The sequence below is a fragment of the Bufo bufo genome, chromosome 5 (genome assembly GCF_905171765.1).
Source record: "Bufo bufo chromosome 5, aBufBuf1.1, whole genome shotgun sequence".
In the NCBI taxonomy this organism is placed as follows: Eukaryota; Metazoa; Chordata; class Amphibia; order Anura; family Bufonidae; genus Bufo; species Bufo bufo.
The window spans coordinates 414,060,283-414,348,640 of record NC_053393.1 but is presented as its reverse complement, the minus strand read 5'-3'; the positions used below and the strand labels follow the sequence as shown (position 1 = coordinate 414,348,640).

The 288,358-nt window shown below is 43.3% G+C and overlaps 1 long non-coding RNA gene across 1 annotated transcript; it reads right to left on the bottom strand.

Annotated features, from left to right (window-relative positions):
- Window positions 1-217,728: 217,728 nt before the first annotated feature.
- On the bottom strand, window positions 217,729-231,981 carry LOC121001922. The gene is made up of 3 exons (XR_005779185.1): window positions 231,972-231,981; window positions 221,237-221,239; window positions 217,729-217,863 (listed from the first exon to the last, which is right to left on the bottom strand). It is a non-coding gene; the product is annotated as an uncharacterized LOC121001922 (long non-coding RNA).
- Between the last annotated feature and the right edge of the window lie 56,377 nt (window positions 231,982-288,358).

Here is a 288,358-nt window from a genome sequence, read left to right as displayed (position 1 = left end):
GTGGCCCAGTCAGAGTCCTGACCTCAACCCGATTGAGATGCTGTGGCATGACCTCAAGAAATATTGCTGAACTGAAACAGTTCTATAAAGAGGAATGGACAAGAATTACTCCTGACCGTTGTGCACGTCTGATCTGCAACTACAGGAAACGTTTGGTTGAAGTTATTGCTGCCAAAGGAGGTTCAACCAGTTATTAAATCCAAGGGTTCACATTTTTCCACCTGCACTGTGAATTTTTACATGGTGTGTTCAATAAAAACATGGTAACATTTAATTCTTTGTGTGTTATTAGTTTAAGCAGACTGTGATTGTCTATTGTTGTGACTTAGATGAAGATCAGATCACATTTTATGACCAATTTGTGCAGAAACCCATATCATTCCAAAGGGTTCACATACTTTTTCTTGCAACTGTATATATATATATATATATATATATATATACTAGCAGAAGAATCCGGCTTCACATGGGTATATTTCATCTATTTCATTTAATGTTTGTGTGTGTAGTTAAAAGATATCAACAGTATCCCCCATAACAGTGACCTCTACAGCACTCCGCCCCTTAACAGTGAACTCCACAGCCCCCCACCCCTTAACACTGACCCCCCCCACAGTGCTCCACCTCCTTAAAATGAGACTTTCACAGCAGTCCATTCCCTTAACTTTGACCTTCACAGCAGCCTGACCCTTTGACAGTGAGTTTCACAGCACCCTGCTCCCTTAACCCCTTAGTGACCAAGCCTGTTTGGGCCTTTATGACCAAGCTTTTTTCTTCCTTTTTTCATGGTCTCTTTCCAAGAGCTATAACTTTTTTATTTTTTCGTCTATATAGCTTTATGAGGGCTTTTTTTTTACGGGACAAGTTGTAGTTTTCAATGGCGTCATTTTGGGGTACACATAACTTTCTGATTAACTTTTATTAACTCTTTCTGGGAGGGAGATGGGGAAAAATAGCAATACTGCCACTGCGTTTTTACATTATAAATTTTATGGCGTTCATTTTTCGGTACAAATAACATAATATCTTTATTCTCTGGGTCAGTACGATTACAGTGATACTAAATACTTATAATTTTTTTATTAACCAAAAAAATGATTTTGCATTGCAACTTCACAAAACCCATAACTTTTTTATTTTCTTTTCTATGGAGTTGTGTGAGTGCTTGATTTTTGAGGGACGACTTGTATTTTTTATTGGTATTATTTTGGAGTAAATGCCACTTTTTGATCGCTTGTTATCACGTTTTTTTCGGTGGAAACTAAGAATAAATTAGAAATCCTGTAGGGCACACCTTCAGTCAGCTACACATGGGGAATTTGTAACACAATTGATTTATTCAAAATAAAATGTTATATACAGTATCATTAAATATAACCACACATTAAATTGTACTCATAAAATTGATATTATGATCATAAAATAAAACCATAAAAGAGTAACAGGGAATGATCCTAGTAAATCCTTATATTTTGGTCAGCACTTGCTATGGAGTCAATCTATATAGATGAATGGTATTGTTCCTCCAGTGAGTTCACTGACCGAACTGATTTCACAGTCAGCAATGTTTTGATATTATATAGAACAGTCAAATGATCTGATAAAATCCTCAATATAGTCGCTTATAATGCTGTAATTATTCGCTTTATATATTCAATGTAGTACCTCAGATATCGCTGCCTGCATGTACAATCATTCGGTATTATTTTACTCACTGTTTTGTTGAGTTTTTTACCGTTTGTGTTGCATCTCTCGTGGCGTCCCACGTGTAGTGTAATTGCTGCAGGCAGTAATCTGGTGTCCAAGAGACTTATCGGAACCTTGTCTATGAATTTGTGGATCTTCGGTACTCGTCTGTAGGTGTGCCGTGCTAGTGGTCTCCTGATGCTGTTTCTGCGCAGATGGTCAATCAAGCGCAAGGTCAGGTCACACTAGACTTGTGCATTTTCGGCTTTTCCTTTACAGATTTTGTTACCGATCCCTCTCCTCTTTGGTTAGCTTGAAGCGCTTCAATATTCCGACCTGTACTTTGTTTCATGGGGCTGTTGATCACCATATGCGTTTCGGAGTGAACTAAGACTCCTTCCTCAGTAGCTAATTTTTCCCATTAAAATGGTCGATTTATATACACCTGACCAGGTGTGCTCTAAATTAATTAAGTTGTGCTTGATTGAAAATGTGGCATGGATTTCCTGGGATTACACAATGTTATAAAAGGACATATCTTATATATATAGAGACCAAAAGGATTTCTTAGCTATAAAATTATATGTAATCTCAAGTTTAAAAACATATTAAATCTTCATGTGGATGTATGTAGAAACATAATATCAACAAACATGATAAAATGTAATAAAATAATATAAAATGAAACAAAAATGGCATAGTTCAACACTATCATTGTAATATATGTTGCTATGTTTCATCTTATAGGCAAGTATAACAAGAAAGCCAACTACCTATAGAACAGATAGAATATTTGCAAACAATAACACAATATATTTGAACCACAACTATTTCTGGTTCAATTCAGACATATACCTACAAATATGCGGTATGGCGATGGGCACCAGGTTTTCCCCCAGCTATGCCAATTTGTTTATGGCAAATTGGGAACAGAAGACCATTGATCCCAAGCTGGGGACAGACCTGGTGCTCTGGAAAAGGTACATTGATGATGTCCTTTTTATATGGAGAAATAGTCAGGAATCTCTGGATAAATTTCTGGAAGAAATTAACCAAAATGACTATAACTTACGGTTTGCAGCAAAGACCAGCCAAACGATGGTAGAATTCCTGGATTTACAAATTAAAACAGAGGATGATAAATTAGTTTGCAATACATATCATAAGCCGACTTCTAAAAATAGTTATATTTTGCATAATAGTTGCCATTTGCCCCAATGGCTTTTAAATATACCAACAGGACAGGTTAGGCAAATTAGGAGAAACTGTTCAAAATTTGAAGATTTCGAGGAGGAAGCAATAAGTTTGAAAAATCAATTTCTTGAAAAACAGTACCCCATGGAGGTTCTAGATGCAGCATTAGATACAGTCCGCCAACTAGATCGAAAGTCTTTTTTTGACACAAAAACCAAAACAGAACAGATAGATAAAAGACAACATGAGGATAATCTTACAGTTTAATACGCAATATAAAAAGGTGAGATATATTATCAATAAGCACTGGCACTATATAGGAAAAGATAAGGTAATAGGTCACTTAATACCACATTTTCCACAAGTCACCTTCACCAAGGCACCAAATTTGGGACTGATGGTGGCACCATCAATCCCTAAAATAACAAAAAATAAATCACAAGTGTCCATACAAAAATGGACAAACACCACGGGTTTCTTTAGATGTGGGAAATGTATGGGTTGTAAAACCACTACATTTCCCCAAAAAATATCCTTAGTAAGTTCTACCACAAATACTCACCAACATACGATAAAGGATTTCCTCACGTGTAACTCCAACAGCGTAATTTATATTATACAGTGCCCCTGCAAAAGACAATACGTAGGGAGAACTAAAAGAATGCTCAAGGTACGCATAGCAGAACATATCTCCAATATAAAGAAGGGTTACGAAAAACATACCCTATCCAATCATTTTAAAACCACACACAATCAGAATCCAAAGGGACTCATCTTTACAGCTTTAGAAAAAGTAGAAATAGACTGGAGGGGTGGTAATCATATCAAGAAAATGTCAAGGACAGAATCCAGACACATTTTCAAATTCAATACCCTCCAACCAGCAGGATTAAATGCTGAGATTGGGGGGGGGGGGCTCCTCCCCACCAAGGAGGGACCCATGAGCTGTAATGTATCTCTGGGTCCTCCCTGGGTCCTCCCTTGGTGGGCTGCCTCCCTTTTCTCTATTCACTCTACTACTTACCGTCTTGCTACCTATTGCCCTGCCACTCACTGTTTTCAGGACTGCCGACTATAACAATTATTGACCTTTTATGAAACCAACCACATAGTTCACTAGTTATTTTGGGTAGACTTGTTAGTTTTAAAATAGAGTATTATTAAAAATGACACTAGCAATCATAGAGGAAGATTTCATTATATAGATACATCTTGGAATATTTGGATGAAGCCAATAATATGAAAAACACATTGTGACCCAAAAATCTTTTTTATATACAAAAAAAATTTCTCAGAGAAATTAGAACTAGGAAATAACTGTATTAAGAAATATACTTGCCTATAAGATGAAACATAGCAACATATATTATAATGATAGTGTTGAACTATGCCATTTTTGTTTCATTTTATATTATTTTATTACATTTTATCATGTTTGTTGATATTATGTTTCTACATACATCCACATGAAGATTTAATATGTTTTTAGACTTGAGATTACATATAATTTTATAGCTAAGAAATCCTTTTCCATTGTGAAATCCTAGGAAATCCATGCCACATTTTCAATCAAGCACAACTTAATTAATTTAGAGCACACCTGGTCAGGTGTATATAAATCGACGATTTTCATGGGAAAAATTAGCCACTGAGGAAGGAGTCTTAGTTCACTCCGAAACGCGTATGGTGATCAACAGCCCCATGAAACAAAGTACAGGATCGGAATATTGAAGCGCTTCAAGCTAACCAAAGAGGAGAGGGATCGGTAACAAAATCTGTAAAGGAAAAGCCGAAAATGCACAAGTCTAGTGTGACCTGACCTTGTGCTTGATTGACCATCTGCGCAGAAACAGCATCAGGAGACCACTAGCACGGCACACCTACAGACGAGTACCGAAGATCCACAAATTCATAGACAAGGTTCCGATAAGTCTCTTGGACACCAGATTACTGCCTGCAGCAATTACACTACACGTGGGACGCCACGAGAGATGCAACACAAACGGTAAAAAACTCAACAAAACAGTGAGTAAAATAATACCGAATGATTGTACATGCAGGCAGCGATATCTGAGGTACTACATCGAATATATAAAGCGAATAATTACAGCATTATAAGCGACTATATTGAGGATTTTATCAGATCATTTGACTGTTCTATATAATATCAAAACATTGCTGACTGTGAAATCAGTTCGGTCAGTGAACTCACTGGAGGAACAATACCATTCATCTATATAGATTGACTCCATAGCAAGTGCTGACCAAAATATAAGGATTTACTAGGATCATTCCCTGTTGCTCTTTTATGGTTTTATTTTATTTTATTTTATGATCATAATATCAATTTTATGAGTACAATTTAATGTGTGGTTATATTTAATGATACTGTATATAACATTTTATTTTGAATAAATCAATTGTGTTGCAAATTCCCCATGTGTGCCCTACTACTTTTCTAATTTTAATTACCTTCTAGAAGATTTGGTGAATCTTTTCTGTAGGTGCACCCATACCATCTCTTGGTGAGTAGGTGAGCCCTCTCTAATATTTATCTGCAAATTAGAAATCCTGTCTTTTTTTTTTTTTTAACGTCGTTCACTATAGGGGATCATTTATGTAATATTTATGTAGTCCCCAAACATATGGGGGATATTTTCTGTTTGCAATTTTTTTCATTGAAAAGCGTATTTTCAATGGGAAAAAAAAGCATATTTTTTATTATTTTATGGAATTTCTTTTATTTAATAAATGTGTATTTTTTTTCTATTTTTTTTACTACTTAGTCCCACAAGGGGACTATAATATACAGTATTTTGATTGCTTTTAAAATGTAATGCATTATCTCTATAATGTATTACATTTCAATAGCAATGCTATTCAAACATTGACCAGCAGGCTGCACCAGAGAGGCACAGCCGTCTGGAGATAACTGAAGACAGGCTCGGGGCCCTGATTGGAAGCAAGGTAAGCTTCCCAACACATCAGCACCCCGCGATCGCATTTTCGGGGTGCTGATGGGAGACAGAGGGAGTCTGCTCCCTCTGTCACCACTTTACATGCAGCGGCGCCATTGCGCCCGGCATGTAAACGGTTAAACAGCCCGGATCAACACTCCTGCTGAGATCCCGCACCTGCGCACTCAGTCCGTCGGCCAGCGCATGCGCACTGCGATGCCCATTCCTTGTACGTAGTAATTAATGCGCATGCGCCGTCTAACGGCACCAAAACACCACAAAGGTGGCGGTCCATCAGCGCATGCGCATTAATTACTGTGATGCCGTACAAGGAATGGGCATCGCAGTGCGAAAGCGCCGGCCGACGGACTGAGTGCACAGGCGCGGGATCTTGGCGAAACAAGAAGTAAGTAGATGGGTGGTCAGAGGGAAAGGATGGGCGGGCAGATGGAAAGAATGGGCGGGGGAAGAGACGATAAGGCTGAGCTAGCTGGGCACCTACGAGGGTAACGCCGCCCCTGTGCACTTGCGAGCCCTCATTTGCATATGCTACTAAGATGTTTTTTGCCGGTTTTATAAGTCCAGGATTGCTCATAAAGGTAACATTTTTATTAACTGTAAGACTGCTAGAAAGCTATGGCAAGGGTTAAAAAGGTGAAACTTTGATGACAGACTCCCTTTAACAGTGACTTCTACAGTGTCCGCCCCTTTAACCATGACCTCCACAGTGCCCGCCCCTTTGTTGCACCAATGTCGCGCAGCAATTTTTGTAATGATAGGCTATGGTGTCACACTGCGACATGCGACATGCTGCGACTACGACACAACAGTCGCAAAAATCCATCCAAGTTGGATTTTTCTACGACTGTCTCTTTGCAGTCGCAGCATGTCGCATATCGCAGTGTAACACCTTAGACTATGATTATAAAAATTTGCGCGACATTGGTGCGACATCAATGTTGCGCGACACATATAGCAGTGTAGTTGTGCCCTATGTGTTGTGAAACTTATTGTTGTGTGACACATGTCGTCGTGTAGCCCTAGCCTAAAGCTGACCTACAGCAGTTTAAAAAAATGGTTGGGTTGTTATGGAAACCTGACCGTGCGCAAAGGCCTGTGGGAGGTAAGCACTGAATTGTGTTTCAGGGAGCTATTTTCCTGAGCTCCTCAGCTGGCTGCTAATTATTACCTCTCATTACCAGCCTGCTTACTACACAGAGCGAAAACCTATTTCCCAAGTCTTTTTTTGTTCCAGCTTCCTCTGCCCTGCCCCTTTAAAGTTGACCTACTGCAGTGACGAAAAATGGCTGGGTTGTTATGGAAACCTGCAGTAAATCTGTGTGTATGTGGAGACTAAGGGCCTGCGAGCTTCTATTGGCTGATAAGGGACAAGTGACCTTCTATACGACAGTTAGGATATGAAGAGAAAGACTTCCAGGCTAATATTGGCTAATGCAAGTCATTTTTTGGGAATATCTCAGGAACGGTACGTCCTAGAGATCTGACACCTGGTCTAAAACCTTCCTGGACACCTGATGTATCTGTGTGCCAACTTTGGTGAAAATCAGTCCAGTCATTTGGTCGCGCATAAAGAACAGACAGACAGAAACTCATTTTTATATATATAAGAGACTAGCAGAAGGACCCGGCTTTGCACGGGTCTATTTCATCTATTTAATTTTATGTTTCCATTTGTCGTAAAAAGATATCAACAGTTTTCCCCATAACAGTGATCTCTACAATACTCGCCCCTTTAACTATGACCTCCACAGTGCCTGCGCCCTTTAACAGTGATCTGCACAGTGCCCATCCCTTTAACAGTGACCTCCACATTGACCACCCTTTTAACATTGACCTCCACAGTGGCCGCCCCTTTAACAGTGACCTCCACAGTGCCCTCCCCTTTAACAATGACCTCCACAGTGCCCACCCCTTTAACAGTGTCTGCCCCTTTAACAGTGACCTCCACAGTACCTGACCCTTTAACATTGACCACCCTTTAAAAGTGACCTTCATAGTGGTTGCCCCTTTAACAATTACCTCCACAGTACCTGCCTCATTAACAGTGACTTCCACAGTGCCCGTCCCTTTAACAGTGACCTCCACACTGTCTGCCCCTTTAACAGTGACCTCCACACTGCCCGCACCTTTAACAGTGACCTCCACATTGCCCGTCCCTTTAATAGTGACCACTCCTTTAACAGTGACCTTCACAGTGCTCGTCCCTTTAACAGTGACCTCCACAGTGTCCGCCCCTTTAACAGTGACCTCCACAGTGCCTACCCCTTTTACAGTGACCTCTACAGTGCCTGCCCCTTTAACAATGACCTGCACAGTGCCAGCCCATTTAACACTGACCACCCCTTTAACATTGACCTTCACAGTGCCCGTCACTTTAACAGTGACTTCCACAGTGCGCGCCCCTTTAACAGATACCTCCACAGTGACTGCCCCTTTAATAGTGACCTCCACAGTGCCTGTCCCTTTAGCAGTTACCTCCACAGTGCCCGCCCCTTTAATAGTGACATCCATAGTTCCCTCACCTTTAACACTGTAACAGTGACCGCCTCTTTAGCAGTGACTTCCACAGTGCCTGCCCCTTTAACAATGACCTCCACAGTACCCGTCCCTTTAATATTGACCACCCCTTTAACAGTGACCTTCATAGTGGCCGCCCCTTTAACAGTGACTTCCACAGTGCCCACCCCTTTAACAGTGACCTCCACAGTGACTGCCCCTTTAACAGTGACCTCCACAGTACCTGCCCCTTTAGCAGTGACCTCTACAGTGCCCGCCTCTTTAACATTGACTACTACTTTACCAGTGACCTTCACAGTGTCCGCACACCCCTTTAACAGTGACTTCCACAGTGCCTGCCCATTTAACAGTGGCTTCGATAGTGCCTGCCCCTTTAACAGTGACCTCCACAGTGCCTGCCCCTTTAAAATTGACCACCCCTTTAACAGTGACCTTCATAGTGGCCACCCCTTTAACAGTACCCTTCCTTTAAGAGTGACTTCCACAGTACCCGCCCCTTTAACAGTGACCTCCGCACTACCTGCCCCTTTAACAGTGACCTCCACAGTGTCCACCCCTTTAACAGTGAACTCCACCGCGCCCATCCGTTTAATAGTGGCCCCTGCCACATGCATGTAGCAGTGTAGTTGTGCCGTCATACGTCATATGACTGAATATTTAACTGCCTCCGGACCGCCTAACGCAGGATCGCGTTCCGGAGGCGGCAGCGCTGCGCAGAGTCACGCATATACGCGTCATCTCGCGAGACGCAAGATTTCGCTCAAAGCCGGCCCGCGCATGCGCATCGCGGGCCGGCAAAAGTTAAAGGACAATTTCGTCACCAGCCTGCCAGCAACGATAATTGCCTGGCAGGCTGCCGATTTTCAAAAAAACGAATCACAAGCCGTTTAACAGATCATATTAGTAAATATGATCTGTTATATGGCTTGTCTGCTCCTCTGCTGGTCCTTTTCGTCGGTTGGATCCAGCAGAGGAGCAGACTTCACAGTGAGTAGCACCAACACCACACTTTAGCCCCAGATCACCCCCTGCACCCCAATTAACCCTTTGATCACCCCTTTGATCGCCCCTGTCTATCACTTAGTGAAAGACAAAAAGTGATCAGTGTAAACTGTCACTTTTTTTTTCCACTAGTATTGGCTGTTAGGTTTTAGGATAGTTTAGGCCCCTTGGTTAGGTAGTTAGCGATCGGTTAGCGCCCAGCCCACCGCACCGCAGTCACTGATTCGCTGATTAGCGTATCGCTAATCAGCATTTGTACTTTTATAGTATCTGTAAGTGATCAAAACTGATCACGGTCAGATCTATAATAGTATTAGTGTCACTTTAGTTCGCCCTCCACCCAAAACGCAGTGTTTTCCCGATCAGGCCTGATCGGTCGCCCACACGTGCGTTCACCCACGCCCGCCCCACCGCAGTGACAAAAAATATATATTTTTTGATCACTGCACATTCACTTTACAAGCACTGCGGCGATAAAAAAATCAGTTTTGATATTTTTTATCAACCGCAGCGGCCTCCGGTACTTCGCTAGCCTCCCCTTTGTAAGACAGGCTTGCTTTTTTTCTTGGGTAGTGTCAGGGAATACCCCTAAATTTAGTAGTCCAAAATGTCAAACAGGGGGTATTCTTCTGAAGAGGCCTACAGGATTCTGACCCAGTCGGATGAGGAATGGGAACCCTCATCTGACGAATCTAGCGGGTCAGAATATGAACCTGTGGAAAGCAGTGGCTCTCTGACCCAAAGTTCGGACGAGGAGGTGGAGGTCCCTGATAGAACCAGGGGTACCCGGCCCCGTGTCACTAGACCACAGGTTGCGCAGGATCCGCTTCAAGAGCAGCAGAGTGGGGCTGGCGCTGCCGGATCACGTGGTGAGGCATACACCAGCAGTGCGGCCCTCCCTGGACCTAGTGCCAGCACTGCCGTACAACATGGTGAAGTGGCGAGCACCAGAAGGGCAGTTGAAGCTGGTACGGTGGCACGTGCAGTAGTTACCCCGTCGCAGCCACCGCACAGACAGGCCCGTAGAGTCCCTGAGGTGCTGGCAAACCCTGATTGGCAGTCACCAACTTCAGCCGCACCATTAGTTCCCCCTTTCACCGCCCAGTCTGGAGTTCGGGTTGAGACGGCTCAGATCGGTTCGGCCCTGGGATTTTTTGAGCTGTGCTTGACTGCGGAGCTCTTGGACTTAGTCGTGGCAGAGACAAACCGGTATGCCACACAATTTATATCCGCTAACCCGGGAAGCTATTATGCCCAGCCTTTCCGGTGGAAACCAGTCCAAGTTTCCGAAATTAAAATTTTTCTGGGCCTTCTCCTCAACATGGGTCTAACTAAAAAGCATGAATTGCGGTCATATTGGTCCACGAACCCGATTCATCACATGCCCATGTTCTCTGCTGCTATGTCCAGGGCACGATTTGAGGCCATCCTCCGTTTCCTGCATTTTAGCGACAACACCACCTCCCGTCCCAGAGGCCACCCAGCTTTTGACCGGCTCCACAAAATTCGGCCCCTCATAGACCACTTCAACCAGAAATTTGCAGATTTGTATACCCCCGAGCAAAACATCTGCGTAGACGAGTCCTTAATACATTTTACCGGGCGCCTTGGCTTCAAACAATACATCCCAAGCAAGCGTGCCCGGTATGGGGTCAAATTGTATAAGCTCTGTGAAAGGGCCACAGGCTATACCCACAAATTTCGGATCTATGAGGGAAAAGATCAGACCCTGGAGCCGGTCGGTTGCCCTGACTACCTGGGGAGCAGTGGGAAGACAGTCTGGGACTTGGTGTCACCCTTATTTGGCAAGGGGTACCATCTTTATGTGGACAATTTCTACACAAGTGTGGCCATCTTTAGGCATTTGTTTCTAGAACAGATTTGCGCCTGTGGCACCGCGCGAACTAGTCGCGTGGGCTTCCCCCAACGGCTCGTTACCACCCGTCTTGCAAGGGGGGAGAGGGCTGCCTTGTGTAACGAAGAACTGCTCGCGGTGAAATGGAGAGACAAGCGTGACGTTTACATGCTCTCCTCCATTCACGCAGACACGACAATACAAATTGAGCAAGCAATCCGTGTCATTGAAAAGCCCCTCTCAGTCCACGACTATAATTTGCTCATGGGAGGGGTGGACTTCAATGACCAGATGTTGTCTCCGTATTTAGTTTCCCGACGCACCAGACGCTGGTATAAGAAGGTGTCTGTATATTTAATTCAATTGGCTCTGTACAATAGTTTTGTTCTCTACAGTAAGGCTGGGAGAACAGGATCCTTCCTCAAATTCCAGAAAGAGATCATCGAGAACCTCCTGTATCCAGAAGGTTCCGTGGCCCCATCCACCAGTGTAGTTAGCCGTCTACACGAGCGACATTTCCCCAGTGTCGTTCCTGGTACCTCAACCCAACCGTCACCCCGAAAAAGATGTCGTGTCTGTAGCAGGAGTGGAATAAGGCGTGACACCCGCTATTTCTGTCCTGACTGTCCTGACCACCCTGCCCTATGCTTTGGAGAGTGTTTCCGGAAGTACCACACCCAAGTACACTTAGCATAGGGATTGCATCTCACAGGACAGGTACATAGGGCTATTAGGGCCCTTTTACTCACAGCTGCTGCAAACCTCTCCTTTCACCTGGGATAAAGTGCATAACGTACTTCGCCACATATTTGGGCGATTTGCGCTTTGCACATTGTCCCATGGGGAAGGAGAGGTTTGTTCTATAAAGGTAAAAAAAACGAAACAAAAAAAAAATTACCGGTAAGTTAAAAAGTTAACGTTCAGTTAAAAAAGTTAAAAAAAGTTTATATGTTCTGTTCAAAAGTTAATAAATTTATTGTGTTGCGGCCTGGTTTTTTCTTTTTTGTTTTGTTTTTTTTACCTTCCAGGTGGACCAACCGATCGACTAGCTGCAGCACTGATGTGCATTCTGACAGAAGCATTGCGCTGCTGTCCGATTACACGCAAGTCGGTGTATGCGGCGCTGCAAGACGAGATTTCTCCTTTGCAGTAAAAGATACGTTTGCCGAGGCATATGAGCTGAGGAGGTGGCGGTGTTCATATACTTTGGCAAACACTTTGTATATATAAAAAAAAAATCCCGGCAAGGATTTATTCATGCACATCGATTGATGTGAATGGAGAAATCTGGTTTGCCAGGGCATACGAGCTAAGTGGGTATGGATGTTGGGCGGAGATCCTATGTCCTGGCAGACGCCTTTCCCCTCCTTTTTCTTTTTTTGGCAGAGATTTTTTTATCCACATTGATCGATGTGAATGAAGAAATCTGTGCCGTTCATTTTTTTCTTTCAGCCCAGAGGCTGAACGGAAAAAAAAAATCTCATTACCCGTATGCTCAATATAAGGAGAATAGCAGAAACTCCTAATGCTGGGCATACATGTAATGATTGCGGAGACCCTCAAATGCCAGGGCAGTACAAACACCCCACAAATAACACCATTTTGGAAAGAAGACACCCCAAGGTATTCGCTGAGGGGTATATTGAGTCCATGAAAGATTGAAATTTTTGTCCCAAGTTAGTGGAAAGGGAGACTTTGTGAGAAAAAAACCAAAAAAATCAATTTTCGCTAACTTGTGCCAAAATTTATTTTTTTCTATGAACTCGCCATGCCCCTCATTGAATACCTTGGGGTGTCTTCTTTCCAAAATGGGGTCACATGTGGGGTATTTATACTGCCCTGGCATTTTAGGGGCCCCAAAGCGTGAGAAGAAGTCTGGTATCCAAATGCCTAAAAATGCCCTCCTAAAAGGAATTTGGGCACCTTTACGCATCTAGGCTGCAAAAAAGTGTCACACATGTGGTATCGCCGTACTCAGGAGAAGTTGGGGAATGTGTTTTGGGGTGTAATTTTACATATACCCATGCTGGGTGAGAGAAATATCTTGGTCAAATGCCAACTTTGTATAAAAAAAATGGGAAAAGTTGTCTTTTGCCGAGATATTTCTCTCACCCAGCATGGGTATATGTAAAATGACACCCCAAAACACATTCCCCAACTTCTCCTGAGTACGGAGATACCACATGTGTGACACTTCACTAACTTGTGACAAAAAATAAAAACTTCCATGAACTCACTATAACCATCAGCGAATACCTTGGGGTGTCTTCTTTCCAAAATGGGGTCACTTGTGGGGTAGTTATACTGCCCTGGAATTCTAGGGGCCCAAATGTGTGGTAAGGAGTTTGAAATCAAATTCTGTAAAAAATGGCCGGTGAAATCCGAAAGGTGCTCTTTGGAATGTGGGCCCCTTTGCCACCTAGGCTGCAAAAAAGTCTCACACATGTGGTATCTCCGTACTCGGGAGAAGTTGGGGAATGTGTTTTGGGGTGTCATTTTACATATACCCATGCTGGGTGAGAGAAATATCTTCGCAAAAGACAACTTTTCCCATTTTTTTTATACAAAGTTGGCATTTGACCAAGATATTTATCTCACCCATATGTAAAATGACACCCCAAAACACATTCCCCAACTTCTCCTGAGTACGGAGATACCACATGTGTGACACTTTTTTACAGCCTAGGTGGGCAAAGGGGCCCACATTCCAAAGAGCACCTTTCGGATTTCACCGGCCATTTTTTACAGAATTTTATTTCAAACTCCTTACCACACATTTGGGCCCCTAGAATGCCAGGGCAGTATAACTACCCCACAAGTGACCCCATTTTGGAAAGAAGACACCCAAAGGTATTTGCTGATGGGCATAGTGGGTTCATAGAACTTTTTATTTTTTGTCACAAGTTAGTGGAATATGAGACTTTGTAAGAAAAAAAAAATCATAATTTTCCGCTAACTTGTGACAAAAAATAAAAAGTTCTATGAACTCACTATGCCCATCAGCGAATACCTTAGGGTGTCTACTTTCCGAAATGGGGTCATTTGTGGGGTGTTTGTACTGTCTGGCCATTGTAGAACCTCAGGAAACATGAGAGGTGCTCAGAAAGTCAGAGCTGCTTCAAAAAGCGGAAATTCACATTTTTGTACCATACCATTTTTTTTACCCAAACATTTTTTTTTTATCAAAGACATGTAGAACAATAAATTTAGAGCAAAATTTATATATGGATGTCGTTTTTTTTGCAAAATTTTACAACTGAAAGTGAAAAATGTAATTTTAATTGTTAAATTTCGATTAATACCAAAAAAAGTAAAAATGTCAGCAGCAATGAAATACCACCAAATGAAAGCTCTATTAGTGAGAGGAAAAAGGAGGTAAAATTCATTTGGGTGGTAAGTTGCATGACCGAGCAATAAACGGTGAAAGTAGGGTAGGTCAGAAGTGTAAAAAGTGGCCTGGTCTTTAAGGGTGTTTAAGCTATAGGGGCTGAGGTGGTTAAGGACCTGCGAACTGCTAAAACCTGTCATCAGTTGTTATGGCAACCTAGAGTAGGACCTGCAAGCTTCTATTGGATAATAAGGGACATGTGACAGGTGACAGTGTAAATGGCAGTTCGGATTTAAGTGAAAGGCTGGCAGGCTTGTATTGGCTAATGCAGGTAATTTTTTGGGGATATCTCAGGAACGGTACGTCCTAGAGAGCTGAGACCTGGTCTAAAACCTTCCCGGACACCTGATGTACCTGTGTGCCAAATTTGGTGAAGTTCGGTCCAGTCGTTTGGTCGCGCATAAAGAACGTCTAGACAGACAGAAACTCATTTTTATATATATGATAACATATATATATATATATATATACAGTACAGACCAAAAGTTTGGACACACCTTCTCATTCAAAGAGTTTTCTTTATTTTCATGACTATGAAGGCATCAAAACTATGAATTAACACATGTGGAATTATATACATAACAAACAAGTGTGAAACAACTGAAAATATGTCATATTCTAGGTTCTTCAAAGTAGCCACCTTTTGCTTTGATTACTGCTTTGCACACTCTTGGCATTCTCTTGATGAGCTTCAAGAGGTAGTCCCCTGAAATGGTTTTCCAACAGTCTTGAAGGAGTTCCCAGAGATGCTTAGCACTTGTTGGCCCTTTTGCCTTCACTCTGCGGTCCAACCTACCCCAAACCATCTCGATTGGGTTCAGGTCCGGTGACTGTGGAGGCCAGGTCATCTGGCGCAGCAACCCATCACTCTCCTTCATGGTCAAATAGCCCTTACTTTTAAAGTTTTCCCAATTTTTCGGGTGACTGACTGAGCTTCATTTCTTAAAGTAATGATGGCCACTCGTTTTTCTTTACTTAGCTGCTTTTTTCTTGCCATAATACAAATTCTAACAGTCTATTCAGTAGGACTATCAGCTGTGTATCCACCTGACTTCTCCTCAACGCAACTGATGGTCCCGACCCCATTTATAAGGCAAGAAATCCCACTTATTAAACCTGACAGGGCACACCTGTGAAGTGAAAACCATTTCAGGGGACTACCTCTCATCAAGAGAATGCCAAGAGTGTGCAAAGCAGTAATCAAAGCAAAAGGTGGCTACTTTGAAGAACCTAGAATATGACATATTTTCAGTTGTTTCACACTTATTTGATATGTATATAATTCCACATGTGTTAATTCATAGTTTTGATGCCTTCAGTGTGAATATACAATTTTCATAGTCATGAAAATAAAGAAAACTCTTTGAATGAGAAGGTGTGTCCAAACTTTTGGTCTGTACTGTATATATATATATATATATATATATATATATATAATCACACAACAAATATAAAAAAAATTTAAACCAGCACGTGGATCTGAATACATGTAATAATTTTTTTTATATAGCCAGTTATTCAACAAAATATATTGGCATAGCACCACCTGTTGATTGTTTTTTTACTTGCCTGTCCACCTTGCTGAGGTGGACACACATGCTCAGTTCCAACGTTCAACTGCCACTAGTCGTATCTGTAATTCCCCAGAGTGGTATTACCATTTCTGTACTCCGCTACTGTCTCTAATGGTCGAATATTAATGCTATCTGTGTATTTATTTCCAGGTCATTAACACTGTGCAATCATAATCCTGCTATGAAACAGTTTTGTTCATGTAATATGCCTGGTTTACCAGAAGGTGGCAGAAAGAGAAATTTCTAGATAGAATGAAACTCACCATTCTATTCTCCCCCTTTTGGGCAGAAGTGGGCCAGTCCTGCTTCGTACCAGAGAGGGGGATTGCAGTTCTAGTCTGGGCACTGTCAGAGCCAGGCGTGCCTTACATCTAGCAGCCAGTGCAGTCTAAGCTAAGCTTGTGAGGGAGGCAGATGTGTGGAAGATGTAGCAGCAAGGGGAAAAGATTCTCCAGCTGCAGCAGGAGTCTTTCAAAGTTCAATAACCAGACCCAAGCTGAGAGAGAAAGCAGAGTTATCAAGTTTGCCTGCCAGTTTATGCCAAAGCCTGCTGGAATCAAGAAAAAGCCTGAATATTGTCTGGATGCAAGTTTACCCAAGTAAAGCTTTAAAACATTATCAAGGTCTGGACTCGATTTATTCTCCATCTCCTTACTCAACTATCCCCCTTTATTGCTTCGGAGCCTGGGGATCGGCTATATCCAGATAGGAGCACCGTGACATACACAAGAGACTATTAAGGGCCGCACCACACCAATCAGCATTCCTATAGACCTGGGACATGATCGGCCCTGGGGGCCGGCATGTCGCATATCTACTGTTAAAAGTTGTGACAATTACAGGGAGAAAGATGCAACAGAAAGACTCGCCCCCTGCCACCTGTAAATAAATCTAGCAGAGCAATTGGAGCAAAGAATAAGACGATTTTTAGATCCATGTGAAGTACAGGGCTTTATTGAAAAAAGACTATCATATCTATATGAAGTCTGATTTTTGTTTTTTACGTTAATAATGGGATAACTCTTTAAATGGGAACCTGTCATCTGCATTATGCTGCCTTCACTGAGGGCAGCATAATATAGTGACAAACTTGCTGATTTCATTGGTCTGTCACTTCTTAGCTGGCAGTCAGTACTTTTATAATACAGACATGCAGAACCTTGCAGCACGATGAGACTGTGTCCCCACCCTACCCCACCTCGGGACCATGACTGGGCTGTTATGCATAGGAAAGAGCCTCTGACACTCATGGTCAGGAGGCGGGGGAGGACGGGGCCAATGAGTGTTATTGGACTCATCTTTCTTACAGCTCTGATTGCCAGCTCAAAAGCTGCAGCTGAAATCAGCAGGTCTATCACTACAGTATACTGTGCTGTCCACAGTGACAGCAGCGTAGTAGAGGTGACAGGTTCCCACTAAGGATGCAGTCTATTTTGGTACAATAGGCTCCAGCTATTTTTTTTTCATTTCCACATTTCAAAAGCTGTAATTTTTTTTTTCTTTTTCAATCAACATAGCGATATGAGAGCTTGTTTTGTGCATGGCAAGTTTTAGTGGCATCAGTTTGGGGAACAGCAAGAGCAACAGCGTGAAAAGCAACACACTTTTTTTAGGTCTGGTTTTTACAGTGTTCACTGAGCGGTAATAATAACATTTTAATTTTATTTTGAAATATACCACATTTTAGCTTTTGTTATGTTTTACTACTTTAAATAAGTAAAATGCAATTATTTATTTTTTTTAATTGCTGTGTTGCAATATTCTGACACTCATTACTTTTATTTTGAGCTGTGTTAGGGCTCATTTTTTGCAGGCAAGTGTAGTAACCTAGAGGGGAGAATCGTGGATGGTCAGTACATCTCACTGAGAATGTATGCCTCAGTGATATAATTCCCGGAAATAAGTATACCAGTAACATTAGGTTGCTGGGAGGTTTTTCGTTAAAGTGGATTTTGGGTCCGGGTTTTAGGAGTGACCAGAGAGCTTGGGTGGGACCGGTCACTCCCGTACTCCATCCAGGGTTTTCCTACTGTGTGGTTAAAAAGGGTGTGGGAATCTCAGCTGAGGAGATCAAGTGTGCACAGGCTAAGTAAAGCTAAGAGGGAGGACTTGGTTTCTGAAAGACCCCAGAGAGTGGTGAGACCATATTGTTGTTACCTGATTTGGACTGAACACAGAATGTGGGACTTTATGTTATGCAATATTTGTGGGCTGAAGAAAGCTTAAAGCTAAAGCTTGGACATGTTTACCTTTGTTTGCTGAAATAAACACTGCCTGTGGTGAAGACTGAACTGACACGTGTGTATGTGTGCACAGTGACGGAGTTAAAACCCTCACAATTGGTGGAGGATGCGGGCACAACGCTCCTAGAAATCTCAGCCACTGGCAGTTGTAGGAGGTAAATGCCCTGGGTAAAAACTGCAGCGAAATTACAGTCTGAACATCTAACCATGGAGGATTTAGTAAAGCAATTGGTGCAGGCTAACTTTCTGCAGCAACAGGCTACTGCTCAACAGCAGAAAGCCCACATGGAGGCTATGCAAGCCCAGCAAGAGACAAATCAGCTACTGATACGACAGATGTCTGTATTGACTGAGGCCGTCAAATCTCAGGAGGAGGTGAGCCTTCCCCGTCAAAATGGCAGTGTTAAAGCCCGAAAAAATGTGAGGGAAACTTTGCAAAAAATGACACCTGAGGACGACGTTGAGGCGTACCTGTCCGTATTTGAAAGGGTGGCAGAAAGGGAGAGTCTCCCACCCGAGCAGTGGGCAGAAGTTTTGGCGACCTATTTAACAGTAGAACCTCAGAAAGCCTATTATGATTTAACCTTGCAAGACGCTAAAGAATACGGCAAGCTAAAAGCGGAAATTCTTGCTCGGCAGGGGGTGACTGATGCAGTCCGAGCGCAGCGTGTTCACAGCTGGGAGTTTTGCCAAGATAAGCCTCCCAGGTCCCAAATGTTCGATCTGTTCCACCTGGTACAAAAATGGTTACAGCCAGAATCATCCTCCCCAGCTCAAATGGTGGAAAAAGTGGTGATGAACCGGTTCCTCCATACGCTGCCAAAACCCATACAATGGGGGGTTGCCCAGGGAAACCCCCAGACTGCGGACGAATTGGTGGGCCTCGTAGAAAGGTATATCAGCGTGGAGGACTCCCTGGAAAATAAAGGGGGGTTGAGACGGCCATATCGCGGCTCTAAGAACGGGACTGGGTTCCCCAAGAAAGGACCACAACCCGGACCCAACTGGAAAACCCCGGTTAAGGAAAAGTTGGAGACTGGAACCCGAGTCCAGACCGGCCCCATCATCTGTTGGAGATGTCAGGCTCCTGGACATATAGCAGCGCACTGCCCTTTGTCTACCGAGCCCATGGAGTGCGGTGTCGGCCAACCATATTCTCTTTTTGCACATCCTGTGTGCAGTGCAGTGACCCAAGCCCAGGAAGGACCCCAGATGTGCCAAGTGACCGTGAACAGTGTTATAGTGACTGCCCTCTTGGACTCCGGCAGTTTGGTCACTTTGATGACGTCCATGGTGCCTCACGTATTAAATCCTGAAAAGCATGTGGGAGTGTTGTGCATCCATGGAGACACACGGGATTATCCTGTCGCTCAGGTGTCCATAAACACTATGTGTGGTACTGTACTGCATGAGGTGGGAGTGGTGAAGGACTTACTGCACCCGATGATACTGGGAAGAGACTTCCCACTGTTTTGGGACCTGTGGGCTAACGCTAAGGTCCTGATGAAACTGTCAAGTACTGAGCATTCTAGTTGTAATGTGGTGGGAGAGGTATTGGAGTGTCTTGGGGCTATATCAGGGTCTCCATTAGCGGTGATGTTAGGTGAGGATGATGAGGAATTAACCCCTGAGACCGATGTCCTGGATCTTGAGGTGTCTCGGGACAATTTTGGAGAGGCCCAGCTCAGGGATCTTACCTTGAAAGGTGCCCGGGAGAATGTATCAGTTCTGAATGGGGTTGCCCAAAGTCCAGGGGCTGATAATCAGTTTCCCCACTTTGCCATAAACAATAATATGTTGTATAGAGTGACCAAAAGGGGGGGTGAAGTAGTGGAACAACTGCTGGTACCCAGTCCTTATCGACAAATGGTATTAAGAATGGCCCACTCGCATGTTTTAGGGGGGCACTTGGGGGCAGCTAAAACCCAAGAACGCATTCTGCAGCGATTTTATTGGCCGGGGTGTTATAAGGAAATAGCTGACTATTGCCAGTCGTGTCCCACCTGCCAGGTATCAGCCCCTGTCCCTCATTTCAAAAGTCCTTTGGTCCCTCTGCCAATCCTTGAAGTTCCATTTGAACGGATTGCAATGGACCTCGTAGGACCCCTAGTAAAGTCAGCTAGAGGTCATCAGTATATTTTGGTGGAAGTAGACTATGCCACCAGATACCCGGAAGCAGTCCCTTTAAGAAATACGTTATCAAAAAACATAGCGAGAGAGTTGTTCCAGATGTTTGCCAGAACTGGTATACCAAAAGAGATATTAACTGATCAGGGAACACCGTTCATGTCTAAAGTCATGAAAGAGTTATGTCGGATGTTAAAAATTAAACAACTGCGAACCTCAGTATATCATCCGCAGACAGACGGTCTGGTAGAACGTTTCAATAAAACACTTAAGAATATGTTAAAAAAGGTGGTAGAGAAGGATGGTCGGGATTGGGACTGTCTGCTACCGTACCTACTGTTCTCTATTAGAGAGGTTCCTCAAACCTCCACTGGGTTTTCACCTTTTGAATTATTATATGCTCGGCACCCTCGGGGGTTACTAGATGTGGCAAAGGAAACCTGGGAAAATGAGACTACCCCATATAAGAGTGTAGTGGAACACATTGCACAAATGCAAGAGAGGATATCTAAGGTCATGCCCATAGTAAAAGAACATATTCTGAGGGCTCAAGATAACCAAGCTCGAGTGTATAACAGGGCAGCCAAGGTTAGGCAGTTCTGTCCAGGGGACCGAGTGCTAGTTTTGGTACCCACAGTTAAAAAGCAAATTCCTAGCTAAGTGGCAGGGGCCTTATGAGGTGGTTGAGAAAGTTGGGGAAGTTAACTACAAAGTTCACCAGCCTGGGAAAAGAAAACCTATCCAGTTGTATCATGTCAACTTGTTAAAACCGTGGAAAGATCGAAACTCCCTGGAAATGACTTGTTTGGTGGTAGAGGCTAAAACTAACAGTCAGGATGTCACAATTGCGGAGACCCTCTCCAAATCCCAAAAACAGCAATGCAAGGAACTGATACAACAGAATAGGGATTTGTTCTCAGATTTGCCAGGTCTCACTAATTGTATTGAGCATGAGATTCGAACAAAACCACATGTTCGGGTAAACATAAAACCCTATAGAATCCCTGAGGCTCGTAAGGAAGTAATATCACAAGAGATCAAAAGGATGTTAGAGCTAGGAGTGATTGAGGAGTCCCGAAGTGGGTGGTCCAGTCCAATAGTTTTGGTACCAAAACCATCTGGGGAATGGCGGTTCTGTAATGATTACAGAAAACTCAATGAGGCTTCAGAGTTCGATGCCTACCCTATGCCAAGAGTAGACAAACTTATTGAGAGGTTAGGTCCAGCGCGGTATATTACTACGTTAGACCTAACAAAAGGGTATTGGCAGATCCCTCTATCAAAGGATGCTAAAGAAAAGACTGCTTTTTCCACACCTGAATGGTGTTACCAGTATGTAAGGATGCCATTCGGTTTACAAGGTGCCCCAGCTACGTTTCAAAGGGCTATGGACAGGATCTTAGGCCCTCACAAAAAGTATGCAGCTGCATACCTGGACGATATCGTCATCTTTAGCCCAGATTGGGAGAGTCACCTGGGTAAAGTTCAAGCCATACTAGATTCCCTAAGAACAACCGGATTCACCATAAACCCCAAAAAATGTGCCATGGGTATGGAAGAGGCCAGATATCTCGGGTATGTAGTAGGGAGAGGTCTAATTAAACCCCAGATTAACAAAGTGGAAGCAATTCAAACCTGGCCACGTCCACTTACAAAAAAACAGATAAAAGCTTTCTTGGGAATAGTGGGCTATTACAGACGATTTGTACCAAATTTTGCTACAATAGCTGCCCCGCTAACGGAGCTTACAAAAGGTATAAAGTCAGTCATGGCTAGATGGACCCCGGAAGCTGAACAGGCATTTAACGAGCTTAAGCTACGGTTGTGCCAGCAGCCAGTATTAGTGGCCCCAGATTTTAGTAAGGAATTCATAGTGCAGACAGATGCCTCAGAGGTAGGTCTAGGCGCTGTGATGTCCCAAGAGGTTAGGGGGGAAGAACACCCGGTGTTATACCTGAGCCGAAAACTTACCCCCTGCGAAAAAAATTATTCTATTGTGGAAAAAGAATGTTTGGCGATAAAGTGGGCATTGGACTCCCTTAGATATTATCTACTGGGTAGGAGGTTCAGGTTAGTTTCAGATCATGCACCACTAAAGTGGATGTCTGAGAAAAAGGGGAGTAATGCCAGAGTAACGAGATGGTTTCTGACGTTACAGGATTTCAGTTTTTATATAGAACACAGGCCCGGGAAGTTGCATGGGAATGCAGACGCCTTATCAAGGGTACATTGTTTGATGGTAACAGGTGCCCAGCCCCTCGGCTTTAGGCAGAGGGGGAGGGTATGTAGTAACCTAGAGGGGAGAATCGTGGATGGTCAGTACGTCTCACTGAGAATGTATGCCTCAGTGATATAATTCCCGGAAATAAGTATACCAGTAACATTAGGTTGCTGGGAGGTTTTCGTTAAAGTGGATTTTGGGTCCGGGTTTTAGGAGTGACCAGAGAGCTTGGGTGGGACAGGTCACTCCCGTACTCCATCCAGGGTTTTCCTACTGTGTGGTTAAAAAGGGTGTGGGAATCTCAGCTGAGGAGATCAAGTGTGCACAGGCTAAGTAAAGCTGAACAAGCTAAGAGGGAGGACTTGGTTTCTGAAAGACCCCAGAGAGTGGTGAGACCATATTGTTGTTACCTGATTTGGACTGAACACAGAATGTGGGACTTTATGTTATGCAATATTTGTGGGCTGAAAAAAGCTTAAAGCTAAAGCTTGGACATGTTTACCTTTGTTTGCTGAAATAAACACTGCCTGTGGTGAAGACTGAACTGACACGTCTGTATGTGTGCACAGTGACGGAGTTAAAACCCCCACACAAGCTAAACTTTTTAGTGATAGCATTTCAGGATACATGATACCTTTAGCTCATTTCTTGTATAATTTTTTTCTCTTTTTACCTTGTATATATTTTTATTTTTTATGTATTTATTTCATGCACTTATACAGCGATACTATATTCCACAGTGCTTTACAGACATTAACATCAAGCTGGATTGTGGGAGGAAAACTGAGTACCCGTAGGAAACCCACGCAAACACGGGGAGAACATACAAACTCCATGCAGATATCTTTATACAATATATATATATATATATATATATATATATATATATATATACAGTATATAAAAAATGTCTTAGATAATTTCATGGGACAACACTGAAGATATGACACTTTGATACAATGTACAGTAGTCAGTGTACAGCTTGTATAACCGTGTAAATTTGGTGTGCCCTCAAAATAACTTCACATGTCTAAACCGCTGCCAACAAAAGTGTTATCGCTCTTACACTCATACTGGTCACTGGAATTTGATCATGGCACCTCATGGCAAAGAATTCTCTGAGGATCTGAAAAAAAAGAATTGTTGCTCTACATAAAGATGGCCTAGGCCAGTGATTTAGAACCTTTTAAAGACCGAGTGCTCAAACTGCAGCCCAAAACTCACTTATTTATCGCAGAGTGCCAACACGGCAACTTACCCTGAATACTACAGTCCAGTATACTATATCTTCCATGTACTTTATCATTTAGCTATAATAGCCTGCCTACATTCAGTGCACTGCCTGCGCTGTTCATAGTGCGCCCTGCGCTGATGAATGGCAGGAAACGTCTAAGGCATATTGGTACACCATAGACTGTTTACATGGTGCAGGTTCCCACAGAGAGGGCTTTGAGTGCTGCCTCTGGCACCCGTGCCATAGGTTCGCCACCACTGGCCTAGGCTATAAGAAGCCACCCTGAAACTGAGCTGCAGCATGGTGGCCAAGACCATGCAGCAGTTTAACAAGACAGGTTCCACTCAGAACAGGCCTCGTCATGGTTGACCAAAGAAGTTGAGTGCACATGCTCAGCGTCATATCCAGAGGTTGCCTTTTCAAAATAAATATGAGTGCTGCAGAAGTTAAAGGGGTGGGGGGTCAGCCTGTCAGTGCTCAGACCACACGCCGAACACTGCATCAAATGGTCTGCTTGGCTGTATCAAGATGATACACAAGAAAGCCTGCAAACAGTTTGCTGAAGACAAGCAGACTAAGGACATGGATTACTGGAACAATGTCCTGTGGTCTGATGAGAACAAGATAAACTTATTTGGTTCAGATGGTGTCAAGCCTGTCTGGCAGCAACCAGGTGAGGAGTACAAAGACAAGTGTGTCTTGCCTACAGTCAAGCATGGTGGTGGTAGTGTCATGGTTTGGGGATGCATGAGTGCTGCCGGCTGTGGGGAGCTAAAGTTAATTGAGAGAACCATGAATGCCAACATGTACTGAAGCAGAGCATGATCCCCTCCCTTCAGAAACTGGGCAGAAAGGCAGTATTTCAACATGGTAATGACTCTAAACACACCTCCTAGACGACCACTGTCTTGCTAAAGAAACTGAGGGTATAGGTGCTGGACTGGCCAAGCATGCCTCCAGACATCTGTGGGGCATCCTCAAATGGAAGGTGGAGGATTGCAAGGTCTCTAACATCCAGCAGCTCTGTGATGTCATCATGGAGGAGTGGAAGAGGGTTCCAGTGACAACTTGTGAAGCTCTAGTGAACTCTATGCCCAAGAGAGTTAAGGCAGTGCTGGAAAATAATGGTGGCCACACAAAATAGTGACACTTTGGGCACAATTTGGCCATTTTCACTTAGGGGTGTACTCACTTTTGTTGGCAGCAGTTTTTAAACCTGTTGTTCTTGGCCTAGCATACACTAATATGTGTGTGGGGTCCTTTAAACAAGGTTTTTTTTAAGATGGGACACTCTCTTTAAAGGGACTCTTCAATTTATATAGAAATTAATATAAACAGGTTCAACATTGCAGCCATGTGGACACATAAATCTCTCTATATACTACAAAATATGAGAAGGCAACAGATTATTTAAAATGAGCCTGTAAACCTTGCTCTTGCCATGATTCATGTTTGTTCACATCATTTAAAATGTCACAAATGCAAATCTGCTTATTACAGTGGAATTTTTGGGCGGAAAACCAGCCAATGACTTCATATCATTTCCTGGTATTCTTAAAATAGAATTAATCCTTAAAATAGAACAGTCCCTTCTGCTCTTATCGTTAATTAATGTGAATACACCGCTCACAAGGCCTCCTGGGGGTTGTCACAACTGATCAATGTATCAAGCCATTCATATAATTAAAACCACTCCTTTATGCTGTATATCTATTGTCAGCACAAAAGTCGGAGTAATATAGGCATTAGAATTATTTGCTGATTAAAGCACGGTTCCTCTTATAAAAATATTTTTATAAATAAATTGCAATTATATTAAATGCACTTGCAAGAAATCTCCATATGTTACTTTGGTGAGCATTACGTAAATGATAATTCCCAATGTAGATGTCCGTACATGAGAATTTAGAATATCTAAATATTTTCTGAAAATTGTCACAGATATATAATTTAAGGTGCAAAATAAAAACACTACAAGGTAGATTTATCAAATTGGTGTAAAGTAGAACTGGCGTAGTTGCCCATAGCAACCAATCAGATTCCACCTTTCATTTATCACAGCTCCTTTTGAAAATGAAAGTTGGAATCTGATTGGTTGCTATGGACAACTAAGTCAGTTCTACTTTACACCGGTTTGATAAATCTCCCCCTGCATTTAGAATATTAGCATTACAGAATTATTATTATTACTAGTATTATGATTAGAATTAATAATAATAACATCTTCTACATTATTCACCGAGCTAATTGAATGTCAAAATCAGCAGCAGATTTCTTAGCTTCAATCTTAGATTAGACCCATTGAATGGAGCTAAAGAGTGAGTAGACAACCACCATGGTTTCCAGCGTCTGTCTGTCTGGACACCACCCCAAGAGAGTACATGTCCATTCTTGTCGTGGTTGCGACTATAAACTGCAGCCATATAAAATGCAGTGCAGCCTCCCATTGAAAATCCAAGCAAAAATTCCACCGGCAAAAAATAAAAGTTCATACATAAATGACCCCTGTGTACTGTTTTAAGCAAGTTGCTGAACATGGGAGCTAAATTGCTTCATAGCACTGAAAATAACCTTAGTTAGTAATATAAGGGAAGGATAAACACCAGTTCCCGGTAGGATGCAAATGGTCACAACATTATATGAGGGAGGTCACACTGGTGCAGAACGCTGATCAACATCTACTCCCAAATCTCCATTCAGAAGGAGAGGATGGCTGCTTAGCATTCTAATTGTATGCAAATAAGGCACAAGTCATAGGGTTTCAAGGAGAACACCATGCTGGCTACCAGCCTATTGGTCTTTTCTATTTGGGGAGGACAGGCCATAGACACTACTAGGAACAGCGGGAACTAAGGCTGGGAGTGCCAGGTACTTATGTGCCCAGCCTGCAGCCACAGGTTCCCCACCTGAATTCAACTGTATCACCATCCTCAGAATGTCTATGCAGTTGAATATTGAGAAAGGGCAAGAAAGCCTATGAGGCAATAAATGTGCTCAGGCAGTCGAGAAGCACTGATGTTATCGAAACTGCCTGTGCTAGATTACAGGCTTCGTTATAATTTCGTCATGGCTGCCTGCACCTTTATGATGTCATCGTGACTAAATGCTTGCGGCCCACATTGCAGATGACAGTGAGAAAGAGGACTTAGGTGAGTATTAGTTTTATTCCCTGGCCTCTTGAAGGTATTACTGAGGGGACATTACTGGGGCACTTTGGGAGACATTACTGGGGACATTATTGTTACTGGATGCACAATAGGGGGGCATTATTATTACTGGGCCACTATAGGGGGCATTATTACAGGGGGAACAATAAGGGGCATTATTGTTGGAGACTTTAAATGGCGATTACTATTACTGGGGGCACTATGGGGGGTATTATTATTGCTAGAGACACTATAGGGGCCTTAGTATTACTGGGGAACAATAGGGGGCATTATTAATAATGGGGCACTATAGGGGACGTTATGATTACTAGCAGCACTACAGGAGACATTATTACTACTAGGACACTACCGGGGGTATTAATATTAGTGGGGCACTTTTTCTGTATTATGGTATTTAAGGGCAGGCATAGTATTGGGGATGTCCTGCTGACACTATAGGGGCAGCAGGATAGGGAGGAGGATAATGATGGAAAAGTGAGGAATGTAAGATGCCTGTCAGAGATATTCTGCAGAAAGGTGGCTAAAAGAAGTTGTCCTGATGGTCTGATCCCAATGGATTAGATGAGGAAGGATAACGTCTACATCAGAGGAGGCATCAGTGGATGTAATTGGTAAGTAGTGCTGTATTCGTCTCCAAGTTTGGTAGGAAAAGAACGGGCAGGATGCTGAAGATAGGGCTGGCTCTGTGCGTTTCCTGTGCCTATCCTTCACAGCAGTGGCATGCCTAGGGTGTTTGGCACCCGGGGCGGATCCTTTCTCTGGCACCCCCCACCAATACTTAAAAAAAATTGTACACAGTAGTTTTGTCCAGATATGTGCCCTCTCATGGTAGTTATGCCCATATTGTGCCCCTTCAAGGTAGTTATGCCTTCACTGTACAACTTTCACAGTAGTTATGCCCACATTGTGCCTCTTTAAAGTACTTATCCCTTCATTGTGCCCTCTTTGTGCTTGCCTCACAGTAGTTATGCCCTCTCTGTGCCCATTTCAAAGTAGTAATGGCCTATCTGTGCCCCCTTCACAGTTGTAATGCCCTCTCTGTGCCCCTTCAGAGTAGTTATGCCCTCACTGTGCCCCATCACAGTAATAATGCCCTTTGTGCCCCTTCATAGTAATAATGCCCACTCAGTGCCCCATAACAGTTATGCCCACCCACTTTACAAGAGTAATGCTCTCTGTGCCTCCTTCACAGTAGTAATGCCATCTGTGCTCCCTTCATAGTAGTAATGCCCATTGTGCCCCTTTAATAGTAGTAATGCCCATTGTGCCCCCTTCATAGTAATAATGCCCACTGTGCCTCCTTCACAGTAGTAATGCCCATTGTGCCCCCCTAATACTAGTAATGCCCTTTGTAGTAGAATTGCCCTCTGTGCCCCCTTTTTAGTAGTAATGCCCTCTGTGCCCCCTTTGTAGTAATAATGCCCTCTGTGCCCCCTTTGTAGTAATAATGCCCTCTGTGCCCCCTTTGTAGTAGTAAGAATGCCCTCTGTGCCCCCTTTGTAGTAATTTTGCCCTCTGTGCCCCATCCATGGTAGAAATACCCTCTGTGCCCCCACCATGGTAGAAATGCCTTCTGTTAAATAAAAAAACAACAAAGTACCTACTCACCTTATCCCGTTCCTGAAGCTCACAGTCCTCTCTCCCCTACAGACACAGATCGCTCTGCAGCACTGTGCGGGTGGAGTTTATGCAGATTTTCGGGCTGCAGGCTCCGCCCACACAGGCCAGTAGTGCGATCCGTGTCTGCAGGCTGAATGGTGGAGCGGGGAGAAGTCTTCCTGCTTCACCATTCAGTACTGGAGAGACAGAGCGCCGGGAGCTGAGTGACAGGACCACAGCTCCCTGTACTCCTGCAATGAACGCTTCCATCTATATTGATGGAAGCGCTCATTGCTTCTAGGCTCTGGCACCCTCTGAGAGCCGGCACCTGGGGCAGAGCCAGGACTGTGACTGTGACGTGGGGACATCCTCTGCGTCTGGAGAAAAGAAGGTTTGTACACAAACATAGAAGAGGATTCTTTACGGTAAGAGCAGTGAGACTATGGAACTCTCTGTCTGAGGAAGTGGTGATCGTGAGTTCACTAAAAGAGTTCAAGAGGGGCCTGGATGTATTTCTGGAGTGTAATAATATTACAGGCTATAGCTACTAGAGAGGGGTCGTTGATCCAGGGAGTTATTCTGATTGCCTGATTGGAGTCAGGAAGGAATTTTTTTCCCTTAAAGTGGGGGAAAATTGACTTCTACCTCACAATATATATTTTTTCCTTCCTCTGGATCAACTTGCAGGATTACAGCCTGAACTGGATGGACGGATGTCTTTTTTCAGCCTTTTAAACTATGTTACTATGTTACTATTTTGTGCTTCTCGGACAATATATTGTGCTAGGGCAAAATTTTATGCTGTTGAAGCAGTATATTGTTCTGTGCTATGTACTGTGGTATTTTGTTCTGCTCAGGCACTATTTTTTGCTGCACTGTGGTATTTGTGTCATGAGCAGTGGGTGTGGGACCACTGCACCAACCAACTGGTGTGACCTTGGGATAGACCTGTGGGAAGGCAGCAAAGGGTCAAAACGGTAAATCATCAGTAGTCAGGCCTGGTAGTGGAGGGTCATAATGAGTAAACAGGCAGAGGTCAGTACATGGGCAGGCAAATAGAACAGCACACCTTACGCAGGGAATAGCAAGCTAGATACACCTATTGCTCAGGCACCCTGCCCTTAGGGGACGGTGCCTTAAATACCTGTCACGGTCCCTCAGGTGACTGATGTCAGGAAATCAAGGAGACTGGCTGAGCATGGAGGAATCTAACAGCCTCCTTGATTTCTCTTGATTCAGTGTTGATAGAGTTAATGATCACTTCCCTTGTCTCAGCTGTTGCTCAGTGGTCATCATTTCTGCCCTTTATAGTCTGACCCCACCCTTCTGACTATGCGGTAGATTGCTTCATTTGGTTTTGGAAAGAACTGGAGTGTGGTTCTCCCTGAGTTTCTCCTCATCCTTCTACAACAGAAGCTAAGTCTCGCTTGTTTGTATTTTGTCTTTTCCCCTTGGTTGTTGTTACTAGGCCTCAGGGAGATAATGTTCCTTCATCTGGGAAGGAACGGGTTGTCTCAGCCCTGCCAATATCTTAAGGGCTCCTCAGGGTCTCCAGGGCTTTAAGGTTCCTGTGTATGGGCATTTCTACCTTCAAGAGGTGCACATGCGGTTAGGAGTCAGGGCCAGGAGTAGGGTTCTTTAGGTGGTGACCCTTTCCTTTCCCTAGCATTGAGGCCTAGTGGCTTTTCCCTTCCCCCCTGGTTGTCGGTGTGGTGTTTACTCCTTTACCTCATCCGTGACAATGCCCTTAGGTGACCAGCCATAGGCTAGGAAAGATTAAGGTGTGCACTCAATGGCCCTAAAGGAGCCAGGGAGTGTGCATACACCCTATGGGCAAACCATGAACTACTTGCTGAGGAATGCAGGCTTCAGTCTGCAGCAGAAGGACAAGACAGAGGCAGCACACAGGCAGTGAGTTCAGAATGCCAGAGAAGACCAGGGAGGTGATTGGAGTGGGTCCTGTATCCACCTGGAGGAGCTGGACAGCAGTAGGTATGGACTGCAATAGTAACAATTTGGCTCTGCTGAAGGAATATATTGTGCTGTACTGTAGTATTTGGTTCTGCTGGGTCAGTATTTTGTGCTGTACTGTGGTTTTGCTGGCCCTGCTTACTTGTGTTGGCCTCACTTTCTGCCAATTTGGACCCACATACAACATGGGGCCACTTGTTACAGATCTACCGATTATGGATCAAGATGGATCAGTGATAATGTGTCTAAATGGTTTAACGTTAGGTCAAACCCTAAGGGCATTATTCTGGCACATCCCCTGTGTTCACCTTTTAATCCCTATACAGGGATGTGGACTTCCCAGTTAGGGTTAGTGGGTTAGGGTTAGCAAATAGAACGCTACCTTCTGAGATGGTCCCAGTGTTCTGGGCAGCTGACCCTCGGACTCAGAAACACAGGCAGGACCAGTAAATGTAAAAATAAAAAACGACCGGCACTCTAACAATGGGAGTAATGTGGGACAACTAAAGTATGGTTAACACTATTTAATAACATTTATATCATACAGTTCAATAAAATTGCAATACATAGATAAAAAGATACATATAAAATAAATATAGCAATAAGAATCTACTGGGTGGAATTGTGAGTCCAAGTATATACTATTGGTGTCCTCCTGAGGTAGCTTTCAGTATAATGTGGCTTTTATTCAATCATGGAGTGAATGAAAAAAAGCGCATGATTTATATCTCATGGATGGTAATAAAAACGCATGAGAATATATTGACGCGTATATGGTAGTATTAGAGCGTATAGATAGTCTCTCTGTAGTGTTCCGACATATGATGCAATTTATAGTTACTCACTGTTTCGAGCTGGCTCTTATTTCTGTGGCGTCCCACATGTAAGTGCTCTGTGCTCCAAATGGTTTGTCGGATACTACATATTTTTTTCGGATACAAAAATTTCTTTAGATTTTTCGATAGTTTAAATTTCCCAGTGGAGTTAATTCAGGCGTTGTCTCAGTCCGCAGCTGTTGTGCTGTATACTCCAAGTATCGTGAGGATAATCTCTACGGAGGGCATTGAATGTGAAAGTCCTTATTCAAATTTTCATATAGATCGCATGGCCATGCTGCAAGGACTTTTGTGAGCGAATGTTTCTCAGCTTTACCAGACGCGTTTCGAAGTAATCACTACTTCTTCCTCAGTGGGTTCACTCACAATAAGAAATTTCATGCTTTTATACCCAATGACCTCAGGTGAAAATGTCAAATCGAAACTCAGGAGTGGATTTTTCGATCCTAGGTCTCCATATTGCGTTTTTCGTGCGATTAAATGTCTCCTCAAAGGAGGAATGCGGTTTTTATGCGTTTTTTCATCTGCAGTTTTCCCTTACTGCATGATACACTGCTCAAAAAAATAAAGGGAACACTTAAACACCACAATGTAACTCCAAGTCAATCACACTTCTGTGAAATCAAACTGTTCACTTAGGAAGCAACACTGAGTGACAATCAATTTCACATGTTGTTGTTCAAATGGGATAGACCACAGGTGGAAATTATAGGCAATTAGCAAGACACCTCCAATAAAGGAGTGGTTCTACAGGTGGTGACCACAGACACTTCTCAGTTCCTATGCTTCCTGGCTGATGTTTTGGTCACTTTTGAATGCTGGCGGTGCTTTTACTCTAGTGGTAGCATGAGACGGAGTCTACAACCCACACAAGTGGCTCAGGTAGTGCAGCTTATCCAGGATGGCACATCAATGCGAGCTGTGGCAAGAAGGTTTGCTGTGTCTGTCAGCGTAGTGTCCAGAGCATGGAGGCGCTACCAGGAGACAGGCCAGTACATCAGGAGATGGGGAGGAGGCCGTAGGAGGGCAACAACCCAGCAGCAGGACCGCTACCTCCGCCTTTGTGCAAGGAGGAACAGGAGAAGCACTGCCAGAGCCCTGCAAAATGACCTCCAGCAGGCCACAAATGTGCATGTGTCTGCTCAAACGGTCAGAAACAGACTCCATGAGGGTGATATGAGGGCCCAACGTCCACAGGTGGGGGTTGTGCTTACAGCCCAACACCGTGCAGGACGTTTGGCATTTGCCAGAGAACACCAAGATTGTCAAATTCGCCACTGGCGCCCTGTGCTCTTCACAGATGAAAGCAGGTTCACACTGAGCACATATGACAGACGTGACAGAGTCTGGAGACGCCGTGGAGAATGTTCTGCTGCCTGCAACATCCTCCAGCATGACCGGTTTGGCATTGGGTCAGTAATGGTGTGGGGTGGCATTTCTTTGCAGGGCCGCACAGCCCTCCATGTGCTCGCCAGAGGTAGCCTGACTGCCATTAGGTACCGAGATGAGATCCTCAGACCCCTTGTGAGACCATATGCTGGTGCAGTTGGCCCTGGGTTCCTCCTAATGCAAGACAATGCTAGACCTCATGTGGCTGGAGTGTGTCAGCAGTTCCTGCAAGACAAAGGCATTGATGCTATGGACTGGCCCACCCGTTCCCCAGACCTGAATCCAATTGAGCACATCTGGGACATCATGTCTCGCTCTATCCACCAACGTCACGTTGCACCACAGACTGTTCAGGAGTTGGCAGATGCTTTAGTCCAGGTCTGGGAGGAGATCCCTCAGGAGACCGTCCGCCACCTCATCAGGAGCATGCACAGGCGTTGTAGGGAGGTCATACAGGCACGTGGAGGCCACACACACTACTGAGCCTCATTTTGACTTGTTTTAAGGACATTACATCAAAGTTGGATCAGCCTGTAGTGTGTTTTTCCACTTTAATTTTGAGTGTGACTCCAAATCCAGAGCAGATGGGTTGAAAAATTTGATTTCCATTTTTTTATTTTTGTGTGATTTTGTTGTCAGCACATTCAACTATGTAAAGAACAAAGTATTTCAGAAGAATATTTAATTAACTCAGATCTAGGATGTTATTTTTGTGTTCCCTTTATTTTTTTGAGCAGTGTATATGTCTTATTGATTATTTTGTATTGACAAATTTGGAACATGAAATACATCGAATATATCTAAAAACTTTTAACATATAGGGTAAAATAGAGTAAAAATCACAGTTAAAATCGCAAAACAACACATAACTTTGTCTTTAAAGGTATACGTGTATCTTGATGGAGATGTGGGGTTGGGAGTGGGGGCCCTACACGAAGGGGACATCACAGTGCTGATAGACAGCCGGACATGTGATCTCCCATTGGCGAAGGGCACCCACCCCGATTATTTATAAAAAGCCGAATATTTCTAGGTCGGCATTTAGCCCTGCAGGACGCAGACTTCCAAAGTCATAAATGCGTCGAGATTCAGCTCTTGACATCTTTGAAATATAATTGCCTCCCCTCCAGTGTCTTTCTATCTTCTCCAGTGCTGCAAACGTTAATCCAATGTAGTTTTTGTCATGGACGTCTTTAAAGGGTTTTCTACCACCAGAAATACTGTTATGTAGCTGACTGACATTAGCGATGCGCTATTGTCAGCACTACATAACAGTATGTTTCTAACATTAGTCCCTGCAGCCGTTTTTGTAAAAAAAGCACTTTTGTTATATGCTAATGAGCCTCTAGGTGCTATGTGGGCATAAAATCAGCACCTAGAGGCTCCGTCCACTCACCCATTATCCCGCCCAGGTCTGCTGTTCTGCCCGCCCCGCTCCTCTTGATTGATGCCACGGTCCACCACATCGTTGACGAAATCCCGCGCCTGCGCCGTTAACTTCTGTCTTCGGTGCAGGCGCAGTGAGTGAAGGCCGCTCTCCTGATGCCGGCTTCCTCACTGTGACGTAGTCGGCGCAGGCGCAGTGAGGAATCCGGCACCAGGAGCGCATCATTCACTCACTGCGCCTGCTCCGAAGACAGAAGTGAATTGCGCAGGCGCGGGATTTCGTCAACGATGCGGTGGACCGTGGCATCAATCAAGAGGAGCAGGGCGGGCAGAACAGGGGACCTGGGCGGGATAATGGGTGAGTGGACGGAGCCTCTAGGTGCTGATTTTACGCCCACATAGCACCTAGAGGCTCATTAGCATATAACAAAAGTGCTTTTTTTTACAAAAACGGCTGCAGGGACAAATGTTAAAAACATACTGTTATGTAGTGCTGACATTAGCGCATCGCTAATGTCAGTCAGCTACATAACAGTATTTCTGGTGGTAGAAACCCTTTAAAATGTTTCGACAGTGGGTGGTTTTCATAACCTTTTTTGATGTTGGTTATGTGCTCTGCAATTCTTACTTTCAAGAGCCTTTTAGTTCTGCCAATATATTGTTTATGGCAGGGGCACTGGATAATATATATGACACCGGAGGAGTTGCATGTCGGGCAATCTCTTATCTCAAAAGAGAATTGATTTTGTGTGGACTGGATTTTATTAGTCTTTCTCGGGAATGTAGTTCCTCTGCAACCTATACATTTACCACACCTGAAGAAACCACTCATATTTATCCATTTGTGTAAAGTTAAAGTGTTTCTTTTTGGATTTTTTATAGAAGGTGCTATTTTTAAACCAAGGTTTGGTGCTTTGGTGAATGTGATGGAAGGTGATGTGTGGATCAAAGGTCCAATAATCTTATCTTTTAAAATATAGTGCCAGTGTTGGTGAATACTGTGTTGTATCTGTTTCGATTGTGTGCTGTAGGGTAAGATGATCCTAAATTCTGTTTCAGTCACTTATTTGTTTTTTAGGTTTGAATTCTTCGTAAAAAAAAGTTTGCCTCTCCTTTTTACTCACTTTTTCAAGTGCCGTTTATACGGCGAAACTGGCCCAACTGAACATTCAGGAGCCATTTTGGCAGATGACAACTAGTGAATAAAATGAAGCAGTTTTTTGCAGTTGGTTTGTTGTAGGTAGTGCACACAAATCTATTTGCATTAGTTGTGATCTGTAAATCTAAAAATTCCACGTGTGTTTTGTTGGTGTTCGATGTGAATATTAAATTAACGATATTCCTATTAATTTCTTCCAAAAATAATTTTAATTGTGTTTCCCCATTTTTCCAAACAAACAAAATATCATCAATGTAGCAACGCCACAGGACCAGGTCCGCCCCCAGTCTTGGGGTGATGTGTTGGTATTCCCACTGCGCCAAAAATAAATTTGCGTAGCTTGGGGCGAACCTGGTTCCAATGGCAGTCCCACATTTTTGTCATCTCCCTCAAAATAAAAATAATTGTGCTCCAAAATGTATTTGACTCCTTCTGTCAGAAAATCAATTTGTTGTCCACATAGAGTGCTATTCATTTCTAATTGTGACTTCATGGCAGAAATACCTTGGTTGTGATCTATAATGGTGTAGAGAGACTAGACGTCCAATGTGCCTACAATCCAATCTGGTTGGACGTCTAGATTTTCTAGTGTTTCAATAATATGAGTGGTGTCTCTAATATAAGACTTGGTGTCTTTTACCACTGGTTGAAGCAAAGTGTCAATATATTGGGATAGGTTCGATGTCCATGAACCTATCCCCGAGATGATAGGTCGTCCCGGAGGGTCTTTCATATTTTTATGAATCTTGGGTAAGCAGTAGAATACGGGTAATCTCTGCTGCGTACCCAAGATAAATTTGTGTTCATGTTCCGATAGTATTTTTTGTTCTAGGCCCACATCGCAAAAGTGTGTTAGTTCTTTACAGAATTTTTCTATTGGGTCTCCCTTTAGTTTAATATAGGTCGTGCTGTCTGACAATTGTCTGAGACATTCATTATTATAATGTTCTATATTCAGAACCACAATCGCCCCCCCTTTATTTGCGGGGCGTATTGTTAATTGTTGTAGTTCTTGTAGTTCTTTTATAGCTCTGATTTCGTTGTATGTTAGATTGCTTTTCTTCAACTTCTTATCTTTCATTGTCCGTAAGTCATTTTCCACACATTTTTGAAATGTGGCGATTTCATGGCTTATTTTTTGGAAATTTTTTGGATTTGTTTTTCAAAGATGTATGTTGGATAGTGGATGTTGTTATTAGGGATGAGTTTGATATTATTGGATTTTTGCCGAAATATTTTTTCAAACATAGTTTTCTTATAAATTTCTGTATCCCTATGTATGTATCAAATTTATTTATTTTTGTTGTTGGAGCAAATTTCAAGCCTTTATTTCCATATTCAGTGTCTAGTAATTCTTTTTTCTCTTTCCTCTCCTTGTCTTCTTGTTTCTTGATTGTGATTTTGATGATATTTCCCCGTGTCGGATCGGGTGCGATTGGGTGTTGAATATGGATGCGGTATGTATGGTGTCTGGTGTGGATGTGGGTTGGTTCCCTGATTTTGGTATAGGTTTTTCTGTCTCAGATTGTATGGATATATTGGTGGGGTCTGTGTCTGCTGTTCTGTTTGCGGTGAATGTGCGGAACGGTGTCGTATTTTTGGTTTGTGGTGAGGGGGGGTCCGATCTAAAACATTGTGTTCAGATAGAGTTTCATATCTATTATTCACTGATATGTTGTATTTGTTAGGGACATTAGTTGTATCTCTTTCTTGTGTTCTTGTGTCTCTTCTCTATTCACGTGTGTATTTGTTTGCATGTAAGGGTTATTTCTCATTTTGTCTATGTGTTTGTTCGGATCTAGAGTTGTATTTATATTTTTTACTTTTTTTATTGATGATGTCACTTTCTGTTTTGTCTAAACCTTTACATAGCCTTTCTTGCCAGGCTATGAATTCGCTATTTTTCGGTAATTGTTCAACTATAATTTTTATTTGGTCTATTTCTCCATTTAACTCATCCAATAGTTGGGAACGTCTTTTGATTATTAGATTTATTAAATCAATTGATTGCGTATATAATAATGTCTCCCATTCCTTATTGAAATTATCTCCACACAAATCTTGTGCGGGTATTTTGGACAGCAACAGACCTTTTGGGATTTTACCTTGTTCTATATATTGTTTTAATGAACAAATTTCCCAATGATGTTTCAGTAAATGTTTCAGGACCAGTAAATGCACAAAACCACAGGCACAGTCTGAACAGGAGCCAAGACTACAACACAGGACTCTGGAACACCATAAAAGGTAGACTGAAACAAGACCACACAGACCGACCACAGCAGGAACACAGACAGGAACAGATCAAACATGACAACGGACACAGATCAGACAGGCAAGGACTGCACAGAGAACAGAACTAAAGACTCAGATACTAGAACCATTGCTGGAACTATTGCTGCTGCTCAGCCAAGGATGGGACACACAGAAAGCACATATACTGTAGCTGAGCTCATTAGCCCAAAACACCTACACGTTCACACAAACAGAAAGAGGGATTAACCTCTACATGGAACAGAACACAGAGCAAGCAAGGGCAATTAACCCCTGCCTTGCTGAACAGAACCAAGAGGAGAGACATGCACAATAGTGATATTTACACCACAAAGTATCTGCAGCCAGTACGCATTAGACAGAGGCAGCAGTGCACTGCCACACCGACACATCACCCTAGTACACACCACCAACCAGGTATACACTGGAACACATGAACCGAAATTGAACAGAAAATGGCTAATCTAATGATGGCCACAACAGAAGGACAGCTTTAGGGGCAGTATGTTGTGCCTCTCTGTGGTATATGTTTCTGCTGGGACAGTATTTTGCGTTATGGTATTGTTGGCCCTGCCTATTTTTGTTGCCACGCCTTCTGTCAATTTGGACACCCCTACAACATAGGGCCACTTTTAGTTTTTTTTTTCCAGGGCCACTTTAACCCCTTAAGGACACAGCCTTATTTCACCTTAAGGACCAGGCCATTTTTTGCAAATCTGACCAGTGTCACTTTAAGTGGTGATAACTTTAAAACGCTTTGACTTATCCAGGCCATTCTGAGATTGTTTTTTCGTCACATATTGTACTTCATGACACTGGTAAAATGAAGTAAAAAAAATAATTTTTTTTTGCATAAAAAAATACCTAATTTACCCAAAATTTGGAAAAATTAGCAAATATCAAAGTTTCAGTTTCTCTACTTCTGTAATACATAGTAATACCCCCAAAAATTGTGATGACTTACCATTCCCCATATGTCTACTCCATGTTTGAATTATTTTGGGAATGATATTTTATTTTTTGGGGATGTTACAAGGCTTAGAAGTTTAGAAGCAAATCTTGAAATTTTTCAGAAATGTACAAAAACCCAATTTTTAGGGACCACTACAGCTCTGAAGTCACTTTGCGAGGCTTACATAATAGAAACCACCCAAAAATGACCCCATTCTATAAACTACACCCCTCAAGGTATTCAAAACTGATTTGACAAACTTCGTTAACCCTTTAGGTGTTGCACAAGAGTTATTGGCAAATGGGGATAAAATTTTTGCCTAATTTTCCATTTTAACCCATTTTTTCCACTAACAAAGCAAGGGTTAACGGCCAAACAAGACTGTATCTTTATTGCCCTGACTCTGCCGTTTACAGAAACACCCAATATGTGGCCGTAAACTACTGTACGGCCACACAGCGGGGCGCAGAGTGAAAGGTGTGCCGTTTGGTTTTTGGAAGGCAGATTTTGCTGGACTGTTTTTTTGACACCATGTCCCATTTGAAGCCCCCTGATGCACCCCTAGAAAAGAAACTCCATAAAAGTGACCCCATCTAAGAAACTACACCCCTCAAGGTATTCAAAACTGATTTTACAAACGTTGTTAACCCTTTAGGTGTTGCACAAGATTTAATGGAAAATAGAGATACAATTTCAAAATTTCACTTTTTTGGCAGATTTTCCATTTTAATATTTTTTTCCAGTTACAAAGCAAGGGTTAACAGCCAAACAAAACTCATTATTTATGGCCCTGATTCTGTAGTTTACAGAAACACCCCATATGTGGTTGTAAACTGCTGTACGGGCACACGGCAGGGCGCAGAAGGAAAGGAATGCCATACGGTTTTTGGAAGGCAGATTTTGCTGGACTGGTTTTTTGACACATTGTCCCATTTGAAGCCCCCTGATGCACCCCTAGAGTAGAAACTCCATAAAAGTGACCCCATCTAAGAAACTACACCCCTCAAGGTATTCAAAACTGATTTTACAAACGTTGTTAACCCTTTAGGTGTTGCACAAGATTTAATGGAAAATAGAGATACAATTTCAAAATTTCACTTTTTTGGCAGATTTTCCATTTTAATATTTTTTTCCAGTTACAAAGCAAGGGTTAACAGCCAAACAAAACTCATTATTTATGACCCTGATTCTGTAGTTTACAGAAACTCCCCATATGTGGTTGTAAACTGCTGTACGGGCACACGGCAGGGCGCAGAAGGAAAGTAATGCCATACGGTTTTTGGAAGGCAGATTTTGCTGGACTGTTTTTTTGACACCATGTCCCATTTGAAGCCCCCCTGATGCACCCCTAGAGTAGAAACTCCAGAAAAGTGACCCCATTTTAGAAACTACGGGATAGGGTGGCAGTTTTGTTGGTACTAGTTTAGGGTACATATGATTTTTGGTTGCTCTATATTACACTTTTTGTGCGGCAAGGTAACAAGAAATAGCTTTTTTGGCACCGTTTTTTTTATTGTTATTTACAACATTCATCTGACAGGTTAGATCATGTGGTAATTTCATAGAGCAGGTTGTCACGGACCCGGCGATACTTAATATGTATTCAATTTTTTTAATTTATGTAAGTTTTACCCAATGATTTCATTTTTAAAACAAAAAAAAGTTTTAGTGTCTCCATAGTCTAAGAGCCATAGTTTTTTCAGTTTTTGGGCAATTATCTTAAGTAGGGTCTCATTTTTTGCGGGATGAGATGACGGTTTGATTTGCACTATTTTGGGGTGCATATGACTTTTTGATCGCTTGCTATTACACTTTTTGTGACGTAAGATGACAAAAAAATGGCTTTTTTTACACCGTTTTTTTTTTTTTTACGGTGGTCACCTGAGGGGATAGGTCATGTGATATTTTTATAGAGTCGGTCGATACGGACGCGGAGATACCTAATATGTATACTTTTTTTTTATTTATGTAAGTTTTACACAATGATTTCATTTTTGAAACAAAAAAAAATGATGTTTTAGTGTTTCCATAGTCTAAGAGCCATAGTTTTTTCAGTTTTTGGGCGATTATCTCAAGTAGGGTCTCATTTTTTGCAGGATGAGATGACGGTTTGATTGTTACAATTTTGGCGTACATGCGACTTTTTTGATCACTTTTATTACCTTTTTTTGGGAAGTAAGGTGGGCAATTTCATCATAGTTTTTTATTTTTTATTTTTATGGAGTTCACCGTTCGGGTAAAGTAACATGACCATTTTATAGATCAGGTCGTTACGGACGCGGCGATACCAAACATGTGTAGGGAATTTAATTTTTTTTAATTTTTAATCAGTGATAAATGTGTTTTTTGATTTTTACTTTTTTTTTCACTTTTTTTTACTTTTTTTTTACCCAGACCCACTTGGTTCTTGAAGATCCAGTGGGTCTGATGTCTGTATAATACAGTACAGTACAATATATAGGGTACTGCACTGTATTTTACTTACACTGAACAGATCTATGCCTTCAGCACAGATCTGTTCAGCACCATGGACAGCAGGACGCCTGAGACGGTGTCCTGTTGCCATGGGAACCTTCCCCGTCTGCCACAACTTCGCAGACGGGGAAGGGTGAGGACGGGGCTGGCGGGGGGCTGTCTGGGAGCTCTCTCCCTCTCCGTACGGACCGCTGTATGGAGAGGGTTAAACGGCTGACATCGCATCACCGTTGTCAGCCGTTTATACCAGGGTGTCAGCAATGTGCTGGCACCCTGGTATACCCACTGTACACCACCGCCCGCAACACCCCCCCTGCACCTCCCACCGGGCTAAAATCTTTCATAGGTGCAGGGGGGGTGATAAATATATATTTTCGCCACACTAAAGTTTCTGATCACCGCAGTCAGGGACCGCGGGGGTCAGAAACTGCAGAAATCGCAACAAACCGCAGGTCTGAATTGACCTGCGGCTTGTTGCGATCGCGGACATGGGGGGGTCACGGGACCCCCCCGCGCATTTAGCCGAGGTGCCTGCTCAATGATTTGAGCAGGCACCTTGTTCCGATCACAGCCGGCCGGGCGGCAGTGATCGGAACAACACATGACGTACCGGTACGTCATGTGTCCTTAAGGACTCGGGAAACATGCCGTACCGATACGTCATGTGTCCTTAAGGGGTTAAGCTCCCAGTCCATCCCCGATTCAGACACTTTACTCAGTCCTTAGTTGAAGCACCTTTGGCAGCGATTATAGCCTCCAGTCTTCTTGAGTAAGATGCCACAAGATTTGCACACCTGGATTTTGAGATTTTCTGACATTTTTCTCTGAAGAGCTTCTCAAGCTCTGTCAGGATGGATTAGGACTGTCAGTGGAAAGCCATGTTCAGGTCTCTCCAGATGTGGGAGTGTGTGTATATATAGCAACATAGTATTATCTTGCCTAATTATAGCTTGCATCATTCTCAAAGTGCAGCTTTTCTAAGTGCATTAGAGATATTCAGGAGACTAACTTAGAGCTTTTCCACTATAGCAGAACTTCAGCTGTGTTTTTGGTGGCTACTCAGACACTCTGCTTCAAAACAGGTAAGGAATTTGTTAGACAGGTTTTTGCTATTGTCTGATTGCAAATGAGCATAGGGCAATTAAGGTGTTAAATTTGTTATTGGGGGAGGAGCTTTTGTGGGAGTGTGTGTATATATAACAACATAGTATTAGCTTGCCTAATTATAGCTTGCATAATTCTCAAAGTGCAGCATTTCTAAGTGCATTAGAGATATTAAGGAGGTAATCTGGAGGTGGATACAATCTAAAAAAGTAAGATTTGTTTGTTTAGCATCTTTCCCCTCTTTAAAATGGCAGACCTGGTTCTGTGCAGGAATTGTTGTGCTTTTATTTCATGTTCCACTCTTCGGAGCTTTGGATGCTGTCTGATCTGTAGATAGCTCTCCGTAATGCAGCAGGAAATTGCATTTTTGAAATCTGAGATTTGTAAACTAACTGTTAAACAAACTCAGGCCCCCTAGAAATGGAAGATGGGTTACTGCAGGTTCTGGTAGACTTAGAGTTGTTGATAGAAGACATGTCCCACAGTCTGTGGCTCTCCATAATTCATTTGCAGCAGTTTCAGAGTGCAAGAGCAACATGGAGGATGGCTCAGGCACAGTGGGTGAGGAGCAATCATCTCCTATGCCTAAAGTATGCAAGACTGCAGCCAAAGACAAAAAGGATAAGGTGAGGACTGATAGTAAGCAGCTGTTGGTGGGAGATTCTATCATAAGAGGTGTGAAGTTTGAGAAAAATGGTTTTGTGAGGTGTCTCCCTGGTGCTACCTCTAGCAGGGACAGACAACGCATCCTTAATATTGTTACGCAAGCAAAGCAGGAAAGGGAGGTGCATGTTATTGTCCATATTGGGATAAATGATCTGGCTTGCAATGAGGTTTCAAAGGTGAAGAAAGCTTTTTAAACACTTGGTAATAATATACGGGAGGTTGCATCAACTGTTTTATTCTCTGCAGTTTTGCCTGTGCATAGCCTTCAGCATGACAGGCAGATGCGCATTAAGGAATTCAATGTATGGCTTGGTGAATGGTGTCTGAACCAAGGGTTTGGCTTTGTGTCTCATGTTAGTTCTCGTTGGAATAGAAAAGAACTGTACAAGAAAGATGGTTTGCATCTTTCTCTCAAGGGAATGAATGTCCTCAGTGAACAGTTCAAAGTATTTGCTAAGGAGCATTTAAACTAGGAAAGGGGGGCAAAAGAGTGATAATCCAGCAGTCCGACTGCCCCCGAAACAATGCCAGAAGATGCCAGTAGCACAGAGGTTAAGAACTGTTTAGGGAATAAGATCAATGAACTTGAGTATATAATGGCATATGCGAATATAGATTTAGGGGCTGTTACTGAGACATGGTTCAATGAGAGTAATGACTGGGATATAACAATACCAGGGTTCTCTCTATATAGGAAAGACAGAGAAGGCAAGAGAGAGGGAGGGGTGGCCCTGTATGTGAAAGATAGCATAAAATCGAATCTAATACAAGTTAGCGAGACCAATTTAGAGTCTGTTTGGGTTATGTTGCAGCTTGATAATCATAAGGTAACTCGTGTAGGTGTGATATATAGACCACCCGGCCAAGTCAAAGAAATAGATGATCTACTAGTTGAGGAAATAGCTAAAATGACATTGAAAGGGGAAGTTATCATTATGGCAGACTTTAGTCCTCCTGATGTAAACTGGAAAACCAAAATAGCTAGTTCTGCCAGGAGTACAAATATTCTAAATTCCCTACTGGGATTATCTCTACAGCAAGTAGTTGAGGAGCCAACCCGGAAGGAGCCCATTTTGGATTTAGTATTCACAAATGGGAATTTGGTATCTGATATTACTGTAGGGGAAAGCTTGGGATCTAGTGATCACCAGTCAGTGTGGTTAACTATAAGCACAGTGACTGAGTCACACCACACAAAAACAAAAGTTTTAGATTTTAGAAAAACTGACTTTTCTAAAATTAGATTAGTAGTATACGAGTCCCTATCAGACTGGACTAGTTTCAATGGAGTCCAGGAGAAATGGGACTATTTAAAAGTGGCACTATTGAAGGCAGCAGATAATTGCAATAGGCTTGTCAGTAAAAGCTAAAAAAAGGAAGAGACCACTGTGGTACTCAGCAGAAGTGGCCAAAATCATTAACAACAAAAAGATAGCATTTAGTAATTATAAAAAATATAAAAAAACGGGGATGACAGGGAAATTTATAAGATTAGGCAGAGAGAGGCCAAGCAAGTTATAAGAGCTTCTAAAGCACAGGCAGAAGAGAAATTAGCTCAGTCAGTGAAAAAAGGTGATAAGACATTCTTCAGATACATAAAGGAAAAAAGGAAATTAAAACAAGGAATTACCAAATTAAAAACAAAAGAAGGAAGGTATATGGAAAAAGATAAAAAAACTAGCTGACTGCCTCAATAAATACTTCTGTTCAGTTTTTACAAAGGAAAATGAATGCAAAGGACCTCATTTAGGGAGGAAGACTAATGAATCTTTTGATGCATGTGTCTTTACAGAGGAAGAGGTTCTAAGTCAGCTGTCTAAAATTAATACAAATAAGTCACAGGGGCCGGATGGGATACACCCAAAGCTATTAAAAGAGCTTAGTGGTGTACTAGCAAAACCATTAACAGATTTATTTAACCAATCACTGGTAACAGAAGATTTATTTAACCAATCGTCCCAGAAGATTGGAAATTAGCAAATGTTGTGCCCATTCACAAGAAAGGTAGTAGGGAGGAATCGGGCAACAATAGGCCAGTAAACCTGACATCAATAGTGGGGAAATTAATGGAAAGCATACTTAAAGGGATTCTGCACTTTCATTTAACTGATGATCTATCCTCTGGATAGATCATCAGCTTCTGATCAGCTTCTGATCGGGGCTAAGCTCTGTTCACTTGAATGGAGCTTAGCCGCGCCCACGCTAGTTGATACTAGTCGTGACGTCAGTGGGCCGGCGGTTAACAGTGAGAAGGCCACGGCGCTGCTGGAGCGCCGCTGCCTTCTCAAATAGTTGATCGGCGGGAGTCCCGGGTGTTGGACCCCCGCCGATCAGATGCTGATGATCTATCCAGAGGATAGATCATCAGTTAAATGAAAGTGCAGAACCTCTTTAAGGAGAGGATTGTGGAACATCTAAAATCCCATGGAGTGAAAGATGAAAAACAGCATGGGTTTACTTCAGGGAGATCATGTCAAGCTAATCTTATTGATTTTTTTGATTGGGTGACTAAAATAATAGATGCCGGAGGTGCAGTAGACATTGCTTATCTAGACTTTAGTAAGGCTGTCCCACATAGAAGGCTTATCAATAAATTGTCGTCTTTGAGCTTGGACTCCTATATTGTTGAATGGATTAGGCAGGGGCTGAAGGACAGACAACAGAGGGTTGTAGTCAATGGAGTATATTCAGACTATGGTCTTGTTTCCAGTGGGGTACCTCAGGGATCTGTTCTGGGACCCATATTGTTTAATATCTTTATTAGCGAAATTGCAGAAGGCCTCGATGGTAAAGGTGTGTCTTTTTGCTGATGACACAAAGATTTGCAACATGGTTGATGTTCCTGGAGAGCTACACCAAATTGAAAAGGATTTAGGAAAGCTAGAGGAATGGTCAAAAATCTGGCAACTAAAATGTAATGTTGATAAGTGCAAGATAATGCATCTAGGGCGTAAAAACCCAAGAGCAGAATATAAAATCAGTGATACAGTCCTAACCTCAGTATCTGAGGAAAGGGATTTAGGGGTCATTATTTCAGAATACTTAAAGGTAGGCAGACAATGTCATAGAGCAGCAGGAAATGGTAGCAGAATTATTGGGTGTATAGGGAGAGGCATTAACAGTAGAAAGAGGGAGGTGCTCATGCGCTCTACAGAGCACTAGTGAGACCTCATTTGGAGTATTGTGCGCAGTACTGGAGACCATATCTCCAGAAGAATATTGATACTTTGGAGAGAGTTCAGAGAAGAGCTACTAAACTAGTACATGGATTGCAGGATAAAACTTACCAGGAAAGGTTAAAGGACCTTAACATGTATAGCTTTGAAGAAAGACGAGACAGAGGGGATATGATAGAAACTTTTAAATACATAAAGGGAATCAACATGGTAAAACAGGAGAAAATATTTAAAAGAAGAAAAACTGCTACGAGAGGACATAGTTTTAAATTAGAGGGGCAAAGGTTTAAAAGTAATATCAGGAAGTATTACTTTACTGAGTGAGTAGTGGATGCATGGAATAACCTTCCTGCAAAAGTGGAGGAGTTTAAGCATGCATGGGATAGGCATAAGGCCATCCTTCATATAAGATAGGGCCAGGGGCTATTCATAGTAATCAGTATATTGGGCAGACTAAATGGGCCAAATGGTTCTTATCTGCCGACACATTCTATGTTTCTATGTTAGAATGGGTTCAAATTAGGGCTCTGGCTGTTGTCTTGGCTGTGTGCCTATGGTAATTGTCTTGTTGGGAAGGGAACCTCCAGCCCAGTCTGAGGTCCAGAGAACTCTGGTCCAGGTTTTTCTTAACACTAGCTCTGTACTTTGCTCCATTCAGCTTTCCCTAATCCTTGACCAGTTTCCCTATCCCAGCCACTGAAAAATACCCCCACAGCATGATGCTGCCACCACTATGCTTCATTGTACGGTTAAAATGAGCATTGTCTGGTCTCCCCAAGACATCATACCTAGAATTGAGGACAAAAAGTTTATTCTTGGTTTCATCAGGTCAGAGAATTTTGTTTCTCACAGTCTGAGAGTAATTCGATGCTTTCATATGTATTTTAATGGCTTTCTTTTGACCACTCTGCCATAAAGCCCTGATTGCTGGAGTGCTGCAGTGATGGCTGACCTTCTGGAAGATTCTCCCATCTGCATGCAGGATATTTGGAGCTCAGTCAGAGTGACCATTGGGTTCTTGGTCGCCTCTCTTACCAAGGCCCTTCTAGCTTAATTACTACGTTTGGTGGGGCAGCCAGCACTAGGGAGAGTCCTGGTTGTTCCAAACGTCTTACATTTAAGAAATATGGTGACCACTGTGCTCTTGGGAACTCTAAATGCAGCAGAAATTTTTTGTACCCTTTTGTTCCCTTCTCCAGATTTGTGCCTCCACACAATTCTGTCTCTGAGCTCTACGGGCAGTAGTTTCCTCCTTTTGCCTTAGTTTGTTCTCTGATATGCATTTTCAGCTGTGAGACCTTATATTGATGGGAGTTTGTCTTTCTAAAGCATGTCCAGTCAACTAAATATACCATAGGTGGACTCCAATCAAGGTGTAGATATATCTCAAAGATGATCAAGAAAAATGTGTAGGCCCCCAGAGCTAAATTGTTAGTGTTATAAAGTGTTATATCAAAGGGTCTCAGTACTTTTGTCCATGTGAATTTTTATATTTTACTTTTTAATACATTTGCAAGCATTTTAAAAGTTCTCAGTTTGGGGGCGGAGCCAACGAGCATGGTGGAGGACGCTTGAACCTTGAGCTCCTCACCACACCACCTGGCTTCTTAGCTACAACAGCGTTTATCACTGCCAAATCATGGGCAAACCCAGCAAGGAGAGAGGGAAGGAAGCGGAGGCTACCCCGAGGGTCAAGAAGTCGCATGGCGACATGAATAAATTCTTTCAGAAGAAGTTGTCCTTCACGGCCAAGCGCAGCAAAATGGCGCCGGCTGATTACAGCGACCCGGCGCATGAAGAGGAAGACTCGGACGGCGCGAGTTCATACTCTCATTCCGAACCTCAAGACCGGGAGAACCCGATGCCTATAACCAGGTCCTTCTTGAAGCATACACTGGCGCAAGCCCTCTCACCAGTTATGAAGGAACTGGCCGATATAAAAACAGAAGTGACTCACATGGGGCAAAGAGTTGAGGCCTTAGAGGAAATACAAGCTGTGGTCATCCAACACAGTAAAGGTATGCAATCTCAGATGCAAGTGCTACGTACGCAAGTAAATAATGCATACCTGTATCTTGAGGACCAAGAAAATAGAGGTCGTCGGAAGAATGTGCGATTGAGAGGGATCCCGGAGACGGTCTCTTCTGAAGACCTGATGGAAATGGTCCGCAGTGTTTTTGCCACGCTGCTGGGACCAGATCGCGCGGCAGCCATTATAATAGAAAGGGCCCACAGAGCTCTGCGTCCAAAGCCTCCAGCGGGCGATCCTCCTCGGGACACCATATGCACCTTACTTAATTTTCTGGACACTGCAGAAGTTCTAAGAGCGGCGAGAGAAAAGGAGGAAGTTCTTCTTGAGAACAGCAAGATCCTGCTATTTCAGGACTTAGCCGCAAGCACCCTTGCTAAACGCAGGGCTTTGAAACCGCTGATGGCGGAATTGAGGGCGAGGAAGCACCCCTTGAGATGGCTGTTTCCATTTGGTCTCAGTACCACAATAAATGGTAGACAGTTTCTGGTGAAACATCCAGACGATTTGCAAAAGATCTGGGAAGCTTTGGATATCGCACCGATGGAAATAACACCTTGGTTGCCGGTGGCGGATTCTGACGAACTCCCCAAGTTAACAGCTCCCTCTCCATGGAACCGAACAGGGAAGTTCAAATCCCCTAAGAAGAGAGCGGGTCCTGCGGACTGAGAATCCTCACGTGAGACATTCACAACCTTGCCTAACCCTTTATTTTTTAGGGCTATATGAAGGGACTGGAAATCATAGTTATTTATTGTTTGATTGCTGATGTTTATGTATGTATGTTTATGACAATGACATCCTGGGTCAGGGGATACAATGCCATTACAAGATGAGGTTGTCCGCACAGTTGATGGTTATTGCTCCACATATAGGGTGTTTAGAGTGATGGTCAAGATAATAATTATATCACCCTAGCAGGGGATAAAGAACCCAGAAACAGACCCGCAGATATATATATACACTGGTATTGTTCCCTTCATGTACCCGGTTAGCATAGGGCAGGTTATATTATACCCAAGTCAGGGAGGTGGTGCTCCGGATGAGATCGTGGCTCTCACCAATAAGTTACCTCCCCCCACATACATCCACATGTATGTCATCTCTGTTGTCTACGATAGTAGGTTCACGGCTTACCTCATCTTCTATGAGGAGCCGATGTTAGTATTAGTGACTCTGAATGTGAATGGGATGAACACGCCGCAAAAACGCAGCCAGATATATCACATGCTCAGAAAAGAAAAAGCTGACATCACGTTTCTGCAAGAAACACACTTCAGGCATTTACATGTCCCCAATATGGTGAACAAGCACTTTAACAATTGGTATCATGCTACCTATACGTCAGCAGCCAGAGGAGTTTCTATAGGGATCAACAGTAATATTCCCTTGGTAGTGTTAGATAAAAGAATAGATCCTGAAGGCAGTTATTTGTTCATAAAAGGGAGAATCTTGAATTCCATGGTTACGCTCGCTACCTTGTATGCCCCTAATGTTAAACAGGTATCATGGGTGGTCCAGACATTAGAAGCTCTTAGGGCATTTGCCGAGGGGACCCTCATTGCAGGGGGGATCTCAATCTAGCTTTAGATTTTTCAAAAGATTCCACTTCCAAGCATGCTTCTGTCCCCAAGAAACAGATCCGTAGGATTCAAATTAGCCTAGCAGATTTGGGAATCTCTGACATCTGGAGGATACTCCATCCGAGTGAAAAAGATTATACGTATTTTTCCCAAGTTCACAAATCCTATCAACGATTAGATTATGTGTTTATATCTAATACGGCTTTATTGTCTGTAACTAGTGCTTCGATTGGGAATATTACTGTTTCGGATCATGCCCCTGTCAGTTTTTGTTTTAGGCTTCAGGACATCCCACCTAAAGCTTGGTCTTGGAGGCTTAACACCACGCTTATAGATGATTTGGTTAATAGGGACCTCATTAAAGACAAAATACTAGATTATTTCAAAGTTAATGATATTCCTGAAACATCAAAGACTATATTGTGGGAGGCCCATAAAACAGTTGTGAGAGGGGAATTGATTAGTATGGGAACTAGGGTAAAAAAAATTAAGAGCAAAGAAAGTAGAAATACTCTTACTACAAATTTCTGAACTAGAAAGAAAACACAAGTCCAATATGTCAGAAGAGGCCCAAAATAAATTGAATCTATTACGTTCTCAATTAAAGGATGTGCGCAATGTCAAATCTGCTAGAGCTTTACAAAAGTTAAGGTTTAAATATTATTCACATGGAGACAAGGGTTCTAAACTAGTGTCGGCTCTTTTGAAGGCCCAGAGAAATAAAACCTTTATTAGCGCGGTAAAGACTAAAACGGGTAATAGAATGACTACGACCCCTGCCATTGCAGAGGAATTTTGTAAATTCTATACCTCGTTGTACAACCTAGAGGATGCCCCTGGAAGTGCGCCTCACCACAGGCAGGACCACATTGATAAATTTCTTCAATCTATAAAAATGCCTACCCTCTCTGAAGACGGGAAAGCCAGCCTATTAACGCCTTTTACTATACAGGAGATAGAAACAACCCTCCACACTATCCCGTCGGGCAAAAGTCCGGGACCTGACGGATTCCTGATTGCTTATTATAAAAAGTTCAAAGAGATACTATTGCCTCACTTCGCTAATTTATGCAACTCTCTGATGTCGGGTTCTTCTCTCACTCCCCAGGCCCAACTGGCTCATATAACTATTTTGCATAAGGAAGGGATAGACCCAGAGGAATGTGGTAGTTATCGACCCATTTCCTTGCTCAACACTGATCTGAAGTGGTGGGCGAAGCTATTGAGCCAACGCATTTCCAAATTGCTTCCTGATCTAATAGGAGAAGAACAGGTGGGTTTTGTGCCGGGGAGGGAGGGAAGACACAACATCAGTAGAGTACTGCACTCCATATTCGTAGCTAAGGAAAAAAAGATTCCGCTACTGCTCCTAGGGACGGATGCTGAAAAGGCGTTCGACAGAGTTAATTGGCTTTTCATGAAAGCCTGCTTGGTTGCGTTTGGTTTTCCTTTGCAGGTCATTGATGCTATATTTTCATTATACTCAGCCCCTTCGGCCAAAGTGTTGGTTAATGTAACTCTGTCGGACGCCTTTCAGATTAAAAATGGAACTAGGCAGGGATGCCCGCTATCCCCAACCCTATTTGTTTTGACCTTGGAAACCCTCCTACTGAAATTTAGACAATCCCCCATTATTGAAGGAATGAAAATTGAAGGTGTACGTCATAAGATGTCGGCATTTGCTGACGACCTTCTTTTGATGATTACGAACCCAGAGGAAGCCATGCCTCATGTCTTGGGAATTTTTGAACAGTTTGGAGGTGTTTCTAATTTCAAGATAAATATGGATAAATCTGAAGCTTTAAGTGTTTCTTTGGATCATGCCAAAAAGAAGCAGTTAGAAGCTTTGACCCCCTTTAGATGGCCCTCTGAAGCTATAAGATATCTAGGGATCATGGTGCCGGCAAATCCAGCTCACCTTTTCAGGCTTAATTATACCCCCTTACTAAACAAAATAAAAGTTTTCCTTTCTAAACCCTCATTACCCAATCTCTCTTGGTTAGGGAGAAAAAATGTTCTGACAACATATGTCCTGCCTCAGGTTATGTACACTTTTAGGTCTCTTCCAATCACGGTACCAAAGTCATTCCTGAACAAACTGAAAACATTCATGGGTAGGTTTCTCTGGGCCGACAAGAGAGCCAGACTGTCTTATACACTTTTTTAACCAGGCGCCGGAAACAAGGGGGTATATCCCTTCCGGATCTCTCTATGTACATTCAGGCTATTCACTTAGAAAGGTGGCTGACTCTTTCTAGGAAGCAATCTATCCCCATACATATTTCTCTAGAAAAGGCTCTTCTGGGAGTAAATCAAGAACACCTCCTATGGAGACATAATAACAAGATCCCCAATAGACAGGTAGTCTTAAGTGACATCATGAGGTGTACAATTGTACACTGTAATAATACCTCAGCTCTTAATATGGGTCAAGACCGCCTTTCACCCATGATGCCTCTTCAGCTTCTCCCACAAATGCTCTCAACCACATCAAGTAAACGACCTAAGATTTGGGGATTCGCTCATGATCTCAGATTAGGGGACTTAGTGAAAATAGGCCCGAACTCTGATTATTACACAATCCTAACTGGTAACTCGGTGGTTGAAATAGATATGATCCAGAAATGGGACTTTGAGAGTACTTGCGCCAGGTTTTTGAGATCGTCGCTTTTGCCTCTTCCAGATCCTACCTGGTTGGAAAATTATGTCCTTCTCCCTTCCTCCCCCCCAAAATGCCTCTCTTTGATATATAGACAATTACTGTCTGGTAGAGATAAGCAGACCCCAGCTTATTTGAGGGAATGGGAGAGAGAACTGAGTATCACATTGAATGACCGGGATAAAGCTTTTGTGCTATCTCACTCCCATGGATTCTCAAGGTGTGTGCGGGTCCAAGAGAACTCGGTGAAGATACTGACTAGGTGGTATCGTACGCCGGAATTTCTTCACAAAATTAACTTAATCCCTTCAAGTGAATGCTGGAGATGTTCCAACGGGGTAGGTAACATCTCACACATTTGGTGGGCTTGTCAGTCACTGAGACATTTCTGGCATGAAATTGAAACTACTATTAATAAGGTATGCCATGTCAATATTATTCTCACTGGTCTATTGATCTTATTATGGCGTCCAGAGAAAAACTTTAGACCAAATAAATCCTCGCTAGCTACTCACATGATTACAGCTGCAAAACTCCTTATTCCCATTAAATGGAGGGAGGTAGACCCGCCAACCTTGGCAATGTGGTATGAGAAAATGAATTTAATGTGTCGGATGGAAGAGTTGGCGGGGTGGGAAAATAATAATAGGAAATTGTTCCTTAGAACCTGGCAGCCCTGGCTCGTACATATGGAAGTGAAGTATGCTCAGGACAAAGGTTAGCACCATTCTCAACAGGGTGTATAATAGAGATTGCGTGTTTCATCCTTTCACATCCATTCACATTCTTTATATTTCAGAGGAATAGGTACTGTGGTGATAGCATGAGGATTTAATACTTGACATCCTGACTGACTTGTTTTTTCCCCCCTTTGTCCTTTTGTTTAATGGTTTTTATGTATTTTCTTTCATACTGCCTGGAGTGGGTGGAGGCAATGACCAGGGGGATGTCACACCAGCCAATTCTATGTTTGTGGCCTCAAGATAAAATAGCATGAATGGAAGAGTCAGTTGACTCTGGCCTTATAGGCTATTATATGACATTTCTTACTTGTGGCTGGAGAGGACTTATCCTACTGGTCGACCCTCTCTCTGCTTCGTATGAAGATCAAAATGATGTAACAATGTTGGATTTGTCATCTTTAATATCTGATGCATTTAATTGAACATTGTATGTCTTTATACAGAAAAATGATATAAATAAAGATTTAAAAAAAAAAAAAAGTTCTCTGTTTTTTTGAAATCTTTAGAAATCAGATCTTTAGAAATCAGGTCTTTTACCTCTCTGAATGGAGTGGTAGCGTGCATGCCGGTCCACTGCTCTATTCACTTCTATGGGACAAGCACAGGACTTCCTCTAAAATTCGCATAACAGCCACATGGATAAACACAAAAAAAAATATTTGCGTGCATGGCCCGAAGAGATCAATGGATCAATGAGCTGTCTGTGGAAAAATGGATAACACACTAAAGAAAAATATGGTTGTCTGAAATTTCTCTATTGACGGCCTATTCTCAGGATAGGTCATTAATATCTTATAGGTGGGGGCCCTACACCCGGCACTCCCACCAATCAGCTGTTTAAAGAGACTTCAGAGCTTCAGTGAGAGCTTTGGCCTCCTCCCAGCTTACCAAGCACAGCACTGTACATTGTATAGCTGCTGTGCTTGGTATTACGGCTAAGGCCCATTCACTTGAATCGTGCCTAGGCCATTTGAACAATGCATTCGAGTGATGTCAGTTGCCTAACAAGAGGCTGTGAAGCTCTGTGAGCGCCGTGGTCTCTTCAAACAGAAGGCCCTCACCGATCAGACCTCATCGATCAGATATTGATGACCAATCCTGAGGACAGGCAATTAATAAAAAAAAATCCTGCACAACCCCTTTAACTGTATCTTTTAAAGAGGTATTCAGGTTTTAATGATTACATTTATTTGTTTAGAAAATAGGCAGTTACATGATTTTCTGATATGCATGTTTTGAAATTTTGCTTGCAATAGCCTCTTTCTCTACAGAAAAAAATCGTACAGCCCATTTTAGTCCTGTAAAATGCATTTGTATTCGGGTCGGCTCAAGATAAGTATGCCTGAAAACTTCCGGTTCCGGCGCTGGGATGCTAGCAGCGGAGTGAAAGAGCTCCGGCACCCGCTCGTCTTCAAACCAGATCCCCACCATGTGTGCATACGTGGGAACACTGTTAAAAGTAAAGTTGAAGTCTGCTATCGACTAAAGCACCTGGTGTATGGAGCGGTACCTTCTACGAAGCGGCAGCATTAAGTCGGCCAGCGCGGGAGATTCGCAAGGCAAGATGGCGGAGCCGTGCGCTTCTACACCTGACCCAGAGATCAGCACTTGTGATGAGGGTGAGTCGCTGTCACCGTTGGCAAAGGGCATCGACTACAAAGCGCTGGCTATAGAAGTGGCGACTTACCTGGCCCCTGATATCAGGGATACGCTGACTAAAACGTTATCTGCGTCCCTGCAACAGGTACATGAAATGATACACCAGCATGATGGCAGGTTAGAGGAGCTGGAGCAGAGAGCACATTCTATTGAAAGCGATACTGCCAGTCATGCCCGCACCCTGAATGAACTGTCCAAACAAAACGCAATCTTAATGGACAGGGTAGAGGACCTAGAAAACAGGTCGAGACGCAGCAATCTGCGCTTGATAGGCCTACCAGAGTCGGTAAAGGCAATGGACTTGAAGGGTCTTTGCAAAATAGAATTACCGCGAGCGCTGGGCCTAGAGGGCCGTCATAAGGTGGAGAGAGCACATAGAATTGGGCTTATTGAAAATCCACAGTTGAAAAGAGCGGGGGAGACGCACGGTGCGGCCGTAAAACCGCGACAAGTAATTATGAAATACCTTGATTACTGTGATAAAGAAGCCATCCTGAGAGCATTTCGAAATAGGAAAAGCCCCCTCAGAATACAAGGAAATAATGTGCTGCTGTTTGGAGATTATTCAGCGGCGGTTGCAAAGAAAAGAAGAGAGTTCAGCAATGTATGTTCGCAGTTATATCAAAGGAAAATTAAATTCCAGCTAATGTATCCAGCAAAACTGCGCGTTACACATGCAGATGGATCCACGATAATATTTCATGAACCACAGGCGGCTGAGGAAATGCTGGACACTATTCAGAATAGAAGACAGGAGGGGGGAGAGGAACGCAGACGGAGATCCTCATCACCGCGTCCAGATATGAGTGAAGGGGAGAGACGGCAGACGAACTCTCAGGATACTGGCCGGGGTCACCATGACAGAGAGAGCCGTTCAGGGACAGACAACAGACGTGCTTCCAGGAGGGAAGGGCGGTCGTATCCGAGGAGGTGACTGTTCCTGTGATGATATGTGATATGGTTCAACATGATCCACCACCTGCAGTAGCGGGTTTTATTGTTCACAGAGGGTGATATTCCCTTTGGGCCTATATTTTCCACTGATATTGATGAGTGGAGGAAGTTATCAGTTGAAAAGTTTACCGTTTAAAAATTTACTTGGTTGAGAATGTTAATGCTTACTCTGGGGGACAAATGACCTTAGGTAAACTAGGGCTTGAGTAGGGAGGTCGAGTGGGTGCCGCAACCCAGAAAAAAGGAAGTTTAAAAAGTGTAAACATAGTTAGGGGCTGCTCTAACGGTAAGGGAAGGGAGGTGAAGAGGATAAAGTAGGGAAATTTATCTAGGGGTTTTGGTAAAAGGGCTTAATAACTTTTGTCCACTTTGAAAGTTTTTGGTAATCCGGCTACTAAAGTAGTGATATTGAGTAAGATATAAGATGAAAATCATCTCCTGGAACATAAAAGGTCTGAGGTCACCCCATAAAAGATGGATGATTCTCAGGCATTTAAAGAAACTCAAACCTGACATTGTGCTTCTCCAGGAGACCCACCTAGAGGAGAAGGACTTTGACAGGATGAAAAGGTTGTGGGTGGGGGAAGTATTTGGATCCTCGGCATGTGATAGGAAGGCAGGAGTTTTAACTTTAGTCAATAAACAGCTCAACTGTACGATATTAGGGCATTCTGCTGATACAGAGGGTAGATGGGTACAGGTTCTGATTCAGGTGCAAGATACACAATACAGCATCTATAACGTGTACGGTCCCAATACCAATAACAGCGTTTTCTTTAGTGACTTGGAGTCCAAGGTATTGGGAGATTCGAACCTTCATAAAATCATTGGAGGGGATTTTAACTCAGTGGTGAGAGGTGCAGAAGACAGAAAGCGAGAAGGTGGTAGGATTGGGATTGATGGGCCACAAGATAACGTGATGCAACCCTTCATGGAGGGAGCGAGTCTGGTAGACCCTTGGCGCCAATTACATCCAGATGACCGGGGCTTTACATTCTATTCCAACTCACAGCTCTCATGGTCAAGGATTGACTATATTCTCCTTTCCCTTTCCCTTTCATATAGGGTGGAAGAGGCGGAGATTGGCGACTTGGTTCTATCGGACCATGCACCGGTATACATAGAATTATTTGAGTCATTTCCAAGAGGACTAGATTTTATTTGGCGCTTTCCTTCTCATCTGAGTGCAAGGGAAGAATTTGTAGAAAAGCTATCCATATGGTGGGAGGAGTACAAGTCTGATAATGAGATACACTTAGATGACCCGCAGCTATTTTGGAACGCATCAAAGGTGGTGATGAGGGGAAAGATCATGGGATATATAGGTAGTATCAAAAAGAAGGCCCAAAAATCTTTCAATGAAGCGAGCCAGAAGGTCAGGACAGCGTACTCTAAATTCAAGGGTGACCCGTCAGATATTAATAGGCAGAATTGGTTAACTGAGCGACGTATTTTTGAAAAATGCATGAAGGAAAGGGAGTCGCTGAGACAGTCAGAAATGGAAACAAAGCTATATAAATATGGTAATAAATCCGGGAGGTTGCTTGCAAACCTAGCTAAGGGGATGAGGAACCCACAACATATTGCATTTCTGGTAGACAAAGAGGGGAATGGGAGCCATGACCCTGCGGAAATCAGTAACATTTTAGGTTCCTACTATGAAGCCTTATATAAAGATGAAGCAACGAGTGATCTGACAGACACAATTTTAAATAAGGTGAAGTTACCAAATTTGGGCATGGCTGGAAGCAGTGTTGGATAAGATGGGTTTTAAAGGGGCATTTAGAGCTTATTTATCTCAGATATATCATAACCCAAGAGCAAGGATATATACTCAAGGCTTTTTGTCTAAACCTTTTCAGCTTCAAAAAGGCACCCGTCAAGGTTGTCCGTTGTCCCCTCTCTTGTTTAATTTAGCGCTAGAACCACTTGCCAGGGTATTGTGTGACTCTAATATTTTTGAGGGCATCAAAGTTGGGGGGTGTGAGGTGAAAGCGGCCTTGTTCGCGGATGACATAATATTATTTTTAGCTCGCCCGAATCAACATCTGGGTAAGATTATGGAATTGCTATATGAGTTCGGGAAATACTCGGGTTACGCAGTGAATAGAAGTAAATGTGAATTGCTTCCGTTGGCCCAAGGAGATGATGGGAGGGGTATCGGCGCAGAGAAGTATGGCATCGCTAAACCGTCGACCCAGATTACTTACCTAGGGGTCAAAATAGGGAAATCGCCACATTCCATATATAGGTTGAATTATCCACCTTTGTTTGCCAAAATTAAAAGAGATCTGGATAGGTGGATGAATTTACCTCTTTCCTTAATGGGTCGCTGCCAGCTGATTAAGATGATGGGGGCAGAGAAGCTAATGTATCCTCTGCAGACAATTCCGATTCTCTTGCGTCATGCAGATATTAGTGACCTAGAGAAGAAATTTAATCGATTCTTGTGGAGAGGGAAGAAGGGGAGAATTGCGTTAAAAAGTTGAAAATTAAGAAGGAACAGGGGGGCCTAAATTTCCCAGACTTGAGAGGGTATAATCTGGCGTGCCTCAGCAGACACATATTAGACTGGGCAAATTAGACTACGTTTTACTCAAACACAGGTGTCGAGAGTCAGCTGGCGGCCCCATGGAACTTGGTAGCCCTCCTCCATACCCAGATGTCAAAACTCCCATATGTAGCAAGAAGGTCTCTTATTCTTCGGGACACAATCATTACCTGGAAAAATGTGAGGAAACTCTTTGGTTTGTCTTATATGTTCTCGAAGCACCTTCCTATACAAGACAATCCTAACTTTCCTCCTGGCTATAGTGAAAAATCCTTTCAGGAATGGGCGAACAAGGGAATTACAAAGTTGGGGGATCTGATACATGAGAGAGAGACTAGATGGGCATCACTGGATGAGATAGTAGAAAGATGGGGCCTGCTGAAACCGGCACAATTCTCGTATAGACAGATTCATAGTTATGTGCAAAGTATCATAAGAGATATCTCTAAAGAAGGGCAGAAGAACAAGTTTGACACCTTTCTGGCACACAAGAACAGGTTGTCTATCTCAGATATCTATAATGTTCTTAGGGCAACCTGGGAAGATCAGTTGGTGGTTAGCTTGTTTAGAAAATGGGAAAGTCAGTTGGAGATGACGGATCTAGAACCCATTGCTCGGTCAGGTATTCAGGCATTATATCGGGCAGTACCTAATGAACAGATGAGAGAAACGCAGTTCAAAATTCTACACAGGGCAATATATGGATTTAATTTTCCATCTTCTCAAGATAGGCCAGATAGAATAACTGCCTGCCCAAAATGTAACTCCCCAGGAACAGACCTGTTGCATGGCTTATGGGAGTGTCCCGACGTAGCGAGATTCTGGGCTCAGGTGTCCGCAATTATGAAATAATACTTGGTGTATTTTATCACCCCAGTTGGTTATATTTCAGGCTGAAGGGAAAGAAACATCTGATGATGAAAGAGAGAAGGAGAGGAAGGGATTGTCGGCTCTGGAACACAAGATTCTTTTGGAGGCAAAGCGCTGCTTATTAGCACATTGGTTGTTGGTGAATGTTCCCAGCGTTGAAATGCTACTAAATCGTATGAAACAGTTATTTCTTCTAGAATGGAGAGATGCGAATACCAGGAAAGAAATGTTAGGTAAAAAGTGGTACAAAGTGTGGAGAAGATTTATGGTACATTACATTAACAACTTGGAATACCCCACATTGATGGGGCCCTTTAGACTTACAACTTGGTATTTACAGGAAGATTTGAAGGGTCGATTGGGCATTTTGAAAGTGTGACAGTATGAATGAATAGCCTTATGGATCTGACCAATAGCTGTTATGATTTTGAGTAGCCGAGACTTTCAAGGTGGACAAAAGCGAGAGGGGGGGGGGGGTGAGGGGGGCCTGGGGGAGGGGAGAGTGTTTCTAGGGGGGGGGGGGAATGAAGACAAACAAAATGATAAATGTTTTTCACTGATGTTCATTCTATGAAGATGTGTTCTCCAAAATTTTGCACGGTCAATTGATTATTTTTACTGTGGTATATGTCAGTCATTTGGAGGGCAAAGGGGGGGGGGAGGGAGAGGGGGGAAAGGGAAAAGACAAAGGGGGTAAAATGGAGGAAAAGTACTTGTTTTCTCTTATCTTTATGACATGCTTCTTTTTTCCCATGCTGTAATTGATATGTCTGATGTAGTTGCTATTCTGAACTGTTTTTGTTTACAGTGTACTTTTCTTTGAATAAAAAAGTATGCCTACCTACCTACCTACTATGCTAAGCAGACTGCTGTGCGGAGGGTAGGCTAAAGGGGCCCACCCCATTGAGTAGTTAGAATAAACAGAGACTTGGGAGGGTGGGGCAGAAACGAGCCGTCGGTAAGGTGAGGAGGAGGCTGCGGCTTATAAGCAGTATAGCCCCGCCTCCCCTCACACAAATGCGGCAAATAGCCATTTGCCTACCTACTATGCTAAGCAGTAGGGGTATGCCGAGACTGCTGTGCGGAGGGTAGGCTAAAGGGGCCAAAAATAACAAACATAGCTCAGGGCAATAGTGTTATTAACAAAATTACAATACCAGATTCCTGAAAGCATTAAACCTCTGTGAGCTGACCCGCTCGGGCCGTCTTTGTGGACGTTAAAGTAAGAACTTAGCATGACCCATCCCATGACAGCTGATCTTTCCTCAGATTGCTCTGTTGTGGCGCAGGTGAACTCGCCTGGTCTGAGGAAGCCGTAGAAGGCTACGTACATGGTTGTCTTGATCAATAAACGAGTGTGCTTACTGAAGGGGTTTTGCGTAGTTTATCTGAAAGCAATCTGAACATTGACCCTGTAAATGGCTGTCGTATAGAGTGGGCCACAGCGGACCCCTTCTGGATACCCTTCAGTAGCATTCTAATTGGATGGGCTGAAAACAAGGAGGGTTGATTAGGATGCCGTAGATACAAATCATGTTGAATCCCAGCCGGGTATAACTTAATAGTGCTAAATGACAGCTTGTGGTGAGAGTGGCAAAAATGCGGCAAAGGCCAGTAGGTAAGAGATGTTGCCCACTCCTGCCGAGGAATGGGTTCTCTTAAAATTACAGAAGGAGGTCAATGCCTTCTTATATATCCTCAGGGTGTTACAGGACAGGGCTTTATTCATAAGGGACCTGGCGGTGGCGAGATGAACTGTTAGTCCATCACTAGCTGGTTGAGCCTGGGCACTGGTGATGGTACGCGGTCTGCTTATGGAGAGACCTGCAAAAAGAGAAGAGCCAATAGCCCTGTATGGAAACCTGCGGAAAGACCATTGATAACATACTGTACCCAGTCTGCATGTGGATGGGACCCTAACAGGATAAGACAACATCCCTGTACAGACTAAAGACTAAGACAAACTCTGGTTTGCTGAGTTTCTATTCAACCTCGCGTCCTTAGATTTGAGGACCACCGAGACCTCCCCACAGACTATGGTCTTGTTGTCTGGCACCTCATGAGCTGTTATGAGTAAGGACGCTAAGTTCAAATACTTGCCGTCAATTATTTCCTGTCGAATGTTGGCTGGAACGAAGTGGAACGGTGCGATTGGGGGTACAGAACCTGACCCACCAGCAACACTAGCCTGGAGGCTAGAAGAACCTGCCGGACTTTGGCACACCAAACGGGCAGCTGTATCGCCTGCCTCGACAGACTCTAGCCTGGCCTGAAAGTTCAACATTGACGCCATGGACTTGATGGCCGTGTGCAGTTGCGCAAGAGAGGTATGAATAGTGTCCATGGACACCACCTGCGGATTTTGGACCTGTAGATGTGACAGAGGTATTGAATTGATGCCTGTAGTCGTGACAGGACTTAAACGTGTCTGTAGACGTGACAGACGTATCGAATTGATGCCTGTAGTCATGACAGGACTTAAACGTGTCTGTAGACGTGACAGACGTATCGAATTCATGCCTGTAAACGTGACAGGACTTAAGTTTTTTTAGTTTTTTTTATCGAGTCTGTGGCCGTGACCGGCTAGAGCCTAACCGAGGATATAATAGACACGTGAGAGACCTGTCCGACAGACAGACTTGCCATAACCAACTTGTAAGTGGAATGTGAGTAAGCACCCACAATGCTACTGTACCTGGCAACTGCTACCTTGCTGATGAAATGACTGAACGTAGTTGAACATGTTAAAAACTGAGTATTAGCAACTGTACCAACCCCCTAGTCTTAAATCTACTCCCGTGATGCACAATAGCTTACTTTGACCCTGATGCTAAATGTGTCTACTAAGAATAGCTGCGTCTGCTTGTACGAAGCCGTGCATCGGGTAGATAGAAGCCACAAACCTATGGACGCATATATGAAAGAAAAACCTGTAGACAATTGACCCAATAATTGATAAGTAACGCACTGCTTGAGATTACCCTACTAGAGAAGATGATGGGCAATCAACTTGCGACACACGCTGCGGAACCTTAAAGAGTCCCCTTGTATTAGATTTTTTTTTTTCTTTTCAAACTGCCCCTTTTTTTTATTTATTTTTCTCAACCCAAACTCCCACTTTTTTTTTTTTTAACCACTATCATCTGCTGCCTGGAGGCTGCAGCAGACCAGATGAATCAAGAGCCTACCAGAAGCAAAACAGCCTTGCATGCACCCCTGCCTCACTACGAGCACGGCGGCCCGTGCTATACATTACAATGTGTCGAGAGCGAAGTCGCGCTGACTCCTGCAACCTGAGAGTCTGCCGCATGGGGAGCCGATTTTTATTATTATTATTTTTTTATTAAACTGCCACTTTTTTATTTTATTCTCAACCCACACTCAAAAATTTTTATTTTTTATTTTTTTCCTTTGAACCACTATCACCTGCTGCCTGGAGGCTCCAGCAGACCAGATGAATCAAGAGCCTACCAGAAGCAAAACAGCCTTGTATGCACCCCTGCCTTACTACGAGCACGGCGGCCCGTGCAATACATTACAATGTGTCGCGAGCAGAGTTGCGCTGACTCCTGCAACCTGAGAGACTGCCGCGTGGGGAGCCGATCCTGCCAGGCAGAAACGTTCCGGTGCGGTGGTGCTCCCTTACCTAAAGGAGCCGACACACCGCCGGCCAGACTGAGAGGACGAAAAGATCGCAGTAAGTCACTTACATTCATGAATCAGGAAAAGCAATGCAACCAAGGTCCCTGTGCAGCCAGACATAAGACTGATGGGACTGAATATAGCCTATGTACTGCTCCGTCCTATGATGTAACAATACCGGATATACATATAAAACACTCCTCATCATTTTTAACCCCTTTTAATTTATAATTATTTTCTTTTTTTCTGTAACACACCTTTCCGCCCCCCCCCCCTTTTTTTTTTTTTTTTTACCACTGTAATACTACACAACCATAACCAGAATGTATCAAGACATGACAGGCAAATGTAAGCTGTAATCACACCGCCGACCAGCAGATGGCATGCTAGGACAACCTAAGGCAGCAGAGCGCGGCTCTGAACACATGGAAGCCGGCTCTGCCGCCCGCCGAGACGTGCAGGTAACAACGTGCGGATTGTCGGTGCCGACCCCCCCATCCTTGACCAGGAATGAAGCCGCAATGCCCCGATCTTACCGCCGGAAGACGTGAATGCTGGGATGTAGACATCGATACCGATGAGAGGCAGAGACCGTATACTCACGTGCGTACTGGAGCCCGGAAGTGACGCAGAAACGAGCCGCCGGTAAGGTGAGGTGGAGGCTGCAGCTTATAAGCAGCATAGCCCAGCCTCCCCTCACACAAATGCAGCAATTAGCCATTTGCCTATAACATATAGGAGACCTGAATAGAGCTAAAGATGGTGTCAGTCATGTCACCTTCAAACATGTCATGTGCCCTTTGGCATATCTAAAAGGTGAATAGTAGTTTATGGATATACAGCACATATGTGTACAGTATATACAGTATTACTGACTGCAGCAGCACCTTATGATGTCTATCAGTGTAGAAGCACATCTAACATTCTTCTCTCTGTCTATCCTGTATGTGTTATGTTTGTAATTTTTTTACAGTTCACTTTATTAACAACATGAAAAAATGACCTAGAGACGGGTGGCCATTTTACAACATCATCTACAGACAGGCAGCCATATAAATCCACACAGTAATGTAGTTACTGTAATAACCATAATAAAAATCATGATTCAACCATTAGTCCTATTTTCTTATCACATGAATGTGTGCTATGACCTGACCCGGCACATGCATGTCATGAAGCACTGCTGCTTACTGAATGTCAGGGATTATATGATGTGAAGAATGTCACATGACTGATGCTGTGTTTCAGTTAGGCCATCGATACATTACATAGGACTGCCATCTAGGGGTCAAAGAAACCGCAGCACTCTCTTTTGTATCCTTTATTCCATCAAATTAATGCGACGTTTTGACCCCTCCAGCGCTATTGTACTATGCATTCTGTATTCAGAATGCTATTATTTTCCCTTATAACCATGTTATAAGGGAAAATAATAAAGATCGGGTCCCCATCCCGATCGTCTCCTAGCAACCGTGCGTGAAAATCGCACCGCATCCCCACTTGCTTGCGGATGCTTGCGATTTTCACGCAACGCACACGTGATGCGTAAAAAATCACCGCTCATGTGCACAGCCCCATAGAAATGAATGGGTTCGGATTCAGTGCGGGTGCAATGCGTTCAACTCATGCATTGCACCCGCGCGGAAAACTCGCCCGTGTGAAAGGGGCCTAAAGCCGTGGATAGGTCATAGGAAGGATGACATGACAGCTACAGAGATTGACCGTCTGATAGCCCAGCTCGACTGCCCGCCTCTCCTGAAGACCCCTCAGCTTTTTGAGAGTTTGGTGGAGGACATCGTCTCTGGAAAGTGGGTCCCATAGATGCACCCCAGCAGTTCGAGCGTCACTCCTATAACAATAATTGCTCATGGCGTGGTTTCAGTGGGCAGGTCCTTGTGTTGGGATGCACCTCTGGACGGTTGTCATCATCCTTTTAGTTAGATAGTGTGTGTGTGTGTGTATGTATGTGCTTGTGTGTGTGTGTGTTTGTGTGCGCGTGTGTACATGTGTGCTTCTGTCTGTGTGTGCGTGTGTGCATGTGTTTGCTTGTGTGTGTATTTGTGTGCGCGTGTGTGTTTGTTTGTGTATGTTGTGTGTCTATGTGTGTGCATGTATGTGTGTGCATGCATACATGTGTGTGTATTGGCAAATAAGCCAATAATAATGCGTGAATGTTTAGATGAAATGGCTACTATGAGGCAGCCAGGAACGGATGTCTAATATCCCATGATCTCTGCAGCTTATCTGTAGACTTAATGAAGTAGGGGCTGTCTGAGGGGCAATTTCTGGATAGGTAGGTCAGATAGTTAGTTACTAGGGATGAGCGAACCCGAACTGTATAGTTTTTCGTAAAAGTCCGGGTTCGGGTTCGGTGTTCGGCGCTTTCTTGGCGCTTTTTGAAAGGCTGCAAAGCAGCCAATCAACAAGCGTCATACTACTTGCCCCAAGAGGCCATCACAGCCTTGCCTACTATTGGCATGGCTGTGATTGGCCAGTGCAGCATGTGACCCAGCCTCTATATAAGCTTGGGTCACGTAGCGCTGCACGTCACTCTGCTGATTCAAGCATAGGGAGAGGTTGCTGCTGCGACGTTAGGGCGAGATTAGGCAGATTAACTCCTCCAAAAGACTTCATTCTGTGATCGATCTCCAGCTGTGGATCATTGAAGTGCTAATATCGACTTGCTCACTTTTTTTAGGCTGCCCAGAGCGTTTTTATATCACTTTTTTCTGGAGTGATCGGCGGCCATTTTGTGGCTTGTGGTGCGCCAGCACAAGCTACCACCAAGTGCTTTTAATCATCAATAGTGTGGTTATTTTTTGCTATATCCTACATCAGCTGCAGGCTGAGCCTGTGTCACCGAAGTGCATTTAACCATCAACAGTCTGGTTATTTTTTGGCCATATACTACATCAGGTGCAGGCTGAGCCTGTGTCACCCAAGTGCATTTAACCATCAACAGTGTGGTTATTTTTTGGCCATATACTACATCAGGTGCAGGCTGAGCCTGTGTCACCAAAGTGCATTTAACCATCAACAGTGTGGTTAATTTTTGGCCATATACTACATCAGGTGCAGGCTGAGCCTGTGTCACCCAAGTGCATTTAACCATCAACAGTGTGGTTAATTTTTGGCCATATACTACATCAGGTGCAGGCTGAGCCTGTGTCACCCAAGTGCATTTAACCATCAATAGTGTGGTTATTTTTTGGCCATATACTACATCAGGGGCAAGTTGAGCCTGTCACCCAGCGCAAAAAAAAACAGGCCTCACATTTCTATTCAACCAAATTTGTACTGTTTTAGCTGGTCAAGTTATTTGTAGTGACCGTAAAAGCACAGTTTTTGTTCTGGGTTGAAAAACTATTCCCAAATTTGCCATTCTCAAAATAAGTAGTTTATGCTATATCAGGCCTACTTGAAATCTATCCCAAAAAGGATATTTTAGATTCAAGGTGCTGTTAGTGTCATTCAGAAAAACTTAACACACACACTACCGTGCAGATACAAGTCTAATTCTGTGATTAAACGTATACCTGTCACACAGCGCAAAAAAAAACAGGCCTCACATTTCTATTCAACCAAATCTGTACTGTTTTAGCTGGTCAAGTTATTTGTAGTGACCGTAAAAGCACAGTTTTTGTTCTGGGTTGAAAAACTATTCCCAAATTTGACATTCTAAAAATAAGTAGTTTATGCTATATCAGGCCTACTTGAAATCTATCCCAAAAAGGATATCTTAGATTCAAGGTGCTGATAGTGTCATTCAGAAAAACTTAACACACACGCTACCGTGCAGATACAAGTCTAATTCTGTGATTAAACGTATACCTGTCACACAGCGCAAAAAAAAATAGGCCTCACATTTCTATTCAACCAAATCTGTACTGTTTTAGCTGGTCAAATTATTTGTAGTGACCGTAAAAGCACAGTTTTTGTTCTGGGTTGAAAAACTATTCCCAAATTTGCCATTCTCAAAATAAGTAGTTTATGCTATATCAGGCCTACTTGAAATCTATCCCAAAAAGGATATCTTAGATTCAAGGTGCTGATAGTGTCATTCAGAAAAACTTAACACACACGCTACCGTGCAGATACAAGTCTAATTCTGTGATTAAACGTATACCTGTCACACAGCGCAAAAAAAAACAGGCCTCACATTTCTATTCAACCAAATCTGTACTGTTTTAGCTGGTCAAGTTATTTGTAGTGACCGTAAAAGCACAGTTTTTGTTCTGGGTTGAAAAACTATTCCCAAATTTGCCATTCTCAAAATTGTGGTGAACGGGAACAATGAGGAAAACATCTAATAAGGGACGCGGACGTGGACCTGGTCGTGGTGGTGTTAGTGGACCCTCTGGTGCTGGGAGAGGACGTGGCCGTTCTGCCACAGCCACACGTCCTAGTGAACCAACTACCTCAGGTCCCAGTAGCCAGCAGAATTTACAGCGATATTTGGTGGGGCCCAATGCCGTTCTAAGGATGGTAAGGCCTGAGCAGGTACAGGCATTAGTCAATTGGGTGGCCGACAGTGGATCCAGCACATTCACATTATCTCCCACCCAGTCTTCTGCAGAAAGCGCACAGATGGCGCATGAAAACCAAGCCCATCGGTCTGTCACATCACCCCCATGCATATCAGGGAAACTGTCTGAGCCTCAAGTTATGCAGCAGTCTCTTATGCTGTTTGAAGACTCTGCTGCCAGGGTTTCCCAAGGGCATCCACCTAGCCCTTCCCCAGGGGTGGAAGAGATAGAATGCACTAACGCACAACCACTTATTTTTCCTGATGATGAGGACATGGGAATACCACCTCAGCACGTCTCTGATGATGACGAAACACAGGTGCCAACTGCTGCGTCTTTCTGCAGTGTGCAGACTGAACAGGAGGTCAGGGATCAAGACTGGGTGGAAGACGATGCAGGGGACGATGAGGTCCTAGACCCCACATGGAATGAAGGTCGTGCCACTGACTTTCAGAGTTCGGAGGAAGAGGCAGTGGTGAGACCGAGCCAACAGCGTAGCAAAAGAGGGAGCAGTGGGCAAAGTCAGAACACCCGCCGCCAAGAGACTCCGCCTGCTACTGACCGCCGCCATCTGGGACCGAGCACCCCAAAGGCAGCTTCAAGGAGTTCCCTGGCATGGCACTTCTTCAAACAATGTGCTGACGACAAGACCCGAGTGGTTTGCACGCTGTGCCATCAGAGCCTTAAGCGAGGCATTAACGTTCTGAACCTTAGCACAACCTGCATGACCAGGCACCTGCATGCAAAGCATGAACTGCAGTGGAGTAAACACCTTAAAAACAAGGAAGTCACTCAGGCTCCCTCTGCTACCTCTTCTGCTGCTGCCGCCTCGGCCTCTTCTGCTGCTGCTGCCGCCGCCTCGGCCTCTTCCTCCGCCTCTGGAGGAACGTTGGCACCTGCCGCCCAGCAAACATGGGATGTACCACCAACACCACCACCTGCGTCACCAAGCATCTCAACCATGTCACACGGCAGCGTTCAGCTCTCCATCTCACAAACATTTGAGAGAAAGCGTAAATTCCCACCTAGCCACCCTCGATCCCTGGCCCTGAATGCCAGCATTTCTAAACTACTGGCCTATGAAATGCTGTCATTTAGGCTGGTGGACACACACAGCTTCAAACTGCTCATGTCGCTTGCTGTCCCACAGTATGTTGTTCCCAGCCGGCACTACTTCTCCAAGAGAGCCGTGCCTTCCCTGCACAACCAAGTGTCCGATAAAATCAAGTGTGCACTGCGCAACGCCATCTGTGGCAAGGTCCACCTAACCACAGATACGTGGACCAGTAAGCACGGCCAGGGACGCTATATCTCCCTAACTGCACACTGGGTAAATGTAGTGGCGGCTGGGCCCCAGGCGGAGAGCTGTTTGGCGCACGTCCTTCCACCGCCAAGGATCGCAGGGCAACATTCTTTGCCTCCTGTCTCCTCCTCCTCCTACTCAGCTTCCTCCTCCTCTTCTTCCACCTGCTCATCCAGTCAGCCACACACCTTCACCACCAACTTCAGCACAGCCCGGGGTAAACGTCAGCAGGCCATTCTGAAACTCATATGTTTGGGGGACAGGCCCCACACCGCACAGGAGTTGTGTCGGGGTATAGAACAACAGACCGACGAGTGGTTGCTGCCGGTGAGCCTCAAGCCCGGCCTGGTGGTGTGCGATAATGGGCGAAATCTTGTTGCAGCTCTGGGATTAGCCGGTTTGACGCACATCCCTTGCCTGGCGCATGTGCTGAATTTGGTGGTGCAGAAGTTCATTCGCAACTACCCCGACATGTCAGAGCTGCTGCATAAAGTGCGGGCCGTCTGATCGCGCTTCCGGCGTTCACACCCTGCCGCTGCTCGCCTGTCTGCGCTACAGCGTAACTTCGGCCTTCCCGCTCACCGCCTCATATGCGACGTGCCCACTAGGTGGAACTCCACCTTCCATATGCTGGACAGACTGTGCGAGCAGCAGCAGGCCATAGTGGAGTTTCAGCTGCAGCACGCACGGGTCAGTCGCACTGCGGATCAGCCCCACTTCACCACCAATGACTGGGCCTCCATGCGAGACCTGTGTGCCCTGTTGCGCTGTTTCGAGTACTCCACCAACATGGCCAGTGGCGATGACGCCGTTATCAGCGTTACAATACCACTTCTATGTCTCCTTGAGAAAACACTTAGGGCGATGATGGAAGAGGAGGTGGCCCAGGAGGAAGAGGAGGAAGAGGGGTCATTTTTAGCACTTTCAGGCCAGTCTCTTCGAAGTGACTCAGAGGGAGGTTTTTTGCAACACCAGAGGCCAGGTACAAATGTGGCCAGACAGGGCCCACTACTGGAGGACGAGGAGGACGAGGATGAGGAGGAGGTGGAGGAGGATGAGGATGAAGCATGTTCACAGCGGGGTGGCACCCAAAGCAGCTCGGGCCCATCACTGGTGCGTGGCTGGGGGGAAACACAGGACGATGACGATACGCCTCCCACAGAGGACAGCTTGTCCTTACCTCTGGGCAGCCTGGCACACATGAGCGACTACATGCTGCAGTGCCTGCGCAACGACAGCAGAGTTGCCCACATTTTAACGTGTGCGGACTACTGGGTTGCCACTCTGCTGGATCCCCAGTACAAAGACAATGTGCCCACCTTACTTCCTACACTGGAGCGTGTTAGGAAGATGCGCGAGTACAAGCGCACGTTGGTAGACGCGCTACTGAGAGCATTCCCAAATGTCACAGGGGAACCAGTGGAAGCCCAAGGCAAAGGCAGAGGAGGAGCAAGAGGTCGCCAACGCAGCTGTGCCACGGCCAGCTCCTCTGAGGGCAGGGTTAGCATGGCAGATATGTGGAAAAGTTTTGTCACCACGCCACAGCTAACTGCACCACCACCTGATACGGAACGTGTTAGCAGGAGGCAACATTTCACTAACATGGTGGAACAGTACCTGTGCACACCCCTCCACGTACTGACTGATGGTTCGGCCCCATTCAACTTCTGGGTCTCCAAATTGTCCACGTGGCCAGAGCTAGCCTTTTATCCCTTGGAGGTGCTGGCCTGCCCGGCGGCCAGCGTTTTGTCTGAACGTGTATTCAGCACGGCAGGGGGCGTCATTACAGACAAACGCAGCCGCCTGTCTACAGCCAATGTGGACAAGCTGACGTTCATAAAAATGAACCAGGCATGGATCCCACAGGACCTGTCCATCCCTTGTGCAGATTAGATATTAACTACCTCCCCTTAACAATATATTATTCTACTCCAGGGCACTTCCTCATTCAATCCTATTTTTATTTTCATTTTACCATTATATTGCGGGGCAACCCAAAGTTGAATAAACCTCTCCTCTGTCTGGGTGCCAGGGCCTAAATGTGTGACAGTGGCCTGTTCCAGTGGTGGGTGACGTGAAGCCTGATTCTCTGCTATGACATGAAGACTGATTCTGCGCTGACATAAGGCCAGATTCTCTGTTATGGGACCTCTCTCCTCTGCCTGGGTGCCTGGGCCTAAATATGTGACAGTGGCCTGTTCCAGTGGAGGGTGACGTGAAGCCTGATTCTCTGCTATGACATGAAGACAGATTCTGTGCTGACATAAGGCCAGATTCTCTGTTACGGGACCTCTCTCCTCTGCCTGGGTGCCTGGGCCTAAATGTGTGACAGTGGCCTGTTCCAGTGGTGGGTGACGTGAAGCCTGATTCTCTGCTATGACATGAAGACAGATTCTGTGCTGACATAAGGCCAGATTCTCTGTTACGGGACCTCTCTCCTCTGCCTAGGTGCCTGGGCCTAAATGTGTGACAGTGGCCTGTTCCAGTGGTGGGTGACGTGAAGCCTGATTCTCTGCTATGACATGAAGACTGATTCTGCGCTGACATAAGGCCAGATTCTCTGTTACGGGACCTCTCTCCTCTGTCTGGGTGCCGGGGCCTAAATGTGTGAAAGTGGCCTGTTCCAGTGGTGGGTGACGTGAAGCCTGATTCTCTGCTATGACATGAAGACAGATTCTGTGCTGACATAAGGCCAGATTCTCTGTTACGGGACCTCTCTCCTTTGCCTGGGTGCCTGGGCCTAAATGTGTGACAGTGGCCTGTTCCAGTGGTGGGTGACGTGAAGCCTGATTCTCTGCTATGACATGAAGACTGATTCTGCGCTGACATAAGGCCAGATTCTCTGTTACGGGACCTCTCTCCTCTGCCTGGGTGCCTGGGCCTAAATGTGTGACAGTGGCCTGTTCCAGTGGTGGGTGACGTGAAGCCTGATTCTCTGCTATGACATGAAGACTGATTCTGCGCTGACATAAGGCCATATTCTCTGTTACGGGACCTCTCGCCTCTGCCTGGGTGCCTGGGCCTAAATATGTGACAGTGGCCTGTTCCAGTGGTGGGTGACGTGAAACCTGATTCTCTGCTATGACATGAAGACTGATTCTGTGCTGACATGAAGCCAGATTCTCTGTTACGGGACCTCTCTCCTCTGCCTGGGTGCCTGGCCCTAAATATGTGACAGTGGCCTGTTCCAGTGGTGGGTGACGTGAAGCCTGATTCTCTGCTATGACATGAAGACTGATTCTGCGCTGACATAAGGCCAGATTCTCTGTTACGGGACCTCTCTCCTCTGTCTGGGTGCCGGGGCCTAAATGTGTGACAGTAGGCTGTTCCAGTGGTGGGTGACGTGAAGCCTGATTCTCTGCTATGACATAAAGACTGATTCTGCGCTGACATAAGGCCAGATTCTCTGTTACGGGACCTCTCTCCTCTGTCTGGGTGCCGGGGCTTAAATGTGTGACAGTGGCCTGTTCCAGTGGTGGGTGACGTGAAGCCTGATTCTCTGCTATGACATGAAGACTGATTCTGCGCTGACATAAGGCCAGATTCTCTGTTACGGGACCTCTCTCCTCTGTCTGGGTGCCGGGGCCTAAATGTGTGACAGTGGCCTGTTCCAGTGGTGGGTGACGTGAAGCCTGATTCTCTGCTATGACATGAAGACAGATTCTGCGCTGACATAAGGCCAGATTCTCTGTTACGGGACCTCTCTCCTCTGTCTGGGTGCCGGGGCCTAAATGTGTGACAGTGGCCTGTTCCAGTGGTGGGTGACGTGAAGCCTGATTCTCTGCTATGACATGAAGATTGATTCTGTGCTGACATGAAGCAAGATTCTCTGCTATGGCATGAAGAGACCAGGGCTGGGACAAGGCCATTTGGTGCCCAGGGCGAAGATGGCAAACTGCGCCGCCCCCCCCCCCCCCCCCCCGTTTTTAAGAAAGAATCAATGTTGTTTCAAAACAAGAATATACTTAAAGCAATAGAACAAAGGACTGTGGGACTTTGAAAGTCACAGACACTGTGATGTGTAAAGAAGCAATAATTTATTACATAGAAAATGCCGTGTGACCACATTTCCAAACTGCCATTCAGGGACACCCGCCCCGGCCCCCCCGCACCCATGTCCACTCCCCAAAAAATATGATTTTTGATACTTTTTTTAAAAAATTAAGTCACTTAGTGACAGCGGCGTACTTTGTACTTACGCTGGCAAGTTCATTGCATCGAAGTTATGCTTGAGATTGCTATAAACATAACTGCCTGTGCATTGTTCAGTAATTTGTGATTGTGCCCTGCACACAATCACTGGCTACCTAAAACAGGTCATATTTTTAATGTGTTAGACATCTCTTAATCCCCTTTTATAGAGAGGGGGATCTGTGGATGACACTGCTATGGGGGGGATCTGTGGATGCCACATACCGTATATAGCATCTTATGCTATATGTGTCATCCCCAGATCCACCCCATGACAGTGTCATCCCCATTTCCCCCTCCATAACAGTGTCATCCACAGATCTCCCTCCCTATAACAGTGTCATCCACAGATCTCCCTCCCTATAACAGTGTCATCCACAGATCTCCCTCCCTATAACAGTGTCATCCACAGATCTCCCTCCCCGCCTCTCACAGAAGTGTACATATATAAAAAAAGCATATTTCACATGAACACTTACAGTTACTTGGCTTGGCCCTTGGGGATCTCGGACGCCACTTCAACACTTTGGCCGGGGGCTCGGCGGAGCTGATGTTGTGTTTTATCCTAATGAGAAAGATTTCATAATAAGGATTTGGAGAAGGGGCAGAGGGATAGCAGAGCAGGGAGAGGCTGGTGCTGCTACTAGGGGGTCATACCATGGGGGAGTAATAAAACCCACCATAATGCCCCCCAGTAGAAAGAATTCTCTTTATAATGTGCAAAACATACCCCCTTGTAATGCCCCCAGTTGAGCTAATGTCCCCCATAATGTGCCAGTATAAAATACCCCTATATAGTGCCCCAGTAAATGGCTCCATAGTGCTCCTCTCCCCCCTTCCTGCTAGTGCCCCCCATAATGTACCAGTATAAAATGCCCCATATATCGTGCCCCAGTAGATGCCCTCAGTGTCCCCCATAATTTGCAAGTATAAAATACCCCTTCTTAGTGCCCCCCGTAGATGACTCCATAGTACTCCTGTCTCCCCTTCTCCATAGTACCCACCATAATGTGTCCCAGTATAAAATGCTACTGTACAGAGCCCCCCATATAAAACACCCCTTCTTTGTGGCCTCAGTAGATGCCCCTATAGTGCCCACCAATAATGTGCCAGTAATAAGTGCCCTCAATAACGTGCCACTGCCAGTAACAAGAGCCCCCCAATGTGCCAGTGACAAGAGCCCCATCACGTGCCAGTAATAAGCCCCCCATCACGTGCCAGTAATAAGCCCCCCATCACGTGCCAGTAATAAGCCCCCCATCACGTGCCAGTAATAAGCCCCCCATCACGTGCCAGTAATAAGCCCCCCATCACGTGCCAGTAATAAGCCCCCCATCACGTGCCAGTAATAAGCCCCCCATCACGTGCCAGTAACAAGAGCCCCATCACGTGCCAGTAATAAGCCCCCCATCACGTGCCAGTAATAAGCCCCCCATCACGTGCCAGTAATAAGCCCCCCATCACGTGCCAGTAACAAGAGCCCCATCACGTGCCAGTAATAAGCCCCCCATCACGTGCCAGTAATAAGCCCCCCATCACGTGCCAGTAATAAGCCCCCCATCACGTGCCAGTAATAAGCCCCCCATCACGTGCCAGTAATAAGCCCCCCATCACGTGCCAGTAATAGGCCCCCCCATTACGTGCCAGTAATAAGCCCCCCCATTACGTGCCAGTAATAAGCCCCCCATTACGTGCCAGTAATAAGCCCCCCATTACGTGTCAGTAATAAGCCCCCCCATTACGTGCCAGCAATAAGCCCCCCATTACGTGCTTGTAATAAGCCCCCCATTACGTGCGAGTATTAAGCCCCCCATCACTTGCCAGTATTAAGCCCCCCATGATGTGCCAGTATTAAGTCCCCCCATCATCATGTGCCAGTATTAAGCCCCCCCATCATCATGTGCCAGTATTAAGCCCCCCCATCATCATGTGCCAGTATTAAGCCCCCCCATCATGTGCCAGTATTAAGCCCCCCCATTGTAATAAGCCCCCCCCCATTGTAATAAGTCCCCCCATTGTAATAAGCCCCCCCAATGCCAGTAACACTATTGTAAAAAAAAAAAAAAAAAAAAAAAAAAACACTTATACTTACCTCAGTGTCAGCGATGCGATGCAGACTCTTCCTGTGTCCCGCGCTGTAAGGCTCGGGCGGTGCGATGACGTCATCGCCCCGCCTTCGCCGGCCTCTGATAGGCTGCCGGCCTAGTGCCTGCAGCCTATCAGAGGAAGGGGAAGGGACACGCCTCTCCCTCCCCTGCACCTCCGCTGGCACAGGCAGATTACTAAGGAGATGAGCGCAATGGAAGCGCTCATCTCCCTGTGCCCGGCGGCGGCTCACTTGGGGGGGCATTTTAGTTGGGGGGGCACATGGGGGGGCACAGCATGATGCAGGCTGCGCCCCCCTCCTGTCCGCAAATGGTAGCGCCCAGGGCACCCGCTCCTTCGGCCCCTGCCTTGTACCGGCCCTGGAAGAGACTGATTCTCTGCTGACATGAAGCCAGATTCTTTGCTATGGCATGAAGAGACTGATTCTCTGCTGACGTGAAGCCAGATTCTCTGCTATGGGACCTCTGTCCAATTGATATTGGTTAATTTTTATTTTTTTAATTTTTATTTTCATTCATTTCCCTATCCACATTTGTTTGCAGGGGATTTACCTACATGTTGCTGCCTTTTGCAGCCCTCTAGCTCTTTCCTGGGCTGTTTTACAGCCTTTTTAGTGCCCAAAAGTTCGGGTCCTCATTGACTTCAATGGGGTTCGGGACGAAGTTCGGGTCGAGTTCGGATCCCGAACCCGAACATTTCCGGGAAGTTCGGCCGAACTTCTCGAACCCGAACATCCAGGTGTTCGCTCAACTCTATTAGTTACAAATAAATGGGAAATACACATATGTATGAAAATGAAATGAAAAAGAAAATAAACAATTCCACCACCTTGTCTATCCCTATCCTTTTGATTAAGTCTTACACATATATTATAAAATAGAATCTACATACTTAAAGGGGTTGTGTCATCTGATACATTGGGGGAATATCTCTAGCACTCGGCTATTTTCGTCAGTCCTAGGGCTTAGGTGCAGGCTTAGGTCTAAAGATAGGTGCGGGTAGGGGCGTTGCTAGAGGGGGGCGAGGGCCCCCCCCCCCCCCCCCCCCCCGGGTGCCCCGCTGATTCCCCCAGGTGAATACTAATGAGCGCTTCCATTATGGAAGCGCTCAGTACCGAAGGACCAGGAAGTGGTGAAGGCTCTGTACTTACCACTTCCTGGTCCTCGGCTGTCGGCTGTGCAGTGCTGCGCACAGCGTGAGGGCGCTCTGTGACCTCACGCTGTGCGTGCCAGTTCAGAGCACAGTCGACTGAAGAGAGAGAAAATTGCAGGCGGCGTCCAGGAGCAGGAGAGGTAAGTGGTTTTTTATTTTATAAAAAATGTGGCTGCTGGGGGCATAATAGGGGCTAATCATGAGAGGCATAATGGGGGCTAATCATGAGAGGCATAATGGGGGCTAATCATGAAGCATAATGGGGGCTAATCATGAGGCATAATGGGGGCTAATCATGAGGCATAATGGGGGCTAATCGGAGGCATAATGGGGGATAATCAGAGGCATAATGGGGCTAATCGGAGGCATAATGGGGGCTAATCGGAGGCATATGGGCTAATCGGAGGCATATGGGGGCTAATCGGAGGCATATGGGGGCTAATCGGAGGCATATGGGGGCTAATTGGAGGCATATAGGGGCTAATTAGAGGCATAATGGGGGCTTATTAGAGGCATAATGGGGGCTAATTAGAGGCATAATGGGGGCTAATAAGGCATTTGTGGCTAATGAGGCATATGGGGGCTAATGAGACATAAGGGCTGATATGGGGGCTAATGAGGCATAAGGGCTGATATGGGGGCTAATGAGAGGCATGGGGGCTGATATGGGGGTGATGAGAGGCATAATGAGGGCTAATGAGAGGCATAATAAGTGTCATCCACAGATGCCCCTATAACAGTGTGTCTTCCACAGATCCACCATAACAGTACGTCTGCGCACTGACGAGAGACAGAAAGAAGGGGAAAGAATCCGCGGAAGCAAGCAGAGGACGGCACAGCAGACGACTGAATAGCTTCTTTTGTAAGTAAATTGTTTTATTATAAATGTATCCCTGCATATCGCAATTCTCTCGCATTTTGTAATCTTATTTATATATACTTATTTTATTTTTGCCCCCCCCCATTTTTGACTGTGGTATCTTTGTGCCGCCCCTATATATTGTTCCTAGAGTCGCCACTGGGTGCGGGTCCCAGAGGAGAGACCTGCACCTATTAGACATTTGGGGCATGTCTTAGTGATATGCCCCCAATATATGAAATGATACAACCCAATTAAGAGAACATTATGCTTATGCTCATAAGGTGGTTTGCAACAAGAAAGAACTGTGATCCAGCCAACCATAAATGCCAGGACACTTCAAGAAGGCAGAAGATAAGGAAGCACATCTGATATCCACAGACCCATCTCCAGTATTGACTGTTCGCATTGTGATTGGCCATGCCATCAGCTGTGGGAGCTAGCTTTAACATAGCGTTAGGCTCCCGCTGCAATGGCCAAGACCTTGGTGTGCCAGGTACGAAAGTTTATCTATAGATCCCACCTCTGGGACCCAGTCCAATCTGAAAAACAGGGCCCCAGCATGAATGAAGAGCATGCCATGGATGTGCATCATCCTCTCTGTTCCCTGATATGGGGCTTCTGAAAATAGGTGAGGGCACGAGGCCCAACCCTGCCAAGCAAGCGGCAAGGGAAACCTCTTGAGCAGCAGGGACAGCCCCTTCCTGCTCAAGAACTCTGTTTGATGAACCATTCGATTTGCTCATCTCTAATTAGAACCTAATAATTAATAAACATGACCACTTTCATGCAACTTTGCAGCAATCAGTGGTTACATGAAAAATGTGCTGAAAATTCAAATTTGCTAATAAAATATACTCTGCAGAAAAACGTAAAATCTGAGGAGTTCGTTCATACATACCACACATGTCTAGACTGAAGATCGGGTATAGACAGGAGTGTAAAATCCAGGGGACTGGATCTCACAGGCTCTTCACCGGAAGGCAGCGCGATGCTTCCCTAAGACATCGTGCTGCCTTCCATGCCATCGGGTCCCCCCTACAGCCGCATGGGGACCCGATGGTACCGCCGCACAGCCGCCGCAACTGCAGGTAAAAGCCGCAAACCGCAGGTCTGAATTGACCTGCGGTTTGCGGCGATCGCTGATACGGGGGGGTCACATGACCCCCCCCCCCTCGGTGTTGTGACAGGATGCTCGCTGAATGATTTCAGCGGGCATCCTGTCACAATTAACCCCCGCCGCGCCGCAATGTCTGTTTAAAGTTAGGACGTACCGGTACGCCCTGGGTGGTGGTGATGGATCATGTGATTGGACCATGTGATCTGACGTCACCACAGGTCCTTTAGCCGGCAGCTCATGATTAAAGAAGTAAGAAGAGACCGGCAGCTACGCGATCAAGAGGAGAAGGTGAGTTAATTATTTTTTATTTTTTAACCCTCAATTGACCACCTACTAAGCATTCTGTATTAAAGAATGCTATTATTTTCCTTTATAACCATGTTATAAGGGAAAATAATACAGTGAATAGTCATCTTAGCAACCATGCGTGAAAATCGCACCGCATCCGCACTTGATTGCAGATGCTTGCGATTTTCACTCAGCCCCATTCACTTCTATGGGGCCTGCGTTGCGTGATAAACGCACAATATAGAGCATGCTGCGATTTTCACGCAACGCATAAGTGATGCGTGAAAATCACAGCTCATGTGCACAGCCCCATAGAAATGAATGGGTCCAGATTCAGTGCGGGTGCAATGCGTTCACCTCCCACATTGCACCCGCGCGGAAATCTCGCCCATGTGAACTCATCCTAAGGACTCAGGAAACAGGGCGTACCGATACGCCCTAAGTCCCTAAGGGGTTAATAAACTAATAAAGATTTCTAACATTCTGTTTTCACATTATCATTATTGGGAACTGAGTTCATAATAATGGGGAAAAACATTGATTTTTAATTTTTTTAATTTTTTTTTTAAAACAAGGCTGCAGCATAGCAAAATGCACAAATAATAAGAGTCTGGAGACTTTCCAAAAGCATTGTAAGTCACACCAAACACACTAAAAACAAACATATCTGAAAAAGGTTTACATTTTACACTCCTGTCCATATCCCATCTTCAGTGTATATATGTGTGGTACATTTGTTGCAGAGTAAGGCCCCTTTCACACGGGCGAGTATTCCGCGCGGATGCAATGCGTGAGGTGAACGCATTGCACCCGTACTGAATACCAAACCCTTCATTTCTATGGGGCTGTTCACATGAGCGGTGATTTTCACGCATCACTTGTGCGTTGCGTGAAAATCGCAGCATGCTCTATATTCTGCGTTTTTCACGCAACGCAGGCCCAATAGAAGTGAATGGGGCTGCGTGAAAATCGCAAGCATCCGCAAGCAAGTGCGGATGCGGTGCGATTTTCACGCACGGTTGCTAGGAGACGATCGGGATGGAGACCCGATCATTATTATTTTCCCTTATAACATGGTTATAAGGGAAAATAATAGCATTCTGAATACAGAATGCATAGTAAAACAGCGCTGGAGGGGTTAAAAAAATAAATAAAAATTATTTAACTCACCTTAGTCCACTTGATCGCGATGCCGGCATCTCCTTCTGTCTCCTTTACTGAACAGGACCTGTGGTGGGCATTCATTATAGGTCAAGGACCTTTGGTGACGTCACTCGGGTCATCACATGGTACGTCACATGATCTTTTACCATGCTGATGGATCATGTGATGACCGGAGTGACGTCATCAAAGGTCCTTTACCCAGGTCCTGAAGAAAGAATACAGAAGGAGATGCCGGGCTGCGCTATCAAGTGGACTAAGGCGAGTTAAATTATTTTTTTTTAACCCCTCCAGCGCTATTTTACTTTGCATTCTGTATTCAGAATGCTATTATTTTCCCTTATAACCATGTTATAAGGGGAAATAATACAATCTACAGAACACCGAACCCAAACCCGAACTTCTTTGAAGAAGTTCGCGTCTGGGTACCAAACATGCGTGATTTTTCTCACGCGAGTGCAAAACGCATTACAATGTTTTGCACTCGCGCGGAAAAATCGCGGGTGTTCCCGCAACGCACCCGCACATTTTCCCGCAACGCCTGTGTGAAAGAGGCCTAAGGCCTCTTTCAAACGATCGTGACGGATTTGGTCCGGATGCTTTCAGGGTGTGTTCAGTGAAACTCGCACCATTTTGCAAGCAAGTTCAGTCAGTTTTGTCTGTGATTGCGCTCAGTTGTTAATTTTTTTCCACGCGGGTGCAATGTGTTTTGATACATTTACAAACATCTCTTAGCAACCATCAGTGAATAATGCATCGCACCCGCACTTGCTTGCGGATGCAATGCGTTTCTCACACAGCCCTATTCACTTCTTTGGGGCCAATGCTGAGTGAAAAACACAGAATATAGAACATGCTGCGATTTTCACGCAACGCAATGTACACAGACCCATTGAAATTAAATGGGTCAGGATTCAGTGCAGGTGCTATGCGTTCACGTCACGCATTGCACCCGCGTGGAAAACTCGCTTGTGTGAAAGGGGCCTAAATTTGATTTGCAGATTAGAATTTTCATCCAATTTTTCATATAACCACTGTTTGCTGCAAAGTTGCATAAAGGTCGTTGTGTGTATTAACCCCTTCAGGACCCTGCCATTTTTCACCTTAAGGACCAGGCCATTTTTTGCAAATCTGACATGTGTCACTTTATGTGTTAATAACTTTAAAACGCTTTTACTTATCCAAGCCATTCTGAGATTGTTTTCTTGTCACATATTGTACTTCATGACACTGGTAAATTTGAGTCAAAATATTTCATTTGCAATTTTCAAAATTTAAATTTCTCTTCTTTAAAAACAGATAGTGATACCTCCTAAAATAGTTATTACTTAACATTTCCCATATGTCTACTTCATGTTTGGATCATTTTGTAAATTACATTTTCTTTTTTTGGGACGTTAGAAGGCTTAGAAGTTTAGAAGCAAATCTTGAAATTTTTCAGAAAAGTTCCCAAACCCACTTTTTAAGGACCAGTTCAGCTCTGAAGTCACTTTGTGAGGCTTACATAATAGAAATCACCCATAAATGGCCCCATTTTAGAAACTACATCCCTCAAGGTATTTAAAACTGATTTTACAAACTTTCTTAACCTATTAGGTGTTCCACAAGAATTAAAGGAAAATGTAGATGAAATTTCAGAATTTCAGTTTTTTGGCAGATTTTCCATTTTAATCTTTTTTTTTCCAGTAACCTAACAGCCAAACAAAACTCAAAATTTATTGCACTGATTCTGTAGTTTACAGAAACACCCCATATGTGGTCATAAACTGCTGTACGGGCACATGGCAGGGTTCAGAAGGAAAGGAACGTCATATGGCTTTTGGAAGGCAGATTTCACTGGGATAATTTTAAGTTACCGGGTCACATTTAAAGACCCCCTGATGCCCCCTAGAGTAGAAACTCTCAAAAAAGACCCCAATTTGGAAACTATCGGATATGGTGGCAGTTTTGTTGGTAATATTTTAGGTTACATATGATTTTTGGTTGCTCTATATTACACTTTTTGTGAGGCAAGGTAACAAAAAATAGCTGTTTTGGCACAGTTTTTATTTTTTGTTATTTACAATGTTTATCTGACAGGTTAGATCATGTAGTATTTTTATAGAGCAGGTTGTTACAGACACGACAATACCAAATATGACTTTTTTTCAGTTTTACATAATAAAGCATTTTTTTTTATCGATTTTTTTTAGTGTCTCCATATTCTGAAGCTATTATTTTTTTTTTTTTGGGCGACTGTCTTATGTAGGGGCTAATTTTTTTCAATATGAGATGACGTTTTGATTGGTACTATATTAGGGTGCATATGACTTTTTGATCACTTGGTATTACACTTTTTGTGATGTTAAGTGACAAAAAATGGCTTTTTTGACACAGTTTTTTATTTTTTATTTTTTTAAGATGTTCACCTGAGGGGTTAGTTTCATGTTATATTTTTATAGAGTAGGTTGTTACGGACATGGCAATACCTAATATGTATACTTTTCATTTATGTAAGTTTTACACAATGATATCATTTTTAAAACAAAAAAAATCATGTTTTAGTGTCTCCATAGTCTGAGAGCCAAAGTTTTTGGGCAATTGTCTTAGGTATGGTATCATTTTTGTGGGATGAGATGACGGTTTGATACGGACTATTTTTGGGTGCATATGACTTTTTGATCGCTTGCTATTACACTTTTTGTGGTATAAGGTGACAAAAAACGCCTTTTTTGACATTATTTTTATTTTATCTTTTTTACGGTGTTCACCCGAGGGGTTAGGTCATGTGTAATTTTTATAGAGCAGGCTGTTACGAACGTGGAGATACCAAATATGTCTACTTTTTTAATTTTCTTTTACATTTAACACATTAAAAGCATTTGTGAAACAAATAAAATCATGTTTTAGTGTCTCCATAGTCTAAGAGCCATAGTTTTTTTTATTTTTTGGGCGATTGTCCTAGGTAGGGTCTAATTTTTTGCGGGATAAGATGACAGTTTCATCTGTATTATTTTGGGGTGTGTATGAATTTTTGATCGCTAAGTATTATACTTTTTGTGATGTAAGATGACAAAAAAATTGCTTTTTTTACAATGTTTTTTTTTACGGTGTTCATCTGAGGGATTAGCTCATGTGATATTTTTATACAGCAGGTTCTTATGAATGCGGCGATACCAAATATGTACACTTTTTTATTTATTTAAGCTTTACACAATAACAGCATTTTTTTAACCCAAAAAATCATGTTTTAGTGTCTCCATATTCTGAGAGCCATATTTTTTTTTTTGGGGGTGATTGTCTTATGTAGGGTCTAATTTTTTGTCGGATTAGATGTCGGTATGATTGGCACATTTTGGGGTGCGTAAGACTTTTTGATCTCTTGGTGTTACACTTTTTGTGATGTAAGTTTTTGGGCAATTGTCTTAGGTAGGGGCTCACTTTTTGCGGGATGAGGTGACAGTTAGATTGGTACTATTTTGGGGGTCATATGCTTTTTTGATCGCTTGGTGTTGCACTTTTTGTGATGCAAGTTGACAAAAAAAAGCTTTTATGACACCATTTTTTTTTTTTACGGTATTCACCTGAGGGGTTAGGTCATGTGATATTTTTATAGAGCAGGTCGTTATGGACACAGCGATACCTAATATATCTACTTTATTTATTTATTTAAGTTTTACACAATAATATTATTTAAACAAAAAAATACCATGTTTTAACATTACCATAATCTCCATAGTCTGCGAGCCATAGTTTTTTTTTATTTTTTGGGCGATTGTCTTAGGTAGGGTATCATTTTAGCGGGATGAGATGACGGTTTGATTGCCACTATTTTGGGGTGCATATGACTTTTTGATCGGTTGCTATTACCCTTTTTATGATGTAAGGTGACCAAAAATAGCTTTATTGACACCGTTTTTATTTTATCTTTTTTATGGTGTTCACCTGAGGGGTTAGATCATGTGGTATTTTTATACAGCAGGTTGTTACAGATGCGTCAATAACTAATATGTCTACTTTTTTTTTTACATTTAATACTGTTGTGGCAGACCAAGGGTCAGTCATGTGAGGATCGATACCACATGTTCAGGTGAATGACGTCGACGGAGGAAAATGACAGAGGTCAGCGCACAGTTCAAAACTCTGCCAGGATCCCAAAAAGGGAGTGTCCTAAGCGCTTTATTTATACCCTTTCCAAGGGTGTAACCTAAAAAAGTATTGACATGATTGGTTTACAAATATTTCAACAATAACTTCTGATTGGTACACAAATAATACTTCTAATTGGTCAGAACTGAATCCATCCATTGATTGGTTAGTATTCAATGAGCTTTCTATATTCTACTAACAGGTTAATTGCTAAGACTATGTTTTTTTTTCTTACAAAATGCATACTTGGTTATTAGCACGTACACACGGCTTATCTTATCTCAACACACAGATGCTAACATTGTTTTTCAGCTACTAGCCATCGCCATTTTTTTGTTGCGCACATACAAAATTAAAACATAAAAAGTCTATAATATGGAAGTCGCAGGAAACTGAATACTTCTTTAACAATTCCCTCCTCTTGTTTAAATTTCTGAGGGCGCTAAAGAATCTCTTCACATGGTAGACGTTGTCTCTGAAGGTTCCATTGTATCATTTGTGCATTTATCTTTCTAACTTCTAACCTGCCTTAGCAAACAAATTACACCTTAGATAGCCCGTATATCACATAGTATACAGATAAGCTGCATAGACCATACGATGCAAGCATTGATTCCGGTCTGTCTAGTAGTTGTCATTTTTCCTAAGCATTCATACATTTTATTAAATCCACACAAGGAACACAATCACACACCATGTAAGTGGGTGTAGGTGCAGCATTGTTGTCCCATGCATCATTGTCCATAGTTCTGGATACACCTTGATGTACTTTTTCTGCTCCTGTGTTGGAATCTCTAGGAGCTGGTAGGTCAGCTATACAGCTAGGAGCATCAGCAGTAAGCCTAAAAGTTTTTGCGTAGCTGTAGTCCATTGTTGTAGAATCAGAAAGGTGAGCATCATCTTGGGCGTTGCTGTCCCTTGGTTGGACAGTGCTGTCAATCATGGCATATCCCTTGACCAATATGGTGGGGCCTGGATGTGTAGCTACTTGGAGTAGGCCTGGAATCGCCCTGAAGGTCCATCTCTGTCCTCCTCTGGTCACCACTATGAACACTTCGGTGAACACCTCCTTCCTGCCAAGGATGCGCCTCCATCCGAACTTCCATTTAGGTCCCGGAGCTACTTAATACAGAACAGAAAGTGATAAACGCAGTAACAGTACCACCTGGGTGATTCCATCTAGGACCACTACTATAGTGTCTCCATACTGTTAAGAGTGTGCAGAGCTTGTGTGATCCCTAGGTTCTTCAGTATGTGTCCCATTATCTCCCCAGTGAAATGAGTACCTCTGTCTGACTCTATCACCTCTGGAATCCCATATCTGCAGACTACTTCTGACAATATTTTCTTAGCAGTGTTTTTGGCTGTAGCCATAGTTACTGGACAGCCTGAGAATACATCAATGGCTACAAGGACATACTCATACGTGCCCACCTTGGGTAGCTGTATGTAATCCACCTGCACTCTTTGAAACGGTTGCAAACGTTTGGGAGTGTGTTTCTTGGGGGTCTTTACCAACCTCCTATGGTTATGTCTGGCACAGATAAGACAACCCTGAACAAACTTTTCAAATAGGGTCTTAATTCCAGGGGCAAACCAATGTTCTAACACTAGTGCGCTCATAGCTCCTTTTGACAAATAAGTAGGGCCATGTGCAAAATTGGCTATCATTAAATCCAAACTCCGAGGCAAACATGTTCTACCATTTACCTGCCATAGTTCTCCTGCCTTTGTGGCCTCCGCCTCCATCCAAACTTTTTTGTTTGGAGGCATTATCTGAGCCTGTAGTTCTTGCAAGAGCGATAAGTCTGGCGTAGTTGGCAAAAACAATGTCAGGAGTGGCAGACCGGCTGCTTGTTTGGCTGCTTGGTCTGCTTGAGCATTTTTCCACGGCTTGCGGGTCATCTTTCTTCACGTGGGCTGGTACTTTAACAATGGCTACCTCTGTGGGCAGCTCTAGGGCCCCTATGAGGCTCTGTACTGCTTCTGAATTCTTAATTGGTTTGCCGATGAAGTCAGAAATCCCCTAGTTTTCCAGATAACACCAAAGTCATGTGCTACACCGAAAGCATACCTGGAATCTGTGTAACAATTAATTCTCGGTCCCTTACCCAATGTACATGCATCAGTGAGTGCCTTCAATTCTGTCTCCTGTGCAGAAGCACAAGATGGGAGTGTTTTTTGTATAATTACCTTACCATCTTGGATTACCGCATACCCGGTGACAAAGTGTCCTTGTTCATCATTCCACCATCTGGAGCCATCTACAAAATACTCAGCATCAGGGTTAGTTAATGGTGTTTCAGTAACATTTGGTAACCTTTTTGTTTCTGCAATCATCAGTTATGATTTGCAATTGGATCAGACATTTTCTACTCCTCCCACATCCACTGGTAGCTGGATTTAGAACAGTACATCGCTGTAAGGGTCCATTGACACGTCCGTGTGTGTTTTGCGGATCCACGGATCCGTGGATCCGCAAAGCATGGACATCGGCGATGTGCGTTCCGCATTTTGCGGACAGCACATCGCCGGCACTTAATAGAAAATGCCTAGGACATGTTCTATTTTTTCGGGATCGGAATTGCGGACCTGGAAGTGCGGATCCGCAATTCCGGATCCGGGCAGCACATCGTGCTGCCCCATAGAAATGAATAGGTCTGCAATTCCGTTCCGCAAAATGCGGAACGAAATTGCGGACGCGTGAATTACCTTAGGGTCCCTAAGGTAATGTGGGGACTGAGTGTCATCTCATATTTTGTAATTCTGGCTTGAGACAAATGTTTCAGTTTGGTGATGTGTAGTAGTTCAGCAACTGAATGTGGTACTTGTAATGTGAGAGGGTGTTGTAGTACCAAGTCTTCAGTTTTTAGCACTCATTCAGATGCTGCAGGAACAGCTCTGAAGCAAGTGGGTAGTGCTCTGGCAATACTATCTAGCCTGGTAGAATAGTATGCTATGGGCCGCATACGGTCCCCGTGTTTTTGTGTCAGTACACCTGAAGCAAATCCCCCTTGCTCATGACAATACAATGTGAAATGTTGTTTGTAGTTGGGGATGCCCAATGCTGGTGTTGTGGTGAGAGTTAGTTTTAATGCATGGGGACCAGGGGGCGGGGAGGACCCGGCCGCACACGCCTCCTCAGCGCGGCCAGCGTTCCCCTAGACTACGAGCAGCCGGAGAGCCGAGCGCCGATAATGATGAATCGGTACTCGGCTGTGTTGGGCTGTGTAATGTGAGTCACGTGACGCTGGCAGGGCTATTTAAACAGGCAGCCTGCTGGGCACAGGTTGCCTGTGATTGGTCTAGTTAACCTCACCAGCCTTCTTTATATATTCAGACCTTGCTTGTTTTGACCTCAGCTTTGTTTGTGACCTCGACCTCGCTACCTCCATTTGTATTTGACGTGACCTCTTGGCTTCCAACCTCGGCTTTGTTTGTGACCTTGCTTTGTGTTTTTCCCTGTGTACTGCGTGACCTCCTGGTTTTTGACTTTTGCTTCCCTGACTCTGTTCACGGTTTTCCTTTGCTTTTAGGCCCCTGCACGTATTTAAGCTAGGGACCGCTGCCAAGTTGTACACCGTCAGATAGGATGGGTCGTGCAAGTAGGTAGGGACAGAGGTGCAGGTGGAGTCCAGGGCTGCACTCTTCCCTTCTCTCCGTGACAGTCTGATTGTCCTGTTGCTCTTTCACCCAGGGTTTAAGGGCCATGATAAATTCCTGACCCGACTGGTCTGTGGCCTTATCTATAGGGACAGCACCAGGGGCCTTTGCCAACATTTGATTCTTAAGTACCTCCCGTCCCTTTTGTCTCTAGAAGACTCTCCAGATCCGCACAAGTTGCTTTATATTCGGTCTGGATACTTTCCAATTTACGAAGGAAAGTACTGGGGACAGTATGGGGGTCTGGAAAAGTGTTACACATGACTAGCAACTCACTAGGGGTCCATGGCCGATAAACATTATAATCATGTGTTTCCACTTGCCCAGCTCTGACTGTGGGGAGGGTCTTATTGACCAGTGGGTATAAGCCCACTCAGGAGTGTGGCTTGGGCCCCCCACAGGCTGAGCATCTCTCTCTCTCGAGTCTGGGTTTTGTTGTCCACAGTTAGGACATGTCCACCCCTCCGGGCCATTATATGGAGGTGGTGCTGTTGGAGAGAGAGATTTTTGTGGCTTATGGGGCCTAATAGACCTTACTTCATGAGGGATGAATGATTATTTTGTTGGCAATTTAATCACATCCCATATTTCATACACGGTCCCTTTCTCAGTGTCTTTTGCCTTATGGGCAGTCATAGTCATTCCCTGGGCTACATCATACCACATTGTGGCCTGGTCATATTTGTTTATGGTCCTTCAACCACCCTTTAAAGTTAGTAAGAAATTTCTGCCATACTGATTCATCCAATGTTCCATTCACACCTGCTACCAATTTCTTTAACATTTGTTCACAGTCTTTGGTTGCTTCAGTGCCCTTTGCCCATTGCACAATATCTATTGCAGAGACCCATTTCTCTGCTTTCTTTTCAGAGGAACGTTTTCTCTGTGTTGCCCCCATCCCGTGGGTGGCTCCTTGTAATTCACTATCCAGGTACTCCCACACCTGGTGAATTACAGCAGTGCTGTTGGACACACTTCCAAGGCAGCACTATTAGCGGTGCCGTGGGCATGCTTCTGAGGAGGAACCACTTTTCTCTACTACCAGTAGTGCTGTGGGCATGCTTCTGAGGCAGCACTATCCACTGGTTGGCAACACTACAGTGTAGTCTTGCCCATACACAGAGTAACTCACACGTCCTCTCTGGGGTTACGCACTGGAAACCCCTTAAACCCCTCTACGTTCTTTCTATGGCACAGGAAGCACACAAACACTGCTATCCAAATTATTATAACTGTAACCATCTAATCCAAACTGGCATCATAATACCCACGCATGTATACACTATACAGCACAGGAGTTGGCAACAATGCAGTAATTCTTCCTCATACAATATCAGCAGGCACTTAGTACATGTGAAATCACACAGCATGACATAACATTGGAGCAACCCCTGACCTCTGGTGCCTTTTTCAGGTACCAACAAGGAACTGCAGGGCCCCTATTCAATCTTACTGGACAGCTTTATACACTGCCACTTCTCATAGCCTCCTCCAGAATAGGTCCGTCAACCTTTTTCTTCACCAGAACCAGAGGCTTCCAGAGACAGGGACCGGACAAACAAGTCAGCGAGCTCTAGACTTTCAGCTTGGCCCAGAGGGAGCAGGGTCAGACCCTTCCTAGATTCAGCTTATCTCAGCCACTCACACATTTATGTATTCATACGCCTAGAGACAGTTTGCACATATAAGGGAAATTAAGCAAAACATTCACCAGAACACGGTGCAGACACCACAATGCAGAACAGCGAGCAGAGCTCAGGATACAGGCAGTAACACAATGGGTTACTTACCGCGATCTTCCTGGGTTCTGGTCTCTGTATCGGAGTCTGCAGCTAGGAGCGTTGTTGTGGTGCACGCATTCTCCACCAGAAAATGTTGTGGCAGACCAAGGGTCAGTCACATGAGGATCGATACCACATGTTAAGGTGAATGACGTCGACGGAAGAAAATGACAGAGGTCAGCCACAGTTCAAAACTCTGCCAGGATCCCAAAAAGGGAGTGTCCTAGGCTCTTTATTACCCTTTCCAAGGGTGTAACCTCTTAAAGTATTGACATGATTGGTTTACAAATATTTCAACAATAACTTCCGATTGGTACACAAATAATACTTCTAATTGGTCAGAACTGAATCGCTCTATTAATTGGTTAGTATTCCATGAGCTTTCTATATTCTACTAACGGGTTAATTGCTAAGACTATTTTTTTTTCTTACAAAATGCATACTTTGTTATTAGCACGTACACACGGCTTATCTTATCTCAACACACAGATGCTAACATTGTTTTTCAGCTACTAGCCATCGCCATTTTCTTGTGCACATAGAAATTAAAACACAAAAAGTCTCTTTATAATATGGAAGTTGCAGAAAACAGAATACTTCTTTAACAACACAATAAAAGCATTTTTGAAGCAAAAAAATAATGTTTTAGTGTCTCCATAGTCTAAAAGCCATATTTTTTTTATTTTTTTTGGGCAATTGCCTTAGGTAGGGGCTCATTTTTTGCGGAATGAGGTGACAGTTGGATTGGAACTATTTTGGGGGGCATATGCCTTTTTGATTGCTTGGTGTTGCACTTTTAGTGATGTAAGGTGACAAAAAAATTATTTTTTAGCATAGTAACATAGTACATAAGGCCAATAAAAGACATTTGTCCATCGAGTTCGGCCTGTCATCCTGCAAGTTGATCCAGAGGAAGGCAAAAAAAAACAACCTGTGAGGTAAAAGCCAATTTTCCTCACTTTAGGGAAATAAAAAATTCCTTCCCGACTCCAATCAGGCAATCAGAATAACTCCCTGGATCAACAACCCCTCTCTAGTAGCTATAGCCTCTAATAATATTATTACACTCCAGAAATACATCCAGGCCCATCTTGAATTCCTTTATTGTACTCACCATCACCACCTCCTCAGGCAGAGAGTTCCATAGTCTCACTGTTCTTACCGTAAAATATCTTCTTCTATGTTTGTGTACAAACCTTCTTTCCTCCAGACGCAGAGGGTGTCACAGTCACAGTCCTGGGGAAAAATTGATTATGGGAGAGATCTCTGTACTGACCGCTGATATATTTATACCTAGTAATTACTAATTAGATCTCCCCTCAGTCGTCTTTGTTCTAAAGTGAATAACCCTAATTTTGATAATCTTTCAGGGTACTGTAGTTGCCCCATTCCAGTTATTACTTTAGTTGCCCTCCTCTGGACCCTTTCCAGCTCTGCTATGTCTGCCTTGTTCACAGGAGCCCAGAACTGTACACAGTACTCCATGTGTGGTCTGACTAATGATTTGTAAAGTGGTAGGACTATGTTTTCATCACGGACATCTATGCCCCTTTTGATGCAACCCATTATCTTATTGGCCTTGGCAGCAGCTGCCTGACACTGGTTTTTACAGCTTAGTTTGCTGTTTATTAAAATTCCTAGATCCTTTTCCATGTCAGTGTTACCGAGAGTTTTACTGTTTAGTATGTACGGGTGACTTGCATTATTCCTTCCCATGTGCATAACTTTACATTTGTCAGTGTTAAATCTCATCTGCCACTTATCTGCCCAAGCCTCCAGTCTATCCAGATCGCTCTGCAGTAGTATACTGTCCTCTTCAGTGTAAATTACTTTACACAGTTTAGTGTCATCTGCGAAAATTTATATTTTACTATGCAAGCCTTCTACAAGATCATTAATAAATATATTGAAGAGAATAGGGCCCAATACTTACCCCTGAGGTACTCCACTAGTGACAGTGACCCAATCTGAGTGTGTACCACTAACAATCACCCTCTGTTTTCGATCTCTCAGCCAGTTTCTTACCCACATACAGACGTTTTCTCCCAGTCCGTGCATTCTCATTTTATGTGGTACAGTGTCAAATGCTTTGGAGAAGTCCAGATATACGACATCCATTGATTCGCCGCTGTCAAGTCTAGAACTTACCTCCTCATAGAAACTGATTAAATTAGTTTGGCATGACCGATCCCTCATGAAGCCATGCTGATATGGCGTTATTTGCTTATTTCCGTTGAGATGCTCTAACATAGCTTAGTTTATATTTAATTTTTTTGACAGTGTTCACCTGAGGGGTTAGGTCTGTGATGATTTTATAGAGCCGGTCGATACAGACGCGGCGATACCTAATATGTAAACTTTTCTTTTTTTCCCTATTTTATTTAAAAAATATACTTTATTTTGGGAAAAGGATGCTTTTTTATTTTTACTTGAAACTTTAAATTTTTTGGTAAAACTTTATTTTCTTAACTTATTTTTTCACTTTATTTATTGTCCCACTCTGGGACTTCAACTTTTGAGGATTTGATCCCCTTTACAATGCATTATAATACTTCTGTATTGTAATGCATTGGCTGTAAGTGTATTACACACTCTAATACACTTACAGCTTCCTGCCTGTGAGATCCAGGGGGCTGGATCTCACAGGCTGTCACGGAAGGCAGCCACGATGCCTAAGGAAGGCATCGGGTTGCCTTCCCTGCTATCAGGTCCCCATCTCAACAGCCCTGGGACCCCGATGGCCACCCTGCACCCGACATGATCCCGCATTTGCAGCGGTCAGCTCAATCAGTTAGTGCGCCGGCATCAGTGGAAACACGGCTATCAGTGACTGCCGTATCCCTGCTGATGATACATGTACGGCGCTGGTCATTAAGTCACGTCCACCAACGCTGTTCATGTACGGCGCGTGTCCTTAAGGGGTTAATTATTAGGTTATAATCAGAGATGAGAGAATCTATTTGTTCATCAACCAGAGTTCTTGAGCAGCGAGTGGCTGCCCACGCTGCTCAAGTGTCTCTTCCTGGACGCTTAATGGTGGGCCAAGCTCACTCAGCTATTTTCATTGAACCTATCCTTCAAGTCTGGCCTGATGGCCTGTAACTGTTGACTGCCCTCACAAAGGTCATCATTGCTGTAAAGCAGAGCAGTGCCAGCGGAAGCCATTACTTGGATAGCAGACGGAGCAGCAAAAGTAAGAGGCAGGTTCAGGACAAGTGAGGGAACAGAGGCAGTTCCTGGGCCATGCCAGCTAAGCTTGGTGTCAGAGGAACCCACTGATTCCTGGCTGTGTGTATCTGTTGTAACTTGAAATGATTATGAAAAGCGAGTCAACCATTCCAGTACAGCTTGATGACAGCTCTGACCTGTTGCTGCGGCTGCTACTACCACCCCTTCTTATGATGCTACTTGTGCCAGCTACAGCATCATTTTTGCCCCTGAATGTTCCTTTGGAGGTCCTAGCCAACTGTTTATTGGCCATAGTGTATAAGAACTGTATAACTAAGAGAACAGATTAGCTAGGAATTTTGGTGCCCTGCACATAGATGTACACTGCAATAAATATAACCTGTGGGTAACAGTGACCTGTAATACTGACACACAGTAACTCTACAGCTAACAGAACGGATTGACTATGAATATTGGTGCACTGCACACTTATGTACACAGCAATAAATTAGACCTGCCTGTAATACTGATGGCACAGTAACTCTACAGCTAACAGAATGGATTAGCTATGACTCTTGGTACGTTGCACATTTATGTACATGGCGATAAATTGTAGCAGACTCAGTAGTTTAGCAGTCTCCTACACTCTCCCTCCAATCTCCCTGCATTCTCCCTGCACTCTCCCTCTCCAATACTGTCCTACACTCTCTGTTAAGAGTTTGGAGCAACACAGTCACTAGTGTATGAGTGTCTTGTCATGTCTCTCCCTGTGGTCAGCTCACAGGAATATTACGGCAACTGTGTGAGATGAGGGTTTTATAGGGCTGTGACTTCACGGGGGGGGGGGGCTGCTATCTGCAGATTGGCTGGCTGCACCACATTATGGGTGATCTCACATTTCCGAGCTTGTCACTTCTGCATTTACTTTTACATCGTGAAGCAGCCATTTTAGGAAAACTGATTTGTTACCATGAAGCGTGAGGAAATTTGGATTCGTTTAGAAGCAAAGTTCTCCTAAACTTCTGACCAAATTCCACTACGAATGCTTCGCTTTGCTCCACACTACAAACCACTTTATGAGCATAAGCATAATGTTCTCTTTCTCATTTAATGAATAGATTGTAAAAAAAGAGTATAAAAGCGCAACACACCACATTTTTGTATCCTGCAGAGTCCAGTAAAAAAAACGTATACGTTAACATATGCATTTTTCACACTAGAACTCTATGGTGAACAGATGGCACTGTATAGCATCATGTCTAAAGCATCCGTTAACGTATATGTTTTTTGTCTACAATAAACAAATGGCAAAAATGTGATATGAAACCAGCCTAATCTGCAGAGATCATGGGATGTTAGACATAGTAGCCATTTCATCTAAACATTCACGCATTATTATTGGCTTATTTGCCAATATACACACATGTATACATGCACACACATACACGCACAACATACACAAACAAACACGCACACTAATACACACATAAGCAAACACATGCACACACGCACACACAAATATACACACACAAACACACACAGAGACAGAAGCACACATGTACACATGCACACACAAACACACACACATACACACACACACAAGCACATACATACACACACACACTATCTAACTAAAAGGATGATGACAACCGTCCAGAGGTGCATCCCAACACAAGGACCTCCTGCTAAAACCACGTCATGAGCAATGGTTGTTATAGGAGTGACGCTCAAACTGCTGGGGCACATCTATGGGACCCTCTTTCCAGAGACGATGTACTCCACGCAACTCTCAAAAAGCTGAGGGGTCTTCAGGAGAGGCGGGCAGTCGAGCTGGGCTATCAGACGGTCAATCTCTGTAGCTGTCATGTCATCCTTCCTATGACCTATCCACGGCTTTACTGCAACGAGACATAACATATTAATAATTTACAAGTAATAAGAGGAGTAAAATCAGTCCTATCACAATCACTAGGTTTTAGGAAGCTGGAAAGCATATTGTTAAAGCAAAGACTAATAATTCCCATCCAGGAAAAGGGATTCAATAAGAATCTTCCATCTATGTGCAAAATTGCTCATCAATAACAGCACAAGCTTCACCGTCTATGGCGAGCAAATAACCAAAAGCCAGTTTCAAAGGCTTTACAAAATACACTTACACTCTCTCCCACACACACATATACAGTTGCAAGAAAAAGTATGTGAACCCTCTGGAATGATATGGATTTCTGCACAAATTGATCATAAAAGGTGATCTGATCTTCATCTAAGTCACAACAATAGACAATCAAAGTCTTCTTAAAATAATAACACACAAAGAATTAAAGAATAACTGTCCCATTTAGACCCTAATTTCAATTTTCATATATGTTGTTACTATTAACATGATATTCCAGAATACGTTCCTATTAGACTAACTTACGCCATATTTAATAAGATTCAGCCCTTAGCAACCAGTCTGCATAAAACTGCAATTTCACTATTCAGTTAAGATGGCCGCCACTGCCCTCACCCTGAGGCTAATCCCGTCTGCCCTCACTAGCCAGTAACGATAGCCCCCCAAAAGTGTCAGCAACCAGAGCCCTCCCCCCCAAAAGGGTTAATCTCCTGCAGCACAAAGGGGTCCTCTTACCACATGTTGCTTTCATTTATACACTGAGCAGATGGCAGATCTCCCTTCCCTGTTGTGCACTGCTTCAACTCTGCATTCTCCAGCTCTGCCAAGGGAAGGGACAGGGAGAAGTGCACACAGCCCAGGCACTGTTATCAGCTGCTGGGGAGGACCTGGCTTTAATCATTTACTTACAGTCCCTGGCTGTCAGTAATGTGAGCCTGCACGCTGCGTGCTCCGTCTATCAACAGATAGACGGACCATGCCTAGCAACCCTATTTTAAGCACAGGTAAAAGTAGGCAGTACAGGGAACAAAAATGTGGAATTAAGGGGTAATTGAATACGCAGTGAAAAGTTGAAATAGGGCCACCAAGGTGATATTAATCACCACAATCCAATACTCAAAAAAAAAAAAAAATACGACAGTTATCCTTTAAATGTTACCATGTTTTTATTGAACACACCATGTAAATATTCACAGTGCAGGTGGAAAAAGTATGTGAACCCTTGGATTTAATAACTGGTTGAACCTCCTTTGGCAGCAATAACTTCAACCAAACGTTTCCTGTAGTTGCAGATCAGACGTGCACAACGGTCAGGAGTAATTCCTGACCATTCCTCTTTACAGAACTGTTTCAGTTCAGCAATATTCTTTGGATGTCTGGTGTGAATCGCTTTCTTGACGTCATGCTTCAGCATCTCAATCGGGTTGAGGTCAGGACTCTGACTGGGCCACTCCAGAAGGCATATTTTCTTCTGTTTAAGCCATTCTGTTGTTGATTTACTTCTATGCTTTGGTTCGTTGTCCTGTTACACCCATCTTCTGTTGAGCTTCAGCTGGTGGACAGATGACCTTAAGTTCTCCTGCAAAATGTCTTGATAAACTTGGGAATCAATTTTTCATTTGATGATAGCAAGCCGTCCAGGCCCTGACGCAGCAAAGCAGCCCCAAACCATGATGCCCTCACCACTATACTTCACAGTTGAGATAAGGTTTTGATGTTGGTGTGCTGTGCCTCTTTTTCTCCACAAATAATGTTGTGTGTTTCTTCCAAACAACTCAACTTTGGTTTCATCTGTCCACAGAATATTTTGCCAGTACTGCTGTGGAACATCCAGGTGCTCTTGTGCAAACTGTAAACGTGCAGCAATGGGTTTTTTTGGACAGCAGTGGCTTCCTCTGTGGTATCCTCCCATGAAATCCATTCTTGTTTAGTGTTTTACGTATCGTAGATTCGCTAACAGGGATGTTAGCATATGCCAGAGACTTTTGTAAGTCTTTAGCTGACACTCTAGGATTCTTCTTCACCTCATTGAGCAGTCTGCGCTGTGCTCTTGCAGTCATCTTTACAGGACGGCCATTCCTAGTGAGAGTATCAGCAGTGCTAAACTTTCTCCATTTATAGACAATTTGTCTTACCGTGGACTGGTGAACAGCAAGGCTTTTGGAGATACTTTTATAACCCTTTCCAGCTTTATGCACGTCAACAATTCTTAATTGTAGGTCTTCTGAGAGTTCTTTTGTGCGAGGCATCATTCACATCAGGCAATGCTTCTTGTGAAAAGCAAACACAGAACTGGTGTGTGTTTTTATAGGGCAGGGCAGCTGTAACCAACACCTCCAATCTCATCTCATTGATTGGACTCCTGTTGGCTGACACCTCACTCCAATTAGCTCTTGGGGATGTCATTAGTCTAGGGGTTCACATACTTTTTCCACCTGCACTGTAAATGTTTATATGGTGTGTTCAATAAAAACATGGTAACATTTAATTATTTATGTGTTATTACTTTAAGCAGACTGTGATTGTCTATTGTTGTAACTTAGATGAAGATCAGATCACATTTTATGACCAATTTGTGCAGAAATCCATATCATTCCAAAGGGTTCACATACTTTTTCTTGCAACTGGAAGAGATCCAGCGGCTCACCCCTATCTCGTATGGATAGGTGCTCACCCTCTAGTCCTACCCTCAGGACTGGAAAGGGGTAATAAAGTGTACGAAAAATGAGGGGGCACACTCAAAAGGGAACCACTAGATGGATGATAGCATAGTATTTTATTACTCTAAAAACAAACCCATAAAAATATATAATACAATCATAAAATTACATATGATAATGCAGCAATCTTATAGTGCATGACAAGCGGTACTACACGTATATGACAAATTCCATATGATATATGACATGCAGCAATACTACAATGCGTGACACGCTAGTAGCATAAAACCATATGTGACAGTCCTGTAGCGGTCCTATAAGTATTAGGTATAGTGTCAGCACTTTCGTGCATAAATGTCCCAATGAGACTCGGTGGTAATGGTACTATGACCAAATGTCCCAATAGAAAATGATGCCAATATTATTAGAGCAGTGTAGCTGATTCCAATGAAACAATTAGATACCAGTGTCCGGTATTGTAGATGTACAAAGGTGCGTACATATAGTAGATACTGGAGCTAATCTTTAATTACTTACTATATCACGCCGCTTGTAGTGTCCCGGTCTTACCCCGCCTTCCTGCTGCCTGGCCGCAGCGTTGATTCCCCAGGCGGCCGAGCGTGGCGTCCCACGTGACCTGGTAGCTTAGGGTTCCGGGCTGGCGCTTAGCTGACGTCACTGATATATGACTGTGACTCCGGCTGTAGCTCCGTAATAGAGATATGGTGAAGATATGTCTCTTATATTTGGAACTTCTGGCTTTTTGTTCCTTTCTCTTCTTTCTGAATCCACGCTCACTCCGTGATACCAGACGCGTTTCAGGGTCTACACCCCTTCCTCAGTGGCCACCGAGTGAGTGGATTCTCACTCTTTTTAAATGGTGTTGTGACACCCACAATTGTGTTCGTTTGTGCTTGTGTCAATATGTTGGGTGGATTTTGATTGCTGATAACTCATGTTAAAACATACTTAAATACATAAAATAATAAATATTACATCCCAACAACTAGTACAGTATAAAAACACTTAAAAAGCAGTTCTGGATGAAGACTGCAAGGTCAGAACATCATTTTAAGATAAAACGCATCAAAACCGCATCAGTGTGAACTGCGTTTTGCATGCGTTTTTTGTATAATTGTCAATTGTGGGGTCTAACAGTCTTTCTGAATGGATAGCACCACAAAAGGCATCAATATATTGTGCATTCTCTGTGCAATTTCATATTTTGGTGGTCATATTCATCAAAAATGTATCAAAAATATATATTCCCAGATTGGGTGTTGTGTCGTATAGGGGAGGAGCCATCCAGTGGGGAGGGGAGATCACAATGTCGATTATCGACCAAACTGCGATGTCCCATCCCCCCCGGACAACCCCCCAATAATCACAGGAACCCAAACACCTCCATCTCGGCGTTAAGGCCCCTGGGAATGATAGTATCATACTCAAAAATTCTGCGGGATTCTTGTCTCGACATGTGTGCAATATGGTTGCCTCCTCTCCACATTTTTTTGACTCTTTCTATAGCTGTGAATTTTAAACTGGTTGGATCACAGTTGTGCTGAATTTTAAAATGTTTCGATAAGGAATGTGTTTCTAAACCTTTTTTAATATTTGCCACATGTTCCGCTATCCTCTTTTTGAGTGTTCTTTTTGTCCTGCCTATGTACTGTTTCTTACATCCACATTCTAACAGGTAGATGACATCCGTAGAGTCGCAGGTTAGACATTCTTGTATTTCTAAGCTGAAAGAGTTTACTGTGGATGTAACCTTAGTTGTTTTTTTAGGGAAATTTGTCATTTTACAATTTGCGCACCTTCCACATTTAAAATACCCATTGGTTGTTAACCAATTGTTTTTTAGTTGTTGTTTCTCTTTCTTAATTTTTACAGTTGGGGCTATTTTACCTGCTAAGTTATTGGCCCTTGTGTATGTTATTTTAGGTACATCACTCAACAATTGGCCAATTATCTTATCATTCAGCAGATGTCCCCAATGTTTTCGAATGCTCCTCTCCATCACTCTATATTGGGAATTGAACGGGAGGATAATTCTCAATGTTTCATCTCGTAATTGTAATGGACCTGTCTCAAAGAAACTTTTTCTTTCCATCTTCTTCACCTTCTCCAGTGATTTTTCTATAATCTGGACTGGGTAATCTCTTTCCAATAGTTGCTGTTTTAAGCCAGTGGCCTCTTCATCAAATTTGCTGTCCATCGTACAGTTGCGCTTAAGTCTGCGGAACTGACTGGTTGGTATGTTGATAAGCCACCGCGGAAGGTGGCAACTTGCAAATCTGATGAAGCTGTTTTTGGCCACCGGCTTGAAAAATGTATTACAGCATAATTGTTCTTCCCTAATCCATATCTCCAAATCTAGAAATTCAACCTTTTCTTTACTAATGATTGGACTAAATATGAGATTCTTGTCATTTTTGTTGATATCACTGAGAAATAGATCCAGAGATTCAGCTGTGTCTCGCCAGATGAACAAAATATCATCAATGTACCGCCGCCATAGCACCAGATCCGTCCCCAGCCTGGGAGCAATGATCTCTCTCTCCCATTGAGCCAAAAAAAGGTTGGCATAGCTGGGGGCGAATCTGGTGCCCATGGCGGTACCGGTACACTGCAAATAAAACTCCCGCTCAAAAGAAAAATAATTATGGGCCAATATATATCCTACTCCCTCTAACAGGAAATCTAATTGTTCCGTAGGTAGCCCGGCATCACCCGACAGTTGCTCATGTAATGCCTGTATCCCCCTGGTGTGTTCAATCACCGTGTAGAGGGATCCAACATCCAGTGTCCCCAAGATCCATCCATCTATCCATTTGACATTTTCAAGTGTTTTAATAATGTCTGTGGTATCTCGAATATACGATGGTACTCGTTTTACATATGGTTGAAGCCACTGGTCAATGTATTTGGATAAATTACATGATATAGATTGGATACCCGACACAATCGGGCGACCTGGAGGTGCTTCCAGGTTCTTATGGATCTTGGGGACACAATAGAACATAGGGATCCTCCCCTCAGTGTCCAGATTAAATTTTGCTTCCTGGTCAGAAAGAAAGCCAGCTTCTACCCCCCTTCCACAATAATCTTTAAGAATGTTGTAGTATTCCTGTGTTGGGTCTCCTTTTAGTCTTTGGTAGGTATTCTCTGATCTTAGCTGTCTGTAACATTCTTCTGTATAGTCTCTAGTGTTGAGTATCACGACAGCTCCACCCTTATCAGCTGGCCTAATTGTGATATTATTAGCCTCTTGTAGGGATTTCATGGCCTTAATTTCTTCTTTGTTCAAATTCGCATTGATCCTGCGACTTTTTATCCTCCAAGTCCCGTTCCACATTGTTTTTAAATGTGGCCATTTCACTACTGATCTCCTGCCTGGGATATTTCTTTGATCTAACCTTCAGATCTGTATGTGAATATTTACTTATATTCCCTCCCATATCCATCTCCCTATTGATAGGATTTTTGAGAAAATATTTTTTAAGACATAGACGTCTAATGAACTTCTCCACTCCTATGTATGTAGCAAATTTGTCCATAGGGTTTGTCGGAGCAAACTTTAAACCTTTATTAAGAAGCTGGGTGTCAGTAAGTACAGCCTCACTGATGTTAATTACATTGGTGGTTGGTGCTATTAGTTTTTGTGCTTTCTTCTTATGTGCATGTCGTCCTCTCCGAATTGTTCGTTGTGATTGTGCCTTTGTGACCTGTTCATTGTTGGTGTGTAATGGTGTGTTATGTCCTGATAATGTCTGTGTTCCTTTCTGTGTGTCTGGTAGTTCCCTCTGCTCTGTGTATACTCCCTCAAATTGTATTCGTGAACATAACCCTGTGTTTTGTGATTGTGTTTCTTTGGCTCTTGTCGTGGTGGGGTGGGAGTGCGTGTGTTCCTTATTCGTGCTTTGTGATGTGGCGGTGTAAAGTCTAAAAAATGTGGTGTTGCCAATGTTTCAAACCTATTTGAGATTGGTACATTCTCAAATTGGCCTAGTGCATCAGTGTGTACACCCTCCCTCTGTTTATAAACCTCAGTGGCTTCTTTCCTTTCCATGTGGTGTAATTTCCTGGATTTTTTCCCTATTATTTCCCTTTCAAATGCATCTAGATTTTTGCAAATTCTTTCATGCCATTTGTGAACTGCATCAGTGTCTGGGAATGTTTCCATTTCTCTTTTAAGAGCATCTATTTGCCCTGTCATTTCTTCTGTCATTAGTATCCTTCTTTTGATGATCATTTGGACAAGGGCTCCCGACTGTGCTTTCAGGAAATCATCCCATTCCTTTTTTAATTTGTCACTCACCAGATCAGATGCAGGTGTCTTGGTGAGTGACAAACCCCTAGGAATGAAGCCCTTGTCCAAATATTGTGTAAGGGATCTGATCTCCCACTTGTTGCGCAATTGACGTTGCAGAGTCCTCTCCAGAACTTTAAAAACATCATCCATTGATCTTGTTGTTTCTATTGATGCCTCCCCTTCCATATTGAAGATGAAAGCCTCAATTTTTTTGTATTTACTATCTAGGTGTTCCCAAATGTCCATATCAAAAAAGGGGGAGCTCAACTGTTAAGGGTAATGAAATAAACCAAATGGAAGAGATCCAGCGGCTCACCCCTATCTCGTATGGATAGGTGCTCACCCTCTAGTCCTACCCTCAGGACTGGAATATTTTGCCAGTACTGCTGTGGAACATCCAGGTGCTCTTGTGCAAACTGTAAACGTGCAGCAATGGGTTTTTTTGGACAGCAGTGGCTTCCTCTGTGGTATCCTCCCATGAAATCAATTCTTGTTTAGTGTTTTACGTATCGTAGATTCGCTAACAGGGATGTTAGCATATGCCAGAGACTTTTGTAAGTCTTTAGCTGACACTCTAGGATTCTTCTTCACCTCATTGAGCAGTCTGCGCTATGCTCTTGCAGTCATCTTTACAGGACGGCCACTCCTAGTGAGAGTAGCAGCAGTGCTAAACTTTCTCCATTTATAGACAATTTGTCTTACCGTGGACTGGTGAACAGCAAGGCTTTTGGAGATACTTTTATAACCCTTTCCAGCTTTATGCACGTCAACAATTCTTAATTGTAGGTCTTCTGAGAGTTCTTTTGTGCGAGGCATCATTCACATCAGGCAATGCTTCTTGTGAAACACAGAACTGGTGTGTGTTTTTATAGGGCAGGGCAGCTGTAACCAACACCTCCAATCTCATCTCATTGATTGGACTCCTGTTGGCTGACACCTCACTCCAATTAGCTCTTGGGGATGTCATTAGTCTAGGGGTTCACATACTTTTTCCACCTGCACTGTGAATGTTTATATGGTGTGTTCAATAAAAACATGGTAACATTTAATTATTTATGTGTTATTACTTTAAGCAGACCGTGATTGTCTATTGTTGTAACTTAGATGAAGATCAGATCACATTTTATGACCAATTTGTGCAGAAATCCATATCATTACAAAGGGTTCACATACTTTTTCTTGCAACTGTATATTATCTAACTAATAGGATGACAACAACCATCCAGAGGCGCATCCCAACACAAGGACCAACCTGGAGTACAAGAGTCAATCAGGGAGCAGCTTAGCTAAAGGCTCATGGTGAATGGGGCTGAGCACGGTACCAAGCACAGCCTCTATAAAATGTACAGCACTGTGCTTGGTAAGCTCTGAGAAGGCAACAGTGCTCAAAGGAGCGCCAGTGCCTTCTCAAACAGCTGATTGGCAGGGATCCCTTACTTCAGCTGGCTGTGATCTCTCTGATTGTCACATATGATGATGGTCTTTTTTTTCCAGAAGAAGAGGAGTAGTAGGTGAACGCTTTCTCAGCTTATCCCCCCCCCCCCCAAAGTAAGTAGGCCCTTCAATGATGCCATGACCCAGCCGTTTAGCAGCGTTTCAAATACAGTGCATTTGGAAAATGCTGGCCATTCTACCAAACTAAGGAATTAGAAGAGAAATGCTTTGGTAAGAGAGGCAACCAAGAACCCAATGGTCACTCTGACTTAGCCTCAAAGATTCTGTGTGCAGAGGGGAGAAACTTCTAGAAGGTCAACCACCACTGCAACACTTCACCAATCTGGGTTTCACGGCAGATTGTCCAGAAACAAGGCCCTCCTCAGTAAAAGACACGTGAAATAAGCTAAAGGACTCTCAGACTGTCAGAAGCAAGATTCTCTGGTCTGATGAAACCAGAATTTCATTTTTTGGCCTCAATTCTAAGCGTGATGTCTGGTGGATACCAAGCACTGCTCATCACCAGCTCAATACCATCCCTATAGTGAAGCATGGTGGTGGCAGCATCAGGCTGTGGGGGTGTTTTTCTGTGACTGGGACAAGGAGACTAGTCAGGGTTAGGGAAAGCTAAATAGAACAAAGTACAGGGCTATACTTAATAAAAACCTGAACCAGAATGCTCTGAACCTCAGACTAGACGGAAGGTTCACCTTCCAACAAGACAATAACTTCCTTCTGGGATTCGCGTCCCCACCTATCGCTTGGTTGAACTTGATGGACTTAGGTCTTTTTTCAACTGTATTAACTATGTAACTATGTAACAATTACCCTAAACACACAGCCAAGACAACACAGGAGTGGCTTAGGGACAACTATGGGAATGTCCTTGATCGGCCCTGCCAGAGCCATGATTTGAACCTAATCGTATATGTCACGGATGATCCGCGAGAATATTGAACCGTCCTCCCAATATTATCAATATCCCTAACCCTTATTGATCAATGGGTCTATTAAACAGTATTTATTTCGATAGGGCCCTGAAGCTACAGGCCCCAGAACCTACAATCTGATTACTCAGAGCGTCTCCTTCTGTGTACCCAGAGAACAAAAGGGTACTTTTGTTCAAGTCAGTCAATAGATGCCCAGCAGATAACGCAATTACAGCTGGTTTCCTTAGGTTGGCCCTACACCAAAAGAACTTCCCTTTCTGCAGATATATCACAGCTAGGTGTAAAGACTACCCCTGGGGGGAGCCATTTGGTGTCGCTGCCATAAGGGGCTTGTAAGCTAGCTTGAGTCAGACAGGCCGGCACTAAGGTTCCCAGATTGAAACATGAATCTGAGATATGATTTTTACCCTTTTTAAGAGAGACCATGCATCTTACGGACGTAAAAATTACATCATCGTGTCACTCAGAATTCACTGGACATTTACATATGACAAACATAACTCTAGGAGATGCCCAGGTAAAGTTATGGTGTTACCCCATCATAGAACCAGTTATAATAGTCATATTTGGTATCCCTGGACTCCATATTTTGTGGGGAATGTGAATCTGTGCTCGTTACTTATTTACAGCGGAGACATCCCGAGATATGGCACATACCATATTTCAGAACTGGCATTCATCTCAGAAATACAGCCGGCCCCAGCAGGCGGACTCTCAATTCCCCGCCTTGATTCTGGGACCCTTATAACAAAGACCTAGAATCTGCTAAAGGAGTTCTCCACTTTTAACAACACCTGAAGAGGGCCTCAGCCAGAGAACCCGTGGGCTGTAGGCATATTCGGATTATTAAACTGGACAAAGGTTTCTTGGACTTTATCCCTGCAACGGACTATTTCACCAACGGACATCTTTTCTGCGTAAAATAAGTATTTTCTTTCTTTTCTTACTTTTTGTTTATTGCACTATACTTTCCTTGATTATTGTTTTAATAATTACTGTACATCTTGATAATTTGTATTGTATATATATATATATATATATATATATATATATAATAAATGACCTCCCAGTCATTTCTCTAGCCATATGCCTGCTTTCAAACACTGCAAAAACTTACCCTAGCCTCTCCGAAGAGAAAGCTACTCGGTTCTGTTATCCAGATAGTGGGTTCCTTGCTCCCATAAATTGCAAGGTGGTGGCAGTTAAACTACCCTGTGTGTGGTTCCGGTCCGGTCGCTCACACGCTTACTTGCAGTCAATCGGCGGTCCAATCCCTGCACTTTCAGCCTATCGACTGTACGGACTCAAGTTAGACTGTCGGTGTGCGGAAGGTGGCTGGGAGGCCTGTTTGCGGATTGACCACTAGGGGCGCTGTGATGGTTTTGTGACGTATTGTGGCCGCGGCGGTTGCAGTTCGTCACAGTATATATCTCTGAAAAGACCTGAAAATGACTTTCCACTGACGGTCCTCATCCAACCTGACAGAGCTAGAGAGGATCTGCAGAGAAGAATGGCAGAAAATCCCCAAATTTAATTTTAACACAAGGCAAAACGAAAACAGTGAAAACAAAATGTGAAAATAGTTAAAGGGTCTGGAGACTTTCGGAATGCATTGTAAGTCATACCACTCTCTGCAAACTTTACAAACATACACAAAAAACTGAATGATGTATACATTTTACACTTCTGTCCAGAAGGGAGTACAGCTGTGTATATAATATGCTTATAGCAGAGCGGTCTGTGTGATTGACATGTAATAGAGCTGTGCTTGTAATGTTTATATAGTACAGCTATCTGTGCAATAGGCGTGAAATAGACCTGTGTATGTAATGTTCATATAGCAGAGCTGTCTGTCTGATGGGCCTGTAGCAATGTGTTTGTAATGTTTATATACTAGACAGAGTTGTCTGTGTAATAGGCATGGACTACAGCTCTGTATGTAATATGCATATAGCAGAGCTGGTTTGATGATGGGCATGTAGTAGATCTGTGTTTGTAATGTGTATATAGAAGAGCTATCTGTGTAATAGGCATGGTGCAGAGCTGTGTATGTAATGTCCATACAGCAGAGCTGTGAATTTAATTTGCATAAAGTACAGATCATATCACACATATCATATCGAGCTTTGTTATTAGTAAGGAGACTGCTGATTTGTCAAATTGGGCAGACTGCCAGGCCTTTGCTGTGTCTCTCTGAGACCTCTGTAGAGGATGCATGTGTGGTGGCGCCGCCATCTTCACCAATACTGCCAGTGGAGTGGCGGCTTGGCTGGGAAAGCAGTCTCTTGTAAGAGGTACTGTGGGCAGTTTGGGCACTAGTAGATCTATAAGTTTCGGGGTGAGGTGATTGGGTCTGAGGTAAATGCAGAGCAGGTACTGGGCAGTTATGCCAAATAATGAAAGTTATGTTTTTGCATTCTAGTACTGCCATTTTAAACTTTTTATTTTTTTCTCTGCTGTGTATTCCCATTTAAACCCGTTTTTTTTTTTTTCAGTTTGATTAAGGGGAGTGGCCTGGGCAACCAGGCACTATAAATGGAACCACTGAACTCTCCCAGAGCTTGCTCTTCCTGAGGCTTGCTGTACTAAGTGGGCTTTTGATTAAGTGGAGTTTAAGACAAGGAGCAGGAAACTAAGATTGGATAGAATTTCCTTGTGTATTGTTGGCTTGATTCTAGCTAGTCCTTTAACAACAGCAGACAGGGTCTAATTCTAACTCATATTTACAGTTTTACTTTTTTACTGTTCATCCCCATTAAACATGTGCTCCATGGACAATGCCACTAAGTGTGTGTCCTGTGCAATGTATGTGTGCCTTGAAGAGCCATTCGAGGGTGAATACATTTGCACTAGATGCAATCATGTTGCATAATTGGAAGCCCAGATCTTGGATCTAAATAAGCAACTTTAAATACTTAGGGGCATTGCAGACCTGGAGAGAGGCTTAGACCTAACTGTGCAGGCACTGGCTGGGGTCAGTAAAATGGAGGGGGGGGGGATCAGCAGTTGGGTTAATGTAGAAAGAAGGGGTAGAGGGAAAAGTGCCAGGGAGGCTAGTCCTGAGCTGGCACGCCCTAGTAAATATGCCTGTTTGGCTGATATTAGGGATGAAAGCCCAGGGCCAGCAACACTACAGCAGGGCTTTTCTCCTAGCAACCAGGAGGATGACTGCTGCAGGAAGGATGGGAAAAGGAGTGCAGCAAAGGTCAGACAGATGCTGGTGGTAGGGGACTCTATTATTAGGCGGACAGGGTCATCTGTCGCCGAGACCGTGAATGCCGAACAGTGTGTTGTCTGCCGGGTGCTCAGGTTCGGCATATTGCGGATCGGTTTGACAGATTGCTGGGTGGGGCTGGGGAAGACTCGGCGGTCATGGTACACATTGGCACCAATGACAAAGTCAGTGGGAGATGGAAGGTCTTTAAAAATGATTTTACGGAGCTAGGTGAGAAGCTCAAGTCCAGGACCTCCAAGGTAGTGTTTTCAGAAATACTACCAGTGCCACGAGCGTCACTAGAGAGACAACAGAAGCTTAGTGTCACGGCGGACGTGCACAGTTAAACAGATAACACACCAACCAGGCTCTGGACGAGAGACAGGGGAAGGGTCACCTCCTAATTTATCCCTGACCTCTTTCCCTGCAATGCTCAGCCCACAGACAAACCTTGATGGTAGATTTGCTGTGTCCACCAGCCTATACTAACAGAACCCTGAACTCCCTGAGATGGTGAAGTGGGGAGAAAGGAGCTGCCAGCTCGCACAGAACCTGGATGGGTAAGATGACATAAACAACCAAACAAGAAAAGACACTTATCTGCTGAGAGCAGGAACAAACAGCCAACCTTCCTTCCAAACTTCCCAGACAATAATGAACAGTATAATCCGCTCAGGGCACTTGGCAGAGGAGCTATTTAAACTAATGACTCCACCCAGTGCACCTGATGAGGGGCGGATCCAGCACGACTCCAAAACAAACACTAAACTCGTGCTGCAATCCTGGCCGACCTCCGCACATCGTCAGAGTGGGTCATGACACTTAGGGAGTTAAATAAGTGGCTCAGAAGCTGGTGCAGGAAGGAAGGGTTTGGGTTCATGGAGAACTGGGCCGACTTCGCAGTCGGTTACAGGCTCTACAGTAGGGACGGGCTGCACCTCAATGGGGAGGGTGCAACTGCCCTGGGGGAAAAAATGGTTTGATGGCTGGAGGAGCTTTTAAACTAGGATCTGGGGGAGGGGGAGGTGTCATACTAATAAGGGGGCAGATAGTGTAGATAGAGAGTGGGTTATAGAAGGGGACAGTGGGGATTTAGTGGGGGCCAGGGTTAGCAAGGAAAAAAGGGAGAAGACTGGGAATAACTATACATTTATAAAAAATAGAACTGCTGGTAACAAGAACCTGTTACATACAAAAATTAACCATGGTAACCAAAAAATCCTAGATAATCACTTTACAGGTAATAGTCATTTTAAATGTATTTTCACAAATGCCAGAAGTCTAAGTAGTAAAATGGTGGAGCTGGAGACTATGGTACTAGAAGAGCACATAGATGTAGTTGGTGTGGCTGAGACATGGTTAGACTCTTCGCATGACTGGGCTGTTAATATTGAGGGTTTTACACTATTTAGGAAAGACAGGGTCAATAGAAAAGGTGGTGGCGTGTACCTGTATGTGAGGAGTGATTTGAAGACAAGTGTGAAAGAGGCAATTGTGCGTGAGGATGGTGAGGATGTGGAAACTTTATGGGTGGAAGTTCAAAGGGATATAAACACTGAAAAAATAATATTTGGGGTAATCTATAGACCCCCTAACATCACAGAAGAGATAGAAACGCAACTGTATAACCAAATAGAGCGGGTGGCACAGGCTGGAACAGTAGTCATAATGGGAGATTTTAACTTCCCAGACATTGACTGGGATCATGGTTCTGCCTCAACTGCAAAGGGGAGAAAATTCCTCAACTTGCTGCAGGACCACTTTATGGGCCAGTTTGTAGAAGCACCCACTAGGGGCGATGCTCTGTTGGATCTGGTAATTTCTAATGATACCGAGCTTGTTGGTAATGTTACTGTTCGAGAAACACTAGGTAATAGTGACCACAATATAATTATATTCCCCTTAAACTATAAGAAACATACTCTGTCAGGCAGAGCAAAGACACTGAATTTCAAAAAGGCTAATTTCCCTGGGTTGAGGGCAGAATTTCAGGGCATAGACTGGGAGCAGCTATTGTCACATAATAATACTGAGGATAAATGGGAGAGCTTTAAATCCACATTGAGTAATTGCACAATTTTTTTAATCCTTTTAGGTAACAAGTATAAACGGCTAAAATTAAACCCCCCATGGCTTACAGCTACTGTAAAGAGAGAAATAAAAGACAAAAAGAGGGCATTTAAAAAATACAAATCTGAGGGGTCAGCTGTAGCATTTGAAGATTACAAAGGGCATAATAAAATCTGCAAAAAGGAGATAAAATTAGCAAAGATACAAAACGAACAACAGGTAGCAAAATAAATCCCAAAAAGATTTTTAAATATATAAATGCTAAAAAACCGAGGTCTGAGCAGGTAGGGCACCTAAATAATGGTAAAGGGGGGGGGGTAGTCACTGAAGATAAGGAAAAGGCAGAGTTCCTAAATAGGTTTTTTAGCTCTGTATATACAAAAGAGGAGAAAGGAGTTGATATATGTGGCGCCGGGGTTGTTAGTACATCCAGTGATACACTCAATTGGCTAACTGTAGATATGGTCCAAGAGAAGTTAAATAGGGTAAATGTGAACAAAACTCTGGGTCCAAATGGATTACACCCAAGAGTGCTTAAAGAGCTATGTTCAGTCATTGCTGTGCCCCTGTTTATAATTTTTAAGGATTCTCTAGGGACTGGTACAGTGCCAAGTGATTGGCACAAGGCAAACGTGGTGCCCATAGTCAATAAAGGATCTAGGTCCTCCACAGGTAATTATAGACCAGTTCGTTTAACTTCTGTTATGGGAAAAATGTTTGAAGGAATCTTAAGGGACTATATACAGGAGTATGTGACTATAAATAATATTATAAGTGATAACCAGCATGGGTTTACCAAGGACAGAAGTTGTCAGACTAACCTGATTTGTTTTTATGAGGAGGTGAGTAGAAGCCTGGACAGAGGGGCCGCTGTGGATGTAGTGTTTCTGGATTTTGCAAAGGCTTTTGATACTGTCCCTCATAGACGCTTAATAAGTAAAGTAAGGTCTATTGGCTTGGAAAGTATAGTTTGTAATTGGATTGAAAACTGGCTGAAGGACCGTGTCCAGAGAGTTGTGGTCAATGATTCCTGTTCAGAATGGTCCCGGGTTATAAGTGTTGTACCCCAAGGTTCAGTGCTGGGCCCTTTATTATAAAATTTATTTATTAATGATATTGAGGACGGGATTAATAGCACCATATCTATTTTTGCAGATGACACTAAAATGTGTAGAACTGTACGGTCTATGGAAGATGTCCACAAACTACAAGCTGACTTAAACACTGAGTGATTGGGCATCAACTTGGCAAATGAGGTTCAATGTGGACAAATGTAAAGTTATGTATCTTGGTAGTAATAATCTCTGTGCTTCATATGTCCTAGGTGATGTAGCACTGGGAGAGTCACTTATAGAGAAGGATTTGGGTGTCCTTGTGGATGGCAGATTAAATTATAGTATACAATGTCAATCAGCTGCTTCTAAGGCCACCAGGATATTGTCATGCATTAAACAAGGCATGGACTCGCGGGGCAGGGATGTAATATTACCACTTTACAAAGCGCTGGTGCGGCCTCTTATGGAATACGCAGTCCAGTTCTGGGCACCAATCCATAGAAAGGACGCACTGCAGCTGGAAAAAGTACAGAGGAGAGCAACTAAAATGATAAGGGGCATAGAGGGTCTTAGTTATGAAGAAAGATTAAAAGAATTAAATTTATTTAGTCTTGAGAAGAGACGTCTAAGGGGGAACATGATTAACCTGTACAAGCATATAAATGGGCCATACAAAAAATATGGCGACAAGCTGTTCCATGTAAAATGTGCTCAAAAGACAAGGGGGCACTGCCTCCGATTGGAGAGGAAAAAGTTCAGTCTCCAGAAGCGTCAAAGCTTCTTTACTGTAAGAACTGTGAATCTGTGGAATAGACTTCCTCAGGACGTGGTCACAGCAGGAACAGTGGACAGTTTCAAAAAGGGTATAGACGAATTCTTAAAAGTAAAAAACATTAATGCTTATGGAAACGTGTAGAAATCCTATCCCTTGGTTGAACTTGATGGACGTTTGTCTTTTTTCAACCCTATTAACTATGTAACTATGTCTTGGGAGCACTGTTTATGCCTCTATTATGGGGGCAAAACATACAGAAACATTGTGTATGCTAGTGGTATATGGGCAATGTGTATCTAGTTCTGTTATGGAAGCACTGTGCATGACACTGTTATGGAAGCACTGTGTATGACACTGTTATGGAAGCACTGTGTATGGCACTGTTATGGAAGCACTGTGTATGGCACTGTTATGGAAGCACTGTGTATGGCACTGTTATGGAAGCACTGTGTATGGCACTGTTATAGAAGCACTGTGTATGCACTGTTATGGAAGCACTGTGTATGGCTCTAATATGGAAGCACTGTGTATGGCTCTATTATAGAAGCACTGTTATAGAAGCACTGTGTATCGCTCTAATATGGAAGCACTGTGTATGGCTCTATTATAGAAGCACTGTGTATCGCTCTAATATGGAAGCACTCTGTATTGCACTATTATGGAAGCACTGTGTATGGCACTGTTATGGAAGCACTGTGTATGGCACTGTTATGGAAGCACTGTGTATGGCACTGTTATGGAAGCACTGTGTATGGCACTGTTATGGATGCACTGTGTATGGCACTGTTATGGAAGCACTGTGTATGGCACTGTTATGGAAGCACTGTGTATGGCACTGTTATGGAAGCACTGTGTATGGCACTGTTATGGAAGCACTGTGTATGGCACTGTTATGGATGCACTGTGTATGGCACTGTTATGGAAGCACTGTGTATGGCACTGTTATGGAAGCACTGTGTATGGCACTGTTATGGAAGCCCTGTGTATGGCACTGTTATGGAAGCCCTGTGTATGATGGTGGATGTGGTGTTATGTTTAGAGTATAATGTTAGATAAATTTAAAATTGTCCTATAGAGGAGACTAGCTTTGGCTTTCCTGCATAAATACCAACCTCTTAGCGTTATGTGTGCCTACGTATTATTTATTTGAATTACTGCAACTTTCATACTTTTCCTCAGCTAAAAATATTAGTCAAAAATGCTAAGAGGAGTATTTTTACACTTTTCTGGAAAAATGTAGTGCAGCATTTGTATAAGGCCTCATGCACACCATAATTTGGTCATTTCCGGATCTATATGTACATTACGACGGCCCGCAAAAAAGGTAGAACATGTCCTTTTCTTGTCCATTTTGCAGACAAGTATAGGACATTTCTATAGTTGTGGGGAAAATGGTGGCATGCACATGGCTCGGAATCCGTGTTTTGCAGATCTGAGGTTTGCGGACAACAAAACGCATACGGTCCTGTGCATGAGGTCTTACAACAGTTTGTCCCAGAAGCAGAGAGCCATTCTGAACTCTCTGAACTTTTAAAACATATCTCCACTATGCTGGTGATTAGCCAGCATCATCCCAAATATCTGGAATAGCTAAATGGAGTAGGGACACACCCAGCTTTCCTGCTTCCAGGCTGATCTTAACCTGAATAAGGCCTCTTTCACACGAACGTGTGCGCACCGTAGCCGTATTGCGGACCGCATTTGTGGATCCGAAATACACAGGCACCGTTCCGTGTGCATTCTGCATCAAGGATGCGGACCCAATCACTTTAATGGGTCCGCAAATCCGATGATGCGGAATGGTGCGGAACGGAAGCACGGAACGGAACCCTACGGAAGCACTATGGAGTGATTCTGTGGGGTTCCGTCCCTTACTTCCATTCTGCAAAAAGATAGAACATGTCCTATCTTTTTGCGGAACGGCCGGATTGCAGACCCATTAAAGCGATCCACTGCGGCTGCCCCATAGTGGGTGTTCGTGCATTGCGGCCCACAATTTGCGGGCCACAGCACAGGCCTAAGTCTCTTGCACAGGACTGTTAGCTATTTTGTGGACCGCAAATTACGGATCCGCAAAACACAGATACTAGCCGTGTGCATTCTGCATGTGGATGCAATCAGTTTTTGATGCGTTCTAACAAGCATCAGAGAAAAACACATTGCATCCAGATGCCTTCAATTTTTCACGAAAGCCTCATTTCACTTCCCTGGAGCCAGGGATGCGTGGAGAACGCAAAATATAGAAGATGCTGCGATTTTTTCTGATTAGTGATAAACAATGCTCATGTGCACAGATCCAATGGGTCAGGATTCAGCCTGGATTCTATCCGTTAACAACACGCATCACATTCGGACAGAAAACTCACTCCTGTAACAGAGGCTTGAGGCTAGGTCTACATGACGACATTTGTCGCGCGACAGATAGGGCACAACTACACTGCAATATTTGTCGCGCAACATTTTGTTGCACCAATGTCGTGTGACAATTTTTATAATGGTAGTCTACGGTGTCGCACTGCAACATGCGACATGCTGCGACTGCAACGCGACAGTCGCAGAAAAATCCATCTCGAATGGATTTTCTGCGACTGTTGCGACGCAGTCGCAGCATGTTGCAGTGCGACACCATAGACTGCCTTTATAAAAATTCTCGCGCGACATTGGTGCAACAAAATGTCGCTCGACAAATGTCGTCGTGTAGACCTGGCCTAAGACAGGAACCTGGGTGAAGTGTAGATTTCCTTAAACACTTTTCAAATTACCCAAGCACCTAAAATAATGGATACCACCTTTTTAATGCTGTAGGATGTAATGCAAGAGAAGAATGGAAATAGAAACATGGCAATTAGCTATCTTTTTTATTCTGCCATGAAGCCATCAGAAGATGCGGTCATTTCCATATTGTAACCTTTAGGAAATTTTACTGTTAAATCAACAAAATATTCTTAGACAACTGCATATTGCAATTTCAATAAATAATTTTCTTAAGAGCTTTTAGGAAAATGATCATGTAGATTGGGTTTTGCATATTTCCGAGCTTTTCAATCTAGTTAAACAACAAAAATAAATGTCTACAGCATCATTTACTCATAGTTAAGAAATATGGATTACATCTAATGATATCATATTGCAGAGTTCTTCCTGTCAATTATGCGGATACTTCAATGAGATTTACTTTAACCCTTTCAAGCCCAAAGTTTTTTTTGGTTTTTTTTGTCTGTTCACATAGCCATATGAGGGCTTGTTTTTGTTGGGAAGCGGTAAAAAAAATTCCACCACAGTTTTACAGGTTTTTTAGTTACGACGTTCGATGTGCAATAAAACTGACTGGTTACTTTTATTCTACAGGTCAGTATGAATCCGTAAATACCTTATATGTATAGCTTTTCTTGCGTTTTGATAGTGATAAAAACATTTAATAGTGGGAATAGTTTTATTTTTTTGTGGCCGTATTTTGACCCCTATAACTTTTTTGTAATTATGTGTGCAGAGCTGTATGGGGGCTCATTTTTTGTGGGGCGATCTGAACTTTTCATTGATACCATTCTGGGGTGTGTATGATTTTTTCCGTTTTTGCTGTTTGCCGTATGGGGGATATATTTTTATACTATAGGCGTTTTTGCACATTGTGACACCGATGATGCACTTTTTTTTATTCTTTTATCTTTACTTTGGGAAAATGAGGGTGATTTGAATTGTTATGTTTTTTAAAATGTTTTAAATATTTTATTTTTTACACTTTTTTATAGTTCCCATAGGGAACTATAACAATCAATCATCTGATTGCTTTTATCATAGACTCCAATGCACTTGCATTGGAATCTATGATGATTTCACTACTTTCCTATGGAGCCCTATTACAGGCAAGGGCTTCATAGGAAATACTATGCAGCAGCCTCCTGGCATTCATAAAGACAGGGGCTGCTGCATACATGCTCCGGCTCCTCCAATCACCACACGGGGGAGCCGGAGCACAAGCGAAAGTGCGCACTTTCGGTTTCAGTGTGCTCAGATGCCGTGTTTAGGATTGACCACGGCATCTGAGAGGTTAAATGTTGGCGATCGGCATTACTGCCGATTGCGGTCATTAGCCGCGGGTGTCTGCTAAAGGAAGCAGGTGGCCACCCCCGGCTATGGCGCCCGCAGCGGGCAGAAGCGGGCGCCACCTTTAAACACCCGCCCAGCGCCATACATGTACGGCGCTGGGCGTGTAGGGGTTAATCAGCCATTTATGGTACGATCTGTCTATTAGCCAACGTTTTCCTTCTCTCAGAAAACACTTTCTGTAGATACCAGTGCAATAGCAATACAGCAAGGTGTGACAATGAGCCCACAAAATTATGATTTGATTTGACCACATTACACAAGATACTGCTATCTACCACCTTAGGCCTTGCAGCTGCATTTTCAAATAACTTAAAGGGGATATTCAAAAGGAAACCTTTATGACAATTCAGTCAGCTATATGGCAGCATGGTGGTTCAGTACTTAGTACTGGTGCCTTGCAGCGCTGGGGTCCTATGTTCAAATCTGACTTAGGACAATATATGCATGTAGTTTGTATGTTCTATTTAGGTTTTTAGGGCATTGGGAGTCTTGTTCTCTGGTCCATAGACACCCATTCATTTCAAATTCTGTCATGTTAGGCTAGGTCTACACGACGACATTTGTCACGCGACAAATTTTGTTGCACCAAATGTCGCGCGACAATATTTATAATGGCAGTCTATGGTGTCGCACTGCCACATGCAACATGCTGCGACTGCGACGCAACAGTCGCAGAAAATCAATTCGAGATAGATTTTTCTGCGACTGTCGCATCGCGCGAGAAATGTCGTTGTGTAGACCTAGCCTTATACTACATTTCCCCACAGCAGTGACTGCACACTGTCTGGCTGGATACACACTGCAAAAAGTCTCAATAGCGGGATAAAGGACAAAAAGAGTACAAACCAAACAGCAGGGAAAAATATATCCAAATATCAGATCAATATGTAAATATTTATTAATGCATAAAGTTACAAAAATCAATATTGAAACACAGTAGTGAATAAAAATGTAGAGACAGGTTTTCTCTCCAATTTTTGCATCATTTTTTCTGTATTGCTTTTTATATCATTGTACATGAATAAAGTAGGATGTTGGATAAATTTAAAATTGTCTACATTTGCTATTTCAGCATGGAAGACATTAAATATTTTCCTGCATAAATACCAACCTCTTAGGCCTCATGCACACGACCGTTTTTGTGGTCCGCAGCTTGGGTGTGGACCCATTCTTTTCAATGGGGCCGCAAAAGATGCGGACAGCACTCCGTGTGCTATCCGCATCCGTTGCTCCGTTCTGTGGCCCAGCAAAAAAAAAAAATATAGAATGTCCTATTCTTGTCCGTTTTGCGGACAAGAATAGGCATTTCTACAATGGGCCGCCTGTTCCTTTCCGCAAATTGCGGAAGGCACACGGGCGGTTTGTGGACCTCAAAAAACGGCACGGTCGTGTGCATGAGGCCATGGCGTTATGTGTGCCTACGTATTATTTATTTTAATTACTGCAACTTTAATACTTTTCCTTAGCTAAAAATATTCGTCAAAAATGCTAAAAGGAGTATTTTCATACTTTTCTGCAAAAAATGTAGTGCAGCAGTTGTATAAAGCCTCGTGCACACCATATTTTTGGTCATTTCCGGATCTATATGTTATGACGGCCCGCAAAAAAAAAGGTAGAACTTGTCCTTTTCTTGTCAATTTTTCAGACAAGTATAGGACATTTCTATAGTTGTGGGAAAAAATGGTGGCATGCGCACGGCCTGGATTCCGCGTTTTACAGGTCTGTGGTTTGCGTACAGCTGAACTCTGGACTTTTAAAGCATATCTCCACTATGCTGGTGATGAATAAATTATATGTTGATACTGTACATAAATTTTCCTCCTTTTTGGTTTACAGTATGTCTGGCTGGGTACAGCTAATCACTGTGGTGGCGCCCATTTTATAAGGATTGCCTGTAATTAAACAATCCCTATAAGGCCCCATTCACACAACCATATTTTTGGTCCGCATTCGATCTGCATTTTTTGCGGATAGGATGCGGACTCATTCATTTCAATGGATCCGCAAAAAAAGTGGACAGCATATAGTGTGCTGTCTAAATCCGTATGTTCGTTGTGTAGCCCTGCAAAAAGTAGAGAACATGTCCTATTCTTGTCCTTTTTGCGGACAAGAATAGGCATTGTTACTATGGATCCGCAAAAAAAAACTGATGCAACACGGACGGCATCCGTATTTTTTTTGAGGACCTCAAAATACATATGGTCATGTGAATGCACCCTAATGTAATGAAATTAGAGAAGTCAGTCCAATTTAAAAAAGGCTTACAGTATAATGTAGCTGCATGTTCAAGGGGTTGTCCCAGATAATTATCTCAGACCAAAAAAAAATCTCAAACTCTACAATGTGTTAGAATAAAAAAAACTCATATATTTACCCTATACTCCAGCACCGTTCTCTATGGCGCACCTCCGGTACTCCTGAAAGTCAGGCAAGTCACAGCTGCCGGAGCCGCGGGAGTACCAGAAATCCGCCACAGAGAACGGTGCTGGTGTAAATGGTAAGTATATAGGGGAGATTTATCAAAAGTGGTATAAAGCAACACTGGCTTAGTTGCCCATAGCAACCAATCAGATTCCACCTTTCATTTTTTAGAGCTCCTTTGGAAAATGAAAGGTGAAATCTGATTGGTTGTTAATGGCAACTAAGCCGGTTTTCCTTTACACCAATTTTGATAAATATCCCCCATGATATATATTTTTTAAAGATCCTGATCAAGATCCTGGACAACCCTGACTCCATATTATGAAAGCAGCAGCTTTGATCATCTCATTTTGGTTCTGTAGAGCGTGTTGGCCCACAGGGGAGCTGTAGTCAGCCACTTTATGTCACTTTACCAGCTTTATCCATTATATTAAAATCAGTAAGGTAATAACGTAAATGACATCTTCTACCACAAGACGGTATGGCATGCAATTTATCTCAATTACAAGAAATAATTGAATGTCGCCATTAAAGCAAAACATATATGTTTAAATCATAATACATTGTGGCCCCTAGGAATATTAAATCTGCCAATAATTTGCCATCTTGGTAGCTCGGAGATTTTGATAGAATACATTAGAAGTTGATGTTAGCTTTTTCAATCCTGTGCCGTCCCCGAGGCAACATATGGAGAAGTCTGATAAGCTGTAAGCATAATTACCAGTATCCTTTCTCCCTGGAAAGTTGCATTTGCTGCTGAGGTTTTCCTCGGTATGCATTCGGAAATTGTTTACTGCTGAGAATTAGTTTCCAAACGCCTCGAGCTTAAAAAGATGGACATAACTTGGTTGCACTCTGCATTTACTTTGTACACCATATTAGTCATTGCATGGTCCTACAGCTCTCATTTATCAAGGCAAAGTGTTTCCGCTGGCACAAAGCCGTTCATCAATGCCTTTTGAGCATGATTTGCAGTAGCTTAGGGTGATTGTATGTTTCGAATGTTTTCTTCACAACCCAATAGATGTCCTCATTTCGCCTAATGTGATTGCCATGCTTCACTGGACATGCTGCCTCTGCTTGTTCACAATACCAGTCTGCTGTTAGATAGCGATGCTTTATGTACCAGACAGCACCTGCAAATACCCAAAAGGTAGATTTAGAATCTCCCATAATGTCAATGTCATGTGCGTTTTTTTTCTACTCTTTTGTTAGAGAGATCCACAGACATGTCTATTCTTCATGATAGATTTATTTCCCATCAGGACTGCGATAATGATACAGGGGATGAAGTGTTTCAATGTCTGTGTCCAAGTGATTTCTAAATGGCTCTTAATTCAGAACTAAAATGTCACAGAAAAGTTCAGCTTTCTGCTTTGTATCTATAAGGGTATACGGCCTCTCAAGATAATATGTGGAATCTCATTATAGAAACTCAGAGAAAAATATAAATTTAAGGTCTCGTGCACACGGCCGTTGGTCAGCTGTTCAGTCCATTGGGGACTGCAATTTGTGGTCCCCAATGCACGGGCAACATCCATGCGGATTCCACAGACGGATCTAGACCCATTCAACTTGAATGGGTCCATGATCCATCCCCACCGCAAAAAAAATGGAACACAATTGTGTGTTTTTTTATAATTCCACCCCATTTGGAATTTTTCTCTGGCTTCCCACTACGTTGTATGTAATTGTAAATGGTGCATTAAAAAAAGTACAACTTGTATCATACGGCAAACAAAAATGAAAAAATTTAAAATTGCCCGGTCTTTAAGGGGTTATAAAAGGTCCCAGTTTCAGCAAATAAATCTTATATATTACATACTGAAAAGTTTTCATTTCTATTTAAATCTCTGTTTGTAGTCATTCAATGGTAACCTTGATTGTTCACTTCCAGAGGATAAAATTCTCTTCTTGCAATGTCCACAACTTGTTCATGTACAATTCGCATCTTGGCCAGAATTTTGCACTGGTAAAAGCCAAAGCCAAGAATGGGTGAAAAAAATTAGAAAATTTTTAAATCTTTCCATTGCGGTTGCTCTCTGTGTAGGATCCACACTTGGTTGTAAAATGCTAAATGTAAAACCAAAACACAAGGCCTTACTATACAGTTTTCAGATCATCTGATGACCAGGACAGATTTTTAGTTTTGTCTCCATTGTTAAACAAACTAGCTTAATTTGGTGACACCAGGAATTCCTTTTTTTTTATTTCGGATTTAGTTTGCCAAACTTACCCTTTACCTGTATAACTTCTGCAGCTCTACATCTGACCTGACCTGGATCTCTACTGCATTTCCAAATGTCTGCCTACTAATGCCATAGGTACAATGACCCTGTCAGTGCAATTCTGTTGTGTTGTCACATGCTAATTGAAAGCTCAAGGGCGTGCTAAAATAAATCTGCACCATGATAGTCCATCAAAGCCCTTTCCGAAAGGAGAAGGGCCCCCATTCAGTTCTCCAACTCTCCAAGCCAATAGATCCTGCAAGGGTCAAGGACCAGTGGCCTCCTCTTACTGAAGCTTGTTGATGCTGCAGCATATGCACAACACAGCTTTCCCTTACGTCCTGAACAGCAGCTCAACTGGGGTATTACTGCCCCTGTGGACAATCAGGACAGGTGGAACTTTTATTAAATTAATTAAAACAAAATAAAGTACTAATTAACCCATTAGGTCCCTATAAACCACTCCCCCTGCACTGACCCGGTGCGATATTTTTTCTGTCCTGCGGACAGAAAGGACGGGTGCTGGTCTCTTCTAGACCAATCTCTACTAATACTAGTCTAATACTATTCTATATTTTCTTACTTTCAGATTCGGGATCCCCTGGTGCCGAGGCGTCCGTTCGTGAAGGAATTAGAGCGGTTCACTGTGCGCTCCCTGTCCTCGGCAGCAAGGCGGGTGGCACTTCCTGGGCCTTCCAGGCCGCCTTTCGCCGCAATCTTGGTCCTCTTCCTCTCTCTGCTCGGCGGGGAGAGCGGGGCGCTTCCGAACTTCCGGTCCGGCGTCCAGACCGGAAGTAGTAGTTCCACTTACGTTTTGGTTCTTAAAAATAAGAATATTTTTTCTTTAGCCTGAATTAGGACCCTTTGGGGCCCCCTGGGTGGGGGGGTTCCGAGTTTTTTTTAGGGAATAGGGTGCTCACATCAGAGAGGTGGACCCCTCCCCTCTCTGCTATTTAAGAGGTTCAGTTGGCTTCAGCTGTCTCTCCATTTTGAGAGTTGCTGATGCCATAGTGCAGACACCTTGTACTGTGTGTTACTAAAGCCAGTGTGCCACGCACACTACTGCGGATGCTTCCTGAAGCCCAGCTGACGTTATCTGTTCATTTCTCCCACCCGTCGGCTGAATTATTGCAATGTCTTCTACAGGCTCGGGGGATGAACCCTCTTCAGGGCGAAGTCTACATCCAAGCCTAGGCACCTGACGTGTTGGGGCTGTAGCGCCTTACTGCCTGACGACTATATCTATAGCAGATGTCAGAATTGTCGCCCGCCCTCGAGATCCTGAGCCACAGTCTCTGGACATGATAACCTGGGTAAAAGAATTTGTAGGCAAGTCCATATCTGACGCATTAGCCCAGAAAAGACCCAGACAAAGTTCTTCTAGGAGATCTTCGTATTTTGGAGAAGACTTGATGGTTATTGATGAAGCCCATTCCTCGGCTTCAGATAGTTAGTCAAGATGATGAGGACTCTTCCACCCACATATTTCCGGTTGAAAAAGTTCAGCGACTGTTGAGACCCATCAGGTCAAGGGACCAAGATGTTGATCAAGGGGAAGCTTCTGCATCCACCTCTAGGGGCCTAGGGCCTTCAAAGTGGAGTAGTCACTCAGAAGTTTAATGGCAGCTGAATGGAAGCATCCAAAAAAAGGGACCAGTAATATCAAAGAGGTTCAAAACCTTATACCCCTTAGTCCAGGGTAATCTGGACCAATGGGGCCCCCTTCCCAAGGTGGACGTAGCCATATCCAAGCTATCAAGACGCACCGTGGTTCCCTCTGACGATGATTCTAATCTCCAGGATCCTCTGGATAGAAGGATTGAGTGCACTTTAAGAAGAAGTTATTCTGCTGCATCCGCTTCCGCCTCAGTTGCACTTGCGTCCTCGGAGGTAGCCAATTTTTTCTCAGGAAGAAGCTCCTGGAAATCCAAACAGATCTAAACTCTGGCGTGGCTAGAGCTGATATCTCTTCTCAGTTCAGGTCTGCGCTTTTGGGGGCGGACTTCTTAAGTGAGGCAACATCTCAACAGCTGAGGTTGGCTTCAAAGTCTATGGCTCTGTCTGTGGCTAGTAGGAGGCCTCTCTGGCTCAGGCCCTGGAAGGCAGACAGTGCCTCTAAATACAATCTTTGTGGTCTCCCCTATGAACCAGGGAGACTATTTGGGTCTGAGCTAGACAAGATTATGGAGGGACTCTCTGATAAAAAGGGAAAGTGTCTCCCTCAGCAATCATCTAGAGGGAGAGGTAGGCAGTTGAGGGGATCTAGATCCCAATCCTACCATAGATCCGACAGAGGGCAAAGCTCTCGCGGCAGAGGATATCCTCGCACCCGCGACCCGGGGGAAAAAAAGTCGAGCCTTTGACGCCATCTCTACTCCCCTGTCAGGTCTTATCTTAGACCATCTTATTCCCATTGGGTTCTTCAGGTTATAAGGGAGGGGTACAGAATAAGTTTCTTAGCTCCTCCTCCTTCAAATTTTGTGAGGACTTCACTCCTCTCTCCAGTAAAGCAGGCATGCCTAGAAAAATCCACCCTTCTTTACCTACAGAAGGAAGCTCTGGAGGAGGTACCCTCTGCAGAGAAGGGATCAGGAGTGTACTCCCCCGTGTTCCTTGTACCTAAGCCGGATGGGAGCTGGCGAATGATAATAGATCTCCGCTACCTTATCCATTTCATAACCCAAAAACGGTTCAGAATGGAGACCATTCGCTCAGTCATAGCAGTTCTGCAACCAGAGGACCTCATGGTCACCATCGACCTCAAGGATGCGTATCTTCATGTACCCGTTCATTGGGATCACAGAAGATACCTACGGATCTCTGTCTCTCCAAAGGGCACTGTCAGACATTTTCAATTTGCTGTCCTGCCTTTTGGAATCTCTTCTGCCCCCCACACCTTCACAAAGGTTGTGGTCGCTATAGTGGCAGCCTTGAGGCTAGAATGTCTAGAGATTTTTTCTTATCTAGACGACTGGCTACTAAAGGCCACGTCTCAGAATGTGTTGCAGAATCATCTTCATCAGGCTCTTACTTTTTTCCAGCATTTAGGCTGGATAATAAATTGAGAAAAATCAGAAATCGTACCGGCAACATCAAGAAGATTCTTGGGGTTCATAATAGACTCCTCTCGGATGACTCTCTCCCTCACTCCGGAGAGACGCCAGAAAGTAATCAGAGCTGCAGGGTTCCTAATGGTCCCCCGTGTGGTTTCCATCAGAACCTTGATGAAGATGTTGGGCCACATGTCAGCAACTGCAGAGGCAGTCCCTTGGGCCCTGGCACACTTGCGCCCTCTTCAGTCAGAAGTCTTGGGCCTGTGGAACCGCAACCCTACTGGGTTAGACAAGAAATGCTCCCTGTCTCCTCAGGTATGCCACTCCCTCAGGTGGTGGAAGCAGCTGAAAGATGGGAGGTCCTTGATTCCACCCCGTTGGATCATGTTGACCACGGATAAATCCCTTCTAGATTGGGGAGCCCACCTAGAAGAAGATCCAGTACAGGGTACTTGGACTCCAAAAGAGAGCAAAATGTCATCAAACTTAAGAGAATTAAGAGCGGTCCGGTTGGCGCTCCTACACTTCGCACCACAAGTCCAGAGCAAAGCAGTCAAAATTTTCTCGGACAACATGATGACAGTATTCTACTTAAACAGACAGTGAGGAACAAGATCTCAACCTCTCCTCCAGGAAGTGGGATTGATCCTGTCTTGGGCAGAAAAGAACCTTACCCACCTAGCCGCGGTTCACATCAGAGGAACCCTCAATGTGGTGGCAGATCGCCTAAGTCGAAATCTTCCGGTGCCAGGCGAGTGGTCCCCAAGCCAAGAAGTCTTCCATCAGATTACTCAATGGTGGGGAATGCCAGAGATCGATCTTATGGCGACAAGGTTCAACGCCAAGGTTGACAGATTCTGCTCCTTATACAGGGAGGACAATCCTTGGGCGGTAGATGTTCTGTCCATTCCGTGGAGGTTCAGGCTGGCCTATGTATTCCCTCCAGTTTCCATGATACCGACGGTATTGATGAAACTCAGGCAAGACCAGATCTCAGTGATCGCCATAATACCCTTCTGGCCAAAGAGGTCTTGGTTCACCCAGCTCATGCAGATGAGCCAGGGACAATATTGGAAGCTTCCCCTGAGGCAGGACCTAGTACATCTGGCAGGGTCCTGCCTAGACTTGAAGAGTCTCAACCTGACAGTCTGGAGGTTGATTGCCCCCTTCTAGAGTCTAGAGGGTTTTTTGCGAGGGTCCTAAGGACTTTGTCCCATTCCAGATGGGAATCCACCAACAAGGCCTATTCGAGAGTCAGAAGGATTTTTCTGCAGTGGTGTGCTCTAAATAAGGTATCCTCATTAAATCCCCCTCTTTCTTCCATTCTTCAGTTCCTACAGGATGGACTAGACAAAGGTCTCAAACCTTCAACCCTAAGGGTACATATCTCAGCTTTGTCTGCAGTTTTGGAGAAGCCTTTTTCTCAGGACCCTCTAATCAAAAGGTTCCTGAGGGGAGCTGAAATACTACAACCTAGGATCCTGAGTCCGATACCTCAGTGGGATCTTTCAGTCCTGCTCATGGGGTTATGCTCTCCCCCTTTGAGCCCCTTCAGAGCATGGATTTAAAGTTCTTATCTTGGAAGACCTGTTTTTTGCTTGCCATTAAATCAGCAAAGAGAATTGGAGAATTGCAAGCCTTGGCTGCTGTGGAGCCATATACTCTATTCTTGCCAGATAGAGTCCCCCTAAGGTTTCTCCCTACCTTTGTTCCTAAGGTGCCTTCTTTCCACAATCTAAACCAGGTCATTTCCTTACCTGTTTTTTATCCGTCACTAGAGTTGAGCGAACACCTGGATGTTCGGGTTCGACGAGTTCGGCCGAACTTTCGAAAAATGTTCGGGTTCGGGATCCGAACTCGACCCGAACTTCATCCCGAACCCGAACCCCATAGAAGTCAATGGGGACCCGAACTTTTGGGCACTAAAAAGGCTGTAAAACACACCCGGAAAGGGCTAGAGGGCTGCAAAAGGCAGCAAAATGTAGTTAAATCCCCTGCAAACAAATGTAGATAGGGAAATGATGAGTTAACATAAAATAAATAAAAATTAAACAATATTAATTGGAGTGAGGTCCCATAGCACAGAATCAGGCTTCAAGTCACCCACCAATGGAGAAGGTCACTTACTATTATTTTGACCACAGCACCCAGACAAAGGAGAGAGGTCCCACAGCAGAGAACCAGGCATCATATCACCCACCACAGGAGTAGGCCACCATTTAGTTACTTTGACCCCTACACCCAGACGGAGGAGAGAGGTTACACAGCAGAGAATCAGGCATTTAGATCACCCACCACAGGAGTAGGCCACCATTGAATCAGACCCCGGCAACCATGTCAGATGGCACAAGCATAAGCTTTATATCAATCAGCACAGGAGAAGGCGACTTTGACAGACTTTGACCCCTACACCCGGACGGAGGAGAGAGGTTTCAAAGCAGAGAATCAGGCATTTAGATCACCCACCACAGGAGTAGGCCCCAATTTAATGGGACCCCGGCAACCATGTCAGATGGCACAACCATCAGCTTCATATCAATCAGCACAGGAGAAGGCGACTTTGAAAGACTTTGACCCCTACACCCAGACGGAGGAGAGAGGTTTCACAGCAGAGAATCAGGCATTTAGATCACCCACCACAGGAGTAGGCCCCCATTGAATCAGACCCTGGCAACCATGTCAGATGGCACAACCATCAGCTTCATATCAATCAGCACAGGAGAAGGCGACTTTGAAAGACTTTGACCCCTACACCCAGATGGAGGAGAGAGGTTTCACAGCAGAGAATCAGGCATCATATCAACCACCACAGGAGAAGCCACCATTTAGTTACTTTGACCCCTGCACCCAGGAAGAGGAGAGAGGCACCACAGCACATATTCTGGCATCATATCAGCCACCACAGGAGAAGCCACCATTGAGTTACTTTGACCCCCGCACCCAGGAAGAGGAGAGAGGCACCACAGCACATATTCTGGCATCATATCAGCCACCACAGGAGAAGCCACCATTGAGTTACTTTGACCCCTGCACCCAGGAAGAGGAGAGAGGCCCCACAGCACATATTCTGGCATCATACTAACCACCACAGGAGAAGCCACCATTGAGTTACTTTGACCCCTGCACCCAGGAAGAGGAGAGAGGCCCCACAGCACATATTCTGGCATCATATCAGCCACCACAGGAGAAGCCACCATTGAGTTACTTTGACCCCCGCACCCAGGAAGAGGAGAGAGGCACCACAGCACATATTCTGGCATCATATCAGCCACCACAGGAGAAGCCACCATTGAGTTACTTTGACCCCTGCACCCAGGAAGAGGAGAGAGGCCCCACAGCACATATTCTGGCATCATATCAGCCACCACAGGAGAAGCCACCATTGAGTTACTTTGACCCCCGCACCCAGGAAGAGGAGAGAGGCACCACAGCACATATTCTGGCATCATATCAGCCACCACAGGAGAAGCCACCATTGAGTTACTTTGACCCCTGCACCCAGGAAGAGGAGAGAGGCCCCACAGCACATATTCTGGCATCATACTAACCACCACAGGAGAAGCCACCATTGAGTTACTTTGACCCCTGCACCCAGGAAGAGGAGAGAGGCCCCACAGCACATATTCTGGCATCATACTAACCACCACAGGAGAAGCCACCATTGAGTTACTTTGACCCCTGCACCCAGGAAGAGGAGAGAGGCCCCACAGCACATATTCTGGCATCATACTAACCACCACAGGAGAAGCCACCATTGAGTTACTTTGACCCCTGCACCCAGGAAGAGGAGAGAGGCCCCACAGCACATATTCTGGCATCATATCAGCCACCACAGGAGAAGCCACCATTGAGTTACTTTGACCCCCGCACCCAGGAAGAGGAGAGAGGCCCCACAGCACATATTCTGGCATCATATCAGCCACCACAGGAGAAGCCACCATTGAGTTACTTTGACCCCTGCACCCAGGAAGAGGAGAGAGGCCCCACAGCACATATTCTGGCATCATACTAACCACCACAGGAGAAGCCACCATTGAGTTACTTTGACCCCTGCACCCAGGAAGAGGAGAGAGGCCCCACAGCACATATTCTGGCATCATATCAGCCACCACAGGAGAAGCCACCATTGAGTTACTTTGACCCCCGCACCCAGGAAGAGGAGAGAGGCACCACAGCACATATTCTGGCATCATATCAGCCACCACAGGAGAAGCCACCATTGAGTTACTTTGACCCCTGCACCCAGGAAGAGGAGAGAGGCCCCACAGCACATATTCTGGCATCATACTAACCACCACAGGAGAAGCCACCATTGAGTTACTTTGACCCCTGCACCCAGGAAGAGGAGAGAGGCCCCACAGCACATATTCTGGCATCATATCAGCCACCACAGGAGAAGCCACCATTGAGTTACTTTGACCCCCGCACCCAGGAAGAGGAGAGAGGCACCACAGCACATATTCTGGCATCATATCAGCCACCACAGGAGAAGCCACCATTGAGTTACTTTGACCCCCGCACCCAGGAAGAGGAGAGAGGCACCACAGCACATATTCAGGCATCATATCACACACCACAGGAGAAGGCCTCTTTCAGTGATTTAGGCCTTTGGACCCAGACAGAGGAGAGAGGCACCACAGCACATATTCTGGCATCATATCAGCCACCACAGGAGAAGCCACCATTGAGTTACTTTGACCCCTGCACCCAGGAAGAGGAGAGAGGCCCCACAGCACATATTCTGGCATCATATCAGCCACCACAGGAGAAGCCACCATTTAGTTACTTTGACCCCTGCACCCAGGAAGAGGAGAGAGGCACCACAGCACATATTCTTGCATCATATCAGCCACCACAGGAGAAGCCACCATTTAGTTACTTTGACCCCTTCACCCAAACAGAGGAGAGAGGTTCCACATCAGAGAATCAGGCATCATATCAACCACCACAGGAGTAGGCCACAATTTAGTTTATTTGACCCCTGCACCCAGGAAGAGGAGAGAGGCCCCACAGCACATATTCTGGCATCATATCACACACCACAGGAGAAGGCCTCTTTCAGTGATTTAGGCCTTTGGACCCAGACAGAGGAGAGAGGTCAGAGATTAGCTTCATATCCCCCAGCACAGCAGAAGACCGCTTTATTTGACTTAGGCCTCAGCACCCAGACAGAAGACAGAGGTAGCATGGCAGAGGTTATGGCTTCATGTCACCCGTTAGTTTAACCGGCCACTTTCATCTGGTTAGGCCCCGGCGCCCAGACAGAGAAGAGTTTCATTCAACTGTGGGTTTCATAAAATTTGTATCAAATAAAGAAGTGGCCCGTAGCACAACAAGACATGTTTTAGGCAGTTAATAAGGACTACTCTGCACAAGGGAGGGACAGGTCCTGTGGGATCCATGCCTGGTTCATCTTTATGAAGGTCAGCTTGTCCACGTTGGCTGTGGACAGGCGGCTGCGCTTGTCAGTAATGACGCCCCGTGCCGTGCTGAATACGCGTTCAGATAAAACGCTGGCCGCCGGGCAGGAAAGCACCTCCAAGGCATAACATGCTAACTCTGGCCACGTGGACAATTTCGAAACCCAGTAGTTGAATGGGGCCGAACCATCCGTCAGGATGTGGAGGGGTGTGCAGACATACTGTTCAACCATGTTAGTGAAATGCTGCCTCCTGCTAACACGTTCCGTATCAGGTGTCGGTGCAGATAGCTGTGGCGTGGAGACAAAACTTTTCCACATTTCTGCCATGCTAACCCTGCCCTCAGATGAGCTGGCCGTGACACAGCTGCGTTGGCGACCTCTTGCCACTCCTCTGCCTTCACCTTCCACCTGTTCCCCTGTGACATGTGGGAATGCTCTCAAGAGCGCCTCTATCAGCGTGCGCTTGTACTCGCGCATCTTACGGTCGCGCTCCAGTTCAGGAATTAAAGTGGGCACATTGTCTTTATACCGGGGATCCAGCAGGGTGGCCACCCAGTAGTCTGCACACGTTAAAACGTGGGCAACTCTGCTGTCGTTGCGCAGGCATTGGAGCATATATTCGCTCATGTGGGCCAGGCTACCCATGGGTAAGGACAAGCTGTCCTCTGTGGGAGGCGTATCGTCATCGTCCACCGTATCCCCCCAGCCACGCACCAGTGATGGGCCTGGGCTGCCACCCCTCTGTGAACTTGCGTCATCCTCGTCCCCCTCCACCTCCTCCTCCTCATCCTCCTCGTCCTCCAGTACAGTGCCTTGGCTGGCGACTTGTGAACCTGTCCTCTGCTGCTTAAACAAACCTCCCTCTGAGCCACTTCGAACAGACTGGCCCGAAAGTGTTAGAAACGAGCCCTCATCCTCCTCCTCCTCCTCCACCTGGGCCACCTCCTCTAACATCATTGCCCTAAGTGTTTTCTCAAGGAGACATAGAAGTGGTATTGTAACGCTGATAACAGTGTCATCGCCACTGGCCATGTTGGTGGAGTACTCGAAACAGCGCAGCAGGGCACACAGGTCTCGCATGGAGGCCCAATCATTGGTGGTGAAGTGGTGCTGTTCGGCAGTACGACTGACGCGAGCGTGCTGCAGCTGAAACTCCACTATGGCCTGCTGCTGCTCGCACAGTCTCTCCAGCATGTGCAAGGTGGAGTTCCACCGGGTGGGCACGTCGCATATGAGGCGGTGAGCGGGAAGGCCGAAGTTCCGCTGTAGCGCAGACAGGCGAGCAGCGGCAGGATGTGAACGGCGGAAGCGCGCACAGACGGCCCGCACTTTATGCAGCAGCTCTGACATGTTGGGGTAGTGGTGAATGAACCTCTGCACCACCAAGTTCAGCACATGCGCCAGGCAAGGGATGTGCGTCAAACCGGCTAGTCCCAGAGCTGCCACGAGATTTCGCCCATTATCGCATACCACCAGGCCTGGCTTGAGGCCCACCGGCAGAAACCACTCGTCGGTCTGTTTTTCAATACCCCGCCACAACTCCTTTGCGCTGTGGGGCCTGTCCCCCAAACATATGAGTTTCAGAATGGCCTGCTGACGTTTACCCCGGGCTGTGCTGAAGTTGGTGGTGAAGGTGTGTGGCTGACCGGATGAGCTGGTGGAAGCAGTGGAGGAGGAAGCCGAGTAGGAGGAGGAGGCTACAGGAGGCAGAGAATGATGCCCTGCGATCCTAGGGGGCGGAAGGACGTGCGCCAAGGAACTGTCCGCCGGGGGCCCAGCTGCCACTACATTCATCCAGTGTGCAGTTAGTGAGATATAGCGTCCCTGGCCGTGCTTACTGGTCCACGTATCTGTGGTTAGGTGGACCTTGCCACAAATGGCGTTGCTCAGTGCACACTTGATTTTATCGGACACTTGCATGTGCAGGGAAGGCACGGCTGTCTTGGAGAAGTAGTGGCGGCTGGGAACCACATACTGCGGGACAGCCATGGCCATCAGCTGTTTGAAGCTGTCTGTGTCCACCAGCCGGAATGACAGCATTTCAAAGGCCAGCAGTTTAGAAATGCTGGCGTTCAGGCCAAGGGCTCGAGGGTGACTCGGGGGGAATTTGCGCTTCCTCTCTAAGGTTTGAGATATTGAGAGCTGAACGCTGCTGTGTGATATAGTGGAGACGCTAGTTGACGGTGGCGGTGGTGGTGGTGTCGGTGGCACATCCTCTGTTTGCTGCTCAGCAGGTGGCAACATTCCTCTCGAGGCGGAAGCCGAGGCAGCAGCGGTAGAGGGAGCAGGGGGAACCTCAGCGAGTGCCTGGTTTTTAAGGTGTGTACCCCACTGCAGTTCATGCTTTGCATGTAGATGCCTGGTCATGCAGGTTGTGCTGAGGTTCAGAACGTTAATGCCTCGCCTCAGGCTCTGATGGCAGAGCGTGCAAGTCACTCGGGTCTTGTCGGTAGGACATTGTTTAAAGAAGTGCCATGCCAGGGAACTCTTTGAAGCTGCCTTTGTGGGGCTGGGTCCCTGTTGGCGATGTCCAGTAGCAGGCGAACTCTGGGGGCGGCGGCTCGTCTGCTTTGGCCCCCTGCTCCCTCTTTGGCTTCGCTGTTGTCTCGGTCTCACCACTACCTCTTCCTCTGAACTGTGAAAGTCATCGCCACGACCTTCAGTCCATGTGGGGTCTAAGACCTCATCGTCCTCTGCATCGTCTTCCACCCAGTCTCCCTCCCTGACCTCCTCCTGTTCAGTCTGCCCACTGCAAAAAGACGCGGCAGTGGGCACCTGTGTTTCGTCATCATCAGAGAGTCGGTGACTCTGCTGTGGTGGTATTCCCATGTCCTCTTCATCTGGAGACATAAGTGGTTGTGCGTCAGTGCATGGTATGTCTTCCTCCACTGGGGAAGGGCTAGGTGGACGCCCCTGGGAAACCCTGGAAGCAGAGTCTTCAAACAGAAGAAGAGACTGCTGCATAACTTGTGGCTCAGACCGTTTCCCTGATATGCTTGGGGGTGATGTGACAGACTGATGGGCTTGGTTTTCAGGTGCCACCTGTGCGCTTTCCGCAGAAGACTGGGTGGAAGACCATGTGGTGAACGTGCTGGAAGCACTGTCGGCCACCCAATCGATTAATGCCTGTACCTGCTCAGGCCTTACCATCCTAAGAGCGGCATTGGGCCCCACGAGATATTGCGGTACATTCTGCCGGCTAGTTGAGGGAGTTCGTTCCCTACTGTGTGCGCCTGGGGCCGAACGGCCACGTCCTCTACCAGCAACAGAGGCTCCACGGACACCACCACGACCGCGTCCTCGTCCCTTAATAGTATTTTTCTTCATTGTTGCGATTCAACTCGCACCACAATGAAATATATTATTTTTTATAAGCAAAATCCCCTCACTGGAATACTTTCAGTCTTTTGACTGTATGGATTACAGATGGAATGACTGTTATATGTGAGTACCGCTTTCTTTGACAGATTCTAGTATGGTTACATATATGTTTTCCCAACCCCAGCACATTAGTTTGCTAATTCCAGATGTATGAAACGCAGGCCTAACTGTATCTAGTATATTGAACGCCAGATAAACTAACTTGGCCTTTTTTAAATAAAAAAAAAATTCCCTCACTGGAATACTTTATGGCTTTTCACTGTATGGATTACAGATGGAATGACTGTTATATGTGAGTACCGCTTTCTTTGACAGATTCTAGTATGGGTACATATATGTTTTCCCAACCCCAGCACATTAGTTTGCTAATTCCAGATGTATGAAACGCAGGCCTAACTGTATCTAGTATATTGAACGCCAGATAAACTAACTTGGCCTTTTTTAAATAAAAAAAATCCCCTCACTGGAATACTTTCAGTCTTTTGACTGTATGGATTACAGATGGAATGACTGTTATATGTGAGTACCGCTTTCTTTGACAGATTCTAGTATGGGTACATATATGTTTTCCCAACCCCAGCACATTAGTTTGCTAATTCCAGATGTATGAAACGCAGGCCTAACTGTATCTAGTATATTGAACGCCAGATAAACTAACTTGGCCTTTTTTAAATAAAAAAAATCCCCTCACTGGAATACTTTCAGTCTTTTGACTGTATGGATTACAGATGGAATGACTGTTATATGTGAGTACCGCTTTCTTTGACAGATTCTAGTATGGTTACATATATGTTTTCCCAACCCCAGCACATTAGTTTGCTAATTCCAGATGTATGAAACGCAGGCCTAACTGTATCTAGTATATTGAACGCCAGATAAACTAACTTGGCCTTTTTTAAATAAAAAAAATTCCCTCACTGGAATACTTTCAGTCTTTTGACTGTATGGATTACAGATGGAATGACTGTTATATGTGAGTACCGCTTTCTTTGACAGATTCTAGTATGGGTACATATATGTTTTCCCAACCCCAGCACATTAGTTTGCTAATTCCAGATGTATGAAACGCAGGCCTAACTGTATCTAGTATATTGAACGCCAGATAAACTAACTTGGCCTTTTTTAAATAAAAAAAATCCCCTCACTGGAATACTTTCAGTCTTTTGACTGTATTGATTACAGATGGAATGACTGTTATATGTGAGTACCGCTTTCTTTGACAGATTCTAGTATGGGTACATATATGTTTTCCCAACCCCAGCACATTAGTTTGCTAATTCCAGATGTATGAAACGCAGGCCTAACTGTATCTAGTATATTGAACGCCAGATAAACTAACTTGGCCTTTTTTAAATAAAAAAAAAATTCCCTCACTGGAATACTTTCAGTCTTTTGACTGTATGGATTACAGATGGAATGACTGTTATATGTGAGTACCGCTTTCTTTGACAGATTCTAGTATGGGTACATATATGTTTTCCCAACCCCAGCACATTAGTTTGCTAATTCCAGATGTATGAAACGCAGGCCTAACTGTATCTAGTATATTGAACGCCAGATAAACTAACTTGGCCTTTTTTAAATAAAAAAAATTCCCTCACTGGAATACTTTCAGTCTTTTGACTGTATGGATTACAGATGGAATGACTGTTATATGTAAGTACCGCTTTCTTTGACAGATTCTAGTATGGGTACATATATGTTTTCCCAACCCCAGCACATTAGTTTGCTAATTCCAGATGTATGAAACGCAGGCCTAACTGTATCTAGTATATTGAACGCCAGATAAACTAACTTGGCCTTTTTTAAATAAAAAAAATCCCCTCACTGGAATACTTTCAGTCTTTTGACTGTATTGATTACAGATGGAATGACTGTTATATGTGAGTACCGCTTTCTTTGACAGATTCTAGTATGGGTACATATATGTTTTCCCAACCCCAGCACATTAGTTTGCTAATTCCAGATGTATGAAACGCAGGCCTAACTGTATCTAGTATATTGAACGCCAGATAAACTAACTTGGCCTTTTTTAAATAAAAAAAAAATTCCCTCACTGGAATACTTTCAGTCTTTTGACTGTATGGATTACAGATGGAATGACTGTTATATGTGAGTACCGCTTTCTTTGACAGATTCTAGTATGGGTACATATATGTTTTCCCAACCCCAGCACATTAGTTTGCTAATTCCAGATGTATGAAACGCAGGCCTAACTGTATCTAGTATATTGAACGCCAGATAAACTAACTTGGCCTTTTTTAAATAAAAAAAAAATTCCCTCACTGGAATACTTTATGGCTTTTCACTGTATGGATTACAGGTGGACTGGTATTAGTAGGGGTGACACAAGCACACCCAAGTCCCTGATGTAGGATTTCTATGGCACAGACCACTATTACAAGTGATTAATGGACGTTGGGAGAGATTGTGCTGCAGCACTAGTCCCAAGATGGCCGCCGCCTATCAGCCCAGTAACATGTGCCACAAAATGGTCTGCACAACCTTTAAAAAAAATAGCCTTGGACTGTGCTGCTAAATCGCTATTGGTCTGAATCCCAGGTGTAGATGTCTGACTTGTTTGGAGCTTTGGAATGCACACTGTGGCAGCTTCTGCTGCAGCACTACAAGTCGCAAAATGGCGGCCGGCGGTCAGCCCAGGTACATGTGGATGGAAAAATCACTCTGGCCACTCTAAAAATAGCCAATCCCTATCAAAAAAGCAGCTCAGCTGCAGTTGTTCAGATGAATCACAGGTGGAGGAGAGAAATTTGCTTCCAGTTATTCAATTATCCCTGCCTATTCTCGCCCTAGCATCAGCTGCGTCTATCCCTGTTCTATTCACATCGGGAGTGAGCACGTCCCGACGTGCGCACAAGCTTATAAAGAGGCTGAGTCACATGCTGCACTTGGCCAATCACAGCCTTGCCAATAGTAGGCATGGCTGCGATGGCATCTTAGGGCAAGTAGAATGATGCATGTTGATTGGCTGCTTTGCAGCCTTTCAAAATGCGCCAAAATACATGCCGAACGACGAACCCGAACCCGAACTTTTACGAAAAAGTTCGGGTTCGGGTCCGTGTCACGAACACCCCAAAATTCGGTACGGACCCGAACTATGCTCGAACTGTTCGCTCAACACTATCCGTCACCAGTGTCGGAAGAAGAACAGAACCTACAGACGCTAGACATTGCCAGAACTATGAAGACATACCTGGAAAGAACTAAAGACTTCCGAAGATCTGAGAAGTTTTTCATTCTTTTTGCAGGAAGGAACAAGGGTCTTAAAGCTTCTAAACCGACATTAAGCCGGTGGATCAAAGAGGCCATCGGAGAAACTTTTGACGCTAAGGGATTGGCGCCCCCTGCTTTTATCCACACTCATTCTACCTGGGCAGTAAGGGACCTAATGGGTTAATTAGTACTTTATTTTGTTTTAATTAATAAAAGTTCCACCTGTCCTGATTGTCCACAGGGGCAATAATACCCCAGTTGTGCTGCTGTTAGGACTAAGGGAAAACAAATTATCGTTAGAAATTAACGATTCTTTATTCCGGAGGAGTATATTTTATTGCATTCTTTACCCAGGGAGGTTTTCCCTAAAGACTCCCTACTAGCAGGACCTCCACTAGGAAAATCAGTACCTTCTATGAGCTAGTACACATGGCATCTCACATTGCTTACCAGGACCTGACACTAGCACCAATGAAGAAAACTCTCTGCACCTTTTGTGACAGTGCCCATTTGTGCAAACTCTGTTGGACGTTGTGGAACATGAACTCGGAGGTTCTGTTCCCTGGAGCAGCCATGCTGCACTTTATGGCCTTTCCTGCATAACCATATGGTTCAGGGTATTCAGGAAGCCTTAAGAAGTGTCCAGACAACAGCTAGTTGGAAGAACTGGGAGAGGATGTCCATTTCTAAGGTACAGGTGGACTGCCAAAAACAAAACAGACCTAAGATTGGGTTGATATTAACCATCTCTGTTAATCAGCAATCACTCTTGGTTGAGCTGAGGACAACTTCAAACTATATAATGCTTAGCCCCTGCATACAACATATGCTTTTGTGGGGGCACCCATACCAGGTATGCATCTTCTCCAGCAATGCCTTGGATTTTACACCGCCGGGCTTTTTAAAGCTCTACTTGCCACTAGCTGCTTTGGTTTCCAGCTGGTTCGGACCCTGTACTGTGGATGCTCAGCACCAGAGCCATAATGCCATACCTTCTGCATAGGTCATCAATATGTAAGTCCATTTTTTTTAAAATCGTATCACTTATACTTGAAGGGCTTCTGTCAGCAGAAATAACAGTATTAACCTGGCTGACATTAGCAATGTGCTAATATCAGCTGAACCTAACTAGCCTAGTCCTGTTTTAATGCATGCCCTTATTACTGCAGAAAAATAACTTTTATTATATGCAAATTAGCCTCTAGGAGTGTGGGGGGGGGGGGCATTGCTCCTGCTTCTAGAGGCTCCGTTCTCCCACCTCTGTCCACGCCCTCCTATACTTGATTGACGGGGCCAGGCAGCGTTCACATCCCCCAGCCTGGCCCTGAGTGCGGGTGAAATCTGACACCTGCGCAGTACCATTTAGTATTCGGCATAGGCGTTGTGAACGAACGACAGTTGCCAGCTGCCGACTTCCTTACTGTGCCTGCGCCAAATACGTCATAGTACACCCGGAAGAAGACACTCTCTGCAGAGCAATGCCAGCTGGTGTTTTCTTCTGGGTGTACTGTGAAGTATTTGGAGCAGACGCAGTAAGGAAGTCAGCAGCCGGCGAGCGTCGTTCCTGCACAGAATACTAAACGGCACGGCGCAGGCGTGAGATTTCACCCGCACCCAGGGCCATGTTCACCCGCACCCAGGGTTCCCGTTATGCAAGACGGAAAACAAAGTCCTGTCGACAGGACTTTGTTTTCTGTTAAAGGGGATATTAATTATTGATATTTATGCCAATCTCAATAATTAATATTCATAAATAGGCGTGAGTCGTCTTATGATAGCTCCGCCTATTTATGCCTTACTAACAACAAATCGCTACTGATTGCCTTACGCTGATCACTAAACTAGCTGCATGCGCCTTACTAACTACCGCTAGTAACCACACGTTACACAATAGGTATAAATATGACAGTATTTATTAATCCTTACAGAACATAACACTAATAATACAGTATCGACAATACACTACAACTATTGCTGCGGCGCCTTACTACTACAAAGGAATGTTTATGTTTATAACTATATATATCTATATCAAGGGAATAGGTATATATAGTTATGGCAACGCACAGCAATGTAATTACACACACTATCCCACACTAATACGGTTCTGACTACGCTAACACAGTCCCAATTCCTCCCCGGTATCTAACTATAATACACATACATACACTTTACCAGAAGCCCACCCAATCCTGTCAATATACTATCCCTATGGGGAGTTACAAAGGGTAAATACAGACACCACGGCAGCTGGGGTAAACAAGGCAGCCGGAAGGGGTATCAGGGGTAATACCAGGGTAGCGGGGTATATGAGGGATTCTGGGGGAACACAGGGGGATTAGGTAACCAAGGGGAGCAGGGCTATAGAGGTACACAGTGCAGGGGATAGGGGAATCAGGGGAACCTGGGGATATAACAGGGGAGTATATAGATAGCAGGGGAGTATATAGATAGCAGGGGAGTATATAGATAGCAGGGGAGTATATAGATAGCAGGGGAGTAGCAGGGGAGTATATATAGATAGATGGATAGTATATATAGATAGCAGGGGAGTATAATATCGTTGGTGGTATAGGGTAGGGTTAAATGCAGGGAATATCGTTGGTGGTATAGGGTAGGGTTAATGATACTTAATGCTCGTTGTCCAGGGGGTGCTCGTTTGTCCAGGGATGATCCTCTCCGGCTGGGGCTCCGTTCCCAAAAGTGCCTCAGCGTAGCGCCGCCGGACTATTTAAGTTTGGCGGCGCTCGCTCCCGAGGCAGCACGTCCGGACGTGCACGTGCGTGCCACCGGCTAGAACACGTGGGCCGGCGCGGTGATATGACATCACCGCGCCGGCCCGCGCATCCCGGAGCGCGCTTCCAGGCGGAGGGTTCCTTTGATCCTCCGCCTGTAGCGCATCTGCATACCATGCGGTGCGATAATTATCACGCCGGAGGTGTGCAGATAACAGAGGGAGTCAGTGTTGTTCTTCTGGCGTCCGTTACCCCCAATGTTAGTGCCGGTAATTCATGTAACACCTCCTTATGGGAGGCCGTACCTTTTAACACCAGTATGATTTTCATCTTAATTGAAGACTCAGTTGTTGGAGGGGTTCTCCCATGGACAGATACATAGGTTTTTACAAGGCAGGTCAGATTTTCTGGGGGGGAGGTGATGTCATAGTACCTAAATTCTACCTGCGGGAAGGAACCCCGCACTACCATCATTCAGTCCAACCCTTACAAAAAGTCACCATTGTCGATATTGAAGCGGCAAATACCTTAGTAAAGAGGGGCCTGACCCTAGGGAATCTACTCTACCCCACTCACACAAACATGTAATATCCCTCCCAATACAGCCCAATTCAATTCAGTGTGTACCCATAGAGACTCATGCCACCTGGCCTACTCTCTATACCTCCCAAGACACTGGTAGTTAACAGACCTTTGTGTCCTTGGGGAAATGACTATAGGATGCAAGTGTGCGTCCAGCCATATTGTAGTATGGCTGTCGCCCATTTGCACCTAGAGTGTCCATGGGTACATGAGGAACTCACATGCAAATAATCAATGTAAATCTATACACAATATGATGAGGTCACAGGGTGGCCTATGATTATACCCCGAACCTTCTTACGAAAATCTACTACAATACGTGTTATACATGCACATAATGCTATGAGGTCACAGGATGGCTTTGGATGTTCACCCTGAACCCTCATAGGAAAAACCTACTACAACACAATATTTATATACACCCACCCCCACACACAATACTATGAGGTCACAGGATGGCTTTTGGATTTTCATCCCGACCCTCATAGGAAACAGTATGTCCATGCGATCTCTGGCTCGAGGACTTTGTTGGAGCTAAGTCCTGAGCCTCCTACGATTAACTTTGTGAAGTTCTGTCTGGTTCTGGTTTAGTTGGTCCGCAAGTCTCTTGACCCTCCTGTAGATTAGACACAGTCCCGTGTACATGACGATTACCAGAACCAGAAGAACTATCACCGGATGAATCAATAGGTTGAAGAAGGATGTTGCCTTTGGACTGTAGCCAAACAGACTTTCCCACCAGGAGACCTTGGAGTCTTTGTCCAAAGCGGTAGTGATTGCTGTTATTTTATTCTTGTCGTGCGTCAGTTGGATGGTGGCCTGTTCCTCGGTTTCTCGAAGATTCCTAAGTATTTCATCTTGGCTGAAGTCCAGCAGGAGATGTTTGAGTTCTAGCCCAAAGCCAAGAGGAATCTTCTGGAGTCTCACGGGTACGTCAGGGCGGATGTCGAGTCTTTTCTCCGGGGTGATTGGTGTCCTTCCTTGTAGCTCTGCGACATCTAAACCTAGGACGGGACTAAGGGTGCAATACGCTCCAGGGAGGAGTTCTCCTCTCTCAGTGCAGTTAGTTCCATAGATTGTATAAGACATGTTTTGCCTTTGGTACCAGCACCAATACCCCTGTCCCAAGTATTTAAGGGAGGAGGTTATTGGGCTGGCCTTCATCTCACAGGACCCCTCGGTGCTCCAACATTGGTGTCTTAACACCCGATCCTGACTACCTTGACAGAGGATAGCATCCTCTTTCTTCCAACATCCCTCTGTGTCTAACAGATAAGGATGGCCTCTCTCATAGGTTAGAACGCCCGGGGGGAGCTGTGGGTGAAGCACCGTCTGGTTATTTATGACAATCCCTAAGTTAATTGCACTGTAACCCTGTCTAAGATGGCCAGATACAGGAGCCAATGATGAAGTAGTGCAAGTGAGATTCCTACAGCCGTGCCACTGGACTACCCACCAGTTGGTGTGATTGGCTGCAAAAGGAGATATAAGAGGACTTACCCGTTGGCGGAGGTTAAATGGGAAGTGGCCGCCGTACAATGATGATACAATATGTTTAAGGTTGCCTGAGAGTTCACTCTGGACTTGCGCTGAGCTCTATCCTGTTCTTCCAAGAGACCCACAACTAACCTTCTAAACTTCTCTCGTAAAGCAGAAGATAGAGAGGTAGTGGCATCTATGTGTAAATGTTGCAAACCCTCTAAGACGTGGTTTACATCAAGCTGGGTCTCGAATCCTTCTCCGGCGTGTCGCGCAACATCCCCAAGTTTACCTCTCAGGACTTCCATATCCATAGTGTTCAGGGTGCCCACTCCCAATGCACCTCCGCCTAGTCCCATGGCTATCAGATCTCTTCTTCCCCTGTGATTTCTATGTATGAGATCGTCCTTTCTTACCTCTTGCCCCGCCTCTATCCAACCTCTTATCATGTCAATTTGGTTCCTCACAAACTCCCCACATCTGTGATCCCACTGGTCGACTCGGAAGTCATCTACGGAAATTCTCCAAGTAAATAGGACGAATTTTGTCCCCGTGATGATCTTCCATGGGGATGACAGTTGAGGAGCTATAGGATCCGCCAATTGATGGATAGGGGCGGTGCAAGAGTCTAAATGCATTTTTACAGGTTGGAGACCTGTCGCTTCATAGGGGATCCTCACCACAGTTACACAAACTTGCCCTCTACCTCTGAACGGATACCATTGGTCACTTTCTCCAACCTGTAGCACTAGTTTTCCTACGGGTTTGGATTTAGACAGATAGACCCATTGTGTAAATGTCCAGCACCCTTCATCTACTGCCTTGCAAAAAGGCCATCTAAACGAACCATCTATATTGATGTCAAAGTTAATATCCCTGCCACTGGGGTCTTTCCAATCGGAAGACACATACCTACCCCGGTATTCCTCATTCATAGGGGTACCGTCCATCCATACATCCACTGTAGGGGTATCCACCCCATTGCACACTAAATCCCAACTCAAGGGATTAGTGTCCAAGGTTACCATCTGGGTATCTTGTTCCCGGTGGGCATAGGTGATGAAATAATATCCAGTCACCTCCTGAACACAATTGTCTCTCATGATGGTGATCATAAAAGACCGTATGGATGGAGATCCCTTTGACTGAGCATACCTGGGATCCTTGGCATCTGTCCGTACTTTTAAAACGGTGGCTCGGTAAAAGCCTTCCAGTTTCACCGGACCACTCTGGTCATTCCATAGGGCCTGGCCAGAGTTACTGCAGTTTAACTTTAGCATCACTATACTGGTTCGTATGTAATCTGTGGACACATGTCCCTGAACATAACTGGATTCCCTGGTGATAATCATCTGGGAATCTCTTAACATACAATAAGCTTTTAGGGTCTGTCAAAATATGTCCTTACCCTCAGCCCATCTTGGCTATCCCTCCTTATGAAGGTAGCTTTAAGGATATACCAGCCACTATACTCTGCACCCGTGACATCTTCGGGACTCAGAACCCCCTCCTTGGTACACAACACTGTGGTAGTGTTGGCTTCCACTTGTTTGTAAGGATGTAAGTGGGGGTCCTTGGACACCCATCGTAAGGATCTCATAGGAGTAGGGTCAGAGTCCCGAAAATGTCTGAATTCTTTGAGGCAGAGGGCATGTAAATCATGTTGTATGGCAGACACATTCTCCACAGGGGTATAATGTTGAATTACACCTTGGGCAAAACTCTCCCTCTGGAAACCATACAGATACCACTGTCCTGGTGTAAATGAAAAGTTCTCGTATGGTTTCAGGATTTTGCCCTCCAAACATTCCACCATTAAAAGGCCGGGTTTATTCATAGATATGTCAGCCATATCTATATTAACTCCCAGGCCCTCCCCCGAAGAGGCTGAGCCTGCCATCATCATGCTTACCATCAGTGCCACAAGTTGGGGATATGCCATGTTCAGAGGATTTCTATATCTTTTCAGGCTAGTCGCAACCTTGGTGAGTCTCCCTCCCGTGATCTGTTAATTCAATGTGAATGTAATTAGTTTCATGGATCCACCCTCGACCCACCAAACCCCCCCCCCCCCCCCCCGGTCACCCAACTCTGTGAGGGTTCATGTTATTGAATTGGGGAGGCTCAGGTGGCCTTGGCCTGGTCGATATGGATCCATAAAACTCCCTGCCGCCTACGTGACTTTTTCTTGGTAGTCATCGGCCTTTGCACCTTTAGCATGGTATCACCCATTACTTCAAGGACCTGATAGGGTCCTTCCCAGTTTGCATCCCAGGTGCCGGCCCGACGGAAGATTTTCACCATCACTAGCTCTCCTACAGAGGGCATTGGCGTTTCCCCCTGTAGATACGGTCTGTGTAGCCGTATCGCTGCATGAGGCAATAACTCCTTCAGGTTTAGTTGTACCTGTTGGAGAAACAGGTCTCTGGCGATGGCGTTCTTCACTGGTTCTGACACTAGGGGTTCATTGGGTAGGCATAGGGGCATTTTGCGTCCGGTCATTAGTTCAAATGGGGTGATACCGGTACTGGTAGCCTCGGTAGCTCGGATTCCCATTAGCACGGCTGGCAGAGAGGTTACCCATGAGGAACCTTTCTCCAGTAGTGCTTTAGAAAGTCGCGTTTTTATGGTCCGGTTCATCCGCTCCACGATGCCCACAGACTGAGGGTGGTAAGGCACATGAAACCTTTGCTTTATATCTAAAAGACCACAAAGTGCTTTCATTACCTTACCCGTGAAATGGGTCCCTCTGTCTGACTCTATCAATCTGGGGATACCCCATCGTGACAGAACCTGTTCCCAGAGAACACGGGCAGTGGTTGTAGCCGAATCATTAACCGTGGGGATGGCTTCTACCCATTTAGAGAAGACATCCACTACCACCAGTGCGTAACGATAGTTACGACTTCCTGTTGGTAAAGGTCCTATAAAATCTATTTGTAGTGCGGACCATGGACCATCTGCAGGAGGAACTCGCTGCAACACCGGCTTCAGGGCTGACGCCCTTGGGTTAACCTGAGCACATACCAGGCACTGTTGTGTTACTTCCTCTACTGTGTTGGACATTCCCGGCCAGTATAATTTGTCTCTCAGGAGAGACAAGAGTTTATCCCGGCCCAGGTGTCCAAACAGTTGGTGGTTCAATCTGGTTAGCTCTGCTTGCAGATGCTGTGGAACCACGGGAAGAGGAAGTTGCTGTGTACCGGTATCGTAACACAGGATCCCTTGCTGTATTGACCAGGGATGCTGTGGAGATGTGAGGTGTGTCATTAGAAGAGGATCTTTTGCTTGTTCCTCCTCAAATGACACCGGGCCTTTACTCAGGTTGGTACGAACTGCAATCTGGTAGGCCGGTAGCGGCTCAGTGTCTGTTTCCTGAAGGATCCCAGACACTGCCGCTAGTTTGGCCAATTCATCCGCCTTGTTGTTACCTAACGTCAAAGGCTCATCCCCTTTCTGATGCGCAGGGATTTTTATGATGGCTGCTTCCGCCGTGTGTGCCATGCCCCATTCCCAAAGTTCTTTCAGGACTGACAAATGAGCCAGAGGTTTGTTTTGGCTATCCACAAATCCTCGTCTTTTCCATGTGTCCAGGTGCAGGGTGAGAGAACGAACTACATATGAACTGTCGCTATATATAGTTCGTTTCCCTGGGGGTTGAAGAAGCAAGGCTTCCTTGACTGCCTCCAGTTCCGCCCGCTGTGCTGACATGTGACCTGATAACTTGACAAGATTCTGGGTACCTGTGGTCTCATCCAGCACAGCAAAACCTGTGACATAGGTCCCATCCATGAAAAATCGAGAGCCATCCACAAAGATGACTCTGTCTTCTGGATGTTTATCGGTCCTGAAAATTTGTGGCGCGTTGATATGCGCTGGTTGGCCACAGTCATGTTCGGTGCCAGTTAGGTTCAATAACTGGGACAGAACATACTTGGCTTTGTGGTTTACCTGCAGACTCCGGCCACTGAGATCCATAATCCACCTCCCGAATCTCTGTTGGGAGACTCCAGGGAGTGTATCACGGAGCAAGAGGGCCAATGGAGAGTGTGGAGTCTGTAAAGTGAGGGGCCTGAAGCCTACAATATGCTCAGTGGTTTTGACGGCATAGTGTATGGCTGCCAGTTGTTTGGCACACTCATCGAACCCTCGTTCAACAGGCGAAAGTAACCTGGAGAAGTATCCCAGCGGTCTAGTGTCATACCCTATCTGCTGTAGGAGGACCGCTGAGATAGACTCCGTCCCTGCATGCGCCTGTATGGCTATTTCCCCTTCAGGATGGGGAGTGGCCAGTACAGGGGCAGAGGAGAGGTCCCTTTTCAAAGTAGAAAAGGCCTCTTCCTGTGCATCAGACCAACCTTTGATTGAGGGGTCTTCTCCTCTGAGGAGTTCATAGAGGGGTTTTGCTTTGGCAGCAAAATCCTCTATGAACTCCCTCATAAAATTAGCAACTCCCAGGAATTTTCTCAAATCCTGTAGAGTGCCCGGTCTAGGTAACTTTACCATGGCTTCCACTCTGGCTGCCACGATTCCTTTGGCTCCAAAAGAAATTTGGACTCCAAGGAAAGTCACCTCTGTTCTGGCCAAATTTGCCTTGTGGGGACTCAGCTTGAGTCCTGACTTGGCCAGGAGTCCCAATAGCTCTTTTACCAGAACCAAGTGTTCTTCTATGGTTTCTGTGTGTAAGAGCAGGTCATCCACGTATTGCAGAAGGCATTCCGGCCGTGAGAATACACTCAGAACGGCCGCCAATGCCTGGTGAAAATACGTGGGACTACTGTGGAACCCCTGGGGGAGTACACCGAACATGTACTGTTTGTCCCCTACTGTAAAGGCAAATTTGTACCTACAGTTTTCAGTGAGTTCAATTGAGAAGAACCCATTAGCAACATCTATGGTTGAGAATATGCGACTTTTGCCGCTTATTCTGGCCATGATGTCGGGAGTCTGTGCCACCACTGGAGCGGACATTGGGGTGTATTTGTTGAGGACCCGGAGGTCTATGGTGAGCCTCCATGCATTGGTGTCCTTTTTCTTTACTGGCCAGAGGGCATTGTTGCATTTAGAATTGCCCTCTATGACCACCCCCCTAGTTTTCAATTCTTGGACGGTGTCCAAAATTGAATGGGTGGCTTCTGGCGGTAAGCGGTATTGGCGTTGAGGTGGAGGGTCGGGACCTTGTATGTCCACCTGAACACCAATCAGTCTGCCACAATCGTTTTTTCCCTGGGCCCACAGATCGGGGTACTCATACACAATAGGCTCAAGGTCTGGATTATGCGAGATCTCAGGCCATTTGTGTTCAAGTACTTCAGTAGAGTCATCTATTGTTGGCAATGGTGGTCCCAGAAACTGGCGTTGGATGACAAACACCTTGGATTGTCTGGGACCCTTCCATACAATACTATTTGCCAGATCTAGGATCCACCCATTTTGTGTCATTACGTTGGTTCCAATAATGTTGTCAGAACCGGGGTAATACCACATGGGGATCCTAAGGGTCGTGTGACTGGTAATCTGGACAATTACTTCTTCTATTCTATGGGCCCTCACCCCCCCTTGTTGGTGATCAAATCCGATCACCACACACTGAGGGCTGTTGGGATGTAAATCATGTTTGACGTTGGTAATGGAAATTTCCGCACCAGTGTCAAGCATGATTTCGGCGTCCTGATTTTTGATTTTGGCCTTTATGTGGGGTCTCCCTGAAGAATCCAGTATGATGGGACATACTGGCGCCAGATCTTTAGGGATCCCTGATCTTCAATCAATTTCTACCAGACTCCCAGTAGGTAACTGTGAGGTACATACTGCCACTTGTGGGTTCTTGCTATGGACCCTTCGTGTGGATTCCAGGGATTCCACACTCATTACCGAACGCGCTGGGTCATTCACCACAGCCACACGTTTTGGTGTCTGGACCTGTGAATGTCCCAGATATTCCCCCACTGGTTTGGCATAATTAGGTTTCATCTTGAAACCGTTATTATTGCCTGTTCTCTCAGGATTTGTCCGGTTATTACGTGACCATTGTGGACAATTCCTCTTTATGTGCCCGTATTGTAAACATAGGAAGCATCGAATGCCTCCCATCCTTTCCAATGGCGGGGCTGTAGGGCGAATAGCCAAGTTACCTTTTGTGTGCTGTACCCGTTCATCTTGAGATGTATCGTGTACAGGCGCACGCTCCGTCACTTTGACGGATTTCTTATTGAGCAGTGTATTCTGTCTGCACTGCTCAATAATCATAGCAGCATCCGTGAGGGATGGCTCCCTAGCTGCACTCAACCGGATTGCAGTGTCAAGGTATGGGAATTTTTCCACAAACATACATATCATACCCTGTGGAATTCCGATACCGTGATCTTTCGTAACCCTTCTGTACATTGCTTCAAACTGACTACACATAGACAGAGGTTCGTCATGTATAGTGGGTTTGAACTTGGACAGGATATCCGGAGTGACGTCCCAATGGCCCGTTGCCAGTCTCATGAGTATGGAGTGACGTTCCTCCTTGTCATAAAACTGTCCATTCATGGGTTGCGTCCTCCCCGTTACCTCATACCTTTGGTTTAGGTGTGTAGGTAACCATAACTTGAATAACTCCATGCGATATTCGTGAGCCACTGAATACTTGTTACAGTGACCCTCAAAGATATCACATGAAGTAAACGGATCTACACTGGGATCATATTTTGGGATCTCCTTGCAGATCCGTAACAGGAAGTTTATCCTTTCCATACTGGAATGGTTAGGATAAAAATTTTCCTGTCTTTCCGGACGCGTTGGTGGATTGGAAGTGGTAAATGGCCAACCACTTTCCTCTCTCCAATCGTTGCCCTGTTCCTGGGATCGGTTGCTACCCCTATTCTCCCTGGGTGTTTGGGTGAAATGTAGCGTCCGTTCCACCTGTTCCCTAGTGTCTACTGTATCGGATGTTTGATCCGTGGAAGATCTTGGCGCTGTCGCCGCTATCTCCCCCTGTGCCGTTTACGAAACACAAACCTGTTTCGTGGGCACCATACTGTTAGCACCAGGCCGTGACAGATTCGACATGACCTGCTGCAAATCCGCAATGGTTTGTGTTTTTGCAGCCAGGTCCTCTCGAAGTTGAACAATCATGTTATCCATAGATACCGTATTGTTCCTGAACTGGTTTATCTGAGTGTACAGTCTGAGCAGTTCCTTATCCATGTCAGAGTAGAAACTCTCCTTGTCCGAGAGTCTAGACTCTAACACGCAAATTTCCCTGCCCCTCTCGACCGTACACTGGGATTTCTCTTGTAGTTGTGTTTGTAATGTGTGTAACTGTTTAATGTTCTCAACACAACAATTGCAGTGGAAGTTTGCAGTGTTGGAAACTTCCTCTGCCTTTGCCGTGTTGTTAAGTGTTTCCAGATGTTCCGGCTTCCAAATGATATCCTCAAAGGTGTGAACCAATTTGGCTAACATTTGGAGCCGTTTTTTGGTTTTTGTAAACATGCTGCGATTAATGCAGAGTTTGTCATGAGCGTATGCCTGGTCCAATAAAGTGGACCATAGCAGCTCAGTGGATTTGTACGTGGTGGGGATGATGGGGTTGTATGTGCTATGTTTGCTGAGGTGTTGCAGTGTGGCGAAGTTCATACTTACTTTTTGACGAGAGGCCATCTTCATTGGTGTCGTTGTTTGTTGTACTGTGTTGCTGCGTGGAGGAGGTCCTTCAATATTCGGAACGCCTTCTCCCGACCAGCCAGACGACTTTTGTTTGACTTCAATGACGATGGTTCTCTCTTCAGTGGCGTATGACTTCTCTCCAGTGGGCGTGTAAGGGAATCAGAAAATATTAATACAGAAAAATCTGAAAAGATTTTAGATTCTCTGCTGTAGAGATTGCTCTGTGTCTGGTTCTGATTGAAAAAAAACGCTTTACTTGTACGAACTATCAGGCAATGGACGCTCAGAATCCACTGACCGCGTCCCTCCCGTCTGACTAGTTCACAGCGTAAGCGATTCTTTTCACCAAAACCAAACACAGAAAACAAATTCTTAGCAGTGGGCCTGGCACGCCAATTTTAAACGGGATATTAATTATTGATATTTATGCCTCAATAATTAATATTCATAAATAGGCGTGAGTCGTCTTATGATAGCTCCGCCTATTTATGCCTTACTAACAACAAATCGCTACTGATTGCCTTACGCTGATCACTAAACTAGCTGCATGCGCCTTACTAACTACCGCTAGTAACCACACGTTACACAATAGGTATAAATATGACAGTATTTATTAATCCTTACAGAACATAACATTAATAATACAGTATCGACAATACACTACAACTATTGCTGCGGCGCCTTACTACTACAAAGGAATGTTTATGTTTATAACTATACACTGCGTGCAGAATTATTAGGCAAATTAGTATTTTGACCACATCATCCTCTTTATGCATGTTGTCTTACTCCAAGCTGTAATAGGCTCGAAAGCCTACTACCAATTAAGCATATTAGGTGATGTGCATCTCTGTAATGAGAAGGGGTGTGGTCTAATGACATCAACACCCTATATTAGGTGTGCATAATTATTAGGCAACTTCCTTTTCTTTTGGCAAAATGGGTCAAAAGAAGGACTTGACAGGCTCAGAAAAGTCAAAAATAGTGAGATATCTTGCAGAGGGATGCAGCACTCTTAAAATTGCAAAACTTCTGAAGCGTGATCATCGAACAATCAAGCGTTTCATTCAAAATAGTCAACAGGGTCGCAAGAAGCGTGTGGAAAAACCAAGGCGCAAAATAACTGCCCATGAACTGAGAAAAGTCAAGCGTGCAGCTGCCGAGATGCCACTTGCCACCAGTTTGGCCATATTTCAGAGCTGCAACATCACTGGAGTGCCCAAAAGCACAAGGTGTGCAATACTCAGAGACATGGCCAAGGTAAGAAAGGCTGAAAGACGACCACCACTGAACAAGTGGTGAGATTTACAAGGAGGGAAAACAGTACACCTCTCTGAACAGTGTCTGGGAGGCTGTGGTTGCTGCTGCACGCAATGTTGATGGTGAACAGATCAAAACACTGACAGAATCCATGGATGGCAGGCTTTTGAGTGTCCTTGCAAAGAAAGGTGGCTATATTGGTCACTGATTTGTTTTTGTTTTGTTTTTGAATGTCAGAAATGTATATTTGTGAATGTTGAGATGTTATATTGGTTTCACTGGTAAAAATAAATAATTGAAATGGGTATATATTTGTTTTTTGTTAAGTTGCCTAATAATTATGCACAGTAATAGTCACCTGCACACACAGATATCCCCCTAAAATAGCTAAAACTAAAAACAAACTAAAAATTACTTCCAAAAATATTCAGCTTTGATATTAATGAGTTTTTTGGGTTCATTGAGAACATGGTTGTTGTTCAATAATAAAATTAATCCTCAAAAATACAACTTGCCTAATAATTCTGCACTCCCTGTATATATCTATATCAAGGGAATAGGTATATATAGTTATGGCAACGCACAGCAATGTAATTACACACACTATCCCACACTAATACGGTTCTGACTACGCTAACACAGTCCCAATTCCTCCCCGGTATCTAACTATAATACACATACATACACTTTACCAGAAGCCCACCCAATCCTGTCAATATACTATCCCTATGGGGAGTTACAAAGGGTAAATACAGACACCATGGCAGCTGGGGTAAACAAGGCAGCCGGAAGGGGTATCAGGGGTAATACCAGGGTAGCGGGGTATATGAGGGATTCTGGGGGAACACAGGGGGATTAGGTAACCAAGGGGAGCAGGGCTATAGAGGTACACTGTGCAGGGGATAGGGGAATCAGGGGAACCTGGGGATATAACAGGGGAGTATATAGATAGCAGGGGAGTATATATAGATAGATGGATAGTATATATAGATAGCAGGGGAGTATAATATTGTTGGTGGTATAGGGTAGGGTTAAATGCAGGGAATATCGTTGGTGGTATAGGGTAGGGTTAATGATACTTAATGCTCGTTGTCCAGGGGGTGCTCGTTTGTCCAGGGATGATCCTCTCCGGCTGGGGCTCCGTTCCCAAAAGTGCCTCAGCGTAGCGCCGCCGGACTATTTAAGTTTGGCGGCACTCGCTCCCGAGGCAGCACGTCCGGACGTGCACGTGCGCGCCACCGGCCAGAACACGTGGGCCGGCGCGGTGATATGACGTCACCGCGCCGGCTCGCGCATCCCGGTGCGCTCTTCCAGGCGGAGGGTTCCTTTGATCCTCCACCTGTAGCGCATCTGCATACCATGCGGTGCGATAATTATCACGCCGGAGGTGTGCAGATAACAGAGGGAGGGACGTTTGTTTCCCTCTCTCTGTTATGTTAACTATCCAACGGCTGGGGATAGTTAAATACCAAAAGGCATCGGATCTCTATTGATCCCATGCCTTTTGAGGTTACCAGAGGCTGGACATAATTGTCCAGCCATCTGGAGACCTTCTCATCCCCTGCAGGGATGCATGAGGAGGGGGGGGGCACGTCTTGTTCCTATATTATATGTGTATGGATGCTTGGGGCACATCCATACACATATATATACACATATAGTTATATTTATAAGTATATGCACATTCATGGATGTTTGGGGCACATCCATAAATATGCATACACACACACATAAGGGACAATAAGCCCATCCATATATATATATATATATATATATATATATAGAGATGTATGCATGTCAAGGAGGCCTACATACATCTCCATGTATATCCACTGGTCCCACCTGGACGGGCCCACAGTCAAGGGCCAATATACATGTATATATGTCAGGGCATATATACATATATATTTGAATATAGCACTTCCTTCAACATTTTCTGTCTTTCATAATGTAACCCAGACGGATCCGTTATGCTTTCCCATAAACTTCTATTAGGACGGAAAGCAAACTAAATGCTTTTTAAAGGCTTCCGTTTTGCATTCTGTCTGGGCATTCTGTTATTTTCCGTTATAACCATGTTATAGTGTGAACCCACCCTTAGGCCTCATGCACGCGACAGTATTTTTTCACAGTCCGCAAAACGGGGTTCCGTTGGTCCGTGATCCGTGACCGTTTTTTCGTCCGTGGGTCTTCCTTGATTTTTGGAGGATCCACGGACATCAAAAAAAAAGTCGTTTTGGTGTCTGCCTGGCCATGCGAAGCCAAACGGATCCGTCCTGAATTACAATGCAAGTCAAGGTGGACGGATCCGTTTGACGTTGACACAATATGGTGCAATTGCAAACGGATCCGTCCCCCATTGACTTTCAATGTAAAGTCAGGAGTTAATATACCATAGGATCTGAGTTTTCTCCAATCCGATGGTATATTTTAACTTGAAGCGTCCCCATCACCATGGGAACGCCTCTATGTTAGAATATACCATCGGATTTGAGTTAGATCGTGAAACTCAGACCCGACAGTATATTCTAACACAGAGGCGTTCCCATAGTGATGGGGACGCTTCAAGTTAGAATATCCTACAAACTGTGTACATGACTGCCCCCTGCTGCCTGGCAGCACCCGATCTCTTACAGGGGGCTGTGATCCAACACAATTAACCCCTCAGGTGCCGCACCTGAGGGGTTAATTGTGCATATCATAGCCCCCTGTAAGAGATCAGGTGCTGCCAGGCAGGAGGGGGCAGACCCCCCCCCCTCCCTCCCCTGTATTACATTCATTGGTGGTCAGTGCGGCCTCCCCTCTCCCCCCCTAATTAAAATCACGTTCCGAATCCCCCATCATTGGTGGCCAGTGCGGCCTCACATCTCCCCCCTCCCCTAATTAAAATCACGTTCCGAATCCCCATCATTGGTGGCCAGTGCGGCCTCACCTCTCCCCCCCCTAGTTAAAATCACGTTCCTAATGCCCCATCATTGGTGGCCAGTGCGGCCTCACATCTCCCCCCCTAGTTAAAATCATGTTCCCCCATCATTGGTGGCAGTGGAGAGTTCCGATCGGAGTCCAAGTTTAATCGCTGGGGCTCCGATCGGTAACCATGGCAACCAGGACGCTACTGCAGTCCTGGTTGCCATGGTTACTTAGCAATTTTTAGAAGCATTATACTTACCTGCGAGCTGCGATGTCTGTGACCGGCCGGGCGCTCCTCCTACTGGTAAGTGAAAGGTCTGTGCGGCGCCTAGCCTATAGCACAGACCTGTCACTTACCAGTAGGAGGAGCGCCCGGCCGGTCACAGACATCGCAGCTCACAGGTAAGTATAATGCTTCTAAAAATTGCTAAGTAACCATGGCAACCAGGACTGCAGTAGCATCCTGGTTGCCATGGTTACCGATCGGAGCCCCAGCGACTAGGGGTGGGGGAGATGTGAGGCCGCACTGGCCACCAATGAGGGGGGATTCGGAACATGATTTTCACAAAGTGAAAACTCATATCTGAAAAAGCTTTTATGCAGACGGATCTGCGATCCGTCTGTGTGAAAGTTGCCAACGGCCACGGATGCGGATGCCAATCTTGTGTGCATCCGTGTTTTTTCACAGACCCATTGACTTGAATGGGTCCGTGAACCGTTGTCCGTCAAAAAAATAGGACAGGTCATATTTTTTGGACGGACAGGAAACACGGATCACGGCCGCGGATGAACAACGGTGCATTTTCCGAGTTTTCAACGGACCCATTGAAAGTCAATGGGTCCGCTGAAAAACACGGAAAACGGAACAACGGCCACGGATGCACACAACGGTCGTGTGCATGAGACCTTATGGGGAGAAAAAAGCCAGAGGTGGATTTATCAGATAATGTCCCGTTTTCTATGATCTCGGAAAGCCTTTAAGTTCTGAATGGAAAATAAGGCAAATTCCTTAGTTTTATAACAGACTTTTTTTATGGACTATTCCAACATTAAGATTTCATTATCATTATTTGATTAAAAGTATCAGATTTATGATGAGGAGCCCAGTGGTATGAAAACATATAACTGAAAACAGCCTTACTTGTCTACATTATATTCTCCTATACCATTACTGTCAATTACCCCGAGATCACAGACACATCGCAGTGTAACAGGCACAAACTGGTCCCGAGAGGAACATATTGCAGGAATCCATGGATCATGTACAGGTTTAAGGCAGTGTAAGTGACTGATCTTGTGCTGAAATTAGTCATTTACACTATAATGGCAGAAATAAGCTCTTCTCATCGGGGCAAATTAGTGGTTGTGAATGATATCGGTAGAACAGTAAATATACCAAGTGGGATATTAACTGGGGTAAAGGCTGGATATTCACTGGGGTAAAGGCTGTTGTGCTGCATGGAAGTGGCAATTAATGATACAGACCCCAGCGTAATAAACAATCAAAGAGGGGTTATTCTTTTCTTTGTGTTTTAAATTTTTTACCTTTTAATAGTATACTTTTCTGTCAGTTTTGATGTAGTTTCTTGAGCTAAACACTGGGGAGACACAAAAGAGGAGACATATAAATACTTCCTTTCTACCTTTCCCTCAATTCTACTCTTTTAAGTTATTCCTGACTTGTGCTAAAAAAAAGAGCATCAGAAACTTCATATGTGGATCCAGCTCATTTTCGTTGCTGAATAAATGAGGCTGAATAGACACTTGTGCAGCTCCTAGTTTGGATGACCAGATGTCAGTAAATGGGGACGGGGTATTCCCAATTCAGACAATGGAATGCATATCGCTAGGATATGTCCCCATTGTCTGAAAAGTGCGGGTCCCACCAATATCTCGTAAAGGCAGCTGGCAAAGTCCAGGAGGGCACATTGTGCATGCATAGAAATTAATATTGTGCATGCGGCCCCATAGAAATAAATGGGGGGCAGCAGAAAATAGTCGAGTTCTGGCTCTGATATTTCCGTCGGCCCCATAGAAATGAATGGGAGCGGTGGCCACACAAGCGCTGTGTGCTCCCATTTACTTCTATGGGGAGAGCGCTTAGTGGGGGCCGGACACGGGGAAGCCCGGGGTCCTCCAGCCACCACCATCCTCACTCTGTTCTCGATATAGACAATGGGGGCATATCCTAGCGATATGCCCCATTGTCTCAGATGGGAATATCCCTTTAAGGCTAGGGCTACATTGCGACATTTGTTGCGTGACAAAAGGGGTACAACTACATTGCAACATTCATGTCACACCAGTGTTGCGCAACACTTATTGTAATCATAGTCTATGATGTGTCACTGTGACAAACAACATGCTGCAACGCAACAGTCACACAAAAATCCAACTGATGCTCGTTTTTGACCATGTCACCGTGTAGCCCTAGCCCTATGCACATAACCGTATCCATTTTGTGGTCTGCAAACTATGGATCTGCAAAATAGGTATACCGTCCATGTGCATGCCACAATTTCCTTACAGAAATAGTATTCTTCTCCGCAAAATGGACAAAATTAGGACATGTTCTATCATTTCCGGAATAGCCACACTGATGTGGACAGTTTACGGGTGACATGCAGAAAATACCGAATGGATGCAGACCCAAAATATGGTCGTGTGCATAAGGCTTTACAAGCAGACATCTGAGAAGACAAAACCAGTTTCTTAACCCATTGCTACATACATAACGCTAAATGATGACTATAGATACATGCTAGAAGGGGACCTGTTTCCTTTATTACTTATTAGTAAATGCCCCCAACATCTAAACTGTTTGTGGAGATAAATTAGATTTAATTTTACAAATCTGCTGCTTTACATTAAATTTTACATGTAAACTGCACCAAAAAAAGACACAAATCATTTAATAGCATCATGCAAAGATTGGCAATTTTTCTTGTCACTCATTGACTTGGAAAAGTGCCCATTGTCTACAAGGACTGGATGTGTTCTCCATGTTTTAGTCACGTTCTGACTGCCTGTAGCAGCCACTAGGAGAAGTTTAGAAGCTTAATCCATACAGATCATCACAATTGCTGTGTTTAGTAAAAGAGTTAATTTTTGATCTTTGCTTATAAACTTTCAAGTTTGATTCACCTTCTAGGCCAATTCCAGAAAGTAGTAGGCCATAGCACGCCATGCGCACACATCACACCTTACTAACGTGCAACGTAAAGAGTAAGCTCCTAAGATATCTTTTGACAGGTTTGTCTTTCTGCAATCCACTATTGTGGGCAATGGTCCACACAATAAGAGCTTACCGGGACCTTGACCAAAGCTAAGGGACTCTTTACTGTGTATGCTTGCAATCTTATGTACCTGCTGCTTCTTATCTGTATAAGGTTAGTTTCACACCTGCGCTGTGAATTCCGGCAGGCTGTTCCAGCAGAGAACAACCTGTTCGAATTCTCCGTGTCCAGCACTGCCAGATACAAATGAAGTGCCCGCCGGCACCATTGCGTTTAATGGGGTCCGACGGAGATCAGGCTACATTCCAGCAGACAGTGCAGAGAATCGGCGGGAAACAAACCGCTGCACGCTCCCGGCATTGTCTGCCAGAACAGCCTGCTGGAATTCATACCGGAGGGGTGAAACAAGCCTAAACCTTTTATCAATGTTGTACACTGTTTGTTGGGTTTACATTGCCTGATTGTTGGGCAGATTATCAGGGACAAACATTCCTACAAACACTAATTCCCAATAATCTGCCTGTCTAGATTAAAAGTCTCCGTTGGATCGTCATTGAATATTTTTCAAAAGGATCGGGAAACATGAAACATAGCGGTACATTTCTGACTGACCAGTCGCCTATAAGCAAAAGCCGCATTTCACAAAAATATACAGATTCTGTTTTATGCAAGCATTCGTGGCTGCAGCGTCTGTTCACAGCGTCTGACTGAGCCTCTTAAAGCAAGTTTAGAACAGATTCTACAAATAGAATTCTCTTATTGAGCATTGAAAAAATTAATTTAGTCAATTAGCAAGGGATAGCCAGGAATTCAAAGGCAATCCTTCATATTCATAATCGTCTCATTATCCTATTCTGAAGCGCCTTGATCCTTCATTACCTAGGTACAATATCCCGGGCTCCATTATCCAGTCAGTCCATGAATGCTGTATTAGAAATATGTTTTACATTTGTGTGGAGACTCATCTCTTGGGGGACAATTTGCAGGCCCTAAGACAAAGGACCTTTTTCTCTTCCGATTCCCTACTATGCCCTTTGAGTATAAAAGCACTAGTATTAATAAAATGAATAGAACTTGCTTTCACTGTTCAGCCATGTGTCTCATTTAGAAAAGGTTACTTCTTAAAAACAGAATGACAATATGCCACAGATACAGACGAATGCTAATATTTCCCAACTAAATTGGCAAACCGGGAGTCTTGAAAGTTTCTTAATGAGTAAGTATTAGTAGATTTATGCAAGAAAAAAAAACCTGAAACTGAACAAAAGACTATTACAAATTGGAACTAAAGAAGCAAAAATAATGAGGTAAAGAATATGTTCTCCAGCCTAATTGTATCATACCATGTGTGGCTGGGTACACTAATAAGATATGAGATAAAGAGTCACTACGTGGCAGCCAAGAGGGATAAAGGGAAATATTTGTAGAATTAAACAAACAAATCTCATACATTAGACCCAAAAGTGATGATTTATTACATGCATTTGTTAATGAGCATTTGATATGCCAGCTAAAGCTTGGCATAGCCCATCAGGGTAGGGTTCCCTGCACCGATATGCTATATATACAAATATTGGAAGAGAAAACATCCAGCTCCACGTCTAAGCAGGAGACACTTTTTATTGATGCGGTTAAAAATCTTCATACAGGATAGTTTCGTCAACGCGTTTCAGACCATATGACAATTTTGGTCCTTTCTCATGACTCAAATTTGGTCATGAGGAAGGACCAAAATTGTCATATGGTCTGAAACGCGTTGACGAAACTATCCTGTATGAAGATTTTTAACCGCATAAATAAAAAGTGTTTCCTGCTTAGACGTGGAGCTGGATGTTTTCTCTTCCAATATTTGTTCAACTGCAGCCAGGTGCGGTATCCTTGCTCGTCTAGCAGAGGAAGAGGTGAGAGCTGCCTTTACCATTACTGTTGATATGCTATACAGAGCCTTTAGCTGAGTGGAAGAGGCACAGGCAGGAGCTCTGCATAACACATTGCTGCTCCTTCTTATGCCCACTCGGCTCAGTTAAAGCCTGGAATAGCACAACAATGCAGGAGGCCCTTCTCCAATGTGTTATGCCAGGCTTTAGCTGGGCAGAGCAAGCACAGTCAGGAGCAGAAATGTGTGCTCCTGCCACTACCAAGCTCATTGCGTCTACAGTACTATGGAATTCATACGCCCATACACCGTCTACATGTCAGTGTACAGATTCCAAAGCACTACAGACACCTGGACTTAAGTTTCCAATATGGTCATTAAAGTTTTTTTTTCTGAGATTCTGAGAATACAGTAGGTCATCAATATCAGAATCTCAGAAAACCCTGTAACATAAATAAAGTACTGTATATTACAAAAATGAAGTATGGCCCATTTAGAATAGTTTAAAATAAAGTTAAATAAAAAGTTGGTTACCCTTTAAGGATATAAGCTTTTTTTAACACCAATAATCAGAAAAGGATTCTTAACCCTTTCATGACCAAGGGTCATTGATGCCCCAGTGTCCAGGTCAAAAATTACAAATCTGACATGCGTCACTTTATGTGGTAATAGCTTTAGAACACTTTTATTTATCCAAGCCATTCTGAGATTGTTTTCTTGTGACACATTGTACTGCATGATAGTCATAAATTTGAGTCAATATATTTCACCTTTATTTATGAAAAAGTCTCAAATTTACCAAAAAATTTCGAAAAATTTTCAATTTTCAAACTTTCAATTTCTCTTTTTTTAACCCCTTAAGGACTATTTCACTATAAGCCCTATTTCACCTTAAAGAGGACCTTTCACAACTGTAGAAACTAAAACCTAACTAGATCAGTGGGCAGAGCGGCGCCCAGGGGTCCCCCTGCACTTACTAGTATGTCTGGGCGCCGCTCCGTTCGCCCGGTATAGGCTCCGGTGTCTGCGCTCCCTCTGCTGTACTGGAGTGATTTCTTGTATGAGGCGTGTCCCTTGCTGCAGCGCTGGCCAATCGCAGCGCACAGCTCATAGCCTGGCTATGAGCTGTGCGCTGCGATTGGCCAGCGCTGCAGCAAGACACGCCTCATACAAAAAATCAGTCAGAGGGAGCGCAGACACCGGAGCCTATACCGGGCGAACGGAGCGGCGCCCAGACATACTAGTAAGTGCAGGGGGACCCCTGGGCGCCGCTCTGCCCACTGATCTAGTTAGGTTTTAGTTTCTACAGTTGTGAAAGGTCCTCTTTAAGGACCAGGCCATTTTTTGCAAATCTGACCACTGTCACTTTAAGTGCTGATAACTTTAAAATGCTTTGACTTATCCAGGCCATTCTGAGATTGTTTTGTCGTCACATATTGTACTTCATGACACTGGTAAAATGAAGTAAAAAAAAATCATTTTTATTTATAAAAAAATACCAAATTTACCAAAAAAAAAATTGAAATTGAAAATTTCCAAGTTTAAATTTCTCTACTTCTATAATACATAGTAATACCTCCAAAAATAGTTATAACTTTACATTCCCCATATGTCTACTTCATGTTTGGATCATTTTGGGAATGATATTTTATTTTTTGGGGATGTTACAAGGCTTAGAAGTTTAGAAGCAAATCTTGAAATTTTTCAGAAAGTTTCAAAAACCTAATTTTTAGGGACCAGTTCAGGTCTGAAGTCACTTTGCGAGGCTTACATAATAGGAACCACCCAAAAATGACCCCATTCTATAAACTACAGCCCTCAAGGTATTCAAAACTGATTTTACAAACTTTGTTAACCCTTTAGGTGTTCCACAAGAATTAATGGAAAATAGAGATACAATTTCAAAATTTCACTTTTTTGGCAGATTTTCCATTTTAATAATTTTTTTCCAGTTACAGAGCAAGGATTAACAGCCAAACCAAACTCAATATTTATGGCCCTGATTCTGTAGTTTACAGAAACACCCCATATGTGGTCGTAAACCACTGTACGGGCACACGGTAGGGCGCAGAAGGAAAGGAATGCCATACGGTTTTTGGAAGGCAGGTTTTGCTGGACTGGTTTTTTTTACACCCATGTCCCATTTGAAGCCCCCCTGATGCACCCCTAGAGTAGAAACTCCATAAAAGTGACCCCATCTAAGAAACTACACCCCTCAAGGTATTCAAAACTGATTTTACAAACGTCGTTAACCCTTTAGGTGTTCCACAAGAATTAAAGGAAAATAGAGATACAATTTCAAAATTGCACTTTTTTGGAAGATTTTCCATTTTAATAATTTTTTTTCAGTTACAAAGCAAGGGTTAACAGCCAAACCAAACTCAATATTTATGGCCCTGATTCTGTAGTTGACAGAAACACCCCATATGCGGTCATAAACCGCTATACGGGCACACGGCAGGGCGCAGAAGGAAAGGAATGCCATACGGTTTTTGGAAGGCAGATTTTGCTGGACAGTTTTTTTTTACACCATGTCCCATTTGAAGCCCCCCTGATGCACCCCTAGAGTAGAAACTCCAAAAAAGTGGCCCCATTTTAGAAACTACGGGATAGGGTGGCAGTATTGTTGGTACTAGTTTAGGGTACATATGATTTTTGGTTGCTCTATATTATACTTTTTGTGAGGCAAGATAACAAGAAATAGCTGTTTTGGCACCGTTATTTACAACATTTATCTGACAGGTTAGATCATGTGATATTTTTATAGACCAGGTTGTCACAGATGCAGCGATACCTAATATGCATACTTTTTATTTATTTATGTAAGTTCTACACAATGATTTCATTTTTGAAGCAAAAAAAATCATGTTTTAGTGTTTCCATAGTCTGAGAGCCATAATTTTTTTAGTTTTTGGGCGATTACCTTGGGAAGGGTATGATTTTTGCGGGATGAGATGACGGTTTTATTGGCACTATTTTGGGGTGCGTGTGACTTTTTGAATGCTTGCTATTACACTTTTTGTGATGTAAGGTGACAAAAAATGGTTTATTTAGCACAGTTTTTATTTTAAATTTTTTACGGTGTTCATCTGAGGGGTTAGGTCATGTGATATTTTTATAGAGCCGGTCGATTCAGATGTGGCGATACCTAATATGTATACTTTTTTTTTATGTATGTAATTTTTACACAATAATATAATTTTTGAAACAAAAAAAAAATCATGTTTTAGTTTCTCCATATTCTGAGAGCCATAGTTTTTTCAGTTTTTGGGCGATTATCTTAGGTAGGGTCTCATTTTTTGCGGGATTTTTGAAACAAAAAAAATTATGTTTTAGTGTCTCCATATTATGAGCCATAGTTTTTTTTATTTTTTGGGCGATTGTCTCAGGTAGGGGCTATTTGGGGAAAATGACGTTTTTGTTTATTTTTTACTTGAAACTTTTAATTTTTTGGGGGGAAAACTTTATTTTTTCAAAAAAAATTTCCACTTTATTTTTTGTCCTACTTTGGGACTTGAACTTTGGGGGGTATATTCCTTTACAATGCATTCCAATACTTCTGTCTTGGAATGCATTGGCTGTATGAGTAATACTGTGTGTATTACTCATACAGCTTCCGGGGCCTGTGATATCCAGGGGACTGGATCTCACAGGTTCTTCACCGGAAGGCAGCGCAGATGCCTCAGGAAGGCATCGCCCTGCCTTCCATGCCATCGGGTTCCCCTCACAGCCCCATGGGGACCCGATGGCACCACCGCCGCACCAGGTAAAAGCCGCAAACCGCAGGTCTGAATTGACCTGCGGTGTGCGGCGATCGCCGGCCTCGGGGGGGTCACAGGACCCCCCGCGCATTTAGCAGAGGTGCCTGCATTTAGCGGCGGTGATCGGAATAACACATGACGTACCGGTACGTCATGGGTCCTTAAGGACTCGGGAAACATGCCGTACCGGTACGCCATGTGTCCGTAAGGGGTTAAAACAGAAAGTGATACCTCATAAAATATTTATTAATTAACATTCCCCATATGTCTACTTTATGTTTAGAAGCAATTCTTAAAATTTTTAAGAAAATTTCCAAAACCCACTTTTTAAGGACCAGTTCATGTCTGAAGTCACTTTGTGAGGCTTACATAGTGGAAACCCCATAAATGACCCCATTGTAGAAACTACACCCCTCAAAACTGATTTTACAAACTTTGTTAACCCTTTAGGTGTGCCACAAGATTCTTCTGACAGGGTAGATCATGTGATATTTTTATCGAGCATGTTGTTACAGACACGGTGATACCTAATATGTACACTTTTTTTTATTTATTTCACTTTAACACAATAATTGCATATTTGAAATAAAAAAATGATGTTTTAGTGTTTACATGTTCTGAGAGCTATAGTTTTTTTTATTTTTTGAGCGATTTTCTTATGTAGGGTCCCATTTTTTGAGGGATGAGATGACGGTTTTATTGGTACCATATTGTTTGACATATGCCTTTTTGATCGCTTGGTGTTGCACTTTTTGTGATGTAAGGTGACAAAAATGGCTTTTTTGGCACTGTTTTTATCTTTTTTTTTTACGATGTTCACTTGAGAGGTTAGGTCATGTGATATTTTTATCTAGCATGTTGTTACGGATGCGGCGATACCTAATATGTACACTTTTTTTTATTTATTTCACTTTAACACAATAATAGCATATTTGAAATAAAAAAAAAATGATGTTTTAGTGTCTCCATGTTCTGAGAGCTATAGTTTAGTTATTTTTTTTGAGTGATTTTCTTATGTAGGGTCTCATTTTTGCAGGATGAGGTGACGGTTTTATTAGTACTATTTTGTTTGACATAGGCCTTTTTGATCTCTCGGTGTTGCACTTTTTGTGATGTAAGCTGACAAAAATGGTTTTTATGACACAGTATTTATTTTATTTTTTTATGGTGTTTATCAGACGGGGTCGATCATGTGATATATTTATAGAGACGGTAATTACGGACGCGGTAATACCTAATATGTGTAGTTTTTTGGGTTTTTTTTTCATTTTTTTAATAGGAAAAGGCAATTTATTTTTTTAATTTACATTTTTGTTTATTTTTATATTTTTACTTTTATTATTTTCACTTTTTTTTATCAAGTCTCACTTGGATCTTGAAGATCCAGTGGGGCTGATGGCTTGCAAAGTATAATACTATCAGATGTCCTGTAGATGGCAACACCGGATGCCTTTGCAAAGCCTCCGGTTGCAATGGCAACCACCAGGCGCTGCCATCACAGCGCGGCAGCCCCGATGGTTGTGAGAGGGAGCCTCCTCCCTCTATTAACCCCATGGATGCCGCTGCCGCGGCATCTAAGGGGTTAGGGCAGAATGTCAGCATACAGCTGACACTCGCTGCTGATAGAGGCGGCTCAGCAATGGAGCCGCCGCCATCAAATACAGCAGTGGGACAGGGGGCACAAATGGGGCAGCGCTGGAAAGGGGGGTATGGCCAGCATTCAGGGGGCACAGATGGGGGAAGGATGCATGGATGGAGGGGACCACATCAGGGGCAGGATACATGGATGGGGGGGAACCGCATCAGGGGCGGGCGGGGACAGATGGCGGAGGCAGGGCTCACGGGGGGGTTGGAGGCGCGCAGGGAGGCACAGATTGGGGGGCACCAGGACACATTACCTGATTTCAGGCTCTGATCTGCAGAGCGCAGATCAGAGCCTGGAACAGGCACTTTAACACTGCCGCAATCCGATTGGTTAGTCTACACAGGCTAACCAATCGGATCGATTGCCAACAAGGGACCACTCTGATTGGTCTCTTGTCGGCATTACTGAACTGTATGCTGTCCGTGACAGCAGCAGTGCATGGGCAGAAGCTTTAATCCAAGCGCTTTACAGCGCTTGGATTAAAGAGCTGCCATGACGTCTATACACGTGCTAGCTGCACGGGGTATGTGCAGCTAGCACGTATATAGCCGTATGGCAGTCGGGAAAGGGTTAAATATTAAAAGGAAATATCTATCAGAAAGAAGTAGTTTTTTTAATCACTATGCTTAGACTTTTTGGTTGTTTTTCTTTTTAATTTCAGCGGTACTATACCATTGGGGGGATAAAAACACAAAACACTTTCTATTTGTAGCAGTCAACACAAATTGTAACACCTCCTATATAGATTGGTAATCCATTTTTACTTTACTGAAGCTGTGAGGGAAAGATGTTATGTGCAAAGTAATCATTATTATAATAGTTGGTATAAAATTGAGAAACTGGTATGGCAGTTCTATTCTTCTCTTGATAGGCATTGATAAAGATGCCCATTAGATTGATTTAGTGTAATATGTGATGCTCTGATGATTTATACTCCCTCCCTCAGGCCAGTGTGATGGTCTTACTGAGAGAGTTAAGTCAGACTGTTGTCTGTGCTAAAAGCCCAAAAGAAAAGGATGTTAAAGAGCCAGGATAGCAATTACTACATGGAGTGACTTCAAAAAAATATGTCCAGTATACTATCCACTCATATTTTATTAAAAGAAAATACATAGAATAGTCACATATAGTCTGTTAATAAACATCTAAACTATGAAAAGTGTTGGGTACAATGAAAGAACTGCTACTTTGAAGTCCAAACACCAGGACCAGACTAGGAATGAGAATTCTACTTGATGATTAATAACCGCATTCTATACAGAAATACACACATTCATAAGGATAACAGAAGGTCTTCAAGCTCATGGTCTCTGGACCCCACTAGTGGGGTCCAGAGACCATAATACCTTTCGTGGGTACTACCTTTCGTGGGTTCGGACTAAGTTAAGTTACCAGGCTACATAGAGAGGCGCCCAGGGATCTCCCTGCACCTACTATTATTCCTGGGCGCCGCTCTGTTCGCCCGCTGTGCCCCAGTTACAGTCTCCTGCTCCGTATGCTAATTACTACTATCGGAGCGATGGGGAGGAGACATCAGCTTCTCTCCTGGGCGTTCCTTCACGTCTATAACCTCTTTGGTCCACTTCTTTCTGTGTGCTCAGACCTTAATAACAGCCACAAGTTCGGGTACCTCAAATGCCCTAAACAGGGCTCTAATGCTTTTAGCATTTTTTAGGCTTCCCAGATGATGCAACAAAATCTCTGCTCTTTCAAATTGGCCACTAGTGCCACTACAAATGCATACTGTGAATCTGTATTTATGTTAGCTCTCTGCCTTTTTTTCCATTGTACACGCTGTACACGTAATTGCTTTTAGCTCCACTTCCTGTGCTGAACATCCAGCATTAAGCGGTTCTTGCAATAGTAAGTCAGCAATAGAAATGGGGGTGTCTACTACATTATAAAATTCTTTCATTTCAAGTTTCATGAGTTGTAAACAGTCATGATAGTCATCTTAATGGTCAAAAGACAGAAATTCTATTAGTTATGGGTTGCTCCCATGGTTCAACCCATCCCTCTACAATCTTCTGATTCCTCCCTATCCTTCTTATATTGTCTTTCTTTTTCCTCATCCCCCTCTTGTGGACCTAGCTACAACAAAGTACTGTACATCAGAACTGAACTCTTGACAGTGATGTGAAAGGGGGCACAATAGCTACCTCATACTTGGTTAGCCTGGCTGCTGATAGGTCTTTGGTTCTGGCTTGCTGTGATAAAGTGGCAGACTTGTATTATTAAAGTATGGTCAAGTACAAAGTTAGACACTTTATTCCTCAATGCTGTTGATGCAACCTCTTGACTAAGTGGATAGATATTGGTTTTGGGTTTTGGCCTTCTATTTCTTATCATTTTGTAACTGCTCTATTGCTCGAAGTATTGGAAGCATAGCTTCCATGGTCATTGTCCCAGCCTCGGGTCTGGTTCAGTATAATTCCTCTTTTAGTCCTGTGTTTTGGCCATTCATAAATGTAGTCCTAAGAACCCACAAATATTTATCTCCAGTTATTTTAAACTCTTGGTCCAAATGTTGTTTTATCATACCATCACAGTATGGCCTCCTGCACACGAACGTATTTTTTTGCGGTCCGCAAAAACGGGTCCCGTTTTTCCGTGATTCGTGACCGTTTTTTCGTCCGTGGGTCTTCCTTGATTTTTGGAGGATCCACGGACATGAAAAAAAAGTCGTTTTGGTGTCCGCCTGGCCGTGCGGAGCCAAACGGATCCGTCCTGAATTACAATGCAAGTCAATGGGGACGGATCCGTTTGGCGTTGACACAATATGGTGCCATTTCAAACGGATCCGTCCCCATTGACTTTCAATGTAAAGTCTGGAGTCCCTTTTATACCATCGGATCGGAGTTTTCTCCAATCCGATGGTATATTTTAACTTGAAGCGTCCCCATCACCATGGGAACGCCTCTATGTTAGAATATACTGTCGGATATGAGTTAGATCGTGAAACCTCATTTCCGACAGTATATTCTAACACAGAGGCGTTCCCATGGTGATGGGGACGCTTCTAGTTAGAATATACTACAAACTGTGTACATGACTGCCCCCTGCTGCCTAGCAGCATCCGATCTCTTACAGGGGGCTGTGATCAGCACAATTAACCCTTCAGGTGCCGCACCTGAAGGGGTTAATTGTGCTATCATATCCCCCTGTAAGAGATCAGGGCTGCCAGGCAGCAGGGGGCAGACCCCCCCCCCCCCCCCCCTCCCCAGTTTGAATATCATTGGTGGCCAGTGCGGCCCCCCCCCCCCTTCCTCCCTCTATTGTAATAATTCCTTGGTGGCACAGTGTGCGCCCCCCCCCCCTTCCTCCCTCTATTGTAATAAATCGTTGGTGGCACAATGTGCGCCCCCCCCCCTTCCTCCCTCTATTGTAATAATTCGTTGGTGGCACAGTGTGCGCCCCCCCCCCTTCCTCCCTCTATTGTAATCGTTGGTGGCCCCCCTCCCTCTATAGCATTAACAACATTGGTGGCCAGTGTGCGGCCATCTACCCCCCGATCATTGGTGGCAGCGGGTTACTAGCAATAGTACAATAGTAAAAATTTCATACTTACCTGGGAGCTGCAATGTCTGCTTCCGGCCGGGAGCTCCTCCTACTGGTAAGTGACAGTTCATTTAGCAATGACACTTACCAGTAGGTGGAGCTCCCGGCCGGACACGAACATCGCAGCAGCCGGTAAGTATGAATCTTCTACTATTGTACTATTGCTAAGTAACCATGGCAACCAGGACTGTAGTAATGTCCTGGTTGCCATGGTTACCGATCGGAGCCCCAGCGATTAAACTGGGACTCCGATCGGAACTCCGCTGCCACCAATGATGGGGGGGGGAGATGGGAGGCCGCACACTGGCCACCAATGTTGTTAATGCTATAGAGGGAGGGGGGGCCGATGGGGGGCGCACACTGTGCCACCAACGAATTATTACAATAGAGGGAGGGAGGGGGGGCGCACACTGTGCCACCAACGAATTATTACAATAGAGGGAGGGGGGGGGCCGCACTGGCCACCAACCTATTATTACAATAGAGGGGGGGGGCCGCACTGGCCACCAATGATATTCAAACTGGGGAGGGGGGGGAGGGTCTGCCCCCTGCTGCCTGGCAGCCCTGATCTCTTACAGGGGGCCGTGATCAGCACAATTAACCCCTTCAGGTGCCGAACCTGAAGGGGTTAATTGTGCTGATCACGGCCCCCTGTAAGAGATCGGGTGCTGCCAGGCAGCAGGGGGCAGTCTTGTACACAGTTTGTAGTGTATTCTAACTAGAAGCGTCCCCATCACCATGGGAACGCTTCTGTGTTAGAATATACTGTCGGTTCTGAGTTTTCACGAAGTGAAAACTCAGCTTTGAAAAAGCTTTTATACAGACGGATCTTCGGATCCGTCTGTATAAAAACTAACCTACGGCCACGGATCACGGACACGGATGCCAATCTTGTGTGCATCCGTGTTCTTTCACGGACCCATTGACTTGAATGGGTCCGTGAACCGTTGGCCGTGAAAAAAATAGGACAGGTCCTATTTTTTTCACGGCCAGGAAACACGGATCACGGATGCGGCTGCAAAACGGTGCATTTCCCGTTTTTTCCACGGACCCATTGAAAGTCAATGGGTCCGCGAAAAAAAAACGGAAAACGGCACAACGGCCACGGGTGCACACAACGGTCGTGTGCAGGAGGCCTATGTCTGTACTGAATCATCAGGTCCTTGTCCATTCTATCTAATCCTGGCCTGATTCTTCAGTCAGTTTAGTTTGTTTCATGTGTTGTACCATTTGGTAGTATTGTTGCAGTGTCCCACGCTGTGTCAGTAGTGGGGCCCTGTATAAGTCTGGGTATTTGCAATATGTCATGTGATTATATGTGTGTATATTCCTGTAATAACTTCTAACAGGCTGTTTACATCCTGCACATTTATTACATCTATTCACCCCTAGGTGGTGCTGGCACCACATATACAAACCGGATTCCAAAAAAGTTGGGACACTAAACAAATTGTGAATAAAAACTGAATGCAATGATGTGGAGATGGCAAATGTCAATATTTTATTTGTAATAGAACGTAGATGACAGATCAAACGTTTAATCAGAGTAAATGTATAATTTTAAAGGAAAAATACGTTGATTCCAATTTTCACGGTGTCAACAAATCCCAAAAAAGTTGGGACAAGTAGCAATAAGAGGCTGGAAAAAGTTAATTTGAGCATAACGAAGAGCTGGAAGACCAAATAACACTAATTAGGTCAATTGGCAACATGATTGGGTATAAAAAGAGCTTCTCAGAGTGGCAGTGTCTCTCAGAAGCCAAGATGGGTAGAGGATCACCAATTCCCACAATGTTGCGCAGAAAGATAGTGGAGCAATATCAGAAAGGTGTTACCCAGTGAAAAATTGCAAAGACTTTGCATCTATCATCATCAACTGTGCATAACATCATCCGAAGATTCAGAGAATCTGGAACAATCTCTGTGCGTAAGGGTCAAGGCCGTAAAACCATACTGGATGGCCCTTAAACGACACTGCACCACAAACAGGAATGCTACTGTAAAGGAAATCACAGAATGGGCTCAGGAATACTTCCAGAAACCATTGTCAGTGAACACAATCCACCGTGCCATCCGCCGTTGCCAGCTGAAACTCTACAGTGCAAAGAAGAAGCCATTTCTAAGCAAAATCCACAAGCTCAGGCGTTTTCACTGGGCCAGGGATCATTTAAAATGGAGTGTGGCAAAATGAAAGACTGTTCTGTGGTCAGACGAGTCACGATTCGAAGTTCTTTTTGGAAATCTGGGACGCCATGTCATCTGGACCAAAGAGGACAAGGACAACCCAAGTTATCAACGCTCAGTTCAGAAGCCTGCATCTCTGATGGTATGTGGTTGCATGAGTGCGTGTGGCATGGGCAGCTTGCATGTCTGGAAAGGCACCCTCAATGCAGAAAAATATATTCAGGTTCTAGAACAACATATGCTCTCATCTCTTTCAGGGAAGACCCTGCATTTTTCAACAAGATAATGCCAGACCACATTCTGCATCAATCACAACATCATGGCTGCGTAGGAGAAGGATCCGGGTACTGAAATGGCCAGTCTGCAGTCCAGATCTTTCACCTATAGAGAACATTTGGCGCATCATAAAGAGGAAGGTGCAACAAAGAAGGCCCAAGACGATTGAACAGTTAGAGGCCTGTATTAGACAAGAATGGGAGAGCATTCCTATTTCTAAACTTGAGAAACTGGTCTCCTCAGTCCCCAGACGTCTGTTGAGTGTTGTAAGAAGAAGGGGAGATGCCACACAGTGGTGAAAATGGCCTTGTCCCAACTTTTTGGGGATTTGTTGACACCATGAAATTCTGATTCAACATATTTTTCCCTTAAAATTGTACATTTTCTCAGTTTAAACTTTTGTTCCGTGAATTATGTTCTATTCTGAATAAAATATTAGAAGTTGGCACCTCCACATCATTGCATTCAGTTTTTATTCCCGATTTGTATAGTGTCCCAACTTTTTTGGAATCCAGTTTGTATATACAGTGGGATGCGAAAGTTTGGGCAACCTTGTTAATCGTCATGATTTTTCTGTATAAATCGTTGGTTGTTACGATAAAAAAATGTCAGTTAAATATATCATATAGGAGACACACACAGTGATATTTGAGAAGTGAAATGAAGTTTATTGGATTTACAGAAAGTGTGCTATAATTGTTGAAACAAAATTAGGCAGGTGCATAAATTTGGGCACTGTTATTTTATTGATTCCAAAACCTTTAGAACTAATTATTGGAACTCAAATTGGCTTGGTAAGCTCAATGACCCCTGACCTACATACACAGGTGAATCCAATTATGAGAGAGTATTTAAGGGGGTCAATTGTAAGTTTCCTTCGTCTTTAAATTTTCTCTGAAGAGTAGCAACATGGGGGTCTCAAAACAACTCTCAAATGACCTGAAGACAAAGATTGTTCACCATCATGGTTTAGGGGAAGGATACAGAAAGCTGTCTCAGAGATTTCAGCTGTCTGCTTCCACAGTTAGGAACATATTGAGGAAATGGAAGACCACAGGCTCAGTTCAAGTTAAGGATCGAAGTGGCAGACCAAGAAAAATCTCGGATAGACAGAAGCGACGAATGGTGAGAACAGTCAGAGTCAACCCACAGACCAGCACCAAAGACCTACAACATCATCTTGCTGCAGATGAAGTCACTGTGCATCGTTCAACCATTCGGCGCACTTTACACAAGGATATGCTGTATGCGAGAGTGATGCAGAGGAAGCCTTTTCTCCACCCACAGCACAAAAAGTGCCGCTTGAGGAGGGCTAAAGCACATTTGGACAAGCCAGCTTCATTTTGGAATAAGGTGCTGTGGACTGATGAAACTAAAATTGAGTTATTTGGCCATAACAAGGGGCGTTATGTATGGAGGAAAAAGAACACTGCATTCCAAGAAAAACACCTGCTACCTACAGTAAAATATGGTGGTGGTTCCATCATGCTGTGGGGCTGTGTGGCCAGTGCAGGGACTGGGAATCTTGTCAAAGTTGAGGGACGCATGGATTCCACTCAGTATCAGCAGATTCTAGAGACCAATGTCCAGGAATCAGTGACAAAGCTGAAGCTGCGCCAGGGCTGGATCTTTCAACAAGACAACGACCCTAAACACTGCTCAAAATCCACTAAGGCATTTATGCAGACGAACAAGTTCAACGTTCTGGAATGGCCATCTCAGTCCCCAGACCTGAATATAATTTAAAATCTGTGGTGTGACTTAAAGAGAGCTGTCTATGCTCGGAAGCCATCAAACCTGAATGAACTAAAGATGTTTTGTAAAGAGGAATGGTCCAAAATACCTTTAACTAGAATCCAGACTCTCGTTGGAACCTACAGGAAGTGTTTAGAGGCTGTCATTTCTGCAAAAGGAGGATCTACTAAATATTGATTTCATTTCTTTTTTGTGGTGCCCAAATTTATGCACCTGCCTAATTTTGTTTAAACAATTATAGCACACTTTCTGTAAATCCAATAAACTTCATTTAACTTCTCAAATATCACTGTGTGTGTCTCCTATATGATATATTTAACTGACATTTTTTATCGTAGCAACCAACGATTTATACAGGAAAATTATGACGATTAACAAGGTTGCCCAAACTTTCGCATCCCACTGTATATATATATATATATATATATTTATATATATATATACTGCCTGTCCCAAAAAAAAAGTCGCCACCTGGATTTACCTAAGCAAATAGTTATGAGCCTCCTATTGGATAATTACTGCATGGGCGATTATCTTTCAGCTGGCATTAAGTTATTTAACCCTGACTGGTGCAATGAGTTGCTTCTCATTTCTTAAACAACCATGTCGAAAGACACATTTCGTGGTCGTGGAAAAGATGTTAGTCTGTTTGACAAGGGTCAAATCATTGGCATGCATCAAGCAGAGAAAACATCTAAGGAGATTGCAGAAACTACTAAAATTGGGTTAAGAACTGTCCAACGCATTATTAAACACTGGAAAGATAGTGGGGACCCATCGTATTCGAGGAAGAAATGCGGCGGGAAAAAAATCCTGAATGATCGTGATCGGCGATCACTTAAACGTTTGGTGAAATCAAATCAAAGAAAAACAACAGTAGAACTCAGGGCTATGTTTAATAGTGGAAGTAAGATCATTTCCACACGCACAATGCGAAGGGAACTCAAGGGATTGGGACTGAACAGCTGTGTAGCCTAAGAAAACCACTAATCAGTGAGGCAAACCAGAAAAAAAGGCTTCAATTTGCTAGGAAGCATAAAGATTGGACTCTGGAGCAATGGAAGAAAGTCATGTGGTCTGATGAGTCTAGATTTACCCTGTTCCAGAGTGATGGGCGCATCAGGGTAAGAAGAGAGGCAGATGAAGTGATGCACCCATCATGCCTAGTGCCTACTGTACAAGCCTGCGGGGGCAGTGCTATGATCTGGGGTTGCTGCAGTTGGTCAGTAGAGATGTCCCGAACTATTCGCCGGCGAACATCGCTTGTTCGCATTCACCGTGGCGAGCGAACATATGCAATGTTCGGTCCGCCCCTATACGTCATCATTGAGCAAACTTTGACCCTGTACCTCACAGTCAGCAGACACATTCCAGCCAATCAGCATACCCTCCCTCCCACCTGCTATCAAAAAGCAAGGACAGCATCCATCTTAGATTCATTCTGAAGCTGCAGTGTTAGTGAGAGCAGGGAGAATGCTGCTGCTGCTGCTGCTGCTGAATTAATAGGGAAATCGTTAGCTTAGGCCAGTGTTCTGTGTCCACTCCAGTCCTCAAAGACACATCTGATCTGCTGTAAGGACAGCGTCCTGACAGCAGCCCAAAAAGCCCTTTTTAGGTCTAGTACTTCAGTCTGCTTTTTTTTTTTTTAAATTTATATATACAGTACAGACCAAAAGTTTGGACACACCTTCTCATTCAAAGAGTTTTCTTTATTTTCATGACTATGAAAATTGTAGATTCACACTGAAGGCATCAAAACTATGAATTAACACATGTGGAATTACATACATAACAAACAAGTGTGAAACAACTGAAAATATGTCATATTCTAGGTTCTTCAAAGTAGCCACCTTTCGCTTTGATTACTGCTTTGCACACTCTTGGCATTCTCTTGATGAGCTTCAAGAGGTAGTCCCCTGAAATGGTTTTCACTTCACAGGTGTGCCCTGTCAGGTTTAATAAGTGGGATTTCTTGCCTTATAAATGGGGTTGGGACCATCAGTTGCGTTGAGGAGAAGTCAGGTGGATACACAGCTGATAGTCCTACTGAATAGACTGTTAGAATTTGTATTATGGCAAGAAAAAAGCAGCTAAGTAAAAAAAAACGAGTGGCCATTATTACTTTAAGAAATGAAGGTCAGTCAGTCAGCCGAAAAATTGGGAAAACTTTGAAAGTAAGGGCTATTTGACCATGAAGGAGAGTGATGGGGTGCTGCGCCAGATGACCTGGCCTCCACAGTCACCGGACCTGAACCCAATCGAGATGGTTTGGGGTGAGCTGGATCGCAAAGTGAAGGCAAAAGGGCCAACAAGTGATACGCATCTCTGGGAACTCCTTCAAGACTGTTGGAGGACAATTTCAGGGGACTATCTCTTAAAGCTCATCAAGAGAATGCCAAGAGGGTGCAAAGCAGTAATCAAAGCAAAAGGTGGCTACTTTGAAGAACCTAGAATATGACATATTTTCAGTTGTTTCACACTTGTTTGTTATGTATATAATTCCACATGTGTTAATTCATGGTTTTGATGCCTTCATAGTCATGAAAATAAAGAAAACTCTTTGAATGAGAAGGTGTGTCCAAACTTTTGGTTTGTACTGTATCAATAATATATTTTTAGGTACCAATCATGAATACAGGGGTATGGTAGTGAACAAATAGCCGCAGAGTTCTTCCTGCGTTCCAGCGTGGAACGCATGGAGAGATTATGTCCCACTGGTCTCGCGGGATTTGTAGTATATGCTCCTGGGAGTAGGCGGCTATGTGGGGTTGGATCGGAGGCGATGCGTTCCACGGTGGACCGTATGCCGGATATCCGGTCCGGCGAGTGCGGTCTCCCGTGGAGCTCCTTTCCTCCATCCACCCTTGAGGATGGTCATACTGGACTCTACTGTAACCAATACCTTCCCCATGTGTTTTGCTTCACTCTGTCTTCGCTCCACCTGTGTGTATGAGCAATGTGAGTGGTTTGGTGTCCGGACACTGGAGGAACCGGAAGTCATTTGATGCGTTCCAAGCTGGAGCGCACCGCACTTCCGGTTCTCGATTTGGGCGTCTGCTTGGTCTTATGTGTCTCTAATTGACCTAATTCTCAGGCTATATATGATCAGTGTACACACACCACTAGTATCCCTTGAGAAAGCAACCGCGAAACACGTGTCGGGATCCAGGACTGTCTTGGTCTGTATCTTTTATACTGCATTTCTCTCCTGTATGTGATTCGTATTTTGTGGCACTATGCACTTTATATATTGATTGAGGGCTGTGATTTATTTTTACTCATAGCCTGGGAGACTTATTGCCAGTTATATGTATTATAAGTGACAGATCTGTGTATATTATTCCTGTGGGACTAATGCTGCTAATGTATATGGATTTCTAGAAATGTTTTAAACAAGTGTATGTTCAATAAAAATGTGTGATTCTATATTACATGCTGTCCTGATTTGTCACTTTTGAGTATCTAATTGAAGCTATTAAGGACAGCTCCATACCGGGCGTTTCTTTCGCTCTACGATTTGGGTGTGTTTCCCTGTATGTAGAGGGAGTGTCTCACAGGGCCTGAACCAGTGTAGGCCTGAAATAAATATTTCTTTGCCCAAAATGGCTGTATTTCAAATAGCTGTATTTCAAATCCCTGAATCAAACCCCTGTATGTAGAGGGAGTATCTCACATGGTCTGAACCTCTGTAGGCCTGAATTCAATATTGGTGCACCAAATGGCTGTATTTAAAATCTCTGAATGTAACCCAAATGTATTAAGGGTGTATCTCACAATGACATCTGCATCAAAGGCTGCCAAATAATTTTTTTGCGCCCAAACGAGTGTTTGTTTAACAACTGAATTTGACAGCAGTATACAGTATAAGCCTGTAATTTCACACGTGCTGATGCTGCAAGGCCTGAAAATATAGTTTTTTGATGGGTGTATTTCTAGCTTAAATTGCCCACTGACTAATCCAGATGTTGTAGATTGCCAAAAAAGTGTTTTTTTGTTGTAACAGAATATGAAAGCTGTATATATTAAACTTGAATTTAACACTTGCAGATCTGGAAAATACTGTCTTTGAAAAAAAAAAGTGTGTTTTTAAAACCCCCGAAAATGATGGGTGTATTTCTACCTTAAATTGCCCACTGACTAATCCAGATGTTGTAGATTGTCAAAAAAGTGTTTTTTTTTTTGTAACAGAATATGAAAGCTGTATATATTAAACTTGAATTTAACACTTGCAGATCTGGAAAATACTGTCTTTGAAAAAAAAAAGTGTGTTTTTAAAACCCCCGAAAATGATGGGTGTATTTCTACCTTAAATTGCACACTGACTAATCCAGATGTTGTAGTTTGCCCAAAAAAATGGTGATTTGCAATGTCCCAAAAGCTCAGATGCAGTGCTGGTGCACTGAGCTTGCATAAAATGGCCGCCGCCACCCACCTAACAGAATTCTAAGGCCCCTTTCACACGGGCGAATATTCCGCGCGGATGCGATGCGTGAGGTGAACGCATTGCACCCGCACTGAATACCGACCCATTCATTTCTATTGGGCTGTTCACATGAGCGGTGATTTTCACGCATCACTTGTGCGTTGTGTGAAAATCGCAGCATGCTCTATATTCTGCGTTTTTCACGCAACGCAGGCCCCATAGAAGTGAATGGGGTTGCGTGAAAATCGCAAGCATCCGCAAGCAAGTGCGGATGCGGTGCTATTTTCACGCACGGTTGCTAGGAGACGATCGGGATGGAGACCCGATCATTATTATTTTCCCTTATAACATAGTTATAAGGGAAAATAATAGCATTCTGAATACAGAATGCATAGGAAAACAGCGCTGGAGGGGTTAAAAAAAAAATAATAATAATTTAACTCACCTTAGTCCACTTGATCGCGGCCAGGCATCTCCTTCTGTCTCCTTTGTTGAATAGGACCTGTGGTGAGCATTAATTACAGTAACAGGACCTTTGATGACGTCACTCCGGTCATCACATGGTACGTCACATGATCTTTTACCATGGTGATGGTTCATGTGATGACCGGAGTGACGTCATCAAAGGTCCTTTACCCAGGTCCTGAAGAAAGAATACAGAAGGAGATGCCGGGCTGCGCTATCAAGTGGACTAAGGTGAGTTAAATTATTTATTTATTTTTAACCCCTCCAGCGCTATTGTACTATGCAGTCTGTATTCAGAATGCTATTATTTTCCCTTATAACCATGTTATAAGGGGAAATAATACAATCTACAGAACACCGATCCCAAGCCCGAACTTCTGTGAAGAAGTTCGGGTTTGGGTACCAAACATGCGTGATTTTTCTCACGCGAGTGCAAAACGCATTACAATGTTTTGCACTCGCGCGGAAAAATCACGGGTGTTCCCGCAACGCACCCGCACATTTTCCCGCAACGCCTGTGTGAAAGAGGCCTAAAAGTTGTTTTTTTTTTTGTCAATGAGCTCAGGGCAGGGTAAAACGATTGTGCCCTGCACCCACACAACTATTTCTCTGTAGATCGCTGAGTTAGATTCTTTCCTATTCTCTCCCTGAAATCACAAGTCCAGCAGCATCCTCTCCCTACACTTGTAACAGCAGAGTGACGTGCAGCGCTACGTGACTCAAGCTTATATAGAGCCTGGGTCACATGCTGCTCTGGCAAATCACAGCCATGCCATTTGTAGGCATGGCTGTGATGGCTTCTAAGGTCAGACAGTTAACCGCTTGTTGATTGGCTGCTCTGCAGCCTTTCAAAAAGCGCCAAGAAAGCGCCGAACACCGAATCCCGAACTTTTACGGAAATGTGGGGTCCGGGGTCCAAAAATCCTAAAGTTCGGTACGTACCCGAATTTTACAGTTTGGGTTCGCTCAACCCTAATCATGACATAACCCCTTTAAGTTGACTCAGCTCACTGCTTTCATAAGGCATTCCAGCTGTAATTACACCTGCCATGTGACAGCCATAGCCCATATCATTGTGCCCTAAGATAGTCACATGTACATATCAATAAGAAAGGTGGAGGGTGAAAAAAGTTGCATGAAATTTGCCTATAACTTAAGTTGTTGGGTGACAACATTTAAACTGATATTTTAGTTGTGCTTTGCAATGAGGTTGTCACTTTTGGCATTACAATGTATGGCACTAAATGATACACATCTTGACAGCATAGAAGGGCAATCTATGTTAGTATAAAGGCTACAAATAACAAGATCTCCTGAGGGCAACCTTAGGGAATTTATAGAGGTTGTCTGCTTTGAACTTTTTTTTATTAGAGTTCCAATTTGGTAAGTCAAATACAGGGCATTGTAGTGTAGAACCCTGTGGGGATTCAGTTCTCTTCAAGTGTCAACATTGGGCTTTCCATGTAATGCGCTAACATGCCAGGTCCTACAATGGGGATATATTCTGCCGTATGTTCTTGCCATTAACACATACAGTAGCTAACAGGGTATTTGAAAATGGGTTTATTATAAGATTGCACACATTTGTATAGGGAAAGATTTCAGAACAACATAATATTCCAGAATCACTAATTACAGGTATTCAATTCAATAATTTAGTAAATAAAAATATTAAAGAGATGTGGGTTCACAAAGCAAGGTATGTACAAGATATACCTGCTATATCTGTCATATTACAAAGCATCATGTACATAATGTTGCTATCAAACATTTGTGTATATTGTTCCCTTTTGTCCAATTCTAAATGAAATAATTATCCATAAAACCATCTGATGTCAGATTGCTCAGCTCGGTTTCCGCAAAGAACAGTACAGTTCTTTTTTAACTGTTGACACTTATTGCCTAAAAATGATAATTCTGTTCATTTCTTTTTTCAACAGACTCAAGGAACTCGCCAAAACTGCTGTAAATTCTTTTAAAGTAAATCCCAGGGGTCTGTGAGCTCTGCATTTCAAATATTTTATGTTCATTTCCAAATATTAAGAAGACACAAAGGAATGGTAGGCATCTGTTTACAAAATGATACCATATGGGAAAGGAAATCAAAATTATTTAATTCTCTCTCGAGCTGTAAATTTCTTCACAGACAGAAAGACCTTTTCACTTCTATTTCAATTCTACCATTTTATTGGCATTGTTAGAGAAAGGTTGCCGTGAATTTGAACATTGTATTCAGAGTGAAAGGATATTTATAGTCAAGTTTTATCCTTTAATATACTCATAAGATAGCAAAAAAAGGCGCAAAGGATCAAGCAGTAAGGTTTTGAGATTAAAGTCTCTGGAGGTATTAGCTGGAGTCTCACAAAGGGCTACCTGGTGGTTTCGGTCCAGAGTGTGGGAAGGATTTCTCTAGGCATCCACATCCATTATGCAAAAAGAAGATGTATGCCCACAGTAGCAGGGCGGAAACAAGATCCGACAACATACAGTTGCAAGAAAAAGTATGTGAACCCTTTGGAATGATTTGGATTTCTGCACAAATTGGTCATAAAATGTGATCTGATCTTCATCTAAGTCACAACAATAGACAATCACAGTCTGCTTAAACTAATAACACACAAAGAATTAAATGTTACCATGTTTTTATTGAACACACCATGTAAACATTCACAGTGCAGGTGGAAAAAGTATGTGAGTCAGGTAGTCACCCCAGACCATTATGGCGCCCCCTCCACTGTGGTGCGTAGAAAACATCTCAGGTGGGATCTGCTTGTCATGCCAGTAACGTTGGAAACCATCAGGACCATCAAGGTTACATTTTTTCTCATCAGAGAATAAAACTTTCTTCCACCTTTGAATGTCCCATGTTTGGTGTTCTCTTGCAAAGTCCAAACGAGCAGTTCTGTGGCGTTCAAGGAGACGAGGTCTTTGAAGACGTTTTTTGTTTTTGAAGCCCTTCAGTCTCAGATGCCGTCTGATGGTTATGGGGCTGCAGTCAGCACCAGTAAGGGCCTTAATTTGTGTCGAGAATCGTCCAGTGTCTTGACGGACAGCCAATTGGATCCTCCGGCTCAGTGCTGATGACATTTTTTTGGGTCTTTCACTTGACTTTTTTGTTCCATAACCCTCAGGATCATTTAAGAACTCCAAATGACTGTGTTACTGCGTCCCACCTCAGCAGCGATGGCACGCTGTGAGAGACCCTGCTTATGCAGTTCAACAACCCGACCACGTTCAAAAAGGGAGAGTTTTTTTGCCTTTGCCATCACAACGTGTGACTACCTGACAGAAAATGACAATGAATCCACATCTTTGCACAGATTTGGCCTTTTAAAGGCATGTGGTCCTAAAATTTGGATCAGCTGAAAAACAGCCTGTTTCAGCTTAACCCCTTAGTGACCACCCATACGTGTTTTTACGGCGGTCACTAAGGGGCCTTAGGCTGGGTCGCCGCGTTTTTACGGCGGCCCAGTCTAAGCGCTGCACGGCTCCCTCGTGCAGCGGGGAGCGCGGACCTGGCTCTCACATGAGAGCAGGGTCCCTGCTCTAACAGCCCAGACCGGCAGGAGTGCCGATCCGGGCTGTTTAACCCTTTACATGCCGGGCGCAATGGCGCCCGCTGCATGTAAAGTGGTGACAGAGGGAGCGGTCTCCCTCTGTCTCCCATCAGCACCCCAAAAATGCGATCGCGGGGTGCTGATGTGTTGGGAAGCTTACCTTGCTTCCGATCAGGGCCCCGAGCCTGTCTTCCGTTACCTCCAGCAGGCTGTGCCTCTCTGGTGCAGCCTGCTGGTCAATGTTTGAATAGCACTGCTATTGAAATGCAATGCATTATAGAGATAAAAGCAATCAAAATACTGTATATTATAGTCCCCTTGTGGGACTATTAAGTAGTAAAAAAAATAGAAAAAAAATACACATTTATTAAATTAAAAAAATTCCATAAAATAAAAAAATATGCTTTTTTTTCCATTGAAAATACGCTTTTCAATGAAAAAAATTGCAAAAAGAAAATATACCCCATATGTTTGGTATTGCCACGTCCGTACCGACCGGGACTACATAAATATTACATAAATTATCCCCTATGGTGAACGCCGTAAAAAAAAAGACAGAATTTCGTATTTATTCTTAGTTTCCACCGAAAAAAACGTAATAACAAGCGATCAAAAAGCGGCATTTACTCCAAAATCATACCAATGAAAAATACAAGTCGTCTTTCAAAAATCAAGCCCTCACACAATTCCATATAAAAAAAAAAAAAAGTTATGGGTCATTTTTTTGGTAATAAAAGGGGTTTTATTGCAAAAAAAGTAGTAAAACGTAAGCAAAATTATAAGTATTTAGTATCACTGTAATCGTACTGACCCAGAGAATAAAGATATTATGTTATTTGTACCGAAAAATTAACGCCATAAAATTTATAATGTAAAAACGCAGTGGCAGTATTGCTATTTTTCCCCATCTCCCTCCCAGAAAGAGTTAATAAAAGTTAATCAGAAAGTTATGTGTACCCCAAAATGGCGCATTAAAAACTACAACTTGTCCCGTAAAAAACAAGCCCTCATAAAGCTATATAGATGAAAAAATACAAAATTTATAGCTCTTGGAACAAGACCATGAAAAAAGGAAGAAAAACGCTTGGTCATAAAGGCCCAAACAGGCTTGGTCACTAAGGGGTTAATCATTATTTTCAATTAATTGAATGCTCCAAAAATGTTTTGTCTAACTCTCATTTCTTCTTGTTGCATGTTGAAGCTCTACTTGGAACATTGTTAAGATCCAACAATGTAAAATATAATTTTTTGCCATTTTTCAAGTGGTCTTAAACTTTTGATCAGGACTGTATTACAGAGCAAATGTCTATTCTGGCTTATAGAGGGTGGTCTCCCCTCTCTGACAACCACAAATCCTAATGGTGCTTATAGGCAGGAGTTATCTTCATGGTACAAGTTATTTAAAACCCCAAAAGTTCCTTATCTGCAGGATAACTGTGATTTATAGTTGAAAGATCTCACACACTGTTACATCTCCAAGATCAAACCTAACATTTTTACATCTGTAAGATAAAACGGAAAATGGTGTTTTACAAATTGATTAATATTTGTCTTCATAACTAATCTGACACAGTTTCATTCACTCTGTTGATTTCACCTTTCACTGCAATTTTGGAATGATCCTGGAAAGTTTGACTAATCTTTTTGTAATTCTCTAGACAGAACATGATAAAAGAAAACTGTATTCTTTGTACATGCTGACTGATAACTCTGAACCAGTGCTTTATAATGTGTAGGCTTTTTTGTTTGATATGCTAAATTAGAACTATTGGTTTTAAGAAATAAGTTTCAAGTTACCTTGTGCACTTCACTGTATATTTCACTGAAACAAAGTCATGCGTGAATGGCAAGATTTGACACAAGGCTTTCTGATTCCATCTTCTTAAGTTTCTAGACACAGGAATACTGCCAAGATTATTTGGTAAAGGTTGACATGCGTTCAATGTGACATCTATTTTATCTGACAATTGTGTTCCAGTATCTAAATTGCACATCATTCTAAGATCTCAAGCAGATGTCATTCAGTTTTATGAAATACAGCACCTTATATATTTTATTATGGAAATCTAGAAATTCCTTAGAATATATTCATTCCATTGTTATGTTAAATCATACATTTTATTAAATGCTCCCTTTTGTTTTAAGTGCAGTTATTTGTATTGTAACAGTAGACAGTGTTGTAACAGTAAATGTCTATTGTACAGTGTTCATTTTAGGACATGGTCAGATATTAGTCAATAGTGATGGATGAACATTGGCCGGGACGATTTGCGAACGCGCGTTCACGATCAAATGTTCGCAAACTGTGCGTTCGCATCGCGCCCATTGACTTTAATAGCAGTGAGTTCACAAATACTGTATTTTTCGCCCTATAAGACGCACCGGCCCATAAGACACATCTAGGTTTTTGAGGAGGAAAATAAGAAAAAAAATATTTGAACTAAAAGGTGTGCTTTTGGTGGGCTTTGAACTAATGGTAGCCTGTGAATGACACTATTATGGGGGTCTGTGGATGACACTATTATGGGAGTCTGTGGATGGCACTGTTATGGGGGTCTGTGGATGGCACTGTTATGGGGGTCTGTGGATGGCACTGTTATGGGGGTCTGTGGATGGCACTGTTATGGGGGTCTGTGGATGGCACTGTTATGGGGGTCTGTGGATGGCACTGTTATGGAGGTTTGTGGATGGCACTGTTATGGGGGTCTGTGGCTGACACTGTTAAGGGGGCATCTGTGGATGGCATGACACTGCTATGGGGGGATCTGTGGATGACAGATAAATAGCATCTTATGCTATTTGACATCCACAGATCCCCCCCATAACAGTGTCAGCCACTGTGAATGATCCCTAATACAGGGGGTGGGGGCTGGCATCTACACTAGTTTTTAAATGGCAGTGGGGGCCCAGTGCAGTCATTGTATTCCATTGCACCGGGCCCCGCTTACTGTACTAATGGTATCTACTGTAACTGCAGGCAGGCAATGGTTAACTATAGATATGTTCGATCCAGCACTGAGCAGCTTGTACTTACGATCATAGCAGGCTGGAGGCAGGAGGCTGGTCGGGCGGGCACTGGCAGCGTAACTTCCTACTTCATTCCTCATTCATAAAGTAGGCGGAGCAGGCACGTGCCTCCAGCCTGCTATGATTGTAAGTACAGGCTGCTCAGTGCTGGATTGAACATATCTATAGTTATCCATTGCCTGCCTGCAGTTACAGTAGATACCATTAGTACAGTTAGCGGGGCCGGTGCAATAGAATGTGACTGCACCGAGCCCCGCTACCATTACAAAACTAAAGTCCGGCCCCAAGCCCCTCCTTGCTGATACACACGCCGGCCGCGCTGTGCAGCTTGCGGTCGGCAGTGTATCAGTGTAAAAATGGCAGCCTTTGCCCCATAAGACGCACTGCCATTTTCCTCCCACTTTTGGGGGGGAAAAGTGTGTCTTATAGGGCAAAAAATACGGTAGTCCCACAACATGGACAGTGACACACCAGAGGGGGATCATTGGCAAAAATTCCCACAATAAATATGTATTTTAATCATGGGGTCATTTTTATGCATCTTAAAGGGAAACTCTCAAAAATGTGCCCTGCTGGAGCCTAGAATTTTTTTTTTTTCCGATCAGTTTGATGTATACGAATGTGCAGCACTCCACGTTTTTGTATCTTGCAGAGTCCATAAAAAAAAATGCATACATTAACGTCATTTTTTTTTCTACCATGGAACTGTATGGTGAACGGATGCAACTGTACGGCATCAGTCTGAGGCACCTGTTAACGTACAGTACAGACCAAAAGTTTGGACACACCTTCTCATTCAAAGAGTTTTCTTTATTTTCATGACTATGAAAATTGTAGATTCACACTGAAGGCATCAAAACTATGAATTGACACATGTGGAATTATATACATAACAAACAAGTGTGAAACAACTGAAAATATGTCATATTCTAGGTTCTTCAAAGTAGCCACCTTTTGCTTTTACTGCTTTGCACACTCTTGGCATTCTCTTGATGAGCTTCAAGAGGTAGTCCCCTGAAATGGTTTTCACTTCACAGGTGTGCCCTGTCAGGTTTAATAAGTGGGATTTCTTGCCTTATAAATGGGGTTGGGACCATCAGTGGCGTTGAGGAGAAGTCAGGTGGATACACAGTTGATAGTCCTACTGAATAGACTGTTCAGCAGCTAAGTAAAGAAAAACGAGTGGCCATCATTACTTTAAGAAATGAAGGTCAGTCAGTCAGCCGAAAAATTGGGAAAACTTTGAAAGTAAGGGCTATTTGACCATGAAGGAGAGTGATGGGGTGCTGCGCCAGATGACCTGGCCTCCACAGTCACCGGACCTGAACCCAATCGAGATGGTTTGGGGTGAGCTGGACCGCAGAGTGAAGGCAAAAGGGCCAACAAGTGCTAAGCATCTCTGGGAACTCCTTCAAGACTGTTGTAAGACCATTTCAGGGGACTACCTCTTGAAGCTCATCAAGAGAATGCCAAGAGTGTGCAAAGCAGTAATCAAAGCAAAAGGTGGCTACTTTGAAGAACCTAGAATATGACATATTTTCAGTTGTTTCACACTTGTTTGTTATGTATATAATTCCACATGTGTTAATTCATAGTTGTGATGCCTTCATAGTCATGAAAATAAAGAAAACTCTTTGAATGAGAAGGTGTGTCCAAACTTTTGGTCTGTACTGTATACATTTTTGGTATGCATTAAATGGATGGCAAAAAAAGGATGTGAACCCAGCCCTAGTGTCAGTATAAGCACCAGTACACAGCGGAGCAGCGTGGTGAAGAGGGGAGGCCGCCATGTACTGACAGAGCGCTACCTGGTCCTGGTGGTCAGGGATGAGGACTGTGTTTCCCAAGGATCATTTTCTACTGGGAAATACAGTGCACAGTATAATGTGCACAGTATAATACACTAGAATCTATATAATATAAAGATATTAGCCCTAACTTTGAATAATAATACAATTAGGTGGTCATTTATTATACAGAAATACTCCTATGTTAGGCGTATTTCTAACACAGATTGTGGCGCAAAGGTCCTTAGCACCGCAATCTCCATATTTTTCCTGCTCATGCCAGGTCTAAAAAAGGATGGCGTGGGCAGGGAAAGAGATACAGTTATGGCCATGCAGTTATTGGATACCACCGCCATACATTGACCGGATAACACCTTTGTACAGTGACCGGATAACACTGACATACCATGACCGGATAAAAGGGTATAGGAGGGCATAGTACAGGGAATGACTAGGAGCACTGCACAGGGTGTGGTAAGAGGGCACAATGCAGGGTATAAGGGGGCACAGTACAGGGTGAGGGGCACAGTACGGGGTGGGGAGCACAGTCACATGACCCTGTGACATTAGAAGATCCTTATGGTGAATGTGGTTCATACGCCACCATAATGAGAGGCAAAGGAGTGAGACAGGTGTGTGATTATGTGGCTAAAGATAAAAAAATTTAACTGTTGGCCAGTATAGGCCCCAAAAATTAGCCAATAGGCATTCACCTGACAGCAAAGAACTTTGGATTCTGTGGCTGGAGGAACATTAGGCGATCACAGGATAAATATGTAACTGTTGGCCAGTTCAGGCACCAAAAATTAGGCAGTAGGAATTCACCTGACAGCAAAGAACTTTGGATTCTGTAGCTGGAGGTATATAAGGCGGTCACAGGATAAATATATAACTGTCGGCCAGTACAGACACCAAAAATTAGGCAATAGGCATTAACCTGACAGCAAATAACTTTGGATTCTGTGGCTGGAGTACATTAGGCAGTTACAGGATAAATATGTAACTGTCGGCCAGTACAGGCCCCAAAAATTAGGCAATAGGCATTCACCTCACAGCAAAGAACTTTGGATTCTGTGGCTGGAGGTACATTAGGCGGTCACGGGATAAATATGTAACTGTCGGCCAGTACAGGCCCAAAAAATTAGGCAATAGGCATTCACCTGACAGCAAAGAACTTTGGATTCTGTGGCTGGAGGTACATCAGGCTGTCACAGGATAAATATATAACTATCGGCCAGTACAGGCCCAGAAAATTAGGCATTCACCTGATGTAAAAGGCCTTTTATGCCGCTGTATATACATAAGGCAAGGACCATTCTTTGTTCTGGGTGGTGGCGGATATGTGTGGGCTGGCAAGAGGAAATTCAATTACACGTGGTCATCACAGGTGTTGAATTACTCCGAGATCCATGCCTCATTCATTTTTAAAAATGTGAGGTAGTCCACACTGTCATAAACTAGGCGAGTGCGTTTATCGGTCACGATCCCTCTTGCTGCGCTGAAAGTCCTTTCGGACTAGACACTCGACAAGGGGCAAGCCAAGAGTTCCATGGCAAATTGTGCCAGCTCTGGCCACAGGTCAAGCCTGTACACCCAGTATACCAGGTGTTCCTCGCTTCTCAGAGCGTCCACATCGGCTGTTTACCCGATGTAGTCGGACACCTTTCGGTCTAGGCGTTCTCTGAGGCTGGAACCGGAGGGCGGCTGTCGATGGGTTGGCTGCATGAATGATCTCATATCCCAAGTGACCAACACATCTTCAAACCGCCCTCTTTTTGCAGGAGCGGTAGGATTGGTACCGCACCTGTTTCACTGTGGGTGGAAATTCCTCTGCCAGTGCCCGCAACAGCAGAATGCAGCATCGCTCGTAGAAAGGCCTGGAAATGCTGCATTCTGCCAGCCCTCTGTGATGCTGGTACTATGTCCGCCATTTTGTGTTTGTACAGGGGGTCTAAGTACATTGCCACCCAGTACAGGTCCTTGACCTTTATGCTTTTTATACGGGGGTCCCTCTTCAAACCCTGGAGCATGAAGGCCCCCATTTGCACTAAATTGGAAGCAGTGAAGTGCCCTGTCTCCTGCTCATCGCCCAGGAGAATGTCGTCCTCGGGCTCCTCCCCCCAGCCACGGACAACACCAGGGATCCACGAAAAGTTTAAAGCCTGCTCTTCTTGCTCCTCCTCCTCCTCCTCATCCCCTCAACCACCATCCTCCTCTGACTCCTCTTCAGACTCCTGCTGACTTGTCTCAGATGGAGTAGCCCCACCTGGGAATTTATTCAGCATTACGACTTCCTCATCTTCCAGCTCCTGCTCCTCGACGGCTTGATCAATGACACAACGCAATGCACGCTCTAGAAAGGAGGTGCAAGGTACGATGTCACCTATGGCGCCCTGGCTGTGACTGACCAGTTTGGTGATCTCATTAAATGGCCGCAGAAGTCTGCATGCGTCGCACATGAGCAGCCACTGGAGCAGTGAAAAAAAACCAAGCTGCCAAGAACCTGTCCTGCTGCAGAGTTCGTACAGGTAGTCATTAACGGCACAATTATGATGGAGCAGCCTATCAAGCATATTCAAGGTGGAGTTCCAGCGCGTCGGGCAGTCACAAATCAGACGTCTGACTGGCAAGTGGTGTCGCCGCTGAACGTCAGCAAGGCGAGCCATAGCCGTGTAAGATCTTCTAAAATAGCCAGAGATTTTCCTGGACCCCAGGGTATTTTGCAACAAATTGCTGCATGGCTAAGTTCAAAGAAGTGTGTCATTTTGCCCTGTTTCAGCGCACTCAGCAGATTGGCACCGTTGTCGCACACCACTTTGCCAACTGTCGAATTGAGCGGGGTTAGCCACTGATCGGCCTGTGATCGCAGAACTGAAAGGAGTGCAGGACCAGTGTTTGCTAGACCATGTGTTGGTGGTTATATGTATCTTGGCACCGACACTGTGTGCCAGATATATATTAACTTGCCGCTGAACGTGGCCATATAGTTCAGGGATGCCCTTCTGGGAGAAATATTTCCTTCTGGGGACCTTCCATTACGGTGTGCCAATGGCCACAAATTTTCTAAAGGCCTCCGAGTCCACCAATTTATATGGCAGTAGTTGGCGGGCTAGCAGTTCCGACAAGACAGCGGTCAGCCGTTGGGCAAGAGGATTATCTGGCGTCATCAGTTTTTACGCTCGAATATTTGGGCCACGGAAGCCTGCCTTGTGCCAGATGAACGCGACAACGACAAAGTGGAAGGTTGAGTCAAGGACAAATGGGAGGAGAGAGGAGAAGGAATAGAAGCAGGACGTGGAGCGCCAGGAGTGGGGCTTTGTGTGTTCTGACGGCGTTGCAGACACTGGGTTTGGTGATGGGAGGCCAGGTGCCATCTTAAGACTGTCGTCCCTAGGTGAGTGTTCGGGTTACCCCGACTTCTGCGTTGAGAGCATAGGCTGCATATGGCAACACTATTATCAGCAGCTGACACGTTAAAAAATCCCACAATGAGGAGCCACATGCAAGCGTGCTGGGAGCGCCAGATGTGAACGTGCATGGTGGATGGCTCGCTCCAGATACATTTGCAGTCTGCTTTTTGCCTCCTGTGCACTGCGAGTTCTGCCTGCTTCTCCTCCCTATCTGCTGCTCCGTCTCTCCCTCTGAACTACCCTCCTCTTCCTATCTTTGACCAAGTCCGTAGAGAAGAGCAGTATTTGTGGAAGAATGTATATCGCAGCCCTCAATCAGTATTTGGTGGAAAAGGGTATATAGAAATAGCACCCCTCATTCAGTATTTTGTGGAAGAAGGTATATGGCACCCCTCAATCAGTATTTTGTGGAAGCAGATGTATCGCAGCTCTCAATTAGTATTTGGTGGAAAAAGGTATATGGCACCCCTCAATCAGTATTTAGTGGAAGAAGGTATATGGCACCCCTCAATCAGTATTTGGTGGAAAAAGGTATATGGCACCCCTCAATCGCTATTTTGTGACAGCAGGTGTATCAAAGCCCTCAATCAGTATTTGGTGGAAGAAGGTATATAGCAATAGCACCCCTCAATCAGTATTTAGTGGAAGAAGTTATATGGCACCCCTCAATCAGTGTTTGGCGGAAACAATTATATAGCAACCCTCAATTAGTATTTAGGAGAAACAGCTATATGGCACCCCTCAATCAGTATTTTGTGGAAGCAGGTGTATCGCAGCCCTAAATCAGTATTTTGTGGAAGAAGGTATATAGCAATTGCACGGCTCAATCAGTATTTTGTGGAAGAAGGTATATGGCACCCCTCAATCAGTATTTGGAAGAAACAGGTATATAGCACCCCTCAATCAGTATTTGGCGGAAACGGGTATATGGCACCCCTCAATCAGTATTTTGTGGAAGCAGGTGTATTGCAGGCCTCAATCAGTATTTTGTGGAAGAAGGTATATAGCACCTCTTAATCAGTATATGGCTGAAACAGGTATATATCACCCCTCAATCAGTATTTGGCGGAAACAGGTATATAGCACCCCTCAATCAGTATTTGGTGGAAACAGGTATATGGTACCCCTCAATCAGTATTTTGTGGAAGCAGCCCTCAATCAGGATTTGGTGGAAGCAGGTGTGTCGCAGCCCTCAATCAGTATTTGGTGGAAGGAAGTATATAGCAATAGCACCCCTCAATCAGTTTTTTGTGGAAGAAGGTATATAGCACCCTTCAATCAGTATTTGTCAGAAACTGGTATATAGCACCCCTCAATCCGTATTTGGTGGAAACAGGTATATAGCACCCTTTAATCAGTATTTTGTGGAAGCAGGTGTATCGCAGCACTCAATCAGTATTTGGTGGAAGAAGGTATATTGCACCCCTCAATTAGTATTTGGCGGAAACAGGTATATAGCACCCCTCAATCAGTGTTTGGTGGAAACAGGTATGTAGCACCCCTTAATCAGTATTTGGCGGAAACAGGTATATGGCACCCCTCAATCAGTATTTGGTGGAAGAAAGTATATAGCAATAGTACCCCTCAATCAGTATTTGGTGGAAGAAAGTATAGCAATTACACCCCTCAATCAGTATTTGGTGGAATAAGGTATATAGCACCCCTCAATCAGTATTTGTCAGAAACTGGTATATAGAACCCCTCAATCAGTATTTGGCAGAAACTGGTATATAGCACCCCTCAATCAGTATTTGGCGGAAACAGGTATATAGCACCCCTCAATCAGGATTTTGTGGAAGAAGGTAAATAGCAGCCCTCAATCAGGATTTTGTGGAAGCAGGTGTATCGCAGCCCTCAATCGTTGTTTGGTGGAAGAAGGTATATAGCAATAGCACCCCTCAATCAGTATTTTGTGGAAGAAGTTATATGGCACCCCTCAATCAGAATTTGGCGGAAACAGGCACATAGCACCCCTCAATCAGTATTTGGCGGAAACCGGTATATAGCCCCCCTCAATCAGTATTTGGCGTAAACAGGTATATAGCACCCCTCAATCAGGATTTTGTGGAAGAAGGTAAATCGCAGCCCTCAAGCATTTTTTTGGGGGGGCAACAGGTATATCACACCCGTTGCAATTAGTTACTCCAATAGCGTTATCCCTCTATCGAGCTGCGGTATTGCAGCAGAACCGTACACAACTGCTGCACAATACAAAGGCACTATAATATAATTTCTATGTTAGAAAGTATATTATAAGTATATCACACCCCTCTATATCACACCCATCGATAGCACACCTACACCAGTCCTTAAAAGGATTTTTGTGGCCCTATTAGCTAGCGTTTGGTTTTCCTAACTGTCCCTGCTCCAAAATGCAACCTCTCCCTACACTGGCAAAACACTAAATGTAAAATGGCTGCCAGATCGGGTTCTGTTATAGGGTTGGGGGTGTGTCCATGTGCTGAAACGTTTCAATTGGCTGTCCTGTCCCACCTGATGGATGTGTCATGGGTCAAAGTTTGGTGCTATGCAAAATAATATGGTGCGTGCCAATATCGCCAAATGTTCGCATGTTTGGCAATTCGCGAACCGCAAGGCCATCTCTATTAGTCAAATATCAGAATGTCAGTTTGAGGCAAAATACTTTGACACCTAATTCTCATATCTGACTCTGACCCCTGACTCTGACATCTGACTCTGACACCTGACTCAAATACACGGTCATAGCAATGGGGGAACAGGAGGAATGGCTGCTTTGGGGCCTAAACTTAGAAAGGGCCTACCAAGGAGGAGGACTAAATGATTTTATTGAGAGGGGTTCCTCAACAGGCAAAATGACATTATAGACAGTGACACTGTAGGAAACAGATGGAGTGGCTGCTGAGCCTGGCCTGAGACAGCTATCTTGACTAGCCACAGGAGTGGAGGTTGCACAGGCGGAGAGGGTTGTGAAAACGTTGCTGGGGGAAGGGGGCATTTATAAATTTGCTCATTTCTAATTACACCACTACTCCGATATCTGACTTTGAAATCAGACTCTGACACCTGACTTTCACATTTGACTCTTACACCTGATTCTGACAGCTGACTTTAATATCTGACTTTGATATTTCACTCTGACATCTGAGTTTGACCTTGATGTCTGACTTTCTTCACAGGTCAGGGTGAAATTCAGAATAAGTTATAGATTTACTGTGTATTTGTTTTCTGAATCACACAATCAAAGAAAATCCATAGCTGACTATAGCTGAGTCTCTAGCTTAGTGGTATGTACAGTTACAATAATAGGCATTTTACTTCTACTGTATAAAATTCTAATGAAAAAAATGTTGTTTTATTTACAGCACTTGCAAAATTAAGCATAGCTATAGCATCTGACTTGTAAACCATTGCACTATAAGCTTAGCTAAAGTTAGTTATGTGATTTAGCATACAAAAACACAGTGACTTAAAACTCATTTTGACTTTGACCAGTGAAGGGTCAGACATTAAATTCAAACATCACTTGAATTTATCTCCTAGATAGGGTTTAAAAACATTCTTTTTTAAGGTTACTATTGGGTCTTAAACCAAAAACCTTCTGTTTACAAGCTATAGACTCAGCTATAGCTGTGCTTAATCTTGCCAATAAGTAAAATGACCAGTTTGTCATCAGTATTTCAGAGAAGTAAAATGCCTATTATTCTAACTGCACATACCATTGAGCCATAGGCTCAGCTATAGTCAGCTATGGATTTTTGGTTGTGCTTATTTGTGTATTTAGCATACAAATATACAGCATATCTATAATTCATTCTGACTTTGATTTTTCACTCTGAAATCTGAGTTTGACTTTGATGTCTGACTTTCTTCATAGTCTGAATAATGAAACCACGCACTCCCTGATTGATATGCGAAACAGATTTAATGTGATGCTCTGTGCATAGACAAAAGATCAAAAATCAAAAGTGAAAATCAATATCAAATCAATTGCCAGGTGAAAAAAGAGGTATCAATAAATATCTCCATATGTTAACGTTTGGGGTAAACTTTGGACTGCGATGACTGGAGATGTTTCGGGAGGATTAGATCTTTTTCAATACATCACAATATGGAGGAGCAGAAGGAGATGGTGTCCCACGCACTAGTCACCTGGCAATTGATTTTATATTGATTTTTGATCTTTTGTCTATGCACGGAGCATCACATTAAATTATTTTTGCATATCAATCAGAGAGTGTGTGGTTTCATTATTCAGACTTTGGCTGTGTTCCAACCTTTATACCACAGCACCCCCTGTAATAGGAGTGCATATTCCTGTTTTGTTACTGACTTTCTTCATAGGTCAGGGTCAAAGTCAAATATCAAAGTCAGATGTCAGAGTCAGGTATCACAGTTGGATATCAAAGTCAAATGTCAGAGTCAGGCGTCAAAGTTGGATATCAAAGTCAGATGTCAGAATACGATGGAAAAATCTGATGTCAGAGTCAGGTGTCAAAGTCAGATATCAAAATCAGATGTCAGACTTATAAATAAAAGTCAGATGTCAGAGTCAGACATCAGAGGCAGATATCAAAGTCAGGGATGTGAGGTGTCAGAGTGAGATATCAAAGTAAGATGTCAGTCAGGTGTCAGAGTCAGATGACAAAGTCATGTGTCAGAGTCAGGTTTTATGGTATTTTGCCTCAAACTAACATTATTCTGATATTTGACTATGATACCTGACCATGTCTTAAAATTAACACTACTATTGAAAGCTTAAAGCGTACCTGAGTTTTCAAAAAAAAAAAAAGTATGTATAATGGTTGTGTTTCTTTGTACAATCGTAACTTTGAAGGAACAGTTATGTTTGGGCTTCCCTAAAATCTCTTTCAGCCATATTATTCCCTGTTTGATCTGCATAGCTAGATGCATTTCACTCAGAAGCAGATGGTTTCTGCCAGTACTGTATGCAGTGACCTCACTTTCCTTACTTCCCACTATATTTGTTTTCTTCTAGGGGGCTCAAAAGCTGATAAGGAGGGATAAATCACACTTACAGAAAGGCTCAGGTTCAGGAGCTTAGCTAGCTCTGACAAGCCCCCTTTTCCTGTGAGCTGTCTTCTGAATCTCCGTTGCCAGGAACAGATCTTGCCTGAAAACAGGAAGTGGACTGCAAGTTAGGTGGAAGTTAGACTTCTAGTGGCAATGACTTTACAGCTTTTTTCAGGTGGATGCAGGCATATATTTTAAATAAAGTGATTTAGAAATCTGCTAGTTACACTGTTTTTTATGTGTGAAAGTACAGTGACTCTTTAAGAAACTGTAATTTTTATATTTTTTTAAAGTTTACAGTTGCAATGGTATTCTTTCATTTTACAGTATTAGGGCTTGAGCATGTAAGGTCATGGGGAGAAGTGCATATGCGTTAAAGGGGGTTGAATGCTGTAATGTGTGCCCTGTTAAGAAGTAATATATATACCAGGATGACCTCAGATTAGATGCTGACCCATTCACTTCTATGGGGGCCTTTTCTATTCCACAGTTCCGCAAAACAAATTAAACATGTCCTATACTTGTCCGTGAAAATCTGGACATGGCCCCATTGAAGTCTATGGGTCCACAAAATAACTGAATGCTATCCGTTTTTTGCGGATCCGCAAAAAAACGGATAGCATTCAGTATTTTTGCGGACAGCATACGGCCGTCTGAATGAGCCCTTATTGACAGGGGAAGGCCAAAATTTTGGCTTCAGTAACCAGTATAGGGACACTGAACCATGAAGACACTGTATTGACAATAAAGGCTGGAGCTATGTTACATAGGGCATGGGTTTTCTCACTAGATCACAACATTGGATGCTGGCAGAGTAAGGCTGACTGTTTCCATGCAGCTGGTAAGCTGAGGCCTGCAGCTAGAGTTCAGCTGGGTCAAGGACAGCAAAGGGATGAACCTGCAGTGTGAAAGCAGAAGGAGAGGTTTTGATAGACTGGCTGAGAGTGTTAATTGATTCTTCAATTGGCTACCAGTCCAGTGCCACCCTGTGGTGCAACAATTGTAACAGTTAAAGGGGTCCTGATGCATTAACAATAACGATATTACCTGCTCAATACTAAGGAAATCCTGAAAACATGACATGCTTGGGGAGGGGGGGGGTCATGAGGACGGGAGTTGAGACACTGCTCTAAATTATAATAACCAATTATAATTAAACTTGCTTTTTTATACATTGTATGAAATGTGGGACCAGCTGGCTGATTTCACCATTTATATAATCACTGAACTCATATGTCTAAATAAGGTATGTAGTAACATAGATATTACTGAAAGAGAAATATACCCTTAAAACATAACTTTCAATATATATTTTAAAATATTCCCACATAAAGAATAAAAAATAAATAAATCAAGGATCAGATAATACAATTAGAGATCAATCACATTAAGAGGGATACAGTGTAATATATATTAAGAGAAAGCAAAAGATGGGGAGACGTGATGGCTGATAGTGGATTTGTGATGGTACCACTTTGAATGAATATGAACTGCTGCTACATTTCTTCTACCTAATGAAGACTGGTGATATTTGCCCATTCTGGGTTTGTTTTTTTTATACTTCTTTTTTTTTCTTTCTGCCGTGGTTTATATCAAAGAAAATTACACTGCAGAATCAGATAGGAGGGAGGGGAAAAAAAGCACAAAACAAGAGAAATAAAAAGGAAAAAAGGGTGAGAGGAGAGAGAAAGGAAAAAAAAATGGGTCCTAAGAAAATAGGCGGTCAGGGGACTACACTGAAATGGGGCAGAAACCTCCAGAGTCAGCAAAAATTTACCAGTTTTTGAAATCCCCTAATGTAACCACAAGAGCAGGAGCTGGTCAAAAAGTGATGTATGATCCTAATGTTAAAAACAATACTGGATCCAGAGTGGAAGATGTGGTGGATGATTACACTCATGATGAGGGGGCGGAGAGAGAGGACATACAGTCAGGTCCATAAATATTGGGACATCGACCCAATTCTAACATTTTTGGCTCTATATACCACCACAATGGATTTGAAATGAAATGAAACAAGATGTGCTTTACCTGCAGACTGTCAGCTTTAATTTGAGGATATTTACATCCAAATCAGGTGAACGGTGTAGGAATTACAACAGTTTGCATATGTGCCTCCCACTTGTTAAGGGACCAAAAGTAATGGGACAGAATAATAATCATAAATCAAACTTTGACTTTTTAAAACTTGGTTGCAAATCCTTTGAAGTCAATTACAGCCTGAAGTCTGGAACGCATAGACATCTTCAGACGCTGGGTTTCATCCCTGGTAATGCTCTGCCAGGCCTCTACTGCAACTGTCTTCAGTTCCTGCTTGTTCTTGGGGCATTTTCCCTTCAGTTTTGTCTTCAGCAAGTGAAATGCATGCTCAATCAGATTCAGGTCAGGTGATTGACTTGGCCATTGCATAACATTCCACTTCTTTTCCTTAAAAAACTCTTTGGTTGCTTTTGCAGCATGCTTTGGGTCATTGCCCATCTGCACTGTGAAGCGCCATCCAAGGAGTTCTGAAGCATTTGGCTAAATATAAGCAGATAATATTGCCCGAAACACTTCAGAATTCATCCTGCTGCTTTTGTCAGCAGTCACATCATCAATAAATACAAGAGAAGCAGTTCCATTGGCAGCCATACATGCCCACGCCATGACACTACCACCACCATGCTTCACTGATGAGGTGGTATGCTTAGGATCATGAGCAGTTCCTTTCCTTCTCGATACTCTTCTCTTCCCATCACTCTGGTACAAGTTAATCTTGGTCTCCTCTGTCCATAGGATGTTGTTCCAGAACTGTGAAGTCTTTTTTAGATGTCGTTTGGCAAACTCTAATCTGGCCTTCCTGTTTTTGAAGCTCACCAATGGTTTACATCTTGTCGTGAACTCTCTGTATTCACTCTGGTGAAGTCTTCTCTTGATTGTTGACTTTGACACACATACATCTACCTCCTGGAGAGTGTTCTTGATCTGGCCAACTGTTGTGAAGGGTGTTTTCTTCACCAGGGAAAGAATTATTCGGTCATCCACCACAGATGTTTTCCGTGGTGTTCCGGGTCTTTTGGTGTTGCTGAGCTCACTGGTGCGTTCCTTCCTTTTAAGAATGTTCCAAACAGTTGTTTTTGCCAGACCTAATGTTTTTGATATCTCTCTGATGGGTTTGTTTTGTTTTTTCAGCCTAATGATGGCTTGCTTCACTGATAGTGACAGCTCTTTGGATCTCATCTTGAGAGTTGACAGCAACAGATTCCAAATGCAAATAGCACACTTGAAATGAACTCTGGACCTTTTATCTGCTCATTGTAATTGGGATAATGAGGGAATAACACACACCTGGCCATGGAACAGCTGAGAAGCCAATTGTCCCATTACTTTTGGTCCCTTAACAAGTGAGAGGTACATATGCAAACTGTTGTAATTCCTACACCGTTCACCTGATTTGGATGTAAATACCCTCAAATTAAAGCTGGCAGTCTGCAGTTAAAGCATATCTTGTTTGTTTAATTTCAAATCCATTGTGGTGGTGTATAGAGCCAATAATATTAGAATTGTGTTGATGTCCCAATATTTATGGACCTGACTGTAAACAGCTTTTCTAATGCTGAATCCTCCCCAGTAAAATAAATCTTGGTGGCGGTTAAAAAAAAATTGAGAATTAATACAAGATATTTCAAAGCAGCTTGGGGCAATCCAGACTGATGTGATCCTCATAAGGGATGATGTATCAAAGATACGGGACAGAGTTATAACTAGAACTAGAAAAATCTGTGGGGGTCCTGGAAAATGAAGCTAAAATACTTAAAACTGAAATGGATGTTAAAACTGAGAATGGATGTTAACAAAAGGTTGTGGATTTGGAGGATAGGTCGAGGTGATGTAATGTAAGAATCCTAGGCCTACCTGAAGGTACAGAAGAAAAAAGTCCTGCCGAAATGATACAGACTTTAATTCTGGAAAAATCTGGAAAGGAACATTTTTTGCCATTGTTTTTGGTGGAAATAACACATCAGGTTCCATAGGGGTAAACCAATCCTTGGAAGACAGCTATGGGTACTTCTGGTGAAGATCCTTGTCTCACGAGACAGGGATATGATTTTGAGAAGGGCCAGGGAGTGCCCTCCTATGTTGATTAATGGGAGTAAATTGTCCCTTTTTCCTGATTTTTCTAAAGAGATTCAAGAAAAGAGACGCAGGTTCATGGCGGTTAAGAAACGGTTGCAAGAAAGGGACATTAAGTACTCATTTGTTTATCTGGCTAAATTTCAGATAATTTACAACGGGGAAACTTATTTTTGGACACCTCTGACCGTGTGACAGATTGTCTTGATCAGAATAATATTTAAGCAGTTGTTTTCTATATGTCTTCTTGTGGTAGTGGTGGGGTTGGAGGAGAGGGGGAGGGGTGGTCTTAGTTGAGAGATCTGGTGCAGTAGTGTGGCGGTTCAAGAGGTTTGGGGGGGGATAAGATGGATTGTGATGTCTCTCCTAGGAGGAGGGGATGGGGGGTGGAGATGGGGATTTGTTGTTTTTGGGAATCTATTGGCTGATTTGATGTCGCTTAAAATTTTACCTGGAACGTTAGGGGCCTGGGTGATAAGTTAAAAAGACAGGCGTTTTTTTATTTGGTCAAGAGACACTTACCAGCGATTGTTTGCCTAGTGGAGACCCACTTCGCTGAGGAGACGGCTATGCGGTTCGGTAGAGGATGGGCCCTGCAGAATTATCACTCCACTTTTTCTAGTTATTCTAGAGGAGTAACAGTTTTAATACACAAGGGAATTGATTTTGTCTGCGAGGCATTCTCTATTGATAAGCAGGGGAGATTTGTTTTTCTTTATGGAAAGCTTGTTGGAAGATTATGTATTTTGGCCTTTATTTATATTCCTCCACCTTTCTTTTTCTCTCTATGTACTTATGTACTTAATTGCAGGGCCGGACTGGCCTACCGGGATACCGGGAAAATTCCCATTAGGCCGGTAGCCCTGACTGCAAGGGGTTAATAACTACTGTGAAGGGGGGAATAACTACTGTGAAGAGGGGACTGCTGAAAGGGGTTAATAATTACTGTGAAGAGGGGACTGCTGAAAGGGGTTAATAATTACTGTGAAGAGGGGACTGCTGAAAGGGGTTAATAACTACTGTGAATAGGCCTGCCCCTATAATATACATGCCAGCCATTGGGTCCTGCTTGACATCCAGGTGCCTTACCTTCTTTAGGCAAGTGAAGTGCCCAGAACTCTTGGAGGCGGCGAGGAAAGGAGTGAAATATCGAAAGTAGAAGCTAGGTTTGGTGAGTACATTTCTTACTGATTTCTTGTTTTATTTAGCTGATACTGTAATATAGATTCATGTTTTCACTCTGTTCATAATAGTCATAATCTGTATAATGTAGTATCTTGCATGGTGTAGTATTGAACTACTGTGCGCCCCTTTTATAAACAAGTAAATAATGACGCAATGCTGTGGGGCTGGTATGCAACTTTTTCCAGGGCTGGTTTTTATCCCCAGTCCGGCCCTGCTTAATTGTTTGCTAACATTTGGCAATGGCCTGAATGTCCCTCTCTAGTTAATTGGGATTTTAATTGTGTTATTAATCCAGAGATAGATAGGATTTTAATGGGGAACGATACCCATATTTCTGTTCAAGGGTCCCTCTTGGCAAGATTTTGCCAGGAATCAGGTTTTGTTGATGTATGGGGGTGTTTAGGGAAGGGGAAAAGAGCATTCTCTTGTGTAAGCAAATCTGGAAATTCCATGTCTAGGATAGATCTGGCTCTGATAAATAAAAACCATCTTAGATGTATAAAGCGGATGAAATATGAGGCCAGGGCTCTATTGGATCATGTACTGTACTCGCTGGAGATATCCATGACAGATGATAAATATAGGGTAAGACCCCCTTTTAGATTAAATCCCCATTGGATTTCCATAATGGATAATCATAAAATGATGGAACAGGAGAATGTCCGTTTTTGGGATACTAATTATAACTCGGTAAAAATTCAATTAGTATGGGATGCATTCAAGGCCTTTATGAGGGGGTTATTTATTAGCAACATTTCTAACTTAAGAAAGGGGTAGGGTATGAAAGAGAGGGAATTAAAAAAAAGCAGCAGCAGGCGCCTTGAAGAAATTTTCTAGGAATTAAACAGAGGAAAATCATGCAGAATGCAAGCCAGGAGTATTACGACTTCTTTTGGATAAGGTCCAGCAGAGGCTTTTTTTTTAAGGGAAAAAAATATTTTGTTGAATCGGGCCATCCAGGGAAATTACGAATCAGGATCCAAAAAAAGAGATAGTAAGCATTCATTCATACGGAGGAAGAATTATTGAAGATCAAGATAGCATAAAAATATTTTTTGTCGAGCACTTTGCAGATTTATATAAATCAGATACTAATATTCCAGATGAAGTGATGGATTCATATTTGGAGTCCATCTCTCTTCCAGAATTTCTGGATTTAGATTTCTCCCTACAGGAGCTAGAGACTGCAATAAAGGCCTGTTCGGGAAATTCCTCCCCTGGTTCAGCTGGATTGCCATATGAATTTTATCGTAAATATAGGGAGGTTATTCTCCCATGTTTATTGAGGGTATTTACTAAATCATTGGAGGATGGTAACCTTCCGGAATCAATGACAGAAGGTTTGATAACACTAATTTTAAAGAAGGGCAATGATCCTCTAGATATGGGGTCCTATAGGCCGATATCTTTGTTGAATACAGATATGAAGCTTCTCTCAAGGGTTTTGGCTACAAGGCTTGCCACGGTTATTACATCGATTATACATGCTGATCAGAATGGCTTTATTCCGAATAAAGGTACCCATTATAATCTGTATCGCTTGTTTGCGAATATACAATCCTCCGGGGGGTTTCCCGCTCCATCCTGTCTCTTGATGCCTCTAAGGCTTTTGATAGGGTGGAGTGGAGATTTCTCAGGAAGGTTTTAGAAAAAATAGGATTTGGCAATGGGTTCATAAGTATGATTAAGCTTTTGTATAAGTCTCCTAAGACTAGTTTGAATATTAATGGGAGCTTGACAAATAGCTTTATACTGAATAGGGGTACCCGTCAAGGGTGCCCACTTTCTCCTCTACTATTTGATATTTATATTGAGCCTCTTGCAGCTAGGATAAGGCAATATTCTAGGATTGAAGGGTTTGGGATATCAGGAATAGAGGATCGCATCTCGTTATATGCAGATTATGTGTTATTTTATATACATAATACTAATATTACACTCCCAATAATTATTGAAATAGTAAATTTTTTTGGTGATGTTTCGGGTCTTGATATTAATTAGGCAAAAAACACGCTTATGCCTGTAGACAGCTCCCCAGTGAGGGGTCTTTGAGTACATTAAAGACTTCGGATTCTTTTGAATATCTTGGTATGATGATATCGCCTAAGGTCAAAGATTATCTGCACCTTAACTTGGTTCCATTGTTAAGTAAATTGAGGTAAAAAAATTGCAACATAGCTTATACTTCCTTTATCCAGAGCCGATAGAATATCCCTAGTTAAAATGGTGATTTTACCCCAGCTCCTCTATATTCTTAGTGCAGTGTCCCACTCGTGTACGTGGGTACTGCAAAGTTGTTATATTATATGTTATATCATGCTGTATTGCATCCTTATGTAAAATCCCTGTTAACAGGCTGATAGGTGTAATTCACACATTCCACCACTAGATGGGGATAGCACTATAGTATATATAGTTCAGGTCAGGCCTAGTTAGAGTGGAGAAAGTTGGAGGAGTAGTGGAGTGAGGAGCAGGGGGAGAGAGGGTTCCCTCTCCTCTCAGCCCTCTCTTGGGCTCCACAGCCGAGAGGAGCCAAGACCCATCTCAGTTATCAAGCTAAGAATAAGCAGAGCCAGAAGCGTGGATGCCCAGCGAAATTTGAAAAATTGTGGGATCCATGGCAGTCGTTTCGACGTCTGAATAGAAATGTTTAACAATGTGCCTTTGTATTTTGTAGGTTAGGGTGGGGTGGGATGGGGGGGGGTTGGGGAGGTTGGATTGAAACTGGATTAATACACAGTTTGGTGTCCTTTTTGTTATTAGTCCTATGGACAATATGTCTATATGTCATCCTTGCATGTATTGTGAAAAAACGTGTATTTACACTGTAAAATGTTTAATAAAAATGATCTGATTTAAAAAAAAAAAAAAAAAAAAGAATAAGCAGAGGTGAGACCTACTTCTACAGTACATCCTTCCGGGGTGACCAGTGAAAGAATATTAATATTTAGGGAACAAAGTCACAAAGGAGGACATTAGCCATTTTCCTAGGCTTTCAGTACAGAGAGTTCACCTGTTTGTTACACTGAAGTAGAACAGTAGGGTCAGAAGCCACCGTTTACTGAGGTTGGGATCAGGCAAGGAGCTGCATATGGGAAAAGCACATATCTCTCTACACAGCCTGAAGTTCAAGCCGCCCATTCAGCCTGTTACCTGGATTTACAGCATACCACCCTCAACCTGCATGTTTATTGTCTGATGTCAATTGCTGTTAAAAACCCTGCGTACAGTAAAGTTCCAGGTTGGAGTTCACTACTGTCTTCTTCCTCATTTCCACACCAACTCATCACTTTGCGCCACCAAGGTGCTGGCATCACGATTTTATTCACTTCAGGTGCCCAGCCACACAAGCATGCTGAAATCCAGTCACCATCAAGGGCACCTCAATCACCACCTGTCCGGGGTTCCCTGTAGATGAGTGTGCCCCGGAGAATTTGGTGCTGTTCTCCCCATCACTGCAGCCCGGCCCAGGGAGTAAAGAACGAGCTGCCACTATTCCTCGGTCCACCGTCACCTCACAAGTTCTACCCCTGTGGCCTGTGTGTTGCATTAGGAATTCCCCAATATGGATTGAGAATACATTTACCAATGGAGAGAATTATTAATGACCTACTCTGGGGCAGGAAGCATATAAGACTCAAAGTGAAACATCTCTATAAGCCGATAGAGCAGGGACGGCTGAATCTTCCATATTTTAAGGGCTATTTTTTATCTGCTCAGTTATGGCTCTACTGCGAATGTAAGAAAAGTCCACTATGTAGTACCTTGGTTAGTAGATCTCCATATGACAGCATGTTTACTTTATTGGAATCTGGGCAATTATCTAATATAAAACAGGATTACAGAGAGGTTTGGAAATTGTTTCCTAAGTCCTGGTATACTATTAAAGGATGGTTGGGAATAAAGGGATCTTTATGTTGTACCCCTCTTTGGGATAATTATTATTTTCAGGTGTTAGATGAACTGGTAGGGGATCAGTATTGGCAACAAAATAATATTGTATATGTTGCACAGGTGGTGAGGAATGGAGAAGTAATTTTGTTTTTGGAGTTAGCAAAGAGAGAGTATATAACTAATCTATCTTGGTTTAGATATCTTCAGTTGTGGTCGGCACTTTCTAGTGTTAAAAAAAAGTTCTACTAGAGGTAGACACTTCTACACCTTTAAATGAATTAATGGGGATTTAGGTCACAAGGTTAAGATTGCTCAACTTTATACATTTTAGTTAAAGCACTATTCAATAATATACGCTTCCCTGGACAAAGAGCTTGGGGAGCTGATTGTCCAATGATACAAGTACAGTTGCAAGAAAAAGTATGTGAACCCTTTGGAATGATATGGATTTCTGCACAAATTGGTCATACAATGTGATCTGATCTTCATCTAAGTCACAACAATAGACAATCACAGTCTGCTTAAACTAATAACACACAAATAAATAAATGCTACCATGTTTTTATTGAACACACCATGTAAACATTCACAGTGCAGGTGGAAAAAGTATGTTAATTCTTGGATTTAATAACTGGTTGAACCTCCTTTGGCAGAAATAACTTCAACCAAACATTTCCTGTAGTTGCAGATCAGACGTGCACAACAGTCAGGAGTAATTCTTGACCATTCCTCTTTACAGAACTGTTTCAGTTCAGCAATATTCTTGGGATGTCTGGTGTGAATCGCTTTCTTGAGGTCATGCCACAGCATCTCAATCAGGTTGAGGTCAGGACTCTGACTGGGCCACTTCAGAAGGCACATTTTCTTCTGTTTTAATCCATTCTGTTGTTGATTTACTTCTATGCTTTGGGTCGTTGTCCTGTTGCAACACCCATGTTCTGTTGAGCTTCAGCTGGTGGACAGATGGCCTTAAGTTCTCCTGCAAAATGTCTTGATAAACTTGGGAATACATTTTTCCTTCGATTATAGTGATCCGTTCAGGCCCTGACTCAGAAAAGCAGCCCCAAACCATGAAGCCCCCACCACCATACTTCACAGTTGGGATGAGTTTTTGATGTTTGTGTTCTGTGCCTTTTTTTTTCCACACATAGTGTTGTGTGTTTCTTCCAATCAACTCAACTTTGGTTTCATCTGTCCACAGAATATTTTGCCAATACTGCTGTGGAACATCCAGGTGCTCTTGTGCAAACTGTAAACGTGCAGCAATGTTTTTTTTGGACAGCAGTGCCTTCCTCTGTGGTATCCTCCCATGAAATCCATTCTTATTTAGTGTTTTACGCATCGTAGATTCGCTAACAGGGATGTTGGCATATGCCAGAGACTTTTGTAAGTCTTTAGCTGACACTCTAGGATTCTTCTTCACCTCATTGAGCAATCTGCGCTGTGCTCTTGCAGTCATCTTTACAGGACGGCCACTCCTAGGGAGAGTAGCAGCAGTGCTGAACTTTCTCCATTTATATACAATTTGTCTTACCGTGGACTGATGAACAGCAAGGCTTTTGGAGATACTTTTAAAACCCTTTCCAGCTTTATGCAAGTCAACAATTCTTAATCATAGGTCTTCTGAGAGCTCTTTTGTGCGAGGCATCATTCACATCAGGCAATGCTTCTTGTGAAAAGCAAACCCAGAACTGGTGTGTGTTTTTTATAGGGCAGGGCAGCTGTAACCAACACCTCCAATCTCATCTCATTGATTGGACTCCAGTTGGCTGACACCTCACTTCAATTAGCTCTTGGAGATGTCATTAGTCTAGGGGTTCACATACTTTTTCCACCTGCACTGTGAATGTTTACATGGTGTGTTCCATAAAAACATGGTAACATTTAATTATTTGTGTGTTATTAGTTTAAGCAGACTGTGATTGTCTATTGTTGTGACTTAGATGAAGATCAGATCACATTTTATGACCAATTTGTGCAAAATCCATATCATTCCAAAGGGTTCACATATTTTTTCTTGCAACTGTAGATGACTGGGAAAATATATTGTCTAATTTAAGTTTGGTCTCACAATTTCAATCACGTTTTGGTTCAATTTAATATTTTACATAGAGTTTATGTCACGCCAGTATGGCTCAATAAATGTGGGTTAAGAAATACTTCTAATTGTCCATGGTGTGCCTCACCTAGGGCTGATTATTTGCATATGTTCTGGTTTTGTACAGAACTAAAAGAATACTGGGGTGCAGTGGATAACTTTATTACCCAAAAACTGAAAGTAGCGATTCCTTTTAGGGTGGAATGTTGGTTTTTGGGTGACCTCTCCAAAAGAAATTGCCATAAATATAAAAAGATTCTTTTGATAAAAATAATGTTTTTGGCAAGACTCTTGGTTACATGGCTCTGGTTTTCACAAAATACTCCAAATCTGGTTATATGGCTAAATTTGGTCAGATTTAAAGATGTGAGAAGGTGCTATATAAACAAAAAAATATAGAGGAAAAATGGACTAGGATATGGGGCGTGTGGAAATTCTAATATTCATGGCCTTAACTCCTCCTCTTTAGGGAGATGCATCGCAAGGGGAGGGAGGGTAGCGAGGGTACTATGGGGTTGGTTTTAAAAGGAACAAACATAATAATGATTTTGATATGGATTTGTATGGAAAATAATTGTTTGATTCTCAATAAAAAAATAAAAAAAAGAGAACGCAAAGGATTTTCTGCCACTATTGTGGTCACTCACAGTTTAGATCTAACTTTTGGAAGCAATCACTCCATCACATCACTTTCTAGATATTCTCATGTTCTGGATATTTTTTATTTATTTTTTTCATTTATATAATTAACAATAATAAATCAGTTCTTCATTTTTTATATTTTTGTAATGCAATCATTTGGGGCAGAACAGGACAGATTGTAATAACAATTTGGCTGAATAGAATGTTGAAATGCTTCAAACAAGAGAATAGTTACTGTATATGTTCAAAGGTAAAAAGGCTTCTACATACACGACTTTTTAAATATTTTGGTTGGCCAAATAACATGCTCTGTATTGACTCGGATAAAATTGCAGCATGATTATTTTGTTTATCCCAGGCTGGCCTTGTGGTTATGAAGCTGACAAAGTTGTCACTGACTTTAACTACAACTGGTCCTGTCTTTATTTGGATGCCTATCTATAGAGAGAGAGAGAGAGAGAGAGAGAGACAGAGAGAGTGAGAGAGTTTCTGAAAGATGGATTGGTGTATAAAATGTTCTGCGCCACCTCTATATGATAACATCCACTCCGGCATGGCTGTAATAAGATGTGCAGCAAGGCTATTTTTACACAGTGAAAATCTCAGTGCCATCATAATTTCGTTATTCTGGAACAAGACCAAGTTAACTTTGCTCTGACTTTGTGGTTGAAAGGTCTTGACTTTCACACATAAAAGAAAATGAATTGCTGGCAGTTTTTTTTTAGTACTTCTAATGATCTAGAATCTGTTTAATGCATGAGATCAATGTACACTGTGTACTGATTTTACTTTGCTATTGGAAACATAAAAACAATAAAACCAACCCCTTCATGACCAGGTTTAGGCCTTCATGACCAGGTACTTTTTTGTGATTTAGTGCACATGGTGGTTTAACAGTCCGAAATTTATTATTGGTTGGACTGTCAAAATCATTTTTGCAACCTAGCGCTTTTTATTAATGTTTTTAGATTTTTTTTTCTTTTTTAGATTTATTTTAAGAAAACTGTGCAAAGAAAAACTGACCAAAATAAATGATTAAAATGGGTTCCTTATTTTGTGATGATCATTATAGTTTTGCGTAAATGGGGCAACTATAACAATGGTTTGGGCTTGTGTGGGCATTTTTTCCTTTTTTTCTTTCACTAAATTATTTTTTATATATTTTTTGCACAAAATATGTCCCCTAAGAGGTCATTAAAGGTGTTGTCTCACTTCAGCAACTGGCATGTATCATGAAGATAAAGTTAATATGAGGCACTTACTAATGTATTGTGATTGTCCATATTGCTTCCTTTGCTGGCTGGATACATTTTGCCATCACATTATACACGGCTTGTTTCCATGGTTATAACCACCCTACAATCCATCAATAGTGGTCGTGCTTGCACACTATAGGAAAAAGCACTGGCCTCTCTGGTGGACGGGGCCGTGGGAGCTCACATAGGTCACCACTTTTTCCTATAGTGTGCAAGCACGGCCATTGCTACTGGATTGCAGGGTGGTGGTAACCATTGAAACAAGCAGTGTAAAGTGTCATAGAAAAATTAATCCAGCCAGAAAAGGAGGCAATATGGCTAGTAACAATACATTAGTAAGTGCCTTGTATTAACTTCCTGTAACGGTCACGTCCACACACACACAGGGGAAAGGGTAGTGACCACTGCGCTCCACCCTTACCCCTGGCCCTGCCTACTTGCCTCACGAGTCCTGATGACAGGGGACAACTGGACGGCAGTACCTAACTTAGGATATGTGCAGGGAAGACAGACAAGACAAAATACGGAACATGAACGGACCGGGTCAGAACCAAGAGAGCTACGCAGTACAACGGATTAAGCAAAGAATGGTCAGGAGAAGCCGGGGTCAAATACCAGGAGAGTAGCGAAGTACAAGAGGAGTCCTAAGAGAGTAGTCAGGTGGGAGCCGAGGTCACAATACCAGGATGGATGCGCAGTACAGGAGGAGCAGGCAGAGGATCGTCAGGGAACAGGATCAGGTAAGCATTCAGTAGTCCAACAAATAGCCAGGAACCTAGAAATTAACAGGCAACCTGTGGCCAGCAGGCTGCCTGTATTTATAGTGGGGAGTTAGGGTCATGTGACGTGGCCAGCGTCACATGACCGACAGGCCAACCAGTCGAGCACCGAGTGATCAGCTCGGCACTCAAGGCAGACTAGGAGCAGGGAGCCACCCAGTCAGCAAAGCCGCCCTGGGAATGAGGTCAAGCACAAATCCTCATTCCCAAAGCTAAGCAACAGGTCTGCGGGCGATGGGGGACCGAGTGCACCTTCGGAACCCCGTGACACTGCCTCTACATGATAAATGTCATTTGCTGAAGTGAGATAACCCCTTTAAAAGACCTCTGGTGGACACTAACACAGTTTCTTCCTGCTCCTCAGTCTCCACTGACGAGAACTGCCCTGCTTCTGCTTGACTGCAGGGAGCAGGAGCTTTAATCCTGCACCATACATGTACAGCGCTTGGTTGTAAGGGAGTTAAAGCCCAGATAGTTGTGTACTGCCAATTCGCATATAGCAGTGGTCTGCAACCTCTGGCTATTGTAAAACATCTTGTGTGTCTTCACAGCAAGGGTTTACCAGAAGGCACCCAGCAGACCAAGGCTCTTACACAATAATGGGCCCACACAATCTAACTGAAGACAATGCAATTTTCCCTAGATATTTGAGCCACTAGGGTCTATTTATTATGGTGATTCACCTATAACATTGTTGACCTTATTGATGATATCTGTGTGTAAGTATATAGGCCCAATCATTTTTTCTGGTGAACCCAAGGAATCCCAGCCTGATGCCACAGACAGCCGTGAGAATTGTAGTTTCCCAACAGCTGGCACAGTTTTTCCCTATTTGCATACAGAAAGACACCTGTCCGTCAAGCTGAGGCTGGGCAGAGAGAAGCTGGAGTTGGGCCACCAAGTTGACACTTCTTTGTATTCTTGGCTCGGAGTGGTTAGGCCAGAATGAATCTTCTGAAAGGTTCCCTTTCATTAATACAGTATATAGGATAATAGTTACATAGCTAGTAGATAGAGATGTCCCGAACTATTCGCCGGCGAACATAGCTTGTTCGCGTTCGCTGCGGCGGGCGAACATATGCGCTGTTCGGTCCGCCCCCTATACATCATCATTGAGCAAACTTTGACCCTGTACCTCAGTCAGCAGACACATTCCAGCCAATCAGCATCATACCCTCCCTCCCAGACCCTCCCACCTCCTGGACAGCATCCATCTTAGATTCATTCGGAAGCTGCAGTGTCACAAATTTGACTAAGTTGTAATCGCAATGCGATTAATACAGGTTATATTAATCGCATAGCGAATTCAACTTAGAGCTGAGTTCCTAATGGTTGTATTGCTAGAATATAACGAAGATTGAGAATATAGTGCTATATTCGTTATATTCGTCAATTCTAGCAATACAACCATTAGGAACTTAGCTCTAAGTTGAATTCGCAATGCGATTAATGCAGGTTATATTAATCGCATTGCGAATTCAACTTACCACACTCTGCGTCAACTACGTAATTTTCCATTGGAGTTTTGCCATGGATCCCCCTCCGGCATGCCACAGTCCAGGTGTTAGTCCCCTTGAAACAACTTTTCCATTACTATTGTGGCCAGAAAGAGTCCCTGTGGGTTTTTCTAAAATTCGCCTGTCTATTGAAGTCTACGGCGGTTCACCCGGTTCGCCCGTTCGCGAACATTTGCGTAAATTAGCGTTCGCGAATGGAAAATTTTATGTTCGCAACATCTCTACTAGTAGATAGTTATATATAGCGAATGGTTGTAGTGAACAAATGGGAGCAAATGGGAGCATGTATGGAGATTATTACGCTTACACAAAAATCCAAAGTGAATACCAATATCTCTCTTATTCTTTTATTATTTGTTTTAAATATTTTCTATATTTTTAATTACTAGCATAGTTGGACACAGCTTTCTAAAATTGGCGAGAGAGATATTTCATTACAGATGGTGAGATCTCCAGACAATGATAGGTCACAGACAATGGACCCCTGGATGATCCATTTAAACTTTTATATATCTGTCAGAAAATATCTCATGTATGTTCACACCTTCACCTATGCCTTATTATATTGTAGTTAAACTTTAGATGTAAAGATTTTTCACTTAATAGCTAAAGTTTGTTTTACAGTCAGAACTTTTAAAGGGGCATGAACCCATTCATTTCCATAATAAAGGCAATCAGGAGAATTTTTTGCATTTGCATTGACCCATAAACATTTCACTAATAGTAAAGTAAATCCTATGCTCATAGTTTACCACGTATAACCAAGAATAGTAAAGCATTAATAAGTTCTGACAGCTGTGTATTTTTCTCTAATTTTCACATCTAGAAAGAACTTTTACAATCCATCAAATTGTAACCACTTTACCAAAGGGTTTACCCTCATTCATTACTATTCTTCATTAAGCCCTTTAGACCCTGTCTTTGGCAGGGCCTTATAGGCTTCCATAGTAGGCAGAGGCAATTGCAAGACCTTCATGTGCCATAGCAACCATCAGTAACCAATAAACACATTGCGGGGGAGCTGATGGGGGACAGAGGGAGCACCCTTATTTTGTCTTGTCATCTAGATGCCATGTTCCAAACTGACCACAGCATCTAGAGATTTAATGAAGAACAAGTTATTCAGCACAACTCTATAAGGCTTTATGCACAGTAGATCTGAGTAGATCTCGCACTTAATATGCTGCTTTATCATATCACAATTCCATACCAAACAGCCTTGGAAAAGACTAAGGAAATACAAGGTCAGCGTTGTGCATATTGGGCCATGGAAATTTTTTGCACACTAAGCTGCACCTCTAATATCACCCAATTCCTGTCTACACTCCCCCAATCCGATCCAATTTCCTTCATGCCCCTACACAGTAGAATTCCCCTAGTACCCCCACACAGTAGTAATGCTCCCTTAGTACCCACACACACAGTAGTTATGTTCCCTTAGTGCCTCCAGTAAGTTCCCCCACACAGTAGTTATGCCCCCTTAGTGCCCACACAGTAGTTATGTCCTTTAAGTGCCTTCATTACAATAGAATGCCCCCACACAGTAGTTTTGCTCCCTTAGTGTCCTTTTACGGTAAGAAATGTATTACACTGGCAGATGAGCCTTAAGATTGTTGGGAAGGAAGTGTTCCTTCCAGACAATCGCCTGCTCGTCAGTGAAGCAGACTGCTGCAATTGCATGCAGCGATCTAGTCCACAGTATGGAGATGAGCAATTGCTAATGGCTCTCGTCCCCATACAGAATGATTGTTCGCTGGTACCAGAGCGTAATTAGACAGCACAATCTGATGCCGGCAAATGATGATTTTGGTGTCTGCATAAAAGATGTGATTGCCTGATGAATGAGCGTTTGCTCGTTCATTGGGTAATCAGCATCACTTTTACACAATCATGATCTAGCCGCCCCCACACAGTAGTTATGCCTGCTTAGTGCCCCATTACAATACTGTTTCTCCCTTAGTGCTCCCCTCACAACTGTGATGCCCCCTTAGTGTCCCCTTACAATAGTGATGCCCCCTTAGTGCTCTCCCACAATAGTGAATCCCCTGTAATTTTAATAAAATAATAAAATATAATAAATATTATAATAATATAAATATATATATAATATTATAAATAATAAAATATAATAAAAAATGTATAAAATAAAAAAGTAATACTTACCTGGCCTCTTCCCCTAGCTTGTGCGCTCTCCTGCTCAGCAGACATGCTGACGTTACTGCATCGCACCTGGTGTAGCAGGATACTGACAGCTCCCTGCTTCACCATTGCATTCGTCGGTTGAAATAAGGACATACCGCAGCCCTTCCAAGACGATGTGACAGACGCCAAAATCCTGGACTATCTTGCCGGATCCAGGATGATTGGGAGGTATGAAATTCAAAGTAAATGCCCTCTTTTTAGACAGGATTGGAATATGACTGAAGTCGTACATTGGGTTTCATCAGAAAAAAGTAGGGAAACTTTTATTAAACTAAGTCTTGGAGAAAGGTTTCTCTGCCCAGTCCTGATTGGTATCCAATCCTGTACTGGGAACAAAAGGTATGTTGCACCATCAGTAGAGTTGAGCGGACACCTGGATGTTCGAGTTCGACGGGTTCAGCCGAACTTCACAAAAAAGTTCGAGTTCGGGACCCTATTGAAGTCAATGGAGACCCGAACTTTTGAGCACTAAAATGGCTCTAAAAATGTCATGGAAAGGGCTAGAGGGCTGCAAATGGCAGCAAAATGTGGTTAAGAGCATGGCAAGTGCTCTGCAAACAAATGGGGATAGGGTAATTACTTTAAATAACATAAAATATGTTAAAATAAAAAATTATAATCTTGATCTAGGAGAACGATGTCCATGTGGAGTAGGAGGTTGAGGAGGCAGTGGATGTGGTGGTGTAGGTGGAAGCGGCGGTGGAGGAGAAGGAAGTAGCGTTCACAGTTTTTTGGTTTTAATTATTATATATTTTTTTTATTAGGGTACACCCCATAACATTGGGAAATATAACCTGTGATAACCCCCGCCAGTTTTGCTAAACAAATGTTCAGACAATACACTGGCAGCAGGGCAGGCCAGCACCTCTAAGGTGTAAAGGGCAAGCTCAGGCCATGTGCCCAATTTAGAGACCCAGAAGTTGAAGGGGGCAGACCCATCAGTCAGTACGTGTACGCATGTGCACACATACTGCCCCACCATGTTGCACGTCCCCGTGATGTTCACGATCCAATTGGATATCCTCTCTATTAACTTTCGATGTTCTTTTCTGCGCCTACCATGTTGATCACGGTTAGCGGTGAATCAGGGTTCCACGCCGGAGAGGGAGCGTGAGAAAGGGATACCACATCCAAGGGAGGTCAATGGATGAAATTAAATGTGATCGAGCAGAAATGTGGGAGAAGTTATTAAAACGGAAGAATCGATGGAAAGGAGGGGGCGCGCGGCAATTACCCACTCCCGACTCAGGGAGGTAGTGACGATAAATAACAATACAGGACTCTTAAGATGCCCTGTTATTGGAATTATTAATAAAAAATTATAGGGAATGTCACTGGGGTATTTTGGATTTGGAAACGTTAGACAGGAGAGGCCCTGCTGCCGCTTTGTTGACTCTAGATAACTTCTGCCTGATCGCACATCCACGATCCATTTGGATATCAACTTTCGATGTTCTTTTCTGACACTACTATGTTGATCATGGTTATCGGCGAATCAGGGTTCCACGCCGGAGAGGAAGCGTGAGAAAGAGATACCACATCCAAGGGAGGTCAATGGATGAAATTAAATATTGATCGAGCGGAAAAGTAGGACAAATTATTGAAGCCGAAGCTTACAAGTAAAGGAGGTGGCGCGCGTCAATTAAAGAAGAATTTTTTAAAATTAAATTCCCTATCACCTATGCAGAGCAGGGGTTTATATACGGCAAAATTGGCAAAATGTCACCTGACAATGTAACAGACGATTTTTTGAAATTTGTGTCCCTGTCCCCTATGCAGAGCAGGGGTTTAATCACAGCAAAAATGCTCAAATGTCACCCAAGAATGTAGCAGACAAATTTGTGAAATGTTTTTACCTGTCTACTAGGTATAGCAGGGGTGTATCGCAGCCAAAAATTGGTAAATTTCACCCGATAATGTAACAGAAAAATTTGTGAAATGTTTTTACCTGTCTACTAGGTATAGCAGAGGGATAACACAGCCCAAAATTGGTGAATTTCACCAGAGAATGTAACAGAAAAATTAGTGAATTTTGTTTACCTGTCTACTAGGTATAGCAGGGGTATATCACAGCCAAAAATTGGTTTATTTCACTCAAATATGTAACAAACAAATTAGTGAAATTACATAAAATAAAATACGTACAAATTAAAAAAAATAATCTTGATTTATGAGGTGGAGGTCCATATGGAGTAGGAGTTTGAGGAGGTGGTGGTGGAAGCGGCGGTGGAGGAGGACGAGGTAGCCAACACTGGTTTTTGTGTTTTAATTTAAAAAAATATATTTAATTAGGGTACACTCCAAAAGAGTGGGAAATATCCAAAATACAACAATGAGCAATTGCGATGTAGTATAATAATGGCTGGGTAAGGCCGGTATATATGTCTATTCTGCACAAGGTATCGACAAGTCCTGTGGGATCCATGACTAGTTCATTTTAATGAACGTGAGCTTGTCCACATTGGCTGTGGACAGGCGGCTGCACTTGTCTGTGATAACGCCCTTTGCCGTGCTAAACACACATTCAGACAATACACTGGCTGCAGGGCAGGCCAGCACATCCAAGGCGTAAAGGGCAAGCTCAGGCCATGTGCCCAATTTGTAGACCCAGAAGTTGAAGGGGGCAGACCTGTTATTCAGTATGTGTAGGCATGTGCACACATACTGCTCCACCATTTGCTGAAATGCTGCATCCTGCTAAGACGTTCCATATCAGCTGGTGGTGCTGGTTGTTGTGGCAAGCTGACAAAGCTTTTCCACATTTCGGCCATGCTAACCCTGCCTTCTGAGGTGCTGGTGGTGCCCTAGCTGCGTTGGCGACTTCTTCCTCCACCTCTGCCTTCTCCTTGTGCTTCCACTGTGCCCCCACTGTCAGGTGGGAATGCCACCAGCAGCACATCTACCAGCGTACACTTGTACTCGCGCATCTTACGATCACGCTCCGGTGACGGAATTAAGGACGGTACGTTGTCCTTGTAACGGGGATCCAGCACCATGGCCACCCAGTAATCAGCACAAGTTAGAATGTGGGCAACTCGGCGGTCGTTGCGGAGACACTGCAGCATGTAATTGCTCATGTGTGCCAGGCTGCCCAGAGGCAGCGACAAGCTGTCCTCTGTGGGAGGTGTATCGTCTGTGTCCTCCTTATTCCCCCTAGCCATGCACCAGTGATAGCCATGAGCTGGTTTGGGTGCCACCCTGCTGTGAACACGGTTCTTCCTCCTCCATCTCCTTCTCCTCATCCTCCACCTCCTCATCCTCCAGAACTGTGCCCTGGCTGTACAATTGTGTACCTGGCATTTGTGGGTGCAGGAACCCACCCTCGGAGCCACTTGTGAATGACTGGCTGGAAACCCTATGAAATGATCCCTCTTCCTCCTCCTCCTCCTGTGCCACATCCTCTTTCATCATTGCCAGAAGCGTTTTTTCAAGGAGGCATAGAAGTGGGATAGTAACGCTGAGAACGGAGTTATCGTCACTGGCCATGTTGGTGGAGTACTCAAAACAGCGCAACAAGGAACACAGGTCTTGCATGGAGGCCCATTCATTGGTGGTGAAGTGGTGCTGTTCCGCAGAGCGACTCATCCGTGCATGCTGCAGCTGAAACTCCACTATCGCATGCTGCTGCTCACACAATCTGGCCAGGATGTGCAAGTTGGAGTTCCACCTTGTGGGCATGTCGCATATGAGGCGGTGAGCGGGAAGGCCAAAGTTACGCTGCAGTGCTGAAAGGCGAGCAGCAGCAGGGTGAGAACGCTGAAAGTGTGCACAGACAGCCCGCAGCAGCTCTTACATATCGGGGTAATTTTTAAGGAACCTCTGCACCACCAAATTCAGCAAATGCGCCAGGCAAGGGATGTGCGTCAAACTGGCTAGTCCAGAGGTGTATGAGGAGGCCTAGACTACAGCACAAACGGATTCAGGAGGAGCCAGAGACCTTTCTTGGTTTTTGAGGTGTCTACTCCACTGCAGCTCGTGCTTTGCACTTAAGATGCCTGGTCATGCAGGTTGTGCTCAGGTTGAGAACGTTTATGCCTCGCTTCAGCCTCTGATTGCACAGCGTGCAAACCATTCGTGTCTTGTCGTCAGCACATTGTCTGAAGAACTGCCACGCCAGGGAACTCCTTGGAGCTGAATTTGGTGTGCTCGGTCCCTTGCTGTGGTGGGCAGTAGCAGGCATACTGTCTAGGGGATGGCCGCTCCGCTTTTGCACCCTGCTCCCTCTTCTGCTGTGCTGGTGGCTCTGTGCGACCACCGCCTCTTCCTCCGAACTACACAGGTCACTCGCATGACCTTGATTCCATGTGGGTTCGAGGACCTCATCCTCCTCCACATCATCTTCCACCCAGTCTTCACCCCTGCCATCTTTGTCGGTCTGCACACTTTCGAAAGCCCCAGCAGTTGGCACCTGTGTTTTGTCATCATCCGAGACGTGCTGCGGTGGTCCTCCCATGTACTCATCTTGAAACAAAAGTGGTTAGGCATCGGTGAACTCAATCTCTTCCACTTCTGGGGCAGGACTAGGTGTATGGCCCTGGGAAACCCTGCTAGCAGAGTCATCAAAAAGCAGAGGAGACTGCTGCATGACTTGGGGCTCAGACTGCTTGCCTGATTTGCAAGGGGGTGAGGTGAAAGACTGATGGACATCGGCTGCAGGTGCCAACTCTGATCTTTCAGCAGGAGACTGGGTGGGAGACAATGTAAAGGAACTGGAGGCACTGTCAGCAACCCAATCTACTATCGCCTGTACATGTTATGGCCTCGCCATTCATAGAGCCGCATTAAGCCCGACCAAATAACGCTGAAGGTTCTGTCGCCTACTCGCACCTGAAGAAGGTGTTTCACTTGTACAAACCGGATTCCAAAAAAGTTGGGACACTATACAAATCGTGAATAAAAACTGAATGCAATGATGTGGAGGTGCCAACTTCTAAAATTTTATTCAGAATAGAACATAAATCACGGAACAAAAGTTTAAACTGAGAAAATGTACCATTTTAAGGGGAAAATATGTTGAATCAGAATTTCATGGTGTCAAAAAATCCCCAAAAAGTTGGGACAAGGCCATTTTCACCACTGTGTGGCATCTCCCCTTCTTCTTACAACACTCAACAGACGTCTGGGGACCGAGGAGACCAGTTTCTCAAGTTTAGAAATAGGAATGCTCTCCCATTCTTGTCTAATACAGGCCTCTAACTGTTCAATCGTCTTGGGCCTTCTTTGTTGCACCTTCCTCTTTATGATGCGCCAAATGTTCTCTATAGGTGAAAGATCTGGACTGCAGACTGGCCATTTCAGTACCCGGATCCTTCTCCTACGCAGCCATGATGTTGTGATTGATGCAGAATGTGGTCTGGCATTATCTTGTTGAAAAATGCAGGGTCTTCCCTGAAAGAGATGACGTCTGGATGGGAGCATATGTTGTTCTAGAACCTGAATATATTTTTCTGCATTGATGGTCCCTTTCCAGACATGCAAGCTGCCCATGCCACACGCACTCATGCAACCCCATACCATCAGAGATGCAGGCTTCTGAACTGAGCGTTGATAACAACTTAGGTTGTCCTTGTCCTCTTTGGTCCGGATGACATGGCGTCCCAGATTTCCAAAAAGAACTTCGAATCGTGACTCGTCTGACCACAGAACAGTCTTCCATTTTGCCACACTCCATTTTAAATGATCCCTGGCCCAGTGAAAACACCTGAGCTTGTGGATCTTGCTTAGAAATGGCTTCTTCTTTGCACTGTAGCGTTTCAGCTGGCAACGGCGGATGGCACGGTGGATTATGTTCACTGACAATGGTTTCTGAAAGTATTCCTGAGCCCATTCTGTGATTTCCTTTACAGTAGCATTCCTGTTTGTGGTGCAGTGTCGTTTAAGGGCCCGGAGATCACGGGCATCCAGTATGGTTTTACGGCCTTGACCTTTATGCACAGAGATTGTTCCAGATTCTCTGAATCTTCGGATGATGTCATGCACAGTTGATGATGATAGATGCAAAGTCTTTGCAATTTTTCGCTGGGTAACACCTTTCTGATATTGCTCCACTATCTTTCTGCGCAACATTGTGGGAATTGGTGATCCTCTACCCATCTTGGCTTCTGAGAGACACTGCCACTCTGAGAAGCTCTTTTTATACCCAATCATGTTGCCAATTGACCTAATTAGTGTTAATTGGTCTTCCAGCTCTTCGTTATGCTCAAATTAACTTTTTCCAGCCTCTTATTGCTACTTGTCCCAACTTTTTTGGGATTTGTTGACACCGTGAAAATTGGAATCAACGTATTTTTCCTTTGAAATGATACATTTACTCGGATTAAACGTTTGATCTGTCATCTACGTTCTATTACAAATAAAATATTGACATTTGCCATCTCCACATCATTGCATTCAGTTTTTATTCACAATTTGTTTAGTGTCCCAACTTTTTTGGAATCCGGTTTGTACGTGTAGCTGGCACAGATCGACCACGTCCTCTCCCTGCAACAGGAGCTCCACCAGCAGCACCACGACCGGGGTCACGTCCCTTATTTGATGCTCTCCTCATATTTCTTAAATTTAGGATCTTGCCCAAAATGGGTGTTTTTTTTATAACAGAATATAACAGCAGTATCTACTGCGTGTATCTCACACTGACAGATGCAGCAAAGGCTGCAAATGTCGTTTTTTGCCCAAAATTATTATTTTTTAAATAACAAAATAGAACAGCAGTATCTAACGCGTGTATCTCACACTGACAGATGCAGCAAAGGCTGCAAATTTAGTTTTTTGCCCAAAATGGGTGTTTTTTAATAACAGAATACTAGTTTAGTGCTCTCATTAAGAGAAACTAAATAAAAAAAGTCTTAATAACAGAATATAACACCAGTATCTAATGCGTGTATCTCACACTGACAGATGCTGCAAAGGCACCAGATGTAGGATATTGCCAAAAATGGGTGTTTTTTGAAACCCTGAATATTATTGCAGTATTTCAAGCTTATATCTCACACTGACAGATGCAGCAAAGGCTGCAAATTATTATTTTTTTGCCTAAAATGGGTGTTTTTTTAATAACAGAATATAACACCAGTTTCTAACGCATGTATCTCACACTGACAGATGCAGCAAAGGCTGCAAATTATTATTTTTTGCCCAAAATGGGTGTTTTTTTAAACCCAGAATATTATTGCAGTATTTCTAGCTTGTATGTCCCACTAACAAATGCAGCATAGGCCCCAGATGTAGGGTATTGCCAAAAATATGTGTTTTTTCAAGCTTGTATCTCACACTGTCAGATGCAGCAAAGGCTGCAAAATTCGGTATTTTGCCCAAAATGGGTGTTTTTTTAATAACAGAATAGAACCGCAGTATCTAACGCGTGTATCTCACAATGCTAGATGCAGCAAAGCCTGCAAATTTAGTTTTTTGCCCAAAATGGGTGTTTTTTTAAACCTAGAATATTATTGCAGTATTTCTAGCTTGTATGTCACACTAACAAATGCAGCATAGGCCCCAGATGTAGGGTATTGCCAAAAATGTGTGTTTTTTTAATCCAGAAAATTATTGAAGTATTGCAAGCTTGTATTTCACACTGACAAATGCTGCAAAAGGCACCAGATGTAGGATATTGCAAAAAATTGGTGTTTTTTTAAACCCAGATTATTATTGCAGTATTTCAAGCTTGCACAAATGCACATATGCTGTGCTGGTGCACTGAGCTTGCATAAAATGGCCGCGGCCGCCCACCTAACTGACATACGGATAAAAGTTATTTTTCTGTGTCACTGGGCTCTGGGCAGGGTAAAAAGATTGTGCACTGCACCCACAAAACTAAATCTATGTAGATCGCTGAGTTAACAAGCAATTCAGATTAAAGATTCTTTCCAATTCTCTCCTTCACAGCAGCAGCATCTTATCCCTACACTAATCAGAGCAGAGTGACATGCTGGACTGGGTCACATGCTGGACTGGCCAATAACAGCCATGCCATTAGTAGGCATGGCTGTGATGGCTTCTAAGAGCACAAGAGTAAAACACTTTTTGATTGGCTGCTCTGCAGCACTAAAAAAGCTCCAATAAATCGCTTTTTACTAAAAAGTTTGGGTTCGGGTCCGGGGTCCAAAAACCCTAAAGTTCGGTACGAACCGAACTTTACAGTTCGGGTTCGCTCAACCCTAACCATCAGTTTAGATCATTTACACAGGAATGCAAAATATTTACCATCCCTAAAATGGTTCACTAATTTTGAAAAGCATGAGCTATGTTTAACTTGATCTCTCGATGTGAGTCAAGAACATGATAAATTACATTTTAGGAAATATTTTGTTGCCCAAATTGTTTTTGCATCTACTATTCCAATGTAATGCTAGGAGAGACATGGGAATTTTTGTTCAGTTTTTTCGTAGCCCTAAACTGGAAATGGTAATCCAGCACACAAATGGTAAGAAATGTGCTTTGTAAGTGGAGGTCTTGCTCAATTTGTATTTCCTACTGAGTAACAAAGATGAAACCTGATAACACATAAAATAAGCTATTGCCAGAATATAATTGACAGTTTTATGCTCTTTAAGAGGGCTGTTTCTTCTATCCGAAGGAATATGACAAGTACCTGTCTGTATGTCTTGTGAAAGCAATGTAACAAGCTCGTTTTATGTTATTCACAAAAGTACTTGGATAGTCAATGGTGCTCTTTTGAATGCACAAGGAACACATTAATCATTTTTCTATGTTTCCTATAGCCTGAGCTCCCTATTATACACGATATAGAATGGCATTTTCGGTGGTTTGAAATGCTATGTTATTAAAGTCTTTTAATAACACAGACACTGTATATAGCAAGCATTGCAATGTAAGATAAAAAAAATATATATATATATAATGTTTGGTAGCCCGAAACGCGTAGACAAGACTGCTATCTATGTAAACCGATGGATGAGATTTTACCGCAAGCAAAATAAATACTTTCCTTTATCAAAGTGGAGCTGGATCTCTTCTAACCTTTTTGCATATAGTTACCCGTTACCTGACTCGGGTTATCCATGCTCACAGCTGAAGGAGTGGCAGGTGAGAGCTGCTGAACTTTCTTTCTTTATATAATGTTCAATGTACCATGTAGTTCTGCAATTTTTAGAGTGGAAAAGGTGAGAAAATGAACATTTTTTTTAAACTCCCCCTTCCCCCCCCAGCCAGCGGGACCTGTGAAGAGAAACATACTTACCTGCTCCCCTGCTACCCATTTGGTTTTAGGCTCCCTTGCTGCCAGTCCATCTACACTGCCCTTCTGATCCCTGTCAGTCAACCTGTGCATCAACAGGGTCATATACACCTCTGCAGCTAATAACTTGCCTCAGCGGTGATGTGTCCTCAAGTAGAATGTGACACAATACTAATGTAATGCTTGAGGACATGTCACCACTGAGGCCAGTAATTGGCTGCAGCAGTGCATGTGACCCTGTGAGCCCAGGAGCTATGGAGCCAGAACAGAGTGGTGGAGAGCAGGTATCTTTCTCTTCACAGGTCTTTCTGGCTGAGGGGATTTTTTTTTCTATCCTAGACAATCCCTTTTAATATTCACTATTCTAGCACAATTAAAAATGGAAAAATATATCATAATAATATTAGGGGAGAATTATAATTTATATAAATACTCCTATTCATCATTTGCATAACCTTGATCCCGGTCCCTCTTTCTTGGTTGTCAGAGGTTCACCTTTACCCTCCAGTAAAGTGTAATTTAAAGAGAAGAACATGGTTAAAGAGAAAACTTCTGAATAGCAACTTGTAACCTTCTACAGTAATAATCTACACATTGGTCTCACTGTATTGAGTAACCTTGTCAATACCTTGGTTTATTAATTTTGCATTATCATCAATATCAAATCAGCATTGGTCCAACTCCTGGCACCCCGGCCAATCAGCGGTACTTATCCGAGCACTGCATCTTCTTCAGTTTTTATTTGAGCACTAACAACTTTGTAGTGACAGTGCTGTGTGATTACAGTTTCCTCTCCCATTCACTTGAATTGGACAAACATCTGTAATTAAACTGCACCATGACTACAAAGTGCAGTGTGCAAGTAAACACTGAGGAGGATGCAACAGTGGTCTGACTATAGGGTAGCCAAGAAAAACACCTCTTACAGATCAATAATCCATTTAATTTCATACTCTTGATACAAAAGATTACCATATTATGTATTATAACATAGCACAAAACTAATTAAAGTACAGATTACTGTTCATTACTGTTCAGGGAGCTCGCTGTACCAATTTTGAACTGATAAGTGGGATCAAGAATCTGTGGTTTTGTAAAAACTCTTGTTTAATGATGTCAAATGTTGATGACGTAATTGCCAGCAACCTCACGTGCACATGACTACATAACTTGATTTCCCACTCTGGACTCTGTGAAAGTTCAGTGTCAGGCCCTGTGGGATTTATACTTATGGGCTGACTGGTGTCACCTACTTTGACCATTATATATGCAACTTAAAGGGGATTTCCATCACTTTCAGTGGGAGGCGACACTGCTATTCATGCAGCCAAAGTTTATTGCCATGGCCATGGCAACAATGGACATGCCTGTTCTTGGAACGATGTCCAAAGAGACGTCAATGGAAACCGCTGCTGGTGTTGAATACAAAATATATTAATTTTTTTAAGAATGTTATCCTACAGAATTTTAAATGTATTTTATTGGGATTTTATATGATATAGACAAACACAAAGTAGCAAGTATGTGTGAGGAGAAAAGAAAATTATACATGGTTTTCAAACATTTTTATAAATACAAATCAAAACAAAGTGTGCATTTGTATTCAGCACCTGCACTCTGATACCCCTAAAGTTGTTCTATGAAGGCAGCATCATGAAAACCAAGGAAGAAATGTAAAGCAGGGTTAGGTTATAAAAAATATCCCAAGCTCTGAACATCTCAAGGACCGCTGTTCAATCCATCATCTGAAAATGGAAGTAGTATGGCACAACTGCAAACATCCCAAGACATGGCCACCCACCTAAACTGACAGCCAAGGCAAGAAGATCACTAATAAGAGAAGCAGCCAAGAGATCCATGTTCACTCTGGAGGAGCTGCAGAGATCCACAGCTCAGGTGGGAGAATCTGTCCACAGAACAACTGTTAGTTGTGTACTCCACGAATCTGGTCTTTATGGAGAAGTGGCAAGAAGAAAGCCATTTTTGAAAGCAAGCCATAAGTACCATTTGCAGTTTGCCTCAAACCATGTAGGGGACACAGCAAACATGGAAGAAGGTGATCTGGTCAGAAGAGACCAAAGTTTAACTTTTTGGCCTAAATGCAAAACACTATGTGTGGCGAAAAACGAACATTGCACATCACTCTGAACATACCATGCATACCGTGAAACATGGTAGTGTCAGTATCATGCTGTGGGGAAGCTTCTCTTCAGCAGGGACAGGGAAGCTGGTGAGAGTTGATGGGAAGATGGATGGAGCTAAATACAGCGCAATCCTGTAGGAAAACGTGTTAGAGGCTGCAAAAGACTTGAGACTGGAGCTGAGGTTGACCTTCCAGCAGGACAACGACCCTAAACATACAGTCAGAGCTACAAAGGAATGGTTTAGATCAAAGCATATTCATGTGTTAGAATGGCCCAAATCAAAGTCCAGATCTAAATCCCATTGAGAATTAGAAAGACTCTCTGACTGAGCTTGAGTTATTTTGCAAATAAGAATGGGCAAACATTTCAGCCTCTAGATGTGCAAAGTTGGTAGAAATGTACCCTAAAAGACTTGCAGCTGTAATGGCAGCGAAAGGTGGTCCTACAAAGTATTGACTCAGGGGGGCCTAATACAAATGTACCCACACTTTCCAGATTTTTATTTATAAAAAGATTTGAAAACCTTGTATCATTTTCTTTTCACTTCACACATACTTTATATTTTGTGTTGGTCTATCAAATGCAATTCCAATAAAATACATTTAAGTTTGTCGCTGTAACGTGAAAAAATGCTTTTTTAAGGCAATATATATATACTAGCAGAAGGACCCGGCTTCGCTCGGGTATATTTAATCTATTTAATTTAATGTTTGTGTGAGTCGGTAAAAGATATCGACAGTATCCACTATAACAGTTACATCTACAGCACCCCCACCCCCCAAAACAGTGACCTCCACAGCCCCCCACCCCTTAACACTGACACCCCTCACAGTGCCCCGTCCCTTAAAAGTGGACCTCCACAGCAGCCCACCCCCTTAACTTTGACCTTTACAGCAGCCTTCCCCTTTAACAGTGACTTTCACAGCATACCACCCCCTTGATGGTGACCTCCACAGGGGCCCGGGGTTGTCCAGGATCAAACGTATTTTTTTAAAAACATCTTACTCACCTTTAGTAGCCGAGTCTATGTTCCCTTGGTGGTTTTAGGTAGCTTTTACAGATTGTTTACATTTATGTTTATCTGTTCGTTCACTTCCTGCCGCACTGCATCTCCTGGTTTCTCCCGTGTAAAATCACGTCCTTGCACCAGCCCCCCTCATACATATTAATGCATTCTGTGGCTTGGAGTAATCTGCCTCTATTCATTATAATGCTCAATGCCCGGTAACGTCACCGGACTGGAGGGGCGGGGCTTAGCGCAATGTCGGCCGGCCAAGTTACAGACCCTCCATCCTCTCTGCATAATTACCTAGGCTGCCAGTGACGTCACCGGGCTCCCTGAACAGCAGAAGAGGAGGCTTTGCTCACCTGCCAGGGACCCGATATAGCAAGTTGTGGCGATAAAATTAGAGAAAGGCGCTCATAGGGTGAGTATGTTCAATGAAAGATAAAATCTATTATAGGAGGTAGTTTGCTCACCTATTGTGGTTGCACCAATTTGGGCGCAACCACAATGAAGGCAAAAAACAGAGAGTTGCAATGGTTCGTGCAGCCTGGATTCGTCCGGTCGCCTTGGGCAGGAGCCACCCTGCCACTCGGGTAACGGTAGAAGAAACGAGACGCTGAATTTTACGTCCAACGTGTGGACCTTGGGAGGCGCACTAACACAACCGGTCGTAGACAGTATTTAGGTTTCAGCTATTTTCATTTTATTCATAGACAACGCGTTTCGGGGTACTGGGGACCCCTTTATCAAGTCTAAAAGGTGGATTAGTAAAAAAGGACATATATATGGAAAGTCACAATGCAGGTGTACCCATCCATATAAGGAAACGATAATATAATGATAATTATAAAATAGTATATAGAGAGATAAAATGAATATATACGTATATATAAATAAATATGAATACATGTAAGGATGAAAATAAAAATTGAACAATACTAGTGTATAAAAATAAATGCATAGAATAAAATCAGGTTATGAAATACATATGTATATGAGGAAAAAATTAATAAATAAATAAATAGATGAATAAAACAACAGAAGAAGTGCATATATATAAAATTTGTCTAATGACCATTAGCGCACATATTTGGGGGATAGTAGTTTTAGAGACCAGTGGTAAATAGTTGTCCGCTGCTGGAATAAGAAACTATATTATGCCAGGAATAAACAGATAACCTAGACAGATCTATACTAGATTAGTATTATGTTCTAAAAAGGTGATATGGGCCCCAAGGAAAAAGAATAAATAATAAATATAGTTTCTACTTACAGATGAAAAACGACACATATCTGAATATTGTTGCCAACAGAGCAAGAGGCTAAAAGAATATCAAAGTGAATGAATAGATGGACATGTATGTATATGTAATTAGTTCAGGTGGGCATAGGGACTGACAAGTAGGGGCTAACGATGTAGTCATATGTTCGGTACGCTATAGTGAAATTTGAGGATATAACTACTGGAATTCAGAAGATGAACTCAAATACCGGAGTGTAACATACCTGGGTCGGATCAGCAGAGCGGTTGCTGCTGCTGAATCCGAATGACACGAGGAGGACGCTGACCTGTTGTAGCGCGCGCTGCTGCAGGTAAAAAAGGCTTGTGTGGGAGGGCCTGAAACACTTCATTGGAGGAGCGTCCCTGGAGGGGCGGAGTCACCAGCGGCGCACGGAGAGACAGGAGGGGGAGAGCTGGACAGCGGCAGGGAGGGGGAACGAAGTTCAGTTGCGTGGATAGAAAATGAAGCTGGGATCAACATGTATGTGACTGTCAGAGAAACGCAATGCCAAAACGATTCCAGATTAATGTTAAAACCAATAGTTGTAGCTGTAGGTTCAAAGGGAAGTGATGTGGAGAGGGATTTATTTTGCATGATGAATTGATAACAGCGGGTGGGAGGGAGGGAAGGACGTGAAGACATAAGCAATCTGCAAAGGAAAAATGGGTTTTAATGTAGGTGTGTAAGGAAGGGGATAATAAGTGGACTGAGGATGGCATTTATCGTAGATGAGCCCACTGAGTGTGGGATGAAGGGGGGGGGGGAAAGGGCCAGAGGGGTATGCCAGGAGTGTATATGTGGAAAGTGGTTGGGCTCGGTGGGGAGGAGGGCAGGGGTAAGTGTAATTGGGGGCACTGGGATGTTCAGGAAGATGTCATTTGGATCGGGCCATTTAAAAGCATTTGCTCTTTAAGGACTCGTTAAGACCATATGGTTCCAGGGTTTGGAGTTTGAATATCCATTACATCTCTCGTTTCTGCAGTGTCCTGAATTTATCAGATGCTGTTTCCAAAACGATCTCAATTGGCGTTATTATTAGTTTTGAAGCATCTTTGTTATGGGTAGTGAAAAAATGGCGGGACACACTGTGTAAGAGGTAGCCTCGTGAGATATTCCATCGATGCTTATTCAATCTTTCTCTTAGCGTCTGGATGGTGCGGCCTATATATTGTAGCCCACATTCACATTCTATCAAGTATATGACGTAGGTTGATGAGCAATTCATGAGGCTTTTGATCGGATGTTCCTCTCCCGTTACGTTGCTCTTGAAGGACTGGACACGGTTTGAAATATTATCGCAGCATTTGCATAGTCTGTGATTGCATTTATAGCTGCCTTTAAATTTCAGCTGGCACGTTAGACCGGCTGAAATTGTATTGATGTTCTTTTTCTTCTTAAGTTTACTTGGTGCAAGTATGTTCTTCAGAGTTTTTGCTCTCCTGAAGGTGATACAGGGATTTGGTGGTATCAAGTCTTTCAGATATGGATCATCTTTCAGGATGTGCCAATGTTTTGATAGAACGGTTCTCAGAGCTGCATGGTTGGGATTGAAGGTCGTGATGAAAGATGTTTTGTATTTAGCACTTTTGGATGTTTTGGTCCGTCCGTTTTTCTTTTTTATATTCAGGCATTCTTCCTGGCTTTGATTTTTTGCCCGCATAAACGCATTTTGTATAATTCTTTCTGGATATTTTTTCTTAGTGAACCTAGACTTTAGTATATTGCTCTGGGTGAGAAAGTCGTCCTCATCTGTACAATTCCTTCTGATGCGCTTGAATTGGCTGAACGGGATATTGTCTTTCCACTTCTTATAGTGGGCGCTCCTATAGTCTAGGTAGCTATTTCCGTCGACCCTTTTAAAATATGTCTTTGACTTGATGGTCTTGTCCTCTGAATAAAGGATCAGGTCTAGATATTCTATGGACGTGTTTGTCATATTGGGGGTGAATGAAAGGTTCCATCTGTTTGTATTGAGATAGTTGACAAATGCCTGAGCTTCTTCTTTGGGGCCGTTCCAAATCACAATGAGGTCATCAATATACCGTTTGTAAAAGATGATATTGTTCCTCCAATTGTGATTGGAATAAATGAATTCATCCTCGAAGCAGCCAATGTATAAGTTGGCGAAGCTTGGCGTGAAGTGCGTCCCCATTGCGGTTCCGTTTCGCTGTCTATAGATCTTTCCTTCAAAAGTAAAGGTGTTATGTGTAAGAATGAAGTGAATCTCATCCAGTATGAATTTCTTGTGTTTATCGGAGAGACGGTCGTCCATTCCTAGGAAGTGTTTTGCTGTTTCGATACCCGCTGTGTGTGGGATATTCGTGTAGAGGGCTGCGACATCCAATGTAAGCCAGCTGTATTGGGGTTCCCAGATGATGTTCTTAAGGGAACTGATTAGTTGTGTAGAATCTCTCAAATAGGAGGGGAGTTTTGTAACGTGGGTTTGCAGAAAAAGATCTACATAATGAGAGAGGTTACTGGTGAGAGAGTTTACTCCCGAAATGATCGGTCGACCTGGAGGATTCTTGCTGTTTTTGTGCATCTTCGGTAGGTGGTAAAAGAGTGCTGTATTTGGATGTTCAACTGTTATGTACTCCTTTTCTTTTTTGGTGATGATTTTATTTTCTTCAGCCTGTTTCAGCAGGGTATTCAACTTCTTTTGATCTTCTGTAGCTGGATTATATGAAAGAGCTTCATAATATAGAGGGTCGTTCAGTATCTTCTTTGCTTCTTTTATATAGTCATTTTTATTTTGTAGAACTATTCCACCTCCCTCTGTCCGCGCTCCTGATCACAAGAAGGTCATTGTTGTTTAATTCTTTTAATGCATCTTTTTCCTCTTTCGTTAGATTGTTCTTGACCTTGGTCGTCTTGTTGATGTTTCTTGACTCTTTGGACACCAGGGCATAAAAGGTGTTGATATGGTTTACTCTGTGGTATGTGGGGTTAAACGTGGATTTGGGTTTCAGATCAGTATGAAGAGTATCCTTTGCTCCTGTGTCTACCAAGGGTTCCTCCTTCTTTTGTCTTGGATAGTTTGGATTGGATGGCGAAATGCCTTTGAAGTGTGACGTTCCTAATGAATGTATTCAGATCCACAAAAAGGTCAAAATCATTGTACCTTTCTGCTGGGCAAAAGGATAAGCCCCTCTGAAGAACTGACGTCTGTGGTGCAGAGAGGCTAAAGTCAGAGAGATTGAATATTTTTACAGTAGTGAGGTTTTGTTCCTCTTCAGATTGTGTGGGTTCTGTTTCGGTTCTTCCGCATCCGTTGTTTTTTCTTCCGGTCCCGCGGGTTCCTGTTCCTCCTCTTCTTCCTCTCCTGTATTTTTTCTTTTTAGCCCCTTTTGGGGAAGGGTTGTCCTTGGCTTGAAGAAATCTGGTATCATCTTTGACCTGCCTGATGGTTGTTTGAGAACATACGTTGCTTCCGGGGTCAATGCCCCGGGTAGCGATAAAAAAGAAGTCGATTGGTTAGTAATATGGTGGGGAGAGGTTTGTATATCATCTGAGTGACTTGTATTATGCAGAGTGATGAGGGAATCTTCCAAAAGGGATAGTTCAATCTCTTTGGAGTTCAGTGATGTTGATAGTGATGGAAAGGACGTGGGAGGAAGATTGAGGGGACAGCCTTGGGCGAGGTCCAACGTTGGGCTAGAGGGGAGAAAGGGTACCGGTAACGGCGGAATTGATGGAGGGGTGAACCAGACGGGTAGGTCAGATGAGGGTAGGATACAATTGGACTGTGAAGTCTTAGGTAGTCTAGCTGCCTTATTGATAGTGGGAGTTTTGGGTGATATGGCTGTCTTCTTCATGATGGGTGCAGGTGTTTGTGGGTGTCTAACTATGATGGGTTGTTGTTGTGTGTGAACACGAGAGGGGCGGGGTGTGGGCGGGACTCTCCTGGGTGGGTGTTTATCCAATTGATGTTTAGAATATTTGCTACGGTATCTCGTGTATGTCCGGATGTTATGAGTGGAAGGTGCCACCTGGGGTGTGTGAGTATTGATGTTCCCAGGTGAAGGGACCACTTGTGATTTTCTCTCTAGGGTTGTTGAGTTACTGTTCATATTCTTACTTATATTACTATTGGTCTGAATGTCTGCATTTCGGGGGTTTGTCTTATTTTTAGACCAGAACTTGATATTATCATTAGAGAAGTCTGATCTGTCCCTAGAGAGTTTGCTGGTTTTTTTATTAATGATTTCTCGCTCGAGTTGGAGAAGTCGACCTGTAATAAGCCTATCAAACTTTGTGTATTCTGTATGTGTATTGAACGTGGTTAAATGGTTACTTTGTTGGTGTATCTGCTCTTTCAACTGTTGGCATAAAGATTCTCGTTTATTGCAGAGGAGTTCCATCAGACCCCTGGCGCAATTTAGCATATGATTGTCCCACTTACGAGTGAAGTCGTGGTCGTTTTTAAAAGGACTCTCTAATTTCCACCGTAGGCCACGAGGGACCAGAGATTCTCTAAGATAAGTCCTAAGTAATATCAGGTCCAGATGGTGTTGAATCTCTTCTTCAAGAGAGGATTCAAGTTTAAAGAAAAGATTCGCCAGTTCTTTTGTTCCAATTGCTTGTTGCAGAGACGTGTAATTTTCAGATCCGTTTCTAGTGAAAATGTCTGCCTCCTTTGACGTCCAGATGTGTGTTAGTTTCCGGCGTTCGGAGAGGCGATGTTGACTGTATTCCATCACCGTATCTTTATGTTGTGTGTTGAATTCACCAGAAGGTAATACCTAGAGCCGCCGTATCTCAGAGTTAATTAAAACTCTTAGCCTGAGGAACTCAGGGTCATACAGCAAGTTGTGGCGATAAAGATAGAGAAAGGCGCTCATAGGGTGAGTATGTTCAATAAAAGATAAAATCTATTATAGGAGGTAGTTTGCTCACCTATTGTGGTTGCACCAATTTGGGCGCAACCACAATGAAGGCAAAAAACAGAGAGTTGCAACGGTTGGTGCAGCCTGGATTCGTCCGGTCGCCTTGGGCAGGAGCCACCCTGCCACTCGGGTAACGGTAGAAGAAACGAGACGCTGAATTTTACGTCCAACGTGTGGACCTTGGGAGGCGCACTAACACAACCGGTCGTAGACAGTATTTAGGTTTCAGCTATTTTCATTTTATTCATAGACAACGCGTTTCGGGGTACTGGGGACCCCTTTATCAAGTCTAAAAGGTGGATTAGTAAAAAAGGACATATATATGGAAAGTCACAATGCAGGTGTACCCATCAATATAAGGAAACGATAATATAATGATAATTATAAAATAGTATATAGAGAGATAAAATAAATATATACGTATATATAAATAAATATGAATACATGTAAGGATGAAAATAAAAATTGAACAATACTAGTGTATAAAAATAAATGCATAGAATAAAATCAGGTTATGAAATACATATGTATATGAGGAAAAAATTAATAAATAAATAAATAGATGAATAAAACAACAGAAGAAGTGCATATATATAAAATTTGTCTAATGACCATTAGCGCACATATTTGGGGGATAGTAGTTTTAGAGACCAGTGGTAAATAGTTGTCCGCTGCTGGAATAAGAAACTATATTATGCCAGGAATAAACAGATAACCTAGACAGATCTATACTAGATTAGTATTATGTTCTAAAAAGGTGATATGGGCCCCAAGGAAAAAGAATAAATAATAAATATAGTTTCTACTTACAGATGAAAAACGACACATATCTGAATATTGTTGCCAACAGAGCAAGAGGCTGAAAGAATATCAATGTGAATGAATAGATGGACATGTATGTATATGTAATTAGTTCAGGTGGGCATAGGGACTGACAAGTAGGGGCTAACGATGTAGTCATATGTTCGGTACACTATAGTGAAATTTGAGGATATAACTACTGGAATTTAGAAGATGAACTCAAATACCGGAGTGTAACATACCTGGGTCGGATCAGCAGAGCGGTTGCTGCTGCTGAATCCGAATGACACGAGGAGGACGCTGACCTGTTGTAGCGCGCGCTGCTGCAGGTAAAAAAGGCTTGTGTGGGAGGGCCTGAAACACTTCATTGGAGGAGCGTCCCTGGAGGGGCGGAGTCACCAGCGGCGCACGGAGAGACAGGAGGGGGAGAGCTGGACAGCGGCAGGGAGGGGGAACGAAGTTCAGTTGCGTGGATAGAAAATGAAGCTGGGATCAACATGTATGTGACTGTCAGAGAAACGCAATGCCAAAACGATTCCAGATTAATGTTAAAACCAATAGTTGTAGCTGTAGGTTCAAAGGGAAGTGATGTGGAGAGGGATTTATTTTGCATGATGAATTGATAACAGCGGGTGGGAGGGAGGGAAGGACGTGAAGACATAAGCAACCTGCAGCTGAAACCTAAATACTGTCTACGACCGGTTGTGTTAGTGCGCCTCCCAAGGTCCACACGTTGGACGTAAAATTCAGCTTCTCGTTTCTTCTACAGGGACCCGATATGTCACTGAAGACAAGAAAATACTCACTTCAGACCAAGAATTGACAGGAGGAAAACGGGGCTTGAGAAATATGTTCTAAATGCATGAAGTTTGTATGTTCTCCCTGTGTTTGCGTGGGTTTTCTCCAGATACTCCGGTTTCCTCCCACACTCCAAAGACATACTGATAGCGACCTAAGATTGTGAGCCCCATTGGGGACAGTTGGATGCTAATGTCTGTAAAGCGTTGCGGAATATAGTAGCGCTATATAAGTGCATAAACTAAACTAATAAAAATAATAATAAAGGTACTACATGCATGTTTGTAATGTATATGTTAGTAGATTACTATTAGACAAATGTCCCCAATCCCAGACAACCCCTTTAACAGTGGCCTTTACTGGATCGGGGGCGTGTCCTTTTGAACAGCTCACTCTAACACAGCAGCACTATGCTGTCTGAGTGTGAGCTGCATGGAAAAAGTCACCCTCCCTCCAACCCCTGCAGCTGACAGTTGATTTTTACCTTTATTTTTACAATCCCTATCGGCTGAGGAGTAGAGGGGCATGGTCTAACCAGATATGGGCGTGGCTTAGCGTGACCTAGAAGTTGATTTTTAACTTAATTTTTTTAATCTCAGTTGGCTGAGGAGTGGGAGGGGGCATGGCCTAACCGGATCGTGGGTGTGTCCTTTTGAACAGCTCACTCTAAGACAGCAACAATGTGCTGTCTGAGTGTAAGCTGCAGGGAGAAAGTCACCCTCCCTCCCACCCCTGCAGCTGACAGAAGTTGATTTTTACCTTCATTTTTTCAATCCCTGTCAGCTCAGGAGTAGGAGGGGGCATGGCCTAACCAGATCAGGGGCATGGCTTAGTGGGACCTGGGGGCGGGGTTTTAAGTCTTTTGAGGGTGGACACATTGTGGCAGGGGGCGTGTCTGGGCTCCTTCCTGCAAGAGTGATGCCCCTCTGGGCACCTTACTGGCTCATTTGCATACCAAATAAACTGGATTTTCAGAGGATAAAAACATCTATTGCTGGAACAAAGGCACATTTTAAAATAAGGTACTAAGTGCTATTAGGCCATGGCTTTACTTCAATAGCAATTATCCTGGTGACAGATTTCCTTTAAAGCTGACCTACAGCAATGAAAATAAATGGCTGGGTTTTTATGGAAACCTGGAGTAAAACTGAGTATGAGGAGGCTAACGGCCTGCAAGCTTCTATTGGCTGATAAGGGTCATGTGACCAAGCTTCTATTGGCTAATGCATTTTTTTGGAATATCTCAGGAATGGTACGTCCTAGAGAGCTGAGACCTGGTCTAAAACCTTCCCGGACACCTGATGTACCTATGTGCCAAATTTCGTGATTGTAAATGCAACGATGTGGATTCCTATAGCGGACATACACACACACACATACACTCAGCTTTATATATTATATACAGTTGCAAGAAAAAGTATGTGAACCCTTTGGAATGATATGGATTTCTGCACAAATTGGTCATAAAATGTGATCTGATCTTTATCTAAGTCACAACAATAGACAATCACAGTCTGCTTAAATTAATAACACACAAAGAATTTAATGTTACCATGTTTTTATTGAACATACCATGTAAACATTCACAGTGCAGGTGGAAAAAGTATGTGAACCCCTAGACTAATGACATCTCCAAGAGCTAATTGGAGCGAGGTGTCAGCCAACTGGAGTCCAATCAATGAGATGAGATTGGAGGTGTTGGTTACAGCTGCCCTGCCCTATAAAAATCACACACCAGTTCTGGGTTTGCTTATCACAAGAAGCATTACCTGATGTGAATGATGCTTTGCACAAAAGAGCTCTCAGAAGACCTACGATTAAGAATTGTTGACTTGCATAAAGCTGGAAAGGGTTATAAAAGTATCTCAAAAAGCCTTGCTGTTCATTAGTCCACGGTAAGACAAATTGTCTATAAATGGAGAAAGTTCAGCACTGCTGCTACTCTCCGTAGGAGTGGCTGTCCTGTAAAGATTACTGCAAGTGTACTGTGCAGACTGCTCAATGAGGTGAAGAAGAATCCTAGAGTGTCAGCTAAAGACTTACAAAAGTCTCTGGCATATGCTAACATCCCTGTTAGCGAATCTACGATATGTAAAACACTAAACAAGAATGGATTTCAATGAATACCACAAAGGAAGCCACTGCTGTCCAAAAAAAACATTACTGCACGTTTACAGTTTGCACAAGAGCACCTGGATGTTCCACAGCAGTACTGGCAAAATATTTTGTGGGCAGATGAAACCAAAGTTGAGTTGTTTGGAAGAAACACAGAACACTGTGTGGAGAAAAAGAGGCACAGCATGCCAACATCAAAACCTCATCCCAACTGTGAAGTATGGTGGTGGGGGCATTATGGTTTGGTGCTGCTTTGCTGCGTCAGGGCCTGGACGGATTTCTATCATCGAAGTAAAAATGAATTCCCAAGTTTATCAAGACATTTTGCAGCTCAACAGAAGATGAGTGTTGCAACAGGACAACGACCCAAAGCATAGAAGTAAATCATTAACAGAATGGCTTAAACAGAAGAAAATACGCCTTCTGGAGTGGCCCAGTCAGAGTCCTGACCTCAACCCGATTGAGATGCTGTGGCATGACCTCAAGAAAGCGATTCACACCAGACATCCCAAGAATATTGCTGAACTGGAACAGTTCTGTAAAGAGGAATGGTCAAGAATTACTCCTGACCGTTGTGCATGTCTGATCTGCAAGTACAAGAAACGTTTGGTTGAAGTTATTGCTGCCAAAGGAAGTTCAACCAGTTATTAAATCCAAGGGTTCACATACTTTTTCCACCTACACTGTGAATGTTTACATGGTGTGTTCAATAAAAACATGGTAACATTTAATTCTTTGTGTGTTATTAGTTTAAACAGACTGTGATTGTCTATTGTTGTGACTTAGATGAAGATCAGATCACATTTTATGACCAATTTGTGCAGAAATCCATATCATTCCAAAGGGTTCACATACTTTTCTTGCAACTGTATATATATATATATATACAGTATATATATATATATATATATATATATATATATATATATATACACACACCATATTTTTCGCCATATAGGACGCACTGGCCCATAAGACGCACCTAGGTTTTAGAGGAGGACAATTATAAAAAATATATTTTTCATTAGACCTTAGGTCAGACCAGCAATCAGACCCCCAATGTTAATCAGACCTCAGATCACAGCTCCAATCAGATCCCCAATGTTAATAAGACCTCAATAAGACCTCAGTTCAGACCCACAATCAGACCTCAGCTCACACCCAAAAGTGAATGACCCCCAATCAGACCTCAGATATGAGCCCCAATATAAATAAGACTTCGGGGAGTGCCGCACATCTTTTTTTATACTTTCTCTACATGTTGCATTGTGAACCCTTCTACTCTCAGCGTAGAGCACCGCATACGAAGTCTCTTTGTACTTCATTGCCGGCGATTGGCCATAGGAGCAGCTGTATCATAGCCTGAATTGGTAGCAGTGCCGCCGCATTCTTCCCTTGACTTACATTGTCCAATATAAATAAGACCCCATTCAAACCTCATATCAGCCCCCCAGTCTCAAATCAGCCCCCCATGCCTCATTTGATCAGCCCCATGCCTTATTTAATCAGTCCCCAGCCTCATATCAGCCCCCATACCTCTTTTGATCAGTCCCCAGTCTCATATTAGCCCCCATGCCTCATTTGATCAGTCCCCAGCCTCATATCAGCCCCATGCCTCTTTTGACTAGCCCCAGTCTCATATTAGGCCCCTTGCCTCTTTTGATCAGCCCCTTGCCTCTTTTGATCAGCCCCTATTGCCTTAGATGTGCCCAATGCATCAGATGACATAATATAGAAAAATCACTTACCTCCCCTGCTCTGGGCGCCGGCACTCCACACCGCCAGCACTCTTCTTCCTTCTTCGTCGGCTGTGCTGTGAACCGGCACGCACAGGGTGAGGTCCCTCACGCTGTGCACAGCCACAGCACAGCTGACAGCGGAGGACCTGGAAGCGGTCCTTAGTATTCAACCCATAAGATGCAGGGACATTTTTTCCCCACTTTGGGGGAAAAATATGGTATATATATAACAGTATATATACACTCACCTAAAGAATTATTAGGAACACCATACTAATACGGTGTTGGACCCCCTTTTGCCTTCAGAACTGCCTTAATTCTACGTGGCATTGATTCAACAAGGTGCTGATAGCATTCTTTAGAAATGTTGGCCCATATTGATAGGATAGCATCTTGCAGTTGATGGAGATTTGAGGGATGCACATCCAGGGCACGAAGCTCCCGTTCCACCACATCCCAAAGATGCTCTATTGGGTTGAGATCTGGTGACTGTGGGGGCCATTTTAGTACAGTGAACTCATTGTCATGTTCAAGAAACCAATTTGAAATTATTCGAGCTTTGTGACATGGTGCATTATCCTGCTGGAAGTAGCCATCAGAGGATGGATACATGTTCTCATTCTGTTTACGCCAAATTCGGACTCTACCATTTGAATGTCTCAACAGAAATCGAGACTCATCAGACCAGGCAATATTTTTCCAGTCTTCAACAGTCCAATTTTGGTGAGCTTGTGCAAATTGTAGCCTCTTTTTCCTATTTGTAGTAGAGATGAGTGGTACCCGGTGGGGTCTTCTGCTGTTGTAGCCCATCCGCCTCAAGGTTGTGCGTGTTGTGGCTTCACAAATGCTTTGCTGCATACCTCGGTTGTAACGAGTGGTTATTTTAGTCAACGTTGCTCTTCGATCAGCTTGAATCAGTCGGCCCATTCTCCTCTGACCTCTAGCATCCACAAGGCATTTTTGCCCACAGGACTGCCGCATACTGGATGTTTTTCCCTTTTCACACCATTCTTTGTAAACCCTAGAAATGGTTGTGCATGAAAATCCCAGTAACTGAGCAGATTGTGACATACTCAGACCGGCCGTCTGGCACCAACAACCATGCCACGCTCAAAATTGCTTAAATCACCTTTCTTTCCCATTCTGACATTCAGTTTGGAGTTCAGGAGATTGTCTTGACCAGGACCACACCCCTAAATGCATTGAAGCAACTGCCATGTGATTGGTTGACTAGATAATTGCATTAATGAGAAATAGAACAGGTGTTCCTAATAATTCTTTAGGTGAGTGTATATAACATCTTTCTTGCAAAGTCATATTAGCAAAATTACTAGTCAGATCTTTCCTACATAGGGTCATTGCCCTTTGAAAGTGACTATAATTTGATAATGTTAAATGGTTTGTTTCAGCTCTGAACCCAGACATATCCCCATTTTCACCGAGGCAGCCCCCCTGACTTGAGCATCAGAGCAGTTCATGCTCCTATGCTCTCCATTGGCCTGCGCTAAATTGTGCAGGGCAAAGGCATTTTCTGGAGTTCCGGTGATGAATCGGTCTCTGCACAGGGCTGCCAGGCGGAGGCTTCTGCCCAGCAGTGAGCCCAGTGACATCACCGGCACTGATGGGCGGGCTTTAGCGCTGCCCTAGCCTGTAAAACGGCTAGGGCAGTGCTAAAACCCGCCCATCAGAGCCACCGGCAGTGTGTTATTGTAAATAGAAGATCACTTGCCCTAAGCGATCCAGTGCAGGGCAAGGGAGAGCATCGGAGCATGAAATGCTCCAATGCTAGAATCAGGGGGGCTGCCTGGGTGAAATTATGGGTATGTCCGGGTTCAGCTCTGAACCCGGACAACCTCTTTAATGCATGTCTGGTTTGTATATAATAAAAATTGTGATCCAAGCACTGTCAAATTTTTAATTGCTTTCTTTATCTTATTCATATTAATGAACAGCTCCATTGTTCTATAATACATTTGCTATTTTGGAGTTTTATTTTTAAACCCTGCTCCATAAAATATTTCAGCACTTTTTAGAGCAGGACTGGAGTTTCTCCAGCACAGTTTCCATATATAAATACGAGATGTTTGCCAGGCCTAATAAAGAACTGAGTATTTTCAGCATTATGCTTTTTTTGGTCTAAAAATAAGTTTTATTATAATTAACCACTTACCGTCACGCTAACGCCAAAAGGCGTCATTTCTGCGGCGCTCCCAGGTCACACTAACGCCGATTGGCGTCATCTCGCGTGAGCCGAGATTTCCTGTGAACGCGCGCACACAGGCGCGCGCGCTCACAGGAACGGAAGGTAAGAGAGTTGATCTCCAGCCTGCCAGCGGCGATCGTTCGCTGGCAGGCTGGAGATGTGATTTTTTTTAACCCCTAACAGGTATATTAGACGCTGTTTTGATAACAGCGTCTAATATACCTGCTACCTGGTCCTCTGGTGGTCCCCTTTGTTTGGATCGACCACCAGAGGACACAGGTAGCTCAGTAAAGTAGCACCAAGCACCACTACACTACACTACACCCCCCCCCCCCGTCACTTATTAACCCCTTATTAGCCCCTGATCACCCCATATAGACTCCCTGATCACTCCCCTGTCATTGATTACCCCCCTGTCATTGATCACACCCCTGTAAAGCTCCATTCAGATGTCCGCATGATTTTTACGGATCCACTGATAGATGGATCGGATCCGCAAAACGCACACGGACGTCTGAATGGAGCCTTACAGGGGCGTGATCAATGACTGTGGTGATCACCCCATATAGACTCCCTGATCACCCCCTGTCATTGATTACACCCCTGTCATTGATCACACCCCTGTAAAGCTCCATTCAGACTTCCGCATGATTTTTACGGATCCACTGATAGATGGATCGGATCCGCAAAACACATACAGGCGTCTCCCTGGAGCCTTCCAGGGGAGGTGATCACCCCATATAGACTCCCTGATCACCCCCCTGTCATTGATCACCCCCCCTGTCAGGCTGCATTCAGATGTCCGTATGATTTTTACGGATCCACGGATACATGGATCAGATCCGCAAAACACATACGGACATCTGAATGGAGCCTTACAGGGGCATGATCAATGACTGTGGTGATCACCCCATATAGACTCCCTGATCACCCCCCTGTCATTGATCACCCCCCCCCCCCTGTCATTGATCACCCCCCTGTCATTGATCACACCCCTGTAAAGCTCCATTCAGACGTCCGCATGATTTTTACGGATCCACTGATAGATGGATCGGATACGCAAAACGCATACGGACGTCTGAATGGAGCCTTACAGGGGCATGATCAATGACTGTGGTGATCACCCCATATAGACTCCCTGATCACCCCCCAGTCATTGATTACCCCCCTGTCATTGATCACCCCCCTGTAAAGCTCCATTCAGACGTCCGCATGATTTTTACAGATCCACTGATAGATGGATCTGATCCGCAAAACACATACAGGCGTCTCCCTGGAGCCTTCCAGGGGGGGGTGATCACCCCATATAGACTCCCTGATCACCCCCCTGTCATTGATCACCCCCCCTGTCAGGCTGCATTCAGATGTCTGTATGATTTTTACGGATCCACGGATACATGGATCGGATCCGCAAAACACATACGGACATCTGAATGGAGCCTTATAGGGGGGTGATCAATGACAGGGGGGTGATCACCCCATATAGACTCCCTGATCACCCCCCTGTCATTGATCACCCCCCTGTAAGGCTCCATTCAGACATTTTTTTGGCCCAAGTTAGCGGAATTTTTTTTTTTTTTTCTTACAAAGTCTCATATTCCACTAACTTGTGTCAAAAAATAAAATCTCACATGAACTCACCATACCCCTCACGTAATCCAAATGCGTAAAATTTTTTAGACATTTATATTCCAGACTTCTTCTCACGCTTTAGGGCCCCTAGAATGCCAGGGCAGTATAAATACCCCACATGTGACCCCATTTCGGAAAGAAGACACCCCCAGGTATTCCGTGAGGGGCATATTGAGTCCATGAAAGATTGAAATTTTTGTCCCAAGTTAGCGGAAAGGGAGACTTTGTGAGAAAAAAATAAAAAATATCAATTTCCGCTAACTTGTGCCAAAAAACAAAATTTCTATGAACTCGCCATGCCCCTCATTGAATACCTTGGGGTGTCTTCTTTCCAAAATGGGGTCACATGTGGGGTATTTATACTGCCCTGGCATTCTAGGGGCCCCAAAGCATGAGAAGAAGTCTGGTATCCAAATGTCTAAAAATGCCCTCCTAAAAGGAATTTGGGCACCTTTGCGCATCTAGGCTGCAAAAAAGTGTCACACATCTGGTATCGCCGTACTCAGGAGAAGTTGGGGAATGTGTTTTGGGGTGTCATTTTACATATACCCATGCTGGGTGAGAGAAATATCTTGGTCAAATGCCAACTTTGTATAAAAAAAATGGGAAAAGTTGTCTTTTGCCAAGATATTTCTCTCACCCAGCATGGGTATATGTAAAATGACACCCCAAAACACATTCCCCAACTTCTCCTGAGTACGGAGATACCAGATGTGTGACACTTTTTTGCAGCCTAGGTGGGCAAAGGGGCCCATATTCCAAAGAGCACCTTTCGGATTTCACAGGTCATTTACCTACTTACCACACATTAGGGCCCCTGGAAAATGCCAGGGCAGTATAACTACCCCACAAGTGACCCCATTTTGGAAAGAAGACACCCCAAGGTATTCCGTGAGGGGCATGGCGAGTTCCTAGAATTTTTTATTTTTTGTCACAAGTTAGTGGAAAATGATGATTTTATTTTTTTTTTTTTTCATACAAAGTCTCATATTCCACTAACTTGTGACAAAAAATAAAAACTTCCATGAACTCACTATGCCCATCAGCGAATACCTTGGGGTCTCTTCTTTCCAAAATGGGGTCACTTGTGGGGTAGTTATACTGCCCTGGCATTCTAGGGGCCCAAATGTGTGGTAAGGAGTTTGAAATCAAATTCTGTAAAAAATGACCAGTGAAATCCGAAAGGTGCTCTTTGGAATATGGGCCCCTTTGCCCACCTAGGCTGCAAAAAAGTGTCACACATCTGGTATCTCCGTACTCAGGAGAAGTTGGGGAATGTGTTTTGGGGTGTCATTTTACATATACCCATGCTGGGTGAGAGAAATATCTTGACAAAAATATCTTGACATCTATGACAACTTTTCCCATTTTTTTATACAAAGTTGGCATTTGACCAAGATATTTATCTCACCCAGCATGGGTATATGTAAAAAGACACCCCAAAACACATTCCCCAACTTCTCCTGAATACAGAGATACCAGATGTGTGACACTTTTTTGCAGCCTAGGTGGGCAAAGGGGCCCATATTCCAAAGAGCACCTTTCGGATTTCACTGGTCATTTTTTACAGAATTTGATTTCAAACTCCTTACCACACATTTGGGCCCCTAGAATGCCAGGGCAGTAGAACTACCCCACAAGTGACCCCATTTTGGAAAGAAGAGACCCCAAGGTATTTCGTGATGGGCATAGTGAGTTCATAGAACTTTTTATTTTTTGTCACAAGTTAGTGGAATATGAGACTTTGTAAGAAAAAAATAAATAAAAAAAAATCATCATTTTCCGCTAACTTGTGACAAAAAATAAAAAGTTCTATGAACTCACTATGCCCATCAGCGAATACCTTAGGGTGTCTACTTTCCGAAATAGGGTCATTTGTGGGGTGTTTGTACTGTCTGGCCATTGTAGAACCTCAGGAAACATGACAGGTGCTCACAAAGTCAGAGCTGCTTCAAAAAGCGGAAATTCACATTTTTGTACCATAGTTTGTAAACGCTATAACTTTTACCCAAACCATTTTTTTTTACCCAAACATTTTTTTTTTATCAAAGACATGTAGAACAATAAATTTAGAGCAAAATTTATATATGGATCTCCTTTTTTTTTGCAAAATTTTACAACTGAAAGTGAAAAATGTCATTTTTTTGCAAAAAAATCGTTAAATTTCGATTAATAACAAAAAAAGTAAAAATGTCAGCAGCAATGAAATACCACCAAATGAAAGCTCTATTAGTGAGAAGAAAAGGAGGTAAAATTCATTTGGGTGGTAAGTTGCATGACCGAGCAATAAACCGCTAAAGTTGTGGAGTGCCGATTTGTAAAAAAGGGCCTGGTCTTTAGGGGGGTATAAACCTGTGGTCCTTAAGTGGTTAAAGGATTGGAAATGAACCATAAATTCCATTCCTGAGATTCGGAAACAGCATAGCTCACTGTGCTACACTGTTTCCGTAGCTTCCATGAATTTCTATGGGAGTAAGGCTGGGTTCACACCTGAGCGTTTTACAGTGCGTTCCTACGCGCTGTAAAACGCTCAACAGGCAAAAACCAATGTTTCCCTAGGGGCATGGTTCTCACCTGAGCGTTTTACAGCGCGTACGAACGCGCTGTAAAACGCCCTACGCCCCAAGAAGTACAGGAGCTTCTTTGGGGCGTATTGTTACGCGTAACACCTCTGTTTTTCATTGTACGCCTCTGTGGTCAATAGCAAGAACGCGCGTTTCCAAAATACAAAAACGCCCCAAAATACGCCTCAAAAAACGCCCGATAAAAATGCCTGTAAACAGCGCTTATCGAATACGCTCAGGTGTGAACCCAGCCTTACAGTGTAGCTCAGGCCACTCAGCTATCTTCATAACATTCCTAGCCACCCTGGTCACCAAACAAGTTGTGCAGCTTTATTGCACTTTTACATTTTGAATCCCAGCCTGTTGTACCTGTTAAAAAAAAACATACTTACCTGCAGGGACGGCTGGGAACCTAAATTGTCCCATGAAAAAAAAACTTAAATTGGCCCCATGTTGTAGGGGTGTCCAAATTGACAGACGGTGTGGTAACACAAATGGCAGGGCCAGCAATACTATAGTGCAAAATACTGTCCCAGCAGAAACATATACCACAGAGCAGCACAATATACTGCCCTAAAAGCTGTCCTTCTGTTGTGGCCATCATTAGATGCCATTTTCTGTCCTCCTCCAGTTTTCTCTGATTAAGATATGGAGTAGGGAGCTTAGGAGGTGAGATATGGGCCACAGTGGTTGAATTCAGAATGCATGTGTGGTCGCTGGTGGGGTACATGTGTTTCTGATTCTCACAGGGTTAATTACCGCTGAGAGCTCATTATGTACCTGGTCAGCGGCAGAGAGGAGGGCTTGGGTGGCCCCATGGGCATCGGCCCACCGGAAAATTTCCCTGTAGCGTCTATGGCCAATCCGCCCCTGGTCTGAATACTTATGTTACTGCAAGATTTTAGTTTTTACTTTTCAATAAAGTAATGAAGATTTGTAACATTCTGTTTTCACGTTCTCATTATTGGGTACTGAGTGCAGAACGATGGGGAAAAACTTTATTTTTTATATTCTTATTTTAACACAAGGCCGCAGCATAACAAAATGTGAAAAAAGTGAAAGGGTCTGGAGACTTTCCAAATGCATTGTATATCGCACCAAACACACTTAAAACATATAAATATGAATAAGGTTTATAGTTTGCTCTCCTGTCTATACCCGATCTTCAGTCTAGACATGTGTGGTATGTATGAACGAACTCCTCAGATTTTACGTTTTTCTGCAGAGTATATTTTATTTGCAAATTTGAATTTTCATCTAATTTTTCATGTAACCACTGATTGCTGCAAAGTTGCATGAAAGTGGTTTTGTGTATTAATTATTAGGTTCTAATTAGAGACAAGCAAATTGATTGGTTCATCAAACAGAGTTCTTGAGCGGGAAGGGGCTGTCCCTGCTGCTCAAGAGGTTCCCCTCGCCGCTTGATTGACAGGGTTGGGTGTCTGCCCTTTGCTATTTTCAGAGAACAGAGAGGATGATGCACTTCCACGGCATGGTCTTCATTCATGTTGGGGCCCTGTTCTTCAGATTGGACTGGGTCCCAGAGGTAAGATCTATAGGTCTTGGCCATTGCAGCGGGAGCCTAACATTATGTTAAAGCTGGCTCCCACAGCTGATGGCATGGCCTCAACTGCCTGCTGAGCAAAGGCTACTTCAACAGGAGATCCCATCTTTTATGCAGCACATAAAATCATTGTTGGCAGGCACCACGTCACTCTGTGCTTCCAGCAAACAGAGAATGTGTATGGGGATCACTGGCACCTATCACCTCCACCCATAATTAGACAATTATTGGAATCGGTTGGTTCGTTCCAGATAATTGCCTGGACATTGGTCCATGTAAAAGGGCTTTTATAGTATTAAACACTGTAAAAGAGCCAATCACAATGCGAACAGTCAATACTGGAGATGGGTCTGTGGATATCAGATGTGCTTCCTTATCTTCTGCCTTCTTAAAGTGTCCTGGCATTGATGGTGGGCTGGATCACAAACAACCTTATGAGCATAAGCGTAATGTTTTCTTAACCCCTTAAGGACTCTATTTCACCTTAAAGACCCGGCCATTTTTTGCAAATCTGACCAGTGTCACTTTAAGTGGTGATAACTTTAAAACGCTTTGACTTATCCAGGCCATTCTGAGATAGTTTTTTTGTCACATATTGTACTTCATGACACTGGTAAAATGAAGTCAAAAAAAGTAATTTTTATTTATAAAAAAAATACCAAATTTACAAACATTTGCAAAAAATTGCGAATTTCCAAGTTTCAATTTCTCTACTTCTATAATAAATAGTAATACCTCCAAAAATAGTTATTACTTTACATTCCCCATATGTCTACTTCATGTTTGGATAATTTTGGGAATGATATTTTATTTTTTGGGGATGTTATAAGGCTTAGAAGTTTAGAAGCAAATCTTGAAATTTTTCCGAAATTTTTAAAAACCCAATTTCTAGGGACCAGTTCAGGTCTGAAGTCACTTTGCGAGGCTTACATAATAGGAACCACCCAAAAATTACACCATTCTATAAACTACACCCCTCAAGGTATTCAAAACTGATTTTACAAACTTTGTTAATCCTTTAGGTGTTCCACAAGAATTAATGGAAAATAGAGATACAATTTCAAAATTTACCTTTTTTGGCAGATTTTCCATTTTAATATTTTTTTTTCCAGTTACAAAGCAAGGGTTAACAGCCAAACCAAACTCAATATTATGGCCCAGATTCTGTAGTTTACAGAAACACCCCATATGTGGTCGTAAACCGCTGTACGGGCACACGGCAGGGCGCAGAAGGAAAGGAATGCCATACGGTTTTTGGAAGGCAGATTTTGCTGGACTGGTTTTTTTGACACCCATGTCCCATTTGAAGCCCCCCTGATGCACCCCTAGAGTAGAAACTCCATAAAAGTGACCCCATCTAAGAAACTACACCCCTCAAGGTATTGCGGCTTATATGTTATACAATATTTTCTACTGTACTTAAATGGGTTGTGTCATCTCTTACATTGGGGGCATATTGCTAGCACTCGGCTATTTTCGTCAGTCCCATAGAAATGAATGGAGAGCGGCCACACATCCTTGGTGCTGCCTCCTTCACTTTGCAGGATCAGTTCTAAAGATAGGTGCGGGTCCCAGAGGTGGGACATGCACCTATTAGACATTTGAGGCATGTCTTAGTGATATACCCCAATATATGAAATAATGCAACCCCTTTAACCCCTTAAGGACTTAGGACGTACCGGTACGGCATGTTTCCCGAGTTCTTAAGGACCCATGACGTACCGGTACGTCATGTGTTGTTCCGATCACCGCCGCCCGTGGGGCGGTGATCGGAATCCGGTGCCTGCTCAAATCATTGAGCAGACACCTTGGCTAAATGCGCGAGACAAGCAGCGGCAGCGCAGCGCAGGCACAGTCAGCGGCCGCCTGCGCCCGGCGGGGGGCCCCTCCACACTTGAATCCAGAGTGACGATTCCAGACACTCCAGTCTCCAGCCGCCCAGCGAGTGAGTTAGTTTAATTTATTAATTACATTACTGCCGGCTGCCGCGCGGCGCCGGCGGCGGCCCGCTGAGTCCAGACACTGTCTGTCTGTGTCATTGTTGTGAGTGTGACACTGACACCAAGAAGACCAGAGAAATCGAGAATTAATTATTCAATTATATAGATAAGATAATATAATAGTAGGGCTGGCGCTAGGGGCCGGGGGCCCCCTAAGGAGCGGGGGCCCGGAGGCAATTGTCCCCCTTGCCTCTATGGTAGCGCCGGCCCTGGATACCCCTGTTATTATATCGAATGGGACAATATCAGAGGACATTGTCTTATCGCTACCATTAGCTTTCCCATACAAATATTCAGCTGATTATTCATACGAACATTTTATTATCGATTATTCCATTTTATTCCTTGAATTTTATTACATTTTAGATCTCTATTTTCCAGGTGTTTTACATGGTTTTACTGCATGTTGTGTATTATGATATATAGACAGTTAGTGTTTATCATCACCGCCAGTATATACTGTGGTTTATTGTTATTTTAATATATGCTAATAAATTTCAACTGGTCCAGATATCCTAAGAGTGCCCAGTTATTCTTTTTCTATTTTACTGTTTATTGGAGTGGACTGGATGAGTCCACCCGACTGAGTGCACCTCTTGGGGCAGTAGTTACTCTTGTGCGTTACAATTATTTTTCTTGATTGTATAACATATGTTTAAAAATGAATCAAAAGGATATTAAGGATAGACAAGGTGGTGGAATTAATGTATTTATTTTCTTTTTCATTTCATTTTCAGACATATGTGTATTTTCCATTTATTTGCTAATTAACTATCTCGCCTACCTACCCAGAAATGGCCCCTCAGACAGCCCCTACTTCATGAAGTGTACAGATAAGCTGCAGAGATCATGGGATGTTAGACATCCATTCACAGCTGCCTCCTAGTAGCCATTTCATCTAAACGTTCACGCATTATTATTTGCTTATTCACCAATACATACACACATGTATGCATGCACACACATACACGCACACACACATACACAAACACATGCACAAACACATACATGAGCGCACAGACAAATACACACACAAGCAAACATGCAAACACACAGAAACAAAAACAAACACACACACAAACACACACAGAGACAGAAGCACATACACATACACACACACACACACACACACTATCTAACTAATAGGATGATGACAGCTGTCCAGAGGTGCATCTCAACACAAGGACCTCCCCACTGAAACCACGCCATGAGCAATGGTTGTTATAGGAGTGACGCTCAAACTGCTGGGGTGCATCTATGGGACCCTCTTTCCAAAGATGATGTCCTCCACCCAACTCTCAAAAAGCTGAGGGGTCTTCAGGAGAGGCGGGCAGTCGAGCTGGGCTATCAGACGGTCAATCTCTGTAGCTGTCATGTCATCCTTCCTATGACCTATCCGCGGCTTTACTGCAAGGAGACATAACATATTGTTAATTTACAAGTAATAAGAGCAGTAAAATCAGTCCTATCACAATCACTAGGTTTTAGGAAGCTGGAAAGCATATTGTTAAACCAAACACCAATAATCCCCATCCAGGAAAAGGGGTTCAATAAGAATCTAGGTGCAAAATTGCTCATCAATAACAGCACAAGCTTCACCGTCTATGGCCAGCAAATAACCAAAAGCCAATTACAAAGGCTTTACAAGGGTTTTTTTGGTGTAAAAAGTCACAAAATTTGAGCAAGTGGTATTTTGCAACTTTTAACGTTTTACCCCGGTCTTGCCAATTTAAAAAAAGTGGGCGAGACTTAGAGGAATAGGATGGAGCCACAACTACTGGCACATTTAATGGACTTGATGCAAAAAAAGTGACATAAATTACAGCTGAAACCTACGCCAGTTAGTAGGTAGATTAGTTCCAGGTTATAGTGCACAGGCCTCGCAGTTGGGAGAAATGTATTTATTCTCCCACTGAGAGATCATGGAGGAGTCTGAAATTCACATTGTAGCACCTACAAATAAATTATTTAAAAATCATACAATGTGATTTCCTGATTATAATTTTTTTATCTGTCTCTCAGAGTGGGAATGCACCATTCCCACTCTGAGAGACAGATAAAAAAAAAAATCAGGAAATCACATTGTATGATTTTTAAATAATTTATTTGTCTTGCACTGCTGAACATAAGTATTTGAACACCTGAAAAACAGCAAGAATTCTGGCTCTCAAAGACCTGTTACTATGCCTTTAAAAAGTCCACCTCTACTCCACTCATTAATCTAACTTAGTAGCACCTGTCTGAGCTCTTTAAAGACACCTGTCCACCCCATAGTCAGTCAGATGCCAACTACTACCATGGGCAAGACCAAAGAGCTGTCAAAAGACCAGAGACAAAAGGCTGGAAAGGGCTACGGGGCAATTGCCAAGCAGCTTGGTGAAAATAGATCAACTGTTGGAGCAATTGTTAGAAAATGGAAGAGGTTAAAGTTGACTGTCAGTCTCCCTCGGACTGGGGCTCCATGCAAGATCTCACCTCGTGGGGTATCACTGATGATAAGAAAGGTGAGGAATCAGCCCAGAACTACAGGGGAGGAGCTGGTCAATGACATGAAGAGAGCTGGGACCACAGTTTCAAAGGTCACTGTCGGTAGAACACTACGCCATCTTGGTTTCAAATCATGCATTGCACGGAAGGTTCCCCTGCTCAAGTCATCACATGTCCAGGCCCGTCTGAAGTTTGCCAATGACCATCTGGATGATCCAGAGGAGGCATGGGAGATAGTCATGTGGTCACATGAGACCAAAGTAGAACTTTTTGGTCTAAACTTCACTTATCGTGTTTAGAGGAAAAAGAAGGATGAGCTGCATCCCAAGAACACCATCCCTACTATGAAGCATGGGGCTGGTAACATCATGCTTTGGGGGTGCTTTTCTGCAAAGGGGACAGAATAACTGCACTGTATTAAGGAGAGGATGAATGGGGCCATTTATTGTGAGATTTTGAGCAACAACCTCCTTCCCTCAGTCAGAGCATTGAAGATGGGTCGTGGCTGGGTCTCCCAACAGAAAGACCCGAAGCACACAGCCAGGATAAAAAAGGAGTGGCTCCGTAAGAAGCATATCAAGGTTCTGGCGTGGCCTAGCCAGTCTCCAGATCTAAATCCAGTAGAACATCTTTGAAGGGAGCTGAAACTCTGTGTTGCTCAGCGACAACCCCGAAACCTAACAGATCTAGAGGAGATCTGTCTGGAGGAGTGGGCCAAAGTCCCTGTTGCAGTGTGTGCAAACCTGATCAAGAATTACAGGAAACGTCTGATCTCTGTAATTGCAAAAAAGGCTTCTGTACCAAATATTAACACTGATTTTCTCAGGTGTTCAAATACTTATGTTCAGCAGTGCAAGACCTATTTGTTAATTCAGTTCCACAACCTGTCCAGGAGAAGGACCCCATCCAGGCTTTATCCGTCTTTCGGAATAACTTTGATTTATATCTAGTTTCCCCAGGGTACCTCTCAGAAACATCAACACCTGAGATGTTTAAGCGCTGTCTGACATCTGCCACAACTCTTCCTATGGTACAGTTACCCCATGCCTCCATAAGTGACCAGGAATAGGTCCTATTTTCACAAATGTAATACAGCCCTTGTTTTAGGACCCTAGCAATTAACTTACCGCCTGCTGTGTTGTGAATATGAAGCGATTTGGTAGTGGGTTGTCACTAAGCCCGCTAGTTGCTGGCAGAAGGTTCCATTCCCTTAAAGATAGAACGTTTGGAATGTTACATCATAGAGACAGTTTGTGATGTTATTGCTCACTAGACAAAACTACTGTAATTGCTGAGGGGTGTGTTTTCCTCGTATTGGTAGAGCACCTACAAATGTAGAAATGTTGTTTTTGGATGTATTTGATACCAATATTGATAATTATACATTGTACTATGTGAAGAGAACCGCCTTGAATTTCACCAGTATTTCTTAATGAAAATTATTTCCTATAAATATTAATACCCTCTAGAATGTACAATATAGTATATTCCACTACCTTCTGGCTGCTGACTGGTCTTTGCTCAACAACTATGGGTATTCCAGTTTTTATTTTTTATTTTTTATTTGTCTATCTAGGAAGGAATAGGAAGTCATACAACATACAGTTTTACATATACATATGTATTTAAAACTTTGCATACATACATTTCTTATATCAGGCGGTTGACCCTTAAATGCAGTAGAATGGTATAGCCCATGCATCAGTCCTATATAATGTATCGATGGCCTAACTGAAACACGGCATCAGTCATGTGACATTCTTCACATCATATAATCCCTGACATTCAGTAAGCAGCAGTGACACATTTGAGGGTCACATGACTGACGCCATCTTTATTCCTATTCTGGTCTCCTATATGCATTGTACAGGACTAAAATGGGCCGTACCATTTTTTTTTGTAGAGAAAGAGGCTATTGCAAACAAAATTTTAAATACATCAATATTAGAAAATCGTATAACTGCCTATTTTCTAAACAAATAAATATAACCATTAAAACCTAAACATCTCTTTTAAAGATACAGTTAAAGGCGTTGTGCAAGATTTTTTTATTGCCTGTCCACAAGATGGGTCATCAATATCTGATCGTTGAGGGTCTGATTGGTGAGGGCCTTCTGTTTGAAGAGACCACAGTACTCACAGAGCATGACAGCCTTTCTTAGGCCAGTGACATCACCATGTATCATTAAAATTGCCAAGGTGCGATTCAAGTGAATGGGCTTGAGCCGTACTACCAAGCACAGCTGCTATACAATGTACAGTGCTGTGCTTGGTAAGCTGGGAGGAGGCCACAGCTCTCACTGGAGCCCTGCAGTCTCTTTAAACAGCTGATTGTCAGGGGTACTGGGTGTAGGGCCCCCACCCAGAAGATAATAATGAACTATCCTGAGAATAGAAATATTCGATAAATTGAATGGTAGAAAATTCAATGTTGAAATATTCAATAGAATATTCGATACCACTCAATAGTGTCGATAAATTCAATAATATATATCACACCAAAAAACTTCAAGTATATGCTGTTATTTGGGAAAGAGGGGGTATTATCTTCTAGCGCTCTATCCCAATTTGGGAAACTGAATGTCACTGAAAATGTTGTAGGTGTATTCACTGGGAGCGCAATATGTTCATAAAGTGTCCACAGGAATCCTGATAATGTGAAAAGTCTCTTATAGCATATCCTTTTAAGGTCGATATGAGCTTTGAATTGAAGAAAACTTTAAATCGATATTTGGCTTACCGTCTAGCGTCTGCTGTCTCCCTATTGCTTCAATGGAGCTTTAAATATTTGCTGGCTTATTCAGTCGCTCCATACAGTAAGCTGGTTTAAGTTTCGCGGGAGTTCCAAAGATCGGGGGAGTTGCCACTCTGTTCCGCAATTTCCTTTGGTGCAGCTTTCAACAATAAGAATAGTTAATCTTTTACTGTAGAGATTTTCTTCTGTATGGCCATACAGTATTATCGGAGGCTTTTCAATGCAGGTACATCACTTGTTTCACCATACGCGTTACGGGTAGATTCACTCTCCCTTCCTCTTTCCCAAATAACAGCATATACTTGAAGTTTTTTGGTGTGATATATATTATTGAATTTATCGACACTATTGACTGCTATTGAATATTCTATCGAATATTTCAACATTGAATTTTCTACCATTCAATTTATCGAATATTTCTATCGAATATATTTTTATTGAATATAGTATCGATCATATCTACCACAATATATGTGATTGTAATGTTGTATATTATTGCTACATTGTTCTTATAAATTATTACTTATTTTATGGGGATTTAATAAATATTTTCTGCATATGTCAATCTGGTTGCCAAGTGTATGAGTGCTCGCTCATTTTCCTATTACTACATTTGCCTTTTAAGAGAGGGTGGGGTGATTCCCTCTATATGAGCTTGCAGCACCATACCTTAACTACTTGCTAGTGAGCCACCACAACCTACCACTATCCTGAGAATAGGCCATCAATAGAGAAATCTCGGATAATCCCTTTAAGGGCTCGTGCACATAGCCATATTTTTCTTTAGTGTGTTATACATTTTTTCACAGACAGCTCACTGATCCATTCATCTCTGTGGGGCCATGTACACAAATATTTTTTTATGTGGATCCATGTGGCCGTTATGCAAATTTTAGAGAAAGTCCTGTTCTTGTCCCATAGAAGTGAATAGAGCAGTGGACCAGCATGCACGCTACCACTCCATTCAGAGAGGTAACTGAGGGACCCCCCTTCATTCTCAGGATCAGTGGGGTCCTACCAATCCAACATGTGTCATTTATCCTGTGGACTGGTAATAATTAGTTTTATGGAATAACTTCTTTAAAGGGGTTATTCCAAAAAAAAGTATTGCTGTGCAATGGATAGGGCATTTCACATATCGTATTATTACATTATTATTACAATTAAATATTTTCCGCCTACAATGGTCTTTTCTGGGACATCATAAGTTGAAAGTAGACTCAACATACAATGTTTCAGACTCAGATCCAGCCAATCAACATGGCCATTGCAATGGTAAAACACCTTTATTTGTTGTGTAGTAGCTCCTTGGTGGCACTAAATGGTCTGTACTGCCTCCTGTCTGGGCCAGTATAAGCTGCTCCTTTGGACGCCAGTTAAGCAGCAACTCCATTTTATTTTTCTGGTACATGTATTTACTATGCAAGACCCTGAAGAAGCTCCTGTCCTCACCATAGAAAGTTATTTACTGCTTCCAGCATCTATTCCTGTCTGTTTTACTTACAGTAAATGGGTATTCCGGTAAAGTAACTTAATTTTTGAAAAAGTGCATTAAGGCTGCAAGTTGTGACCCAACCAGAACCCAAGGCCGGCGTCAGCACCCAGCATACCCGGAATACACTCTGAATGGTGAAGCAGGAAGACTTCTCCCCGCTCCACCATTCAGCCTGTGTGGGTGCAACTTGCAGCACAGTAATCTGCATAAGCTCCGCCGACACAGTGCTGCAGAGCGATCTGTGCCTGCAGGGAAGAGAGGCATGTGAGCTTCAGGAACGGGACAAGGTGAGTAGTTACTGTGTTTTTTAGTTTTTAATACAGAGAGGTCACAGAAGACTTTATTACTATAGAGGGGGCACAGAGGACTTTATTACTGTGGAGGGGGAACAGAGGACTTTATTACTAGGGAGGGGGCACAGAGGTCTTTATTACCATGGAGGGGGCACAGAGGACTTTATTACTATGGAGGAGGCACAGAGGACTTTGTTACTATGGGGGGGCACAGAGGTCTTTATTACTATGGAGGTGGCAAAGAGGTCTTTATTACTATGGAGGGGGCCCAGAGGTCTTTATTACTATGGAGGGGGCACAGAGTGCATTTCTACTATGGAGGGGCACAGAGGGCATTACTACCCTGGAGGAGGCACAGAGGGCATTTCTAATGTGAAGGGGGCACAATGGGCATTTATACTATGCAGGGGTCACAGAGCCAGAGGGCATTACTACAATGAAGGGTGCACAGTGGGTATTATTACTGTGAAGGGGGCACAATAGGGATTTCTACTATGAAGGGGTCACAATGGGGATTATTACTATGAAAGGAGCACAATGGGGATTATTACTATAAAGGGGGCACAATGGGGATTATTACTGTGAAGGTGGACAGATAGGGCATTACAACTATGAAAGGGGCACAGAGAGGGCATAACTACTGTGAGGGGGCACACATCTGTACAAAACTACCGTGAAGGTTGTACAATGAGGGCAATACTACTGTGAGGGGGGTAGAATTTTTTTTAACGTATTTGGGGGGTGCCAGAGAAAGGACCCGCCCCGGGTGCCAAACACTGTAGGCAAACCACTGAAGCAGGGAACTATTTGCTCCCCACTCCACCATTGAGCCGCCAGCGCTACTACAGCAACAGCAGCACGATGTCCTCACACATCGTCCGGCTGATCTGTGTAGGAGAAGGAGCCTGGGAATCAGCCTCTGCTCCTCCTACACAGCAGCACGATGTGTCAAAGTATCCTTCTGATGCTGATAGGGAGCACAGTTTATGGGAGGAGCCAGGTGATTGAGGCGAGGAGTATTTATTGTTTGTTTTTTTCACTTCTTGTGAAGGGGGCATATCTGGGCATAACCACTGTGAAAGGGGCACTGGGCACATATCTTGGCTTATCCACCGTAAGAGGGCACATATTTTGTGGTATATACTGTGAAGAGGGCACATATCTTGGCATATCTACTGTGAGGGGGCCAATATCTTGGCATATCTACTGTGAGGGGGCACATATCTTGGCATATCTACTGTGAGGGGGCACATACCGGTATCTTGGCATATCTACTGTGAGGGGGCACATATCTTGGCATATCTACTATGAAGGGGGCATATCTTGGCATACTGTATCTACTGTGAGGGGGCACATATCTGTGAGTAGACCTGAGGGACTGAAACACTGGGTAGAAAAAAAAGTAGGCACATAAGGACTGATTCACATATATCCGCAATGTAGCAGGCTCTGTGTAAGGTATTTAATCTATAATACATGCAGTTTCATTGCTGTAAGTGCCGTGAAAAATGCCACAAGGGGTCCCACTGAGACTTTATCGCCCAAGGGCCCACATAAAACTGGAGCCAGCCCTGCCAGAAGCCATACCTATACATACAGTATAACCAGAGCTTCAATTTATCTTGCAATCTTTTTTTCTAGCTCCTGTGTGAGCCTGCAACACACTGAGAGTATCATGGCGTCTGATCTTCCCTCACAAAACTTCAAAGACTACAATCCCCCCAATCCCTAGCTTTCCTGCTGTGAGTGTTGATGTTTACTGATTGGCTGCCTGATATTACAGTCCGGTCACGCCCCCTCTGCTCAGTAATCACCAGGGCACTAACACGCCCTTTGTTTCACAAGACATTTAGCTAGAGAATTGATAGCAATACACTGAGCATGCTCGACCTAACAAAGGCTCAGAACTACAGGTCGCTGCCATGGAAATTTATGAGGAAACAGTCAACACTCACAGCAGAGGAAGAAATTTTATAACTACTGAACAGTAAATTTGGGAAACTGACATTATATTAGGTAATTATTGATGATTAATTAGTCTAAAACATGTTATATTTATGGTAACAGGAATACCTCTTTAAGGACTTGGTTTAAATCTTGGATATCAGCTTATTTTTATTATTCTGGGATGGCATTTTTAGGCTTTGGAATCAATTACTGGTTTTCCATAGATTTATGGACTCAAGTTACATCGGTTTCAACATACAATGGTCGTCCCAGAACCAATTAATATTGTCACTTGCGAGACCGCTGTATACCTGCAATATAAATATTGTTAGGCTTTTTATTGACATTACATTTTCTTCTCTAGTAGAACCCCCTACTGCTTCTCCTGTGGCCAAATTTCTGGAGCACCTTTTCCCACATTCACTGCTAGACCAGAAATGTACAGTAGCTTCCCTGTTCTCTGTCTTCTCTTGGCATATGTCTCATGGAGAGACAGGTGAAGTGGCCCAGGCAACTTCCATCCTCCCTTCTTCCATCACTGCTTCTAAATCCATAGACATACATAGCTATATATCTCTCTAGACAGTGGATAAGGAAATTGTGTTTGTGGTGGTGGGGGGTTCATGGTATACTATAGTGCTATTAGTGAAAAGGCTGGAGCTGTATGTGAGGCACTATTTTTGTAAGTAGAGGAGGAAGACAGGAAAGGAGCTAAATGTAATACACTCTTGGGCAGATGCAGATGAGCTGCCACCACTTATAGAGAGCGAACAGAAAAGAGCTGCAGAGGGGTGAGTAAAGAAGCTTAATAGCGCTATTTAATGTTCCATATGCATTGAGAGACTTTTAAAACTTTATTTGTGAAGTTAATGGAAAAAAGACAACTAACCCATTGTTTTTTGTTATTACTTCACTGTTGTGGTAAAGTTAGCTTTATGCTGCAGGTTGTTATGATTATGGTAATACCACACTTATAATTTTAATAAATAAAACAAACTTAAAAAAAAAGAATTGATTTGTGTTGCCATATTATTAGAGACCCACAATTTTATATTTAATTTTCGGTTGACAGAGCTGTGAGTAGGTACAACTTTTTTAATGCTTTTTAATGCTTTTTATTATATTTTTATTATATTTTTAGGGTAGGTGAGATGACTAGAAAAAAACACTTACAGTATGTCATTGTGAATTGCTTTTTGTTTGCAAATGGGGGTAAGTAACCTCATCTTTTGATAGCTTATCCCCTTCAAATAACAGCCAGTTTGGACCAAATGCCAGACATGTGTCACTTTATGTGGTAATAATTTTGGAACGCTTTTACTTATCCAAGCCATTCTGAGACTGTTTTCTCGTGACACATCATACTTTATGTTAGTGGTGAATTTATGCACAAAAAAGTTTTACCTTTATGCACAAAAAAATCTAAAATTTGCAGAAATTTTGGAAAAATTAGCTATTTTCAAAATTTGAATTTCTTTGCTTTCAAGATGGATAGTGATACTTCATAAAATGTTGGCATCACTTTGCAAATGTAATTTTATTTTTTTAGGAAGTTAGAAGACTTAGAAGTTTAGAAGCACATTTTAAAATTTTTAAGAACATTTCCAAAACCCACTTTTTTAAGGACCATTTCAGTTATGAAGTCATTTTGTTGGGCTTACACAGTAAAAACCACCCATAAATGAACACATTTTAGAAATTACACCCGTCAAGTTATCCAAAACTGATTTTACAAACTTTATTAACCCTTTAGGTGTTTCACAAGAATTCAAGCAAGGAAGGGGAAATTTTAAAATTTCATTTTTTTGGGCAGATTATCATCTAAATCCAATTTTCCTGTAACACAGCAAGGGTTAACAGCAAAAGAAACCTCACAATTTATTACCCTGATTCTGCAATTTACAGAAACCCCCTATATATGGTCATAAACTGCTTTATGAGCACACGGCAGGGTGCAGAGGAAAAGGAGCGCCATATTGTTAACGGAGGGCAGATTTTGCTAGAATGGTTTTCATGTGCCAGGTCACATTTGAAGAGCCCCTGAGGTACCCCTAGAAAAAACCTCCAAAAAGTGACCCCATTTTGGAAACTACCCCCTCAAAGAATTAATCTAGTGATGAAGTGAATGCTTTGAGCCAACAAGCGTTTAATAGAATTTAGAAACACATGCTATATAGGCTGCCTTGGCCTTTGTAAGGCGTCCAGGTTGCCATGTACCTAAGGCTGATCAGACCCTGAGGGTCTAATCAGCCTTAGTGTAAGTGTAGCACTGACTATACAGTGCATTGCAATAGATGACTATTGCAATGCACTGTATAGCCATCAGGCCCACTGGATCTTCAAGATCCAGATGGGTATTAATAAATTTAAAAAAAGGGGAAAAAATGAAAAAAAGTAAAAAATACAAATATAAATAAAAATTTAATAAAAATTTGTCTTCTCATATCCATTCATTTGTGTCAATAAAAAAATGAAATAAAAAAAACTGCACATAATTGGTATCGCCGCATCTGTAATGACCTGATCTATAAAAATATCATATTACTAATCCTGCGTGGTGAACGCCGTAAAAAATTATGTAGAAAAAATTGTGTAGAAAAGAATTGCTGTTTTTGTCACCTCATGTCCACAAAAAAAAATAACAAGTGATCAAAAAGACATATGTACCCCAAAATGATACCAATAAAATGTACAGCCCATCATGCAAAAAACAAGCCCCCAAAGAGCTACGTTGGTGAAAAAATTAAAAAGTTATGGACTTTAGTATATGGCGATGCAAAATGTAATTTACATTCAGGTCCATAAATATTGGGACATCGACACAATTCTAACATTTTTGGCTCTATACACCACCACAATGGATTTGAAATAAAATGAACAAGATGTGCTTTAACTGCAGACTGTCAGCTTTAATTTGAGAGTATTTACATCCAAATCAGATGAACGGTGTAGGAATTACAACAGTTTGCATATGTGCCTCCCACTTGCTAAGGGACCTAAAGTAATGGGACAATTGGCTTCTCAGCTGTTCCGTGGCCAGGTGTGTGTTTTTCCCTCATTATCGCAATTACAATGAGCAGATAAAAGGTCCAGAGTTCATTTTAAGTGTGCTATATGCATTTGGAATCGGTTGCTATCAACTCTCAAGATGAGATCCAGGCTGAAAAAACAAAACAAACCCATCAGAGAGATAGCAAAAACATTAGGCGTGGCCAAAACAACTGTTTGGAACATTCTTAAAAAGAAGGAACACAGGAGGAGCTCAGAAGGAGCTCAGCAACACCAAAAGACCCGGAAGACCGCGGAAAACAACTGTGGTGGATGACCGAAGAATTCTTTCCCTGGTGAAGAAAACACCCTTCACAACAGTTGGCCAGATCAAGAACACTCTCCATGAGGTAGGTGTATGTGTGTCAAAGTCAAAAATTAAAAGAAGACTTCACCAGAGTGAATACAGAGGGTTCACCACAAGATGCAAACCATTGGTGAGCCTCAAAAACAGGAAGGCCAGATTAGAGTTTGCCAAAAAAAAGCCTTCACAGTTCTGGAACAACATCCTATAGACAGATGAGACCAAGATCAACTTGTACCAGAGTGATGGGAAGAGAAGAGTATGGAGAAGGAAAGGAACTGCTCATGATCCTAAGCATACCACCTCAGTAGTGAAGCATGGTGGTGATAGTGTCATGGCGTGGGCATGTATGGCTGCCAATGGAACTGGTTCTCTTGTATTTATTGATGATGTGACTGCTGACAAAAGTAGCAGGATGAATTCTTAAGTGTTTCGGGCAATATTATCTGCTCATATTCAGCCAAATGCTTCGGAACTCATTGGACAGCGCTTCACAGTGCAGATGGACAATGACCCAAAGCATACTGCAAAAGCAACCAAAACAAGCCCTCATACAGCTATATTAGTGGAAAAATATAAATTTTATGGAATTTAGTATATGGCGATGCAAATTATAGTTTATTCTTAGCACAAAAGTGATTTTATGCTGAAAAAGTAGTAAAACTTAAAAAAAAACTACATAAATTTGTATCGCCATAACCATATCAACCCATAGACTAAAATAATCATATAACATTTGCCACAAGAGGAACCCCATAAAAAATAAAAATAAAAAACACTGACAGAATTGCCATTTTTGACCACTTTACCTTCACAAAAAATTGTATAAAAAGTGATCAAAAAGACATATGTATCCCAAAATGATACCAATAAAAACTATAACCCTTCCTGCAAAAAACAAGTCTCCACACAGCTACATTGGTGAAAAAATACAAATTTTATGGCCCTAAACTAATTTCGGCAAATTAAATGTTAGAAAATCCCAATGCTGCTTTTACCCTTCTGAATGCTGCCGTACCCCCAAACACGCTGACCACGTATGAGATGTTGCCGTATTCAGGAAAAAAATGCATAACACATTTTGGGGTGCATTTTCTCCTGTTACCCATTGTGAAAATGAAGAATTTGGGGCTAAAACAACTTTATATTGGAAATAAATGAAAATTTTTCGAGCGTGGAGATCACAGCCTGAAACCGGCGTTTTTCTCTCAATGAAGCTCTCCAATTGGGTAGTCTGCAGAGGCTAACCAATCGGAGCGCTTTCCGTCAAGGGACCACTCTGATTGGTGGTGTGATAATACAGGTGGTGATAGGTTATGTAATAATACACTACCAATCACCATCCTGCGATCCTGAGAGGTGATGGTGACATCACCTCTCAGAATCGCTTCCGATTGGCAGCAGGGCGAGCGGGAGGTTTAACTTACTGTAGCTCTGCTCTCCTCCTCCATTCTGTGTCCGTGAGCGAGAAGAGAGAGCAGCCTGCGTCTGATCTGTGCCCAGCAACCCCCTTCTGACCGTCCACAGTGCCATCTGGCACTAAAAGGTACTTTAAGGGCAGGATAGTGAAAGGTTAGGTTAGGCAGGGGTATTCAGGGAAAGTTTAGGGAAAAAAAAAAAAAAAAAAAAAAGTTTCACTGTTGCATCACCCTGATCGGGTGTCTGGGGTCCACAGCACAGCTGCCGCCCCCACAGTTCCCCCCCATACACATTTTTTGGGGCACAAGCGTTTTTTTTTTTTTTTTGCGTACGCTGACTGTGGCCGGCACTCTTAGCGTCCGGCCACTGTTAGTGCATCGCCCACCCCACCGGTGATCAGCTTCAGACAGCTGATCAGCGAGTTTGAATCTTCTTCTTTTTTTTGCCTTTTTTGGGGTTTTCACATTTTTTTATTTAGTTTTTTTTTTCCTGTTAGGTTTAGGGCAAAGTCCGCGAACACCCGTGCCCCCACGCACACTAAATAAAGTTTTCCATGCACACACACGCACGCACACACACATTCCCCTAAGGCCCGCTTGCCGCCGACTCCGAGAACCCAAGTGAGGACGAGGATGACCCCACTTTCCTCTTGTCATCTGCGTCCGTCCTCATCATCTAGCGATGATGATGAGCCCCCAAGGTGGCAGAGACGCCGCCAGGTGGAGCAAGGGGACCGCCATGCCAGGGACCCTGTGGCCCACACTAGTACGAGCAGCTCTGGGGCTCGTACTAGTTTTCCAGCCCACCAGATAAGTCCACCTGAACCCCCTACCAGTGAACTTGCATGGTGTACCCCCATAGCATTTGAGCCTGTGATTCCTGATTTTGTTGGCCAACCAGGAATCCAGATTCCCACAGTGGGCTTCACTGAATATGACTGTTTTAGTCTTTTTTTCAGTGACCACTTTGTGAATCTGATGGTGGAGCAAATGAACTTGTACGCCCAACAGTTGATTGCTCAACACCCGGGCTCCTTTTTGGCTAGGGCCGGTGGCTGGACTCCGGTCAGTGCAGCCGAGATGAGGACGTTTTGGGGCCTTGTGATGCACATGGGCCTAGTCAAAAAACCCAGTGTCAGGCTGTACTGGAGTGGGGACGTCCTCTACCAGACCCCACTTTACAGTACAGCCATGACACGCTCCCGTTTTGAGGCCATTCGGAAATGCCTGCAGTATGCAGATAATGCAGCATGTCCCCCCCAAGGTGACCCTGCCTATGACCGCCTGTACAAAATCAGGCCGGTCATCGATCACTTTGGGGCCAAATTTTTGGAGGCCTATGTACCTGGAAGGGAGATCGTGATTGATGAGTCTCTCATTGCTTTCAAGGGGAGAATCATTTTCCGCCAGTATGTTCCCTCTAAGCGGGCGAGGTATGGCGTGAAGCTGTACAAACTTAAGGGTACACTTGCAAGTTTCGTGTGTACGAGGGGCAAGATTCCCGTATTCAACCCCGGAATGTCCTCCCACTCTGGGTGTTAGCGGGAAACTTGTGTGGGACCTTATGCACCCACTGCTAGATAAGGGTTACCACCTGTACGTGTATAACTTTTATACTAGTTTCCCCTTGTTCCAGTCCCTCGCCCCCAGATACACATCCGCTTGTGGGACCGTGCAGAAAAATCAACGCGGCCTCCCTATCCACCTCCTCCAGGTACCTATCCCCCCCAGGGGTGAGACCCGTGCCCTTGCAGTAAGCCGGATTGTGACCAATGCACACTGGCGCAATATTAATGGTTTTTAGTTTGTGACGCCAATTGCAGCTTGCGCAGATACTGTAGCAGGGCCCTTTAAGATGTTATGAGCTCACGTACCAGGTGAGGAATGCTAGAGGGACATAATGTCTCTGTATAGTAGGTATTGTAATGTCAACGGTGTCTCCTACCGGTAGTACGGCTGGACTCCTGTATCCTGGCTCACATGCAATAAATTGAGTGTGGTTAGCAGGAGTAAATGAAATCCAGACTTGAGATATAATCCAACTTGTCTTTACTGAGTGGCAGCTTAAATCCATACAAGTATACAGCAATAGTCCTTTTTGGTCCCAGCAGGTATTGGCAATATGTGGCAGGAATCTATATCTATTCTGCTTCTTGTCATATGCCTAGTAGATCTGGCAGGTATCTATCTTCTGCTCTGTCTGTAGTCTGCTTGCTTTGGGCCTGACTAGCTGAAGGAGGTATTTGGCTTCTTTTGGTCTCTGGATTAAACACTGACAGTTCTGCTCGCAGGGAATGGCTTCCTGGAGATCTGTAGATCCGGAGGTGTCTGCTTGCTTGTCAACCAGCACTGAGGTAGATTATTCAGGCTGGGAAGAGGGATCCTGGGCCTCAGCCGAGGTTGGGATCCCTGTGTCTGGGAGCTCCAGCGAACACAGCCTTCCCCAAGGAGGGGGCTGGTACACACTGGATCTAACTGGTTTCTTCCCTCCCTTGCTGCAGGGCGTGGGACCAGCCCACTTCTGCTCCTAGAAGAGGGGGAGCTAAACACTGGAATTAACTATTCCAGTCTAGCTATGCTAAACTGAACTAAACAAATTGCTGCCACCTGCTGGTGTACATGGAAATTACAGCATAATATATGAAACAGGCATAGAAAATACATATAATGGAAAATGCAATGTTAGACTACACAAGATGGCAATACATATGCACCTGACATGTTGTAGCAAGGAGAAAGAGTTTAGTGGACATACTCCAGGATGTTACACCCTTACCAGTGGAAACTGTTGCTGGTCAGATATAAGGACAAGAGGGATGTCCTTGTACTGTCCACAATTCACGGTAACGGCATCACCCCTGTCCCTGTGCGAGGTACCGCGGCAACGGTCCTCAAGCCCGATTGTATCCTCGACTACAATCGGTATATGGGAGGAGTTGATCTCTCTGATCAAGCCCTCAAGCCATATGACGCCATGCGCAAAACCTGGGCATGGTACAAAAAAGTTGCGGTCTACTTGGTACAGGTTGCCTTGTACAACTCTTTTGTGCTGTCCCAGAGCGCTGGCAACACAGGGAAATTCCTTCAGTTCTATGAGGCAGTCCTCAAGGACCTGATCTTTTCTGATCGGGAAAAAGCAGGCCGGAGTACCTCGGTAACTGGAGGCGCCCGGATTGTCCCTCCCCTCCCCCCCCCCCCCCCCCCTTCCCCATACTGGAAATAAGGGAAGGACCCAAAAAAGGTGTAGATTGTGTCACAGGAGGGGGATACGAAAGGACACCACCACTCAGTGTGACACATGCCCCGATCATCCGGGCCTCTGCATTATTGGTTGCTTCAGGGAGTACCACACTTCCATGGAGTACTAAATTTATAATCCCCTTCCCCAATTTTAATTCCATTTAGCCACTGACAATCGGAAAAAAATATGGTTCTCAGACTTGAGACACCCAAAAAAAAATATATAATTATTAGTAAAACTAAAATAAATAAAAAAGTTGACATATTAGGTAACGCCGCGTCTGTAAGAATCTGATCTATAAAAATACCCCATGACCTAACCCCTCAGATAAACACGGTCAAAAAAATAAAATAAATACGGTGCCAAAACAGCAAATTTTTGGCAAATTTTTTCCAGTAACAAAGCAAGGGTTAACAGCCAAGCAAACCTTAACATTTATTACCCTGATTCTGCAGTTTACATAAACACCCCATATGTGGTCGTAAACTGCTGTATGACCAAACGGCAGGGCGCAGAAGGAAAGGGAAACGCTTATGGTTTCTGGAAGGCAGATTTTGATGGCCTTTTTTTTGGCACATTTTCTATTTGAAGAACCCCTGATGCACCCCTAGAGTAGAAACTCCATAAAAGTGACCCAATCTAAGAAACTACACCCCTTAAGGTATTCAAAACTGATTTTCCAAACTTTATTAACCCTTTAGGTGTTCCTCAACAGTTTATGGCAAATGGAGATGAAATTTCTGAATTTCTATTTTTGGTAACCTTGCCTCACAAAAATGTAATATAGAGCAACCAAAAATCATATGTACATTAAAAATAGTCCCAACAAAACTGCCACCTTATCCCGTAGTTTCTAAAATGGGGTCACTTTTATAGAGTTTCTCCTCACTCAGTCTCTTTCTATAGTCCGGAGTCGGACCGTGACTTTGTGATGTTACATGGCCGGCGTGCGGCGGCGGAAACAAAATATAGGGGGCCCAAGTAAAATCCAAGTAAAATGCTGCTTGGGCCCCCCAGGAGCAACTGGGCCCGGGGCAGCTGCCCCTTTTGCCCTGCGGTAAAGACGGCCCTGATCAGGGGGCTTCAAATGGGACATAAATAAACCAGTCCAGCAAAATCTGCCTTCCAAAAACCACACGGCGCTCCTTTCCCTCTACGCCCTGCCGTGTGCCCGTACAGTAGTTTGCGACTACATATGGGATGTTTCTGCAAACTACAGAATCAAGGCAATAAATATTGAGTTTTGTTTGGCTGTTAACCTTTGCTTTGTTACTGAAAAAAATGGATTAAAATGGAATATTTGCCAAAAAATTTAAATTCTTCAATTTCATCTCCATTTGCTAATAACTCTTGTGGAACACCTAAAGGGTTAACAAAGTTTGCAAAATCAGTTTTGAATACCTTGATGGGGTCTAGTTTATTAAATGGGGTCACTTTTATGGAGTTTCTACTCTAGGGGTGCATCAGGGGGGCTTCAAATGGGACATGGTGTAAATAAACCAGTCCAGCAAAATCTGCCTTCCAAAAACCACACAGCGCTCCTTTCCCTCTACGCCCTGCCGTGTGCCCGTACAGTAGTTTACGACCACATATGGGTTTTTTCTGCAAACTACAGAATCAGGGCAATAAATATTGAGTTTTGTTTGGCTGTTAACCCTTGCTTTGTTACTGGAAAAAATGGATAAAAATTAAAAATTTGCCCAAAAATTGAAATTCTTAAATTTTATCTCCATTTTCCATTAACACTTGTGGAACACCTAAAGGGTTAACGACATTTGTAAAATCAGTTTTGAATACCTTGAGTGGTTTAGTTTCTAGAATGGGGTCATTTTTGGGTGGTTTCTATTATGTAAGCCTCACAAAGTGACTTCAGACCTTAACTGGTCCTTAAAAAGTGGATTTTCTTCTAAACTTCTAAGCCTTGTAACATCCCCAAAAAATAAAATGGTATTCCCAAAGTGATCCAAACATGAAGTAGACATATGGGGAATATAAAATAATAACTATTTTTTGAGGTATTACTATGTATTATAGAAGTAGAGAAATTTAAACTTGGAAATGTGCTAATTTTTCAAAATTTTTGGTAAATTTGGTATTTTTTTATAAATAAAAATGATTTTTTTTACTCTATTTTACCAGTATTATGAAGTACAATATGTGTCGAAAAAACAATCTCAGAATGACCTGGATAAGTAAAAGCGTTTTAAAGTTATTCACACATAAAGTGACACTGGACAGATTTGCAAAAAATGGCCTGGTCCTTAAGGTGAAATATGGCCGTGTCCTTAAGGCTAAGAAATTGGAAAATAGGTCTAAGAGCTGCTATAAGGGATTTGATAGATGCTGTTGTTGTCACGTGCCGGGTATCCCGCGAAGGACCTCCGAAACGTCAGACGAACAGGAACACCGGAACAGAAAATGGAGCAACTGAACTGTATTAAAGAGAACAAGCGTACACACAACAAGAGTACACACAAGGAACAATGGGTGAGAACCCACTGCGCCACTGACTGGCAATACTCTGACTAAGCAACACCTGGTATTCACTAGAGCCTCAGATGGTGAGGATAGGCTTGGGCCAAGGTATTTGCCAGGGGTTACTCTGGAGCGTAAACCGAGTTAGTGGCAGCTGGTCCAGACTGACCTATGAAGGTACTAATAGTACTAGAGTCCACAGACAGACAGGCAGAGACATACCAGCAACAGGTAGAGCAGAGACGGAAGGAGTTACCTGCGCCACAAGCAAAGGGAGCAAGCGGCCCCAGGCAGAGCTGCACACGGAAGGCGAAAGGGCATCCACAAACATGGGAATTCCTCCTCCAGGGAAACCAGAAACCCCCTTCCGGAGGAACTGCCAGACTGACATAAACAAAACATCAGAAGCAGAAATACCTGCCAGACAGGACACAGAATTGAACAGAATCAGATGCAGTTAAGCACTGCTAGGCTTACACATACTGAACAGGTAACATAAAACACGACAAACGACATAAATGCAGAATCAGGTGAAACCACACCGAAGTGCGTACAGAATGACCCCTAGGATCAGCAGAAAGGGGACAACACCCAACAAGCAACACATAGACGAAGTACAGACAGAACCGAGCAGGGAACTAACCTACAGACAAAAGCACAAACACTGACCTCCAGCAACCAGCTTACAGGAAGATAAGGTTGCCTAATGAGGGCACCTGGGAGGACACACCCCAGGAAACAACACAGGGAGGTTAACCCTTCCAGGTCAGGGAGAACCAGAAACCTCAGAACCCTGCAGTACGGGGCGTAGCCCATGGCAACCAGGAACACAGAACCAGAATACTGAAACAGAAATGCAGGCAGAGTACACACTAGACACCACAGCCAGCACGCAGCCCCTAGCAACCAGCCTACACAGAAACCTGCAGCCAGTACGCAAGGGTACGTGCAGCCAGCCTACATGGCAACACACATCACGGTGAACCGCACCGTGACAGGTGTAATCTTCTAATTCACAGGAAGTTAGCTACAAAGAAGAGCCTGACATCCTGTCTAAACAAGAGTGTGAGCTCCGCACTGGTGGTCAGACTGGAGATGATATAACTCATGGTGCCCATAATGAAAAACCTCAAAATGAATGGATGCAACCCAGATGGCACGAAATAAATTACTCTACTAAAATATTGCTAGTGAGTAAGCATTAACCCTTCCATGCCAAGGCTGTATCTCATATATCTTTGCAGGGTGGTATTTCAGTAGCCAATGCCATGTCTCATACCTTTTTGCTACTCATGGCTGGGTAGTGGATAGAGATATCAGCCAGGGCTCATTGTAAAGCAGACAATAGAAGCTTTAAAACAAGACCATTGCGAGCTGTATATACACATGCAACTCTGACTCCTGGCCTGATTTCTAAAGATGGTATCTCCTGATGCAGAGCAGCTAGTACTGTAATCTTGGTCTTGATTTAAAGCTTAGATTGTCACATCTGCTACACAGCCTGGGACAGGGGCAGACATAAGGCCTGTGCAACTGTATCAGCTGCACAGGGGCCCAACATGTGAGGGGGCCCATACAGCCTGGACGGGCCCTCTGGGGAGATGGTGAAATCCTGTTGGCCCCGAACTAACAAATGATCTTTCTGAGTTGCTGGTAAGTTCCGCCCATTGTGCGATTGCATGCAGTAGGAAAAGTGGCTGGCTGCAGTGGGGCCCCCTTCCTGAACTTCAGAGGGACTGAGAGATGATCTGCTGCTCAGGGGCTGAATATCAGCACTGATTCATAGGAGGGCTGACAGGTTTTAGTGCAATCAGCATTCCTGGTCAGTAAGACTGAGTCCACAGGGTCTGATTTTTAAAAAATCGAGGCAAAAAACCCCACTGCATTTTGCCGCTATTTCATAGAAAATAGGACCTTGTGGACCTAGCTTTACTGACCAGGAGAGCTGATTGGTCTACAAACTGTCACTCAAAAGCACTGACAGCATCTCCTCCAATGAGCCAGCTCTGCTGAGAGGAAGGAAGAGCTGCTGCTGTGTTGAGACCGAGCCCTGCTACAGAGGGGGAGGAGCCTGGCTGAGGACACAAGGACCAGCAATACAGAGCCAGCAGATGGCTCAGTATTCTCACCCTCCAAGCTATAAAATCAGGCAGGGCGTCATCTCATTCATGACAGAGCCGAACAGCTGAAGTCGAATACCCAGGTCAGGTCAGAGGGCAGCAGAGCGGCAAGGCGGATGGAGCGATGCTTCACATGGGCTGGGAGCTGATTAGCCGGGAGGGAGGTGCGCGCATCAGCTGTGTGCGCATGCACTTATGCTACCTCCGCCATGAATTTTAGAAAGGGAAAGAAAAGAAGAAAAAGGGAAAGAAAAAAAAGGAGAAAAGAGAAAAAAAATTTAAAATTAAAAAAAAGGAAGAGAATGAAAGAAAAGAAGAAAGGGGGAAAAGAAGGGGAAAGGGAAAAAAATAGAGAGAAAAAGAAAAAAAAAAGGGGAAGAAAAAAAAAAAATAATAATAATATACATCCATATTAGCTTCAAAATGTTCAGACAGGGGGCGGGGAAAAGGGGGAAAGCCCAACCAGAACTAAATACTTCAATCTCCCCAATGTTTAAGCGGGCAGAAAGATTGAAACAACAAGTGCTCACTAATATAGGTGGACAGATTAGCCCCCCTAGGAGGATGAATGAAGATACACTCCAAACCCAGGAGGGGGACCTTTCCAGGTTGATAGAGAAAGCTACTAAAGGACTTGTCTCCACCGAATTCCAGTCTGGGGAAAGTGGAATTAAACATTTAAAAGAGGCAGAAACAACTGCCTCCACGCAGGAGGAACATGTGCCAAGTTTGCAGGACATATTCCATGAAATAAAAAAATGCAACTCGGCAATACAGAGCCTCTCTATCCAGACTGGAAATATTAAGGAGGCGGTGGGACTCCTCAGGACAGATCTACAAAAATATAAAGATAGGTTAGTAGAAGTAGAGAAGAGAACATCTGATACTGAGGACCTACTGCAGATAATAGTTAAAGAAAAAACTAATTTAAAGGAAAAAAATACAGTACTTAAAAGCAAGTTATTGGACTTGGAAAACAGGTCAGGGAGGTCCAATCCCTGGTTAAGGGAACAACTGGGCCAGGATATCTCAGATTTTAAAAACTTCATAGAGAGAGCTCATAGACTAGCGGTAAGGTCTCCCCCACCTGGTACAAGACCACGACCAATAATAATTAATTTCCTATTGGTCAGGGATAAGGTGGAGGTAATACGCAGGGCAAGAAACAAAGGGAAATTAGAATACGAGGGTACAACAATAATGCTATTTTCTGATTATGCAAGAAAAACAGCGCGAGAAAGAAGTCATTATACTGAGGTAAAAAAAATGCTGCGTCAAAATAACGTTAAGTATTCAATGATGTTCCCGGCCAAGTGTTGAATGGGAGAATAAAACGTGTTTTTTTGATACAGCAGAGGCGGCGGGGGAATGGATCAATGAGAAGATTAAAATATGAGGTAAAAATAAGGCTGGGGCATATCCGGGAGGGAGAGATACAAGGGAGAGGGCCAGCTTCGGATGTTATCCTGGGCCAACCAGGGGGGTGGGTTAGGGAGGGTTCTTTTAGCTTGCTGTGGCGTTCACTCCTGGGGGGGAGGTGGGGGGATGATTATGGGGGAAGAGGGCAACCAACAACACCAATTACACAATTTTTATATATATATATATATATATATATTTATTTATTTATTTATTTTTCTCCCGCTGCTCTCTCCCCTTCTGCTCCGCCGCCCCTTCGCTGCCCCCCTTTTCTCCCCGGGCTTCCCCCATGCAACAGGCAAGGCAGTAACCACTTAAATAAGATTTTATGAGAGTAATTTCTTGGAACATTAGAGGGTTGAGTAAAGGAATTAAGAGAGTGACAGTTTTCGACGCAATACATAGGTTTCTCCCTGCAATAGTATGCCTACAAGAAACGCATCTGACAAGTGAGACGATAATAGGGGTGAATAGATCTTGGATGCAGTGTGCCTTTCATTCAGTTTTTTCGTCATATGCGAGAGGGGTGAGCATATTAATCCATAGAAATGTAGATATTAAAATAACAAAAACAGTAATAGATGAGGAAGGCCGATACGTCCTTATGGACTGTATACTGGAAGGCAGACCATGGATTATAGCAAATGTATATATACCTCCCCCTTTAGACTAGATGTGATATTAAAAATAAATGAATTTGCACTCAAGGCAGGGGACAAACCACTCTTAGTAATGGGGGACTTTAACAACGTAATGGATGGTCAAATAGACAGATGTAGACTGAATAATTCCCAACTAAATAACTTAGGGTTTAAATTTAAAGATACTATAACGGAACTGGGCTGGATCGATATTTGGAGAGTAATGCACCCAAAGTTAAAAAGATACTCATGTTTCTCTAAAACTCATAGGTGTTTGTCACAGATTGATTTCGTTTTCACGGATAATAAAGGGGCACAAGATATCGAACAGGTGAAGTACAGACGACGGGGGATTTCAGATCACAACTCAATTATTATAAATATAAAAACAAAGAAAAAAAGAAATAGAGGGATGAACATAACTATAGGTTCTTAATAATTTGATCTTGCTTGTATCCCTACATGCAACCATATAAAGATCAAATATTGTGTTTATAAGGATAAAACGCACAAAAACCGCATCAGATTGAAAAACAAGCAATATCAAATATTAACCACATCCAAAGATATATGAAATGGCGATTAAATATAAATTATATGTCATATGCAAACAACCTTGTATCAGTAAGCAATTTTAAACTAAACTTATATTAAATCCGATTATTATGTTTTTAGGACTTTGTTCACATGAAAGACCGTCTTTTTAAATATCATACCATCAGCCAATACGTTTATTTCACTTTTTTACACACATGTATATACACATATATATATTACTATGTATTTTTGACATTTAGAACATATTTATAGGTATATATTCATATGCAAATAACTAAATAACCAAATGTTAAATAGCCGGGAATCCCAAATCCATATTTTCTGTTCCACTTCATGATGACGAAATAAATCATAATGAACAGATGGCTCTAGCCCTATATAAACTCTTTGACAACAGACGAGACTTGACCACTGAGGAAGGAGTCACTGCCAACTCCGAAACGCATCTGGTGCACAAGTCTCGAGTAAAGCAAGCAAGAAACCGCAGCGTATTATCTGCGCAACATTTGGAGTTCTTTGAAGCGCTTTCTACATAGCAGACAGGAAGAAATTCAAGTGCTTCTGTGTCTACACCAACAGACACCAAAGCAACGCCGACAATTCAAGTGGGTCAGAGTATACAGACCCCGGCGTCTAAACGGACAGTTTCTTTCCCTGTCACGGTACCCTGCTCACATACACCGAGAGCGGACCGGAACTGAGACCTCTTGCGCTGCAACACGTGGGACGCCACGCTGAGCACGAGTGATCGGTCACTTCACCGCTTCAAACAGTGAGTAGTGTGTTCACACACAGCAAGCCACTATAACGCATTATTTGATATGCTGTAACCATCAGCAAGCAATATTACGAGACTTTGTATACTATTGCAATATACTAGCCTTAGCTGCTAGTCATTACCTAACACCAGCAGAGACATAGCGCATTTACCATTGCGCATTTGGATTTGTATCAAAGACTATTCATTATCAAACCTACGATTTCCTATTGGGTACCAGTGACACCTCACACTGGTTATTCGAGTCCACACAGGTGGTTATTTATGTATTAATTGTATTTTATTGAATGTATTTTGTGATTTATTGAGGTACCTTATTTTATTGTGACAAATAAATAGTTTAAACGTATTGGCTGCAGCTCCATTTGATTATCACATGTAGGTGTGCCCCTCTCCTCTACTTAGTCAAAAAGATACTCATGTTTCTCTAAAACTCATAGGTGTTTGTCACAGATTGATTTCGTTTTCACGGATAATAAAGGGGCACAAGATATCGAACAGGTGAAGTACAGACGACGGGGGATTTCAGATCACAACTCAATTATTATAAATATAAAAACAAAGAAAAAAAGAAATAGAGGGATGAACATAACTATAGGTTTGATTAATATAATGGGCTTTCACGATAAGATATTGAAAGAGATTGGGGAATTTTTTTAGATAAATGAGAGTTCTGCGGGGAATAATATAGTATGGGAAGCCGCAAAGGCCTTTATAAGAGGGATTATTACTAAACACACTGTAATGTATAGGAAGGAAATTAGGAAAAAAATTACTGATTTAGAAACTGAGGTGGAAAGATCTGAAAATAAATATATTATATATATTATACATGTATATCGCCTTTGAAGGTGTTTGCTTAGATTAGATAACACAACTCAGAAATCTCAGAAAACAGGAGTGTTAAATCTACTCCATTCATGAGGTCTGTGGAAGACCCGACAGCTCCTGCACTTTCCTGGCCCCAGCGATCACATGACCGCCGGGCCGGAACAGGAAGCGCATAGCGTGTCCTGATCTGTATACACAGCGCTCGGTGAGCGCTGTGTATACAGCGATCTAGAAGGCAGGGACACCTGGGAACTGTCCCTGTCTTCTCTCTGGGTTGACGATTAGCGTGCAGCTGCGATCTCTGAATGGACGTTCAGAAACATCCATTCAGAGATAGAGATCCATCTCCCGGAGGTTTATAGTCAACGGGCGGACGGGAGGTGGCTGATCTCTAGATGGTAAGTATTATGTGTTGACTGTAATTGTGTGTTTTTTTTTAGGAAAATTTGTGATCTTACAGTTATTGCATCTACCACATCTGTAGAAGCCCTTTAGAAACAACTAATTTGATTTCATCCCATTATTTTTCTGTTTTACAGTAGGTGCAATTTTTAAGCCTAAATTATAAGCTTTTGTATATGTGATGCGCGGGATATTAGTTAATAGGGGTCCTATAGTCTTGTCTCTTAAAAGGTAGTGCCAGAGCTTCTTGATTATTTTTCTCCACTTTTCTATACTGTACATGGAAAGGTAGGACCATACAAAGATTATCATCCTGTGTTGTTTCCTTTTATAGTAGTCTCAAAAAAGGTCACCCTATCCATAGCCTTTACCTTTTCAAGGGATGAGTCAACTATGTTATTTCAATAGTGTTTCTCTATAAATTGTGATTTTAATTTAGCAGCTTCTTTCTCGAATTGGTCACTGTTTGTACAATTTCGCTTGATCCTCCAAAATAATAGGTATATTTATGAGCCATCTAGGAAGATGACAGCTTGAATATAAAATGTAGCTGTTTTTCATCACTGGTTTGTCCCAATTTATAGAAAAAAATATCCAAATAAGATAGTGGACTCATCCCTTGAAAAGGTGAAGACTATGGATAGGGTGACCTTTTTTGAGACTACTATACAGGAATTAACAAAGGATGATTTTTTTTTTTTACTTTTTATTTTTGTCCCACAATTTCTGGGGTCTGATCCCCTCTGCAATGTATTACAGCCTAAGGGCTGGATCTCACAGGCTTCCGTAGAAGGCAAGCTCCAATGCCTATGAAAGGCATCGGGCTTGCCCTCTCTGCCATCATGTCCCCGCCACTGCAGCGCGCGGACCCGATGAGGAAGCGAAGGGCACCCATACCCTCCGTGAATCCTATGGATGCCGCGGTCAGCTTTGAACACGGCATACAAGGGGTTAACACGCCGGCATTGGTGTTTTCACCGATGATGGAGTATGTAGCAGGGGCCCAGCTGTCAGTGTCCGTGCTGCTGATCGGGCAGGCGCAGACGTCGCTGGTCCTTAAGTCATGTCCACCAGCGCCATACATGTACAGAGGTTAAAAAAGGATATGAACAACATTCTGTTTCGAAACACTAATAATAAAGATCCCACACAGCTTACATTTATAGCTTTTGAAAAGATTAAAAGACAATGGAGAGGTGGTAATCACATAGCAAATATATCTAGAGCAGAGTCAAGAAGGATTTTTGAATTTGACACCATAATCCCCGCTGGTCTTAACGCTGAGATGGAACTTTTTGGATTCTTGTGATATGGGGTGGGTTCCAATCGGGATGGGACATCGAGGTCCGGCTGTTATATCAGCACCTCGATCTCCCCTCCTAGGTAGGCCCCACCCCCCTCAACATCTCAGGACTCCAGTTAGGACCTCATACACCTGAAAATTAACCAGAAAATAGAGAGGAAATAGAAGACTAAAAAACAAATAAATAAATAAATACAAAAGATGTAAGAAAACAGTAAAAATAATATGGTGCACATTTTGGAATAAGTCATAGCATAAACAAACAGCAAAAATAGTAGGCTACATATTTTCCCTACTCAGTGGAGTAAATCTTATTTAAAATTGGAATTTTTTATGTATGTAATAATATTGGATTAGTATAATTCATGGGACTACTCATGATATGCTTAAATATAGCAAAATACCAAAAAAATGCACTAAAAACGCACCAATAACGCAGGTGCGTATTTTAAATTTTGAATCTGATTTTGTAATTGATCTGTATTTTACTGTATTCTTTTTTATCAGCTTTTTCACAGTTGGTCATTTGTTTTTAAATTGATTTAGGGGGTACACTATAAATATATATATAAAAAAAAACATCCTTTTTTCTTTTAAAAAAAAAGATGGACTTATATGAGGCTTTTATGTATTTAACCCTCTCAAAAGAGTTATCCAGTCCATGTTTTTTTGGGGGGCCAAATTTCAAATCTGAATATCACCGCCCTCTTATTAGGAGACTACCCTTTAAAAGGAACCAAGCAATATCTATAATCCACCACTGAAGAAGGAGCTTGATGCTGCGAAACGCGTTTGGTAAAAACGCTATATACAATGTGCAAAGGAGCAACTAGAGATTGACTGCAGTCATTATATTTGGAGATTGGATGTTCACTTCTACAGAATATAACAATCCATCTATACTAATCAGATATCTGCCAGTTTCCTACGGGAAGGTGATCTGTTATAACAGATACGCACAAGCTTCTCTGTGGTAGATTAAAGTAAAGGTTCCCGAACACGTGGGACACCACGTGGGACACTGCGATAGTAAGCCGATCATGCCGGGCGGCCATTGAAACTTTGTTTCATTTGCATATAGAGCTGCCTTGCTCCAACAAGGATCGGTAATGTAACTGCGAACTTGTTACAAATAGAGTTGAGCGAACCCGAACTGTAAAGTTCGGGTTCGTACCGAACTTTAGGTTTTTCGGCACCCGGACCCGAACATTTACGTAAAAGTTTGGGTTGGGTTCGGTGTTCGCCGCTTTCTTGTCGCATTTTGAAAGGCTGTACAGCAGCCAATCAACAAGCGTCATACTACTTGCCCCAAAAGGCCATCACAGCCATGCCTACTATTGGCATGGCTGTAATTGGCCAACTGCAGCATGTGACCCAGCCTCTATTTAAGCTGGAGTCACGTAGCGCTGCCCGTCACTCTGCTCGGATTAGTGTAGGGATAGGCTGCAGCTGCTGTGAGGGAGAGATCAGGGAGAAATCTTATGAAGAACTGCTTCTTTACTCAGCTATCTACAGCAAATGTGTTTTGTGGGTGCAGTGCACAATTGTTTTAAGCCATCTGTTTCATATAGTGCACATCTAGGATTAGACGTGCAGAAGTGAGTGTCACATTTAGGCCAGAAATACATCTTTTTGCTTACGGGGGTGAACAAAAAAACATCTGTTTCATATAGTGCACATCTAGGATTAGACGTGCATAAGTGAGTGTCACATTTAGGCCACAAATACAGCTTTTTGCTTACTGGGGTGAAAAAAAAACCATCTGTTTCATATAGTGCACATCTAGGATTAGACGTGCATAAGTGAGTGTCACATTTAGGCCAGAAATACAGCTTTTTGCTTACTGGGGTTAAAAAAAAAAAACATGTTTCATATAGTGCACATCTAGGATTAGGCTTGCATAAGTGAGTGTCACATTTAGACCAGAAATAGAGCTTTTTGCTTACTGGGGTTAAAAAAAAAACATGTTTCATATAGTGCACATCTAGGATTAGGCTTGCATAAGTGAGTGTCACATTTAGACCAGAAATAGAGCTTTTTCCTTACTGGGGTGAAAAAAAAACATGTTTCATATAGTGCACATCTAGGATTAGACGTGCATAAGTGAGTGTCACATTTAGGCCAGAAATACAGCTTTTTGCTTACTAGGGTGAAAAAAAAACATCTGTTTCATATAGTGCACATCTAGGATTAGACGTGCATAAGTGAGTGTCACATTTAGGCCAGAAATACAGCTTTTTGCTTACTGGGGTGAAAAAAACCTCTGATATACTGCACATCTGGGATTAGACGTGCATAAGTGAGTGTCACATTTAGGCCACAAATACGGCTTTTTGGTTACTGGGGTTATAAAAACCCTCTGATATACTGCACATCTGGGAATAGACGTGCATAAGTGAGTGTCACATTTAGGCCACAAATACGGCTTTTTGGTTACTGGGGTTATAAAAACCCTCTGATATACTGCACATCTGGGATTAGACGTGCATAAGTAAGTGTCACATTTAGGCCACAAATACGGCTTTTTGCTTACTGGGGTTAAAAAACACTCTGATATACTGCGCATCTGGGATTAGACGTGCATAAGTGAGTGTCACATTTAGGCCAGAAATACGGCTTTTTGGTTACTGGGGTTATAAAAACCCTCTGATATACTGCACATCTGGGATTAGACGTGCCTAAATTACTGTGAAATTTAGGCCACAAATACCGCTGTCATATAGAGTTAAAAAAATAATAATTGAGTGCAATACCCTACATCAGGGTTTTTATTGGCAGTTAATTATTTTTAACAGACTTAACCACTTTTTACTTTGCTTGGTGAACGCTACTATGAGGCAAACATCTAATAAGGGACGCGGTCATGGTCGTGGTGGTGGTGTTGGTGGAGCCTCTGGTGCAGGGAGAGGACGTGGCCGTTCTGCCACAGCTACACGTCCTACTGAACCTACTACCTCAGTAGCCGCCAGAATCGACAGCGATATTTGGTCGGGCCTAATGCCGTTCTAAGTATGGTAAGGCCTGAGCAAGTACAGGCGCTAGTCAATTGGGTGGCCGAAAGTGGATCCAGCACGTAGTGGCGGCTGGGCCCCCGGCGGAGAGCTGTTTGGCGCAGGTCCTTCCGCCGCCAAGGATCGCAGGGCATCATTCTTTGCCTCCTGTTGCCTCCTCTTCCTACTTGGCTTCCTCCTCCTCTTCTACCACCTCCTCCTCCGGTCAGCGACATACCTTCACCACCAACTTCAGCACAGCCAGGGGTAAACGTCAGCAGGCCGTTCTGAAACTGATGTGTTTGGGGGACAAGCCCCACACCGCGCAGGAGTTGTGGCGGGGTATAGAACAACAGACCGACGAGTGGTTGCTGCCACTGAGCCTCAAGCCCGGCCTGGTGGTGTGCGATAATGAGCGAAATCTCATTAAAGCTCTGGTACTAGCCGGTTTGACACACATCCCTTGCCTGGCGCATGTGCTGAATTTGGAGGTGCAGAAATTCATTCACAACTACCCCGACATGTCAGAGCTGCTGCATAAAGTGCGGGCCGTCTGTGCGCGCTTCTGGCGTTCTCATCCTGCTGCCGCTCGGCTGTCTGCTCTACAGCGTAACTTCGGCCTTCCCGCTCACCGCCTCATATGCGACGTGCCCACCAGGTGGAACTCCACCTTGCACATGCTGGAGAGACCATAGTGGAGTTTCAGCTGCAGCACGCACGGGTGAGTCGCACTGCAGAACAGCACCACTTTACCACCAATGACTGGGCCTCCATGCGAGACCTGTGTGCCCTGTTGCACTGTTTCCAGTACTCCACCAACATGACCAGTGGCGATGATGCCGTTATCAGCGTTACAATACCACTTCTATGTCTTATTGAGAAAACACTTAGGGCGATGATGGAAGAGGATGTGGCCCAGGACGAGGAGGAGGAAGAGGGGTCATCTCTAACACTTTCAGGCCAGCCTTTTAGAAGTGGCTCATAAAGAGGATTTTTGCAACAGCAGAGGCAAGGTGCAAATTTGGCCAACCAGTGCCCACTACTGGAGGAGGAGGAGGATGAGGAGGAGGAGGATGGGGATGAAGCATGTTCACAGCGGGGTGGCATCCAACGCAGCTCGGGCCCATCACTGGTGCGTGGCTGTGGGGATACGGAGGACAATACGCCTCCCACAGAGGACAGCTTGTCCTTACCTCTGGGCAGCCTGGCACACATGAGCGACTACATGCTGCAGTGCCTGCACAACGACAGCAGAGTTGCCCACAGTACCTGTGCACACGACTACACGTACTGACTGATTGTTCTGCCCCATTCAACTTCTGGGTCTCTAAATTGTCCACATGGCCAGAGCTTGCCCTATATGCCTTGGAGGTGCTGGCCTGCCCTGCAGCCAGTGTACTCTCTGAACGTGTATTTAGCACGGCAGGAGGCGTCATTACAGACAGACGCAGCCGCCTGTCCACAGCCAACGTGGACAAGCTCACGTTCATTAAAATGAACCAGGCCTGGATCCCACAAGACTTGTCTGTACCGTGTGCAGAATAGACAGTTCTAACAGACTCAACCATCCATCCTTGTACTCAAGTGCACTTATTCCTTTTTTTTTTTTATATGTCCCAATATTTTGGGTGATACCCCTATGTAAAAATGCAAAATAACACACATCTGTGTTGGCTACCTATTCCTCCTTCGCCGCCGCTTCCACCTAGACCGCCACGTGAGCCTACACGGCCACATCCACCCATTCACCGCCTCCTCAACCTCTTCCTCCTACATGATTCCTATTTTTTTTTTTTAAGGTCTTTTATGTTTTTTAATTCATTTCCCTATCCACATTTGTTTGCAGAGCATTTGCCATGCTCTTAAGCACATTTTGCTGCCTTTTGCAGCCCTCTAGCTCTTTCCAGGGCTATTTTACAGCCATTTTAGTGGCCAAAAGTTCGGGTCCCCATTGACTTCGGGGTCAAGTTCGGGTCAAGTTCGGATCCCGAACCCAAACTTTTTTTCAAGTTCGGCCGAACCTGCCGAACCCGAACATCCAGGTGTCTGCTCAACTCCAGTTACAAATACAAAAATAATATTTATATACTTTGTGAATAGCGGTGAATAATATACGACTAATAGCAAGCCGCTTAAGAAGAGACTTTTGTTTCACCTATTTGCTTCACATTATTTGCTTTAGCATTCCCAGTGTCGTATACAAGGAGATATACATCTACATAACGGATATTAAGTTACATGTCCATTACAACATCTATTAACATATGCAACAAGGGAGCCTCTTATATAAGGAATTATAAGAACTATATTTGATACCAAGTTGCAAGTTTGTTACTGCTATATGAGTGAGGCCTCATGCACACGACCGTTGTGTGCATCCGTGGCCGTTGTTCCGTTTTCCATGATTTTCTGCGGACCCATTGACTTTCAATGGGTCCGTTGAAAACTCGGAAAATGCACCGTTGTTCATCAGCGGCTGTGATCCGTGTTTCCTGTCAGTCAAAAAAATATGACCTGGTCCGTGATCCGTGGCCGTAGGTTACTTTCATACAGACGGATCCGAAGATCCGTCTGAATAAAAGCTTTTTCAGAGCTGAGTTTTCGTGAAAACTCAGATCCGACAGTATATTCTAACACAGAGGCGTTCCCATAGTGATGGGGACGCTTCTAGTTAGAATATACTACGAACTGTGTACATGACTGCCCCCTGCTGCCTGGCAGCACCCGATCTCTTACAGGGGGCTGTGATCTGCACAATTAACCCCTCAGGTGCCGAGTTAATTGTGCATATCATAGCCCCCTATAAGAGATAAGGGGCTGCCAGGCAGCAGGGGGCAGACCCCCCTCCCTCCCCAGTTTTAATTTCATTGGTGGCCAGTGCGGCCCCCCGGCCCCCCCCTCCCTCCCTCTATTGTATTATTTTCATTGGTGGCACAGTGTGCGGCTTCCCCCCTGCCTCTATTGTATTATTTTCATTGGTAGCCAGTGTGCGGCCCCCCCGGCCCCCCCTCCCTCCCTCTATTGTATTATTTTCATTGGTGGCACAGTGTGCGGCCTCCCCCCCCCCGATCATTGGTGGCAGCGGAGAGTTCCGATCGGAGTCCCAGTTTAATCGCTGGGGCTCCGATCGGTAACCATGGCAACCAGGACGCTACTGCAGTCCTGGTTGCCATGGTTACTTAGCAATATTAGAAGCATCATACTTACCTGCTGCGCTGTCTGTGACCAGCCGGGAGCTCCTCCTACTGGTAAGTGACAGATCATTAAGCAATGCGCCGCACAGACCTGTCACTTACCAGTAGGAGGAGCTCCTGGCCGGTCACAGACAGCGCAGCAGGTAAGTATGATGCTTCTAATATTGCTAAGTAACCATGGCAACCAGGACTGCAGTGGCGTCCTGGTTGCCATAGTTACCGATCGGAGCCCCAGCGATTAAACTGGGACTCCGATCGGAACTCTCCGCTGCCACCAATGATCGGGGGGAGAGGGGAGGCCGCACACTGTGCCACCAATGAAAATAATACAATAGAGGGAGGGAGGGGGGACCGGGGGGGCTGCACACTGGCCACCAATGAAAATAATACAATAGAGGGAGGGAGGGGGGGCCGGGGGGGGCCGCACACTGGCCACCAATGAAAATAATACAATAGAGGGAGGGAGGGGGGGCCGAGGGGGGTCTGCCCCCTGCTGCCTGGCAGCCCCTGATCTCTTACAGGGGACTATGATACGCACAATTAACCCCCCTCAGGTGCCGTTAATTGTGCGTATCACAGCCCCCTGTAAGAGATCGGGTGCTGCCAGGCAGCAGGGGGCAGTCATGTACACAGTTCTTAGTATATTCTAACTTGAAGCGTCCCCATCACCATGGGAACGCCTCTGTGTTAGAATATACTGTCGGATCTGAGTTTCACGATCTAACTCATATCCGATAGTATAATCTAACATAGAGGCGTTCCCATGGTGATGGGGACGCTTCAAGTTAAAATATGCCATCGGATTGGAGAAAACACAGATCCGATGGTATAATATTGACTCCTGACTTTACATTGAAAGTCAATGGGGGACGGATCCGTTTGCAATTGCACCATATTGTGTCAATGTCAAACGGATCCGTCCCCATTGACTTGCATTGTAAGTCAGGACGGATCCGTTTGGATCCGCACGGCCAGGCGGACACCAAAACGACTTTTTCTTCATGTCCGTGGATCCTCCAAAAATCAAGGAAGACCCACGGAAGAAAAAACGGTCACGGATCACAGACCAACGGAGCCCCGTTTTGCGGACCGTGAAAAAATACTGTCGTGTGCATGAGGCCTGACTTATACTCCTTGATGAATAGCTTATATGGATATATGACGAATAATATGCTGATATAAAGTGTCTCTTTTATTTAAATTCCAGTATACCAGATTTCTCTTTTGATAAACAGTAATAGTATACGCATATACTTGTATTTTTAAATATATCATATAGACACCAGTGAACTTTTATAGTTAATATCTGCCAGCCGGATGGATGCTGGCTCTTAACAGATAACCAGTGTTTGGAATGACATCCAGAACTGTGTTATAATTACATTTGAATAAGTGTCCTATATGCTATATATTGCACTTTTATTTATGTTATATGTTTTACTTTTACTGTATAATCCACATATGTATGATCTGTGAGTTGCATGTGCACATTTGCAACCTCATAGACAATTAAGGTACCTGACCAAATATCCTCAAATTTATTATAAGGCTGTTAATGTTTTTTGGGGTTTTTTTTTGGGGGGGGGGGGGGGGGGGTATGTAATTTTAATTGTTTTATATGTTTTTATTCTAGGCAATAAATATTTGTATAGTTACCAATATTTGTGTAATCCAGTGCAACACCAGATAACTGAGTGCCCTCCATTTTATTTATAATTTACATTTTTTATTACATTGACAGTGGGTGTGTCTAGGAGTGTGCACCTATACCGTAGGTCCAGGTTGGAAGAGCCACCATAAACAATTTAGATCTACAGGTAAGTTACTGGCAGCTGACAAGGGAGGATTGAACATTGACTTCACTCCCTTCATGAACGGTTCTCCATCAATTTCTAATTCCATCTGTGTTGCTATAGTTTCCCCCTGGAGGGCCAGTAAAGTGTCCACCACCTGTTTATCTTTTTGGTCCTGTATTTTACTCATACAGAATCCCAATTCACCTATTACACTCGGTTTTTCTCCTTCTTTTGTTTCCCCCCTTAATCCCTTATCATTTTTATAATACCTATACAGGTTCAATTTCCTAATGGACTTAAACAAATCGACTTCAAATTCAACTGGATTAAAGTCTTCTACTAAACTAAAGTTCAAACCTTTTGAGAGCAATGAGAGGCAGTCACTGTCATGTTCTACATTTGTTAAATTAATGACATTACTTCCTTTTGTGTTTCTCTAATATCTTGCACCTCAAGTCTCGTTATTTCCAAGACATTTGCTTCCTTTTGTATCCTCCTTTCCAATTTCTTCCTCTTCGATCGCCCCCTTCTGGTTCTTCTCCAAAAGGGGCTTTGACATTTCCAGCTGTCATTTCTTTTCTCATATTATCGGTTATTACCATGTTACTTAAAGGGGTTATCCCATCATAATGATCACTGTTAAATCTGTTAATGATTTGACAGTGATCATTTTTGTAAATATACTTTATTAACAAATTCCCACCGATTAGGAGAAAATTCCTCCCCACTTACCTTATTGTTGTGACTCGGTCTCCCCTGGTTACGACCACCGCTCTTCCGCAAAATCCCGATGGTCGCGCTTGCCCAGAAGACTTCTTCTTTTCTCCCGGCCGGGCCACTCGCTGTCCTGAACGCGCACGCTGCCGCGCATGCGCGACGGTGACTTCTTCCCGGCCAGAATAGTACAGAGCTGTGAACGCGCACGCCGGCTCTGTACTATACTGGCCAGAAATAAGTCACATTGCGCATGCGCGGCAGCGTGAGCGTTCAGTCCAGCGCGCGGCCCGGCCGGGAGAAGACTTCAATCAAGATGAAGCCCGCCCCCAGCCAGAATCCAGAAAGTGAACGCGCGGTGGCAGCAGGTAAGTATAAAAACGCAAAGTGGGATAACCCCTTTAAGTCTTCTGAAGGACTTCAGTTGTCCAGCCATCCGTACTTCTCTTCCTCCCTTGTTGTCTCCTCCTGTATGTTTTTCTACTTTCCTTCCAATCAAAGACTCTTCCACTATCATAGTCCTGTTTATCTCTCAGGAATGTATCTTTCTTTTGTCTCTGCTTGTATAGGTATTATTTTCTTCTCTATAACATCTGCTGTTGATTGTTGGTTAATCTCGTTCTCAGTTCTTTCTTTGCCCGCTCTAATTCCAATGTCACCATTGGAATTAGCGTTATATCCCTGTCTACAGCAACATTCTGGATATCATCTAACAGATTCGGATTAATCTTCATAAGTGGAGCGCTCCATTTGTTCACCTCATCAAAAGCACCTACTTCCAGGTCTATTGGAAGTAAGCTGCCAAGTCTCGCGATATCTCTGGGACATCACGTGTGACGTATTCAAACCAGAGAGCGAGGACGCCAAGAGTGAGCGGCGGAACGAGCGGTCATATCGGACGGCTGAGGACGCGGAAGACGCATCTATAGGGGTAAGCTACATCTCCCTGAAATAGAATCTGTAATACACTGTTGAAGGCCGCATCACAAGTCGGCGAAAAGACTATTGAAGATAAAATCATATACAGGGATAATCCCTAACAGCATTTGCAGTGACTGCAGAGTGCAGTTCGTTTGGGACACAGAGCCAAGTGAACCATTATACTGTGGACATTGAAATTTGATACAAACGGACTCGGTTACCATTTTCATTCACATTTAAAGAGACAGTATCCCCAATATGATTTAACAGGATACACACTGCAACTGAGAGTGTTGGACTACACCTATGCTAATTTATGCGTTTCAGTTGATATAACCAGAGCATTATATTGCATTTTATTGTATCTTATCTTTTTAGGGGGGTTTTAAAGAATATGTTGTCAAAGATTACATAATTTTCTGCGACCACTCCACTGTGAGCGGTTAGGCGTTTAATAAATTATTGTTTGATGTGTACCTCATACTCTTTTATGTTTCTTTTCAACACCAACTGCATTAACTTAAATGAATATTCCATATGTAGGTTTTTCCACTCTTCCGTAAAATCCATATCATCTTGGTATTGCAACACTTTGTATACTTCCAGTCCTGTTGGCACTCTATTGTGAGTCTCGCACAATTGCAGTGAATTAATGGTCCAGAACAAACTGAATTCTTTGTAAGTTTTTTCACTTTAGCCTCTAAAGTTCTAGTACTCATGACTTGTAGGCTATCTTTTTCGTTGCACTGAGTGAAAAATGTGCCCGCATCCATGCGACCCTCATTTATAGCTGTGTCATAGTTCTTTGCCTGCTGGTCATAAAATGTTTATTTTTTGCCAAATAAATACATAGAATAGAATGCACTATAAAACCTCAAATGCAGCCAGACTGCTGAAGTCGGCCACATTTCTACAAAGTTATGGAAAGCTCTAGCATGGAAAAATATGTTAGTGGTTACTTTGAGTGAAAGATGCTGCAGAAAGTTTCAGTCTTCAAATGTTCATTCATTCCTTCATTCATTTTCAGACACCCTGATATGTCTGCAGCGCATTTGGCATCTCTTCACACTTGTACTGATGCACTTCTAGTGACACTGATTGTAATGTACTGTGTTCTGCCCAGCAGGGTTAGAAAATGATTCTAGTTCATTCTGCCAGAGTCTTGGTATTTCTCAAGTGGTTAGTGTGGTTATAGCACCATCTAGCGGTGTTAAGTTGTATTACACTTTGTTTTTCCTGTTACAATACTACTGTATTGTGGGAGTGCAAAGCATCCTGGGAAAGAGAAATTTCCAGTCTCCAGGACACATCAAAATATCAATAAAATTTGCTTCCAGTACGTTGATACATACAGATACCGCAGCAGGTCCAGATAGTGATGTGGGTTCAATTTACAGTCAGTCAATACGTATTACAAGACCGCGCGTTGATTGGAAGAACTTTTTAAGTTTAAACCATCCACTACGATATATAGGTGAGACATCAGGTTTATAAGTGTCCTCTTCCTCCAGACACCCTGTGAAATATCAGAAATCGCACTGATAGTGAAGTACTATATTTGCTGTTCCTATGCGCTCATGTGAATATACTCACAGCCGCAGATGAACATGCAGGCACATCAGATAGGTATAAACTCCTTGTACTCTTTCTATTTTCTTTTTCTTTCTCTCTATTCTATGGACTAATCTATGGAGTAATGCAATCCACTCCCATAGTGAAGTACAGTTTACAACGTACGTAAAAACGTACGTAAAAACAGGCATATAGATTAAAACAACCGTCCCACAATACTGCCCGACCCGGGTTTCGCTCCAAGCTTCGTCAGGGCGTACACCTGAACTCCTATCCTCAATCTTTAAATACCCTTACTCCAACCTCCCCCATCTAGCCTGTTAACCTTTCATATCCCTCACAACGAATACTTTAAATCCTTCACAGAATAACCACTACCTAGTTCACAAGATTAATTTTAATTTCTTCAGTTCTTTCAACAGACCTATATTATTCGTCTCCATTCATACATGCAGGTTTTCATTCATAAATGCTCAAAATTCTCGCATTGCGTCAAAGCCGTCTGCCTGGTTAGTCCGAAGCGATTCAAGCCCCATCCCTCTCCAATATACTAGTGTAAGGGGGACGGTCTGAATCGTACCTACTCAACCAGGCACGGCTTTAGATCTAGCTCCACATTAAGACCCTGCGGTTGTATAGTATCCATTTCAAATATCCATTTGACCTCACACCAATCTATTTTCGCAACCTTATCACCTCCTCGCCAATTTTCCTTCACTAGTTCCATTCCAGCAAATATTAATCCCTTCAGATTTTTCTGATGGGCATTTTTGAAGTGCATGGAGACACCATGTGTTTCAGGCCTTTTTTAATATTTCCTATGTGTTCTTGTATGCAAATTTTTTACTTTCTCGTTGTACGACCTACACATTGGAGGCCGCATGGGCACTCCAGCATGTAGACGACTCCTGAGCTTTCGCACGTAATTTGTCCCTTAACGTTTAAATCTATGTTTCTTTTATTTGAATGTATCATAGGGGTTCTTAGTTTTTTATTCTCCTTACTTCTATTCCTTCAGGGTGGACAAAATCGATCCTGTCCTTCTTTACTCTTATCTGATGGAATTGTGCTATGTACTAAATAATTCCGGAGGTTAGGGGCTCTTTTAAAAATAATGTTAGGACAATCAGGGATCTCTTTCCCTAGCACGGGATCATTTTTTAAAACTGCCCAGTTCTTCTTGACAGCATTCTTTATGAGGCCAGCATGCATTCTATATCGTGTAAGAAACGCGAAACAGAAATCTATATTCTTTTTGGCTCTTACCCTATCCACTATTTTCTCACTATCCTCCACACTTTGACTAAATGCAGATAATTCTTCCTCTGAGTATCCTTTTCCCCTGAATCTTTCTTGTATTGTTTTACTTTGTTCTTTAAATACTGCAACATCAGAGCAGTTGCAGTGAATTCTCCTGGTTTGCCCCTTAGGGATATTTTTTATCCACGGGCCGTAATGGCAGCTGCTTACATCAATAAATCCATTGACATCTATTGTTTTAAAGAATGTTTTGGTTTTAAAGCTGCCCTCTTCAAGATATATAGTTAGATCAAGAAAATTCACTGCACTATCACTGACGCTTCTAGTAAACTTCAGGTTCCAATTGATTTTATTATGCCCCTCAATAAATTCCTCTAGACCCTGTTTTTCTCCTTCCCACACCAAGAGGCAGTCATCGATATACCTCCGCCATATATTCAACTTACCCAGCTGTGTTTCTTTACCCAGCATGGGATTCATATTTTCACTCTCCCAGGACAACATAAAAATATTCACAAAGCTGGGAGCGTATTTCGCCCCCATTGCCGTCCCGACCCTCTGCAGTTAGAATTTATTATCGAATCAAAAATAATTATGCTCCAAGCAAAATTCAACACAATCAATAATAAAATCACCTTGTTTTTGAGACATTGAAATATCGCTATTCAATTCCTCCCTAATTGCTTTCAAACCAAAATCCTTCATATAAAATTTAGACTTTTCCTGTAGTTGTGTATGAATTATTTTGTTTTCCTGTCCAGCATTTTTTATTGGGGGGGGGGGGGGGGGCCTGGTTATTTATGAGATACTTGGCTACATTTAGTTTCCTTACATATCTATGTACGTCAAGGAACGTTTCAAATTTATTTAATCCGTTAGTAGTGCAAATTTCAGTCCCTTCTCCAATACCCTAACTTCTTGGTTTGACAGAACATGACTACCAAGGTGGAAGATCCCTGTTCCTTCCCTTGCTTTTTGGGGTGTTTGGGCCTGTCCTTCGTTCCTCCTCTCTTCCCTCTATCAAGCTTCTTTTTTGGGGGGTCATCCTCTGTTTTTGTACCATACTCCCATCCCCCATATTCTCTCTCTTTTATAGCTGGATGGGGAAAATTTTGTTTATTCACAATTGCGTCCTTCTGAATACACGTCTCTGTTTTGTCTTCCCTTTTATTATTATCTTATCTTTGGTATCTTTGTTGATAATTATTTATACCTCTATATTGTTCCTCATGATAGTGGCCTATTTTTCTCATAATCCTCACATATCTTCACAGATTTAAATACCAAATGTCAAACCAATTTGTTGAAAATAGAGAGAGAGATAAAAACCAAAAAACAGAAGAAATATGTGAAGATACTGTATGTGAGTATTATGAGAAAAGTAGGATTTATAAGTGGAAAAGAAAAAATGAAGACAAACAGACCTATATCAAGGGAGAATTAAACAATAAAAACGTGGGTTTACCAGACCAAGGAGAGTACATCGGGAATCAGATTAGCACATCAGAGGGGGGCAAAATATACCAAAAACCTTGTAATAATGATGATAGTAGAGTGAACAATCAGAACATTATGAAGTACAGGGTTATAGACCATAAAGGGGGCCACGTCGGAACTACGAATGGTCGGGCCCCAGACAGAACAATAATTTTAGAGAAGGAGGCTATAATCAACAAAATAGAAACTACCGTCCACAAAATATAATAAGGCGACCATTTCAGCAGTATAGTTACCAGTATAGAAATGGGAACAATTATACCTCTATATCATGAGGAACAATATAGAGGTATAAATAATTATCAACAAAGATTTTCAACAAATTATCAACAAAGATACCAGAGAGAAGATCATAATAAAAGGGAAGACAATACGGGGACATGTATTCAGAAGGACGCAACTGTGAATAAACAAAATTTTCCCCATTAAGCTATAAAAGGGATACAGAGAGAGAATATGGGGAAGGGAGTATGGTACAAAAACAGAGGATGACCCCCCCAAAAAAGAAGCTTGATAGATAGAAGGAACAGAGGAGGAACGAAGCACAGGCCCAAACCCCCAAAAAAGCAAGGGGAGGAACAGGGATCTTCAGCCTGAGTAGTCATGTTCTGTCAAACCAAGAAGTTAGGGTATTGGAGGAGGAAATGAAATTTGCACCTACTAAAGGATTAAATAAATATGAAACGTTTCTGGACGTTCATAGATATGTAATGTATAGAATGTATAGAAGCATTCAAAAGAGGAATATTGAGAGAGATAGAAAGGATAAATACAAAACCAATGGTACACAACATGACAAGAGAAGAAAAGACAGCATTAAGGGATTTGGAAAATAATCGGAATACCGTAATAAAACCAGCCAATAAAAGAGGGGAGCTGGTGATAATGGACACTCAAAAATATGTGGCGGAACTACATAGACAACTGGCCGATAGAGATACGTGCCTTGTCCTGAAAAAAAAAAACACTAATAGAGTTTAAGCAATAATTAGATAGACTGTTGTTAAAAGGATATAAAGATGAGATTATCAATAAAAAGTTTAAAGACCCTCCGGGGAGACCCATTGTCTCCTAGGTCCTTGTGGAAAAAATATGTGGCTGGCGACTGTTGATGTAACCTCTTTATATACAATAATTCCGAAGGATTTGGGTTTTAAAGCAATTAGGGAGGAATTAAATAGCGATATTTCAATGTCTCAAAAACAAGGTGATTTTATTATTGGTTGTGTTGAATTTTGCTTGGAGCATAATTATTTTTGGTTCGATAATAAATTCTACCTGCAGAGGGTCGGGACTGCGATGGGGGCGAAATTCGACCCCAGCTTTGTGAATATTTTTATGTAGTCCTGGGAGAATGAAAATATGAATCCCATGCTGGGTAAAGAAACACAGCTGGGTAAGTTGAATATATGGAGGAGGTATATCGATGACTGCCTCTTGCTGTGGGAAGGAGAAAAACAGGGTCTAGAGGAATTTATTGAGGAGCTTAAAGGGGTATTCCCATCTTAGACAATGGGGGCATATCGCTAGGATAAAGCCCCATTGTCTGATAGGTGCGGAACCCGCACCTATATCGAGAACGGATCGGGGAGCGCTGTGGCTGGAGGATCCCAGATTTCCCGGGGTCCGTCCACCACCAAGCGCTAATCCCCACACCTTTCAAGACAATGGGGGAATATCCTAGAGATATGCCCCCATTGTCTGAGGTGAGAAAACCCCTTTAATAAAAACAATTGGAACCTGAAGTTTACTAGCAGCGTCAGTGATAGTGCAGTGAATTTACTTGATCTAACTATATATCTTGAAGAGGGTAGCTTTAAAACCAAAACATTATTTAAAACAATAGATGTCGATGGATTTATTGATGTAAGCAGCTGCCATTACGGCACGTGGATAAAAATATCCCTAAGGAGCAGATCAGGAGAATTCACCGCAACTGCTCTGATGTTGCAGTATTTGAAGAACAAAGTAAAACAATACAAGAAAGATTCAGGGAAAAAGCATACTCAGAGGAAGAATTATCTGCATGTAGTCAAAGTGTGGAGGATAGTGAGAAAATAGTGGATAAGGTAAGAGCCAAAAAGAATATAGATATCCGTTTTGCGTTTCTTACACAATATACAATTCTCATAAAGAATGCTGTCAAGAAGAACTGGGCAGTTTTAAAAAATGATCCCGTGCTAGGGAAAGAGATCCCTGATTGTCCTAACATTATTTTTAAAAGAGCCCCTAACCTCCGGAATTATTTAGTACATAGCACAATTCCATCAGATAAGAGTAAAGAAGGACAGGATCGAATTTGTCCACCCTGAAGGAATAGAAGTAAGGAGAATAAAAAACTAAGAACCCCTATGATACATTCAAATAAAAGAAACAAAGATTTAAACGTTAAGGGACAAATTACATGCGAAAGCTCAGGAGTCGTCTACATGCTGGAGTGCCCATGCGGCCTCCAATGTGTAGGTCGTACAAAGCGAAAGTAAAATATTTGCATACAAGAACACATAGGAAATATAAAAAAAGGCCTGAAACACATGGTGTCTCCATGCACTTCAAAAATGTCCATCAGAAAAATCTGAAGGGATTAATATTTGCTGGAATGGAACTAGTGAAGGAAAATTGGCGAGGAGGTGATAAGGTTGCGAAAATAGATTGGTGTGAGGTCAATTTAGTCAAAGTGCGGAGGATAGTGAGAAAATAGTGGATAGGGTAAGAGCCAAAAAGAATATAGATTTCTGTTTCGCGTTTCTTACACGATATAGAATGCATGCTGGCCTCATAAAGAATGCTGTCAAGAAGAACTGGGCAGTTTTAAAAAATGATCCCGTGCTAGGAAAAGAGATCCCTAATTGTCCTAACATTATTTTTAAAAGAGCCCCTAACCTCCGGAATAATTTAGTACATAGCGCAATTTCATCAGATAAGAGTGAAAAAGGACAGGATCGATTCACATGGTGCGGATTTTGTCCACCCTGTAGGAATAGAACTAAGGAGAATAAAAAACAAAGAACCTATTAAATGGATACTATACGACCGCAGGGTCTGAATGTGGAGCTAGATCTAAAGCCGTGCCTGGTTGAGTAGGTATGATTCGGACCGTCCCCCTTACACTAGTAAATTGGAGAGGGATAGGGCTTGAATCGCTTCAGACTAACCAGGCAGGTATTCGTTGTGAGGGATATGAAATATTAACAGGCTAGATGGGTGAGGTTGGAGTAAGGGTATTTAAAGATTGAGGATAGGAGTTCAGGTGTACGCCCCTGACGAAGCTTGGAGCGAAACCCGGGTCGGGCAGTATTGTGGGACGGTTGTTTTAATCTATATGCCTGTTTTTACGGACGTTTGTGAGTATAATAAAATTAATTTTATGTTAATCTTGTAAACTGTACTTCACTATGGGAGTGGATTGCATTATTCCATTATTAGTCCATAGAAGAGAGAGAAAGAAAATAGAAAGAGTACAAGGAGTTTGTACCTATCTGATATGCCTGCATGTTCATCTGTGGCTGTGAGTATATTCACATGAGCGCATAGGAACAGCAAATATAGTACTTCACTATCAGTGCAATTTCTGATATTTCACAGGGTGTCTGGAGGAAGAGGACACTTGTGAACCTGATGTCTCACCTATATATTGTAGTGGATGGTTTAAACTTAAATAGTTCTTCTCCCAATCAACGCGCGGTCTTGTAATACGTATTCAGGACACATCAGCAGAACTGTCCTTTTGCATATCTCCTTAAACTTCACCATCCTTGTAAAATCATATTTGGTGAGAGATCTACCTTTGTTTAAGGGATATTGTGTTATGCATAGCTGTTCAACTAGTTGTAATTGTTACTCAGGGAGTTGTTACTACTGTTAGCTAGACATGTAATCTTATGTACAGGCAGACATTTTACCATATGCTTTAGTGTTAATGCAAATGTTATAGTGCATGCTATCTATACTTTATACTTATACTTGCTATTTGTATTTTTGTAGTTTTACCAATCAACAATCCTGTTTTACCAATAAAAAAAGTTAGACTACAAAGAACAGTCCTCTTATTTGGAAGACAGGAATGGTTTACAGCATTAGAGATTTTATAATAGGATAAATTGTCACCAAAGTTTTGTAGAAAGAGGCATAAGAGAAAAAAAAGTGACTTGTTAAAAATACCTTT